At 56.2% G+C, this 267,948-nt stretch overlaps 14 protein-coding genes and 2 long non-coding RNA genes across 23 annotated transcripts; 8 read left to right on the forward strand and 8 right to left on the reverse strand.

The window, feature by feature from the left end:
• Nucleotides 1-2,977: 2,977 nt before the first annotated feature.
• Nucleotides 2,978-9,039, reverse strand: CILP2 (cartilage intermediate layer protein 2). Its single transcript, XM_062014787.1, has 9 exons — nucleotides 8,979-9,039; nucleotides 7,646-7,744; nucleotides 7,123-7,395; nucleotides 6,675-6,857; nucleotides 6,295-6,453; nucleotides 5,931-6,185; nucleotides 5,701-5,809; nucleotides 5,453-5,610; nucleotides 2,978-5,364 (listed from the first exon to the last, which is right to left on the reverse strand). Exons 1-9 carry the CDS (start codon nucleotides 9,037-9,039, stop codon nucleotides 2,978-2,980), a joined length of 3,684 nt encoding a protein of 1,227 aa, XP_061870771.1.
• Nucleotides 9,040-10,118: 1,079 nt separating this feature from the next.
• YJEFN3 (YjeF N-terminal domain containing 3) lies at nucleotides 10,119-17,827 on the reverse strand. Its single transcript, XM_062014788.1, has 7 exons — nucleotides 17,781-17,827; nucleotides 15,245-15,304; nucleotides 14,791-14,899; nucleotides 12,050-12,160; nucleotides 11,850-11,963; nucleotides 11,166-11,316; nucleotides 10,119-10,333 (listed from the first exon to the last, which is right to left on the reverse strand). Exons 1-7 carry the CDS (start codon nucleotides 17,825-17,827, stop codon nucleotides 10,119-10,121), a joined length of 807 nt encoding a protein of 268 aa, XP_061870772.1.
• Nucleotides 17,828-18,442: 615 nt separating this feature from the next.
• On the reverse strand, nucleotides 18,443-21,409 carry NDUFA13 (NADH:ubiquinone oxidoreductase subunit A13). Its single transcript, XM_062015282.1, has 5 exons — nucleotides 21,272-21,409; nucleotides 21,079-21,157; nucleotides 20,464-20,535; nucleotides 19,533-19,602; nucleotides 18,443-18,705 (listed from the first exon to the last, which is right to left on the reverse strand). Exons 1-5 carry the CDS (start codon nucleotides 21,363-21,365, stop codon nucleotides 18,586-18,588), a joined length of 435 nt encoding a protein of 144 aa, XP_061871266.1. The 5' UTR covers nucleotides 21,366-21,409; the 3' UTR covers nucleotides 18,443-18,585.
• A 6,836-nt stretch (nucleotides 21,410-28,245) lies between these two features.
• Nucleotides 28,246-99,327, reverse strand: GATAD2A (GATA zinc finger domain containing 2A). 6 transcript variants are annotated; one of them, XM_062015284.1, is made up of 12 exons: nucleotides 99,242-99,319; nucleotides 96,505-96,570; nucleotides 66,085-66,159; nucleotides 55,523-55,794; nucleotides 45,127-45,256; nucleotides 44,614-44,745; nucleotides 40,492-40,623; nucleotides 39,200-39,367; nucleotides 37,187-37,466; nucleotides 35,498-35,787; nucleotides 33,983-34,169; nucleotides 28,246-31,906 (listed from the first exon to the last, which is right to left on the reverse strand). In XM_062015284.1, the coding sequence occupies exons 4-12, from the start codon at nucleotides 55,783-55,785 to the stop codon at nucleotides 31,776-31,778; spliced, it is 1,713 nt and encodes a 570-aa protein (XP_061871268.1). In that variant the 5' UTR covers nucleotides 55,786-55,794; nucleotides 66,085-66,159; nucleotides 96,505-96,570; nucleotides 99,242-99,319; the 3' UTR covers nucleotides 28,246-31,775. The 6 variants fall into 6 exon arrangements, with proteins under 6 accessions (XP_061871268.1, XP_061871269.1, XP_061871272.1 ...); XM_062015285.1 differs by lacking the exon at nucleotides 96,505-96,570 and having other exon boundaries at nucleotides 99,242-99,327; XM_062015288.1 differs by lacking the exons at nucleotides 96,505-96,570; nucleotides 99,242-99,319 and adding an exon at nucleotides 99,133-99,151.
• On the forward strand, nucleotides 86,345-97,540 carry LOC133627859 (uncharacterized). Its single transcript, XR_009820424.1, has 2 exons — nucleotides 86,345-86,444; nucleotides 96,101-97,540. It is a non-coding gene; the product is annotated as an uncharacterized LOC133627859 (long non-coding RNA).
• Nucleotides 99,328-99,702: 375 nt separating the features above from the next.
• Nucleotides 99,703-103,011, forward strand: LOC133627846 (uncharacterized). 2 transcript variants are annotated; one of them, XR_009820420.1, is made up of 4 exons: nucleotides 99,703-99,799; nucleotides 101,666-101,845; nucleotides 102,435-102,556; nucleotides 102,691-103,011. It is a non-coding gene; the product is annotated as an uncharacterized LOC133627846 (long non-coding RNA). The 2 variants fall into 2 exon arrangements; XR_009820419.1 differs by lacking the exon at nucleotides 99,703-99,799 and adding an exon at nucleotides 100,274-100,727.
• On the reverse strand, nucleotides 102,642-122,350 carry MAU2 (MAU2 sister chromatid cohesion factor). Its single transcript, XM_062015177.1, has 19 exons — nucleotides 122,091-122,350; nucleotides 121,970-121,987; nucleotides 121,687-121,752; nucleotides 120,485-120,580; nucleotides 118,835-118,929; nucleotides 117,863-117,890; nucleotides 117,048-117,203; nucleotides 116,408-116,554; nucleotides 115,859-115,949; nucleotides 115,183-115,286; nucleotides 114,278-114,355; nucleotides 113,672-113,737; nucleotides 113,298-113,381; nucleotides 112,542-112,591; nucleotides 112,233-112,310; nucleotides 111,389-111,500; nucleotides 110,218-110,308; nucleotides 108,171-108,298; nucleotides 102,642-107,022 (listed from the first exon to the last, which is right to left on the reverse strand). Exons 1-19 carry the CDS (start codon nucleotides 122,178-122,180, stop codon nucleotides 106,948-106,950), a joined length of 1,653 nt encoding a protein of 550 aa, XP_061871161.1. The 5' UTR covers nucleotides 122,181-122,350; the 3' UTR covers nucleotides 102,642-106,947.
• A 593-nt stretch (nucleotides 122,351-122,943) lies between these two features.
• Nucleotides 122,944-144,194, forward strand: SUGP1 (SURP and G-patch domain containing 1). The gene is made up of 14 exons (XM_062015067.1): nucleotides 122,944-122,991; nucleotides 123,277-123,448; nucleotides 123,971-124,074; nucleotides 124,498-124,725; nucleotides 127,052-127,175; nucleotides 128,085-128,188; nucleotides 129,788-129,911; nucleotides 132,801-133,294; nucleotides 137,977-138,083; nucleotides 138,680-138,857; nucleotides 139,106-139,212; nucleotides 140,058-140,203; nucleotides 141,709-141,838; nucleotides 143,112-144,194. Exons 1-14 carry the CDS (start codon nucleotides 122,967-122,969, stop codon nucleotides 143,136-143,138), a joined length of 2,070 nt encoding a protein of 689 aa, XP_061871051.1. The 5' UTR covers nucleotides 122,944-122,966; the 3' UTR covers nucleotides 143,139-144,194.
• Nucleotides 144,195-146,651: 2,457 nt separating this feature from the next.
• On the forward strand, nucleotides 146,652-151,223 carry TM6SF2 (transmembrane 6 superfamily member 2). Its single transcript, XM_062014981.1, has 10 exons — nucleotides 146,652-146,743; nucleotides 148,886-148,992; nucleotides 149,102-149,199; nucleotides 149,413-149,516; nucleotides 149,629-149,711; nucleotides 149,912-150,036; nucleotides 150,140-150,241; nucleotides 150,368-150,460; nucleotides 150,540-150,659; nucleotides 151,017-151,223. The coding sequence occupies exons 1-10, from the start codon at nucleotides 146,652-146,654 to the stop codon at nucleotides 151,221-151,223; spliced, it is 1,131 nt and encodes a 376-aa protein (XP_061870965.1).
• A 1,988-nt stretch (nucleotides 151,224-153,211) lies between these two features.
• On the forward strand, nucleotides 153,212-158,667 carry HAPLN4 (hyaluronan and proteoglycan link protein 4). Its single transcript, XM_062014982.1, has 4 exons — nucleotides 153,212-153,329; nucleotides 153,730-154,092; nucleotides 156,409-156,711; nucleotides 158,330-158,667. Exons 1-4 carry the CDS (start codon nucleotides 153,212-153,214, stop codon nucleotides 158,665-158,667), a joined length of 1,122 nt encoding a protein of 373 aa, XP_061870966.1.
• A 2,277-nt stretch (nucleotides 158,668-160,944) lies between these two features.
• NCAN (neurocan) lies at nucleotides 160,945-170,710 on the reverse strand. The gene is made up of 16 exons (XM_062015050.1): nucleotides 170,638-170,710; nucleotides 169,160-169,561; nucleotides 168,289-168,463; nucleotides 168,071-168,198; nucleotides 167,258-167,557; nucleotides 166,753-167,009; nucleotides 166,128-166,710; nucleotides 165,304-166,034; nucleotides 164,799-165,252; nucleotides 164,114-164,230; nucleotides 163,753-163,866; nucleotides 163,467-163,625; nucleotides 163,270-163,352; nucleotides 163,037-163,181; nucleotides 161,490-161,672; nucleotides 160,945-161,093 (listed from the first exon to the last, which is right to left on the reverse strand). Exons 1-16 carry the CDS (start codon nucleotides 170,708-170,710, stop codon nucleotides 160,945-160,947), a joined length of 4,053 nt encoding a protein of 1,350 aa, XP_061871034.1.
• Nucleotides 170,711-186,439: 15,729 nt separating this feature from the next.
• NR2C2AP (nuclear receptor 2C2 associated protein) lies at nucleotides 186,440-187,851 on the forward strand. The gene is made up of 5 exons (XM_010209742.2): nucleotides 186,440-186,520; nucleotides 186,620-186,710; nucleotides 186,803-186,908; nucleotides 187,178-187,245; nucleotides 187,493-187,851. The coding sequence occupies exons 1-5, from the start codon at nucleotides 186,480-186,482 to the stop codon at nucleotides 187,607-187,609; spliced, it is 423 nt and encodes a 140-aa protein (XP_010208044.1). The 5' UTR covers nucleotides 186,440-186,479; the 3' UTR covers nucleotides 187,610-187,851.
• Nucleotides 187,852-188,241: 390 nt separating this feature from the next.
• RFXANK (regulatory factor X associated ankyrin containing protein) lies at nucleotides 188,242-194,958 on the reverse strand. Its single transcript, XM_062015014.1, has 10 exons — nucleotides 194,882-194,958; nucleotides 194,418-194,605; nucleotides 193,149-193,226; nucleotides 192,456-192,536; nucleotides 192,076-192,141; nucleotides 191,844-191,944; nucleotides 190,829-190,954; nucleotides 189,888-189,954; nucleotides 189,648-189,728; nucleotides 188,242-188,592 (listed from the first exon to the last, which is right to left on the reverse strand). The coding sequence occupies exons 2-10, from the start codon at nucleotides 194,596-194,598 to the stop codon at nucleotides 188,534-188,536; spliced, it is 840 nt and encodes a 279-aa protein (XP_061870998.1). The 5' UTR covers nucleotides 194,599-194,605; nucleotides 194,882-194,958; the 3' UTR covers nucleotides 188,242-188,533.
• An 838-nt stretch (nucleotides 194,959-195,796) lies between these two features.
• On the forward strand, nucleotides 195,797-205,919 carry BORCS8 (BLOC-1 related complex subunit 8). Its single transcript, XM_062015048.1, has 5 exons — nucleotides 195,797-195,849; nucleotides 198,421-198,533; nucleotides 203,173-203,237; nucleotides 203,702-203,809; nucleotides 205,390-205,919. The coding sequence occupies exons 1-5, from the start codon at nucleotides 195,813-195,815 to the stop codon at nucleotides 205,430-205,432; spliced, it is 366 nt and encodes a 121-aa protein (XP_061871032.1). The 5' UTR covers nucleotides 195,797-195,812; the 3' UTR covers nucleotides 205,433-205,919.
• A 1,325-nt stretch (nucleotides 205,920-207,244) lies between these two features.
• TMEM221 (transmembrane protein 221) lies at nucleotides 207,245-216,859 on the reverse strand. Its single transcript, XM_062015280.1, has 3 exons — nucleotides 216,564-216,859; nucleotides 209,338-209,423; nucleotides 207,245-207,762 (listed from the first exon to the last, which is right to left on the reverse strand). The coding sequence occupies exons 1-3, from the start codon at nucleotides 216,857-216,859 to the stop codon at nucleotides 207,245-207,247; spliced, it is 900 nt and encodes a 299-aa protein (XP_061871264.1).
• A 4,868-nt stretch (nucleotides 216,860-221,727) lies between these two features.
• On the forward strand, nucleotides 221,728-234,327 carry MEF2B (myocyte enhancer factor 2B). 2 transcript variants are annotated; one of them, XM_062015068.1, is made up of 9 exons: nucleotides 221,728-221,811; nucleotides 229,495-229,566; nucleotides 229,726-229,929; nucleotides 230,011-230,139; nucleotides 230,250-230,412; nucleotides 232,372-232,517; nucleotides 233,013-233,124; nucleotides 233,235-233,328; nucleotides 233,786-234,327. In XM_062015068.1, the coding sequence occupies exons 2-9, from the start codon at nucleotides 229,513-229,515 to the stop codon at nucleotides 234,099-234,101; spliced, it is 1,218 nt and encodes a 405-aa protein (XP_061871052.1). In that variant the 5' UTR covers nucleotides 221,728-221,811; nucleotides 229,495-229,512; the 3' UTR covers nucleotides 234,102-234,327. The 2 variants fall into 2 exon arrangements, with proteins under 2 accessions (XP_061871052.1, XP_061871053.1); XM_062015069.1 differs by having other exon boundaries at nucleotides 233,238-233,328.
• Nucleotides 234,328-267,948: the final 33,621 nt, after the last annotated feature.

Consider the following 267,948-nt stretch of genomic DNA (forward strand, 5'->3'; position numbering starts at 1 on the left):
CCTGGGTATCATCAGAGCTGGATGGACCCACCAGCATTGGGTGTGAGGTAGGAATAGAACAGCAGTGCACCCACATCTCACCCACCCCAAAACAAGCAGCTGGGACCTATCACAGCCCATCATCTGCCCAAAGCCTTGGGGGACCCTCACTCCAGCCTCAGCCTCCCACTGGAGCTGCTGCCTGTCCCAAGGGGCTGAGAAGGCAAAAATAAAAGAGGCTGTTTTGACCCCAAAGTTGGTGTGTTGCAGAAAACCCCCTCTGTGTTCTCCACCCCACAAGCTATGGGTCTGCTGTGGGATCCCTGTGGGGCTCCCCCCACCTCGGGTCTCCCCCTCTGGAGCCACGTGCTGGTGGTTTCTGTTCATGATGATGAGGATTCAAGACAAAAGTGGCAGCTGGAGGCTTTGGCCACGGGGCTGTGCAATCACAGAGGCTCTGCATTGCCTGTAAGCTGGGAGGGGCTGGGGGGGGATATTTTGGTACCTGCTGATGCTCTGTGGCACATGGGTGGGGTGTGGGTCTGGCCAGCCCTGGGGGGCGTTTGAGGATGGAGTTGGGACCAAGGAGACCATTGTCTCTGGGGCTGGAGGATGTGGGACCCTCAGGATGGGGACTGTGGCTTCAGCTCCTCAGCTGAGAGTCCCACACCCTGAGGATTTTGGCTGCAGCCCCCAGCCCAGCCCCTGACCCCAGGCAGGTTTCCAGCCCTCGGGAATGTGGGGCTGGGCTGGACACCCAGCATGGACCTCCCACAACCCTGGCACATCCCCACCTGTGTGCCCCTGGCTCATTCTCCATGTCCCTGGGATCAAGGGGAGTCTCTGACCACCCACCTACTTCTCCCCTGCACCCACCCTTCCCCAGAGCACCCCATGGCACGATGCTGGAGGTCCTGGGCTGGGGTTTGGTGAGAGGGAGGGAGGTGCAGTGGTGAGCACGAGGAGCTGCAGACATGAATGTCCCACTGGCTGCTTTTTTGTCTTCTTTTCACCCCATTTTTTCCCCTCCCTGCCACCATAAATAGCAGCAGAGCCACAGGAGCTGCCTCCATCTGCCCTGCCTGAGCAGCTGCCTCCGACCAAGCCAAGCAGATGGTGGAAAACAGTCCTGCCCACTGGCACTGCCCCCAGCACCCAGCATCTGCCAACCTCCCTCCGTGCCCTGGTGAGACAGCTCTCAGCACCCAAAGCCAAGCAGCAGGCAGATTTTGGGGGATAGGGGCCCTGCAATGTGCCTCCTCCCACCCTGTGCCATGGCATTGCCCACCAGACATGCCAGTGTCCAGATCTGGTGGGTCCCCATCCAGGCAGGATGGTGCAAAGGGCTGGGATTTGGCTGCTGGTTTGGCAAATGCCTCCCCCCTTGCTCCCCTCCCCGGGTGCCCTGTTTCCTCTTTGATCTCCCAAGTGGCTGCATCTAGTAGAAGGGTGAAAAAATGTGGTAGTGGGGCCAAACTCTGGTGTAAAAGGGAAACGTTGTCCTGGGCAGGGGAGGGGGGGGTTGGCCCTGTAAACACAGCTTGTTCCATTACAGCATCCTCCAGGAGCCACGAGTGGGATGGGAGGGGGCACAGGGAGGAGGGGGAAACATGCCTCTGAAACCCACCCAGAGGGGACCAGACAGACTTCAGCCAGACCTGCAGCTCCGGTTGGGCTCACCCAGTGTGTGCCCAGGCCAGGGGGGTGAGGGATGGGAGGGGATGTGTGTGTTTGGGGCTGGATAAGGAGGGCCTCCCCCCTCCCCTCTTTCCTCCTCCACCCCCTCCACAGCTGCCACGTCCCACGGCCTCGAGGAGCTGGCGTGGTTCCCCTCACGCCGCAGCCAGACGCCTGAACCCAGCCCAAGGCAAACAGGAGCCGCCGGCACCACGATGCTACCGTGTGGGGCTGGAGGGGATGGGGCTGGAGATCTGGGACACACACACACACAGATGGATCTGAGCACCCCACAAACTCACCCCTTACACCCCCCCAAAAGCTCAGCAGCCACGTGGGTGGACACACAACTGTATATTTTGTAATAAATAATGTACAAACCCGCACGTGCCCTCGGTGTGTGCCGGCACCGCCGTGCCAGCGCCTCTCGCCCGCTCCCCTGGCACACCCCAGCAGTTGGAGAGGGGGGGGTTGCTGCTCTGGGGAGGGGGTTGAAGAAATGCCTTTTTGGGGGGTTTTTTTTGTTCTTTTTTTGCCTGGGATAAAGGGAGTTGGCACAAAATACCCCCCGAGCGCAAAATAGCCAGAGAGCTGGCACCACAGCTGGGCTCCTGGCACCACACTGTGCCAGGGCAGAGAGCACAGGGAGGGCTTTTTATCCTCATCATTAGTGGGGTTTTTCCCTCAAAAGAAACCCCATGTCTCCCTGTGGGGTGCAGGGCAGGGATGCAGTGGGTGCTCCCAGCTCCTGGCCCTCTCATCCAGTGCCAGCCCTCACTTGGGCACACTAGACGCCCCCCACTGCTGGGCACAGGGCAAAGCACCAGGCTGGGGACCCCTTCCCTTTCAATCCCATCCCAACCCCTTCCCCCGTTGGCTTCTTCCCCCTCTTTTATTCTGGTTTTATTTAAATAACCCTGGTGAGGCCACGGCCCCGCTGCCAGCACCACCAGCACTACCAGCACCACCAGCACCACCAGCACCACCAGCACCACTGGCACCACCAGCACCACCAGCACCACCAGCACCACCGGCACCACCAGCACCACCAGCACCACTGGCACCACCAGCACCACCAGCACCGCGGCCCCCAGGGCTGAGCACCAACAGCTGCCCCACGTGGAGCTGGGGGTGAGGGCAGGGGCTGCACCAGCAAGGGGACACCCCCTCCTCACATCCCCAGTGACCTCCCTGCCCCACTGTCTCCTGGGGGAGGGTCCCACTCCCACGTGTTCCCCCACCTCGGCCGTTATAAATGAGCGCGAGTAAAAGCGAAGGGAGGGCAGAGCCGAGCCGGGGAGGGGGCACAGGGAGGGGGAGGTCACAGCTGCCCCCGGCTCTGAGCCACCCTTCGCCGGCTGCCGGGGGTCCGACGAGTGGCTGCGGGTGCCAGGGCACCGGAGGCAAAGTCCATCACGTCGGGGGGAGCCCGGCGCATCTCGCTGCTGCCCATCTCCCGCCGGATCTCTGCCAAAGCCTCTGCCGGGGCCGTCAGCAGGCGCTGGAAGAAGCTCTGGCGGCCCGCCGGCCGCTCCTGGCAGCTGAAGGTGACGGCCGTGCCCGTGGCCGCTTTCATCTCCCTGGAGAAGCCGTCGGAGGTGCCGTCAAAGCAGCGGCCGATGGCGATCTCCTTGGCCAAGCGCGGGTTCTGGTCCGTCACCGTGTAGATGCCGTAGTTGTGACCCAAAGGGTCGACCGGTGCCAGCATGGTGAAGGCGGCCGTGTGGTTGTTGTCCGCCACGGGCGGGTGACGGCTCAGGTAGTCCCGGAGGAGGCTGTTGACGGCGGTGCGGCGGCAGCTGCCTTGGGGGATGATGGACACCAAGGTGCGATCTACCAGGCTCTGGTCAAAGAGCATCCCGCTGCATTTGAACTCCACACAGGCTCCCGAGGTGTTGTCCAGCAGCATGTCCCTCACGCTCCGGGTGTCACGTAACCCATAGAGCTGCCCCTGGGTACGGGGGTGGCTACCCCCGACGTTCCGAGACCTCACCATGTACTCCTGAGGCCCTTCGATCTGCACCTTGATGAAACAAGCCCGAAACTCCTGAGGGTTGGGCCACCACGAGAGGTAGTCGCCTGTCCAGGAGGTCAGGTCGCTCTCCTTGAAGGGCACCACGTTGTACTCGTACTTGTCCACCTCCACGCGGTAGAAGCGGAGGTGGTTGGCGCTGGCCGGTGCCTCCTCGCACTCCTCCAGGCTGCGGTAGGGGTAGATGGGACCGTTGGTCTCGTCAACGTTGTTGGGGTCAGGCTTGGCCACGTTGATTTGGAAAGCTGTCTTCTTCAGGTTGGGGTCATCATGGTCCGATCGGCGGTAACCCAGCTTACCCAAGTAAGGTTGGGACACCCCGACGGCGTTGGGGTTGAGTTTGGGGCTGGAGGCCACGGCTTCCAGCTCCTCCCCACCCAGCGTGGCCGTGACGTAAGCCGAGTAGGCGTCGGGCCGTTGGCCGTCGCAGAAGGCGGGCAGGCAGGCGCCGTTGGGACCCGTCACCACGCTGTCGAAGCGACCCCATGCCCGGGGGTTGGTGGGATAACCAGGTTGTGGCTCCAGGTTGATGAGGCTGATGACAACCCCTTCCAGCTGCTCGTAGGGGTTGAACTTCTCGTTGCTGTAAGCCCTGACCTTGACGAAGCAGCGACGGTCCTCGGGCACGTCCAGGTTGAAGAGACGGCGCTCCCGGATCTCCAGGTTTCCCACCAGGAAGGTTCTCTCCTCTCTTTTCCTTCGACTCCCCCAAGCCGGGCGGAGGATCCCTTCCTCCTCCCACAAACCAGTCTCAGGGTTCAAGGACCACAGCTTCATCTTGCTCAGGTGCTCGGGCATCCAGACCTGCCCTGCATCCATCCTCACCTGCACCGGCCCCGTCTGCAGCGCCGCGCCGCTCTCCCCTTCGCGGAACTCCACGGCAAACATGCCGTAGGTGCGCAGGGGGACGATCTCCCCCTCGGCGTCGGCGAAGCTGAGGTCGCTGGAGGCGGCGCTGGCCGTGGCCACGTCCCTTGGGTCCAGGAAGGTGACGCTGGCTTTGACCTTCCCCTCAAAGACCTCCCCAGAGGGACGGAGGAAAGCGCCGGCGGGAAGGACGAGCTCCCCGACGGGCTCCCGGCCGCTCGCCTCGCCCAGCGGGATGGCGTTGCTCCGGCTGCCATCCAACTCCACCGGCTCTTTCTTCCTCAGCATCTTGACCTCTTGGTACACGGCACCGCCGCGGCGGTTGAAGGGCAAGACCTTGACGGCATCCACGAACCTCTGCTGCCGGTCCACGAAGCGAACCACCAAGCGCTGCGTGTCCGGCGGCACCTCGATGGTGAAGGAGCCTTTGTAACCGGTGAAACCCACCTTCCTCCTGCCCAGGAAGATCTGCCCGAAGCGCAGGGGCTCGCCGGTGTCGGCCGCCGTCACCCTGCCCTGCACCAGCACGCGGGGGTGGGCGCAGGGCCCGCAGCCGCACTCCGCCACCACCTTGATGGGCAGCAGGGAGCCGGCGCAGGGGATCTCCCTGGTCTCCATCCTGCGCACGCCGCAGCAGTGCCCAGCGTCCTCCCCGCAGCCCGGCGGGTCAGTGTTGCTGCTGGCACATGGGGCAGGAGGGCAGCGGCCCACGTTGTAGTAGCGGGAGCCGGCGGCGTCCTGCGGGCACTCGCTGGGCAGCTCCACCAGGCTGGGCTCAGGCTCCGGCTTGCAGCTCTGCTGGCCCTGGGCTGGAGGGGGGGGACAGGGGGTTAGGGTGATCCTCCCCACCCCGTGCTGGGGTGATGCTGAAGCTAATGAGGCCCATCCCGTTCTCACCCAGCACGGTGAGCTGTGCTGGCACTGATTTGATGGCCCCAGCCTCGGTGCTGGCTTTGCAGTGGTAGGTGCCAGCCTGCTCCGGTGCCAGTCCCCGCAGCACCAGCCGGCTGCCGTACCGATGCACCTTCCTCTGCAGCAGCGTCCCGTTATGGTACCTGCGGGGATGGGCTCAGTGGGGACGTGGCCAAGGCTGCTTTCCCCCAGTGTCCCCAGTGCCAGCTTTCCACCAGCAGGATCCCGCTCACCAGTAATATTTCTTGGGCACGGGGGTGCCCGAGGCTTTGCAGCAGAAGGTCGCCTCCTGCCCAGCCAGCCTCACCTTGGCCTTGGGCTGCAGCACCATGTAGGGCTTCTCTGCAGGGGACAGAAGGGGCAGAGGATGCAACCAGCTGTGGCCACCCCACCGCTGAGCATCCTTCAGGGATGCCCTCAGGGGGTGCCCAGCCCAGCCCCTGCCCCACACCGCGGTGCTCACCCATCCTCTGCAGCACCACGTGTGCCACAGCCTGGCCGGAGCCGTTGGAGACGACGGGCGCCAGTCCCGGCGCGAAGCCATCGCGGTGGGCGCTGACGTTGGTGCCCTGGCACAGCCCCTCCACGGAGAAGCGCCCGTGGGCATCGCTGCGGGTCAGCAGCACTGGTGGGCGTCCCTCCAGGTAGATGTGGGCGTCTGGCAGTGCCATGCCAGTGCTGGAGATGACGGTGCCGTGCAGCATGTGCCCGGGGCAGGCTGTGGGGTGGCACGACGCTCAGTGCCCGCGGCCACGGCCGGCAGCGGGGCCACACGGATGGGGGGCAGCGGGGAAGGGGGTCCCTGCTGTGTCCCTGAGGGCAGGTACCTGGGCAGGGTGAGGGGGGACATTTCTGCACCTCGGTGGGACGGCCGGTGCACGACATCTTCTTGGCTTTCTTGCAGTTCCGGCGCCGGATGCGTGTGCCAGCGCTGCCACAGCTGCCAGAGCAGGGGCTCCAGCTGCCCCACTCCATCCACACCGGCTCTGCCAGGGACGTGCCAAGGGGCATCAGGCACCATGCTCCCACCAGCCCAGAGTGGGAGTCCCAGAGCATGGGGGGCTCTCATGTCTCACCCCTGTGCCAAGCTTGGGGACAGCCACCATATGCCAAAGGCCCTGTGGCATCGGCAGTGGGGGCCAGGAGAGGAGTCGGGGGTGGCCAGCACCAGGCTGGGGGGCAAGTGGGTGCTTGTGGGGGTCTGTACCTGGACAGGGCCCAGCGCTGCAGGGCCGGCGCTCCACGGCTTTGCCTTTGCACTTGAGCTCCTTGAGCACGGCCGCGAGCCGGGCGCTGACGCAGCGGCGGGTGCGGGTCTGGGTGCCGCTGGTGCCGCAGGTGCTGCGGGAGCAGGGGCTCCAGGACGACCAGTGAGACCAGTAGATGTGCTCTGAGAGGGATGCAGAGGTATTAACTGGGGGAATCACCACCCACACTCAGCTCTGAGCATGGGGGGAATGTTGCCCCCTGGGATGGTGCCCGAGGAGCGATGGCTGGAGGAGGGGGCTGTGGTGCAGCCGCAGCTCTGGCAGCAGTGGGTGAGGAGTGACAAGTAGAGGCTGAGTGTGGTGATGGGAACGGATGGACACTCCCCTAACAACACTCCAGCGAGGTCTGGAGGTGGCTGGTGGGATGTGCCAAGGATGGAAACTCACCCAGCGGGCAGAGGAAGCGGATGTGGTAGTTGGAGCAGGTCTTGCCTCGTGGCTGCTCCTTGTTGACACAACGAAAGCCCTTCTTGGGGCTGGCATGGACCACCTCACCCACATCCTCAGGCAGCTCCCACTCGGTGGTCCGGGCCTGGATGGCCACTGGCCGCTCACAGACGCGCCCACGGTAGTAAAAGCGAATGGCCTCCAGGCTCTCGTAGTCCCCCGTCCCCCCTGGGTGGTCGATGTTGAACCAAGATGTCCACTCGGCTCCTTTGCCTGGGATGGAGTCAACCCTGAGTGGGTAGATGGGGAGCAGCCCCTGTCCCCCAGCACCCTGGGGCTGGGACCAGTGTGGGGACATCAGGGGCCACATAGACAAAGGATGGGTGGATGAAAGCGTGTGGGGACAGAGAAACCAGGGGGCATGGGATGGGCACCATGTCCCTGCTGTGAGGGTGTCGTGGGGTGTCCCAGCTGCTGGTCCCTGGTGACGTGGTGTGTGGTGGGGGTTTGGGGATGGTCATACCTGCAGTGTCCAGGTCAAGGTCTGCCAGGCTGGGAGCTGCTTTCCAGGGTTTCCCCGCTGAGCTGCTCTTGCCAGGCTCCGAGTTGTTCTCTGGGGGCTCTGGGGGGATGCACAGGGTGAGAGCCCTCAGCACTGGGGCATCCTTTCCCCAGGGCACCCAGCCAGCCAGTCCTTTGCCAAGCTTTGGGCACCAAAGTGCAGCCTGTGCCAGGATATGCCATGTCTCAGTGGATTCCCCCAGGGCAGGGTTCACCAGCTCTGTGGGATCAGGCTGGTGGTGTCTGGGGTGACTGAGGATGGGCTGCAGCTTCCTGGCCAGTCAGGGATAGACCGAGGGGCAGCCAAGGCTGGTGCTGCATGGTGAGTCTGGCTACACCATTGCCCATGGGCTGGCCATGGAGCTGCCCACAAGCTCCCAGGTGCCATGGGGTGAGCTCAGCCCCAGGGGTGATGTGGAAGGTTTGTGCCCACACACACAGCCATTGCACTGAGGCCATGGCACAACCCCAGCGTCACACCGAGCCCCAGCAGCCAAACTGGAGGCATCAGGAAGCTGGGCTGTAAAACCAAAGCCAGCAATGGAGTCACTTTCCCAGGGGGACTTGCTGTGCACCCTGGGTGAGAGTGGTCCCCCCAGGTGTCACATCCCATGGGAGGGACCCCCAAGTAATCAGGATTTCCATGGGTAGCCCCTTACATGGGAGATCCCAGGCAGGTTCTGCCATGAGCGAGTTGGGGAGCACATCCTTGGAAGGAAACCTGGTCCCTGTCACCCATGGGTGCTGGGCAGGATGTGGCCCAACAGCCACAACACCCCTGTGCAGCCTGGACCACTGTGAGTAACCCACGGGCACCATTCCTGCACCAGCAGCAATCCCATCCCCTCCCCAGGTAGCAGAGACCTGGGGGACAGTGGGACTTGTTGCATCCCCTGTTCTGCAGGTGGATGGATTTTTGTGCCCAGACCAGGGATGTTCTCAGCTCAGTCCCTTGGCACCTTGTGGAGAATCCCATGGGGCTGGGGGAGCCTCAGAGCTGGGGGATAAACCCCCCACGGAGCAGCTGTGGTGGCCGAGACCTGCAGGCGACAGGAGCAGTCGGGGCTGGTGGGCACACGGCACCGGGCACACCCCCATCTCACTGGGGACATGGCAAAGCTGCCCTGAGCCTCACCAACGTGTCCTCCCTCTGGCTGCAACCACAAACCCTGGCACAGCTCTGACCCCTGGCACCCATCTGGCAAACATCCCCATCCCCATCCTGCCCTAAGGGATGGCAGGAATGCCCCCGTCCGCTGGCACAGCCGGGATGCCCCTTGCCCACTCAGCCTTACCTGCTGCCCCGGCACTGTGCAGGGTGGCGAGAGCCAGGAGGGCCAGCGCCAGCTCCCCCATGGTCGCCCGGGCGGCGGCGGCGGCTCGGCCGGTGAGTGCGAGCGCGGCAGCAGCAGCGTGGGTCTATATATGAGGCTCTTTCCCACTCGCGCCGGCAGCCGGCGGAGCTCGGCTCAGCTCTTGGCACCCGCGGCGGCGGCGGCGGCTCCGCGGGCGCTGGATCGGTGTCAAGAGGGAAGAGGGAAGGAGCCCTCCCCGTGAGCCGGCCACGAGCCGCTGCTCCAGCCCAGGGAAACCTGAGGGGTTGTTTTTGTAAAGCTGCTAAAATTGGATCCGCTTGGGAATGAATGAGGGAGGGAGAGGGGAAACGACAACAACAACAAATGGAAAGGAGTGAGTCCAGCCTCCGAGATGCTGTGGTTGGGATCAGGGGTGCCAGAGCTCCCCTGGCACTTTGCTTGCTTCAGGGCACCCGTGTCATGACCTGTGTGGGTTTGCCAGAGCCACCCGTGTCCTGCTACCGAGGGGGAGCTGAGGCCGTGCAGAACTCGGTGCACCTGTGCCCCCCCCGCCACTGCCTGCTGGGGCTGTGGGATGTGAAGTGCTTGTGGTGGTGCTGGAGTGGGATGGTGATGAGGTGGGGTCAACCTCAGGGTCACCCCTCAAACCACAGTAGCCCACGGTTGGGGTTCTTCAGTGGAAATCCCAACACACTCCCTGGTCCCAGCTCCCCAGGGCAGGGGAAGCAGCTCCCTGTGCTGTTGTGGGGCCAAGGACATTCCCTCTACCAGAGTGAGGGGACAGTCCCAGCAGTGACTTGTGAGCTGTTAATTAACATGGTGATGCTGCTGTTCCCACCACCCTTCCCCCATGTCTGGGGCTTTCAGGCTATGAGGGGGATGTGGCAGCACTGGACACCCTGCAGACACCCACAGACCCCTTGGGACAGGCGATAGAGGGGGTCACACCGGCTCTGTCCCCAAAAGCAGGTTGGTGACAGGTCCCAGGGGATGTGGCACTGGGGATCAAGCCGTGCAGGGCTCCAAATTTCCTGGCACAGACAGGGTGAGGGGCTGAGCCCCGGCACAAGCCCACGTCCTCAAACAGACACAGACCCCAGGGCTGAGCCACCAAAGGCTTTATTGCCGGGGGGCTCGCAGGGCCACCACACACTCGGTGCCGGGGTACTCGGGTGGGTTGAGCTCGAACTTCTTCTGCACGTCGTAGGGGAGGAACCGTCCGGCCACGAAGTGCTGACGGCCCAGGAAGCGCCGGGCGCACTGTTTGGGCGCCGACAGCGAGACCAGGACGTCGGGGCTGATCCCACCGCTGCTCCCGGCTTCCACGTCCCACCCTGCCACGGCAAAAACACACACACACGGGGAGGAGGTGACTCCACGGGACACGGAGGATGCTGTGGGGTGACGGAGATGGGGAGAGCAGCGGGGAGGATGGGTTGCGTGTCCCCTGCCCCGTGCAGCTCCGGCTGCATCCTGGCACCGTGTGGGGTTTGTCTTGGTGAGGATTCACCGGCTCCTGTTTGCTCCTGCGGGGGGGGGGGGTGGGGGGATGTGATGGCAATTCCAGGCCTGGCCACCAGACACCCGGGTGTTTTCAAATTACATCATGTCTCAGTTCAGGGAGTTTGTTATTTACCGTGGATGCCCCGAACGCATCCGTCAGCCCTGGATCCCGCCGGGGATGCTGCCAGGCTGGACGGAGGAGGGGGGAGGCGGGGAGAGCGGGGGCTCCCCGGGGCTGTCCCTGCCCTGGGAGGGTTTGGGGGGGGCTCCCTGGGGCTGTCCCTGTCCTGAGGGGCTGGGGGGGGGGGGCTCCCCGGGGCTGTCCCTATCCTGGGAGGGTATGGAGGGGGCTTCCCTGGGCTGTCCTTGGCTGAGGGGCGGGGAGGAGTGGGCTCCCCGGGGCTATACCTGTCCTGGGAGGGTACGGGGGGGGCTCCTCGGGGCTATACCTGTCCTGGGAGGGTACGGGGGGGGCTTCCCGGGGCTGTCCCTATCCTGGGAGGGTGAGGGGAGTGCTCCCCGTCCGCCCAAGAGCCGAGCCCGAGCTGATGCGGCGGTGGGCAGGGTGACAAGCCTGGTGTGTGGGGATCACCGAGCTGGGGAGGAGGAAGGGGGGATCACATCCTTCCCGGGGAAGGGGACTGACTGAAGGCGGTGCCGGACCTGAGGGCACATCCAGGCTGACGATGGGGATGCGGACGTGCTTGAGGGTGGCCAGGATGGCAGCGCAGGGCTCTCTCCCCTCGGCCGCCTCCGCCTCGGCTCCCAGCACCGCATCCACCACGGCGTTGTAGGCGTCATTGATGAGCTGAACCTGGGGGAGGATTGGGGCGCGATACGGTGGGCAGAGGATGGAGGGGAGACCCCCGCACTCCCTCCCCTCCACCATGGCACACAGAGGTATCCCATCCTCCTGCAGCAATAAACTCACCCTGCCAAAGCAAACCCGCCTCCCCCGCTCCGAGCCGTGGTGGGGAGAGGAGGGGGGCGGGATGCAAGGAGGGGGGCGAGGGGCAGAGCTCGGCACACGCCGACACTCGCGGCCCCGGCTCGGGCAGCGTTTTCGGGTCACATTCCTCGCTCCGAGCCCGGCGCTTCCAACAACAACAGAGCCGGTGGCTGCCGGGGCTGCGGCAGCCGCCGCTGGATTTCATGGCATCCCCGGGCAGAGCCGGGGGCGGCCGGGGCGGGGGGGGACGGGGGAGGGTTGGGGAGGAGGAGGAGGAGGGGGGGGGGGAAGGAATGAGAAAGAAGAGAAGCAGCAGCTTCAGGCGGTGAGAGGGGCGGCGGCTGCGGGGGAAGGGGGGTGAGGAGGGGGCCAGGGGAGGGGGGAGCCGGGGGTCTCACCTCGGTGGGGAGGTAGGAGAGGAAGGGGATGTCCATCTTCTCACACTGCGTGGTGAAATCGCGGTACAGGGGGTCTGGGGAGCGTTTGGGGTAGAAGATGGTGGGCTCATAGTCCTGTGTGGTGCAAAGGGAGGATGTGGTGATGGAGCCCTGGTACTGGCTGGGGAGGAGGAGGAGGAGGAGGGGAGGAAGATACCTACAAAGATCCGCAGGTGCCTGGCACACACCAGCCCGATGGCCCCATTCTGTGCAGGGCCACACACCACCAGCACCGTGGGCTGCTTCCGTGGCAGGGAGGGCAGAGGGAAGGCCTGTGAGAGGAGATGGGATCATGGCACTGCTGCCCAGCCCCAGCCCCCCACCCCGGGGCTGCCCCAGGGATGGGGTTGTGGTGGGGGGACCAGGGCCCGAGGGGAAAATGGATTCATGGTGGGGATGTGCTGCTGGGTGGGCAGAGCATGGTGGGATGGGGACAATGCCCAAGGTGAGATGAGGATGGCACCCATGGACAGGGTATGTGATGGGATGGGAACTATGGCTACAGTGGGGTTGGGATGGCACCCAGAGCAGGATTTGGATGGCAAACAGGACAAGACAGGGCCTGTTGTGGGATGAGGCTGGTACCCGTGGTGTGATGGGGATGGTGCCCATAGTGTGATGAGGATGGTGCCCATGGTGTGATGAGGCTGGTGCCCATGGTGTGATGAGGATGGTGCCCATGGTGTGATGAGGATGGTGCCCACAGTGTGATGAGGCTGGTGCCCATGGTGTGATGAGGATGGTGCCCATAGTGTGATGAGGCTGGTGCCCATGGTGTGATGAGGCTGGTGCCCATAGTGTGATGAGGCTGGTGCCCATGGTGTGATGAGGCTGGTGCCCATAGTGTGATGAGGATGGTACCCACAGTGTGATGAGGATGGTGCCCATGATGTGATGAGGATGATGCCCACGGTGTGATGAGGATGGTGCCCACAGTGTGATGAGGATGGTGCCCACAGTGTGATGAGGCTGGTGCCCATGGTGTGATGAGGATGGTGCCCACGGTGTGATGAGGATGGTGCCCATGATGTGATGAGGATGATGCCCACGGTGTGATGAGGATGGTGCCCACGGTGTGATGAGGATGGTGCCCACAGTGTGATGAGGATGGTGCTCACAGTGTGATGAGGATGGTGCCCATGGTGTGATGAGGATGGTACCCACAGTGTGATGAGGATGGTGCCCATGGTGTGATGAGGCTGGTGCCCATGGTGTGATGAGGATGGTGCCCACAGTGTGATGAGGATGGTGCCCACAGTGTGATGAGGCTGGTGCCCATGGTGTGATGAGGATGGTGCCCATGGTGTGATGAGGCTGGTGCCCATGGTGTGATGAGGCTGGTGCCCATAGTGTGATGAGGCTGGTGCCCATGGTGTGATGAGGCTGGTGCCCATAGTGTGATGAGGATGGTACCCACAGTGTGATGAGGATGGTGCCCATGATGTGATGAGGATGATGCCCACGGTGTGATGAGGATGGTGCCCACAGTGTGATGAGGATGGTGCCCACAGTGTGATGAGGCTGGTGCCCATGGTGTGATGAGGATGGTGCCCACGGTGTGATGAGGATGGTGCCCATGATGTGATGAGGATGATGCCCACGGTGTGATGAGGATGGTGCCCACGGTGTGATGAGGATGGTGCCCACAGTGTGATGAGGATGGTGCTCACAGTGTGATGAGGATGGTGCCCATGGTGTGATGAGGATGGTACCCACAGTGTGATGAGGATGGTGCCCACAGCGTGATGAGGATGGTGCCCACAGTGTGATGAGGATGGTGCCCATAGTGTGATGAGGATGGTGTCCATGGCGGGCTGGGGCTGCCTGCCAGCCTGCAGGGAGGTGGCCCCACGCTCCACATACCAGCAGCCTGCAAAGGGAGGTTCTGTTTATCCCTTGACGGATTTTTTCCTGCTCCCGGGGCCCAAGCCCTGGTCCCATCCAACGGGCAGAGCCCTGCACGGCTCACAGCCGCTGGACAGACCCGCGCTGGCCCGGCCCCGGCCCCGGCCCTGCCCCAGCGCTGGCCACGGTGCCAGAGGCCCTGGGACTCCCGGGAGGGGATGACACTGAGGAGACCCTGGCTGGGAGGGGGGATGCCCGAGCTGGGGATACTCTCCCTGGCTCAGCTGCCTGAGGAAGAGGAGGATGCTCAGCCCCAGGAGGAGGATGCTCAGTCCTGCTCTCCCCATCTGAGGCTGGAGCCTGTGACACAAGGGGTCCCTGGAGGGATGGGCAGTCCCACACCGTGGGACCAGCACCAGCCCCGAGGCAGCCTCAGGATCCTGAGAGGCTCCAACATCCAAATATTTCCCCTCCTCAGGCAGCTCCTCTGCCCTTTGAGAAGGGGCCAGACACCTCTGATGGAAAAGCTGAGGCAGGCGGGCGCGGAGCTCGTGGCACCGAGGCACAAAGCTGCCCTTGATGCTGCATCTCCACTCACCCAGCTGCCTCCTGCTCCTCCTCCCAAGCACTCTGGACTCCCAGCGAGAGGAGAGTGTTGCCAGGGCATGAGGAGCCCTGAGGACCACCCCCCAGCACCTTTCTCCCTTTACACACAGGAGGGCACTGCTGGCACTGCTGGAAGGGCTGAGCATCCCCCTCCCCTGGAACCCACGGCCCTGGGTGACCCCACTTCACCCCAGGAGAAAAAATGAAGGGTGGCTGTGGAATGCAAAACCACAACCCACCCATGGGAAGAGGCTGCAGCCCCAGCACAGCCAGAGCATCACTGCCCACGGGGCTCTGCCACCAGCCCTGGCTGTGCCTTCTCCTTGTCCACTCACTGAGTAGGAGGGAAGCCCGTGGCCTGGGGTGCAAAAGGCTACACAGAAGGTCAGCATGAGGGTGGGAGAGAGTCAGCAGTGAAGCCCCTGACCCCAGTGGGGTGTCCCTGTCTCACCTTGGTGACAGCCATGGCACAGGCGTGTCCCCAGATCTCGATCAGCTGCTGCCTCCCGAACCGATAATCCTCCAGCAGCTCCTTCTCAATGGCCTCAGCCTCTGCTTTGCTGTGGGGGGAACAAGGGGACAGCAGAGAGGATGAGGCCATCCCCCCACCCTGATCACAGAACCCCTCCCCAGGGCACTGCTCCATCCCCAGGGGATGTGAGGAGGCAGGCGGGGAGCCAGGCTGGGGGCTCGCAGGGCTCCCACAGCTCAGGGCTGGGGATGTGCAACGGGCACCAGCATTTAGGGGCTGTGCTTGGTGTGAAAGCACAGCCCTGGCAGCAGCCCCGGGCTCGTGGGGCTCAGGCTGTTACATAAAGGCGAACAATGCTGCGGTTGTTCCTGCGCTGCCGAGCCCGGGAGTTGGCAGGGCCGGGGAGGCTCGGGATCGGACGGTAATTGCTCACATCTGTTGGCTCACCTGCGCGGCGGCTGGGAACAGCGTGTACTGCAGCCAAGGCAACGTGCTGCGGGAAGGGAAGGGGGAAACTGGCCCCCGGGATGAGAACCCACAGCCCCCTGGGGAAAGGTGGGCTGTTCTGGCCATGGTTGTGCTCGTGGTTTGGGGAGGGGTCTCACCAGCCCCCTGCCATGTGTGGGAATGGGGTGGTGCTACCGGCCCTGGGAGTTAATGGGGTCAGGGTCCTGTTGGGTTCTTGGCTGTGGGGTGGCCCCATGCTGTCCAAGCTGAGCCCATGGACCAGACACGGTGTCCAGCGTCCCAGCACATCCCAGAGCCCCTGTGTCCCAGCAGAGCCCATACAGGGCTGTCCCCTGCGTGTCCTGGCAGACCCCAAAGAGACCCCCAACCCCAGCCATCCTAACTGACCTCCTCATCTCTTGTCTGTCCTCACGAGCCCCACGGACCTTACAGCCCTGGTCACTCTGGCAGGTCCCCCAGATCCTACAGACCCCATTTCCATCTGTGCTGGTAGATCTCATTGACCCCACATCCCCTGTCTTGGCTGGCTGACCCCACGGACCACCCTCCCTACCCCCTGCATGTCCTGACAGCCCCCAGGAAAACCTCAGCCCACCCATCCCATCCCATCCCATCCCATCCCATCCCATCCCATCCCATCCCATCCCATCCCATCCCATCCCGTCTCCTCTCGTCCCATCCTGTCTCATCCACCCCATCCCTCCTATCCCATCCCGTCCCCTCCCGTTTTATCCACTCCCACCTCATCCCCTCCCATTCCATCCCCTCCCATCCCTGTCCCCAATCCTCTGGTGCCCTCTAGTGAGCCCCAGCCCAGCCCCAGCCCCACAGCAAGGGTCTGGGGGGCAAACGCGGGGGAACAAGGGGCCGAATGCAGCCCCCGGTGCCCCTGGGTGCCGGTGCTGGCGTTGCCGAGCACCGCAGCGCAGCTGTGTTGTCGGTCACCCAACAAAAGGCTCGTTTTGGCTTTGACAAAGCTCCCCACGTCTGCTCCAGGGGAGAACATTGTCCCTAATCGCTGCTGGCAGGGAAACCTGGGCCCCGGCCCGGGCTGGCACCCGCAGGGCTGGCATCGTCCCCGGGGAAGGGGGGGGACACACGTCACGGGGCTCCCTGGGCCCTGGCTCGCTGCCCACCCAGCAGCATCCCCCCAAAACGCTCCGTGCTCCGCGTTCACTCCCAGCCCTGCCCCCTCAGCTTTGCTCCATGGGCTGGGGATGCTGTGGGGGGGGGAAGTGTGGCTCCTGTCCCCTGCGCAGTGCTGTCACTCCTCAGAGCCCAGGGGAGACCCAGCGAGGCCCCCAGTGCCCCCCAGTTCGACCCCGTTACTCCCCAGAGGGGATGGTGGATGATGGGGCTGCTGCTGTGCTGATGGGGCAGAGACCTTATGGGGAGCAGGAGGGAGAGGAGCTGATGGATGAGGGGCTTGACAGTGTCCCTCCTGTATCTCCCCCACCTCGAGTAGGGCATCCCGGGCTCAGCACCCCACTTCTGCATCCCAGCTCCCTGTCCCAGTCCCACCTCTCCCCTCCACATCCCAGCTCCCTGTCCCGGTCCCATCTCTCCCCTCCACATCCCAGCTCCCTGTCCCAGTCCCACCTCTCCCCTCCACATCCCAGCTCCCTGTCCCGGTCCCATCTCTCCTCTCCACATCCCAGCTCCCTGTCCCGGTCCCACCTCTCCCCTCCACATCCCAGCTCCCTGTCCCGGTCCCACCTCTCCCCTCCACATCCCAGCTCCAGGTCCCGGTTCCACCTCTCCCCTCCACATCCCAGCTCCCTGTCCCAGTCACCCCTCTCCCCTCCACATCCCAGCTCCATGCTTCAGCCCAGCTCAGCTGCGGGACCCCCCGTCCCCAGCCCTCACCGGGGGGACACCGGAGGCACCAGCCCTGCCCGGGACCCGGTGTTATCCCCCCCTCAGCGTGTCCCCCTGCTCTGCTTCCCGCGCTGGGGACGCGGCTGCCGGAGCCATCCCTGCCGCAGCCATGGAGACCCGGGATGCAGTTGCTCTGGCAACCGAGACTATTTGGGTACCAGCCCCCCCCCCCAGCCCCCGCCCCCGCGGCTCGGGGGTGCGAGAAGCCGGGGTGGGATCGCCCCGAGGGACCGACCGTCCCGGGGGACACGCGTGGGCACCGGAGGCACCGTTTCACTGCTCAGAGGAGCCCGGGAGATCAGAGGGGGCAGGAACCGATCCCTGAGAGATCCGGGGCAGTGACAGGGGCTCCAGCCCCATCACCGGGACCCCCCAGCACCCTCCCGGGGTCTCCAGCACCTCCCGCGGGACACGGCACAGGGGACCAGCACAGGGTGAGCCGAGGGGAGACGGCAGCTGCCGGGAGGTCCCGGTGCTGAGCCCCGGTGGCTGCGCACGGTGAGGGGCGCGGGAGCGGCGGGACCCCAATAACCCCCTCCCCGGGGCTCCCGAGGCGCGGGCTGAGGCGGGGGAGGGAGCGAGGGGGGCTCCCCGGTAGCGGGGCGGGGGGCTCCCGCACTCACCTGAGGTAGCGGGGCGGCTCCCGGGCGGGCGCGGGCGCGGAGCTCATCGCGGACGGCGGGACGGGCACGGACGGAGCGCTGCGGGAGCGGCGGCAGCGGCGCGGCCCCCCCGGAGCTTCGCGGAGCCACCCGGGGGAGGCGGCTCCGGCTGCCCCCGCCCCGCCCGGCCCGGCCCCCCACTCCCCCGGCCCGGGGCTACCGTCGGGGCTGGGCACACCGGCCCCACCTCCCGGGCAAAGGGGCGGGAGGGGAACCCGCAGCAATCGCGTTTGTGACCCCCCGCCCCCATCACTCCATCTCCTCACAGCCCGCACCAAGCCCGGGGAGTGTTTTCCTCCTCCTGAGCAACGGGAACGTGTCAAAGACCCCACATGGGTGTTTTTCGCCCCTCCTCACCCCGCTGGAAGCCGCGTCTGTGGCACCACTGAGCCGCCCCCTCCCACCGCGACACTGACACAAGACCCCAGGGCAGGGGCCCGGGTCGGATGGGAGGAAAGGTACCAAACCCTTTAAAGGCGATTTCGGTAACCACAGCCCGGCCCAACTCAGCCACACAGGCACTGGCCACCTCCCACTGCCCACCCCCACTCCCACCCCCGCCCCCAGCAGCCAAATCTCCCGAGGGAGACGAAGAGGAACCAAAGAAGAGGCACAACACCGTGTCCTTCACCACGGATCCACCTGGTTTTAATAGCAGACACAGGAACGGGTGACACAAGGCAATCACCAACCCCCACCCCAAACGTTGGGCACAGCCCTGGGGCCACCAGTAGCCACCAGTAGCCTGGGCAGCACCAGGGTGGGCTCAGACATAGAACTGCAGCCCAAACTGCTCGTTCTCCAGCTCAGCAGTGGGTCGCAGGTAGTAGAGTTCCTCCAGAGTTGGGGGGACCCAGCGGTCGGTGTGGAACAGGGACTCACCCACCTGAGGGGGAGGAAGCAACAGGGGACATGAGGGGACATGGGGGGACACAGAGTCAGAATCACAGAATCACAGTCTCAAGGGTTGGAGGGGACCTGGAAAGCTCATCCAGTGCAACCCCCCTGCCAGAGCAGCAGCACCTAGAGCAGGGCACACAGGAACTCATCCAGCTGGGTTTGGGATGTCCCCAGAGGAGACTCCACAGCCCATCTGGGCAGCCCCTGCCAGTGCTCCCTCACCTCAACAGGGAACAAGTTTGTCCTTGTGTTTCTTTGGAGCCTCTTCTGTTCTGCTTATACCTGTTGCCCCTTGTCTTACCACTGGACAAAGCCCAGAACAAGGAGAGATGGAATCCCTCCTCTATGGCCCCCAAACGTGGGGATTCACCCCATCTCCTGACCTCCCTCACCTGGTCACTCTCAGTGAAGGTGTAGAGGATGGAGCCAAAGCCAGCAGGGTAAACCATGGCTGAGGTGTAGAAGCCCAACCAGGGAAGAAATTCTTCCTTGTGTTCCTTTGGAACCTCTTCTGTTCCAGCTTGTCCCTGTTGCCCCTTGTCCTGTCACTGGCCACCACAGAGCACAGCCTGGCTCCAGCCTCCTCACACCCACCCTTGTTCCATTTCTAACCATGAATGAGGTCACCCCTCAGTCTCCCCCCAGCTCTCAGTCCCAATGGGGAGGCAGAGGGAGTTGTACCCCTCAGTGCAGCCCCTGCTTCCCTGGGGGCTTCTCCAAGCTCAAGGCGATTGGAGCTTCCCCAGAGATGTAACACAGATCCCAACCCACCAGGACAGCAAGGGCACAGCCCCCAGGCCCTGGGTCACAAACCTTCCAGCCAGGAACATCCTTCATGATCTTGGCCTCCTCGTCCAGGTTCTGCCGCAGCAGCCGAAGGGTCCTACAGGAGATGGGGAGGGGGGACACTGAGCTCCAAAGGAAAGGATGTGATGCCCAGGGGGATGTGATGCCCAGTGAGATGTGATGCCCCACGGGATGTGATGCCCCATGGGATGTGATGCCCAGTGAGATGTGATGCCCCATAGGATGTGATGCCCCATAGGACGTGATGCCCCATGGGATGTGATGCCCAGGAGGATGTGATGCCCAGGAGGATGTGATGCCCAGGGGGATGTGATGCCCAGGGGGATGTGATGCCCCATGGGATGTGATGCCCAGGGGGATGTGATGCCCTGTGAGATGTGATGCCCAGTGAGATGTGATGCCACATAGGATGTGATGCCACATAGGATGTGATGCCCCATGGGATGTGATGCCCAGGGGGATGTGATGCCCAGGGGGATGTGATGCCACATAGGATGTGATGCCACATAGGATGTGATGCCCAGGGGGATGTGATGCCCCATGGGGTGTGATGCCCAGGGGAGTGTGATGCCCAGGGGAATGTGATGCCCAGTGAGATGTGATGCCCCATGGGATGTGATGCCCCATGGGATGTGATGCCCCATAGGATGTGATGCCCCATGGGATGTGATGCCCAGTGAGATGTGATGCCCCATAGGATGTGATGCCCCATGGGATGTGATGCCCAGGGGGATGTGATGCCCAGGGGGATGTGATGCCCCATGAGATGTGATGCCCAGTGAGATGTGATGCCCAGGGGGATGTGATGCCCCATAGGATGTGATGCCCCATAGGATGTGATGCCCAGTGAGATGTGATGCCCAGGGGGATGTGATGCCCAGGGGGATGTGATGCCCCATGGGATGTGATGCCCTGTGCCCTCCCCCCAGCCTCATACCTTCGGTCTGACTCCGCCTGCAGCAGCGGCATCAGAGCGATCCGGGACTCCAGCTCCTCGATGAGCAGCCGCCTGCATTGGGACAGGGGGGGACAGAGCTCAGATGGGCACCAGGGGTGGGATGTCAGGGCTCAGGTGGGCACCAGGAGAGGTCAGATGGGCACTGGGGATGATCAGAGCTCAGACAGGAATGGGGGGGTGGGAGGTTCAGAGCTCAGATGGGCACCAGGGGCGGGATACCAGGGCTCAGGTGGGCACCAGGAGAGGTCAGATGGGCACTGGGGATGATCAGAGCTCAGACAGGAACTGGGGGGTGGGAGGTTCAGAGCTCAGATGGGCACCGGGGGCGGGATACCAGGGCTCAGGTGGGCACTAGTGGGATACCAGGGCTCAGGTGGGCACTGGTGGGATACCAGGGCTCAGGTGGGCACCGGGAGAGGGTCCAGAGCTGGCTACAAGGGCTGGGGACACCCGAGAAGGGGATGTAGGAAACGCAAGGGCCGGGCAGTGACGCGGAGGGGGGATGGGGCCGGGCCCGGGGGCTGCGATGGGCCCGGGGCAAGCGGCGGGGGGGAGCCCCGGGGGGACGGACGCGGTGGGGGGACAGGGGGGCACCTGCGCTCCCGGTTCCACTTGATGAGGGTGTAGTAGCCCACCAAGAGGCTGCCGATGCCCAGCGCGAACAGGCTGTACCCTGCGGGGGAGGAACGGCGGGAGGGGGCGGCTGAGCGGCGGCACCGGGCCGGGCCCCCCCCGCCGAGCCGCCCCCCGCCCGGGCCCCGCCGAACCCCCCTCGCCCGGCGCCCACCTGAGAAGCCTCGGCGCGGGAGGTGCCGTTTGTAGTCGATGGGGCCGTAGCCGCCCGGAGGGGCCATGTCCTGCTTCACCTTCGGCGCCGCCATCACGGCGGCCGCCAGCGACGAACTTCCGCTGCGCCCGGAGGAAGCGCCGGGGCCGCGCCGAGCCCGCCGGGAACGGGTGATGGGCACGGGCTGGGCACGGGGTGATGGGCACGGGGTGATGGGCACGGGCTGGGCACGGGGTGATGGGCACGGGGTGATGGGCACGGGCTGGGCACGGGGTGATGGGCACGGGCTGGGAACGCGGTGATGGGCACGGGCTGGGCTGCGGGGCACGGGCTGATGGGCACGGGCTGATGGGCACGGGCTGGGCACGGGCTGATGGGCACGGGCTGGGCAGGGGGCTGGGCACGGAGCGGGGCTGCTGGGCACGGGCTGGACACGGGCTGATGGGCACGGGCTGGGCAGGGGGCTGGGCACGGAGCGGGGCTGCTGGGCACGGGCTGGGCACGGGCTGATGGGCACGGGCTGGGCAGGGGGCTGGGCACGGAGCGGGGCTGCTGGGCACGGGCTGGGCACGGGCTGATGGGCACGGGCTGGGCAGGGGGCTGGGCACGGAGCGGGGCACGGGCTGATGGGCATGGGCTGATGGGCTGCGGGGCACGGGGCTGCTGGGCAGGGGGCTGGGAACGGAGCGGGGCTGCTGGGCACGGGCTGCTGGGCAGGGGGCTGATGGGCAGGGGCTGATGGGCACGGGGCTGTGCCCGGAGCAGGGCTGTGCTGGGGCTGGGGGGGATGTACCGGGGCTGGGGGGATGTGCCAGGGCTAGGGGGGATGTGCCGGGGCTGCTGGGCACGGGGCTGTGCCCGGAGCGGGGCTGGGAGGCTGTGCCGGGAACAGGGCTATGCCGGGGACGGGGGTGCTGTGCCGGGGCTAGAGAGGATGTACTGGGGCTGGGGGGGATGTACCGGGGTTGGGGGGATGTGCCGGGGTTGGGGGGATGTGCCGGGGCTGGGGGGGATGTGCCGGGGTCAGGGGGGCTGTGCCGGGGCTAGAGAGGATGTACTAGGGCTGGGGGGATGTGCTGGGGTTGGGGGGGATGGACCGGGGACGAGGGGATGGACCGGGGCTGGGGGGGATGGACCGGGGCTGGGGGGGATGGACCGGGGCTGGGGGGGATGTACGGGGGACAAGGGGATGTACCGGGGTTGGGGGAGCTGTGCCGGGGCTGGGGGGGCTGCGGGGGAGATGCTGAGCACATGTGCTGTGCCCCATGCACGGATGCAGCCCCCCAGGATGCTCAGCCCCCTCCATGCACCACCCGGGCTCACTGCACCCCTCAGGGACCTGCTGCAGGGGGCTGGGGGGTGAAGGGTGGTCTGCAGCTACTGGCAGGCTTTGGGATCCCTCCAGGGCTGGGCACTCCCCCAGCTCCCTGGGCAGCCTGGCACAGGGCTGACACCCCTCTCAGGGAAACAGTTCTGCCTCAGCTCCAACCTCACCCTCCCCTGGGGCAGCTTGAGGCTGTTTCCTCCTGTCATTCATTCCTGGGGAGCAGAGCCTGACCCCCAGCTCCCTGCAGCCTCCTGTCAGGGAGGTCTTCCCTCAGCCTCCTCCATGCACCCATCAGCATGTGAGCAGCAAGAAACGTGTAAGTGTGCACCAAAAAGTGCTCATGCTAGAGCTGAACTCACTGGTGAACAGATCCTGGCACTGTGCCCTCTACCAGCCCCTCACACCCCAAGGCTCAGCCCTGTTGTGCCCCCCCAAGGCCTCCCCACCACCATCAGTCACCCTCCAGTCCTGGGCAGGACCCCACAGCACCCCACACCCCCCTGAGCTGGTTTTTCCCTGCACCCCCTGGCTGTGTTAAGCCCTCAGATGCTTCAGATCCAGGTCATTCTTGTCTTAGGCTCTAATCAGGGGCCATAATCCCTTGGCTGCTGCAGGGACTTAATGACTCTGCAGATGGTGCAGCCGAGGTGCTCACTGGGGATGCTGAGGGAGGGGGGAAAGGGCACCTTGGGGAGGGGGATGCTTGGCCCAAGCCCCATGGGCAGCAGCTCCCTACTCCATCTGCTTCCAGTTTGCTCCCAGACACCTGTGGGAGCTGTGGGATGGGGGGAGGATCGCTGCCTCCTGCCCCAGTTCTCCCCTCCTGCTCCTTGTCCCTTCCTGAGTGACCCCATGGGTTTATTAATGACCCCCCTGGGGTCTTCCTCCCTGTCTGCTGCAGCTCATTCAGCCTCTGTAGGAGAAACCCAACTGCTCAGCTTCCCCAGTCCCAAATCAATTCAATGCAACTGGATTCCAGCAGTTTCCCAGCCCATCAAAACCAAACCCATCCTCTCATTCCCTTACTGGCAGCTTTGCTTATGCTTTGGGACCCAGCCAGACCTCACCTCCCTCACTGCCACCCTCCCCCTTCTCCCCAGGGGAATTCCTGCTCCCCAGCCATGTTCCCACACCAGGAGCCATTTCTCCACATCCCTGTGATCCCTTCATCACCTCCACAGGCCCTGTGTGCTTCAGGGTCAGGCACAGAGCTCCTACTGCCCCGGGAAACTGGAGCTTTTCTCCTTTGAGGATGCTCCAAAGAGGCTGCACCTTCAGGGGCTGCTCCCTGCCATGCCCAGGCTGGTGGAAACCTCCTGCTCCCTTTGTTTTCCCTGGCTCTGAGGAGAAGGAAAGTCAGTAGTAGCTCATGATTAACCCCACTGAGCTAAGGAGGCAGAAAGATGAAGGTGTGGAAGGGCTGGGGAGGCAGCACAGGTTGGGGTTTCCTTGGAGGAGCCTGTAATGTAAGTGTGGAATCACTGAGGGCACAGCTTGGGCTGGGCTGACACTCCAACCCCACCACACACAGCAGGGAAAGGCTGGAGAAAACCCCCTGAGCCATGTCTGGGGGACAGGGGTTTATCAGGGGAGGGAATGAAAAGGTGCCAGATGAGGGGAAGGGGAAGGATTCAGCCTGGTTTCCCAGCAGCCATGGTTGGGTTCCTGGGCTCAGAGTGTTTAACACTTAGAGTTTTCTACTGGCACAAACTCATACAGGTGGTGTGAGTTTGGCAGGACAGCTCTGTGCCTTCCCTGATCCAGCCTGGATATGCACAGGGAGGAAGAAAAGCAGGAGAGATCTGTCAGCTCCTTTGCCATGAGACCCCTCCTGTCTCTGAGCAGCCCAAAGCCCCAGCTCCCTCCCTCCTCAGAGGCCAAATCTCTGCATGGATCCAACGAGGTCTGGGGGCTTTGCAGGACCCTCAGGTTGAGGGCTCCTGGGCTGGAGTGGAGTTCCATCCTCAGGGAAACTCCATCCACAGATAAACTGTGGCCAGAGCCCAGCCTGGCCACCAGCTTCATGCAAAAGAGCCACCAGCTCCTGCTCTTAAGCCTGACCTAAAGTGAGGCTTTACCACTGCAAAACCAGCAGTGGCTTGCTTCTTCAGAAGTCATCAACCTCTCAGCTCAGCTTCTCTGACAGATTTCTCCTTAGGAGTGGAATTCCTCACTCAGAACACTCCTCATTAAGGCAATTATTGAGGTTTTTGTTAAGCAATAGCTCACCATTCCCATGGGATTTGCCCCAGGGAGAGGGCTTGGCTGCTTCCACTCCCTGCCCTGAACCCAAGCAGCCCCTCCTTCCACTCTGGGATGCCCCAAACCACTGCTACTGCCCCATTTCCACAGAGGCTGGAGAAGGGAGCCAGGGATTGATGTGAAAAAGGGGAGTTTAAATGCTTTACTTGTATTTAAAAGGGTTTTCCCTGCTAACTCTCAAACCCACTGTGGCTGTGGTGATGGAAGGGGCTCCCTTCAGCTTTTGCATGTACAGTTTCTCTTGAACAGCCAACAAGAGCCACACTTTCCCTCTGTATGGCTGTAGGGCTCAAAGCCTGAGCTTTGCTTTTCTCCTGGGCTGAGGACAGCACATGAGGGTGAGGGACATGAGGGAGCAGCTCCCTCCTTCTCACAGGGAGGGGGCTGATGCAATCCCTCTGTGCTGTTACACACCTGCCCCATCCTGCTGCTGCTCCTGGGGCTGGGCCAAGCCAGCCCAAGATCAAAATCAACCTTGAAGCCTCTCAGCTCCCACAGAGATCCCCAGGGTGCTGGAGCTGGGGGTTTGGAGTGGGTTAAGCCCTGGGGGGAGCCCTGAGAAGGGGAGGGAAAGTTGAGCTGTAGCTGGTGGGAAATGGTCCAAAACCAGGCTGTGGACACAGCATGGGAAGGGTTATCAGTGATTCAAACCCTCCTGGCTCTGGAGGTGATACCCAAAGGGTCTCCTCAAGGCTCAGCTTTGCCTTTACCCTTCCCAGGGGCTGCATTTCCAAACACAACTCCTAAAAGGGGAGTTTTTCAGGGTGAATGCCAGCAATGCTCACCCACAACTAGCACAGCTCAATCACCTCTGGGCCTTTGAGATGTTAACCTGCAGGACAGGCCCTCCTGCAACATTACCTGCCTCACCATTCCCTCCCCAGAGCCAACCAGGTTTGGATGTTGCCACCTTCTACCCCTTTAATCCACAGCAGCTCCATGGGTTTGGTACCAAAATAGCCCAGTGCTGATAGCTCCTGCTCCAGCAGTTTTGCATCAGAAAGAGTTCCTTGGGAGGAGCCTTCAGCAGCACAGCAATTAAACAGCTCTGAGGGAAATGAAATGGCTGGAATTGAATTGGTTCCTGAACTTGGGATATTCAGACATTGAGATTTTCCCAGTTTTAGGTCAGAAGCAACTTGAAAAGGACCCAAAACACCCCCCCAACTGATGAGGGTGAAACATTTCAACCATCTGTGGCTGAAAGATGCAGGGAAGGGGCTGCAGCAGCCCTCACACCCTCAGCAGGGTCCTCATGGTGCTCTTACCCTCTGGCAGTTCCAAAACTGGGTTTTAGGACACCAATAGTTCACCCAGATCAAAGCACTTGTGTCCCCTCAGTGCTGTCAGATGTTTCCAGCAGGAAGGCTCAGCAGAGCCAGGCCAGGCAGTAACACAGCCCTCAGAGGAGCCTGGCAGGATGGTGCTGGGATGCTCAGTGAGGATCAGAGAGTTCCAGCAGTGTCACAGACAGCCAAACACTCCAGGCTCCATCCAGCATGTGCCTGAATCCTGAGCTACCATTGTGGTCTGGCCTTTAATAGAGGCACATGCTGCACATGGAAAGCTGAGCTGAATAAACAACCCCCACACCAGTTTCCATCCCCTTCTCTTCAAACTGGGCTTCATCCTAGAGCAGGAACCACAGCCCTTCTTCCCTCTCTCCTCCCAAAGCAGTGGCTCACCTTGCTGCAGGTCCCTGGGAGATGAAGGACAAGGTGTAAGGCTTCAGGCAACGCTGGCACCAAGAGACCCAGGTGTGACAGGACTCCCTGCACCAAGCTCCAACAGCTTCCTCTTCATCCAGAACCAGGCTCAAAAAATACCTTGGCAAAGTTCTTGGTTTGAGTTTGCAAACTACATTCCCCTTTCTCCTCTTGGAGCAGCTTCTGGAGAGATGCTGGAGCATCTAAAGAACAAATGAACGTGTTGTTCAGGAGGAACATGAGGTTCAATCTCTTGGTTTGGAATCAAGAAGCAACCACAGCAGCAGCTTTTCAGCTCCCAGCTTGAGCTGCCTGTTTCACCTTCACTTCTGCTTGGGAGGTTGAGCTTTTTTAGGACAGGCCCTGTCTGACAAGTCAGGACCCAAGGGTGAGGGAGCAGCAAAGCCAGGAGGAGGGGAAGGGCGAAGAGCCTCTGTGCACCAAGGACATGCTCTATCTGCATCCAAAGATGATGTGAATCTGCTTGTGGCTTCTCCTTTCAATCCATGAAATCCCAGAGAGTTCTCTCCTCCTTTTCCCATTCTCACACCATCCTGAGGAAAGGAGCTGCCCAGGAGCATCCTCACCACCCCACACCAGCTGCAAACCCACTGGGGTTGGCCAAGACCTTGACAATCATCTCACCCACCCCCTCAACCTTCTTTCTACTCAAAAGAAGAGGCAGACCCAAGGCTTTGTCCATTGTTTATTGTCATTCAAATACTAAACTCCTCCTCACACCACCATATAGAACTTCTTGACTTCAGCTTCTTCCCTCCTCAGCTTTCGGTGAGAAATGAAGGTGTTGTTTTCACCATTTACTATCAAAGATTGAGAGTCACAATAAAGATGAGTGACAAACCCATCCCCTGTGCTGGCAGAACGTTGCTCTGTTGCTCTCCTTTGTTAGAGGATTAGAAATGTTCTTTTCCCCACCCCCCCTCCCTTGTTTTCCCCAACAAAAGCCCAATGTGAGTTATTTCTCTCAATGCAACACACAGAGCAGCTCTGCCTGGAGCAGACACACAACTACTGCAGTTCCTCGAGGTCTTTGTGCATTAATTATTGGTATTATTATTCAAAAAGCCTCCTGTGCCTCCTCCTTCCCAAAGGAGAAAGTGAGGAATGAGCCAAAGAGGGTTTTGGATGAGACCTGCCCAGGCTGCTCTGCACCCTGCTGCAGCCCAAGAGCCCTTGGTTTCCATTCTGAACTGGACTTTGGTCAATCATCTGGGTTTTTTTTACTTAGTAAGCAAAAAAACCCATGTGACAACTAAGTCTGGGACCTGAGAGGTAAATGCATGGTTCCCTAAAGTGATGAGCACCTAGAGAAGTGATATAGAGACACAAAGACAGACCTCGGAGCATCTTGAATGACAGATGATAATCTGATAATCCCAGAGCCTTCCCCATCATTACTGCTGGAATGCTGAGGATGGAAATCCTTAGAAGCAAATAATCAGCAAAGTCACCCTTGCTATGGACTGGAAATGGTGTAAAAACCCAAAGAGGTTTCAAACCTGGGGTTGAAATAACCCCGAGGGGCTGCGACTCACCAAACCCCAAGCAGGGCTGGGAAATCCAACTGGGAACCAGCAACCCAAGTGGGAATCAATGAATGGGGTTCCAAAAAAAACCACAAACCACCACAGCACACAGCTCCCAAATTGCAACATGGGTTTCCAATGAAAATCTGGGGTTTATTTCACAAGTTCTGCTAAAATCTAAGTACAATAAGTCATTTTCCATTCTTACTTGTATTATAAAATCTTGTAGTCGCAAGGTCTCAAAGTAAAGGTTATATGGCTTGCAAGAACCAAAGCTGCTCTTAAACCCTCTCCCCAGGAGAGGGGGGGGAAGCAGCATCCAGAGCAATGTCAAACCAGCTCATGCAGCAGTTTGCAGCGAAGCAGTGGTGGAGGGTCAGGGGAATGGGGCTCTGGGCTTCTCCACCGCCACCATTCCCAGTCAGCGCTCAGACGGGTGGGCAGCACCTTCACTCTCTTGTTTGGAGGGAGCTGAAGGAAAAGGGTGTTTTCTTCTTATCCAGGAGCTGGGAATCCCAAATGGGCAGCAGGAGCAATCCACCAGAGATTTGTTCTTCACAGTGTGTCTAAACCCCTCCCCGGCTCCGTCCCGATCCCCAGACGAGGTAACGCTTGGTGGGGGGGTCACACCACCATGGGAATATTCCATCTGACTGAGCTTTTCTGCTTGGCCTGTAGGGGTTTTTTTCCAGTTCATTTTGGGTTGGGTTTGTGTTTGTTTTATCCTGCCAAGAAGGGGAGCAGAAGGATGGGGGGAGGAGAGCTGGAGAGACTGTAGCCAGTGTTTGAAGGGCTATGGAAAGCCAGCGTGGTACCTCAACTAACCCCAGTCAACACAGAGGCTGAGTGTGCAGTTTTGAGGGCAAAGCAACTCTTCTGGTGTTGGAACAACATCTACACCACTTAATTCTTCCTGGTGCATTCAGCTAAAACCTTGGAGCAACACATAGGCAATAAATACACCCTTCCAAGTCACCTGCAGCACTCTGAGCCAGCCAAAACGATGTCAAAACCAGTTTGAAACAGCCTATAAATCCTTGTAGTACTCCCTGTTCTCCTCCAAAGCCTTCAAAACAATCCTACCTCCAGATGTACAGGAAGTCTTGGTGGGGTTATTACCCTACATTAAACAGAACCAGGCTGGGGTGTTGCATTGAGTGCTGGTAGGACAGGAGGTGCAGACTCCTTGTGCACTTCCCAATCTTAAAACAAGTCTTCTCAATGATTTTAAGGCTTATTTTAAGTCTCCCCTAATCCATTGTGCTGAAATTTACATTTCCAAGTGAACTGGTGGCATCCAAAAAGGTTTTGACATGGCTTTTAAACCAAGGTAAGTTTAATACTCCTGTGTCCGTCTTTCCATTCCCCTTTCCTCCCCCTCCCCAGCATCAGCTGAAGCCAAAGTCACCCCAATGCTGGAAAGGGACTAAGAAGCTGTCCAGGCTTCCCCAGAAGGCATCTGACTTTCAGCTTTGAGAAGTTTTTGCTTGTTCTGGTGGAACAAACACCCTCTTCCCAGGTGATTGAACAGTGTTAGACATCTGCATGGATGATCACACAGGTTGTCTGTTAGAAGAGTGAAAACAAAACCCCAACCCCCCCACCTAAATAAACTCCCACATTGGTAAAGAACTGAGGCTTTTTGCCATCATGTTTCAAAGTGCAAAAATAAGATGCACTCAAATTTCCCTCTCCCAGCATCTCCCAATCCCAAATACCTTGGAATGAAAAGGATGAAGCTTCAACCCCTCAACCAGCTTCCTCTCCCCCCCTGGCTGAAGCTCTCTCATAGACACTTGTCAAACAAAACCAAAGCCAAAAGCCAAAAAATGGGGAACTCCAGGGCTTTATACAGCAACAAAAAATAAGAAACCACCTAGGGTTTTTTTTTTTCTATGCCTACCCAACAGTTTTCCAAGTATCTAAATACTGATACTCACACAACAGAAAGAGGGGCTGAAAACCAAATGGGTTTCCTTTCTCACTAAGCAATAGTTTGAGCTGAAGGGGGAACAAAACCTTCTCCAGTTCTTGGTTGAAATTGGATCTAACAGCAACTGCTAAGAAAATAGATTCAGCCCAGGCTGAGTAGTAACCCCCTCCCCCCTTTTTCTTTTTATATATAGATATATAGATATATATATATAATCTTGCAAATAACTCTCATCAGCACTCCTTCCAGCACTGATATGCAACATAAGTAGTAAGTAAGGCATGTATTTCTGCCACTTGAACTCAACTTTAATTTGGGAGAAGCACAGGGAATGGGGAGGGAAGGGAATGAGAAGAACAGAACAAAAACCCAACCCCCCCCCCCTCCCCCCATCTGATGGATTTGGGTTTAAACCTGGGGAATTCCTCCCCACCCGAGAAAGAAAAGAGATCAAAACCACATAGAAACCTGTCCTTAAAGCAGAGTCACCTAAAGCTCTACCCAAATGAAAGGCTGCAGAGCCGTGCAGAGGAGCATGTGTGGAAGAACAGAGCTGTGGTGGGGTGAGGGCTGGCACTTCTGCCCTCACTGTGCCCACCTCGTGCTGGCACACTCACCAGGCCACTTCTCAGTGGGTGTGTGGGCAGAGGAAGGAGCCTGTGGCCCGATGGCCTCCTGCTCCTCTGCTCCCTCCACTTGCCCTTTCTGATTGTGTTGCAGCTTCTGCAATTCTTACCTTTTAACTTGGGTTTTCTTTCCCCCCCCCCCCATTTCTATTTTGGAGTAGAATTGCTCCAAAGAACACCAAGAAAAAACCAAAAACAACCCCAAACAACCAAAATAACAACCCTCCAAGAAAGAAAATCAGCCAAACCAGTTTCACTGTGAAGTCTCTGGGAACATCTGAGAGGCCCAACTGCTCTCGCTGAGTTACAAAGACTGAGCAAAAGTGTCTAGTCAGTAAATTAGATTTTTAGGCTACCAACAGTTCCAAGTCTATTCAAAACAGAATCCAACAAAAGGGAGAGAACTCCTGCACTGGTTCCCACCTAGCAAGATGAGTTTTGGTGGCAGCCAGTCCCTTAGGAAAACAACCAACCAACCAACCTCATCCTCAGCTCTGAGATTTGAGTTTGGATTTCTTTCTCATTAGCTCATCCTCAGGAGATGTGGAAAGGTTCTGATCTGGAGACTGCCTTCCTGGCTGGAGGAGGGGCAGGGAAGAAAAGCAAACACAGACTGGGCTCACTAAATGCATCTGCAAGATGGGGGGAGGAGGAGGGTTGTGGGGGTGAAACTCCTCTGTCCTTGAAGTGAGATCCGTGCTGGATGCTGCGTTCCCAGGGAGTTACTCACAAAGAAACCAGAGGCAGAGAGAGTCGTCGAGTCCTTTTGTGCTGGTGCCAACAAAAACACCCCAAACTAAATACATAAAGCCTCAAAAAGAAAAAAAAGAAACCAGAGGGAATTCTTCCCCTTCCCTGTCAGCCTTCATCATCAGTCAATCATATGAATCTGAGAACCAAATGAGCTTCGAGTCTTTCCCCACCCACGTGGTGTCATTTATCTCATAGCAGGGACAGCAGCACTCAATGGGATGAGGAGTGGTCTTCTTGCATCCTATAAAGCCTGGGGCATATCCAGCTGGGATTAAAGCAGATTCCACTGTAATGTGGTATAAAAAGGATGGCAGAAACAGGAAAGTCTTCCTCTGGGGCATCCCTCTGCATTATTTCCACGTGGCAGACTGTGGGATGGACCGTGGGGGGATCATATCCAGGAGATATTCACGCTGGCGGTCTACTGCTGAAGAGGACTTGTGCACAGCTAAACTAGGGTTAACAAAAGGCAAAGCCCCACCTGAGGGGAGAGAGAAAAAAAGGGGAGAAGGAGTGTTATTGATAGTATGATAGAAACAAGAGAGAAAAGAGCAGCTAAAGCACACACTAGTGATGTTTCACCCACGGGGAAACGCATCGTCTACACAATGGCATGATGGGCCAGGCAGGGCAGGCACCCTCAGAAGGGGAAAGCTTTCACTATCAGCCCAAACAGGAGCAAGGATTTGTATCAGGGATGGAGATCTGAGCAGGCTAGAGCTCACTGCAAGGCAATGACATCACAAGTTATAAACTAAACTGTGAGGAATAACCAAAATCCAAAGGGATCTGTTGAATCCTGGGCAAGAAAAGAGACCCCAAAAGGGTTAATTCCTCCAGTGCTTCCCCTCCTGGGGATCCTAGTTGTCATTTCAGGAAACAAAGCACTCTCTCTAGTCAGGTTTTATACACACATAAGAAAAGAAATGAGGATTTCACACAAAGCAACAAGCTCACTTCATTTCACAGCCTGAGGAGGGTGGGAGTGTGTGCTGTGGCCTTTCCTAGAGCAAAATCAACCTATTTGCTGTGGCTTCCAGTGAAGGGAAAAGACCAGGAAGAGCAAAATGACTGAATCAAACTCCCAGAAAGGAATGACAAAGTCCTGCAGTGTGACACTGGCTGTGTACATGGGCTCAAAGGTGAGCACTCTGACTTTACACCTATTTGTAAATGTGGAAGTGATTTTTATTGTGCTCCTGTGCTGGGCTCTGGGGAGGCTGCAGCTCCAGGGCTGGGATCAGTGCTGGGCCCCTCACTGCCACAGGGACACTGAGGGGCTGCAGCTCCAGGGCTGTGTCAGTGCTGGGCACCTCACTCACTGCCACAGGGACACTGAGGGGCTGCAGCTCCAGGGCTGTGTCAGTGCTGGCCCCTCACTCACTGCCACAGGGACACTGAGGGGCTGCAGCTCCAGGGCTGTGCTCAGTGCTGGGCATCTCACTCACTGCCACAGGGACACTGAGGGGCTGCAGCTCCAGGGCTGTGTCAGTGCTGGGCCCCTCACTCACTGCCACAGGGACACTGAGGGGCTGCAGCTCCAGGGCTGTGTCAGTGCTGGGCCCCTCACTCACTGCCACAGGGACACTGAGGGGCTGCAGCTCCAGGGCTGTGTCAGTGCTGGGCCCTTCACTCACTGCCACAGGGACACTGAGGGGCTGCAGCTCCAGGGATGTGCTCAGTGCTGGGCCCCTCACTCACTGCCACAGGGACACTGAGGGGCTGCAGCTCCAGGGCTGGGATCAGTGCTGGGCCCCTCACTCACTGCCACAGGGACACTGAGGGGCTGCAGCTCCAGGGCTGGGATCAGTGCTGGGCCCCTCACTCACTGCCACAGGGACACTGAGGGGCTGCAGCTCCAGGGCTGTGTCAGTGCTGGGCACCTCACTCACTGCCACAGGGACACTGAGGGGCTGCAGCGTGGCCAGAGCTGGGCACAGAGCTGGGGAAGGGGCTGGAGCACAAGGGGCTGGGGAGGGGCTGAGGGAATGGGGGTGTTGAGCCTGGAGAAGAGGAGCCTGAGGGGAGACAGCAGCACTCTCTGACACTCCCTGACAGGAGGCTGCAGGGAGCTGGGGGTTGGGCTCTCTAGTAATGTATGACAGGACAGGAGGAAACAGCCTCCAGTTGCCCCAGGGGAGGTTGAGGTTGGAGCTGAGGCAGAACTGTTTCCCTGAGAGGGGTGTCAGCCCTGTGCCAGGCTGCCCAGGGAGCTGGGGCAGTGCCCAGCCCTGGAGGGATCCCAAAGCCATGGAGCTGAGGACCTGGGGTTAGTGGTGGGCTGGGCAGGGTGAGGGGAGGGATGAGACTTGATGATCTCAAAGGTCTTTTGCAAGCAAAGCTACTCCATGATTCCATTTGACAGCATCACCCAATTGCTCCTTTCAAAGAGCATCAACCACACCAAATGCCAACTACACCACCCAGAGCAACACCCCAGTGCTTTCATGCAGGAAGTGTCAAAGAGAAAGCATCCTTACCCCAAGAGCTACAGTTGGACAGAGTGCAGCTAGTAACTACCAAGCAAGAGAAACCTGAGAGAGGAGAAATAATCTACCTGTATTGATGGAAGTCTTCTTCCAGGAGGCAGCGCTGCCCTTGCTGACAGGTCTCTCAGCATGCTTACCTGGCCTGCTCCCAAGTGCTGCTGCAGATGATGCATTCTGCAACTTGGGTGACTGGCTAAATGCATGCAACACACCTCGTGGGGCTCCAGAGGGACCTCGAGACATCTGGCTGGAAGCCTGGCACAGAGGAAGAGTAAATGAATGGTAAGGCAGGCACAGCAGCTTTCTGCTTCTTCAGTACAATAAGTCTTGATGCATCTTTACTCTCCCCCCTTCTCCTTTCTTGGCTTCTTCTGCCAAGCCTGGAGTGCATTATTATGCTTTTCAGCCCTAAAACCTCCAAGCCATGTCTGCAATGAAGTGAGAATCAGCTTTTCTGAAAGCACCTGTGAAGGTTGAGGAATCCTAATCAACTGCAAAGCAGCAAGAGATGTGCAGCATCAGCATCTCCATGTACAGGCAGCACCCTGCTTCCCTGGCCTCACCAACCAGGGCTGGGATTGCTTCCATTCAAAGCAGCACATAAACCCATTTACACCTCCCCCCAACTGAAAGGGGGTTTGACAAGGTGTGTGAGACTCAGCCTGTCATGGATGGTTGAAACCATCACCCCCTTAAGAGTTAACAAGCAATGTTATGTGTTCCTATCTCACACTTGGGTCAATTGATTCTTGTGCCTTTGGTGCTGGAGCCCCAAAACTTCAGGAAGGGACTTGGCAGGGGATGAGCTGACAACTTTGGATGGTCACAGAATCCCAGAATGGTGTGGGTTGGAAGGGACTTTCTAGAGATCATCCAGACTAGAGGGGGAGAACAACTTCCCTCCACCTGCTGCCCACACTCTTCTTCATGGTCCCCCAGGATGCCACTGGCCTCCTGTTCAATTTGCTGTCCATTACACAGGCTTTGCAGAAACCCACCCATGTTCCTCAGAACATCATTCAAGCATCAGGTCCCCACATGACCAAAAAGTACTCCTTCAACCAGCCCAGTTTCAAGCTTACACTCCAACACACACAACTGGGAGTGAGTTCACAGCCCAGACTCACTCCTGAGTATTGACCACTTGTCCTTGGAGCCAGGGGACCCTTCCCACTGCTGTATGGGGGCCAGGACCTGTGCTCTGGGGTCCAGGATTTGCTGAGGGCCAAGACCTGGCTACTGGGGGCCAGGATTTGCTGAGGGCCAAGATCTGGCTTCTGGGAGGCCAAGATCTGCTGGGGGCCAAGACCTGGCTTCTAGGGGCCAGGATTTGCTGAGGGCCAAGATCTGGCTTCTGAGGGCCAAGGTCTGGCTTCTGAGGGCCAAGGTCTGGCTTCTGAGGGCCAAGGTCTGGCTTCTAGGGGCCAAGGTCTGGCTTCTAGGGGCCAAGGTCTGGCTTCTGGGGGCCAAGGTCTGGCTTCTGGGGGCCAAGGTCTGGCTTCTGGGGGCCAAGGTCTGGCTTCTGGGGGCCAAGGTCTGGCTTCTGGGGGCCAAGGTCTGGCTTCTGGGGGCCAGAGCCATACCTGCTTGAGTGAGTGGTGCTGCACAAGAGGGTCTGCCTTGGTCTGCCCAGGAGATGCAGTCTGCTGTAGTATCCTCTGCTCGATCTCCTGCTCCTGCTGCAGTGCTTTCACGAAGGCAGCCTTCAGTCTGTTAGTGTGCTCAGCTTTCAAGGCCTTTTTCTGATTGGATGTCATGCAGGTTTCACACATGATGGTTCCATTCTTCTCCTCCCTCCAGCGACAGGTGAAGTCAGTCTTACACTGAGCACACATGTAGGGCTCACGAGATGAGACTGCAACCGACCCTTTACCTGGAGAACAAAACCAGCTCAGCTCAGCTCTGCCTGTGGCTTCCATGAAGGAACAACCCTCAAGAAATCTTCCAGCATAAAACCACCAAACCCAGAGGAAACCCTTCCCCCTTAGCTCTCCTCAGGCTGAAGCTTTCTGTGTTACTAAAGGTTTAAACTCCTCTGTGCCTGTAGGTGTCCAGCAGCTGCTTCAGTAGATGCTGGTTGGATAATTGAGTGGTGATGGACAAAAGTTCACAAGTGGAAGGGAACAGCTCTGAGAAACTGGGTGCATCTGGGAGAAATCTTTGCAATCAGTGTCTAAGCCCTTGAGAAATCCTAACAGGTATTATTTTAGATGACTTTTCACAGCATCACAGCATGGTGGGAGTTGGAAGTGACCTTTAGAGATCACCCAGCCCAACCCCCCTGCTAAAGCAGCTCCCACCTAGATCAGGTCACAAAGGAACGTGTCCTGGTGGGTTTGGAAACCTCCTGAGAAGGAGCCTCCACACCCAGCCTGCGCAGCCTGGGCCAGGGCTCCCTCACTGAAACACTGAAAGAGCTTTTCCTTATGTTTCAATGGAACTGATCCCCCCTCAGTCTCCTCTTCTCCAGACTGAACAGCCCCAGGTCCCACAGCCTTTCCTCATATGAAAGATGTTCCAGTCCCCTGATCATCTTGGTGTCCCTGCACTGGCCTCTCTCCAGCAGCTCCCTGTCCCTCTGGAGCTGGGGAGCCCAGAACTGGCCACAGGACTCCAGATGAGGCCTCAGCAGGGCAGAGCAGAGGGGGAGAAGAACCTCCCTTGATGCCCCCAGGCTGCCATTGGCTTCTTGGCCACGAGGGCACATTGCTGGCTCATATTTAGTTTATTATCAATCAGCACTCCCAGGTCTCTCTCTGCAGAGCTGCTCTTCAGCAGTTCAACCCCCAGTCTGTCCTGGTACTGGGGTTGTTCCTCCCCAGCTGCAGGACTCTGCACTTGTCCTTGTTGAACCTCAGGAGGTTCCTCTGTGCCCAACTCTCAGCCTGTCCAGCTCTCACTGAATGGCAGCACAGCCTCTGGTGAATCAGCCAGTGCTCCCAGATTGGTGCCAGCAGGGAACTTGCTGAGGGTCCCTCTGTCCCCTCATCCAGGTTGTTGATGATGTTGAACACAACTGGCCCCAGAACCCATCCCTATGGAACTCCACTGCCCACAGGTCTCCACACCCCTTCTCCTGTCACTGGAGACAACAGAAACCAGTGCTGCCCCAACCTGACACCCACCATTTTTAAGGAAACAGGTTGCAAATGATTCAAGGAAGTAACTCCTAGACTTGCCAAGACCCTGCCAATTCAACCCCACCATGCCCAACCCACATCGCTATGGAGATAAAGCCCAGATCCTCTGGCGAACACCTCACCCTCTCTCACCTTGAGTTTCCAACAAATTCTGCACCACTTCTTCCAATCCCACTAAATAAATGAATTCATTGTTGGCTGCACTGGGGAGGAAGTTCATCTCTGGGGCTGGTGGTTTGGGAGGAGGGATCTCCAGCAGCGTCTTCTCCAGCTGCTTGCGCAGGGCGAGCTTGGCGGCCGCTTGCCGGCTGGCTGGCGACTCCCCCGAGCTGCCCAGGGAGGCGGCGCTGGTCGTCGTGGCATTGGCCTGAGCTGATGTCACCGTGGTACCTTTGATGGAAGTGGGTGAAGCCTAGGAGAGGACACAGGGATAAACACTCAGGTTAGTGTAGAAAGTTGTAGAGAGTTTAGTCATGTTTAGTCTGGAGAAGAGGAGGCAGCTCGTTAGTATTGACTGATGTCTGGTGGGTGTCAGGATGGGGCAGCACTTGTTTCTGTTGTATCCAGTGATAGGACAAGGGGTGATGGGATGGAGCTGGAACACAAAAAGTCCAACTTAAACATAAGGGAAAACTGTTGGAGTGTTTCAGTGAAGGAGCCCTGGCCCAGGCTGCCCAGGGAGGGTGTGGAGGCTCCTTCCTTGGAGCTCTTCAAGACCCAAGCTGGACACGTTCCTGTGTGACCTGATCTAGCTGGGAGCTGCTTCTGTAGGGGGTTGGGCTGGATGAGCTCTAAAGGTCCCTCCCAACCCCCACCACACTGTGACTCTATGCTGTTGCTTCTCTCTGCTGAGAGGGAGGGGAGTGGTGCCAGCCCGACACTGCGTGGGGCTGGGTGAGTGTGATGGAGGATGGCTGCTTGGATAAGTCCCAACCTCCTGCTTCCAACTCTTATTGAGAATAGACATACATTTGCTGCCAAACTGCACCTCCTCTTAGGAGTATTTCCTCCTAACACTCTATTTCTAAAGAACTTCACTTTACTGATTGTTTTTATAAGGCAGTTTTAGGAACTTTAGAGAAAGAACCCAAAAGGAAACCTTTTCCTTATGATTTTGTCAAAGCAACTGCCTTTAAATCACTTCTCTTATCTACAGCAGTTGATGGCAGCAGCACTGTTAGATGTTACACTGCTGCTTCAGTATCTCTTGGTGTTTCAAACAGGAGCACTAGCCCCTTTTGAGCTCCTGTTCACCAGAACACTCCCTTTTGCTTCTTAAGGAAGAGAGGAAGAAAATGGAACAGTTTCATGCTGGAATATCAAATGTGACACAAGGCACAGCACTCAGCTCACTGAAATCCCTATTTCTGTCCAATACTCTCTGATGTCTTCCTTTATTCCTGTGTACAGGAGGTGAATGTGAACAGACAAAGGGATGGCACAGGAAGAACGAGGAGGAGCAAGAAGCAACCACATCAGTGAGAGGCCAGTAACTCATACCAAGTAGATATGGGAACCCAATGAGTGTTAATTACAACCATTTACTTCTGTTCCTCTGGCCACAAGTGCTGTGCTGAGTGCTGGGCCCCTCACTGACTGCCACAGGGACACTGAGGGGCTGCAGCATGGCCAGAGCCGGGCACAGAGCTGGGGAAGGGGCTGGAGCACAAGGGAGCTGGGGAGGGGCTGAGGGAATGGGGGTGTTGAAGTTGGAGAAGAGGAGGCTGAAGGGAGACAGCAGCACTCTCTGACACTCCCTGAGAGGAGGCTGCAGGGAGCTGGGGGTTGGGCTCTTCTCCTAAGTAATTAATGACAAGACAAGAGGGGGGTTGGACTAGATGATCTCTAAAGGTCCCTTCCAACCCCAACCACTCTATGATTCTAAGAGGAAACAGCCTCAAGCTGTCCCAGGGGAGGTTGAGGTTGGAGCTGAGGCAGAGCTGTTTCCCTGAGAGGGTTGTCAGCCCCTGTGCCAGGCTGCCCAGGGAGCTGGGGGAGTGCCCAGCCCTGGAGGGATCCCAAAGCCCTGGAGCTGAGGTGCTGAGGGTCAGTGCTGGGCTGGGACTGCAGCAGCTTCAGGGGCTTTGCCAACCAAAACCATTCCACGACCGTTCCCTTTGGCAGAAAAGCTGTGAGGGAGCTCACCTGTGGGATGTTGACCAGCAGACTGGTGTTGGGGACGTTGGCCACTCGGATCAGGCCCTGCTGGATGATTCTCTGCCCCTGGATCTGGACACTTGGCACCGATGCCCGTGGTGCCAGCAGCAGCGGAGGCGGCCCCGTGCTCGAGTGCTGCCGGATGTTGTGGATTTGCTGGGAAGAGACAGAAATGGGCTGATGTGATGGTGCCATGGATGGGGAAGAGCAGAGAGCAGGAAAGCAGCAGTGAGAATCCAATGGGATGCCATGAGACAGTGGAAATGAGGTAAAGCAAAGGGGATGCAAAGCAAGCGTGATAATTAACATCCGTGGCCAAACGAGGTGGTTTTTCCCCTCTCCCTGTGTCAGCAGCACGTAGCATGAAGAGAGGTGCCCTATGCCAAGCTAAATCAGCTCTGCCCAGAGAGATCTTCAGTTTCTACATCAAATTTCTTCCAATATGTATAGCTGTTAAGGCAGTTTCATTCTGAAGGCATTAGGGAAGCTGCTTCTCAGAAGGAGGTTTTCTCCATCAGCAGAACAGAAAGGAAATGAAACACCAAAGCTCAACCTTCCTCCTTAATGCTGGCTGTGCACCAGATAAAAACCAGGCCTTGCACTGCAAAAACAAATCCTCATTTAACAAGGAAGTGTTGTTTTTCCTGGTATCCTACCAGAAGTCATCATTTCAGAAGTCCAGACCAAACTGAACCGTTGCTTTCCTCACTCCTTTAGTCACATCACTATCTTCTCTTATGGGTGATGAGAGTCCTGCAAAGCAGCACTCTCAGACTTCCAGTTGACTATCTCATCTGATCTCTGCAGCTCTTATTCAATTGCAAAGACAGACACAAGGAGGAGAAAAACCCTCCCTGAGCTTTAGCATATGAAAAGGTGAAATTGATACATCAGAAAGAATAAGGAGGGGGGAAAGAATGGAAGAATGAGGGATTGTGTTTCATTTCCCCCCTTAAAAGTGGATGAAGCTGGAAGCCTGTAAATTAACTTTGATAATAAAGGCAACCAAAATGCTCTGGGGCAGGTAAGGGAAGCAGCTATGCAGGTAAAGCAGCAGCCTGCATCACCACAGGGTTGTCTCATTCTTCAATGGCAATGTTATGGGACAGCATGATGTGCACAACTGGCATGATGCAGGATCCTTCAGCAGCAATGCAGCTAGCCATACTAAAGAATTCCAGCAAGAACTTCACAGGTTCCTTCCAGACAAGCAGAAAGATGACCAAGAGAGTAGTTAAGGTGAGAGAACAGAGGGGATCTCCCACAGGGTAAGCACTTACCTGGGCTCCTCTGACAAGAGGCGGCATCACTATCTGCGTGTTCTGCTGAGATCCTAATTTGGATGAAGTCTGCTGCCCTCCACGCACCAAGGGAGGAGGAATGACAGTGCCTGGGATACGAGTGGAAGAGGTCTGCAAAACAGAAACCCAGTTGAGTCACACTGGTTTGTTGTGGGGTGTTTCTGTGCCCCCTCTCCTCTGCTGCTCAGCGTCTGCAGCCCTACGCGGCAACACGCACGTGAGGACACGATGGCAGTCTGGCTACACACTCAGGGCATTTGTTCTCTCTCATCCTGCACAGAATTCAAAAGGTAAAGAGCAATCCTGAACAATATTTGCAGCTGCCCTCTCACTGATGAGATTCAAGAGCTCAAGAGCTGCTGGGCTGAGCTGCACCGAGCGAGCACAAGCGCAGCACAACTGAATCCTCTCTGGCTGCATCTGTCACAGTGGAGAAACTGTAGGAGAAGAGATGGCTTGAGCTGGGATTTGGTGTGTTTAGTGTCCAAAAAGAAAGCCCTCCAAGTATATTGTGAGGGGAGGAAGAGAATGGGGAAATACAAACTGCTGTCTTCAAGAAGTGGGAGGTGCAAAACCTGGGGAGGTGAGAGGCTGGGGGCACATGTGTGTGTGTGGGAAGGGAACAAGAGGGACAGGAAAAGCTTTAGGAAAAAGGAAAGGAGTCAGGCTAAAGAAAACTGGGAAAAAAACCACCCCTGCCTGTGCTTTTTGGGCTGCAGACTGCATTAAAGCCTCCAAGTTTCTCATGGCTCTATAAAAGGTCATTCCCACGGACTGCTGAGCCTGAGGAGCACTCACTGCTCCAGGGTCACAAACCTCTCCCTCCTGTACACCTCTTGCCACTTCCCTCACTCCAGCCCTGAGCTGCCCATCAGCAGGGAATGAAGCCTTTTAAATACACCCAAGTTCCCCCTTTCATGAGTTACCACATGTGTATTTAGGCAGGTGGGAAGTTTTACCCACTTCAGTTTTGCTTTTCCAAGGCCAAATGGCCACTCTCACGAGCAGGAATTAGTAGGGTTTTTACAGTCAAGCAAAAGCAAAGGGAGGAGAGGTTAATTTGCCCAAACAATGCAAATTAGACAGAAGAACTTCAGTTCTGGATTCTTTGCTGCCAGCTCTCTGCTCTGTCCAACTGGAGTTTCACTGTCTGATGGCTGAAGGTTTAATTCGTGGTCCAGTTCCTCTGAAAGTGCTGTCTCAGTGAAGGCAACTTGCCTCAAGGGAAAGATTTGTTCAACTGACAGATTGCTTTAGGTTTTGTGAATGTTTCCTAAACAAATGCCAAATGTACCCCTTCCCTGGAGTAGAGGGGAGTTTGGAATGAAGAGGAGAAGCTGTTTCCCAAGCCAAAGCACTTTGTGCTGAAGCACTTTGGAAGCTTCTTTCAAATTAACCCACGGTAAAGGACCAGAAATGTTTTAAACCAAGACACTGGACTCAAGAGGAAGATTAGGTTGGCAGATGTCAACTGACTCTGCTTCTCTCTTATCTTTAATTCCCTGAGGCTTTCCAACATTTCCTTTCATTTCATCTGAAACCAAGACCTTTCCTACCATCATGTGCCATTCAGCCACCAAGCCAAGAGAGAAAATCATATGCTTTGCTCTCACAGTTAATCACACTGAGGGCACAATTAAGGGTATGACAACAAGCTGCCATGATATTTCTTTGACATAACTCCATGGTATCCTCTTTGGCCACAGGTTCTTAGCACTGGTTTGGATGGATTTATCAGCAGAGTGGATCAGGAAGATCAATCACTGAAGCTTATGAGAGTTATCTTTGAGTGACATCCTACTTTTATCTCCCATCTCAAACGTTCTTCAGAAGCTTATAGTGGGGTTTTGGGAGTTAAAAACCTTTCCACCTGGCTCCAAAGCCATTAATGTGATGGGACCATCCTTCCTGCACTGTGCTCTTTCTCCTCTGCTCCGTGCCCTAGGCCTGGCAGCCTGGCCCACCCCACTGACCTGGAGGGACGGCTTGGCAGCAGGAACGCTCTGCGGTCCCCGCACCAAGGGCGGAGGGGTGGCCACAGCACTCCCAGAGGAACCAGCAGGCTGGAAGAGGAAAAACCAGAAAGAAAGCAGACCAGAGTAAGGGTGTAAAGCAGAATTACAGGAGCTAAGGGAATAAAAGCATTTACCTCCTTGTGCCTCGGGAAGAGAATCTTCGAGCACTGAGGTTCCCTTCCCACCCTCCCCCCATCCCTTCCTCCAAGCATCTCAACATGTGTATTTAAACAAAGAGATTATTAGGTGAGTACAGATAAGATTACATCAGGAAATAAAAGAGTTGATACACCAAAAGCAGAGCAATGTGGGAATGGATTTTAGCAGTCTCAGCTCAGACCCCACATGGGCCTCGTCCCCCGTTACTATGAGTTGCAACTAACGAGGTTCAAGGGTGATGCAGAGTGAAAACCAGCTCAGGGAAAAAAGCCTTCAGATGTTAAGAAGTTTAGGATATGCCATTTCACTCCAGTTAGTTCAAACATCCAGAGCTTCTTGCTCAGCCTTCAGCAGTGAGTTGAGTGATGCAGGCACTTGCATTACAGAATCACAGTCTCAAGGGTTGGAAGGGAGCTGCAAAGCTCATCCAGTGCAACCCCCTGCCAGAGCAGCAGCACCTAGAGCAGGGCACACAGGGACTCATCCAGCTGGGTTGGGATGTCCCCATAGAAGGAGACTCCACAGCCCATCTGGGCAGCCCCTGCCAGTGCTCCCTCACCTCAACAGGGAACAAGTTTTCCTTTCTGTTTCTTTGGAACCTCTTCTGTTCCAGCTTGTCCCTGTTGCCCCTTGTCCTGTCATTGGTCACCCTGAGCACAGCCTGGCTCCAGCCTCCTCACACCCACCCTTGATGCATTTGTAAACATTCATGAAGTCACCCCTCAGTCTCCTCCAAGCTGCAGAGCCCCAGCTCCCTCAGCCTTTCATCACAAGGCAGATGCTCCACTCCAGCATCTCTGTGGCCCTGCACTGAACTCTCTCCAGCAACTCCCTGTCCTTCTGCAACCGAGAGGCCCAGAACTAGACACAATATCCCAGATGTGGTCTCATGAGGGCTGAATAGTTTTCATCCCATCTACAGAAGGACTCAGAAGTCCAGCAGAAAGATTCCAACCACACTAGCAAAGCCAGGAAAGCTGTACTAACACCCATCTGCACCATGATGTGTGCTTAAACCTGCACATCACCCCCATCCCAAATCCCACCCAGTCAGCATCACGTGCTGCAAGACAAAATCATTTGGTTGCCATTGTTACAGATACTTGAAATGTAGCCTCATAGCAGCACAGGGGAGTGTTGGTGTGCCCCCTCACCTCCCAGCCTCCTCTGCTCTCCTCCTGCCACCCTCCAGCACTGCCAGGATGGCACACACTGGGAGCACACTGGGTGACAGGGTATTTTCTTAGTGGGTTTGTTTCTGATGCAAACAGCTCTTCTCTCAGCACTCTGGGTATTGTGTGTGCTGGTGTGACACGAGGAGGGGGAGAAAAGAGGAGGAAGGGAAGAGAGTTCAGGGTGGGAGGGTTGAACCATCCCTTCCAGGGGCTGCCTGGGATCTTCTGGATGATGAAGGTATGTAGCTAAGCACAGATTGATTTCACCTGGTTAAGACTTGGAATCTAGAGCTGGGCTTCTGCCATGCAGCACAGAACACAGCCCTCAGTCACCAGCTCCCAAAGCCTGGGCTTCAAACACAGGCACATCTGTTAACGTGCAAGGATCTCCTCCAAGTGTGTTTCAGCAACCTCTAAGTGGCACTGAGGAGTGTTTAATAATTGGAAGGATCTTACATTTCTAAACCCATCTGAGTTTTAACAACAGAGGTCTTAGTTTTATCCTCTTGACCATATCCAGAAACCAATCTTGTCATTTGGTCTTGCCAAGACAAGGAAATGGAATTGCACAATGAGAAACAGCACGAACCACGAGAAACTTCACAAGTGTGTGATGAAAACAAGGGAGAGCTGCTTTCTTTGAAAGCTATCTTCCATTCCACAGGTCAGGGCAACCTCCACAGTTGTTTATATTCTCCCTCCTCATCCATTTCAAGGGCTGGGATGATAAATGTCTATAGGATAACAAATACCTTCTGAGTAGTGGTCTCCTTCTGGATTTGACTCTGCCGTAACTTCTTCAATAAGACCAGCTTTGCTTCCTCTAACCGTAGCTCTTCTTTTAGCTGTTTAATCATTCTCTCACGCTCCTCTGGGCTGCTTTTCTGCAGGGCCAGGTGAGGCAATAGAGGATGGGAAGAGAGAGACAAGGGAGAAGGGGAAAAAAAACCCACAGATATCACACAAGTTCTGAGCAGAACTCACAGCATCATAATTGTCACTTATGTCTTAATATCAGTGCTGTCACCTATGGACACAAGCTGAGTGTGGAGGAAGAAGGCAAAGGTCAAAAAACCTGGAAGTTTGGGAGAGGTTTTTACTAGCAAAACAAGTAAACAAAGTGAAATGAAGAGGCAGATGAGAAATCTGTGCAATGATACGTTGAGTAAGGGATATGGGGTGCACTAAAAAGCCACTTCTGGAAAAGGTACACTTCTGAAGCATCTAAAAATCAACCTGAAGAGTGCCAAGGCAAGGAGACTCACCATGAGTGCCTCTGTGTTGGTCTCTTTTAATGCTATCTTTGTTAAACCATTCATTCTAGGGCTAGAAGGCTCATTGTCAGATAACACTATAACGTCCGGCGAGGGGACTCGCTTTTCTCTCTTTATTTCGCTGCAAATCAAAAAGAAAGAGAACAAGTTAACAAAACTCCAGCAAACAAAAGTCATCTCCTTTGCAACCTTCTGCTGGATTAACCCCAGAAGCTTGCCATGAGACAAGATGCAGCCACAACACGTGGCAATGGGGAATAGTCCTGTCAGTCAGAAGCTTTTCCAGCAGCCACTTCATCCCCTTGGAAGGAGTTATTGAATCTGAAGGAAACTCAACACAAACAAGTCACATCTATTCAGTTTAAGTACTTGATGGTGGTGTTTTCTTTCTGCACCAACACTACTAAACTCTTTTCTGCTATTAACACAGCCTCAACACACGTGGACATGTTCAAGCAGCTTCACTAAACTAAAACACGTCCAGACTTGTGTGGATTTGAACTCTTCATTTGGCTTTAATGTGTCTTGAGTGACAGCTGCACCTCAGACCTGAATTCCTGAACATAAATCATCTCTCAGCTCCGTGGCTGATGGTTATTACATGACAACAGAAAAGCTCTGTGAACCAGAAAGGATGGAGATGATGTGATGTGACAACAGATGCCTCTGCTGCACATGCTGCTAAGTGTCAGATCACACCTTTGGTACCAGGATTTGGGATTTCAGGTACCAGGACTGAGGATTTCAAACCATGAAGGGTATTTCAGAGCATGGTTTGCAGCATGGGATTGCTGAGAGGTTTAACAGGAGCTTCACAAGGAGCAGACAGCAGAGTCCAGGAAACAATGACAGCACTTGAGAAAGGGATGAAGGCAAGGGAGGAAGGCAAGGGAGGAAGGCAAGGGAGGAAGGCAAGGGAGGAAGGCAAGGGAGGAAGGCAAGGGAGGAAGGCAAGGGAGGAAGGCAAGGGAGGAAGGCAAGGGAGGAAGGCAAGGGAGGAAGGCAAGGGAGGAAGGCAAGGGAGGAAGGCAAGGGAGGAAGGCAAGGGAGGAAGGCAAGGGAGGAAGGCAAGAAGTTGAGGAGGATGTAACACAAGTAACTGTTTTGGTTTTCCTGCCTCCCAAAGGCAGGAGGAGGAAAAGTAAATTCACAGTGAGAACCTTATGGATTAAAGTTACTCATGGGAGAAAATGCATAAAGAACTTGAAGATGAAGCAACTAGTGAAGTGTGGTTTGTGTTACTTGGGAATAAGAGATGTGGCACATGAGCTTCATGCTTCTAGATATCAAGCAGTTACTTCTTACACCAAATCTAGACTGGACTGATGTGCCACATTTCTTAGGAATGCACTAACAGAAATTAATCCTCATCATCTGAGTGATGCAAGGGATTTTCACCCAGAGTAACAGCACTGCAAAGCCAGTCACCCCAATAAGCTCTGCAAAACACCTTCAGCAAACGCTCAGGGCAGGTCAAAGGTTGGATACTTCAAAACTTGCCTCAAGTACTGCAAAAAAATTGCTTTAAAACACAATTTCCACGTTTGTGGGGAAAAAAAGCTGTGAAGAAAGAGTGGAGTGTCCTCTAGAGGGCACAGCAAACCAGCCAACTGCATGCACTGAAACTCTCAGGCTGCTTCCAAATGAACAGTGGCACAGGTGAAGTGTTTCCAGCTTTTCCCTGTATCCAAATGCACCAAACTGGCTCAGGTCGCTCCTGGCAGGGAGGTAACTGGGTCAGGCCCTGCTTTGAGTGGGTTGGGTTGAGCTTTGGTTGGCTTGATGAGCTTTTGCAGGCAGCTGAGAAGAGCCGGTGTGCAGGATGGCACCGGCACGCTGAGCTCATCCCTGCTGAGCCCTTTTGGGGTGACAGCAGCAGCGTGAAGGACTGAGACTCAATGGAGTGAGGCACCAGCCATTCCTCTTCAACCTTGAAGGTTAAACCCCTCATGAAAAGGAGAGTTAACTACCCAAAAAGCTCAAAACCTCCTCAAGCTGAGGGTTTGAGCTGCCAACGTGAAACACACGGGGTTCTTCCCACCAGCGAACCGTCCCACACGGCTGCAGGGAAGGAATCACACCGTGGAGAGGCCGAGGAGAGGAGAAAGGGCTTTATGTGGCTCCTGACAACCACGACTTGGCCACTGGCCACACTTCACCGACGAGTCCAGCCCCGCTCTGCGGGGGTCACACAACCAGGGGAGCCGCTAACGGGGCAGCCCTGGAGCTCTGGCAAGCGCCTGAGCCCGCGTTGGGCCGGTGGCTCTGGGGTTCTCCCTCCCTCACGGAAGGGAAGGGAACGGGGGCCACGGCGGCCTCACGTGACGTGCCCGGGCACGTGACCCTGCCACGGCAAAAACCATGGCAACGGCCGGTCCCAACCGGTGCGGCGCGGCCTTCATTTTGTGAGGTGAGGTCAGGCCCAGGTGGCGGCGCAGAAAATGGAGCTGGGAAGGTCCCAGACACCCTCTCTGGGTTGTGTTCCACGTCCCCTGTCCCTGCACACTGCCCCCCTCCGACACAGGCACCTGAGCCAAAGGGGCTGCTTGGAGGTTTTCAATGGAATAAGTGGGAAACAAGAAGGAAAAGACAACTAAACGAGGCAAAAATAAGCCCTATGAGAAGCATAGGAGGGTTCCTAGGTTTAGTTTCAAGCTGGAGGAGGAAAAAAAGGCTGGAAAGTGATGGCTGCCAGCCCCAGGGCTCTGCCAGGATACCACGAGGGGATAAATATCTCAATCCTGAACTGGTGAGGAGACACCAGCAGCAACATGCCACCATCAGCCATCTGAATACTGCAGCTTGGGAAAAGCACAGCAAAATGAGGGAAAGGGAGGGCACCTCAGAGCCCACTGGGCAGGCCTCGGGGTCATTGGGCTGGGCAGGATGGAGGGAGAGCAGCCATTCACTGTCCATGTGCAGCCAAGCAGCAGCAGCTGCTCCCAATGCACCCGGAGCCAGGATGGATGTCAATGTGCTCAGTGCCACACACACCTTGCTCCAAAGGCCCTTCCTGAGACAGACCAACAGCACCTCTGCTAATCATGTTGGAAAAGACCTCAGTGAACATTGAGTCCAACCATAAATCCCACACTGCCAAGCCCATCACTAAACCTCAGCTACACACAGCCTGGATGAGGGATCCCCTCAGCTGAGGGGCTCTCCACAGCGTTCTCCTCACCTTTGGAAGAGAGCAACATCAACACAGAGCATCTCTGCAAGCTACCACTGCTTTGCACAAGTGACAAATACAAGCTGCCTCAGCCAGTCTGTAGGACCACGATTTGGAAGTCTGGAACTAGGAATGGATGCCTTAGCACCTAAAAGCTCTGCAACAAACCCCATCCTCAGCTTGGGCTGTGAAGCAGGAGACAAAGCCAGGACCAGCTGAGAGCTTCCCTGGACCCATGTAATGTCTCTGTTCTGCAAGATACATGATGATATTCCTCACAGCACATTGATCTAACAAAAGCTGCATTACAACACACTACAGCAGAGTTCTAAAACCATGCATTTCCACAAAGGCATTAAATGGTCCTGTCTATTTAGGACCTACACCAGTTTTGAGTCTGTTGCTACATGACCTCACAGACAAAGCCTCTCCCCCTCAAGCTAGGAGATACATTTTTTAATGCAGCACATATCGATCACAGCAACCAAAGTCGAGTCATACTCAGTGTTAGAGGGTTTCCACCCTCAGCAGCACGACCAACTGTGTAGTGAATGAGGTGGCACAGGATTGAACTCCAGAAATGCAGACCAGAACTCTGAAAAAACCCAAATCTTGCTTCAAAGAGGACTTTGCTTGACTCTTTTGTGTGTGAAGCAAAACAATTTGAAGCAGATGTCTCAAAATAAGAAAGACAATGGAAATATCACCACTCTGAGAAAAATATTGCCACCAGCAGTTAATAATTTGGGGTAACTGCCCTGATACTATGACCTTTATCCTCTGAATGCATCAGGCATATCCTTTAGCTAAATAAAGACATAGCTCCATTATTCTCCCTTCAGCTTTCCTAAGTGTTGCTGTCTCAGGCATTTGGACTCCACACTAGAAGATGAAAGCAGGGTTGCTCCCTGGTTACACACACCCATTTAAACATTCACAGCAATAAAACACAACTTAGCAGAGACCTTGCAGCAAGTTTGTGTGAGGAATCGAATGCAGACCTCCAATGTCACTGAATACCCCAAGAAAGAGGCCATGCTTCCTCCAGTATCCTCTCCTAAAACCTCAAAGCACAAGGACAGAAGCATCAGGCTGTACAAGAGTTTCCCACAGTGCCTTGGAGCATTCTGTAGCAATTCAGAGCACAACAACTCCAGAAAAACCCAAACCAAACAAAAAAGCCACTTTCCCATGGAGACTCTTATGTATTAGTTGTTGATTTGAAGGAAAACTCCAAACCCACCTGGGTGAGTTCCTGTGTGCCCTACTCTAGGTGGTGCTGCTCTGGCAGGGGGTTGGGCTGGATGAGCTTTCCAGGTCCTTTCCAACCCTTAAGATTCTGTGATTGTGTGAAAGAAGAGGGTCAAGGTGGCTGAAACCAGCCTTAGGGGGCTGCTTCCACTTAGCTGAGCCAAGGGGAGGATTAATTCCAATTTAGCCTTGGAGATGAGGCATCTGAGGTTTATGGTGGACTCAACTGTTGTAATAAATTCACCTCCTTGAGAAGTTTCAATGAAGGAAGACAAAGTTCTAAACTTCACACTAGTAAGAGGGAGAGATGCCCAGGCTCTGGGGAGGGAGCTTAATTTCAAAGGATTCACTCTGCACCTTACAGAGCTTCAGGACATTAAATGAAGAGCTCCTGTACCTCAAGCAACAGTCTTTGCCTTTGTTCCTACTGATCCAGAAGCACTACACCAAAAAAAGCAGCTTCCTTTCAGAGCCCAGACCTTACCCATGCTCCAAAATACCCTTTCCATCACTCTTCCAAAAGGCAAAAGTAAAAATCAATGCCACGCTCACTTGATAAAGTGACAGAACTACTGACCTGGAACACAAAATCCCCCACTACTGAGCAAGACATCAGCCTGTGGTATCCCCACACCCTCTGCCCAGCTGCAGGTAACTGAGAGAAGCAGCACAACTCTTGTTCAAACCAAACCTTAATCTGCATTAGCAAATATGCAACGGTTTTGCCTCAGTCTATTCAACAACCTCCTGTACACTCTCATCCAAAAATATTTGGCAAGCAAGGAAGGAAGACAAACAAGGAAAGGAAGAGCAATGCAGTGGGGGACTTTTCTCCCCCCCTCCCCTTGGAGATGTTTTATCTACTTGAATGAAAGAAGTTGCAGTGGATCTAGTGACTGTGAAACTGAAGCAAAACAAACTTCACCCTTTCCTCTGGATGTAAAGGAAGGAAGCTTTGATTGAACCGTGCCTGCGTTTGAAATGGAACAAGAAACTTGGGCATCGAGTGTTGTGGCAATATCCTTCAGCACAACACACACCATGAGGTGAAATGAGAGCAAGGGAAGCTGACAAGGGGATTTGAAGCTGGGGGATGTGCTGGATTTCCAGGCTGGTGAATGGGAAGAGAGGAGCTTCTGCTCATCACTGACCCCGTTCCCAGTAAATGCCGGTAAGTGGGGAGTGTGGCCAGTCAGCACAGGCTGTGCCTCAGGACAGGTTAGCATTTCAGAGTCAAATCCATTCATTTAGGAAGTTTTCGATGGGATTTGGCCAGATGAAAAGAAAAACACCCCAAACCAAGCTAAAAATCCTTCAAAGGGCCAAAGTTTTGCATCCAAAGCCTGACAGGAAAGCTGAGGGCACGGCCCTCAGGCCAACTCTCATACAACTTCCAACCAACTTCTATCAAGACCTTATTTGTCATTCTCCCCTGTAACTGATGGAGCCCATCACTGTTCTGAGGTTCCAGAGCAGCTCAACCTTTGTCAAACACACAACTCAGAACCAGCAAGCCCTAAAAATAAAGGAACTCTGGGGTTTAGATGAATTGCCTGAGAGCACCCACTGCAAAACTCTTGGCTCACGTCCCTCCTGGCAGTTTTCTTTTAAGCAAACAAGCAGTGGCTTAAGTCAGGCCAGCTCACATCTGATTTCAGGTAGCTAAAACCCTTAAAGCTGTGAGTGCATTGGATACCTGCATGTACCACACCTCAGGAGACAACAGATGGGTGCAAGTAATTGTGTGGAAAAGAAACCAACTGCATCAAACGCAGGTTTCTTGTCTTAGTGGTGTTTTGAATGGGAGGAAACATCCAGGTTCTGCAGGTTGATGGGAGAAGATGACACAATACACCCAGTGGCTTGAAACCCAAGGGGGGTTTTGGTTGTTTTGTTTTTAAAAGAAGACCCCCCCAGCTGATGTAAAATCCTGTAGGAATCATTTCATCAGCCAGCCTTACACTGATTTTGATCAGGCCATAATTAATACAGATATGACAGTTAACAGGCTGACTTTCCACTCTTGATAAGAGCAAACACAGGAGTTAAGTGCAAGCTGTTCAATTGTCTCAAGTTTTCCAGGTTGCTTTACAGAGGACATGCTCATCCCCAAGCCTGCTATGAGGACAAGGCAAGAACTGGAGGCAGAGAGATCAAAACCAGCTCTTGTATTTGTCTGTTATTAACAGCACAACCCTCACAGCGCTGCCATCACACTCCTGTGCTCTGACAAAACCATTTCCCTCGCTCTTTTCCCTTGTATGACTGAAAAGCCTGACTCTTTAGAACTCTGAAAACACATTTTGAGGTTATCTGTTTGGAGAGTTGACTGTAATTTTGAGGATTTAAGATAGCACAGTGCAGCAACCAAGCACAACACAGCTGCTCACAGGGTCAAGCAGCACCCTGGAAACATCCCACGCCTCTAAGAGCAAGGTTTTCCTACAACTGGCACAACAGTATGCTGCTCCTGAAGGATCCTCATGCTTTTTGCTCTAAAAGAGAGGATCACTTGCTCTTGTAGACCCATTGGAGGACAGTAGGTCCCAGTCAGACAGCTAAATGACTGTGCCCAGAGAGATCACTTGTGGTCTGTGTCAAACCCAACTGTGGGAATACCAGGAATCATGAGCTCAACCAGTACTGTGTGTGCAAACCAGCTCATTCTGTATGGCTCAGGAAATAGCATGAGGGCAAAAAAGCCATCCTAAAGCTTGATAGCACAGATGTAGGGAGCTGCATCTGGAGTGCAATAAATACATGATCCAGGAGAGAAAGCCCCAGCCTCAGCTGGAAGCAACTGATGCTCAAGGCAAGGCAGTGGCAGTAGGAAACTCTTGTGTGTAAGAAGGAAAGAAATGAGGAGATGAAGAACAGAGGAAAGGGGCAGCAGAGCTTGTAAAGCAGGGTAAGGCATCAGGATTCCCTCAGGTTTGAGACATGTTCTGTCTCTCCAGCTCTGATGCTGATGTAAGTCGGTGTGTTCCCAAAGCAAAGCGATTTCCATGGCCCTATTTCACCATCCCACTGCCAACAAGACATGTCCTTATTGAGAGGGGAGGACTCTCCTTCCTCCTGTTCCTCCTCCACAGTAGGTCTTGGATAATTACACCCCAGTGTAGCTACTCCCCATGCTGCAAGAACACCAGGCAGAGGAGCAAGATTTTGGTTTGGCCTTGTGTGACCTCTCATCAAAGACTTCTACCACTACAGGCTTTCTTCTGTTTCTCCTGGCATCAGCCAACGTGCTCAAACCAGACACTGAGTTTAAATTTAACCTCCAAGGTTTAAGACAAGCAAAAAAAATATATGCATTAAAAGAAAGAGTTTTTAAATGCAGTTGCTGGGTTTTTGTATTTCAAACCTTGAAAATGAACTGATTTTAGAAAGATAATCCATTCAATCAGCTTTATGCCAACTCAACTGTGATTATTGCTGGGCTGCCTTTTCCAAGGAAAATATTATGTTTGCAGTTCTAAAAGCATTAAGGAAGTTGAAAAGCCAAAACACCATACATCACTGAGCATGAATTTTACCCAAGAAGTTTGCAGTGGTTCAAGTCATTTGAAGCAGCAGCAATTTTTATGTCTCTGCAGAAAAGCAGCTCAAACTGCTTTAAAAGACAAGGGCCTTGGGAAAGTGGCAAGTTCAATTCCTCTGAAGATCAAAGGCATGGAAAGGTAAGTCTCACACTTACAGGCAAGAAACAATCCCAAATCCTGATGAAATTAAGATCCATCTTCCCTACAAATGCCAATTGTATTCTTAGATCAGACTTATCCTGAGACAAGCTTCCTGTGTCCCACAGGCATCTCCAGACTCAGCTCGCACTTGCTTGGAGATATTCACATCCTGAGGCTGGTCAGAGTGGAGTGAGGGCAGGAGGAGAGAGCCCCAGAGCTTGGGAAGCTGCTGCTTTCTTTCCAGAGGTTTGCAGAATCATTCAGGCTCATTCTTTGTCATTTGAGATGACTCACGGGGTTTAATTCTTCACCATTAAGAATTTTATGCAAGTATGGGTTATGAAAGGTGTTCCAACTCACAAACACAGGCTGAGGAGCTTGTGCTTATCCCAAAGCCTCATGAAATCCTTAATTATATTTATTAACTTCAGTGGGATGGGGATCAGAGTGCCTCCTTATGCAAGTGTCTTGCATGGGGAAGCCTCTTCTCCCTCCTTGCTGAAACCAAATACAACAATATCCTATTACCAGCTGAAACAAGAATAAGACAGAGGAAGGATGTTCTCCCAGCTCATGTAAAGAGGTGTTGCTGCCCAGATGCTGGCTGGGGAGTGAATTGTACAGCCCCTTATTCATCATCCTTCTTGGAGCATCTTGCAACAGACACCTGGCACATGTTTCAGACCTAGGGTGAACTCACAAAGAGCACACACATGTGGGGGCAAGTACTGCAACAAAAGGGTTAGAATACCTGATGCTAATGTAGTCAGCTTTTGGGATGAGCAAGCTTTTTAGTTGTTCTTCAAAATAACAAACCCCAACCAGAGCAGGCATACCTGTGTTAGTTAAGAGGCAACAACTACACCAAAAGACACCAGAGACTTAACACAGCACAAGTGCTTGACGTGGAAGTCAAGCATCACCCCAAATTAACTGCTTCTGTGCAAGACATGAGCAACTCCTAAATACCAAATAGAGCAATGGTAATTGTCCCTTTGGCAGAAGGTTTATGGGGAAAGCTGAAAACTATCACCTTCCCTCAGTCATGCTGCTGGGAGAGGTCTTGTTTGCATGAAGTAATCAGGCTCCTGCAGGCTTATTTCTCTTCAAAAATCATCACAAGTTTGTTGAAGTTCACAGAGGAATTGCCACTAAACATCAAAGTTTTCCCAGCAGCACCCACAAACACCCCTCCTCTCCCAGTTGATTCCTGCCCAGCTGATAAGGATCTCATGTTTTTGGTTTCACACCTCATATCTGCACTGCTGCAATACCTGACATCTGAGCAAACACGGACTCACTCCTCTGAGAACTGCCGAAGCCATTTTGCACAGGCTCAAGTCCGTGTTCTCATCCTGTTCTCTCCCAGGTCTCAGTGCTCACATCGATGCTCCAGCATTGCCTGGTGTCAGGATCAGGAGTAAAGGTGGTTTCTGGACTTTCTGCTCACCACACCACACAGATAAAACCCCAAACAAGCCCTTGAAGGGCCAACATTAGGGCCACAAGAACTCTTTGACGGAATTGTTATGCTGGTACTGCCCAAATCAAGACCAGAAATAGGGCAGATCTGGAATCTGGGTTTAAAGTGATGCTGGCAAACCTCAGAACCACACACCATCCATGTGTGTGTCTCATACACAAGTTGAAGGAAAAGCTTTATGTGCTTACAAGAATGAATCTCTGTGAAGTGATAAGGAACTTGGAATTTGTGCTTTCAGATGTCAAAGTCCAGACATCTTACTGAGGCTGGACTCCCAAAAAACCATTAGGAACTTGTCCTACAGAGAATAGCAACAGACAGGTGCTGTCTTTTCAATAAGACTTCTGGTATCAAAACCCACAAGTGACCTCAAAAAGAAAGTCAGCCTCATCCCTACACCCTGCTCTGCCAGAAGCATCGAGCTGCAATCCAAACTTCTCTGCTACAATCAGAGTCTGTTACTTCTCCCATACCCCCAAACCACTCTTCCTCACATCAGTAGCTCAAAGTGCATCCATCTCTCTAGCTCACATGCTTTGCTATCCATTTCTTTGCTCAGCTGCTCTTGCAGTGGCAGCTGTAATGAGAAAACAGTGAGGAAGTGACACAGAAGCCGCTGCTGAGTCTCATGTGAAGAGCCAGAGCTGCACCACACACCTACAGTGTCAATTCCCTTTACCTTTAAGATGCAGAGAACTTCTACCTAAGAACTTCTTCCTAAGAACTTCATCCAGTGCCATCTGGCCACACTTTACTGTGCCTGTATCCCAAATGCTCCACACTCAGCTCCAGACTCACCTTTTGGAGGTACTCATGTCCACAGGCTCATCTCCCGTCTGAACCTCCACTTTGATGGTTGCTTTCACCTCTCCACTTTTTAACAATCCTTGCACTTTTCCAGCTCCAGGATCTGCTTTTATTTTCATGTCACCTTCAGTGTTTAGATCTGTTCCTAACAGTCCTTTCTCCATCTTTAGTTTTTTACTGTCCACATCGTTATGTGTCACTTCACGTTCTAAGGCTCGTTTTTGACTCCGTGTCCTGCATGCTTCCTCTGTCATTGTGAGGCTCTGGGGGATGGAAGAGAGGAGACACAAATGAGTTAAGTGCACTGGGAAGTACAAAAACCAACACCCCACACCACACTAAAGTTGGACAAAACACCTTAATTTCAAAACAGGGCAAAGTACAGCGGTTGCTGCAAAAGGAGTCCAGAAAGAGCAATAAGTTTTGCCAGTGTGCTGACTTTATCTTCGAGACACATCTCCAGTCTGGAGCTATTAAGCACCCAGCATCACTGTACTTACACTTATGTGCAGCAAAACAAACAAACCAACCAAAAAAAAAGCAAAACAAGAACACACCCACTCCCCCCACCAACTTCACTGAGCAGCAAACTGGAATCACCAAGGAGAAAAAGCTCTGCATTGGAGCAAAGAGGAGAATATCCAAACCCCCCACGATGAAAAAAGCTTTTGGCTCTCTACCCAAGAGGCAGGAAGAATGTATGGATTTGCCTGCCATGCAAATGCAGGCAATTACAAAACTCTCGATTAGGATCTCCCTGGGAGTGCTGCCATGTCTTGCTGAGGACCTCAGCCTGGCTGCAAGTTTCGGGAACCAGACACTAACGGGGCAAAAGGACCATCACAGCCCGGCGTGAGGAGAGGCTGCCACAGCTCCTGGCACCCAGGCACCCAGGCACTGCCATGGAAGCCTCCACTTGAGACTTTCTCGCCTCCTGGAGAAGGAGCCAGGCTCTACCAGGCAGCAGAGGCAGAGGAGAGGAGGGGGGGAGGAAAAGGGGAGGAGGAGGAGGAGGAGGGGGGGAAAAGCCAGGCTTAACCCTTGGCCTGCTGGAGGAGTGGGAAGTTTTGCTCCCGGGTGGGTTCTGCCGGCTCAGCCCGGTACCTGCGGACACCCATCCCATCCCTGGGACGCGGAGCTGAGTCAGGCTTTGATCCCATGACATCACTGGGCTCCACATGACCCTTCCCAGGATGCAGCCTGCGAGACAAAGCACTTTCCAGAAACCAGTCTGAGCCGGCAGCAGGCAACCCGCAGCGGGGCTCACCCTGCGGCACCCCAGCATCATCCTCCTCCTCCTGCCAGCCTTCCTCCTCCTCCTCAGGCCCCCACAGCAGGGCTCACCCCACCACCATCCTCCTCCTCAGGCTCCCACTGCTCCCCTCTGCCTGCCTGGGGGTGCCAGGCACCACGGGGGTGCCATGGGCTGGGGGAAGAGAAACACACTGCCCTCCCCCCTCCTTTACTTCATCATATTTAACACCTTCCTCCCATCCAAGTCTTTCCCCACTCCCCCCTCTCCTTTTCAACTGGATTTCAAAAGTCAGGCCAAACACACAATAGTTTGAATCAAGTCTTTAAAATGTCTTTTTTAGCAGCGAGATTAGCATAATTACACAAAGTAATTAACACCCCCCCCCTCGTTAATCAACAATGTCACTTAAGGGTGGTGTGAAATTGCCATTTGGGGACTAAAAGCCCCGTGTGAGTGACCACAAGTCTCTCTGCATGGTGTTGGATGAAATATGTATCTTGTAATGGGGTGTGGGGGGGATGTTTGAGTCAGAGTCAACACATAAAGTGAAGCTGAATCTTGGAATGATGGAAGAAAGGTGTGTTATACAGGAAGGCAAAGTTAAGTTTGTGGAAGCAGCACAACAGCCCCAACAGGCAGCAGCCCCTTCCAAACCCCCTTCTGTCTCAGCCCTCTGAAAGCACAGCTTTGAGCTGCCAACAGTTGAAGCATCTCTGGCTGACAGCAGGACAACCACATCTCCCCCCTAAGATGAGCCATCAGGCAGCCTGAAAGGCAAAGCTTCCTCCACTGGGCTGGGTGCAAAGTCATCCCAACCCAGGGCTCAAACAAAGGATGGGGCTTACACATAGCAAGAGGTGCTATTAATCACAGGGGCTCTCTTGAAGCAAGACTGCCTAGTCAGTAGGAAACATCCTCTAAAGCCTGAGCTGGGCTTATTTTCAGTGTCTTAATATTCTCCAGCCTGGCAGGGATGAGAAACAGCAAGTCCAGCAGCCTGTGCTGATCTGAGAGCTCCAACAGCACTGCAGCTCCAAACTTTTAACAACATTTACTCCACATTGTGTCTCTGCTCCTGTGGTTTCTCCTGGGTTTGGTTGGGATGGGGAAAGGTGGTACCTGGAGCTGTGCTGGGCTGTTCTGTGCCTTGCAGAGCTGACAGGAGGCCTCTGCACACACTGCCAGCAACCAAAGTGATCTGAATGTTGTATGGGCACTGAGTTTTCATTCTAAAAACTGCTGCAGTCAGGATCCTAACACTGAAACAGGTTAGGCATCCTGGGTGCTTCACTGAGCACCTCCAGCTAGCCCAGCTCATCTCAGGGCGATGCACAGAGGCACTAAGCACCGAGCCCAGAGCATGTCCAGGGGCAAACCCTTCATACACAAACCCCTTACAGCAAGGTCAGGCTGAGCAGATGAACAACCTCGATGAAGATGCACAATGTACCTTCTCAACAAAACCCTCTCCTGTTGCAAACTCTGGAGAACATCCCACCCTGCACCTTTCCAAAGCAGCCACAGCCATTTCTCCTCCTCACATCATCGGTCTCCCCTTAACAGACTCCACTTGGAAACAGCCTCAGCTCCCCTGTGCACTCCCTTACTCCCAACAGTCCAAATCCATTCTCCTTCGAGGAACAGTGCTGCTGTTTGCTGCTCATTCCCTACAAATCAGAATGCAGTCCCAGCTTCTGTTACAAATTCACAGCATTTGGTTGCAATGACGTAGGCTGAAACCCAGCAACTGGGGACAAGGATTGCTAGAGAGAAGAAGAGTATTTGTAGCACGACCAAGGGAGTGTGGTGTGAAGTTCTGTGTTACTGGGAAGACCTTGGGATGAGATTGCAGGGAGATTTTTACAGCTGAAGATTGCAATTTGCAGGCTCACAGTAATGAGAGATCTAGTTGCACACTTCCCTACCACAGCAGTGATGAGATCATGTTTACTGATGATGAGCCTAAAACCAAGCTCCCTAAAAGAGTTTCAATCCTTCCAGAAATAGTGCTGGAAATCTCTTTGCTACCATAGGGTACAGATGCAGAGACACCTAAAGGAAAACTAGTGTGGCACTGAGAGAAGTGGAGGAGAGGGATTGCTTCAGAATGGCTTTTCTGCCTCTCTTTTTCAGGAGGATACATGAAAAGGGGTGACACCAGAGCCTTCCATGGGAATCACCTGGGTTGCTGGGCCCCATCTCCTGCAAGTCAGAAGGCATCAGGAAAGATACAGTTATCTGCTTCACACAGCACACTACAAAAAAGCCTTCCCAAAATAGCCTAAACTCAAGGTGTGTAGGGAAAGGTTAAAGCCAGATGAGTGCCCTGGAAGAAAGAAGGAGGATGAAGTCACCTGCAGAGCTCTGCACCATCAGGGATGGCATCCCTGGAGGAGATGTGAGCAGCTCTTTGCATGACAGCAGGAGGCAAGAGAAACCTAAACCCACCTGGGATGAAAACTCTCTCCCAGTGGCAAATCTGGCTGTTTGCTCAGTCCCCAGCACCTGAGGATCATATTCCAGTCACCACAGGAGACTTTAAACAGCACCTCACCACTTCACCAACTGAGAATCAAGCTGTTAGGTGGTTCCAAACATCCAGGCTGTGTCAAGGATAACACATCACTTCAGAAACTGTTCCTGAAATCCCCACTGCTGGCAGCAAGAGGAACTGACCAACACTATAAAGAGCTTCAGATCAACTTGACTATACCTTTTACTTCAAAGAAGGAAGAGAAAATAAGCACCATGCAGTAAATTTTCAGTTTTATGGAAGGCTCTGCTTTTTATTACAAGGAATGGCATAGCTTGGGGTGGAGTGCCTGGGACCTCAGCAGCAAATACTCAGTTGTAAGTGCTATCAGTGTAACAGATTAACTACTGTCAATTCTAAAGGCACTTCAGTATAGCATCTAAACTGCAGTAAACTCCTCAGACTGCAGGCCATTACAATGGTCAAAGACTCCTCAGTACAGCTCCACTGCCCTCTGAGCACACTGACAACAAGGAAAACCCCCAAACCTCTCCAATTCACACCCTAGTTACACCAGCCCAGGAAGTGTGGTGTAAGCTTGTGATGCCATCTGAATGCTTTCTGTTGGAAAAAGGGTCAAAAGAGCTCTCTCCAAATCCTTCCCTTCCTCCAAAGAGTGAAGCAGCAAGACCAAGAAGACAAACCTGGTTTAACTCAGTATCTTTTCCAGCAGGGAGGTGCAGGAACAGGGTGACATCCAGCCCAGCCCCATGCCAAGGGCTGGGGAAGCTGCAGCACTCACTTGAGTTTGTCCCTGCAGGGAGATGTTGCAGACAAAACTCCTCACAAAGTTCCAGTTTAAGACTTGGGGAACAAATTCCTTGATGCTGATTTTTCCAGATGCACAGTCCAGCCCAGAATACACCCAAATAGCTGCAGAAGTTATGGCCAGCTCACCTGGCTGCCTCCTGACCAAGGCATGAACGAGCAACCAGGCCTGCAGCTGAAACAGGTCTGATGCACAAGCACAGGGAATACACCAAGACATGGTACATAAAGACAAAACCACAGTTAAAAAATACACCCCCCCCCCCCCTCAAAAAAAAGCAAGCACACTTTGTTTGTAATGTACACTTCCACTTTTCCCCACATGACATTGTGTTATCTGCATCACCTCCTCTCTCCTCATGATTTATAACTTCCGTGTACAAACTCCAACTAATTCCTTCACACAGAAGTAGCTCAGCTTCACTTCTCACTGCTTAGCACAATGTGGTGGTTTGAAGGTAAAAGGATTGGAGCTGGAATTACACCCCAGTGCTGTGCTAGTCACTGTGCAGCAGAGAGGGGCTGGGTACAGCATCACTTGCACATGGGTTTGAATCCCACCGCAGCTGCACGCTGACACATCCAGTGATGTGATAAATGGCTCTTTTTGGTAGCCAAAAGCAAAGATCAACAACTCTCTTCCCCAAAATGACCTGGAAAGTTTTACAGCAAGAGAGGGGGGGGAAAAAAGAGACAAGGTTACATAGAAGGAAAGGGGAAGTTCAGGCACATTCAGTGCCCCTCAGTGGGTGTTTTCTAAAGGTAGCTGATGGAAAACTTGTTGTCTGTCACCTGGATGAGCTCCTGTGTGACCTGCTCTAGCTGGTCCTGCTCTGCCAGGAGGGTTGCACTGGATGAGCTTTTGAGGTCCCTTCCAACCCTTAAGATTCTGTAACAGTCCCTGACATCCAGCATGAACCTGAGGTGCCCACCAGCCAGGCCCTTCCTTCCCAAGCAGTCACCTTGGATCATCCACACGTGCCCTCCTAGGAATTCACTTCTCAGAACAGGCTGTCAAAAGCTGCAATGAGAAGCTCCTCTTTCCACTGACCTTATTTTTGTTATGCCATAAAGTGGGGTGGGATTTTTTTTCACCTCCCTCCCCTTATATACTCATTGATCACGAAGCCAGAAGTGAGATGTCCTGGAAAAAAAGTCATTAAAATGCTTATATATGTGTGTGTGTGCACGTGGATGGACATGTGCAGGAGCAGAAATGTGCACACAGAGGGCAGTTTGTGACCTTACTGTTGGAGGTGTTTAGAGAAAACAAACCCAAACTTTAGACTAAAGGACTACACTTTAGTTCTTCTTAAAAAGACTTTTCAAACTGATGCAACAGCAGCAGTTCAAGAGCACCTTGGGTAACGTGTCACAAAGAAATAATCACCCTGCACTGGAATTCAACTGGGCAACCAAAAATCCATCCCTTCCCTGAGGAAGGCAAATTAAAACACACACAAGCCTGAGAGTTTTCCAGGGGTGGCTTTGATGATTTTGCTGCCTCAGCCATCTCTTCCATAGCTAAAAAAGTAGAGCTGCAAGTGCTGAAGGCCTCTGTGTGCCTCGCAGCCCCCTGGGTGGCTGAGCACTGTGGCCCACCAAGGGTTAAGCCCTGCCATTTTGGTGCCATTCACTGATATGTCCATTAAGGGTGTTACATAACAAAATGGCAGCCCTTAACCCTTCCCTTGCCGGGCTCCCAACGCTGCTGAGCTGCATGTGCTTGTGCCAGACAGCCACCTCCTGCCTGCCTGCACACTCCTGCCTCCCTTCTTTGATTATCAGCATCAGTGTTTCCCCTTTCTTTGAGCATTGGAGGGGAAAAAGAAAGGAGCTTGCTTCAGGGTGTTAAGTAGTGGCAATTAAAAAGGAGAGGGTGCCCACAGAAGTTTTGCTCTGTGCCACAGTTGTCGGGCATCTGGAGGCAGCAGAGGAAAGGTCTGTGCTGTGGAGTAATGCAAGAGCAGGAAAACATCACTTCAGGGATATCAGTGCAATGAACTACTGAAGGAAAACTGCTCAAGTGGATGGTAGCAGAAACTTCTGCTGTCCCAAAACCAGCCAGGGCATCCCCACGGCTGCTCGTGGCTTCAGAGGGCCTCAGCAGCTCCTTCTGTCTCCTCAGCAGCTCCTTTTGCCCCTTCACCGGCTTCTCCTGTTCCTTCAGCTGCCCCTTCTGCCCCTCACCAGCTCCTCCTGCCCCCTAACCAGCCCCTCCAGTTCCTTCAGCTGCCCCTTCTGCCCCCTCACCAGCCCTTCTGCCCCCTCACCAGCCCCTCCTGCCCCTCACCAGCCCCTTTTGCCCCCTCACCAGCTCCTCCTGTTCCTTCAGCTGCCCCTTCTGCCCCTCACCAGCCCCTGCTGCCCCTTCACCAGCTCCTCCTGCCCCTCACCAGCCCCTTTTGCCCCCTCACCAGCTCCTCCTGTTCCTTCAGCTGCCCCTTCTGCCCCTCACCATCCCCTTTTGCCCCTCACCAGCCCCTTTTGCCCCTCACCAGCCCCTTTTACCCCCTCACCAGCCCCTTTTGCCCCCTCACCAGCCCCTTTTGCCCCCTCACCAGCCCCTCCTGCCCCTCACCAGCCCCTCCTGCCCCTCACCAGCCCCTCCTGCCCCTCACCAGCCCCTCCTGCCCCCTCCCACCTCCCAGAAGCCGCTTTTACTCCCATGCGAGCGACCAGGCCGCAGGACACCCGTCGCGCCGTCCCCACAACTGCTCGCACAGTCATTAGAGTGCAGTAGGAAGCAATTCAGCCCTGGCTTGACTAAATATTTACTAAAATGAACAGATAAACATTTGTAGAAAGGCACTGAAGTGGAGCTCAGAGCACCACAAACGTGAAGTTCTGTATCTGGCCCAAAACGGGGCTTTGGGAGCTGAAGTCTCGCTGCACTAGGAGCCACTTTTCTGCTTTCTGTGGTGTTTGTGTCAAAAAAAAACACCTCCAAAAATCCCAACTCCAGCTGCATTTGGCTCCATTTATTAGTCTGGAGGCTGAGCACTATCTGAGGGCTCTGTGTGACAAAGAGAAGCGCTCACAGTTCCTCACAGAAAGCTCAGTGTGCCACAGAGATGATGTTCAAGCAGGGAGCTGTGTGAATGGGAGAGAGCTGTTGCCTGTACAAATGGCTCTGGGTAATTTGCTATATTTTGGTAAGAACTTCAGAGGAGCCTTCACTATCAAGATCATCTTAGAAAAGATTGCAATGAAGCAACTAAAACACCCAGCATAAAAATATCACCCCCCCTACTCCCTCCCCAAAGACCTTTTGGCAGTGTTGCTGTTCTTTAACTCAAGGGAATCCAGCCTAAACCCACCTCCCTCCCCTCCTCATTTCTGACACAGATTCCCTGGCTGGTTCTGCAGAGCTCTGCCAGTTCCTCACATGCTCTGTGATGGCTGATTCAGAGCTGTAGTTCTCAGGGATGAACTGCACTTGGTTCAGTCAGGAGTCAGTTCATTGTCACCCCCCGAGCTGGATGAGGAGGGGGAGGAATTCAACCACCCCTCACTTGAAGAATGAAATCAAAGGCATTTTGTTAAAAGACACCCAGCTATTCTCTAGCACCACTCCAGGTGAGAAAGGCTCTGCCTGTCTTCAAGGGATGGATTCTTTAGGCACATCCATCCTCACAGACATTAACTAATCATTAAAGAACTGTTTACCCAGTGTTTATTTTGATTCCAAAAGGAAACCTTCCACTTAAAGGGCCTCCAACTTGATTTAAACTTCTATTTGATGGGAATGGATTGAAATATTAAGCAAGGAGGCAGTGTGGGTTGCAATCAGATCCTCTCCCCCTTCTCCCACCCCTCCTCCTCATATAATGTATGCTTATTAGAGGAGGGATCTAGGTTGGTTCATTTCTTTTAATGCAAGAGTGGCAAAATTAGCATCTTTAAATACTCAGTCACAACAACAATCAGCTTTTCCAGCACCACATGCTGTGCATATCATAATACAGGCAATTCCTTGGGGTTTTCCAACTTAAAAGAGAAGGGAGGCTCTCTGTGCACACAGGTCACCCAAAACAGGCTTCAGCATCACCCCTCTCCAAGAAGTGCTTTGCTCTGGAGTCACATCCAACATGGAAACACACATGGAAACCATTTACCACAGCCTCAGCACAATCAGAGGGCACTGGTGAAAGTGGGCACAAAGGACAAGGTATCAACAGAAAGAAACAACTGAGGGATTTTCTTTGCCAACCAATATTCTGCTTCTTTCAAAGAGCACTTTAAAACTGCACCAATTCCAAGGGCTTTGGGTTTAAAGAGGTGTTTTTAGAGGGCATTGCTTACACAGAGATTTGTTTGACCTGAATTCTCTCCCCCACACACAAAGTTTTAGGGATTATTTTTGTCTAGAAACCACCTGGGCAGGAAAGTGACCATGTCTGAGCTTTGGATGAGCAGAGAAATCCTGGAGACTCCTCAGCATGGGATGGCTCAAACATCAGTTTCGATGATGCTTCAGAACAACTTGTTACCCAAATACCATGAAGTGGTGCAATAAGACAGTATTTATGCACACTGCTCTACATCTGCACAGAGCTGTTCTGCAGGTGTTTTATGGAGAGAACTCACTGAAAGAGAGTGAATGAAGGAATTTCCACAACTATGGTCAACAACTCCAAGTGAGACACTCTCTGCTAATCTCACTGTCACTCCTGCTCCCTCACCTCTGACTGATGTCACTGAGAAAGGTGTGTTTATCCTTTCCTGGAGCCTTTTGGTCTCATAAAAGATCATGGAATGGTTTTAGTTGGAAAAGACCTTTAAGCTCATCAAGTCATGAACCTCTCACTGCTCACTAACCCACAGCTCTCAGCACCTCAGCTCCAGGGCTTTGGGATCCCTCCAGGGCTGGGCACTCCCCCAGCTCCCTGGGCAGCCTGGCACAGGGGCTGACACCCCTCTCAGGGAAACAGTTCTGCCTCAGCTCCAGCCTCAACCTCCCCTGGGGCAACTTGAGGCTGTTGCTGCTCATCCTGTTACTTGGGAGCAGAGCCTGACCCCCAGCTCCCTGCAGCCTCCTGTCAGGGAATGTCAGAGAATGCTCCTGTCTCCCCTCAGCCTCCTGTTCTCCAGCCTCAACACCCCCATTCCCTCAGCCCCTCCTCATAAGATTTGTTCTCTGGACTGGCACTGCTTTGCAAGATGTGGGAACTTAGCAATAAATAGCCAACACCTCAATCAGTGGTGCTCATGGCTTGTACCATGTCAGTTATGAAGCCGACTCTGGTATAGCATAGTAAACAAATGAGTCAATCTATGAGCAGAGACATCAACACCTACACCAGGAAAACTGAGAATGGGGGAAATGGGAAGCTCAGAAATGCTTTACCATTGATCCCCAGAGCCCATGGTTTGGAGAGAAATATAAAATGCTAAATCTTTAAACTGCTCTTTATCCACAGCATCATTTAACAACACAGCAGGCCAGGTGAGCACCAGCACACACAGGGCAGCTGATGCAGCTTGACTCCAGCTCCACCCCTCAGCAGTGCCACAGAGACAACAGAGCTGCACAGATTTCATTCCCATTCACAGTTTTTCTTCTGGGGGTTGCACAAACCATCAAGATATACAGAAAGTCTCAAGGGAGGAATTGCTGTTTGCTTTGCTTTTGCTCCTCCTCTTGTTCAAGACTGACAATATTGTGCAGCTGCTGGGACTGCCCAGTTAAGAGGAAGTGAAACTTCTTTGTCCCTTAGTAAACTGGGGGGGATGTACCTACTTCTGAGTGTGGATTAACTCCTAAGTGAAAAACTACACCTAGTTAAGGCACAGGAACCAAATTCTGACCTGAGGTTCATCTCAGAACTCCTCTACAGCTCTTCCTTCTCCTGGACAAGGCAGGAGGTAAAGGTACAAAGGACCAGCAGACAATTCCTCCCACTCTACCTCCCCATTTTCAGGACTGAGCTGGGGGCAGAGGAGGTGTCTGTGTAATATTAGAGTCTCATCCTCCATCTTATTCCACACTCTTACCTGTCAGTGAAGTTCATGGGTTCCAGGTGGGATCCTGACTGGGCCCAGGGGTTGAAAGTGACTGCAGCGGAGCTCCTGAGGGAAGAGACAAGCTGTTAGCATGAGACAGGGCCAGTGACACAGCCACCACCTTCACCCCAAACACGCTCCCCCAGGAGACACACATCCCTCAACACTGCTGACAGCTGAGAATGCTGCATCCTCTTATTTAAAGGGAAGGAACTGCCAGTCAGGTTTGTGTTTGAATGCTTCTGGATCAAGACCAAAAGCACAGGCAAAGAGATTTGATTGTGTTTTATTTAGTCTTTGCTTCTTAAGAGGAAAGCAACTGGGTTCTTGCCATCTCTGCTTCGACCCAAACACCTCTTGGCATCAGCATTCCAATTTCTGACAGTGCTCCTTGAGGAGGAGGTGACCTGCAAGCTTTGTGCTAATGGCCAGTACCACAGGAGCTTGCTCCAGACAAGCCTGAAGCAGTTGCTGTGCCACCCTCCCTGTTTGCCCTCTCAGACAAAAGCAGCTGGGTCCATGTGTGCATGCAGGAGAACATCACTTGAAGACACATCTTCAGACAGAAACTCATTGCTTTAATTTGCCCAACAAGCCAGCAGGAACCTGGACAAGCATTTTAATAGCTAGTATGATGCAGCCAACAAGGCAATGTTTGTCCAAGGTTACCTATGAGAAGGTAACATCACCTGAACCTTAAGTGGCAGGAACATTGAGAGAGGCAAATAAAGTCATTTCCAGACACAACAGCACATCACACACAGGCTCATGCACTGGCCAGTTCAGCAATTTAGTGACAATTTGGTGTTTGGAGTTAAAGGCCAGCAGAGGAGATGTGAATGCCCAGCTGCATGCACTGTCTAAACACAGCTGGAGGTTTGGTGGGGTCCCACTGCCACCCACACCCCGTGACACAGATGAAGTCAGTTGTTCCCACGTTCCTGGTCCTGCTCAAGAGCACATCACTGCTTCTTGTGGAAGCTTCCACAAAACAGCCCTGGCCCAGGCTGCCCAGGGAGGGTGTGGAGGCTCCTTCCTTTGAGCTCTTCAAGACCCAACCTGGACACGTTCCTGTGTGACCTGATCTAGGTGGGAGCTGCTTCTGCAGGGGGTTGGACTGGATGAGCTCTAAAGGTCCCTTCCAACCCCCACCATGCTGTGATTCTAATTCACATGTGAAGCAGAGAAATAAGGGGGAAATGACTTCTTAGAGAGTTTTTGTCCTGTAGGACAGCACCTAAACATATCTCTGAGAGGACATGCTCAGGTGTGTCTGCCTCTCACTCCAGGAAGCATTCTGCTAGCTGAAGCTTGCTTATGCCTTACAAAAATCCTTCTATAAGCCTGTACATGCAGTCTATGATATCCAAACCTTCCTTCTCTATGAAAACACTGAGGGAAGAAACCCACAGCCAGTGTACACTGGGCAGTTAGGATAAAACCAACTGGATTGGCAGTTCCTCGCCCTAGCAGCATAGACAGAGGCAAACACCCCCTCACCACAGCCTGGCTTGGGCATGGCACAAAGCAAATCATCAGTCCACAGCCACAGCTTTAGCAGTGGGTCTCACACACAGGGCTGTGCTTGCTGACACACTGCTGGTGCAGGGCAGTGTTGGGACGTAGGTGGAGCACAGTAATTGATGCACACTGCCTGCCAAGACGACTCCTTGGAAGCTCGGCCTCTTATTTCTGCTAAGCCACCAAGAACTGAGTCATTTCCCTCCTCAAAAAGTTGCAGAGCTATTTTCTTTTGTCCAGAAGGCAGGACAACAGCTCACCAACTTTTAGCCCTGCTCTCTGCAAGAGAGTTGTAAACCCAACCAACCCAAGGATCAAACTCGTCTCCCCTTGATCACACCCCAACAAGCTCAGAGGTCATCTTGTCCCAAAAGCCAGGAGCCTGTGCCCAGGACATCTTCCCTGCTTTACTATTTTAAGCACCCCAAAGGGTTCCAACAGGTTAAATTGCTACAAAAGTGCAGATATAGAAACATAATGAATGGATATGCAACTGTATTCTGGTCTCTGATTAGCTATCTAGAGGGCAGGTCTTGCTAATTATAGCTCATCCTATTAGTCCAATGCTCTTCTAATTAGAAGCCCATTGAAAAACCAATCGTAAGAGCTACTTCAGGGCCTTCAACAGTGCTATAAAAGCCTGATAGATATAGAGGAGCTCCATGCTGCTTCTCATGCATCTGGCCTGGATGTGAACAAACACTTCTTCACCACCAAAGACCCCAAGAACCATCACACAGGGGACACACCATGAGCCCGGTCGTGACAGAGCTACGGCACAGCACGGGGAGTTAGGAGAGGGCAGGAGACCACAGGTTGTGATGCTGCTGGGGGAGGGGGGAAGGAAATCTGTTAAAAAAAAAGAGAGAAGAAATTACTGTGCCTGGGAGTGAAAATTGAAGGGGACTGGGAAAGGTGGCAGTGGGAAGGGAGGATGTTCCAGGCACAGGCAGTGCGCCGGCGCAGCTCTGCCAGGAGCACGGCACACGAGGCACCTCCAGCACAGCAGGAGCCTGTGTTTTGCAGCTGAAAGAAGTTTTCCCCCTGACAAAAGAAGAATAAAGTTACAGGAGCAGGCTCACAGCAGCCACCTGACCACAGAGTGCTCCCTGTGTTCTGGGGGGGACTCAGCAAAGATCCTTCCTCTCGATGTTCTCGGGACGTGGGAAGCCCAAAGCTACTGAATCGTATTTCTGAGGCTCTGGCCAGGCTCCATTTTTAATGAACTGTAGCATTAAACTCCCATAGTGCTCCTGTCATGGGACTAAAATAGTTTTCATCTTGTGAGGACACCAGAAGAGCAGTTTAACCGCTTCAGTGCCGTGGGGCCACCCACGGAACCGGGGCCACCTCTTGCTCTGAGCCACATTCAGTTCCCACTGAAACCCAGCAGAGCACCAGTAATGAGCTGCCTGGGGAGCTGGGGTGTGCCACAGCCCTGCTCCTGCTCCTACATTCCATCCCTCCCCAGCTCAGCCTTCTCCTGCATCTCTGAGATGGGAAGTTTGCTTTTGCAGAGCACGGCACTAAGGGAAAAACGGTTCCAAGGCTTCTAAAAGGATTGTGAAGGATTTGGGTTTAAAAGCAGGGGCCTCGTAGGAAGGAGGCAATTCAACAGTTAATGCTCAGAAGAGAAACTCTGCCCAAGCAGCAGCTCCAGGTTTCCACAGCACTTCCATCAGAAACAGCCAGGGCAGGAGCAGAGCAGGTACAACGTGTCTGGGAGCAACAGGGCTGGAGATGCCACACACAACCTGCTTTGGAGGTCCCACACCATCCAGGAGAAGCAAAGCTTTACCACTCAGCACACTGGAAATTCTTCCAAAGGTTGGATGTTTCATTTAAGGAGAATCATGGGGCTCATTCTGATCCTTGCAACTTGCAGTGAAATGCTTGAGCAATCCCACAGGCTGAACAGTGTCTCCCTTCACATCTACTGACTTGTACTTTGTCACTCATGACATTTCCCAACCCCCCAACTCCACAAAATGCTTCTGAAAGTTGTAGATTAGAACCTCAGGAACCACCTTTTTTTAGTAGCACTGCTGAATCCCATCCACAGCATCTACAAAACCCACCATCCAGTAACATCCAAAGGAGACTGAACCCACAAAAGAGCTCTCAAAGCATTCCTTTTTCAGGATAAGACAGGTCATGGATTCTCTAAGATCAAGGCATGGAAACTATGAGCCAGGTCCCTCAGTTCAGCTTTACCTCTGTACATAACTCCTCAAACAACTGAGATAAGGGAATGGTACTTTTTGGAAGGCTGAGTGAACTTGGTCAGCACAAAACAGCAAAAAGGAGTCCTATGTCAGTTTAAATATTGACAGATAAGGGACTAACTTCTGTCCCATGTGTTCCAGCTTCACTCCCATTAACATCTTTGAATACAAGGATAAAGTCTTTGGAGACTTTTGTGGTCTGGGAGAACTCAAAGTATCAAATTGGGGGTTTAAGCACCAAAATCTCAGTTGGAAGCGATTTTTCTACCTTCTGAAAACACAGATTCCTCCTTGTACACATCTCAGAGTTGTAGGAAGAGCTGTCAGCCAGAGCCAAGAGCCAAGGTGCACCATTCACTACGGTGTAAGCAACCAGCATGGAGTGCACAGGCACTGTGCTGATCCACCCTGTACCTGGCCTATGTTCATCCAAAACCTCAAGCATTGCCTTTTAACTTCTGTGTGCCTAAAGATTTGGCTGAAAGCTGGCTAAAGCACCCTGCATAGCCACTCCTGGGTCTCAGCCTCTCCACAGTGAAGTGCCACCTTGTAACAAGGGGGGGAAAAAAAGCTCCTTTCAGATGCTCATTAATGCCACCTCTGTCCTTTGATTGTGTCCAAGTCAGATGGCAAATAAAACCTGTTACAAATTAAGAGTCTCTCCCACTCACTCCTCAATTCCTGAGCCACAGATAAAACACCCAGCTCTCCTCCCAGGCCATCGATAGCATTTCTAATTACACCCTTCAGATCAATGGCTGTGTGCTGGGGCAGGGAAGAGCAGCCCTGCAGTAACCCTTTAGCTTAAGCCGCTCTGCAGACAGGGATGATGCTGAGCCAGCCGGTGAGGAGTCAGGGGGAGAAGAATCACAGCCTGGTAACAGCTGTTGTTGGAGCATTGTCAGCCCAGCACAGGCTGGGGAAGCCTGATGTTGCAGCATTTGGTCTGAGGTGAGCACCAAGAGCTGCCAAATGCTACAGAGGCCTTCAAGGAGAAACCCTGCCTTTACCTCTGGATCTGGGAGGGTGTGAGCTGCCAGTTACAGAGCTCCATCCAGATCTTGATGCTCATTTAGCAGAGCTTAAAGGTTCAGCTTTACTCTGCTCTCAGATCCTGCCACTTGTGCACACAATTGTGTGCAAGAATGTGGCCTCAGGGCCAGGGAGGCCAATGGCATCCTGGGGTGGGTTAGGAGTGGAGAGAGGTTCTGCTCCCCCACCCTTGTGAGACCACATCTGGGATATTGTGTCCAGCTCTGGGCCCCTCAGTTGCAGAAGGACAGGGAGCTGCTGGAGAGAGTTCAGTGCAGGGCCACAGAGATGCTGGAGTGGAGCATCTGCCTTGTGATGAAAGGCTGAGGGAGCTGGGGCTCTGCAGCTTGGAGGAGACTGAGGGGTGACCTCATTGATGGTTACAAATGCATCAAGGGTGGGTGTGAGGAGGCTGGAGCCAGGCTGTGCTCAGGGATGGCCAATGACAGGACAAGGGCCAACAGGGACAAGCTGGAAGAAGAGGTTCCAAAGGAACACAAGGAGGAATTTGTTCCCTGTTGAGGTGAGGGAGCACTGGCAGGGGCTGCCCAGATGGGCTGTGGAGGCTCCTTCTCTGGGGACATTCCAACCCAGCTGGATGAGTCCCTGTGTGCCCTGCTCTGGGTGGTGCTGCTCTGGCAGGGGGGTTGCACTGGATGAGCTTCCCAGGTCCCTTCCAGCCTCTGAGGTTCTGTGAAAACAGGAATCTCTACTGGAGTAAAGTTTCCTCCAGAGAATCCAGGCTGAACCTTTTGAAAGCCACTGGAACAACCTGACCTCTCACAAGCAAATCATCCTGTCTTGAGACCAAGGTGCCCACTCATTTTGACTTCTCTCATTCCTTAGGCTGGAACATCTCAGTGGTTGATGACATGACCAAGCTCCTTCCTCCCTCCCCAGACAAGCCCCACGACCCACCTGTGATGAGCCAGAATTCAGTCAGGTGTGGTTATCTGGATGATGCAAAGACAACAAGGTGCCAATACCACAGCTCAGAGAGAAAAATCAACACTAACTGCAATTTCTCTTTCTTCCAGGAAGCCTTGTTAATCCAGTCCATGCCAATCTGCCTTTCTGTAACCAGAGCCTGGAGTACCCAGTGACTGCTGTCCTGGTTCCCAGCACTGAGGCATCCACAGCAAACGTGACAAGGTGTTCAAGGATGCCCTGTGGAAAAGGTGATGCTGCTTTAACCCTGCCCAAGTCAGCACAAAATGGAGTGTGGTTGTTTCTCTACAGGTTCAGAAGATCAGGCTCCAAATACCCAGATCACTGTTGGGTTGGTTACTCATGAATAGGAACCCCCATGATTGTCTGGAGTTGTACCACTACAGGCACTGGCAGACCAAAAGCACACAGCTTGCTTTTCACTCATAACACAATGTGTGTCTTCAAACAGGGGCAGAATCCCCAGCAAAGCTCTGAAGAAACAGCTATTCCCCAAAAAGTCCACAGGAACCAGCTCTAAGATGCTTCAGTTTCATGACAGTAGCAACAAGGTGCTATAAAGTGGAGCTATGAAAGCTGATACTTGTAGCTGAAGTTAAACCTTAGAGCAACCCCTGGGGTAGCCCAGGTTTGGTTTGCTTGGGTTTTGAGCACTGTACTCCCATCGTGTTCTCACTCAAAGGATGAGGAATCAGGCAGGTCTGGGAATGAAAGAGAGAGAAAACACTTCTTCTGTCATTCATTTTACAAGTAAACTGTGAAGTGGGGGTCAGGGAAAGGGTGAAGCCACTGGACTGGAGCCAGGTTCTATCAGTTTTAAGCACCTGTTTCATATTTATCCAAGCTCATTGTTTGTAATTACTCTGTGGGTAGATCTGACTCATGAAATCCAAGTCTTTGCAAGAGGCTGACTTGCAGGACCATCAAAACCCACCCTGCACATGAGAGAACAGCCAAGCAGCAGCCACCAACACAGCAGTGCCTGTTCTGAGAAGAGGAACTGCACTATCTACTGCTAAGCAAAAGGAGAGAACACCAAGAAGAGCTAAAAATACACCCCAGGGGTTTTGGTTTGGGGGTTCTTTTATACACAGCACAGTTTGAACTCTCTTTTTGAGTTACTCTGTATTTATGGCAAGTGATGTTGTTCCTCACCCAGCACCAAGATCTACTAGATTCATGGGGAAGGGCTCTCATCACTGAAATACTCATCATCCAGCTCAACTCAGATGGCCAACACCAGCTCTGCATTGTTTCTTCAAGCTGAGGGAGCCTGGCCAGCCATCCTCCATCCACACCAAGCAGCTCCACTCCACTGGGTTTAACCAAAGTGCAATCTCATCACCTAATGGTACCAGTGCCTTTACCAGGGGCTGGAGTTGCTGATGTAGGAGGTATTTTTGTTAGAGGAAGGGGGTGTCTCTTTCCTATGCAAAGCAGCAGTGTTGTGAAATGCATTTGCAGAACTGATTGGCAGGGCAATAAACAGGGGAAGAGGGATGTGTGTGAATTTACCACCTTGTACCAAGCACCCAGCAACCTCAAGGAAGAAAAGCAGAGCCCTGGATGTCTCAGGAGAGATGGAGACTGCAGTGAGTGGTGCCCTTCAGTTTGTCACTTTCTTTCAAATCAGGGGGCAAATGGATATTTCTAGCTCTGGGGGGAAACCTGTTGTGCTTTCATCATATAAGATGGTTTGCTCTGGAGTGCTGTGTTAAGGGGCTTTCATCTGCTTCACCAGGGCAACAAAGCTTTGCCATGCTCTGAAGACAGTTTGTGCTCACCAGCTGCCAGTGGCTTTAACTGCACAGGGGAGGGCTGGGTGGGGAGAAATCTCATGGAATTCAACCAGGGCCAGTGGAGAGTGTTGCATCTGGGAAGGAATCACCTCATGTAGCAGCACAGGCTGGGGAATGAACTGTTAGAGAGGAGTGGAGGGGAAAGGGAGCTGGGGGTGCTGGTGGGCAGCAGGATGAGCCTGAGCCAGCAACGGGTCCTTGTGGGCAAGATGGACAATGGCAGCCTGGGGTGGGTTAGAAGGGCTGTGGGCAGTAGGTCAGAGAGGTTCTGCTGCCCCTCTGCTCTGCCCTTGTGAGACCACATCTGGGATATTGTGTCCAGTTCTGGGCCCCTCAGTTGCAGAAGGACAGGGAGCTGCTGGAGAGAGTTCACTGCAGGGATACAGAGATGCTGGAGTGGAGCATCTGCCTTGTGATGAAAGGCTGAGGGAGCTGGGGCTCTGCAGCTTGGAGGAGAGACTGAGGGGTGACCTCATTGATGGTTACAAATGCATCAAGGGTGGCTGTGAGGAGGCTGGAGCCAGGCTGTGCTCAGGGATGGCCAATGACAGGACAAGGGGCAATGGAGACAAGTTGGAACAGAAGAGGTTCCAAAGCAACACAAGGACAAACTTGTTCCCTGTTGAGGTGAGGGAGCCCTGGCAGGGGCTGCCCAGATGGGCTGTGGAGGCTCCTTCTCTGGGGACATCCCAAACCCAGCTGGATGAGTCCCTGTGTGCCCTGCTCTAGGTGCTGCTGCTCTGGCAGGGGGGTTGCACTGGATGAGCTTTCCAGCTCCCTTCCAACCCTTTACACTCTGTGATTGTGTGAACTGGGCAACCTGGCATCAGCTAAAACATGGTGATTGATTCCTCCTCAACAATCCAGCCTGTGCCCACCCAGCTTCAGCATCAGCCACTGAAAACACAGCAATAACCATTTCCCCCTTGGAAGCTCAAGATACCATCCTCCAACAGTGACAGGTTCTTCATCTCAGTTGTAGGAGTAAGTTAATAACCCATAAGCTAATAATTTTGTAGCAGCAATTTTAGTTTCCCCAACCATATGATTTCCAAACCTATCTGAGGGTGTGTGTGGAGAATGACACCGTTCAGAGAGCCAAATAAGGGAATGAAATGGCACTTTGGCAAGGGCCCAGGGGCCACACCTATTTACAGGGGAAGCCAAGCACAGCCACCATCATTAATTAATCCAGAAACCTCCAGCACACAGAACTGGATCTGGATGCACACTGCATCCCCCCAGCTGAGATCAAAAGGGAGCACTGCACACCCAACACCACAAGCCTTGTTTGCACACAGACACATCTGGATGAAAACCAAGGCAGGGCTGTGGGGCTGGTGTTCAGCCCTTGGTCCTGCACTTCAAAGGGAAAGGGAAACAAGAAGTTGTCAGCATCACCAGTGGGATGGAAGGGGGGGTTTGGCATCCTGAGCAATCCTGAGCACTGGTAACAAAGCCATCAGGGTCTTTTGAGTCAGAACAAGCAGAAAGCAAAGAGACATCAAAGATGGACAAGCTGAAACTGAAGGCTTTGGCTTCATTCAGCCAAGCTGCCACAAAAGCAGGAGGGCATTTTGGGGAGAAACCAAGCAGAGCTGCCAGGATTACACCAAACAGCCTTTTGCAAAGCAGACCTTCTTATCAAGCTTGTGTATCTAAACTTCCTAAGGGATCAATAACATGTGCAATATTGAAATGAGTCTTAATTACTTCTATAGACCTCATCAGCATAATTCTCAGGCACCTCACTGAAATCAAGTCACCCATCAGGTCTTGACCCAACGGCATTCACGTGCCTTTGTTCCCCAAGCCACTTCTATCCCTTCAAAGCCCTGGCTGCTTGTCAAACCATCATCTTCAGGTTCAAAACCAGGTTTTGGTTCAACAAAAGGAATTAATACATCCTTTTGCTAAAGGACAGAGGAATCTTAAACACCTTCAACAGCAACTAATGGAATGAAGGTTGTGGGTAGCGAGGTTGGAGGTGAACCTGTGATCACAGGCACAGTCTGCAAGTCAAATACACCAAGTCAAAAAGCTTAACTTGCTTCAAGCTGTAGGTATTTCAGAGCTTTTCCCACCACAGCACTCCTTACCCATGTGCCAGATGCTGTGCTTTCCACCTCCCATCCATCTCACTGCTTATTTGGCTTCTTTCTTGACTACTCACCATTTTTCCCCACAAACTAAATGTTGCAAGATCTAATGGAGAGAATAAGCAAGAAGATTCTCCTGGTGATCTCCCTGTTTGATGCTGCCATCACAGCTCACAGAGCCATGACACACATACCAGCAATCTCTGATGAACTGCAAGGCATTAATTTAATGCTAACCTTAACTGTAAGGGCTATCTGCTGTCCTGGAGCATAATTGTAATGAACACAGGAATTATGTACAGTCAACCTGGCTTAGTCTCAAGCTGAGCTTCTGAAGGCCCCACAAGAATTACTTCTCAAGTTTTATGGAGGATGTTATCTCCTCACTGAGATCTTTCAGAAGAAGATACACCATCAGCCCATTTTAATACAACCACAGCATGGAGGGGGTTGGAAGGGACCTTGAGAGCTCATCCAGCCCAACCCTCTGCCAAAGCAGGTCCCACCTAGATCAGGTCATACAGGAAAGTGTCCAGGTTGAGTCTTGAAGACCTCCAAGAGAAGGAGCCTCCACACCATCACCCCTTGTCCTGTCACTGGATACAACAGAAACAAGTGCTGCCCCAACCTCCTGACACCCACCCTTTAGATATCTGTCAATGTTAATGAGCTGCCCCCTCAGTCTCCTCTTCTCCAGACTGAACAGCCCCAGGTCCCACAGCCTTTCCTCACAAGGAAGATGCTCCAGTCCCCTCAGCATCTTGGTGTCCCTGCACTGGACTCAGTTTTCTTGCAGCATCACCTGTTTGAAGGAATGGGAACAGAAAAGCTGTTGCCAGTGTCAGTTGCCCCCAATAGCAAGAGCAAATTTAAACTTAAAAGAGGCCTAAGACATCAAACTCCTGTCACTCTGCCAAGCAAAGCATCAAAGGCACATCTTGTTCCTGTGTGACCTGATCTAGGTGGGAGCTGCTTCTGCAGGGGGTTGGACTGGATGAGCTCTAAAGGTCCCTTCCAACCCCACCATGCTGTGTTTTCTTCCCTGTGCATACATGGACCAGAAGGGAAGAACTGCCCACAGAGCATCCTCAGCTGTTTGGCAGCACAAACCACAGCTGGAGCAAAGCTTCACTGGGCACCCTCCAGAGACACCAGACAGAAGCAGGCAGCTTGACTCTGAGGCTTCCACTGAGGTTCTTCCACTGCTGAATCAACCAGGTGCTGACTTGCAAAGACTACACCTCCTGAGCCTTAAAAACAAGCAAGCTAGAAGAAACCAGAACTGAAAGCCTGTACTAACACAGCATCCTACAGAGAACACTGGCACTGTACCACAGCCACGATTCCAGTGTTGTACAACAAAAACCAGATGAGTTTAGATGGACCTTGTGCCTGACTCTCAGTAGGTGACTCTGTGCACAGCCACACGTGCACTGGAGGCACCTAATTCTGTTGGAGACAGGATTTTCTGAGATCCTATTAAATATGAATGCCTTCAGTTTACTGCCACTAATGCCTGCAAGCATTTCAAAGCTCGTGACCACACAGGTCCTTTCAGCAAAGCAGCATCCTGGGCACAGCTACCAGGCTGCAGCAAGGGAATTGGTCCCACTTACAGCAACAGGTAAATCAGCAGCAGTCTGAAATCTCTGATCATTCTGTTTTCTGATCATTTTAGCACCTGGAAAGTCTCCAGATTTGTAGCAGAAACCAGACTGGGATATTGTGTCCAGTTCTGGGCCCCTCAGTTGCACAAGGACAGGGAGCTGCTGGAGAGAGTTCAGTGCAGGGCCACAGAGATGCTGGAGTGGAGCATCTGCCTTGTGATGAAAGGCTGAGGGAGCTGGGGCTCTGCAGCTTGGGGAGAGACTGAGGGGTGACCTCATTGATGGTTACAAATGCATCAAGGGTGGCTGTGAGGAGGCTGGAGCCAGGCTGTGCTCAGGGATGGGCAATGACAAGGGGCAACAGGGACAAGCTGGAAGAAGAGGTTCAAACGAAACACAAGGAGGAATTTGTTCCCTGTTGAGGTGAGGGAGCACTGGCAGGGGCTGCCCAGATGGGCTGTGGAGGCTCCTTCTCTGGGGACATCCCAAACCCAGCTGGATGAGTCCCTGTGTGCCCTGCTCTAGGTGCTGCTGCTCTGGCAGGGGGGCTGCACTGGATGATCTCTAAAGGTCCCTTCCAACCCCCACCATTCTATGACACTATGACCATCTTCACTAATGCCTCCCTTATGAAACAGTCCCAGCAGTGACTTTGCTGCTGCCATGAGGCCTCTTCCATCCCACACAGACACAGGGCTTTGCTCAGCCCAGCACTCTCTGGGCATTTACAAATGTGCTTGAAGACAACTTGCTGCTACCTGCTGCCTCAGCCACAGGGCAACTGCCTCCTGTGCAGGAGATGCAGCTTCAGCAGTCTCTCCAGCTAGACAGAGTGAGGAACCAAGAAGCAAGTTACCCAGCATCACTCCAATGGAAGGGTTATCCTCAATTATAAGAAAAGCTTTTTGAATGCCAGCTCCTGCAGTCTAACAGGTGGTAAAGCTGGGTGTTTGTACTCCAAAGTGAAGGAGACAGCCCATGTCAACAGCAGGTTCACAGCTACCTGAAAACTCAGTCAGGCTTCATTTCCCTCCCCTTTATTCCTTCAGCTCCAGCAATCTAGCTCTTTAATGCAAAGGCCTATCATAAAGACTTACTTATCTTGGGTATTTAAGAGAGAAGAGGGGGTGAAAAAACCTGCTTTGAGATCAGCTCACTCCTACCTGCATACTACCAGCACACTCATCTGCTCTCCCATCAGATAGGATTGACAAACCCCATCACTTTGAGGTGCCATCTCACACTCAGAAGCTGCTGTTACCCACTTTGGTCAGAACTTTGAGTAACAACACTTACTGTTAAAAAAGAAGAGTCAGAATGATGGTTACAAGAGTGAGCAGAACCCTCTTCCAGCTGTTTCCATACTCTCTGCTGGAACAATCCACCTTATTGCCACAGTGATGAGTTATTTCCACTTGATGAGGTGCAGAAATAAGAACAGCATCCAGCCTCACTTGCTACTGCTTCAGAAACTTCATGTCCCCAACATTCTAAACACTCCCTTATATTCAGATACTGGAAGTGGGGGGAATGGGGAAGGAATGGTGTTGACTTCATGGCTTCCCTCCTGCCTTGTGGGAGTGCTCTTGGGTTTTGATTCCCATCCTTTTAGCTTCCAGTCAGACTGTTGGATTGAGAGCACCAAACAGCACATCTTGTTATGGGAGTGCAGTGGAGAGCCAAAGCCCTTGGGCTCCTGGGTCCAGAGAGATTTGGGTCTAACTTTGTGTAGCTGGATTCATGTTTATACAGGAACAAGCCCAAGTCAGAAGGTGACACATAAAACACCAAAACCAGAAGATGAAGCGTTCACACACCGATCCCTTTCGTGCCACAGCAGAGTTCACTACAGGGCACCACAAATTAGCAGGTAAACTGCATTCAAGTTGTTAGTCACCTTGTAATTGTTAAAGGAATTGAAGGCTAACTCTTCCTCCAAATGTGGCAGGAGCAAAACCTTACCAGCAGAGCTTGAACTCAATGCCAGATCATCTGGAACACCAAACTTGCCAAGAGGCAGGTCATGGCCACACTGTCTCACCCAGAGGGTCACCCAAAACCAGTCATGAGAATCCCTTTGCAAAATGCTGGTTGGGTTTTGTTCCTTGTTCTTTAGGGAGAGGAAAAAGGGAGGGAGGGGAGAAAGGAGAATGCAGAGAGGCTGAAGTGCTTAATGCCCTTCTAGTTTTCACCTGTTTGAGGGTTTTCTTACTCTAATTTAATAAGAATTAACACAAACAAAAGAGACTGAGACAAACTCAAAGAGATGTGCTTGTTAAATAGCTCTTTGACACCTGAAGGACACTTGGGGCTCCTGGAATGCTTTAAGACTTCAGTCCTTTTCATGATAACAGACTATTTGATATACTCTGCTTCATGTGAGCAGCACCTGAGCAAGCCACAGGAGATTCCTACATGGGACAGGAGCCCTGGCAGGTCTGGGTCAGCAGATGGGTTTGTTTTGGGCACAAACCAGAAGAAGCCAGCTGATGGCCAAGGGCTCTGCAGGAAGGACAGTGGTGGGAGGAGAGACAGCTTCCCAAAAATGAGCCTTCTAAAACATCCACACACATCTGATCACAAGCTTCAGCAGGTCTCACGTCATGGGGACAGAGCCTTCAGGTGTAAGGGCCAGGCAGAAAGAGATTCTGCAGAGCTCAAAAACTCACCTGCACATCCCCTCCACAAGTCCTGAATGAATCAACAGGAGAGCCAGGGGCAAACTCCCTGCTTCTCCTGGCCTGGAGGTCTGCCAGCTCCCTGTTAGACACGTGACACTCCTGCCCCATATCAGCCTGGCCTTCAGTGTCTCTGACTGGCTGTTAAATTTTACTCTCCTAGACCTTTCAAATGTTTGCATTTCCTTAATACAACAAACTGAAGCTGCAGAACACAAGGGACACCTGACAACTCCTGTTCCCCCTCTCTGCTCACCTTAAGTCCTACCAGCAGTTCTCATCTGAGACACCAGATGATGTGGGGTTAAACTCTTTGAGATAGAAGCTAAAGGATCTTGCTGTAAGCCACACTTTGCATGCTGCCTTTGTAACACATGCCCATACCCATTTTGCAGATGGGATAGCTGAGGCATGGAGAGGTTCAAGTGACTTACCCAAGGCAAGATAAAACTTCTCCTCCAGGAAGGACAAGGAAGCAAAGGTAAAGATGAGAATAAGTTACCACAGCAGACAGGACATCAGCAGGTCCTGGGCAGTGTGATTTTCAAGCTGCAGTAACAGGACAAGCACCTGGAATTGCCCATCCCACCTCTGAACTGGATCCAACAGCCCCCAACCCACATCATCCTGCGCTCGAGCTGCGGTGCTGAGCTGGGTCAGACCCTACTGATAACAGCCCTGAGCAGAGTGAAGGCCACTACTACAGCTGCACAGAGTGAAGGTTTTCCTCTTTCTGCCTTATTTCAGCACCTTGAGGCAGCAACATGTTCAAATGCTTGTTAAGAGCTGATCCATCTGCTGCTCAAGGTACCTTCTGCCCATTCCTGCCTTCAATTTGCCTTCTCTGCTGTTTAACTTCTTGGTGTGTCAGGTCCTGAGACTCTCCAGTGCTGCTGTACAAGTGCAGGTGTACTAGTGCAAGCCAAACTTTCTTACTGAACCTTGACTTTGTCCCTTTGTCCAAATCTGACTATTATTTCCCTCCAAATGCCCTCTTCACTCCAGGAGAGAGCTGTGCTCATGATGCTCAGTCACCGTGCTGCTTTCCAGCCTCACTCGCTCCAGCAAGAGAGGAACATAGCGGATGACAGGTTAAAAAGCCCCAGCACAATCAAGAGGTGCTCTGTAATTAAGAGGTAGGAAAGCTGTGCTGGAGAATTCCTCCCTGCCCCGTGGTGATGCTGAACAGGTCACACGAAACACACAGGGAAATGCTCACAGGTGAACAGCAGCACTAGTGTCCCAAGTCTTAACACACCAAGAAGTTAAACAGGAAAGAAGGCAATTAAAGGCAGTAAGAGGTGAGCAGCTGAGGAAGGGGGAAGGAAAAGAAGTGATGAGCAGCAAAAAGCCAACATAGGAAACTGTGTATTAATAAACATGAAGCTCTGTTCTATCCCTGTCCTTAATGTTGCTTTGGGCAATTGGCTCTCCTCTTCCCCAGCTGAAGTCACACATGATTCAGTCAGGGTTTGCTGCTGTACATTCAGACCAAGCAGACAGAAAACTGCAGAAGGAAAAGGAAGAACCTCAGAGATTCCAGGCAGTGCCTAAGAAATAAAGCAGGAGGCACCAGCTGCATGAGGGTCAGTGTATTCCACACATCTCCTTCCCCAGCTGAAGGGATGCCACAGAAATGCAGAGAGCTGGGAGGAAGGGGAAGAAGGCTAGAAAAGCCTAAAAGAAAAGGATCCCAAGCAAGTCTTTACACCCATCAATCATAAGATGAATGCATAAATAAGCAGAGTGTCTATATATAAAAGTGCCAAACTGTAGCTCGTAAGTTTTAAGGGCACAAGTCTAAAACAAGCAGCACAGGGAGAGCAGGGACAGCCTGACACAGCCTGAGAACAGACTCTGAGAGAAGAACACAACTGAAAGGCTGTCCTGGAGTTTACCAGTCCCTCAGCACCATGTGATTCTTCTCCACATTTGTTTTGTCTAATGCCAGGAGTAAGAGGCAAGGAGTTCTCACGTAGCATTTCGCACCCCACACAAACAGAAGATGCCAACTGCATTACACTCCCCAAACTGGTCTCTGTGTGTGTGTGTCTGTGTGTGTCTCTGTGTGTGCTACCTCAAACATGAGCAGCATTACACAAAAGCACACGTTACTTGCCCAAGTCTCCCACATTTTCAGATGCCACAGTCTCCACTAACACTTGGAGTAGGGAAAAAATAGAGTAACATCTCCCAACACACCACAGAGTTCTACATCACTGAGGTTATTGAAAGAGACAAACTGGGAGTCAAGAAGTGCCTGGAACAGGGCTGTAGTGCTGGTCACTAAGAGCAATGAAAGCCCTCTGCACCACAGTTTGTTCCCCCTTTTATTTTGCAACAAGAGCTCAGGGTGTGTGTTTTTATTCACAAGGGGAATACACACACTGTGTGTTTTCTTTCCAACTTTCTCATTGTGATTGATTTGGGAAGTACCTATAAGCAGGATAAAAGCCTGGACCTGCAGAGGGATGTATCACACACAGGAACCTGGTGTGCAGCACACAGCTTCCTCCCTTCCAAGACACATTAAACACAGAGCTTTGTGAAACAGGAGTGGAAGGAGCATGCAACTGCTCCCCTCAAAGCATTAAAGCCTGAGGAAGAGCTCACAATTCAAAAGTGCATAGGCAGTGTAAAGAAAAAGAAGTTCTGATGCCCAAAGACTTGAAGTTGTCAATGCACAAGTTACACTTGAGACCTCCCATCAGCCAGTAACATCTACACACTGCACATGGAAGCCTGAGGTTCAAAACATGCTCAGGGAAAACATTCTCCAGGGTAGCAAAACAGCATTTTCCCACGCAGGGGTGGCACATCAAGTGAGTGCTCCATGGGAGCACAAAACCTGAGCTCTGGCAGCCACTACAGCACCTTCCCCAGCTCTCATCCCAGACTTACGGTTGGTTGGCAGCTGGCCAGGGACTCCACACCACCATCACCATCTGCAGAGGCACCACCAACACCACGAGGCAATCCCACATGTGGCCTCATCACACCTGAGTGAATTTCAGATTCCATTTCCAAAATGCTTCCAGCACTGATCCAACTGATGTCAGAAGTTGACTTTCCTCCACTGAGCATCAGTCCTTGTCCCCTGCCTCCCGTGGCAGGGCAGCAGTGACTCAGTGACTCTCTAGGAGTGCTTACAGCCCATCTGAAGGGCAAGGCTAACCAGGAGCAACACCCAATAGAAGTGTAAGACCATGAGACAGTAAAACCCAGAAGTTCCTTTCACAGTTATCATTCCTTGGACAGCAAAGGGATCGCTCCTGTCCAAGCCTGAGGCTGTGCAGAGTGGTCCCCATGAGCCATGTGTTGTACCCACATCCAGGTGCTGCTGTCCAGCCACTACCATGATCCAAATCCTTCACCACGTCTTGCACAAGCCCCACAAACATCCCACGAGCTGCCAGTGCTGCCTGACTCTGAACCAATGATTTCAAACAGCTCCCAGCCTGTAATTACTGCAGGAAAGTCGTAAGGCAGCTATATTAAGTTCCAGCATTAGCATACTGCCACTGCATCATATGCCAACAGTGTTGCATCATGAGTGCTGACGTAACCTCATGCCTATGTAACGCTGCTAGGGATGGTGGTGGCTGCTCCTCTGTGTTTCTACCTCTGAGGACAGAGAAATAGGTTTGGCTGCTGCCATCCCACCTTGCTGCTGGATACTGAGCAGCCACAGACACAACTCACTCACTCCCAGTGAGGGAGTTTTTACTTCAAGCACTGAACTTGGTCCTTTTCATAGCCAAGGTTCAAGCCCAGTGTGCAAACTGGGAAATGATTTGCCCTTTTTCCAAGTTAGAAGAGCAGCAGCCTGTTGCTCACTCGCAGACAACACACAGAGGAGTGAGCTGGTACAGCCCCACTGTCACATGCTGAGCTGCACAGCCCTCCCCACTTCCACCACCAGGCAGCTGGGGAAGGGAAAAAACCCAAACTAAGCAGTTGCCAGACCCTAACCCCAGAGCATTTTCTGATCCCATCTCATCTATTTCACTGCTGCCTCCAGGATATCACACCTTTGTCTCTGTCCAGTGCCTGACAATCCAGGCACACCAAAGGCCAGGCCAGAGCAAGTACCAGAGTGATGGATCCACTCATCACGATTTCAGGTGGCTGTGAGGCAGCTCTTGGGGGTGATGGACAACCAGCTTGCCCCTACATTCCCTGCTTACAGTGCTCAGGGGTGCTGTCAGCCTCCCCACAGCCCAAACACCAGCAGGTGTCAATGCAGCATCACCACCACATCCCTGCAGGTACCACCCCAAGCTGTGCTGGGACTGACTGCCAGTTTGTCACCAGCACCAGGCCCGTGGCACACAACAGGGCAACAACACCCACAAGGCCACCACACACTTCACTGATGCAAAAAGCTTTCCACATGCTACATATGCCTCTTACTTTCTTCTACCTCTGGACCCCTACCACCTCATCCTCTCAGTGTATCTTATGCTCCTGCTTCTTCCTACCCACGTCTCCTTCCACTCGAGATGCTGGTCAAGAGTTTGCCTGGAAGGAAGCAGGGTTGGGTTTTCTCCTGCTGATATATGGCAGCTTCCAGCTCACTGGCATGTGTCTTATTCCCAAAGGCCTTTCTTCCTTTCACTTCCCGTGTAACTGTGTCTACCAGCAGCTCTGTTACCTCTGCTTCCAGCTGCACTCACAGGCTGGCAACTGAGAGAGAAACATGAAAGTCAAACACCTGCAAGAGAAGCTGGAAAGGAGGCTCAGAGCCGTGCTGGTGAAGGAGGGACAGTCACTGCTGTACCCATGGCTTAGCAACCTCTGTCCTAGGGAAGGGGCTTTATGGCACAAAGTACAAAACCATAAGAGTGTGGGGCTGCCAGAAAAAGACAAGTGAAAGTAAAACCCAAGGCACAGAGAGAGCATAAGGGGTTTTTTTTAGAAGAGATGCTCTAGAGAAGTAGGTCTGTGCATCCCGACTCGCTGCCTTCCCCCACTTTGTCACTCAGAGGCACTAAGAGAGGCCAGAGAGCGTTGGGCATCGCATCCTGCTGCTGCCCTGAGCAGCTGCCGAGCCGGGAGCCTGTGTGTGCCCGGGCAGCGCCGGGCTGGGCTCCGCGGGCAGCGCCGGGCTCTCCCGGCTCCCCTCCCCGGGCTCCCCCGGCCTTGGCCGAATCCCGGCGGCCCCTCCCGCAGGCGCCGGGAACGTGCAGTAATGGAGAAGCCGGGGCAGCGGGGCAGGGCGCCCGGGGAGCCCTTCGCCCGCAGCCCCGTTACCCACACGACCCCCGGGGGTGGCGGCGGGGTGGTCCCGCCCCGTCCGTCGCGTTCCACCCCGTCCCCGCCGCTGCCGGGCAGGGGGTCGTGAGGGCGGGCGGGGGGAGGGGGGCGCAGCCCGGTGCACCTTGAGCCGCAGGAAGGGCGGGCGGGGACTCTTATTGTGACACGGGCCGCAGCCTGGCCGCCAGCCGGGCCAGTGCCACGGCGGGGGCTGCCCCGGGCGGGGGCTGCCCCGGGCGGCCGCTCGCCCCCCGCCGCGGCCCCCGCGGGGCCGGTCCCGCCGCCTCCTCTGGCCGGCGCCGGTGAGCGCGGGGGGCTGCGGGGACCGGGGCGCTGCCGGCCCCGCGCCCTCGCCCCGAGCCGGCCCCGGACGACGACGGAGGAGGAGGAAGAGGAGGAAGAGGAAGCAGGCACGGCGGAAAGCCCGCAACAACTTTCCGAAACAAACGCCTCGCAGGCTGCCGTCCCGGCGCCCAACAAAAGCCGGCGGCGACCCGGGCCGCTTGGCCTCGGGCTCCGGGGACGCGCCGCGCCGCCCAACTTTTGCTTTAGCGCCGGGGATGCGCCCCGAGAGCCCCGCTGCCCCCCCTCCTACCCACCGCGGGCAGGGGCACCAGCTCCTTCCCCGGCAGGCGCTCATCTACATCCAAGCCCAGCCCACGGCCGGAGAGCAGGACTTTGCACTTTTCGGGGCTCAGCGAGGGCAGCCCGCTGGCCCCGCACGGCCAGGCTCCCCCGGAGCTCCCCCGGGAGCACACCCGCATCCCCGGCCGCTGCCTCGCACAACGAACACAACTCTGCCGCCGCCTCTCCCTCCCCAAGACAATAAACCCCAAGAGAACTTTTAATGCGGGAACTCACACGCCGCGGCACGTTCCCCGCCGCTCCCCGCGCATCCGGGCGCCGCCGCTCCCCGCTCCGCTTCCCTCGCGCCTCGCCGCCCTCTCCTCCGCGCCGCCCGGGATCCCCGGCTAAATCCTCTCCGCCGCGGCTCCCCTTGCCAAATAATGCGCTTCTCACACATGGAGTCGCGGCGTCACTCGGCGGAGCATGCGCGCGGCAGCCCCCGACACACAGGGCGGGCGGTCCGTGCTGCGGGGACGGCGGCGGGAGCACAGGCAGCAACGGCCGCGCCGCACCGCACCGCGCGGGGGCCCGGCGCCGCTTCCGGGCGATGGCGGAGCAGGTCTGTGAGCCGGGGCACCATTGGCCGGAGGGGGTCGCGGCACATGGCAGGCGGGCGGGGATTGGCTGCGGCGCGGGTGGGGGGCGCCGCGGGTGGGGGGCGCGGGTCCTGCCGCGGCGCCCGCGGCCACGTGGAGCGGCGGCGGCCCCTCCGCGGCCTCTCTGCCCTGCCCCGGCCCCGGCCGGCATTGTTCCCGGCGCTCCGCCGCCTCCCGGCTCGGGCAGAGGGGAGCTGCCGGCGGTGTCCCGCGGGTTCGGTCCCGACGGCAGGACCTCCGCTGACACGGATTCTCGGGGCCGCTTTTTCCTCCCTGAGCGCCTGCGGGCGCTGGTGAAGGAAAGGGAGAGCGGTGCGTCGCTCCCGCGGCTGCTCGGGCCCGGGGGTTCCAGCCTGCTGAAGGAAACTGGGCAGTGAGCGGTGCCGCGGGAGCGAGCCGGGGCGGGCTCCGTGCTGCGGGGCACAGCTGCCGGGCCCGGGGGGCCTCGCTCCCGAGGCTGGCGGGGCGGCACGCACTCGGCTCCTTCCCCAAACCCGCCTTTGAGGGCGGCAAAGTCGGGTTGAGACGATCGGCGCTCGGCAGGCTCGAGACAAAAAACACCCCAACCAAACCACTTTTAACAGCCAACACCAGAAATAGCTATTTTGTTACACTCCGGAGCCTCGGGGTCACTCCCGCTCGTCGCTGCCGACAGCTCGCAGTGGGTCAGCGAGGAGCACGAAGCTGCCTGCGAGTATCTTCGAAGCCCTGCGAGAGCCAGGTCCCGGCCGCGGTGTGCGGGACACAGCCCAACCAGCCCAGCCCCTGCTCCCGGCGCTGCGGGTCCTGCTGCAGGACAGTGGGTCGGCAAAGCAGCCCTGAGGCAGTCCAGCTCCCCCCCTCCTGCCTAACTTCTCTTAGCAAGCTTTACAAGGGCTGTCTGAAGCCGTGTTCTTAAGTCCAGCAGGTACATTATTCCAGATTAAATTAAGAGCAGAGGCATTCTGAACTTCTTACCAGCCCTCTGAAGGCACTTGCAGATCTCTGCTGTGGTTTGCCAGCTAACTACTGTTCTCCTGCCCTCCCTGTCTCACTTTCCTATTCCTTTGGTCTGTGAGCTATTCTCCCCATGCAGGTCTGCCTAAGGTGCTGGGAGGTGTATAAATAACCTTTCCAAGCCACCCAAAGATCCAAATTCTAGGTTTTCCCTATCAGCCTAATGCCAAGGAGCCACGAGACCTCCAGTTGTCCCCATTTCTGGAGACAGGTTACGTTTGGGATGTGGTCTGTTGGCTCCTAACCCACTAGCCCAGCTACACCTTCCTCACTCACTTCACCAGCCCCAGGTTAATCATTTTCCCCAGGGCAATACAGCACACTTCAGGGTCCTCCTTCCTCCCTGAAAGGATGAAGCTTCTGCCTCTGCACTCACATTTCTGGCACATTGAAGTTAAGTAATGGGAGGGATGTGCCCAGGAGTTCAGGAAGAACCCCCTAAATAACCATATTCTGCCAGCCCTGTCAGGTAAATGCCCCCCACCAGCATAACAATTGGTGAAAGAGACTTAGAAGCAGGAGAATTAGGGCTAATGAGGCTTTTTTTTCATGTTTTGATGACTTAATTCTGAGGCTGAAAGTGAATTTCGAGGTCCTGGGGAAAGATGGGGACGCTCTTGTGCCTCAGGGTGGGTGACAGCCCCTCATTTCCCCCCCATATTCAAGCACAAAGGATTTCTGACATTGACAGCTCCCTGACCTGCCCAAAATCCTGCCTGGAAATGCCAGCATGGGCTGAACAGAATGCTTTTGAATGTTTTTCTTTCATGAACTTACTTAAAATATGAACCCCCAGGTGGTTATTTAGTCAATAAGTTAGATTTGTGCCTGGTTTAAGAGCAGCCACTGATTATTTTTGGGTGTTTTAGTAAGGGCTGGCTTGTCTCTGAGGCCAAAGTTCAAATTTTAGCCAGGAGATGTTGCTGGGGGATGGCTGAGCTGTTGCATCCAGAGGGACTGTTAATAACTCAGTCACCTGGAAGGTGTGTCAATGTTGTAATTGCTTAAGAGGGACACAAGCCGATGTCATTTCAATGACAATCAAGTGTGTGGAGCTGGGTGGTTCCCTGGGCAAGAGAAACACCACCACCAGAGATGTGGATGTTCCTAGAACTAGCTATGCACCATGAAGTAACTTCTCACAACACCTTTAGGTGACACTAGTCCTCAGCTGCTCTCAGGGGGGAAAGTTCTATGGAACTGTAACAACTCCAGGGGGTAAAATAGAGGTAATGAAATGATGTGTGAGGCTTGGGGAGGGATTCTGGAGGTATGGTCACTTTGTGTTGAGGACAAAACAAAACTGACACTACTTGGGTTCACACAAGGCAAAGGAGTAATTAATAAAGGGTAATTAACAAAGGGAATCTTGTCCCCTACATAAACAGCCTGGCCAGGTAGAGGGTGTTTGCCAGGAAGAGTCTTGCTAAAAACCATGATGAAAACAGTCCCCTCTCCTATTTAAAACAGCACCTAAAGTCTCCACAGCCAAGTGTCAGTGCACTTTCAGTCTGCACATGCTGCTTTTTGGGGCTCTGTGCCTTCCAGCTAAGCACTGTGCATCGCTGCAGCATCACCTTTACTCAAAGAGGCAACAGGTCACTATTAACACGATTGGACTTTAATCTGAGTACTGTGTTTAAATGAAACCCCAATGGTTCCACACTGGAAAAGCTGCTTCTGGGAGCAAACAGCTGCACTTTTGCCAAGCTTGTCCTCCCTTTCTCACCTTGATTAAAGCCACTCAGTTATGGAATGGGAGAAGGGGAGGTGGGACTGGGCTGTCTGAGCTGGAGGCTTGGGTTTGTCACTGAGGTGACACTGCTGGGGCACTAACCATGCTCCCTGGTGCGTGAGTGGCTCTAGAGGGACACACAGGGTCCCTATTGCCCTCCCCCCTCTGTGGCACACACTTTGTATCAGTCTTTTCAGTGTTCAGAAAGATGGATTATGAAGATCTGACTGAAAAACTGCCTGGGATACTTCCTGGCATGTGATTTTCATTTAAGAATATGGACTAAACCCTAAAAACCACATAAATACTCCTTCTGATAACCCAGCCTGATGTCATGTAGCCTAAATTCTGCTCCAAAGCTGAACATCTCATCACAGAAGCAAAACATTCCCAGAGCCACCAAATCCAGCTATTTAAGTTGTTCTTCCAAATGCAAAGTCCATGGATAATAGGGACCAAACACTCCATCCTTCCTGGGTGTTCTAACACTACATCATCTCCACTCTTCACAAGATACCACCCAATGCAGCACACAGTAGCACATTAACTTTGTTGCCTCAGAATTGTAGCACAACTTGGTCCTGAGGCAGGAGAAAAGAAAAACCCCCAACAAATTCATCCAACAGTGTCCCTGAAGGGAGGAGAAACGAGATGAAGCCGTTTCCCATTGCAGAATGTAGGTCAAAGAAGAACTAGAAGTAAAGCTCAAGCCAGATCTGGTAGACTTGGTCATCTCCCTGCAACCACCAGCAGCTGTATGGCACAGGAACACACTGACATGGGCAGAATGAACAGGCTCAACAAGTCCTTACGTGCAGCAGCTGATATGTGTGTTAGGGAAGGCAGAGAATGTGATGCCAAAGTGGTCTGATGGGCTAAAAGACCAAGGGAGCACAGATACTTCTGAAAGCACCTGCATCTTGGATTCACTCAATTCCCACTGAGTACACACTGAGCTGAGCTGGCATCAGACACAGGGCCAAGACAAGACTGTGATCCTTCATTTTCAAACAGCAAACCTTGTAAAGGATGGGTTGGGGGGGTATTTTAATGTCTCTTGCACTGCTGGCTAGCACATTGCAAATAACAGGCTCCATCCTTCAACAGATAAAGGGAAGAAAGGATAAAACTGTGAGCATGCTGCAGCAGTGCTCAAAGCCTTTGGAATCACAGAATCTTAAGGGTTGGAAGGGACCTTGAAACATCCAACCCCCAGTTTTAAGATGCTTTATGCTAAGAATGAAAGGAGTTCCATCAGTTTGAGAGCAGGAGATGATCCTTTACTTATCTGCTGCTGAAACTATTTTCATGCAAGTGCAAGTTGCAGCTCCTACCAGCTGCTGGAAACAGGCTTTCTGGTAAGTGGATCAAGAATAGGATGAGGGAGAGGATGGTAAACTGGTGCTTTCTGACACTTGAGGGTCACTGTAGAACGTGGAACCCCATTCTGCTCACTTTTGCCAACCCACTGGGGGTAACACCAAAACAGAGAGAGGTTTTTGTGCACTGAAGCAGGATGTGAGACTGGAAACTGTGAAAACACCATGATCTAAGCAATGAGCTGGGTGACCCTCAGTAGAAATGAAAACGAATCTCTCTGGGACTGAAAGGCAATGAAAGAGCAGTAAGGTACTGAGGAGCTGGGGGAAGCAGTGGGTGCATGCAAATACTGCTTGGCCCTTGGTGTCTTCAGTGGGATATTCTCTGTCCCCAACTTCAATAAGCCCTTTTCTGGCTGGAACAGGATGTATTGGGAGCTTTGCTCCAACTCAACAAGCGCTTCACGGACTATTGATTTTGCTCAGAAGTGGGAGAGGGCAAAGTTCACCCAGCAACTGCTGTGACTGAAAGATGTGCCAAAGACCATCTCAAGCCTCCTGAAAACTGGGTCCCACCACAGACCCCTTCAGATCCCTTCAGTCTCCTCATCTGCAACTTTGGACATAATTGCTGGCAAACAATGAGTCAGAGCCACAGAGCCATTACTTGAGGGAATGGCTGGAAACAAGCAGCTCTGGCTTGTTTGCTGATCATTGTCACGTGGCTCATCAGTACTTGACCCTGATTAAAAGGAGAATTAACCAGTTGCAGAAAACCCTAGAGTTCCCATCAAATTAGATTTTCTGGAAGCATTCACTGCTAGGAGCAGCCCTGGGAGAAGCAGGAGCTCAACTGGGTGGGCACACACCTAGATAAGTGAGCTCAAGGCTCCTTTCAGGGTTGTAGCAATCAGTGAACATTCCAAAGAATCTTTATCATCAAGACCTGCCAGCCTGTTTGCAACCAACACATCTGCTGATCACTTACCACTCTCTTTTTCTTTAAAGCCCACAAGTGCACTCAGATGATGTTATGATTATCTGCTAATATCCTGTACTCTTCCCCCCAGCACACATTGTGTTTTGGCTCCTCTGGCTGGTGATCTCTTTGGAGGGGGGGAGGGGGGCATTTGGAGAGCCATCAGCCTGCTGAACTCTGTCATTTTAAGAATCAATTCCTTCCCCAGTGCAATTATGAGCATTTCCAGTTCTATCCATTCCTTGTGGACTCCTGATTAAAAAGATATTGGAATTGTTAACTCACACAAGTGCTCCTGTCCCTGTGCTCTGAAACCCTAAGCAGTGAAGGCAAGAGAAAGGAGACAAAGAATCCCTGTTATTAAGTAGTTCTCATAGAATTCAAACATGTACAAGGTTTCCTCCAGTGTGGAGAGTGGTTTGGTACTTCCTGCCCTCCAAATTAGAGGTAAAGGGGGAAATAGTGACTATGACCTCAGTCATAGCATCATCAAATCACAGAATGGTTGGGAGGGACCTTTAGAGCTCATCCAGCCCAACCCCTCTGCAGAAGCAGCTCCCACCTAGATCAGGTCACACAGGAATGGGTCCAAGTGGGTTTGGGAACCTCCTGAGAAGGAGCCTCCACACCCTCCCTGGGCAGCCTGGGCCAGGGCTCCCTCACTCAAACACTGAAAGTTTTTCCTCATGATTAAATGGAACTTTCTGTGCTCCAGCTCCATCCCATCACCCCTTGTCCTGGCACTGGGTACAACAGAAACAAGTGCTGCCCCAACCTCCTGCACCCACCAGTGAGATATTGGTCAATATCCATGAGCTCCCCCCTCAGTCTCCTCTTCTCCAGACTGAACAGCCCCAGGTCCCACAGCCTTTCCTCACAAGGAAGATGCTCCAGTCCCCTCTTGGTGGCCCTGCACTGGCCTCTCCCCAGCAGTTCCCTGTCCCTCTGGAGCTGGGGTGTCCAGAGCCAGACACAGGACTCCAGATGAGGCCTCAGCAGGGCAGAGCAGAGTGGGAGCAGAACCTCCCTTGCCCTGCTGCCCACACTCTCTTTGATGCCCCCAGTTACATTCCTCCCTTTTCTAGAAAACCAGCTTTTATCCCTGACTGGTCAGGCTGGTAGATTGTGGTCTGAAAGGGTCCCTTTCTCAAGGTCACCTAGCAGACCTGAAAGGTGTGAGGTACCGTGGGTGCCACGATGAGAACTTCACACTGGGCACGTGTGAGATGTCCCTGCACAGGGCTGTGGTGCTGCTGTCAGGATCCTGTACCAAAGATGTTGACTGTAAAAGCTACACTGTGCTGCTTGGCCATGCTGTGAACTTTCAGGCTGTCAAACTTAAAACTGAAAGGATCCAAAAGCATTTTTCAAGTGGGATTTGTGTTCACCTGCCAACGTGGATTGGAAATGGCAGGAGGGGGTTGTTCCTGACTCCAGGTTGTTGTTGTTCATAACACATCATTATTAATCACATTGGAACAAACCCCCTGGTCAGTGTTTACCAGCTGGCAAACTGGACACAGCAAAGCCCAAGTCAGGAAGGGTTTGTTTTTACAGTTCAAAGCCTGCAGAGTGTGTAGGGAATGTCTTCCACAAGGTAACTGGGTTTGTAGCTAAAGCCTGAAAAACACCACCTAAATTCCACCCATTTGAGCAATTCCCAGCAGCTTGTCCTCTCAAGCCAGCATCAGGCTAGATTCCTCACAGAGGCTAATGCTCACACAATCAGGTGTCTGTATGGATGCCATGACAGCCCCAGCCCTCTGTGGTTTACCAGAGGAGTTCTGGCTACAGACCCTTAAGGATGGGAGAATGGAGAAACACAAGAGTGGATGGATCATATTCTGTATTAACTACAAGCTCTGCCTATGCAAGAGCTTCTGTTCCCAGTGATGCAAGTGGGTGCAAGATCCTCCACAACAGTCAGGTTACCTCCACTTTAGATCCCTTTGACTGCAGATATTTGCAGACAGGCAAGTGATTCATGGGCTCCCTGTTGCTAAAAGCCACCCTGTGCAGGAGCCCTGAGGCTGGGGGGGTAGAAAATCATCTTTGAACCAAATTTGCTTCAGCTTTGAGTTTGGGTTTGGTTTTATTTTCATGAAAGCAAAGCCCTTTTTACCCCAAAGAGGGGGATTAGCAGTTGGCTACAAACAGAAGCATTGAGTGAGGTGGGCAGCACATGAGGTTAAGTTTCAGACTGCAGTTAACCTTAGCACACTGACAGGCTCCAGGACCAAAATCACAGGAGCCTTGGAGAGGACCAGGCAGAGAAGTGCAATCAAATGTAGGAAGCTTGCAACAGTGAACAAATGAACTTAGTACCACCCTGGTTCAAAAGTGACTGCAGTAAAAGGTAGATAAAGAGCAAAAAGTAGGAACTTTGAGCAAAACACACATGCAGAATATTGTCCTTTCAATGGACTCAAGCATTTTCCTTACAGCTGTGAAAGGGAGTGCCCACTGGCCCCTGGTTCCTCAAGGCATCCACCCAGGGGTCAGCATTGCACTGAAACTTGCTTTGCATCCAAAGACAACCGTGCCACTTCCCTCCAAAACCCTCACCTCCATCCTACCTCCATTTGTTAAGGTTTGTATCAGCTCAAAGCCAAGCACAGGTTACCTGTACCTCACAAACAACTCTCTTTTCAACTTTCACTGTAGAAGCTGAGTGCTCTGCATCCCCTGTTACCTGCAATTCTCAAGGACCTGACTGTGTGTTTGGAAGATGCCAGCATGAAGCCTTGCCATGAAGTTCTGTGACAAACAGGGGCACAGTGATGGAAAGCCAAAGGATTTATGGATCTAAAGTCAACTGGACAGATTGTTATTGGAATGTGCTGCCTTTGGAAAACCTCTGTATTTCCAGAAGGATTGTGAGAGTCTTGTCCCATGTTTACTATCAGCATTTAATTCTGCCCTGGGGAAGCCTCAACTGGAGTCCTGTGGCCAGTTCTGGGCTCCCCAGCTCCAGAGAGACAGGGAACTGCTGGAGAGAGGCCAGTGCAGGGACACCAAGATGCTGAGGATGGACTGGATGAGCTCTAAAGGTCCCTTCCAACCCCACCATCCTGTGGTTCTGTGATTTATTAACACTGTTCCTCCTGGCAATATTTATTATCTTTTCTCCTAATCCCCTGCAAATTCCAAGTGGGTTCTCTCAAGTCCCCTCTCTTCCAACAGCACTATACTAGGTCAGTTCCATAACCTGCTTTCCTGCTGAAAATATAAATTAGATTCATTTCTAAATTTAGGATTGATGGGATCAGTCATTACTGGTCTTAATTCTTCAGGCAGAGTTCAAGGGAAAGGTGTTCACAAAACAACTTCAGCTTCTCGCTTAAGAGTTCACAGAAGTCCTGAATCTCAATGTGCTCGTTTGTGTCAGCTGCTGAGACCAACCTTCACAGAAGTAACAGAAAGCTTGTACTGGAAGACCAAGATTAGAGCTTTTCTTCTTCCAAAATAAGCTTATATCTTAATAGTACTTTATCAACAGTGTATGGAGCTTCCCCATGTCACAGAATCATAGCATCTTAAGGGCTGGAAGGGACCTCATCCAGTGCAACCCCCTGCCAGAGCAGCAGCACCTAGAGCAGGGCACACAGGGACTCATCCAGCTGGGTTGGGATGTCTCCAGAGAAGGAGCCTCCACAGCCCATCTGGGCAGCCCCTGCCAGGGCTCCCTCACCTCAACAGGGAACAAATTCTTCCTTGTGTTGCTTTGGAAACTCTTCTGTTCCAGCTTGTCCCCATTGCCCCTTGTCCTATCAAGAACAAGAGTTAGCTGAGGAAGAAGAGAAGGCCATGCAGTTGTGCCAACAGGCAGAGCTTGGTAAGCTGCTCTCCAACCTGAAATCTCTCCTGGACAATGACTCCAAATACTCATACAGAGAAAAGGCAGAGGGAGGGAGATCCCTCGCAGCCATCACACACTGCCATGGGTGACACAGCTCCCAGAGCACTGCCAAGAGATAGCTCTCAGGGGGGGAAAAAATCTCATCTACACTACCAAAAGCTGAAGCACCCTTTGTTTTCCCTTTGAGAAGCCTGTCACACACTCCTCCAGCCTTGCTCTGGGTCTGTGGGGTGTAACCAAGAGGGAGGATGGAGCGTGTCACCGAGCTGCATCCCACCATTTCACTGCTCTGATGAACAACCAGATACATGTTTAATAACTGCACAAAGGGACAGCCCAGTTCTTATCATCAGGCTCTCTGGGGATTTGACATCCTTGGCATTGTATCCTAAGAGGAAGGAAATTTCTCACTTCCCTAGCTATTTCAGTTATATAAATCAATTGTTGAAGGGTAGTGGAACTGGGCTGTGCAGAGGAACCAAAGCAGCTGGATTTGGGCTCAGATGCTCTTTGGAGAGACTTCTTTATATACTAAATATATAATGCTTTGTAATTTGTTAGTAATGGTAGTGAAATAAAGGTGAAAACTAGCAGCTAGGGAAAAAACCCACCTCCTTGGTTTTATCCTGCCAGTCACAATGGAGAGTGTGAGGCTGTTTGATCAGGGTCCTGTGGACCTAAAGCTCAGATGTTGTCACCATCACTGACCACCCTCCTCTCATTTTCTCCAGCCTCCTCTGAACATCCTCATCTTACCAGCTGGGCAAGTGAGTTCAGAGGCATAAACTTCAAGAACTTAACAGGAAACGATGAGTAAGTGTGATGGATTGGAAGATGGGGTTTTCTGGCAAAGAAAAAGCTGCTCTGGGCCATGAGAAGGATGATAAAAAGATGGAAAAAAACCCCCTAAAAATACCTCTGGTGGCCCTGTGAGCACAAGGCCACTGATCTCCTGTGCCAGGCAACCAAAAAGCAGATGCTGTGGGTGCTGCTCTGGTGTTTCACACATGTTCCTGAGGAGGTTGTTTTTTCTAAGCAGTGGCCCATGGATACAGCTCCATTCCCCAGCTGCAAACGTGGATGTTGAGGCATGCAAGTGGCCCCAAAGTTTGGAAAACTGGGATGTGTAACTCACTGGTCCAGTGCATTCTGGCCTCAGCAGGCAAAAAGCTCCAAGTCCTCGTTCCACAGCATCACAGTCCTACCAGGAGAGATTTGAAGGTCATGACTGCTGCTCCTTCAGGGGTGCTGCTAAAATCGTGGCTGTCACCCACTGAATCAGTTGCCACTATGACATTCCCTCCTCACCTTTGGGAAACTGTGACAGCACACAAGCCAACTTGTCTAGAGACTCTGGGGACTCCCTACATTCAGGCTGAAGATACTGAGGTGGAAAGCAGTTCACCTTGCTTTGGCCTAAAGAGCTCTTAACTGAGACAAGAGACATTCAATTCTACCTACATCTAGCAACAGCATTTATTCTTTGCTGCAGGAAGGTTAACCTGCAGTGGTTCTGCCTCTTCTGCACAACCCTCGAAGCACTCAACTCTGTCCTGATGGAAACTGGCTAATTAACTTGGGATGAAGGCTAATTCACATCCTTGGGAGTAGCTTTCAAAAGCAAAGCTGGGTGTGTTTGTATGCTTTTTTGTTTGTTTTTAAACAAAATGTTATTTGTAGTCCCCAACTTGTTGCTTCCAGATGAGTTTCTTCTTGCAAGACCCCTCTGACATCCCCCAAGGCAATGGGAAATGAAGATGTTTGAAGATGTGAAATAGCCTGCAGCATTGCAGCCCACTGGACAGCAGGCTTTAGGGACCACTGGTACAGAGATGTGATTTCAGCTAAACTGGTGCCAACAGCATCATGTGTTTTACTCTCTGGAAGATTTAGGCACTGTTTGAAGAGAATACACAGGTTCATGTAAGACATTGCATTCAACTCTGGAGAAAGGCTGATAAAAAGAAGTCATCTATAGCATTGAGACCAGAAGAAAAGCTCCATTGGCAGCTTAGGGGAAGACTGCTCACTAAAAAGACATGTTTTTCTCTCTTAAAACTTTCTGCTTGGTATGGTCAGAACTACTGAAGTACTTCAGCCCGTTCTCTGTGCACTCAGCAGCGCTTTGGGTTCAGCAAGTTCTAATAAACCTGGGCACCACTGATTTCTGAGGGGTTGAGGAGGTCCTTCTCAAGTCAAAGTTACAAAAAACCCAACCCCAAAAGCTTTTTCTCCCTCCTAAAATACTGTGAAGAGTCCAAATTTGGAGGGTTGGTTACTTTCAAACACCTAAACCTGACAAGATTCCTTTACCTACAGCAACTGCCACAGCTTGTACACACAGCCCCTTATACTCTCTCTAGCTTCTCACCACACTTACCACGAAAAGAAGGGGGGAAATAAGTGGAAGATAGATAGAAATAATAATAATCATCAATTAACTTCTTAAGAAGCCCTCTAGATAGGTTGTGTGAAGCATGGCAGAGAGCTGGGGGTGAGGAGAAGGTGGTAGACCACAGACAGGATATCACTTTATTTTGAATAGAGCTTGTCTTGCATACAAACTAAATCCCCCCCCCAAAGCAGTACAGACATAAAACGGTGCCAGAAGAAGAAAGCCATGAGGCAAACACAAGAGTGGCGTTTTCAAACTGGTGAAAACAACCCCTGGTTCTCAATCCTTGCCCACAAAACCTCCACAAGCCTAGACACAGGGGTATAAGGGCTCTTCTTTAGCACCGGCCCCCACAAAAACCACCTCCATCTTATGTCCTGTCGTGAATTCAACCCATCTGGCACTTTCCAGCAAGCAACCAGCTTTGGGTTTGGTTTCTTTTTGTTCCTGCTTAGCAGGTCCCCTCGGTTTAGTGGCCTCACCCTGCCTGCATTCACCCTTTTCTTCCCAGGGACACCTCCTCCTCGGCAGACCCTCGCTTTTTGCTGCCCCGTGACAGAACTTTGTCCATTGACGTAGTGCCACTTTCTCTCGCAGTGGACGTCTTGTTCCCCCTGAGGCACTCACCACTGAGGCTTCTCTCAGGACTCCTGGTACCTTCACTACCAAAAAGCCCTCCCTCTTCCTTGTGCCAGCACCTTTCCCCTCCGCAACCGCCGGGCTCTCCCCCCTCCGTGCCCCCTTTCCCCCGCCGGCCCCGGAGCTGGCTACACCCAGCCCGGGCCCGCTGGCCCCAAGTTCTTTCCCGGATGCCCCATCTTTAGCATCGGTAGTTCCCTCCCCTCCCCCACTTCCCCTCCCCCGCCTTCCCAAGTCTCTGGGACTAATAATCTGGCTTTGCTGACATGCTCTGGTAGCTGTGCCTATCGGGCAACTCCCAGGATGCACTCTTCGCTCCTCCCTGGCACCCCCTCAGCTTTGCCCACCCTCCGCTGTTACTTCCCCAGCCTTTTTTTCCTCTCTTTTTCTCCCCTTTCCCTCCCCCTTCCCCACTCCCCCCCTCCCTCACACCCCCACCCCCCCCGTTTTGTCAGCGCCCCTCCCAGGGCCGCTCTTCCTCAGGCCAATTCCCCAGCGTCCCTCCGGGCCTTCCCCTCCCCCGCCGTGCCCGGGCCCAGCCGCCCCGGCCCCGCCGCCCGCGGGGTTCCCACCGCCGTACCCCCGTGGGGGCTGCCGTCCCTCACACCTTCGCTCCCCCCTCCCTCCCACCCCTCAACCGCGCACCGACCCCCCGCTCGCCCTCCTCGGCTCCCCCCCACCCCGACCTCCTTCCTCGCCCCTTCCCCTCCAGCCCCGCTGCCCCCTCACCCTCGCCCCCTCAGGGTGTGCGTGTGTGGGGGGGGGTGTGTGTGTCCCCTCTCCCTCCCCCCGGTCCCCAGGAGCTGCGGGGGGGGGGGGGGGTGGGGATGTCACTCACTCTCCTCAGCCCCCTCGGAGCCGCCTCCTCCTCCTCAGCGGGGCCCGGGCCGGACTGGGGCCGTGGGGGGAGGGGAGGCGGCTCCCTCAGGTGGCCACTGACAGGAGGAGGGAGGGAGGGAGGGAGGGAGGAGGAGGGGGCTGCGCGCGCAGGGAGACCCGCCTCACGCCGGGCTCCCCCCCCCCGCCCCTCGCGCTGCCGCCGGCGCGGGACTCCCGGGGCGGCGCGCGCGCCACCAACCGCCGCGGCCTCGGGGCGCCGCTTCCCGCCCGCACACGGTTGCCAGGCAGATTTACGCTAACGTGCGGCCCCGCTCGCTCCGCCGCGCCTCCCGCCCGCCTGCGCGGGGCGCTCTGGGTGGGATCCGGGGCTCTTTTTTGGGGTGTTTCGTGGGGTTTTAGGGGGGTGCTTTCGGGGTGGGTTTTGGGGTTGGGTTTTTTTTCCCCTTTTCGAAACCAAAGACGGACGGCTGCGCCCACCAATGAGAAGCCGGGATTGCCCAGCCCGCCAGCCAATCGCCGCCGGAGCCCGCCTTCGGCCCGCCCCCCGTACTAAGCGGTGAGGAAAAGAGGCGGAGCGGAACGATGATTGACGGGGCGCTCGGCCAATGAGCGCCGCGTGGGCGGGGGCACGGTGGCCAATGAGGAGGCGTGTCCAGCGGCGGGCCGGGCTGTGAGGCGCGGGGCTGGGCTGCCCCCCCCATCCCCTCAGCGCCTCACCGCGCCCCGCGGCCGGCACCGCGCACCCCGCACCCGGGCTCCGCGCACCCCGCGGCCGGCTCCGCGCTGAGGCCGGCTGAGGTGATGCGCTGCCCGCGGGGAGGGGCCGGGGCCGCCGGCCGCGCTCAGAGAGGCCCCGCCGCCGGGCCCTTATCCGCCCGCGCAGGCCGGCCTGGGGCCGCAGATAGGGGCCGGCGGCGGGGTCGCTCGCTCCGTGAGGCGGGCGGCGGGGAAGGGAAGGCGAAGCGAGGCGGGCCGCGGCCTCCGCCGGGAGCAGGGCCGGGGCCTCCGCCGGGAGCAGGGCCGCGGCGTCGCGGAGCGGTGCCGGTGGGGCGGGCGCGGAGGGGGGGGCAGGGCCCGCGGCGGCCGTGACTCATCCCCGGCTTCCTCCGCCGATCTGGGTCAGGGGTGCGCGGCCGGTTTCATGCCACCGACCGCACCTCCGAGGGGGCCCCGATAGGATCCTTCCCGGCGGAGGTGGCGAAGGGACGTTAACCCTTGTGCTGCCGGCTGCTCGGGCTCTAGGCGGTGCGGGAATACCGGCACCCACCTGGCCAAGCCGATGCTTGGGAACGGGAACAAAGACATTCACGTGTTAACTTTTCCCCACGAGACTCCCCCAACGACAAAAATACAGCTTCTGAACTGCCAGCTTGCAACCTACCTTCACATAAGCTTCAGGACTTCTTATTCAGCGTTTTTAGACACCTGCAAGTGAGCTGCCTGTTAGAAAAATACCTTGGGGTGAAGCAAGTTTGTAAGCAAGGGTAGGTAAAGTGACAGGAGCTGCATGTTCCTTAACACACCAGCACCAATCTTCCAGCAATTCTTTTCCCCAGACAGCTGATTGCAGGACTGGATGTTACTTGTTTTGAGAGTAAAAGGGTGTTAATGCTTACTCTTTTCATTCCTAAGCAGCAGTCCTGTTGAACCAGGGTAGGGAAGCAAAAGTGGAAGCACAAGAGCAGCAAAACTACAGCCAGAAGCTGGGTCTCATCCCAGCCTCTCCATCCTGCCTGCTCCTGCAGTGGATTCAGCCTTTGGTCAGGACACTTCCAACACACTCAGCTGCTTGGGGCTGTTTTCCACTCTAGATTACAGATTCACCCTTTGTGTTAACAACTTTGTGCTCAATATCCTTTTTAAGGCTGAATGCATGTTTTCTTGTAAGGTGCCTTCCACCCTTTGTGCAGGAGTAACTCAGGGTTAACAGCACAGCTCACAACCAGTCCTTGCTCTGGTTAACAAACTCTGGCCCTTCACAACTCACTGGTTAAGTGACTTTAATCCACACAGGATGGGTGCAGCCCCCCATCAGTGTTTTAAAACAGGTTTAGATGCATTTTCTTACCCACAAGCTAGGTAAAGTGATGTTCAGAAACCTCTTCAGTCACTTCTTGATCTTGTCCTGGTTGGTCAGAGTTTTACCAAGGTGATCTTTGTCATCTACTAAAGCAGCACCCAGTAGCCTCAGCAAACAGCTCAAGCTTTCTTATCTTTCAAACTAAGCATTTACATGGAGTAAGCTCTTAACAGAAGAAAACTTCCAGCCAGTCACTGTGCAGCAAGCTGGAACCTTCATGTTGCTTTGTTGGCTGACAACAAGCCTCTGCACAGTAAAATACAGAGAGGATCTACCCTGGATGTGTCTCAGGATCTATTAGGTAAGTACTAAACTTTTGTACCTCTTGCTGATGTATTTTAGATGTGTTTCACGTGGAGCTTTGCCACGAGGTGCATCATCCACAAGGAGCTGCTTTGGAGGAGAGGCCAGAGCCGGCCCAGACACTGGCTGGATGAGGCAGGATGGAGGGAAGGTGATGACAGCTCCCTTTATGTCAGAGGCAGCTTTTTTTCCTGAAGGAAGGACTTGCACATAACCAGGGTAAGGAGGCTGGGTGGCAGCAGAGCTGCCTCTTCTAATCCACAGAAAGGAAACTGCCATTATGGGTTGAAATGTCCACACTGGGAGTAACTGGTTGGAACTGAGCCTGCTTTACTTGGCCTCTGGGATGAAACTCCAGGGCTGAGCTGAGCAGGCCCCATGATATTTTGGGAAGACTCTGCAGGAAGTTGTACAGTTTTTTTAGTTTCTTCAGAGTTTTACTTGCAGAGAAGTTGATTCTTCAGTTTTCTTCCTGTTTGACTGAAGCTCAAAATGTCAAAGATACTTGACAGAAAATTAGGGGATAAAAGAGGAAAAAAAGCCCAAACCCAATCCCCATTGAACCAGATGCTACTTGTGCAGATCCAGTGTACTCAGCATCCTTTTGCATGACTGCAGTGAAAAACACTTCTGCCTTAGACCAAACCAGAACAATTCCAGGTGTTGGATCAAGCCACAAGCATCTTGTCTTGTCCCAGAGCCCAACCAGGGTTGGAGCCTCTGCAGGGCAGGGTCACAGCCACCCTCCAGGCTCAGGTGAGCAGTCAGGTGGACATTTTCAAGCAGGAAATTCTGGTTCTCATTCCAGGCAGGAGCCCTCAGGCCCAGTGCAGTCATCCCCACGGGGCCCCAGCCCCCCTCTGCAGTGCTCCTTTGGTGCACAAGCCACGAATCTCTGCCCCACAGCCAGAAACAAGACCCGACACCGGGGTAAGTCATCTTCCCCATCACACCGTGTCCTTTGGAGGCAGGAGTGCCTGCAGATCCAACTGAAGCAATTAGTATTCTACAAAACTGCTAGAAGAAGTAAAATTAAACTTTATTTAAAAATTCTTCTAATATAGAAAACGAGAGGAAACAAAAGGCAAAGTGAAATGCCCCCCAGTTCCATCTCATTGCATGAGTTACTGTATTTACAGCTTGAGGAGCACTGCAGAAGGTAACACGTCCTGCTGGGGAGGGAGGGAAGCACTACAGACACAGAACCATACATCCTACAAACCTGACAGAACATTGAAAGGTTCACTGCAGGGAAACAATTAAATACACTTTGCTAAAGACAGACAGTAGAAGAGCACAGAGGGGGTTTATTTCATCCTGATTTCTCCAAGTACAGCCTGAATTAGCGACACGATTTCCACTCACCCCTCAGCATCGGGGTGAGAGCTGCTGGAAACGTGCTGGGGAAAGGGGGCAATGTCTGAAGGCAAATGGGACATTCATTCTTCCTTTCTGAAGAATTTGAGGGGGAAAAAAACCCCAACTGAGTAAAATTAAAGCAGTGACATAACAGTGGGGGGGTACATGGTGCTGGACTCTGGGTGTCCCAGGCAGCACAGCACCTCGAGGCCCTGATGCTTTAGCAATGGCTGGTTTGGCTTTTGGTGGGACAGGGATGGGGGGTGACAAGAGGATAAAGTTTAGGATTTAAGAAAATGAATGTTTTTAATCCCCCAGCCACCAGATTTGATGGAGATTTCCTGTGTGCATGGGCCTTTTCTGCTGTTCTTACTGTAGGAAATGAAACAACACCACAGGTAAACGCTTCCAGGCTGCATTCTCTATACACATATAAGTTTGTACACTATCTACAAAACAGTGATTAGATGCTTCTGTGTAAGTTCTGGCTACTCATTTAAAAATACTAGAGGAAAAAAAAAACTGTACAGTTCTCTAAATTACATCTTTAGAAGAATAAGTTTTCTCTTTTTTTTAGAAGTTCATAAAAGACTTCGTGGTGGTTTCTGTGGACAATTAAAGGGTTGGACAAGAAAGACTTAGAAATCTGTTGTTCAAATGAAGTTAAACAGACCAAGCACTTAACAGAACATTGTTTGTAAACTGTAAACTTCTAGTTTTCTGTTCAACTTTACATGAGCATTGGAAAATGAGGAAGAACTTCAAGGTTGAGGTCCTTGTTTTAATCTCTGCTACATACAAAAGATACTGAAAAGCAAAAACTATTAAATAATTTAATATACAAGTGTAGTTAAAAAGCACTGTACATTGTAACAAATGTACATTGGATTTTTAGAGATAGAAAATCACCCAGTTATTTGCAAATTTACATGATTTTGTTTTGTTTTTTTAAACTCTGTGCTGGGAAGAGGGACTCTGGGAAGGGAGTGGAGCACTGGGCTCCAGCAGGCTGCAGGATGAGAGCAGAGCACGGGCCAAAGTGGCCTGTCCCAGCCAGGGAAATCCCACGTTGCTCCTCCTGAGTTCAGCTCCCACGTTTAGCACGTGGTTCAGGAGTGAGCAGAATGCCTTTCCCTCAAGTGCTTCCTTCCCTCCTCGACAGACAAGAGGAGATTCTCACTACAAAGCTGCCTGGCTTGCACACAAGTACCAAGAGAAGCCAGAGAACTGCCACTGCTGACTGCTGTCCTGCAACATGACCTTCAGCTCTGCAGGGCTCCCAAGACAAGGCCAGGAGATGCAGCTGCCCCAGCAGGCACTGCTGGACACCTCACTTCCTGCCAGAATGCTTTTTCTTCAACTCAGCCCAAACCACAGCTCTCTAGAGTTGGGATTTTTTTACTCTTGCCTTATAGAAGCAGCACTTGTTTGGCCACCATTTAAAGCAGTTTATGACAGTTGTGACTGGGGGATGTCAGCAGTTAAAGAACAGCCTCAGATTGGATGACAACAAAGAGAATACCTGGATCACGAGAATGGGTCTCTAGCAGACTTTGAAGTGCATCTTCTACAGTTACTGCTCATTCCTCAGCTGCCAAGAACAGTGTCAAGGAGATGGCCATTGCATTCAGGGGCTCAAAACCAGGGACTAAGTTCTTGCAACTGAGTGACTTATGGAGGGAAGAGCCAAAGAGAGACACTGCTGCTCATGCACACCCAAAAAAAAAGGGGAGAGGCTTAACCCAGCCCATGGGGTGTCCATATTCCCAAGGTAAGACTGACCTGACCATTCCTGATCAAAACCCACGATGGCTGCTGAGCTGACGGAGCTGTGCTGTCTCAGACCTCCCACCTCCTGTGGCCACAGACCAGGGCTGCCAGGGAGGGGCTGGCATGGGGCAGGCAGCTTCCATGGGAATGCCATGGAGGGAGGGCTGTCAGTTCCACAGCTCAAAGCCTTGGAGGTGACAGGAGACCACGAGGGATGGGTGGCACAGAACAGGATCTCACTGAGTGAGCAGGTGCAGAACAGGCACCATCCCTGTGGGTTCTCCCTGTATTTGCTACCTCCAGATACCCTGTACCCTAACTCACAAACCTCTTTCATATTTGATGAGTTCTAAGGGACACTTTTAACAGCTCAGACTCTTTTCCTTGTAAACCCAGCAATAAGACTCTCTCCCTATACCAATTTTGAGGCCATGTTTTCCCTGGTGGGAGATTTAACAAGGCCTAAAATACACATGGCTTCTGCAAGAGGGAATGTCTGAGAACAGGAGCTAAGTTGGCATTGCACATCCAGGACAGGCAAGATAAAATCCTGTTCTGGTTGTTGGACAAGCATGTCTCCCCTTGATATCATTTAAGGGTAGAATCTGAGGAGTTTGAACTACTCAAAGCCAATGTCTTTGAGCTGCTGTTGAAAAAGCATCATCACTGGGGGTTGGATGAGGTGATCTTCCAACCCAAACCGTTCCATGATTCAAGCCAGATTTCACAGCATTCCTGCCACAGTAAAAGTTCTGAAGCTGTGAGAGGATCAAGTATTTCCTCTAAAATTCTCTCCTCTTCCCTCAGGAAACAGTCTCAGGAAGACCTACACAAGTAATTTTTCTGACAGATTCCTTTCCCTCCCCCTTTTAAGTTGGGAGATAAATATGCAGAGCTAACAAGAGAGAAAAAACAACACTTTTATTCAACCCCATGGACCTCACAGGCTTTTACAGGGTGCTAGGGCAGACTGGCACAGATCATCCCTATAAAGCTGCTGATGCTTCATGGAATTAACAACTCTCACACCGTTTTCTGCACAACAAACTTGGGCCTCATCTCTCCTGAGTTGAGACAGCCACAGAGGCAAATGCAGGCAGAACTGATAGCTGAAGAACTCAAAAGCCCCTCAGAACAGGGAAGTTAATGTAGAAAAGTTTGGAAAGCAAAGGTTTTGCCAAGGGCAAGGCTAGAACTTAGTAACACAAGCCTCTGGCTTATCTTGGCTTTGGGTTTTAACCACCTGGTTTAACTCTGACTTGTAAAAATCATTAAGGCACAGATGCTGCCTTCCTCAGTGAGGCTGCAGTCAAGATGCAAAATGCTCTTTCCCAGTTGCTTGGCCAACACAAGGACAAGAACTTTCCCTCTTCTGTACACAACAAAGTAACAAGAGATGGAGAGAGCTGTGGTTCTGCCTTACCCTGTGTGGGGCCAGACATCAATGCAGGGAGACAGAAGGAAGGACTCTCCCAGGGACAGAGTGGTGGCACATTGTCACACAGCCACGAACATGAGAGGTGGAACCTGCTCTGCTCACCCAGCAGCCACCCTGAGGATGTGACCACTCAGAACTCCCCCATCTCAGCCTACAAACAGCACTGCCAACGACTCACAGACAACGAGAAGGGAAGAATATTGCCCTCAGGAACTCCCATCTACAGCTTTTAGGGCAGCCTACAATCAATTGTGATTGAATCCCATTCATCCCAGGAGTGGAAGGGAGCAGGGAACAACTGGCAGGCATCACACCCCAGGGAAGGGGAAGCATTTAGAATACAACCAGTATTCCAGACTCCTGATTCCTCTCCATTCCCTGGCTTCAGGGTTTCTTTATAAAAGCAGGTAGCTAACAATGTAAGGAACAAATGTCCTTTGGACTAATAAACCTTAATTTCTCAGTGAGAGGAAAGCAGATTAAAACCAGCAGCTATATACACACTAGCTGTATATTCACACACATCATGTAAAAGCAGCTTAAAATGCCCTTCTCACTTCACAAGTCTATGAAATGTACGTTGTCTTTATGCAATCTGTTTCCTACAAGGCCCTCACTAGAAGAGGAATTTGCTGCCTTTTCTTCAAAGAAAAGATTTTTGCATGAATCTTTCTCCTTTTTTTGGCTTTTTTTCCCCCTCCCCCTCCCCTCTTTCTTTTTCAAACACATTGTCCTGATAGTTATGGGTTTGTTTTCACAGGAGGCTGGCCAGGCTGGTGGTGGGTCCATTCTGTGCCTGGAACTGTACAGGAGGTGGTCCATCTGTCCACTGAAAGATAACAAACAGCATCAAAACCCTACAGCTGCTGCCTGGGGAGGGGAGGAAGAGTAGCAAAGGAACTCATCCAGACATTCACTACCTCCAGATAATTAAAGATTGCATCATCAGAAGTTGTGTATCAGGTTTGACTTTTACATGCCTGGAGCTCCAGTCCCTTGATCCCTTCAACAGTACTTCTCTTGCAGCCACTCCACATGCCCATCATTCCAAACCTAGCTGACTCCTGTACTGACTCCTGTGCTGACTCCAAGGTCACTGGAAGCAAGCAAAAATGTTTCCTGCCCTTACAGGCCAAAGTCTGACCATCCAAACGTGGGAAACCAGGACTTGCACAAGCGAGGGACCCAACTTCAGACGTGTCTGAGCCTGTTGTGTACTGCAGCAAGACCTTCCAGAGCAAGCAAAGCCTCTGGCTGGCACTCATGACAAGTATCTTTCCTCTCATGTTAGTCAAAAATCTTGTCAAATGGGCACATTTCTTGTTTCTCAATGCCTTTCCCCCCCAATTTAATCCATGCAATGGCAAGGACAAACAGGGCAGTGGGGAGCTCCAGCCCCTGCCTAGGGGATCTCCCTTGCACAAGTCTCAGGGTCTCTTTTCAAGCAAAGCCAGCAAATAAGTGTCTTCCTATTTTGCCCTTTTTCTTCCCAAAAGGAAATGTTGGGTTAAAAAAAAAGGCATGTCCAGCTCCTCACATCTCCCATGTGGACATCACTATGGAACAGTAAATTAACTCTTGCTGTTGCTAAGCTGCAGTGTAGGAAAAACCTTCTATAGTTTGAAAGCTGTTGAAAATGGTTTGATAGGAAAGATCATCCCTGTCTGAAGGCCCAAGGAAGTTGCACCTTAAGGCATTGGCTGTGCAGACATCAACTGGTGCATCAACTGGGGGTTCTGGTTTATAGGGAGGTTGGAAAAACAACTGAGGAAGGTTAAAAGTAGCAGTAAAAGCTTTATCAGCACACAAAGCAAAGCAAGGCAGGTGGGATCATTAACCACTGCACCTCACACCATGGGATGTTTCTCTCTACAGCAACAATTGTCACCAAAATGAAGTGGCTACCTGCTCCAAATGCCAGTTCAAAAATGTGTAGCCTCCAAAATGCTTCTAAAGTGCCAGAGGAAGCTTCCTTACCGTGATCAGGTTGTGTTCTGGAAGACTGCAGGCTTCGATGTGGTCCTGGAGGAGCTGCTGGGAGAAGTTCTGATGCATCTGCGCTGCCTCGTGGGCGTCCATGGCGTTGCCACAGGCTTTGTTCAGGTCTGAAAGGCAAAAAGCATCGTGTGCTCACCAAGAAACACTGTCTGGACCTGTTTTAACTGACCATCTCTCTCAGCTAAGAGGCATCTTCCCTCTATTTGATGAATGCAATGCACTCAAGTTGCAGTCGTAGCGCTGCTGAAGGAAACTCCTTGAGGAGAAGCGAGGTGAGGAACCTGAAGCCCCTTTTCCAAGAGCACTGGCAGCAAACATTGCAAACTCTGCTGTTATTTCCGTTTCCAACGATTAAAATAACATCAGGGTAGCTCTACAAGGAGGAAGCAAGTTCCGATTTTGGGTTTCCAGCCCCCTCTAGCGGGAGCAGGCGAGGCTCGCAGCTTTCTCGCTGCGGCTCCACGGTTCAGCAGCACACGCAGAGGTCAAGCAACGTATTTCTTTGTGTGCCTCCTTGCTCTTAGGGGAGTGCAGATGCTGCTTTGCATACACTGAAAGGTGGTGCAGGCGTCTTGTTTCCTGGGAGGGTTACTCACAGCTTCGTATCATAGAATCACAGCATGGAGGGGGTTGGAAGGGACCTTTAGAGCTCATCCAGCCCAAGCCCCTGCAGAAGCAGCTCCCACCTAGATCAGGTCACACAGCAACGTGTCCAGGTTGGGTCTTGAAGAGCTCCAGAGAAGGAGCCTCCACACCCTCCCTGGGCAGCCTGGGCCAGGGCTCCCTCACATCAACAGTCAAATAGTTTCTCCTGGGTCAATATTGATGAGCTCCCCTCTCAGTCTCCTCTTCTCCAGACTGAACAGCCCCAGGTCCCACAGCCTTTCCTCACAAGGAAGATGCTCCAGTCCCCTCAGCATCTTGGTGGCCCTGCACTGGCCTCTCCCCAGCAGCTCCCTGTCCCTCTGGAGCTGGGGAGCCCAGAACTGGCCACAGGTTTCACACTGGCCACAAGCATCACACAACTTGAGCTATAAATTACAAGCAGCACAGTCTGGCAGTGCCTGGAACCTCCTCTCCATGGCCACATGGTTGTGTTTTGTTATCCCTCATCAAGCACCTTCCCCTCAAGAACAAGTAATTAGTTCTAGAGAGGAAACTGTTAGGAAAAACACCAAAGCAGAAGGGAAACTGCCTCTTGGTGCTCCCCAGTTCGTGGATTCGACCGGAGGCAGCTGCAGCTGAACACAGGGGTGACGTTTCATCTGCTGCAGGTTCCCTGTGGTGCTATCAGCATGTTTTGTACATGAACCACCACTTGGAAATTAATAAGGAAAGTTATTTCAATTGCCTGGAAGTGCTTTTGTAGCAAAGGCAAGAGCAAAGCAGAAAATAAGCTCAGGGCAGAGCACTATGGTTACAGCAAACGTGACAGTTCAGCAGAGAATGGAGCTGCAGGGTGAGCTCTGGGAAAAGAAGGTGGAGGTGCTGCTTTATTTCCTAGTGAGAGCAAATCAATGGCAGCATTAATGTTGATGGCCTGCCAAGAAGCTAGTCAATATTTGAACAAAGCATCCTGGGGCCCCTGTAAGTCAGATTAAACAATATTTATGTATGAAGGGATATAATAGCCTCATATTTATTAAAGCCCATACACAGCAGAGCCTGAGTGAAACTTAATCAAACCTTTCCTACAACTGCAGTGAAAGCAAAGCAGATGCCACAGGGGCATGAGGCAGAGCCTTTCCCCCCCAAGGAGGAAGAAACTCAGTCCCATAGCCCACTGCAGCCCCACAGCCTCTTCTCTCCTTAGGAATCTTACAGCCCTCTCTAACACCCAGCTGGAATATCCCCCACCAGCTCCAGAGCTGCAGATCAACCCCTGGAGGAAGCACCCTGCCTTTCCAGGGCTATTCTGTAAAGCCAGGCAGTCAGACATCAGCACCCAGCCCCACATGCAATCCCCAGGGAGCTGCAATGGGCTCTTTGCCACTTTCTTTAAGTACAAAGCCTTTTCCTGACTTACCTCTCAACAGAGCCGAGGACCAGAGCTGCACAGACATATCTGGTATCTTGCTTGCAAGCTGCATGGCTGGTACTACCATATTATTACTTTCCTGGTGAAAAGCAGATATCAAAATAAAATGGCTGCTTATTTCCACCCCCTCCTTTGCAAACACACACAGATATCTTCACTTTGTGATGAAAAAACTTCTCTGCTTCAATTGTTGTAGCTCACAAGTGGGAGTGCTTCATGGGACACTATCCTAAAGTTGAGGAGTTTTGCTCTAGGATGGGAATTGGTGGGTCTGTGTTAGGCAAGGTAACAGAAACATTCCATGTAACCAGGCACAGGGGGAGAATTCATAGAATCACAGCATGGTGGGGGTTGGAAGGGACCTCAGAGCTCATCCAGCCCAACCCCCCTGCCAAAGCAGCTCCCACCTAGATCAGGTCACACAGGAACGTGTCCAGGTTGGGTCTTGAAGCCCTCCAAGGAAGGAGCCTCCACACCCTCTCTGGGCAGCCTGGGCCAGGGCTCCCTCACTCAAACACTGAAATAGCTTTTCCTTATGCTTCAATGGAACTTCTTGTGCTCCAGCTCCATCCCATCACCCCTTGTCCTGGCACTGGGTACAACAGAAACAAGTGCTGCCCCAACCTCCTGCACCCACCAGTGAGATATTGGTCAATATTAATGAGCTCTCCCCTCAGTCTCCTCTTCTCCAGACTGAACAGCCCCAGGTCCCACAGCCTTTCCTCAGAAGGAAGATGCTCCAGTCCCCTCAGCATCTTGGTGTCCCTGCACTGGCCTCTCCCCAGCAGTTCCCTGTCCCTCTGGAGCTGGGGAGCCCAGAACTGGCCACAGGACTCCAGATGAGGCCTCAGCAGGGCAGAGCAGAGGGGTGGAAGTAGAAGAGGGGAATGATGTTATTTGTCCTTTTTATTCAGCTCCCCTTTTTTTTTGCCAGTGATTTCAGGCATTATAGCATCACACCCTTCTAGATGAGCCCTCAAACAGCACAACTTTGTTCAAGTGTTACCAAACATGCAAACTACAGCTGCAGAATTGTCCAAGTCAACACTCTGCTGACTTTTAGTGAGACACCAATAAACAAACCATACAATTCAGGTGAATTTTACACAAACCCAAGTCAAGAATTGACAGTGGAGCACCAGAGGCAGTGAGGGCTTACCCTGTGATTCCCTAACACGTAGAATATGTGACCCAGGAGAACGAGGGAACACGCTGTTAATCGATTCAAATCTTCTGCGTTGGACATTTTCAGTGTCTCTCGCAAAAATCGTCTGGCAAAAGAGAACCCAGAGCTAAACCAAAGCATTTCCAAGCCTCTGCTTCCCCTCCAGTATGTAAGAAACATCATTAAGAACTGAATTCATGCAACTGGCAAATATTAGCACTTGGGAATAAGTTGTGTGCTGCAGGTGACCTTAAACAAAGGCCTTAATTCCCAAACCTGCCCTTCCTTTAGTGACTGCACCAGAAACCCTCCCTGGAGAAGCTTTTGTTCCAGGTGTGCTGTTGTTAACACTCAGAATTGAAGAGATCTAAACCAAACAGCTTTCAGGTATACCTTCCCCCCTCAAGTGAAACAGGTGGTTGACTAAACCCCCAAGGAGAAGTGCTACAGCAGGTTTGAAAGCAAAGCCTCAGGGTTTTCATTTTCATCTTAAAAAGCTTGATTTAGTGTTGCTTTTCAACCCCTTCCCAAGTGCACCCACTGATCACAGAGGGTGGAAGGGCTGGAAGGGACCTGGAAAGCTCATCCAGTGCAACCCCCCTGCCAGAGCAGCACCACCTAGAGCAGGGCACACAGGGACTCATCCAGCTGGGTTTGGGATGTCCCCAGAGAAGGAGCCTCCACAGCCCATCTGGGCAGCCCCTGCCAGTGCTCCCTCACCTCAGCAGGGAAGAAATCCCTCCTCGTGTTTCTTTGGAACCTCTTCTGTTCCAGCTTACACCCATTGCCCCTTGTCCTATCACTGAGAAGAGCCTGGCTCCATCCTCCTCATACTCACTTGGCCTCGTTGTATCTTCCTTGGAAGAAGGAAAAGAGACCTCGGATGTAGAAAGCTGCTGCTCGGAGACAGTGGGAGCTACAGAGAAAGCAAAGCATTGAGATCCAGGCACTGCACAGTGACCCCATGTGTTACAGAGCTTTCTGGGGATCTGCCTAAGAATCACACTGCCAAACAAAGAATTAGACACTGAGTGTCATAACTTTTGCCTTGAAAGGAAGTTGTTTTGGTTCCCTTTGAAAGAAGCCTGTTACAGATCCAGTGTCACCACCACTGAAAGCAATGGAGAGAAGTTTCCTGGTTACTCACCTCACAGGAAAATTGTGGTCTGGGTTTATCCTTTCCAACAAGCTGTAAAGCTACAAAGTGGGAGAGGAAAAGAAACACAATCAGCATTTCTCACAAAGAGAGGCTCAGAGCACTGACAGCAAGTGTTGCTGGAGAGGATGCACATCAAACCTAAACACCACCAACATGCTGGAGGTCACTTGCACTGGTTAAGTCACAGCACAGCTGTTCAGTCTCCTCTTCTCCAGACTGAACAGCCCCAGGTGCCTCAGCCTTTCCTCAGAAGGAAGATGCTCCAGTCCCCTCAGCATCTTGGTGGCCCTGCACTGGTCTCTCTCCAGCAGTTCCCTGTCCCTCTGGAGCTGGGGAGCCCAGAAATGGACACAGGACTCCAGGTGAGGCCTCCCCAGGGCAGAGCAGAGGGGCAGCAGAACCTCCCTTGACCTGCTGCCCACACTCTTCTTAATGCATCCCAGAATGCCATTGGCTTCTTGGCCAGTGAACGAGTCAAGATGAGAGTTCACCACACACTTGATGTTGGGCAGCCTGCCCTCAGTGCTGTACAGAACAATCCAGAACACTCTGGCTCTGCTGGTTTGTGGCCAGGCCAGCTGATGCCACTGGTTAAAGGACTCTGCCCTGCTGAAGGAGCTGCCTGGCTGCAAGACAATGCATCCCTTTGCAAAAATGCACAACAAAAGCATAGTCCAAGCACAGTAACTGTTTTCTCTCCAACAAAGTTGCAGCTTTTAGGCTGAGAGACAGAAAGCAGCTTACCTCTTGATGTCTGTTGCCTTCCCTGATGTACACACTGGCTAAGTTTGTCACAATAAATGCCCACAGTTCTTGATGTGTAGTGAGCTAAAACACACAAGATGCCAACAGCACAGTCAAATACTTCAGCATCTAACCCAGCATTTGCTCACCCCATGTAAACCACAGATGTGGTGTCTGTTTTTTTGCTATGAGCAAATCCTCCTGACCTGAACTATGATCAGCAGGAAAACAAAAATGAACTAGTTTAAGCAATAGAGATGATCTCCAGATCTCCTTTCCAGCCTCAGCTGTTCAGTGACCCACATACCAACTCCAACAAGCCCATTCCCCACAGTGAACATCCATAGGAAGTAAGTTTGGGAAGAAGATCTTACCCTGAGTGCTGTGGTGAATTGTGCTTCTGCATTATCCATGCAGTTCACAGAAATGCAGTAAAGCCCCTGGAGAAGACACAGTATTTCTCAGGGAATAAAAGGTGAGAACACAGAGAGACACCCACAAACCCACAGAAAGCTCAGGCTATCAGCAGGAAAAACTGTAATGAGGTGAGTTTCTCATGGCTCTGGGAAATAACAAGCAATTTCTACACAAAGTCCTTCAAAACAGTGTGTGCCTGTAAAAAACAGCCCCTTATCTAAGAAAAGCCTCTTAATTTCTTATCAGACTCAAACAGCAATGGTAAAAAAACCCTTCCCCTCCTCACCCAGCTCCCACAACATCCCACTTCAGACACACACAGCACCGACCCTGCGTGTTCGCCTGGGCACCAGCCACCACACCCCACTGACTCTAGTGAGGGATTTGAGCCTTTGACAGGCTCCAGTAGCACAAGGTGCAAATCCCCTCAGCAGGGCTGGCAACAAGTAAGGCAGACCCTCATTTCCCAACAGGAGATCTTGCTGTCTGCCTCCCCAGGTGCTCAGCAGGGACTGGGGAGTGCCACAGGGTCAGACATTTAACTGCTCATCAGAGACACTTACTAACAGAGTGTGCAGCTGGGCAGCATGATTAGAAAACAGCCTGGGAGACTGCTGGCAGAGCTGACAGACTTGTGAAATCTGTTAGAAAAAAGGGAATATTTTAAGGTACTTCTCCTCTCTGTTCCATTCCAAGCTCTAAATCCATCTCCTTGCATCATGCATGTCATTCAGTACAGTTCAGTGATTGGTTCCAGAAGCCCGAGTCATGCTCTCAGGTAAAGGCAGAGGCTGTGCTTGCCTCCAGCCAAGGCACACACTGCTCCAACACACCCACCTCCCACGCAGACACACTCCCAAACTGGTTTGGATTGATTTGTTTTGCAGCAGCTCCACCATATGGTGGCACCACCTGCAAATCCAGTCACAGATCTCTTTCTGAGACACTCAGAACTAGGAGTTGGCAAGCACCAGGGGAACTGGAACCAAAATCTTCCACAGGGTAACATGCTTGTGATGAGTTTTATGAGTCAGAATCAAGGATTACTCTTTTAGGAGGCTAAATTTCCCCCCACCTCCCCAAGTACATTCATGACAGCAGAGGTTGAGATGATACAGCAGCATGTCCTATAAAGAAGGGATGGATGAACAGCATTTAGAAGTGACTAGGAGGATGATTCTTTCCTGCATTAAATAACACTGTCCCCTCTCTTCCTTCCCCTCAGCTATGGAAGAGGAGGAAAGGACAGGAAACCTTAACAACTGAGAAATACTTGGACAAGTCAGGAACTCTGAGAGGAAAAGTCAAGAGCCCCTTTGTCCTGAATCTGAGGGAAAGGGAAGAGTCAGACTGGAACACACCATCAGGAGGTTGTCAGCTGATGTCACCCAAAACTCAAACTCTCCTGTTTTAAAAGCACTCCCTGCACCAATCCACAGCCAGAGAAAGGATGAAAGCCCATTTTTACCTCCTGCAACGCTGTGGCTTTGTGTCCCGTGACAAGCCGGCACATGATGATGTGTTCCAACAAAATAACTTGGAATGATGACAAGATGGGGCTGCAATCCAACACTGAGGAGGGAAAAGCAATTCAGTAAGTCAAGTTAAGAGACTATTAAACCCCCTGGCCACTCAGCCTGCCCTGCACTGAGCCACCTTCCTCAACTGCAGCTGGTTCAGCAAGGATTCAACACAAAACAATTGCTCTGTGGAAATCTGGAGCAATGGTTTTGGAGGGACCAGCTGGAGTCAAGAGTGCCCAGCTCCTCTTCCTTAAACCCAACAAAACATCCCCACTAAACCCACAATGCCTGAACTGTCAGGAGGAGGAGTCTGAACACAAGTTAAGGACCAGCTCCTGGGGAACACTTGCTCATTTTAGAGGACCAGAAGCCTGGAAAACCATCAGCAATTATTTCCAGACCCGTTCACTGAGTCACACCAAAACCCCACCAAAGTGGATTTCTGTATTCAAACCATCCAGCTTTAAAACAGAGCAAAGTTCTTAGATGCAGCACAGACTGACTGGCAGGCCACAGCAGTGAGCTAAGTAAGGCTGCTGTGGTTTTGGGGTTTTATCATGTGAATTACCAACAAGTAATGGAATCCTGCAGCATCAGCTAAATAATAATCCTTGCCCTTACTTTTTAGCTTCTCTAGCTGCATGAGTGCTTTGTCTGTGTACTTCTGAGCCTTCTCCAGGTATCCTGCTTGCATGGAATGCATCACTGTCACCTGTCAGAAAACACAGGAAAGATTAGCAAAACAACTTATCTTTACCAAGAGGAAAGGTCTTGGAGTTCACACAACTCCTCAGCCACCAGCTTTTCACACTCAGTTTTGACATCACCCAGCAGCATAATCACAGTCAAGAAGCAGAGCAACCAGTCTCAGGAATCTGAAGTCAAGATTGCTGCTCTGTTGGTATAATGAAGCCTGCTTCATACAAGTTAATTTGATTCTATTTGGCTTGGATATTAATAAAGTTACACTTCTGTTTCCAGGTTTCTTGCACAGTCTCTTCAAACACTGACATCACTGAAAGCAACAGTCTCACAGATGCTGTGGCAGAACTCAACTGCCAGTGTAACATATCAGCAGCATATGGTCTGCAGAACTGATCACTGCTGCAATTTTTAACCAGTTCCTCATCAATTAGCATTCTACAGGAAGTAAAAAGAAGAGCTTCTCACCAAGTAGACCAGCACACACATGTGTTCCTTGGGCAGCCAGTGAAAGAGATCAGCGGGGTTGCTGGGCAGAATCTCGTCGTCGTGCAGTGTGGATATGGTCTGGATGCACTGCTGAAGCTGTTTCAGGCATGGCTTCACACTTTTCACCTGTGGAAGAAGATGCTCATCAGACACTTCTGCTACAGCCCAGATGCTTGTACATGTATTTAGGTGGGGAAACTTGCCAGGCAATAAATAACCCCCACGTTCAGGAAATGAGTTGGTGGCTAAATCACATCCCTAGCACGACATGATGAGGAGTACTTCAAGCCTGTTCCAGGATTAACAACAACCAGCCCTTCATGTTTGTGTGTACAGAGACACTCAAAATGATGGTTAAAATTACACACAAAGCCTGTCACCTCCACCAACACTACATGGGAGTGGCTGTAAGTGTGAACCTTTCCCCTGGTAAGAAGGAACAAACGGCATTTCTTCACTCCTCATTCCACTGTCACCAAACCCATCAAAGTCAAGTTTAACAAAAAAACAGGTGCAGAAGAAACCAAATCCTCACAAATCACCTCAGTGTCACTTCTGAGGCAGCACTTTCTCCTCAGTTGTCATGTGGGAGCTGCAAAGCAGCACAAGCCACACGTACCTGCCCGGCATCCAGGTAGTGCGTGACCTGCAGGACGAGGAAGAACACGCGCAGAGACTCCTTCTGGATGGGGTTCCCTTGCCAGTTTTCAACTATCTGCCCACACAGGGTGAGGAGGGGATGCACCTCCTGCAGCTTTCGTTCCATTAGAAGGAGCTACAAGTGAAAAGAAACAAGATTTCTTCTTTTAAACACAAGAGCAGAGCCCCAGCTACACTGATCTACTTGCAACAACAACAGACTCACAGGCACCTTGTGCAAGAGCATCAGCCTTTTCACAGGACCAGAGCTTTCACCCCTCCATACAAGGGCTGCAGGGACAATTTGCAGTTATCCCTTTCCCTTCCAGAAAATGCTTTGTCATCATGAATGGAGGGGGAAGAAAAAAGGCAAACCTCTTCACAAGGATTCCCCAAGAGTGCTGAAGGTTTAAGGCTTCTGCAGGGACTGGATGAGCTCTAAAGGTCCCTTCCAACCCCCACCTGTGATCCCAGGTATATTTTAGTACTGTACTTGCTCATATGAACTAATCAGAACAGATAAAGCAGAGATAAACACACAAGCTACCCCAAACCAAAAAGCTTATGGTCAGGAAGGGAGCTGCTGGAGTCACCGTCCCTGGAGGGGTTTCAGAGCTGGGTGGGTGTTGCACTGAGGGCAATGGGCTGGTGGGTGATGGGGCTGGGACAGAGGCTGCACCCCATGAGCTGAAAGGGCTCTGCCAGCTTATTCAGTGATTTTAAGTTACACTGGACTGCTCTGTAATTTGCACTGAACAGGGAAATAGTTGATTTCAAAACAATCACCCAACTTACCATGCCCTTGCTTAGCAGGAACAGCGCTCTGCAAGGAAACAGAAAGAGATCATGCTCAAACACAGAAGTTCCTCAACCACACCTGTACAGCAAACCCAAAGAACAAAGCAAAGTCTGGTATAGTCCCTAAGAGAAGAGACAAAAGAGCATGAAGGAACCTGGCACAGAAAGGGAACAGTTCAATCACAGCCTCAGGAATGGAAATGTCAGTTCCCAGGTTTGTACCCAAGCTTTGGTCAGTTCCAGCGACAGTTTCTGAAGCCAAACCCCAGGTCACTGGGACAAACTTCTGCTGCTCATGACAATAAACTTATCTCATTGTGAAAAATAACTCTCCAGAGTCTTAATGGCATTAGTGGCTTCAATAGGAAAAGGAAAAGAGCTGGAGCAACTCTGGAACACTCAGAAACTCTGATCAGGGCACTGGAGCATCTTCCTTGTGAGGAAAGGCTGTGGGACCTGGGGCTGTTCAGTCTGGAGAAGAGGAGACTGAGGGGGGAGCTCATTAATATCGACCAATATCTCACTGGTGGGTGTCAGGAGGTTGGGGCAGCACTTGTTTCTGTTGTACCCAGTGACAAGGCAAGGGGTGATGGAAAGGAACTGGAACACAAATAGTTCCATTGAAGCATAAGGAGAAACTATTTGACTGCTGAGGTGAGGGAGCCCTGGCCCAGGCTGCCCAGGGAGGGTGTGGAGGCTCCTTCTCAGGAGGTTCCCAAACCCATTTAGACATGTTCCTGTGTGACCTGATCTAGCTGGAAGCTGCTTTAGCTGGGGGTTGCACTGGATGATCTCTAAAGATCCCTCCCAGCCCCCACCATGCTGTGATTGTGTGATTCTATGAAACACAGGTTTGCTTTTAGAACCCACACAGCAATCTCTCAATAAACCAGAACAGCTCTAAACAAAAAGCAGAGGGAAATAATGTTCTGAGTGAAAAGGGGGAAAAAAAGAGTGCAGAGAACTCACCTGGTGTACTCTGACCCCACCACCCGAGCGTATTCTGCTCCAACTCCCAGAAGGTCACATGCAGATACCAAATCTTTTTCAAGTGTATGTAGTTGCTGAAATGAAAGAAGAGCCCTGAGAGAGTGGCATTTGCCTTGGGAACCTAAGCAGGGATTTTCAATAAGACTCCTGTGCTTTCCACATGAGCAGCACTGACCTGGCAGCTCCCTGGACACACCATCTGATTTTAGGCACATTTTCCAGCAACATCTGGTATTCTCCAGAAAAACTGAAGCTTGTAATGTTTCAAAGGAAGTGTCTCAGCACAGTTTGACATCACACAAAGCTGTTTGTAACTCACAAAGATCACATGCAGACCAGCTCCCAACAGCTCCAAGGTAACAGTGGACTGTTACATCGGAATAACTGGACACCAGAGGGTGTTTTCCAGCAAGAGAAGCAGAGAAAGGCTGGAAGCTATGGTTCAGGTAACAGGGGGAGGACAATGCTCCTGCCAGAACTCCTCTCACTCCCTCCTGCACACACCAACTTTTGTACCTTCTCTAAACTCAGGTAGAAAGCCACAGCTGTAGAAGAGCAAAGCACCAAGGACATGAGAGGCTCAAGCCAGAATGGAAATGCCACACAGAAGAGAAAGCAGCAAAGAATGTCAAGCTTTGAGGAAGGATCCTTTCACAGGGAGGCACTGAGAAAAACGTTTAAGCTTCTTCTGAGTACTCAGGCATTAACTCATTGCAAAGTAAACATTTGTCCTTTAATCACTGGGAAGGAAAGGCTCCCCACAGCTCCCTGCTCACAAACTGCACACAGGAGCTTAGCAAGTCCTTCTAAAGGAAGCTGGTCTGCTTGTTTAAGCTCATCAGGAAGGGGAAAAAGACAAGTACAGGTGACCATTAAGACAGTCTTCAAAGATCAATTTGCTTCCTAACTAACCTTCCTCTGTCACAAGGTACCTGTAAAGGGCAATTCATTCCCTCAACTCACACCCCTCAGGCTCTTCATGAGCAGAGAAAAGGCATCACTTGGAAAGACAAGGGGAGCTGTTCCACAAGAATCTGCTCTTCCCACTGCTCAGTTAACTTCCTGGACAAGCTCCCACACAACACACCAAATCACTGAGGAAAACCAGCACTTTTAGAGTAACTGAGGTAAAGACTGTAAGAAACATTAAACAACACCAGCTCCAACATGGGCCAGTTCATTCCTAAAAGCAAAGACAGTCTGCTCTGTGCAGCTGAAGCCAAACACAGAGCACAATCAAGAACAGCAAGAGTAACATTGCTTGGAGGCTTCTCCACCAGCTGCTTTTCCCACCCCAGTTCTGTGTTAATTAGCTTAAGGGTGGTCAACTCCAATTCCAGCAGACTTTCAGAGAACATCTGCCCCTCCTGCAAGCCACAAGCTCATTTCATTTTGCTGTTAGAGCCCATGATCCTTGCTGTTTTCTTTCCCAGCTGCCTTCAGCAGCTAAGGAGTGGGCCTTGACATGTAGTCTACCATTGTATACTCCACAGCCACAACTTTGTCTCTCCATTAGTAGCAGGGAGGGGAAAAGCAGCCAGGCTCTAAGAAGAGCACAGATATTAACTAGCCATTTGTTTCCAGTCATGGCAGTGCAGTAACATGGTTATCAACAGATAAATTACTTACTGCAAGTTGAAAAAGCAACCGACAGTGCCAGTAGGGAGTCTGCTGGGAGATCTGGATGGCTTTACGTAACAGAGGCTTTGCTGTATCCACCGAGTTCTGAAACACAAACAGGCACCCTCACCAACAGGAGAAACCCCCCCCCCAGGCTCCTGGGGCTTCTCTCACTGACAGCAACAACTTTTCAAGTAGTTATGTCCTGTGTTGGTCCCCCAGTTAAAGTCTCACAGGCCAGGAACGTGAAAAGCAACAAGTGTTTTAACACAACTGAGCTGCTTTGGCCACCACACACTTCTCCCCTGCAAGTGAGAGAAAGGCAAGCATTTGTTTTAGAGAAACTTAAGGCTTTTCTGGAGGAAAAGAATAAAAGTAGCCCATGAGCACAACAAAAGCCTGAGAAAAAACACCTGCTTCCCTTCCTCCCCCACCAAAGGAGCCTGTCTTTGAGTAAGTGACAGCTTAAGAAATAGTTTGGCCAAGTAAACTTCATTTCCTGGGGACCTGCATTGCAGTTCACACAATCACAGAGTGCTAAGGGTTGGAAGGGACCTGGAAAGCTCATCCAGTGCAGCCCCCCTGCCAGAGCAGCAGCACCTAGAGCAGGGCACACAGGGACTCATCCAGCTGGGTTGGGATGTCCCCAGAGAAGGAGCCTCCACAGCCCATCTGGGCAGCCCCTGCCAGTGCTCCCTCACCTCAACAGGGAACAAATTCCTCCTGGTGTTCCTCTGGAACCTCTTCTGTTCCAGCTTGTCCCTGTTGCCCCTTGTCCTGTCATTGGCCATCCCTGGGCACAGCCTGGCTCCAGCCTCCTCACATCCACCCTTGATGCATTTGTAACCATCAATGAGGTCACCCCCTCAGTCTCTTCCCCAAGCTGCAGAGCCCCAGCTCCCTCAGCCTTTCCTCACAAGGGAGATGCTCCACTCCATCATCTCTGTGGCCCTGCACTGAACTCTCTCCAGCAGCTCCCTGTCCTTCTGCACACAACTGGACACAATATCCCAGATGTGGTCTCCCAACAAGACAGAAAGCCTTTCAGTCCTACACTTTACTGCTCCATGTTTACACTGCAACTGACCTCTAAACACTTCATAAATCCTGTTACTAAGAGCAATACCCCAAGACCAAAGACACTCCAATTAAATGCAGCCCTGCAGCCCCAGGACAACTGACAACTTCTGAAGCAGTCTCAGTGCACTCACCTCCTGACAATACAGCTCGGACAGAAGGCTGGCTGCCTCAAACTTTACATCCTCAAACTGGGGGATCTAGCAGCATCAGAGTCAAGTAAATATCAAACACCATCTGGAAAACAGCCACATCCCGACGTTCCAACCCCCTTAACAGAACATATGCATTAGGAAAGCAGCCCTCAACCACGGAGCATGATGAAAACTAGCAGGTAAAGCCCCATCCCCAGGGCCAGGCCCTGCCTGTGGAGGTGTTTGCCTGCAGAGGTGGGGTGGCCCGGCAGGAAAAGGATACTTGCTGGGATATCAACCACTGCAAGAGAAGACAGCGGGTTAGTCGGCAACCACCACAGGCCTGCCCTGCGGCTAGGGCCCCCCAGCCCAACCCAGCCACCCCCCTCCGCCCCGCGGCTCACCGCCTTCTCCAGGTGCCCGCGGGCCTGGTCGCCGTTGCGGGTGTGGTGGTAGAGGACGGAGCCGAGCTGGAGGTGCGTTCGGGCCTCCATGCGCGCCGGGGGCTTGCGGGGCAGCACGGCCTGCAGGCAGTGCACGCACAGCCGCACCTTGGGCGGGCTGGACGTGCGGAAGTGCTCGGCCAGGCCCAGCAGCGCCAGGTACCACGACTCACCCCCGGCCGCGCCGCCGCCCGACCCCGACCCCGGCGCGGGCCCAGCGCCGCCTCCGCCGCCTCCTCCTCCTCCACCACCACCTCCACCGCCGCCGCCGCCGCCTCCTCCGGCGGCCCCCGCGCCGCCGCCTCCGCCGCCGCCCGCCTCCCCGGAGCCCGCCGCGCCGCCCGCCGCCGGCTGCGGCTGCTGCTGAGGCGGCGGCTGCTGCTGAGGGGCCGCGCCGGCCGCCGAGCCCGACGCGCCCGCCGCCACCGCCGCCATCTCAGGGCCGCCGCGACAACACGGGCGGGAGCGGAGGGAGGGGCGGGGGCGGCGCGCGGCGCGCGGGGGGTGACGGGACTTGGAGTCCTCCCGCCCCGCCGCCGCCGCTCCCCGCACGCACCGCGCGGGCCGCCGGGAGTTGTAGTCCCGTCGTCGCGCTGCCGCCGGGCTGGTGCGGGGAGGGTGGGGAAGGGCTGTAGCGGCGGTGTTTTCCCTCCCCGCAAACAGCCGCTTTGACCCCCTCACGCCCCCGCCGGCCGCCCTCGCTGCGGGAGGAGAGGAAAGGGAGGCGCGGGACCCCGCCGCGGCCAAGACTACATCTCCCAGAAGCCTTTGCGGCAGAGCGGGCTGGCAGCGGCCGGTCCCGTCAGCCGCGGGGCATCGTGGGACGGCGGCTCCAAAATGGACAACCACAGGGATGCGCCAGGTACGGCCGGGCCCGCCGGGCCCGCGGCCCCTTCCCCGCCGCCCCCGGGCCGCCGCCGCCGCTCCCCGCGCCGCCCTCGCCGCTCCCTGGGCAGGCGGCTGCAGTTGCTCGCCGTGGCGTGGGCAGGGAGCCACCCGCCGAGACGGCCGCGGCGGGAGCCGGGGTGTGGGTGAGGCGCTGGGGGGGTTGTTCCCGGCGTCAGGCCGTGTCATCCCTCCCCATTCCTCACCGAGGAGACCCCGAGCGCCGCCAGCCTTGGTTTTCATCCCCCCCGTTTCCCTGCAGGGAAGGCGAGCCGCTGGTTTGGGGTCGCGCAGTCGAAGTCGGCCAAGACGAACGTGAATATCCTTCACCAAGAGGAGCTGATAGCGCAGAAGAAGAGGGAAATCGAGGCCCGGCTAGAGCAGCAAGCGAGACAGAATTCCTTGAGCATACAGCAGCTCCCCCTGCTTGGAGAGTACGTGAGAATTGCGGTGCTTTCAGACGGGAGCTTTGCTGTCGGGAAAGGGACGTGTTTGTCACGTGAAACTGGAGAGAGAAGCTTTCCAAAGCTCTGAGACAGCTGGAGTAGATACTTGAGTAAAGGTTAGAGTAGGATGCTTGTGCTTTAATTGATTTAGCCTGATTTTTAAGGTCCTAGTGAGAACTGATGGGTGTTAAGAGCAATCAGGGTTTTTAACAGGGTGTTACTGTGCTTGCTTTCTGCTGCCTTGCTTGTAATTGTGACTCCTAAGAGTTAACACAGTTCCCCTATTGATTGTTTGCCTGGGGGTGTTTGGAAGCAGAGTATTCCAACAAAGCAATGAAGTACCAGACAAGCCAGAAAATGTGGCTAAATGTCATGAGCAGCAAGCTGAATAGTTCTTATGCTTTGGAAAAAAACTTAAGTCTTGTTTTCTCTTCTAAACAAACACCTGTGAGGGGAGGAGGGCTGGGGAGGATGATGAGTACCATCACCTACTTTTCTCTTTCTATTCAGAGATGAAGGTACTGACAATGAAGCCTGTGTTTCCAACAAGTTTGTTAATGATGGCAGTTTCCTCCAGCAGTTTCTCAAGCTGCAGAAGGAAAAGTCAAGTGCTGGTAGGTCAACTTCTGAGCAACAGGAGACCTTCCTTCTCCTGGGGATACCAGCTTTGTGTGAGCTGCTTCTGTGTGTGTTCACTTTAACTGCTGTGAGCTGTTGTGAATAAGTTCTAAAGCCATGATGTCCACTTTAAGTTGGGGTTAAAGTGTTTCCCTGAGCTGCACCGAGGAGGTTTGCCCTCTTTCCCTCTCTAGGTGCTATAAAGCCAGGCATCTCTCTTCTAGCTTGACTCTCCCTTTGTGAAAAGTCATCCCACTTGGATTTCATTGTGCAGCTTGTACCAGTCAGCATCTTTAACTCACTCTGAGAGTAACATCCCTGTGCTGCTCCATCCCAGCCTGAGTTATTTGTAACAAGAAGGATACAGAGGAATTACTGTCTTTTTTTTTTCCCCCCTCTCTTCTTCATTCTTTCCTAAGAACCTCCCCCAAGTTCTACCAACAACTCAGCAAACAGTGCTGCAGCCCACGTTGGGAAGAAGCCTCTGGTGTTTGGGAAGCGGCCTGGGCAGGTGCTGAGCAGCATGCTGCACCAAGCCAAGCACTACGGCCACGCCAAGCAGAGCCCCCTGCTCAACCGCCTCAGTGTCTTTCAGTCACCAGATGAAGATGAGGAGGAAGATTATGAGCAGTGGTTGGAGATTAAAGGTAAATGAGACCTTGTACTGCGTGGTTTGGTTTGGGGTGCAGGTCTCTGATCTTAGTGATGGGAGTTGAGTGTGGGAACAGTCGATGGTTTTTCTCCAGTGGGTAGTTTGGGGTGGTTTTTTTCCTGTGAATTCAGAGAGTCACAGAATCTCAAGGGTTGGAAGGGACCTGGAAAGCTCATCCAGTGCAGCCCCCCTGCCAGAGCAGCACCACCTAGAGCAGGGCACACAGGGACTCATCCAGCTGGGTTTGGGATGTCTGCAGAGAAGGAGACTCCACAGCCCATCTGGGCAGCCCCTGCCAGTGCTCCCTCAGCTCAACAGGGAACAACTTTCTCCTTGTGTTTCTTTGGAACCTCTTCTGTTCCAGCTTGTCCCTGTTGCCCCTTGTCCTGTCACTGGCCATCCCTGAGCACAGCCTGGCTCCAGCCTCCTCACACCCACCCTTGATGGATTTGTAACCATGAACGAGGTCACCCCTCAGTCTCTTCTCCAAGCTGCAGAGCCCCAGCTCCCTCAGCCTTTCATCACAAGGGAGATGCTCCACTCCAGCATCTCTGTGGCCCTGTGCTCTGCAAACTTCTGCATTGTGAAATATAAATGACACCAATCCATGCTGGTGGACTCCTCCAAAGCCAGCTTCAGCAGGAAAGCTGAGAACTGAATGCTGTTAGATATTACTGATGCAGCCAGGGCTTAGGGTGGGAGATGTGTCACCATAGTCAAGAGTGGATCTGATTTCTACCTACAAGGATTTATTTTCTCTTCAGCTATTCAAGGCAGGAGCTTGTGTGAAGATAATGTGTAGAGAAGAAATACATCCTGCTCTTAATGGAGCTTGATTGTTTGCTAATTACAAGGAAAAAGTTGTTCCCTGTTGAGCTGAGGGAGCCCTGGCAGGGGCTGGCCAGATGGGCTGTGGAGGCTCCTTCTCTGGAGACATTCAAACCCATCTGGATGAGTTCCTGTGTGCCCTGCTCTAGGTGGTGCTACTCTGGCAGGGGAGTTGCACTGGATGAGCTTTCCAGGTCCCTTCCAACCCTTAGGATTCTCTGAAATGTATTGTGCCTAGTGCTGAGCTCTCTAGATGTAATACATATATAATGATTAGATGTAATGCTTGTGTTTACAATGGAATGTTATGGTTTTTAAAGGATAGAAAATGAAAAGCCCTCAGTTTGGGAGTGGCTGTGAAGGAGGGGAAGAATTGTCTGTGTTAACAAAGAAGATGATGTGTTAGGCAGAGAATGATGCTTGGGTGGAATCAAAGCCCCTGTCTCCTTCCAAAGTTTCATTAGGAAATGTCACCTTTAGATCCTGGGGTTAGAAAAGCAATGAGGAACCTTGCAGCACTCAGATAACCAAGTTTGATCTGGATAACCAAAGCCAGAAGGCAGATTTGCTTAATAATGTGGATTTCATGGCTGTGTATTAATCAAGTATAAAATGAGATTGGGGTTGCTAAATAAGTCACAGTGAGCTTTGTGTCAGAATTCATTGCATTCTGTGTTTACAGACCCATGTCTGGCTGTTTCTGGTGGGATTTATAAAAGCAGAAGCTTAGCAAGGCTCAATTTAAGTGTGAAATGCACCACAGGAATGTGAGAAACAGCCACTGGCTGCAGAGAGGAAAGACCCTGAAGGATTGAGGGTCCAAACCTGGTCTGGATCAGTGCAGACAGCTCTGCTCCTCTGTGCCCTTTGTTCAATGCCTTACCCAAAACACTGTTGTCTAGACAAGGACCCTTGTTTAGTTCCCACTGACTCTATCCTGCATCAGCTCTGCAAGTGCTGTCAGAGTTGTTGGGTTCCTTCCTTGGCACAGAAGCCAAAATACAGTTTCTTGGAGACTGAGCTCTCCTTTATCTCTGGTGGGATTCCCTCCAAGTGAGACATGGGCATATGCCAGTAGGAAGAGCTATATGTTCCAGCTACACAATCTGTCTCTGCTAGCTGGGTACACTCCTGGGGACTGGAATCTGTGATCTTCAGTGGTTGTTAAACCAAATTCCTCTTCCTCCTTGTCGTGTTTTATATAGAGCAAGAACTGTCAGAAGCAAATTCCCTTGCAAGTGAAGTTACACCCTGAAGTGTAGTGACCCAAATCTTAGATAGGCAAAAAAACCCATGAACATGGGGAGTGCAGAAGCTGCCAAATAACCTGAGGATTGTGATTTGTACAGCTGTGTAAGACTGGATCCCCCATTTCATCCTTTCTCTTCCCGTTCCCATTCTACTTTTGTCTGTCGTTGTGATTCTTAGAAGTAATGTACCTGTTGCCTGTTTGGTGTGTGAGTTGAACCCCAGTACTGACAGCCTGCTTAAAGTTTTACCCCCAGAGGATGCAGAGACCAGACAAGTGGTGGAAAAGCTGGCTAGGTTCGTGGCTGAAGGGGGACCAGAGTTAGAGAAGGTCGCTATGGAAGACTACAAGGATAACCCAGCTTTTTCGTAAGTGTGCTGCTGACTTCTTGTCTGTCCTTGTGGGGGAGGCAAAAAGAACCCCCCAACCCTACAGCTTTGTGTTATGTGAGGTCTTTTGTTGAGTTATTTGGGTGGATTTGAGATTTGTTATGAGTAACTTTTATAGCTGAGGAAAACAAGGGAAAAAGGCACCAAGATGCTGAGGGGACTGGAGCATCTTCCTCGTGAGGAAAGGCTGTGGGACCTGGGGCTGTTCAGTCTGGAGAAGAGGAGACTGAGGGGGGATCTTATTGACAAATATCTAACTGGTGGGTGTCAGGAGGTTGGGGCAGCACTTTGTTGTGTCTAGTGACAGGACAAGGGGTGATGGGATGAAGCTGCAACACAAACAGTTCCACTTAAACGTAAGGAAAAACTGTTTCAGTGTTTGAGTGAGGGAGCCCTGGCCCAGGCTGCCCAGGGAGGGTGTGGAGGCTCCTTCCTTGGAGGTCTTCAAGACCCAAGCTGGACACGTTCCTGTGTGACCTGATCTAGGTGGGAGCTGCTTCTGCAGGGGGTTGGACTGGATGAGCTCTAAAGGTCCCTTCCAACCCCCACCATGCTGGGATTCTTTGAAGAAGTGATACTGTGATGGTGCTGAGGAGGTAGATCAGTAGAGTCCAGAGTAGAGCCCAGGTGGGCTGTGGGCAGAGGATCCCCTCCTCTGTCAGAAGAGCCTGTTACTTATTCCCCTTCAAGTGACACACCAAACAAAGAGATGAGAGCTATTTGTATTTGCAGATGCTGAGGACTTTGTAACCCACATTTTAAGTGAATTCTGAGGAATTTCTTGTGTGGATTGCTTTGGTTTTGAGCTGTTTATATCCCAGAGTGTCAACACTTGGATGGTTGTTACTGATGCATGTTTTGCCCTTTTCTCCTCCATCTCCACCCTAGGTTTTTGCATGATAAGAACAGCAGAGAATTCCTTTACTACAGAAAGAAAGTGGCAGAGATAAGAAAAGAGAATCAAAGTCCTCAGGCATCCTCTTCTCAGAAAGGTAATTAAGTCTGGGGGCTGGAGAATCTTCATTGCACAAGTTAAATTCGACTTCTTCAGCTTGTAACTGCTTGTTTGGGCTGTTCTGGAAACAGTTGCAGTGGATATTTGGCTGTCATTCTGCTGCCTGTAAATCAAGTTTCAGAATGGAAAGGGATGATGATCAAACATCACCATGATGGCATCAAACTCCTGTGCCAAAAGCAGTGGTTGCCCAGGCCCTCAGAATGCTGCATCATGCTCTGTTAAAAAGGATTTTCCCTGTATTTCCCCAAAACACATACCAAAATGAACTAAACTGACTCCCTGTTGTGTGTGTTCCAGAAAGTGTTGTTCTAAGTGCAAACCATTTGTTTGCTTGTTGAACATAATCCCCATTTCTGCTGCTGTTTCCTTATCTGAAGCTTTTCTTTCCTGCTTGGGACCATTTACAAGTAGAAGAGACTCTGTTTTCAGGTGGGAAAGCAGCAGAAGTGTATGATCTGCCACCAGACAAGTGGTGTGAGCAGTGGAATATGGTTCATTATGTTGAGATAGAAATGATTTAGTGGTTCAGATGTGATCTGTGGGCCAGGAATTTATTGCATCCAGTCCAACCTTTGTTTCAGACCTGCCATGTGGCCCTGGTGAATCACCCAGCCTCTGTGTGTCAGCTTCCTTGTCTGTGGAAAAGGAGTCTTAATGCAATTTAGCTCTTATGCTGATGTGTTAACAGCTCAAACAAATTGACTGTAGGCTGAAAGAGCTTGTTACCAGTATCAACTCAACTTGATACAGCAGTTTGGAAGCTAAGGAGCATTATCCATACTTTACAGGTGTGGAATATTGAAGCAAAGAAAGGTTATGACTTGTCCATGGCTTATAATCACGTCTTCTTGTCCTGTGCCAGCACACTGGAGTACTGGCACTGGTACTGTGCAGGTAGCAAATGTCATATAAGGCTGTCATGGCTAAATAATACATTTGCCTGGCTCCTTATAAACATCAAGTATACTTGAAATAGTAATGATCAGACCCTTCTCTCTGCCTTTGGACAAAAGGCTGCAGAAGCCACCTCTTTGAGGTGAGGATTGGGACTGTTCCCTGGAGCATTCCCTCTGTCCTACAGCCCTCCCCTAAGAGGGCCAGCAGATGTGTAGTGACAGCAGGCACAGGTGACATGGTGTGGCATGAGTTTGCTGCTTTTCCTCTTGCTCCTGAAGCCTTCAGTGGCAAAGTCTAGAGGTAATTGTGAGTGCTGAGGTGTGACCCTATGGAAAAGTGCCTGACACAGGGAAGAAACAGGTTTCCTTTCCAGTAGGCAGAAACAAATGTCCATCTCTGAAGACAAAAGTTGGTCTGTCTGTTAATCTGCTCTCATCTAGCTCCTGGCACAGAGGAAGCTGGTGTGTGAATGAGCACTCCTCTGGTTACAAAGCTCTGGTACAACCTTATGCAATATCATGTGGGGTTTATTTTGTGATATAAACTGTTGATGTGTAACATTTCTAAGACTTAAACTCGACCTTTTGCCCTTATTCTGCTCTTGGGGTTCTTAGAACAGATAGGCTTTGACTGTTGCTTGTGTGAGTTGGGCCCAGTACTGACAGCCTGCTTAAAGTTTCACCCCCAGACGACGAAGAGACAAAGAACTCAGCTGAGAAACTGGCCAGGTTCATAGCAGACGGGGGTCCTGAGGTGGAAGCTATTGCCATGCAGAACAACAGAGAGAACCAGGCTTTCAGGTAAGGGAAACCTGCTGCTGGGGGTAGGGTTGGAGGGGTTTGTATGGGGGCTTGGCTTGTGTTTAAGGGCAAGTAATAGAAAACTGGAGCATCTTCCTTGTGAGGAAAGGCTGTGGGACCTGGGGCTGTTCAGTCTGGAGAAGAGGAGACTGAGGGGGGAGCTCATGAATACTGACCAATTTCTGAATGGTGGGTGTCAGGAGGTTGGGGCAACACTTTCTATTGTATCCAGTGACAGGACAAGGGGTGATGGAGTGAAGCTGAAACACAAACAGCTCCATTTAAACATAAGGAAGAACTATTTGACTGTTGAGCTGAAGGAGCCCTGGCCCAGGCTGCCCAGGGAGGGTGTGGAGGCTCCTTCCTTGGAGCTCTTCAAGACCCACCTGGACACGTTCCTGTGTGACCTGATCTAGGTGGGAGCTGCCTCTGCAGAGGCTTGACTGGATGAGCTCTAAAGGTCCCTCCCAACCCCACCATCCTATGGTTTTATGAAACTTGTGATTACTCTGAAGTTGCAAGGACACTGCATTGCTAGCACTGCTTTGCAGCTTCACAGCTTAAATCAAGACATTGAGAGAAAGAAAGAGAGAGAGAAACAGAGAGAGGAATTGATTTGCTTTCCCCAAAATGAATTGATGACTCCCACCCTTCCTCACCTGCCTTCTGTTGCAATGTTACCACTCTAATTCTAACCTTTATACTTTTCCCTGTGGCTGTGTGTTGGTGTGGGCCCCCATCCACCACTCATACCTTTGGTGTACCATTAATTTCCTGGGTTGCTCTTTGCACAGCACCTTCACTAACGTACAGGTAGCACTCCTTCACCCTTAGCTCCCCCTTTGGAATATCTTTTTCAGCCTTTCACATGTGAATCTGTCTCTTTCTCACTGACAGATGTTTAATGCCTCCCTTTGGTCTCATCCACCTTTCATTTTCCTGCACTTACAAACGATTTGGTGTGTTCCCTGGGAGTGAAGCAGGGCTTGAGAAGCCTGATTTTGTTGCTGATGTTTTGGCATTTTATCAACTGCCTTCTCACCCTCTGGGGCCCTCCCCTTGTGGGGTGAATTGCATTAGACAGATCTGAGCCTGTTTCATTATTTACTTGACCACCTGAGCACAGTTGAGTTAAACACCACCTCCTCTGTTAGGGTTTCATCAGGGGCCTCATCCTGCCCTCTACTACATCCTGAAGCAATCCTTAGTGCTTGTTACTCAGATGGAGGGATGCAAAGCTGGAGTGATGGGCTGAGGTTGATTGCATGAGGTTCAAAAAGGCCAAGTGCTGAGTACTGAGTCCCCAAGCAGCACTCCAGGCTGGGGCAGAGGGGCTTGAGAGTTGTCTTGTGGAAAAGGACAGGGGGGTGCTAATATACAGCTGGCTGAACATGAGCCAGCAGCGTGCCCAGGTGGCCAAGGAGGCCAGTGGCATCCTGGCTTGTATCAAAAACAGTGTGAGCAGCAGGAACAGGGCAGGGATTGTCCCCCTGTGCTGTGAACACACCTCAAGTGCTGTGTTCAGTGTTGGGCCCCTCACTACAAGAAGGGCTCTGAGGGGCTGGAGCTGGGCAACAAAGCTGATGAAGGGTCTGAAGAACAGGTCTGATGAGAAGCTGTTGAGGGAGCTGGGGATGTTTAGCCCAGAGAAGAGGAGGCTGAGAGGAGACATGATTGCTCTTTACAACTACCTGAAGGGGAGCTGTAATCAGGTGGGGGTCAATCTCTCCACTAACAAATACTAGGAAGTGAGTTGAGTTGTGCCAGGGGATGTTTAGATTGGAGCTGAGGAAGAACTTTTTCACTCAGAGGACTGTCAAGCATTGGTTGCCCAGGGAGGTGATGGAGTCCCCATCCCTGGAGCTGTCCAAAAGACACATAGCTGAGGTGCTGAGGGATGTGCTTCAGTGATGGGCTTGGCAGGGTGAGCTGAGTGGTTGGACTTGATCTTAAAAGTCTTTGATTCTGTGATTCTAAGACCACATTTGATGCATTTTAAAATACACTTGAGAGCTGTTTGTGTTGTGCAGAGATGGATGGGAAAAGCCTATCACCTCTCTTGTGGGAACAGGCACTATGCTGAGGAGAGGTTACATCAAGTGTTAAACTGCTCCTGTAAACAGGGAAGACTGTAGGGGAGTTAGAAGTAGATGGGTTTTGTGTGTGAAGTGTTTCAACTGGAGTGAGCCCAAAAAGGGAACATATTTGTAACAAACATGACTGGCTTGACTTTTTGGGTTTGCATAGCTGCTTGGTTGAGGATTGTTCATATTCTTCCCACAGAGACTGTGCAGTTTTATTTTACCCAAAAGGTCAGAGATGCCTATTTCTGGAAGGGGTAGCAAATAAAGCAATGAGGGAACAGAAGGAGGAGCTGTGGTGTGATTAAGCAGACTGGTAATGTCGATGCTTCTGGCTTTAATAGGGAGGTCAGGAGCAGCTTCTTTAGGCAGCACTTCAACATTCCCATTGGTAAGACCCAAATGTTTGTTTTCTTCTGTGTTGTGGAGCCCTTGCAGTTTTATTTCCAAAGGTTTTTCTGCAAGGCAGGTGAATTCTGGGGGAGGACCCCGCGTTTACACAAATGGAAGATGATCCTTTTTAGTTCTGTGTGTTTCTTTGGCACCAGAAAATCGCTGTGGTTTGCTCACGAGTGGGAAATGCGCTCCCTGCTGCCAAAGGCTTGCAGCCTACCCTGTGAGAGCACACGGAGCTCTGCAGTAACTCCACATCTACACAGGATGGTGCTGGAGAGCAAGGAAGCGCCTGGGAAAGCTGCCTGTGCAAGAGCAATGCAGGAAAGAGCAGCCCTGAGCAAACTGTGCTGGATCCAACCCCTGCACAGGACTGTTCCATCTCAACTTTGTTTTTTTGGCCGTTTCTTTCCAGGTTTTTGTATGAGCCAAACAGCAAAGGCTACAAGTATTACAGGCAGAAGCTGGAGGAGTTCCGTAAGGCCAAAGCCAGTGCTGGCTCAGCCCCCTCACCTGCAGAGCCCAGTCTGAAAAGGAAGAGCAGCCTGGAGGCATCACCATCACCTCTGTGCTTACCATCTTTGCCTTTGCCCTTGCCCTCACCTTTGCCCTTGCCTTTGCCTGTTCCTTCACCCTTGCCCTTGCCCATTCCCTCGCCTTTGCCCTTGCCGGTTCCCTCACCTCTACCCTTGCCCTTGCCCCTGCCCTCCCCCTTGACCTCCCCTTCACCATCATCCTCTACAACTCCACCTGAGCAGACAGCTGCAAGCACTGCTGCAACACCTCCAGCTCCTGCCCCAGGCACTACTAAAAAGAAGCGGAAGAGCAGGTGGGGGCCAGAGGAGGACAAGGTGGAATTGCCTCTCCCACAGCTCATCCAACAGCTGGATTCTCCCTCTCCTCTCTCAGGTTAGTGGCTCTGTGTATCTTGTTGAATAACTGTTTTTAACCTGAGGAGCCTGTTCTGCCTTAGCCCAGCTGGCTTTGTAAACCAAAAACCCAGTGAGTCTATCTCTTGTTGTAATCCTCTTGGTTGCCAGCCCCCTATCTTTCAGGTAGGTCTAGCAGCCAACTCTCCCCTGTGTGGAAACCCAGATAAACCACTTTATCTCCCAGACACCAGGGATTGGATCTTATCATTCTCCAGCTATCTCTCAAACCCTGCTGTGCTAGAGCTCATTACAGCCTCAGCCTCTACACTGTTTAGGGCTATTTCACTTCAGGAACAGAGGCTTGTCAGAAAACAAATCTCAAAGGTTGAGCTGTGGTTTATTCCCTGTGGTAGGATAAAATCCCTGGGCAGCACTTTCACCTCACTCTAACTGATCAGAAGGCTAAGTGGAGAATAGCTGTTCCCCAAGTGCTGCTGGACACAAGCATAACTTCCACTTCTAATTTCTACCCATTCTACTTCATTTGATTACAGGTGAGGTTCCCAGAGTTCCCAGTGTTGAGGCTCACCCAGGGATGCAGCTCTTTAGGGAGATAATTCTTCCAGTTAAGGCCCTTTTAGGGAGCTCTTGAGTCCTGAGCCCCCTGTGCATCTGGAGATGGGTAATTAGGCAGGCAGGGATGCACACAAAAATTGAGTCACTCCAGGACAACAGGAGAAGAGAGACATTTAAGATGGCACCTTTGAATCCTTTGCCCACTTAGTGTGTTGCAGGGAAAGGATGTGAAAAGGAGAAAGAGAAGATGGAAGAAAGGCAGTGGGTGGTGGCAGACTGAGAGAATTAGCAGGATCAGGCTAAAGTCACAGGAGAAGTAATAAGGACCTGCCTCAATAAGGACCCTTTTAAAAAAGCAATAGCAGAGCAGATGAAGTAGGGCAGGTAATAGAAAACAAGCTGTAATTTTCAGAGCTGCAAGGAGTGACCACAGGTAATTCTCAAAGCATGGTCATCCTGTACAATTCATTGCTCCAGCAAGCCCGTGGGGCTTCTGCTTTGACAAGGGCATTGTGGGGGTAATTGCATGGCCATGAATAGCTTTGATTGTCAGATTTGGGTGAGATGAGCTAGCTGGGGTGTCTGCTGCTTCTGCTAAGGTCAGGAAGGAAGGTCTCCATGTCCTAATCCAGCACTTCAAATGTAGATGAAGAGAAGGTCCTGTGTAATTCTTCTGATCACAGCCCTGTACAGAAGCTTTGGCTGTACCTTTGTGTGTACAGGACAAGATAACAGCCTGGGTGGCTTATTCATTTGACCTTGAATTGCTGCTTTTAGTAAGGCAGAAATCAGATGCAAAAGTGTTTCCTGATTTTGCAGCTCTAGAGTCATTTGCTCTTTACCTTGCAGACAGTAATGGAGCTTCAGTGATGAAGCTTGGGCAGGTGCTACCAAAACAAGCATCTGATTCCATCTTCATACCTCCTGCTGCAGTGGAGGGGCTGCAAGAGTATCCACGTGCTCATTCCAGCATGCTTCCTGCTGAAATCTCCCCTGGCTCCTTTGGCCTCCCTTTAATTAGACAAGGCCATGCTCATGTTCATGCTCACTTTTTGCAGGGCTTTGTGTCAAGTGGAAGAAAAGGACAAGGAGTTTGCCAGGCATAACAAATCAAGCCTTAACGCACCGTTAACGCTCTGCAGGGGGAAGGGTTTGGGCTTGTGGGGTTTTTAATCACTTCAGATGGGTTAATCCCTTTTGAGAATGAACATCCTCGACCTGACAGGTGAGGAGAATTCCAAATTGCACCCCCCAGGTCCTGCAGGAGGTCAGAGTTGCACAATATGCTGTGGTACCTAAATAGCTACATCCTTGTCCTTCCTCTTTAGCAAGTGGTTTGGAATTAGCAGAGGGCTGTTCTTGATTCTTTGCCTGTCTATACTCTTAGTAATAAATCAGTACCATGGAAAGGAGAAAGTGTAGCCCTTTTGGGCAGAAACAAGGCTCCTCTTAAATGCACTGATACTGAAACAATTAACTGGGGAGGTTCTGCAGGGACTAATACATCTGAAAAGCTGAGCAGAGCAGGTATCGTGCTCAGAGAACTCTGTGGGCTAATGGGAGGTTGCAGGCTGTCACTAGAGTCTTCTGAAACCTAATATTGGATTAGTTTGGGTCTATTTTAATTGAGTAAGATGTTCAGGCTCTGAAGCAAAGAATCAGGCCCTTCTGTATTGGGATTTCTCCTGCTGTCCTTAAAGGACACTCACTTCTCTTCTAACAAGCTCCTCTTCAGGCATGTGGGATAAACCTTCAGGTAGGCTTCTGCCAATGCTGCAGATAGACTGCACCATTAACCCTGTAGGCAAAGCTGATGTCATTGGAGGGGAAAAAAAAACCCTTCTTTTTCCCAGGCCTGACTGAGAAGCAGCTCCTTCTCTTTCACATGGGGTTTGCCTGGTGCTGCACCCCTGTCAGCTCAGCAATCTTATCTGCTCTTATGCAAATTCCGTGACTGATCTTATTTATGAACAGACTTTTCTGTCTTCAGATGGGGATTTGGGGTGGAGCTTTGGCTTTTTCTGTCAACTCTGCCTGTATTGTGAGACTTCAGGCCAAGCCTACAAAAATATCTCCCAGAGCTGATTTCCCTGCAGTGACTTTCAGCATCTCTCAGCATAAAGTCTGCAAGGTAGCAGAGCACTCTGGCAAACCAGATGTAGTTTGAGCACAAGAAGGAGCAGTGGCATATGCTTCCTGGGAAGCAAAAGAAGATGCTATGGTCTCACCTTTCTCCTGTAAGGTGGTTATATATGCTGGCAAGCCACCAGCTCGTGGGGCCTCCAGAGCCATGCCTGGCTCTTAGCCTGGGTGTTTATGCAATTCAGAACGAAGCCAAAGAGCTGCTGACCTCTGTGAAGGGCAGAGCCTCTTCCTCAGTGCATTTGCAGAAAGCTTTTCCCATGCCCTGAGACAGGAGGTGAATCTTTGGCTGGGGCTGATGCTCAAGTGCCCTGGTCTCACATAACATTTGGAGCCAGGTTCTTTACGTGGAATAGACGTGGTGTGTTCGTTAAAGCTGTTTCCAAACCTCGGCGCCCTCCAAGACACAAAGCAGCTTGTTTGAGAATAGCTTTATTTCTCTGTTTGTTCTTATTTCTTGGGAGCTGACAGTGCATATCCCAGCACTCCAAACCCAGCCTGACACAGCTTCTTGCTTCCTTGCTCTTGGAAAACCTCTTGCAGTGTTTTACATAACTCTTCCTGCAGAGTTGACTCCCAGCACCGGTGCGAATGTGCAGAGGCTGGAGCTGAGTGAGGGAGGGTGGATGTGCTGTTTTATCTTCTCCTTGGGAGGTTGGAGTTAAAGAAGCCACTTGCCAGTGCTCAGCCAAAAGCACTAGGGAAAGGAGAAGAGATAAGAGTGCTCAGATCAATTGCCCTGAGTTGGAATGAGAGGAAGGGAGAAGATGACCCCTGGGGCTTAATTAGCATGCTGTGTAGACATTTGGTGTCATGAACAATGAGCCTATTATTATTGAGCTTCATAATTAATAGATGATGAATAATTAATGAAGCATCATTTAACTGCAGTCTGGACTTCCATTCAAAAGGGGGCTTTTGCAGTCATTAGGAAGAAATCCTTTCCCTTGTATTGAGCTTTCAAGTGCAGTTGGGTGGCGTCTTTTAATCCCTTCAATATTTTAACTGCTGGGATCTTAGCTCTGAGATTCTTTAGAGGGGAGCTGCCAGCCCTGTTAGATATGTTATGAACCAAGTTTGCAAGGCAGTTTCTCCACTGGAAGTCTCTTCTTTGCAGCCCCAGCAGTGTTTCTGTTACTTTTTACACGTGGGCTTTTTCCCCCCCTCCCTCTTTCCTTTCACTTGCCCTTTGAACCTCTGAGTGCCATATGGTCATTTTAAATCAGAAGATGCCCTGCCCAGCTACTGTTAATATCTCATTTCAAGGCTTATCTGATAAAACAGCAAAAAAATACTTCCAAAGGAGGAACATCCAAAAGGGGATGCTGCAGGAAAAGGAAAACACATAAACAGGGCTGTCAAGCAGAGGCTTGAAATGCCCCTGCTTCAAAACAACCCTGGCAGTGCTGCTCTTGAGCCTGTAGATTAGAAACTAAAGTCTCCTTGGGGAATGGCCACTTCCAAAAGCAGCCTCTAATGCTCATGTCTTTATTCTAATGTGGCCATTTGCTTTTCATTCTGAATGAAGTTGCTGTTTACATAGTAATCAGCAGACACTTACGTGCACAGATTGGACAATATGCTGATGGGCTCGGATCTGCTCGTGACTCAACGCTGAGTAATTAAGTATCCCTCTTTGCAATGGCTGGGGTTGATGAGGAAGCCTTGTGGGGAGAGTTAATCTTCAGGAGGAATGATTTTTAAAGCAGATTGCCATGCAGTGTGACCTCTGAGACACAGTTTGCCAGTCTGCTGACACGCTGTGGGCAGAGCTTTGGACCAGAGTGAGGGGATGCTCTGAGCTGCTTGGCCAAGGATGTGTGACCCCGTGGCTTCCCTGCTTCTATGATTCCTGAATCCTCCCAGGCAGCTCTTCATTTAAGTGTCTTGATGCTGAACCCTGAAATGAGGGCAAAACTTCATGTGGGGATCTTGAGATGTGCTTTCACTGGTCTTTACTGCTCAGAGTTTTGAAAGCCTTTTAACATGTGCTTATTACAGTTCAGGACCTGAAGGGTCTTGGTTATGAAAAAGGGAAACCTGTTGGTTTGGTTGGTGTGACAGAGCTCTCTGAAGCCCAGAAGAAACAGCTGAAGGAGCAGCAGGAGGTAATGCCCTGAAATGATTTCCACATTCACACTGCTTTGCAGCATGGCTGGGTTAGGTGGGAAACTGGAGCTGGAGGCAGCAAAGAAACTTTCCCAGTGGCCCACAAATAAATCTCTAGGATTTGTGCTGAATGCCTGAGAATCATGTGATGCTGCAGTCAGCAGAAACAGGAGAGGACTTTAGGGAATATGAATGAAGTCAGCCAATTGCTGTCCTACCAAACTAAAGCCCCAAATCTGTAAGGTCTGGTGTGGCAGGTCTGCAGCTGGCCCTGTATTGCTTCAGCAGTGAGCAGAAGGGGAGGGGATGCTTGCAAGCTTTGAGTGAGTGGGAGCAGAGTTGGCTTTGTCAGAAGCAGAAGGGTGATGTTTAAACTGTGTGGGGATGGTCAGAAGACACCAGTCCTCAACATGAAAACCAAGTTGCCTCTGCCAGAGACACATGGTGCTGCTGTTTGATCTGGGAAGCGAGTGGATGGGATCGAGCCCCAGCACTGCCTGCTGGGAGTTGTAGTTGGCATAACCTGCATTCAGAGCTCCACGTGGCCCTAGCAGGCTGCAACAGCCATCAGCCCCTGTGCATATCCTTCCCCTAGATGCAGCAGATGTATGATATGATCATGAAGCACAAGAGAGCCATGCAGGAGATGCAGATGATGTGGGACAAGGCGATTCAGCAGCACCAGCACGGCTACGACAGTGATGAAGAGGTGGACAGCGAGCTGGGGACCTGGGAGCACCAGCTGCGACGCATGGAGATGGACAAGACACGAGGTGTGTGGGGAGCTGCTGTGTCCCACTGCTTTGTGATGGTGCAGAGGCTTCCAGAGGGAAATATCTGAGCCCATCACCTTGGCATGGGAGTTGCAGGGTCACTTTCCACTGGCCTGTGCTGTGACTTTGCTGCCTGTTGAGTGGAGATGATGACACTGTTGCTGTGAGGCTTTGTGCTTTACAGACCCTCTGAAACAGTCAAAGAATGCTGCATGATTGCTGTTTTCTCTCCTCTGTGTCTTGGGCAGAGTGGGCTGAGCAGCTGACCCAGATGGGCAGAGGAAAACATTTCATTGGAGACTTTCTTCCACCTGATGAGCTGGAGAAATTCATGGAGACATTCAAGGCTTTGAAGGTGAAATAGCAGAGACTTCCCAGGGTGCTGGCAGTGCTTCAGACTAGTCCTGTAGCAGTGAGGGAAAGATCTTGAGCATGCTGAGCCCCTTTTTCACAGCACTTAGCAACCTTGCAGCCCTGAGGTACTGCTGCCCTTATGCTGGGAGCTCTGCTACTTCTGGAGGAAACAAGGAGTTAGGTTCTTTTTGCTCTTTGCAGAGAAATGCCTGTAGCAAATTAGTGAAGAGACCATTGGGACAGTGTTTGGGGGTTAGCTGAAATGACAGATGAGCCTCTGGGGCTACTCACCATTTGTCTGCTCTTCCTGTTTCAGATAAAGGGCTGCTGATGCCAAGCAAGGAAGACTTAGTGTTTTATCCAGATGATTGCAGTAAAATGAAAATATGAAAGTCTACACAAAGCTTGTGCAAAGCTTTTCAGTACTGGCCAGTTCCTCCTAAACTGTAGAACTTCTTGATGCTGGCACATCCCTCATCATGTTTTCATGTAACCAGCATGGGGTCAGACATTCCCTGGAGACCTGGCTTAAATAAGAGCTGTATCTGAAGCTTGATCCAGCGAGCAATGTGGAGTGCAGGAACTAAGTCTTTCTCAACTTAATCTTACAGTAGCAGTCAGTGCTTCTTGCAGATTATGTTCTAGGGCTGTGCCATGCTTTATCATGCACTTATTTCCCTCTCTGTGGTGGTGCAGAACTGGAAACCCCAAGAAATCATCCTAGTTGCTAATTGCTTGTCAGAACCATCCCAACTTTGAGTAGCTGAAGCTGATTTTCTTCCTCTTCTGACCCACAAAGGTTAGGTACAGGTGAAAAATGACTAACTACCTTTTGTGTCTCTGCAGGAAGGACGTGAGCCAGATTATTCTGAATACAAAGAGTTCAAACTGACAGTGGAGAACATAGGTTATCAAATGCTAATGAAGATGGGCTGGAAGGAGGGCGAGGGACTTGGCTCAGATGGACAGGGGATTAAAAACCCAGTCAGCAAGTAAGCAGAGTTCTTCTACTATTGATTTAGTCCTTTCCTCCTGGACTGAGAATTGATGCTCCTACCTTTAGCCTACTGGAAGCAGCTGCAGTGAGTGTGGAGTGTAATTCATCACTCAAACAGAATGATGGAATCCTCACAGCAAAGGAGAAAAAGGCTTCCTGATTTCTTTGGGGTTCCCTCCCCCCAGGGCCTGGGTTTGGCACTTTCTCTCAGGCAGGTGGTGTGATCTGAGCCAATTTGTATGGTGAGGGGTTTCCTTCTCCCCAGTTTCATCTATAAAGGGAAGATACTGTTTGCCTGCACTGCACCTTTCCCAGGACATGTGAGGATTAAGTCATGTCAAAGCCATGTGTTTATTCAAGTGTTAAAGAGATGCCTTTTGCATCTGAGGTGTTGCTAGTCCCTGGTGTACTGGGGATGAAGGGCAGTTACCAATATTGGCTACTGCTGGACTTGTATTTGAAAGATGCTTTGATTCAGAGCTTTGTCTCTGATCATGCAGCTGTCCTGACATCACTGTCTTGCACAGAGGTTTTCTGAACACACTTTGTATGTGATAAAGCTTTATGAGAGTTCTGTCCAAGAAGAGAGGAGCATCTCTGTTTAGGTGGATCATGTGTTGGTAGCACATGCTGAGCTTCCAAACCAAGTACTGGGGATAGGAAATGCTCAAAGTTGTGTTTCAGTGTTAGATCCTTTTTGAAACATCAATTGTTTGTGTACTCCATAATAGAAACTCTCTCTACAAAGCACTTCTGCTCCTCTTTTGCAAGGAGATCTCTTTGGCAACTTGCTTCTTGGTTCAAAGGAGGTCTGTGATGAAAGGCTGCAGTCATCAAAACAGCAAGGCTTACAGGCAGCAGAGAGAAGGCAGCTTCTGTCCATCATGGGGTTGAACAAGGGTTGGGATTTGCTTGGCCTCTACCATCTCTGATGTTCTTAGAATGGAGCTGGGGCAGTGCCCAGCCCTGGAGGGATCCCAAAGCCGTGGTGCTGAGGGCTGTGGGTTAGTGGTGGGCTGAGCAGGGTGAGGGCAGGGCTGGGCTGCAGGAGCTTCAAGGGCTTTGCCAACCAAAAGGATTCCCTGACTCTGTAAGAAGGTGCTACTGCACAGGGGAAGGAATTGCTTCTGCTTTTGGACTGTTTGGGGCTGAAAGAATGGGAGGCAGTCCTGCATAGCTCCAGTCAGGGAGGGCCAAACCCAGGCATCTGGTTGTTGAAGGTGAGCCCTGGCAGTCTGAGCACCCTTCAGTGGGGAGGCACCCAGCACAGACACACATTTCTGTCCCAGCTGTGAGAGATTAAGCAACTACATGTAGACACTGCTGCTTCCATGTGAGTGTCATTGATGTGGAAGGGCAACATGGAAACCTGACACACACAATCTCAGCGCTGAGGGCACCTGGCACTCCTGGTGCTGCTTCTGGTGGGTTTCTGGGGAGGAGGAAGGTAATCTGTCACCTCTGCTTACCTTTGAGGCTTTGTTCTTTCTTTCCAAACAGGGGAACTACTGCTGTGGATGGAGCTGGTTTTGGAATTGACAGACCAGCTGAGTTAACCAAGGAGGATGATGAGTACGAGGCGTTCCGCAAGCGGATGATGCTCGCGTACCGCTTCCGACCCAACCCGCTGGTGAGGGCACACAGAGACAAACCCAGGGAGGCTTCTGTGCAGATCACACAAGCACAGAGTGTTAAGGGTTGGAAGGGACCTCAAAAGATCATCCAGTTCAACCCCCCTGCCAGAGCAGCACCACCTACAACAGGGCACACAGGGACTCACCCAGTTGGGTTGGAATGTCCCCAGAGAAGGAGCCTCCACAGCCCATCTGGGCAGCCCCTGCCAGGGCTCCCTCACCTCAACAGGAAAGTTTTCCCTTGTGTTTCTTTGGAACCTCTTCTGTTCCAGCTTATACCCATTGCCCCTTGTCCTGTCATTGGCCATCCCTGAGCACAGCCTGGCTCCAGCCTCCTCACACCCACCCTTGATGCATTTGTAACCATGAATGAGGTCACCCCTCAGTCTCTTCTCCAAGCTGCAGAGCCCCAGCTCCCTCAGCCTTTCATCACAAGGGAGATGCTCCACTCCAGCATCTCTGTGGCCCTGTGCTGAACTCTCTCCAGCAGCTCCCTGTCCTTGTGCAACTGAGGGACCCAGAACTGGATACATGATTCCAGATGTGGTCTCACAAGGACAGAGCAGAGGGGCAGCAGAACCTCTCTGACCTCCTGCCCACAGCCCTTCTAACCCACCCCAGGCTGCCATTGTCCATCTTGCCCACGAGGGCCCGTTGCTGGCTCCTGCTCATCCTGCTGCCCACCAGCACCCCCAGCTCCCTTTCCCCTCCACTCCTCTCTAACAGTTCATTCCCCAGCCTGTGCTGCTCCATGGGGTGATTCCTTCCCAGATGCAACACTCTCCACTCTCCTTCCTGGCCATGGGGTCCCATTGCTGGCTCATGCTCATCCTGCTCTCCAGTCTCAAGGGTGGGAGTGTTGGGATTGCTTAGCCAAGTGAGCCAATGCTGTGAACATTTCTCTTTGATTCTCCCCTCATGCTGAATCAAATTATCTCTACCAAAACATCCACAGATGCACACTTTTCATTGATATCTTTTTGTTGCTGGGTTTAGTTTTACCTGGTGCACACCAAGTGTGACCACTGTGCACAGAGGAAGTGGCTGGGTTGCCCATGAATCCACACTTCATTCTGACCAAGCAGGAGAGACTTGTGACTTTGCAGCTGCATCTTCCATTCAGCACACCTGAAAAGCTAGACTTGTCCTTTTTGATGGGCAAACCTATGGTTTCCCAGTCAGAAATGTCATGTTTCAGTGGCTTTTTCAGGTAATTAACCTCAGGGAAGAGGCAGGTTTGATTAATTTTCTCTTTGTTATTCCCCACAGAACAACCCACGGCGACCTTACTACTGAGAGTGGCTTTTTTTGGGACAGTGTCTTTTGTTCAAAACAATTACCATTTTTTTTCCTCCCTGTGAAATGTTCTGAAACTGCATTACCATTCTCTTCTTTGCTGACCTTGTAAAACTTCACCTGAAGTCACAAAACACCCATCTTCCATCCAGAAGGAAGGCGACCTGCAAGCCCACTCGAGTGTCGTGACAACCGTGTCGTAACAGGGCCTGGCTGGTGTTGGGAGAGGGGAGATCAGGGGAGAGGGGAGATGTTCAACCTGTGCCCTTCACACAGTGCCAGGGCAGCACCAAAGATACCAATAGGAACAGTTCAGGGACTCTGTGTGTGTTTAGCTCAGTGCCATCTCAACGGGGAACGTGTCTTTTGCCTAACAGCAGCTCCTCTCCTGTTCAGATACGTGCAGCTCCTGCTGCTCTGGGGGGTTGGTTTGGATGGCTTGATTGCAAATACAAGGGACAGCCCCAGCTCCTGGGGGTTTTGCTCAGTCAGGTGCTTGTTCCCTGAAGAATTGGCTTCAAGAGTATAGTCTGACCTTGCAAACCCAGTGCCTCATTGTTTGCCCTCTTGAGTGTGGCTTCGAGGGATGAGGAGGCACAGGGCAAGTTCAGTGAGCTCTGGAGGCAACAGCCTCTTGGTTTCTTGAACACTAAACCCCCCCCTCAACTTCCCAGCACAAAGAGAGACTTGCTAACACCTCCTGAGGATGGGAGAGCCAAAGAGCCAAGCCTTGGAGCACAGTTTGGCAAAGGCCACATGGATTTTGTTGTCAGAAGAAACCCCTCTACAAACACAAACCCTCTTCATTCACTGTAAATAAAGTAAAACTCATTTGTTCCTTAGTCCTAACCACTGAGGTTTTTGGAAAGGAGGATCTTGCTGTGGCTTTGCAGCACTGCTCTCCATCTCTTTCCTTCCTTCCTGGCATCTTAAATCCAAGTGAGGTTGGTTGGTATTGGTTTCCTTTTGCCTTTCTTTTCCCTCCATACCGATACTTGGCGTGTGATTCCCTTTTGGTAACTTTTCTTAACAAGGTAGAGTCGAGGATTTGCCTTTCAATAAAACCATTTGAGATGGAGAATTTGGATGGGGTTTTGTTCAGAGACAACCCAGACTCTCTGAGCACTTTGCAGGGGCAACAGAGCTGGGCTGGTGTGGGATGGCTGATGGGCACGGGGAGGGAAGGGGGAGATTGGGAAATAAAGAGATGTTGGCAGGGCTTCAGCTGCTGCCCCAGTGATGAAGGTCACTGTGACAACTGGGGGAGGGGGGTCAGGACACCCATCCCTTTGGTTTCATTCCTGCTTGGCACAAGCCAGAGCTGCTAAGCTGGTTTTTGCTGAAGTCCCAGGGACTGGAACGTGGTAGGGCTGAGGCTGGGCTGGCTGCTTCCTTCCTGGGGGGTTCATTCCAAAGGTGTGTAGTGCAACATCGTTTTGGCATGGCCAGTGCCTGGTCACCCTTAAAGGCAGGAGTGGGAGGGCTTTCTGGTTCTGCTGGTTGGGTTTTGACAGCTAATGTGATACCACAGTGATCCCCCCATGTTTCACTGGTGTCCTGTTGGCAAAAGCTGGTTTATTCCTTTATTTACACACAGTGGCCTTAGAACCACACAATGTTTGGTTGGCAAAACCCTTGAAGCTGATGCAGTGCCAGCCCAGCACTGACCCACAGCCCTCAGCACCTCAGCTGCAGGGCTTTGGGATCCCTCCAGGGCTGGGCACTCCCCCAGCTCCCTGGGCAGCCTGGCACAGGGGCTCACACCCCTCTCAGGGAAACAGTTCTGCCTCAGCTCCAGCCTCAACCTCCCCTGGGGCAACTTGAGGCTGTTTCCTCTTGTCCTGTCACTTGTTACTAGAGAGAAGTGACCAACCCCCACCTCACTCCTGTCAGGCAGTTGCAGAGTGAGCAAGGCCTTTGTCTTCCTGAGCCCTTTCTGCCCTCAGCAGGTGCTTTGCTCTCCTCTATTGTTGCACATCACTCCCTGTTCCCCTTGCCCTGCCAGAGCCCGCTTAGCTCAGTCACCCTCCTCACCATCATTAGCTACAAACCTCATTAGTCCTCAGAAACCAAATCAAACAGGTGGCTGCTGCCACATGCCCAGAAGGTCACCCAAGCTGGACTTGTTTTAGATCAAGAGGTGAATTCCTGCTGCCCATGCAGCGTGAGCAGCCAGGGGCTGCAAACCACAGACCCTGGGGTCTGGTGGCTGAAAGAGCTGAGAGCCTGAAGCCAGGCTTGGTGGTGGGGAAGAGCTGAAGGTTATTCCATGAAGTCACCCCAAATGCCTCAGTTTTCACCCCATTCCTTTATTTTACAGGTTGTTCTGTTGCTTTTTGTCCTTCTCCCTGTACAAATGGAGCTGGTGGGTGGTTTCTCAGCCACAAAGCCTCATCTCATTCCTGAGCCATGGAGAATGAACCCCCTCCTGCCTTGCTGCTAACGAGCTTTCCCTCATCAAGTGACTTTACTCCCAGCTTCTGTGCTGACAAGGCACAGAAGAACCACCAACAAGCCCAGGGCAAAGTGCAGGGTGGCTAATTCAGGCCCCGGACTCTGAAGCAAGAGAGCAAACGAGTGACGCAGCAGCAGGTTTGTGAAGGCTTTGTGAGGAAGGGGAAAGGTTGAGCAGCTGCACTGGGGCTCTGCAAAGTGCTGTGGAAGTTTGTAAGTGTGTGCCCAGCTCTGGACCCCTCAGGCAGGTCTCTTCCAAGGCTGGTGGGAAGGTAAATGCTCGTGGTTTTGAGCAGAAAGCGTGAGAGAGAGAGGTCAGGGGAGTGCTGGGCTCCCAGCTGGATGCAGGGACCTTGAAACTCCTGCTCTCTGCTCACTTCAATTCATTATTAAAGGCAGGGATGAAGTGTTGCCTTTCATGTGCTTCACTCCTTCTCTTTTCCTCTCACAGATCTGAAGAGGTGTGTCCTCTTGGCTCTTTTCAGTACTTAAGGTTACCAGAATGAATTGGGTGAACAAAACAAAAACCCCACAAACCAACCAACCCAAAACACTCCCTGAGCTTCAAAGCCTCTCCTGGAGTGGTTTTATTCCTCCCCCACAGCCCTCAGCAGCCGTTCTCAGGGTGGCCCTTGAGCACAGAGACCAACACAGGCCCTTGGGCCGAGACGTTTGTGTTGTGTCAGTCACAGCATGGAGGGGGTGGGAAGGGACCTTTAGAGCTCATCCAGTGCAACCCCTTGCTGAAGCAGCTCCCACCTAGAGCAGGTCACACAGGAATGTGTCCAGGGTGGGTTTAAAACCTCCAGAGAAGGAGCCTCCACCCCCTCCCTGTGCAGCCTGGGCCAGGGCTCCCTCACCTCACAGTTCAATTGTGTTCCAATGCAACTTTCTGTGCTCCAGCTCCATCCCATCACCCCTTGTCCTGTTTTCTCACTGCCTGCTTCCCCCAGGACCCCCTGCCCTTCCTCCCAGGCAGCTCTGGGGCTTTAAGGGTGCTGCCTTTTCGCTGGCAGCGGGGCCAAAGTCCAGGGGCTGCCGGGCTGGGCCGTGCTGGGGATGCAGCTCCCGGCCGTGCCGGGCGCCCTCGCCCCCTCCCTGCTCGCCGTCCCCTTGGCCTTCAGCCTCAACGCTGTGACCCTCCTGGCAGAGTGAGTGTGAGCCCAGCACTGAGCTCTTGGGGCTGGGAGCTGGGAGTTGGGTGCTGTGCACTGGGATTAGGGGGGGGGGGTGCAGCTAATGTGGCTCAGGAGCCATCCCCACCCTGGGATGGGCCACTGAGTCCCATCCGGACCCAGAGAGAGGGGAGAGGTGTCCAGGGCTGAGTGCTGGGTCAGTCCTGGAACTGGGGCAGGGGGCTGGACTGAGGTGCCCACAGAAAGGCTGCTGCAGGCTGGGATTTGGCTGATGTGGTTCCTGGCTGCCTTTATGGCTTTGAAATCCCATTCCTGGGGAGCACACACAGAGCAGAGCTGCTCAGAGCCACCCCACAGCACAGAGCCTAACGGGGCTCACTGACAGCCCCCATCCCCTGGCATTAGGGTGCTCAGCACCTTCCTGATTTCTGAGCATCCTCTCCATCCTCCTGGCCTCAGTGGCTGTCCCTCTGGCCATGGCCATGCCTCCCCAGGCTCTGGGGACCCCTCTGAACCCCCCTCCCCTTACTAGAGAGACCCCACTTAGTGTGGCCAACGCTCTCTGTGCCAGCCTTTCTTTTTCCAGCTGATTTCTGCCTTTGCTTTACCAGCACAAAGGGTCTTTAAGCCCAGCAGTCACAGAGCTGGGGCTTTCCTGGCCTCTGAGAAACTTTGCTTAAACTTCAATCTCCCACTTTACATTCCCACTTGTTTTTTGTCTTCTCCTTCCCTCCCATCTCACATGGCACTGCCAGATCTCCAAGATCCATCACTGAAACCCGCAGTGGCAGTGGGTGAAAACCACTCAGAGCTGTGGGGAGCACTGACCCCTCCAGCTGCCCCTCAAAGCTGAAGCCCACTGCCATTATTCTCCTGCTCAGGTGTTGTGGGGGAGGGATGAGGAGGGGGTCCAGCCCCTTGGTTCTTCTTTCAGTGATGATTCTTCATGAGCAATAGTGGCCTCAAAGCTCCTCAGCCTGGCAGGGTGAGCTGGGTGCCCTGGGCACAGCACCCCAAGGTGTTGGTACATGTGCAGGGTGACCCCAGAGCAGCTTGTGCTGGTGTGTCTCAAGCCCCATCATGTCTCACAGTGGCCAGAGGAGCCAGTGTTGTGCTGTTCCACCACAGAATCTGTGTCTGAACGTTGAATTAATCATTCTGTGAGAGTAATTAGTTGTGTAGTAATTAATTATACACTGGTAATAATGCACTTAGGTGCTGACACTTCAATTGTTTGATTGGTTCAAGGCTTTTTTTCAAGAGCATCTGTGTGGGTTTGGGTGCTTGGGGCACAGGGTGAGGACAAGCTCAACCTCATTCTGTGCTGCTGGGACACCCATCCTGCCCTGGGCTGTGGGGTGCTGTGCTCCATGGCCACTGTCCCTATCCCTGGATGAGCAATTCCACCTGCACCAAGCAAACAGGAGCCAGGTGTAGTCTCAGCCTCCTGTAAATGAGAGCTGAGCTGTTCTCAGCCAGGTGACCTGGGGCAGGGGGCTGGCTCAGGACACACACACTGGTCCTTGGCTGTAACACCAGCATCTCTGCAGCCAGCCAGCCATCACTTTGCCTTTTCTTTTCCTTTGGTCACAGTGTTAAAGGCTTGAGTGAAAAATACACCATCATGTTTTGCAGCTGGAGTGTGGGCTAGATCAGAGCTGTGGCTCTTCCAGCTGATGCAAGTGCTTCTTGGAGGAGAGGGAGCCAGCTGGAGACAGATTTCCCTACAGCTTCTTCACTCTCTTAGGACACATTGTCAGTGTCTGTCTCCTCATTAACTGCTTTGGAATTGGTTTCCCCTGTCTCTTATGAGAGCAGCCCATCGCCACAGCCTGGAGAAGGAGGATTATGTTGGGGTTTCTCCTCTGCCCTGGTGCCATGTAGGGCAGCCCCTTTCCCACCCATCCCTGTACATCCCAGGGCTTTTCCTCCCTGGGTTATTTCAGATCCTGGAGGAGCTGTTTTGCTGTGGCAGAGGATGGGCAGCACCCTGTGCTGTGTGGATCTGCTGGGTAGCAGGGTCTGATCCTGCTGCTCCTCCTGCTTCACCCCTCAAAATCAATGGGGGAAAAGGGGTGTTTCTCCTGGACCAGGGGAAATGGGGCTTCACTTCCCTGGCTGTGCCTGGCTGCCTGACCCCATCCTGCTGTCCTGCAGCAGCCCACTGGTGCTGATCCTGACGGGGTTGCTGCTGCTCGCTGCCCTCTTCTTCATTGTCTTCTTTGTCAGTGGAGGGAACCTCTTCCAGGACCCTTTTTTCTGTGGTGAGTCCTTCCCCCTGAGGTGTGGGGATGAATCCAGTGCTGGGGCAGGGAGCAAGGATCTGAGAGGAGAGCTGTGGGGCTTGCTCAGAGCTGGCTCCTTGTCCTGCAGTGTTTGTGGTGTTCTCCTTCACCTCCATTGTCGACTTGATCATCTCTCTGGAGGAGGATGGCTACATTTCTGGCTTCATGGAGATCTATGTCACAGAGGTAACACCTCACCCCTTGCTCACAGGTTCTCCCACACCCCAGCTGTGCAGGGAGCATCCCCATACACCCAGGATGCTGCTCCCAAAGCTCCTCCTAGTGCAGAGCGACCATGAATGGAGCAGCCCCAGCTCCTGTGGGCTCCCATGGGGAGGGGGGATGTGTGAAGGCAGCTGCCCCCCACCCCATCTGCTGCTCTGTCTCCTGGGTGGGCAGGGTGAGCCCTACCTGCGCACGGCTCACGGCATCGTCATCTGTTACTGGGACGGCGTCATCCACTACGGGCTCTACCTCGCCATGATCACGGCCATCAGCCACCGGTGAGAGGGGAGGAGAGCTGGGAGGGGCACGTGGGGCTGGGAGGGCCCTGAGTTGTGTGAGGAGGGAAAGCTCTGAGCCTGGCAGAGGTGTCTGATCCCCCTGTGTCTGCAGAAAGAGCTACAGGAACCTGGGTCTCTTCTGGCTGGGCTCTGTGACGATGAGCATCGTCGTCTTCCTGCTTGGGAACTTGATAGGTAGGTGGGTGTGGAAGGGGGTTTGGCTGAATGGTCACTTGCTGATCCCTCCAGGCTGCCTTCATCCCCTCATCTCTCTGGTGGGTGAGTACTTGGTCCCAAAGGCAGAGGAGAAAGGTGCTGAGATGGGGGCAAGTGGCAGGTATCAATGTTGGGTGCTGAGCACTCTGCCATGCTTATCCCATCCTCTCCTTCCCCAGGGAAACACAGCTCTGACCTCAGCCCTGCCTTCCTGCTCAACTTGCCCTACATCCTCATCCTCATCTGGGCTGGGACAAGGCTCTTCCAGCAGCCCAAGGCCCTGCCATATCTCAGTCCGGAGAAGGTGAGCCAGGGCAGGGGCTGCAGCGGGATCTGGCAGCCTTATCCCCTCCTGGGGCCACACCACAAGGTGTGAGGCCAAACCCAGAGTGTTTTCCCTCTCCCAGGTTGCAGAGGAACAACACAAGCACCTGTACCAGCGGCCCCAGGACGTGGGGCTGATCCTGCTGCTGCTCCTCACCGCCGCCTTCACCTTCTTCAGGGGGATGGTGAGTGCTGGGTCCCTGCACCGGGGTTGTTGAAAGGCTGGGGGAGCCCTGGAGGGTTGGGAGGGGGGATCCTGGGGTGGGTGCATCTGCCCTGCACCCACCTCCCCTCTCCTGCTGCATCCTCAGGTGGTTTTGGACTGTCCTGCTGACTCGTGCTTCGAGTACATCTACCAGCACGAGCCGTACCTGCGCGACCCCGTCGCCTACCCCAAGGTGCAGGTGAGTGGAGTCGAGGCAGGGCTGTCCCCTCCTCCTGTGCCACCAGAGCCCTGCTCACCCTCTCCATATCTCCCCCCAGATGCTGATCTACATGTTCTACGTCCTCCCCTTCTTCTGCCTCTGCATCTATGGGCTGGTGCTGCCTGGCTGCTCCTGGCTGCCCGACTGGAGCCTGGTGTTTGCTGGGGCTGTGGCACAGGTGAGAGCTGCTCCTTTATCCCCCTCCCTGGACACAGTGGGACCCCCCAGGCTGGGGTTTAGTCCCAGCAAGGAGAAAGCAAATAGGGATGAGACTAGGACTGAGCTGGAAGTGGGGGGAGGGAAGCAGATCCACACCCTGCTGCATGTGGAGCAGCTCCCACTGCCACTGCCTCGTAATTACTTTGGCCTCGGTGGATCTTAATGGAGCCAGGGATGAGTTTGACAGAAATAGGCTGGAGAGAGCCCTCAGGGCTGTAGATAGGATGCACTGGGCCTGCTCCTGCCAAACACCTTCTGGTGCTGGGTGGGCTGCAGCAGGTCAGCCTCCCCATGCCAGACCACCCTGTGTCTCCAGGCTCAGTTCTCCCACGTGGGCTCCTCGCTGCACCCCCGCACACCCTTCCCTTACCAGACCCCTGAAGATGTCTGGTGGAGTTTCCTCCTCACCAATGTCCTGTATGCCCTGGGCCCCCAGCTCCTGGCATTCCGCTGCCTGCGCTGCCCTGCCTTCTTCCTGCCTGCCAGTCCTGCCAGCCTCCACCTGGGCAAGAAGCACCAGTGACCTGTTCCCCCGTGCTCCAGGGGGGCTGCTGCTCAGCTCCTCTCTCCCCACTGCAGGAGCAGTCTCTGGTGGCACCTGGCTGGCAGAGGTGTCCCCAGGGATGCTCTGGCCCCTCACCAGGTCCCCTGATGCTGTGGGATGTGTTGAGGGGTGCTCTGTAGGGCATCGCTGCAGCCACAGTCCTGTCTTTGCCCAAACCTGGGGGATCTCACTGGCTGGGGGGCTGTAGGAGCCCAGCTCCCCTTCTGGCAGGTCCCCAGGGGTGATGGGGACTTCATGGCACCCTGCTGCTCCCATCCATGCCTGAGAATGCAGGAACTGTGCCAGGAAAACACTGTTTACAAAATAAAGGAGGGATGTAATGGCTCCTGAGCCCATGTGTGTGCTCTGGCTGGGGCTGTCCCACCCTGGCCCCCCCTACATCACTTGCCGGGGTCCCCCTGCTTCCCCCTGCTCTGCCTGGGGCTGGGAGGGGCCGCCTGACTTTGCCCCCCTGCCCTTTGGGGTGCAGAGGCTGGGGGTGTCCCTGCTGCTCACTCTGCAGGGCACAAAGGCTGGGAGGGGGGAGCCAGGGAGAGGGATGCCCAGGGGCAAGCAGGGGTGTGTGAGTGTGGAGGGGGGATGCACACGGGTGGCGGCGCTGGCAGTGCCCCGGGCTTGTCCTTGCCGTGGCCACGGCGGGAATTACCCGGTAAAACTCTCCTACCCCGGGCAGGGGGCAGCGGGGGGCCGGGACCGGGCGGGCCGGTGACCTTGGCGAGCCGTCGGCTCTGCGCAGCGCCGGGAGCCGGGGCAGGGCCGGGCCGAGCTCCCGGTGCCGCCCCCTGCGCGGAGCCGCACCGGCAGCACCGGCGGCACCGGAGCGCTCCTGCGGCCGGGCCCCTCCCGCGGGCCGGCACCGGCGCCCGCGGACACACGGTGAGTGCGGCGATGCGGCCCCGGCGCCGTTCGCTGCGGTGCGGCCGCGAGCAGCCGGGACGGGACCCCCCGCTACCGGTACCCGCGCCAGGGGCCGCGCCGGTTCCCCCCGCTCCGCCCTGCGCCGCCCGCTCCCGGCCACCGGCGTCCCGCAGCCCCGGGGCTGCCGCCGCAGTGTCCCGCACTGCAACACCGCACCGGCCCCGGGGGAAAGCCGGGGCCGCCCCGCTCCCCCCGCACCCCACCGGGCACCGGGACCCTCCGGGGAGGGCTGTTCCGCTCCCCCTGCCCCTGCCCGGGCGCTGGGACCCTCGGGGAAGGAGCCCTGGTCTCTTTTTGCCCCGAGCGGGACTCTCGGGGGATTGCCCCGCTCCTCCTGCCCCGCAGCCGAGCCCTGGCTCCCCTTCCCCGGGGGGCTCATTGCCGTGGCGGGGGGCACACTCCGCCTGCCCGGGCTGGCATCTGGGGCGTCTCCGCGTGGGACGCGGGGCTCGGGGGGGTTCGCGGTCCCCCGGGGTCAGGGAGGCTCTGGAGCGGCTTTTCCCTCGCTGTCCACGGGGATGGGGGGTTCGTGGAGCGGGGCGGGGGGCTGGGGAAGTTGGGGGGCTGGCAGCCACAGCCCAGTCCCACTCCATCAGTTCAGTTTCCAGATGTGCCAGCCTTGACATAAATAACTCAGGAGATCCAGCCCGGAGCGGCTGCCATGAAATATTCATCGCGGCTGTAACTGAGCGGGTGAAGCCGAGTTCAGCACCAGCGCCGGATGGGGGGCGCGGGGGGTCCCTGCGCCTGCTCCGTGCGGGGAGGCAACGAGTGACCCAGAGCTGCCCCTGAGCCCCCCGCTCTGCTTGGGGCGGGCAAGGTGGGACACAGGGTGCGGGGGTTCCCCACGAGGTGGTGGGAGGAAAGTGGGTGATTCCATCTCCTTCCACCGGCTGCACAAGCCCAGCGGGGTGCAGGATGGGGGGCACATCACTGCAGAGGGTGGGTTTGCTCTCAGCACCCTCCCCGTGCTCTTCTCCCTGGGGTTGGGGGGCAGGGGGTGCTGAGAGACTCTGCTCTCCTCCTAGATGCATCCCCAAGGCCCCTGGGCCGCTGGCCCCATGGCTCTGCTGCTCCTCACCACCATCCTCACCTCTGAGGCTCTGCTCAGCACCCGGGGCAGGAAGAAGGTGGTGCATGTCATGGGTGAGTGGGGATGGGGGTCAGGAGGGGTGAGCTGGGCTGAGCCTGCTGGGATGGGACAGGGTGAGCTGTCCTGCAGCCAGGGGGCTCTTGTGTTTAATATCCAATCAGAATCCTTTGAGTTGGAAGAGTCCTTGTGTCCAACCACCAATCCCAAAGCCACCGTGTCCCTAAAAGCACGTCCCATACCCGTGACAACGTGATCACTGAGCCACAACCAGCTTCTGCCACATCCCTTGTGTCCCCTCTGCCCCGGCCAGGAGCTGCCCAGCCCACTCTGGGCTTTGCAAAGCCACCAAAAGAGAGAAATCCTCCCCAAAGCTTGTCCCTTTGCCTGCCCCATGACCCCAGCCTGCATCATCCCTGCCCCTGAGCCATCCCCTGAGCTCCGTGTCCCTTGCAGAGGGTGACAGCGGGGCCGTGGTGGTGCAAACAGCCCCCGGCAAGGTGGTGACTCACCGCGGTGGCACCATCATCCTGCCCTGCCGCTACCACTACGACGTGTCTGCCCACGACCCCGCCGAGATCCGCCTCAAGTGGACCAAGGTGACGGAGCCCATGGCCTTTGTGGACGTGTTCGTGGCGCTGGGGAAGGCGCGGCGGGCGTTCGGCAGCTACCGCGGCCGCACGGCGCTGCAGGAGGACGGCGCCGGCGACGCCTCCCTCATCATCCGCAACGTCACCCTGCAAGACTACGGCCGCTACGAGTGCGAGGTCACCAACGAGCTGGAGGATGACACCGGCATGGTCAAGCTGGACCTCGAAGGTAACGACACAGCTAGTGCTGGGAGAGGAGGGATGGGGATGGGGATGGGGATGGATGGGGATGAGGATGAGGATGAGGATGGGGATGGGGATGGTTGGGGATGGGGATGGGGATGAGGATGGTTGGGGATGGGGATGGGGATGGTTGGGGATGGGGATGGGGATGGTTGGGGATGGGGATGGAGATGGAGATGGTTGGGGATGGGGATGAGGATGGGGATGGGGATGGTTGGGGATGGGGTTGGGGATGGTTGGGGATGAGGATGGGGATGGGGATGGGGATGGGGATGGGGATGGATGGGGATGGATGGGGATGGGGATGGGGATGGGGATGGGGATGGGGATGAGGATGGGGATGGTCGGGGATGGGGATGGGGATGGTTGGGGATGGGGATGGAGATGGAGATGGTTGGGGATGGGGATGAGGATGGATGGGGATGGGGATGAGGATGGGGATGGGGATGGGGATGAGGACGGATGGTGATGGGGATGAGGATGGGGATGAGGATGGGGATGGGGATGAGGATGGGGATGGGGAAGAGGATGAGGACGGGGATGGGGACGGGGATGAGGATGAGGATGAGGATGGGGATGAGGATAGGGATGGGAATGGGGATGGAGATGAGGATGGGGATGAGGATGAGGATGGGGATGGGGATGGTCGGGGATGGGGATGGGGATGGGGATGGGGATGGTTGGCGATGGGGTTGGGGATGGGGATGGGGATGGATGGGGATGAGGATGGGGATGGGGATGGAGATGGTTGGGGATGGGGATGGGGATGGGGATGGTTGGGGATGGGGATGGGGATGGTTGGGGATGGGGATGGAGATGGAGATGGTTGGGGATGGGGATGAGGATGAGGATGGATGGGGATGGGGATGAGGATGAGGATGGGGATGGGGATGGGGATGGGGATGGGGATGGGGATGAGGACAGATGGTGATGGGGATGGGGATGAGGATGGGGATGGGGATGGTGATGGGGATGGGGATGGTGATGGGGATGGGGATGGGGATGGTGATGGGGATGAGGATGAGGAAGGACCCCAAGGGTTCCCTGTGTCCAATGTGGGGTGGTCAGGTCACAGAATCTCTGGATGGTGGGATGGGAAGGGCCCTGCAGAGCTCATCCAGCCCAAGCCCCTGCTAAAGCAGGTTCCCATCGCTCAAGGGGCACAGGAACGTGTCCAGGTGGGGTTGGAAACCTCCTGAGAAGGAGCGTCCACACCCTCCCTGGGCAGCCTGGGCCAGGGCTCCCTCACCTCAGCACCAAAGGACTTTCTCCTCCTGTGCCAGGGGCACTGCCTGTGTGCCAGCCTGTGCCTGTTACCCCTTGTCCTGCCACTGGCCACCACACAGCACACACTGGCCCCATCCTCCTGACATCCACCCCTTAGGGATTGATCAGCACTGGGAAGGGCCCCCTGAGCTCAGGCTTCTGTTCTCCACGCTGAACAGCCCCAGGGCTGCAGCCTTTCCTCCTCACACACGTGTTCCATCCCTCAGCATCTTGGTGGCCCTGCACTGGCCTCTCTCCAGCATTTCCCTGTCCCTCTGGAGCTGGGGAGCCCAGAACTGGACACAGGACTCCAGCTGAGGCCTCACCAGGGCAGAACAGAGGGAGAGCAGAACCTCCCTTGAGCTCCTGCCCACACTCTTCCTGATGCCCCCAGGATGCCACTGGCCCTCTTGCCCTCAAGGGCTACATCCCTGAGCTGGGCCTCGCTCCTGCTTTACGGCTGGTTGTTTCTCCTGGCGTGTGCCGTAGTTTATTGTCTCTGTTATTGGCTTTTATTGTTGCTCCAGGTTTACAGGCTGGCAGCTAATAAAGGGCAGAGATAGATAGCAGCAGGGCCTCATAAAGCACTGGGGAGGGACTGGGATGTGGCAGCAGTGTCGATGCTGTGGGTGACTCAGAGCTGCTGCAGCTGGGGACACCAGGAAAGGAGGAAAACCCTTTTTTGGGGGGTCAAGAGGCACAGCACTTCAGCTCCAGCTGCTCTGGGCTTGCCCCAGGGACACCAGGGCTGGAGTGGACCCCATGCAAGCATTACCCTTGCCCCCAGGTCCCAGAGCAGCAGCTCCTGAAGCCTGAGAGTGCTGCAGTCACAGAGTGAGGCAGGCTTTGGGGTTACTGGGCAAAGCCTGGAGCGCTCAAAACTCTGATGGCAGCTCATCTTCGCTGGAGTTTGCAGCCCACAGCAGCCCCAATCCCCTCAGCACCCCATTTATTGGGTGCAGTTGTAGAATGAGATTGGGGAGATGACTCCTCACCCCCCCACACACACTCCCCAGCCCTCTGTCACCCCTCCCAGGCGTCATCTTCCCTTACCACCCACGCCTGGGCCGCTACACCCTCAACTTCCACGAGGCACAGCAGGCGTGCCTGGAGCAGGATGGCATCCTGGCCTCTCATGACCAGCTGCACCAGGCTTGGCTGGAGGGCATGGACTGGTGCAACGCTGGCTGGCTGGAGGATGGCTCGGTGCAGTACCCCATCTCCCGGCCACGGGAGGAGTGTGGCCGCAAGGACACGCCGGTGGGCGTCCGCAACTACGGCTACAGGCACAAGGAGAGCGAGCACTACGATGCCTTCTGCTTCACCTCCAACCTCAACGGTAACAGCACGGGGGAAACTGAGGCACGGGGAGCTCAGCTGCCTGGTTTGGCTGTTGGGGAGAGGGGTTGGGGGGTGATTCTTGTGGGTGGAAGGATGTGACTCTCCTCACTGTTCTTATGGTGGGGGAGTTGCCAGCCCTGGAGATGTTCAGAAGAGGGATGGAGATGGATGTGGGTTTAGTTTAGTGATGGGCTTGGCAGGGTGAGGTGAGGGGTTGGACTGCACTGGCCCAGGCTGCCCAGGGAGGGTGTGGAGGCTCCTTCTCAGGAGGTTTCCAACCCCACCCTGGACATGTTCCTGTGTGACCTGATCTAGGTGGGAGCTGCTTCTGCAGGGGGGTTGCACTGGATGAGCTCTAAAGGTCCCTTCCAACCCCCACCATCCTGTGATCCTATGATCTTAAAGATCTTTTCCAACCATCATGATTCCCCAGGCTCACTAAGCACATCAAGGATGAGTTTCAGTGCTGAGGATCCCTGGGAGGACCAAGATGCAGCCCCATCACCTCCTGGGCTGGGGCACGTGCTTTTAGCAGAGCTCATCTTCCCTGGGTGGGAGCAGGGGATGGAGGTAATTGCAGCAGCAAACAGGAGCAGTGATGGATGAGGCTGGGGCCACGCAAGACAGATGGGAGCCTGGAGGGCTCCTGGGCTGTGTAAATTCCTGCTGGTTGGCAGGGCAGCACGGGGGGGCTCTGCTGATGTTTATTTAATGGTGGCAGGCAGGATAAATAGCAGCTGTAATCGCCACGAGGAGCCATCACCAACCACCGCCCTGCACAGCCCATGAATCTGCCCACAGCGGCTCTCCAGAGCCCACCCAGCCCCTGCCCTCCTCCAGTCCCCCCAGAAACGCCATGAGGGGGGGTCCACAGTGCTCAGCCCCATCCCACCTTGCTGGGTACCATCCTGCCATGGATAGAGGATGCTGTGGGCACATCCCACAGTCTCAAGGGTTGGGGGAGACCTCAAAAGCTCATCCAGTGGAACCCTCCTGGCAGAGCAGGATCAGGGTAGGATCAGAGCTGGACCAGGGTAGGATCAGTGCTGGACCAGAGTAGGATCAGGGCAGGACCAGGGCAGGACCAGGGCAGGACCAGGGTAGGATCAGAGCAGGATCAGAGCAGGACCAGTGCAGGATCAGAGCAGGACCAGAGTAGGACCAGAGCAGGACCAGAGTAGGACCAGAGCAGGACCAGAGCATGACCAGAGCAGGACCAGAGCAGGACCAGAGCAGGATCAGAGTGTACCAGGTGAGTTCTCTGGACTCTTTTTTCCCCCTCTTCACACAGAAAATACTTTCTTTTCCTCTGCTTTTTGTTTAGAGCTGTTCTGGGTTTATTCAGAGGTTGTTATGTGGGTTTAAAAGCAAATCTGTGTGTCACAGAGTCCACAGAACGGTGGGGGTTGGAAAGGACCTTTAGAGCTCATCCAGCCCAACCCCCTGTTACAGCAGGTGCTAGATCAGGTCACACAGGGACTCACCCAGCTGGGTTTGGGATGTCTCCAGAGAAGGAGCCTCCACAGCCCATCAGGGCAGCCCCTGCCAGTGCTCCCTCACCTCATCAGGGAAGAAATCCTTAACCCCCCCCCAGCTGCTCCTGTTTTTAATCCCAGGCAAAGTCTACTTCTTGAAGACCTACCGCAAGCTGAGCTTCGCCGAGGCAGTTCAAGCCTGCAAGAACAACGGGGCTGCCGTGGCCAAGGTGGGACAGCTGTACGCTGCGTGGAAGCTGCAGCTGCTGGACCGCTGCGAGGCCGGCTGGCTGGAGGACGGCAGCATCCGTTATCCCATCGTCAACCCGCGGGCGCGCTGCGGAGGCCGGGAGCCCGGCGTGAGGAACCTGGGCTTCCCCGACAAGAAGTACAAGCTGTTCGGGGTTTATTGCTTTAAAAAAGCTGGAGAGGCTGCCCCGGAGAAGGCACTGGGTGGGGGGCACCCTAATCGGGTGTGAGGCTCCTCCTCGATGGGAGCATCCTCCCCCCCCCACCCCCAAGACTTGGCTGGGGATTCCCGTCTCCCAGTGGGCTGGGTTCCCCGGCATCGCTGCCTCCTGGGCCTTGGTGGTGTGGGGAGCTGCGGGCAGCCCCTGCCGTGGGCTGGGAGAGGTGCCCGGGGCGGCTGCTCTGCTGCAGGCTGCGGGCAAAGCCGGGTGACGCTCGGGGGAAACTGAGGCAGCGGGAGGGGAGTGACTTGAGGAGCCTTTGCTCGGGGCCAGGGCCGGCTCCCCAGCTCGCTGCACTTCTTTGCTTATCCGTCAGCCTATTGCATGTGCTAAAGGCCCACCCAGAGCAGAGCAGGCTTCAGCCCCCACCATCCTCATCCTCATGCCAGGTCTCCAGTGCCATCCCTGGGGCCATGCAGCGCTGAACCCCCTGGGACACGCCGCGAGGGACCAGCGGGTCTCTGCGAGGGGGCTGCCCAGCCACGGGACACCCCCTCCATCCCTAACCCCCCTCCCCACCTTGGGCAGGCTTAGGGCAAGGGCTGGGGGCGCCAGGCTTGGCTTCATGCAACGCAGGTGGCCGGGGGAGGTGGGGGGCACCCATGGCCCCTCCAGCAGCCGCATGCACCCACTCGCCAGCGGCTGCAGCTGGGGCCGGGCGAGCCGAGCGGCACACGCCGTGAGCTGGGGCTGGGGCAGCTCCTTAGTGCTTTGGCTTTGTGTGGGTGCAGCCGCTGCCGGGAGCGGGGAGGTGCTGGGTGGGCACCGCCCCCTGTGCCCACCCGGCCGAGCACCAGCTCCTGGCGTTTTGCTGCCCTGGACGTAGATGAAATAAAAGCTTCGGCCGCTTTTGAGAGCTGAGCCCGGGCTCTCGTGTCTCCTTTGCCGGTGTCACTCTCGAGGGGCAGCTCCTGTGGGGCCACTCCCCCCTACAGCCCTTCTCTTGGCCCCCAATTCCACGCCCCGACGGCGCCTGCTGTGCCCTCCCTCGCAGCCGGAGCATCCCGAGGGCATCCCTCTGGGATTCATCAGGATCAGATGCAAGGCAGCAGGATCAACCTCGGGGCATCGCTGTGCTGGCAGCAACCAGGAGCCACCACGGGGATGGCAGAGCCCAAGTGGGGACCCCGGGTTCCCCCATGCCAGAGAGGGCTGGGGGCTTCCTCACTGACCGGCACAGCTGAGCACCCTCCATCACCTTCCTCGCCTGCCAGAGCTGATGAAAAGAAATGGGATGTGACAGCAGCGGCCCCAGGAGCTCGGGGAAGGGGGAGCGGGGCCAGGGGTTGCCAGGGGCCAGCGGAGCCCCAGGCGGTGGGTGATGGGATGGCAGCCGGGGGGATGGAGGCTGCAGCCCCTGAGTCTTCTCCGGGACTGGCACAGCGAAAGTTTGCTTAAAGTGGCAGCGAAAGGAGGCAGCTGGAGGCAGCCCCCGGCCCAGGTGAGGCGAGGGCTGTGGGGGGGAGCAGCCCCAGGGTCTCTGCAGCCCCCTCCCCACCCCCCGAAAGCAAAACTCAGAGTCGGGGCCACCCAACTGTTAAAAAAATTTATTAAAATGTCCAGCAGTACAGAAAGGCAGAGTCAGAAATGGCACGGGGAGAGGGGGATGGGGACGGGAGGGGGGCAGGGAGTGGGCTCGGGACACGGCAGTCACGTCGCAAACAGCAGAGAGCAGAAAGCGCCGTACACACACACACACACACACACGCACACACACACACACACACACACACACACACCAACTCCAACGGGGACCCGACGAACAGGGCAGGGGAAATAAAAACCAAGCCCCAAAAGCAGAGGGCAGAGAGGGACACGGAGCCCAACAGCAGCACCTCTGTGCCCACACCCCCTCCCGCCTCCCCCGCGCCCCTGCGCAGGAGTAGGGGGCTGCTAAAAAATCAGAGGCACCCTGGGCTGGCAGGACCAAGGTGGGAGATTTGGGGAGGGGGGGGAGTTGGTAGATCATCCCCCCCCACCCCGTCTTGGAGCCCAGGCGGGGAACAGCCCCCGTGCAGGGATTGGGGGGGAGGGGGGTCCCCGTGTGGGGCTGGGGGCTCGACCCCGGGTCAAGGGGGCTGAGCGTGGGGCATGCAGGGAGGGCTGGGGACGGGCACGCAGCCGCCCCCCCCGGGTCCTATTCCCTACGGGGCCGGGTATCCTGGGAGCTAAAGCCAAAGGGGGTTATAAAAGAGAGGGGAGGTGGGAGGGGCGGGGGGGAAGGGGAGGGGGAAACGTCACCACATCTCGTCGGGGACCCTTGTGCTTCCTCTTCCCCCCCCAGCTCTAGAAGTAGTGGCCCTCCTCCATCCAGTCCAGCCGGAGGTGCTTGCGGTGTTTTCGGCGCTCCTTGCGGGGTTTGTGGTGCTGGTGCTGGTGGTGCTGGTGGCTGTGCCGGTGGTGGTGGTGCCGCCGCGCTCGGTGCGACCGCCTGGCTAACGGGGGGGCAAGGGAAGGGACCCGGGGAGGGCTCAGGAACCACAACCCCGGGAGAGAGACGATGCTCTGACCCTCCCCCCCGCCACATACACACACACACACACACACTCCCTCTCCTCACCCCGGGACCCCCCGTCTCTCATCCCTCTCCTCACCCCGGGACCCCCCGTCTCTCATCCCTCTCCCCACCCCGGGACCCCGCATCTCTCATCCCTCTCCCCACCCCGGGACCCCCCGTCTCTCATCCCTCTCCCCACCCCGGGACCCCCCGTCTCTCATCCCTCTCCCCACGCCGGGACCCCCCGTCTCTCATCCCTCTCCCCACCCCGGGACCCCCCGTCTCTCATCCCTCTCCCCACCCCGGGACCCCCCGTCTCTCATCCCCCACTAACGTTTTGTGCAGAGGATTTTGGGCCGGTCCCACTTGCCGGTGCTGTGGCACTTGATGGTGGGCACGTGGCGCTGGGTGAAGCCCTCCTGGCACTGGTACCGGACACTGGAGTGGATGCTGTACTTCTCCTTCTTCTTCCCCACGAGGAAGGCGTTTGGCACCTCCGGGGGGGACCCGCACAGCACTGGGGGAGGATGGACCCCCGTCACCTCCCCCATCACCAAGAAGGGACAAAGGGACACTCTGGTGATGCCAGCGGAGGGGCAGGGAGTGGTTTGGGGAGGGGCAGGGGGTGGTTTGGGGAGGGGCAGGGGGTGGTTTGGGGAGGGGCAGGGGGTGGTTTGGGGAGGGGCATCTCCAGCGGGTCAGCGGGGAGGTGTTCCCCGATTGACATCGTTAATTAGCGGCCTCATCGGCTGCTGCAGCTGCTGGCTGCGGGTTAATGGGACTTTCAAGATAAGGAATGAGAACTTAATCGTTTTAATGGTGGCAAATTAAACAAATGAGAGGCACAGGGGGAAGGATTGACTGTGGAGGGGAAAGGAAAGGAGGGGAAAAAAACCCCCAGGAGATTAAGGGGAAGTGCTGGAGTGTTTCTGGATGGAGGGATGAGGGATGGTTTCCTGAGGATGAGGAGGTGTCTGGGGGCTGTGGGAGGGGGATGCTGGGGATGGAAACATGGGGCTGTGGAGTGGGGATGGACACACTTGGGGTTGTGGGATGAGGATGGGGATGCTGAGGGCTGTGGGATGAGGATGGGGCTACTAAGGGCTGTGGGATGGGGATGCTGAGGGCTGTGGGATGGGGATGGGGCTACTAAGGGCTGTGGGATGAGGATGCTGAGGGCTGTGGGATGGGGATGCTGAGCACTGTGGGATGGGGATGCTGAGGGCTGTGGGATGGGGATGCTGAGGGCTGTGGGATGGGGATGGATCTACTAAGGGCTGTGGGATGAGGATGCTGAGGGCTGTGGGATGGGGATGCTGAGGGCTGTGGGATGAGGATGGGGCTACTAAGGGCTGTGGGATGAGGATGCTGAGGGCTGTGGGATGGGGATGCTGAGGGCTGTGGGATGAGGATGGGGCTACTAAGGGCTGTGGGATGAGGATGCTGAGGGCTGTGGGATGGGCAATAGAAACTGTGGGAGCTGTTGGATGGGAATGCCAGGGACTGGAGGACAGGGATGCTGGAGGCTGCAGGATGAGGATGGACACACTGGGGGCTGTAGGATGGCGATGCTGGAGGCTTCAGGATGGGGATGCAGGAGGCTGCAGGGTAAGGATGGAGACACTGAGGGCTGTGGGATGGGGACAGAAACACTGGGGGCTGTGGGATGGCAATTCTGGAGGCTGCAGGGCAGGAATGAACACACAAGGGGCTGTGGGATGGGGATGGAGACACTGAGGACTGTGGGATGGCAATGCTGGAGGCTGCAGGGTAGGGATGTTGGAGGCTGTAGGATGGGGATGGAGACACTGGAGGCTGTGGGATGGGGATGGAGACACTGGGGGCTATGGGACACGGGCAGCAGGGCAGGGCAGGCAGTACCTGTGCCTTTCTTGCAGATGTAGGGCAGGTTGTAGTTGCAGGGCACGTCATTCCACTTGCCAATCTCGTGGGACACCAGCACCACACAGTCCTCGCCGCCCGCAAAGAAGTTGTCGGGTTGGTTCTCCCGCCAGTTCTCGTATTGCTGGTGGGACAGGAGAGAGAGAGGGTGAGACCCCCCCGTGCCCTGCACCCCAACCCCTTCACCTTGTGCACCTCCAAGGGTCTCTCACCAAGCCAGTGTTATCTGTCCACTGGAAGTCCTGCTCCACAATCCTGTCATTGAGCCCAATCCAGGTGTTCTCATGCCCGAAGCCTGCGGATAGAGCCCCCCACAGCTCACACAGGGAAGGCGCTGAGCACCCAAGGGTGCTGAGCCTCGGGGTGCTGCTGGACAGGGTGTTTCCCCACCCCCCTCCACAGCCCACACCGTTGATGAAGCCATGCTCCTCCCGTGAGTGGATGCTGGTGAGGTGGCCGGCGCGGCGGCGACAGTCCCGCTCTGCATCCTCCCAGGAGCGCCGGCGCGAGAAGTACCGGTAGCAGTGACCCTGGAACTTGTGCCAGTTGTGGTCACAGCCCTCCGTGTCTGTGGGGAGAACAGACACACCCCAGGGGAGGATGAAGGGAGCAGCTCCCCAGCATGAGGCAGGACTCCTATGTCCCCTTTCCAAAGGGTGATGGTCCCATGGGGATGCTCTGGGGGAGCTCCTCACCTTTCTCACAGCGGCTGCCGCCGTAGCTGGGCAGGCAAAGGCAGACGAAGGCGTTGACCTCGTCAATGCAGGTGCCACCGTTCTGGCAGGGGCTGGACAGGCAGTCATCAATGTCTGTGGGGACACAGAGGGAGCTGTGGGTGTGCAGAGACCCCCCCTCAACTCAGCCAACCCCCATCCCCTCCCTCCAGCACCGCTGAGAGTGGGGGCATCAAGCAGGGTGTAGAGCCGTAGCCTCTTTCCCCTCCTGGCGTGGGCTGCTGCTCCATGCCATGCTGTGCCATCCCATGCTGTGCCATGCCAGGGAGGCACACACAAGCTGAGGGCTGGATGCCACCCTGGCACAGCTCTGGTCACTCACCAATCTCGCAGTTCTCGCCGGTGAATCCTGGGGGGCAGCTGCAGCCGCAGACGGTGCCGTTGGCACGGCAGGTCCCGCCGTGCAGACAGGGGTTGTTCTGGCACGGGTCAGCTGGAGCTGTGGGGTGGGAGTGGGTGCCTTGACACACACACACACTGCAGAACCCATCCTCTTCCCCACCAGGACCCTTCTCTGCCTGTCTGTGGCTCTACAGGAGGTGCCCAGTGCCCGCTGTGGCCGGGCTGCCTGTGCCACACGTTGCCCACCAGCAGCTGCCTCTCCAGCAACTGCAAACATTAAACACTTAAGCAGACAGTCCCCCAGCTCACATTCATGGCTCAGCTCCCTCTGAAACATGCAGGACCCACTCCCAGCTGCCAGAAACCCTTCCCATGAATAAACTGCTTGGGCTAAAAGGGAAGACCCCCCCTCAATCCACTGCCTTGACCCCATGGGTAGGCATCATGCTGTGCCAACCTGGGGAGCTTGAAGTCCTCCTGCCATTCAGCCTGTTTCTCCCTGTGCCCATCAGCTGCACATACCTTCAGCACCCTGGCTGCAGCATCCCAAGCCCACAGCACCCTGACCCCACAGCACCCTGACCCCAGAGTACCTGACCCCACAGCACTCCAACCCTGAAGCACCCCGACCCTGCAGCACCCTGACCTCACAGCACCCCACTCACTGTGCTGGCTGGTGTTGCTGGTGCTGTCCCAGGCCAACAGCTCCCTCTCCTCCAGCCCTGGCTCCTCGCCACTCCCACTGTCAGCATCCAGCAGCGGGGACACCCCCAGTCCCCCCAGCTCCACTGCTGTGAAGGGCTCTAAAAGCAGCCCCGTGCTTGGGGACTCGGGGGTCTCTGGCACCCATGGGTGGGGGGCAGTGGGTGAGGGCCAGGGGCTGTGAGTGGCTGAGCCAGGGGTTGTGGGGGGCTCTTCCCTCTTCACCTCCCCAGAGGCATCCTCCTCGCTGGGGGCCAGTGGTGCATCCTGGAAGTGAGGTGTCCCTGGGGGGCCAGGGCTGGCAGGGGGCTGCTCTGGGGCTGGGGGGGTCAGGAGGAGATGCTCCACTCCCCCTAGCTCTGCTGTGGAGTGGCTGGTGGGCTGTGGGGCTGTGGGGACAAAGCCTGTGGACCCCTCCTCAGCTGCTGCCTCCAGTGCTTCTGCCTCCAGCAGCTGCTCGGTGCTGGCCTGGGGGGTCACCTTGCTGGCCTGGGGGGTCACTTCACCAGCCATGGCAGAGGGGGAAGGTGAAGGGGCATCCTGTGATGGTGGGGACACAGCTCCTTCGCTGCTCAGCTCAGCCAAGCCCTTCTCAGCATCCCCATCCCCAGCCAAGGGCTCATAGCTGTGCCCAGCCAGTGGCTTGGCTGGCCTGGGGGGGCCTGTGGGGCTCAGCCCACCCTGTGGCTGGGGAGCAGCCACCTCAGTGGGGCCAGGGCTGGTGGGGTGGCCCACAGAGGGAGCAGGGGGGTGGAGGAAGGTCACTGCTTTCCTCTGCCTCTCTAGTGAGCCATTGCCTGGAGCCCCACCACCATCACTGCCGTGCCCATGGGGCTGTGGGGCTGACTCAGGGCCCTCAGCCACCAGTGGGGCAGGGGGCAGCGGGGGCCGTGGTGGGACAGAGCCACCATCCTCCTGCCAGAGGGTGTCCCCAGAGAAGTCCTCAGTGGCATCCCCAGGTGGCACCCGGGGCGAGTCCCCACGAGCACTGGGGACATGGGGCTGAGCCCCAACCGTGGTGATGTCCTGGGGGCTGAGAGCATCGTGGGGAAGCACAGAGACAGGCAGGGATGGGGAGGGTGAAGGGGGTGTCTGTGGGGACCCCCTGGGATCCTGGGGGTCTACACGGGGGCTCCACCGTGGTGAATCCCTCTGGGAAGGCGCAGGGGACATCGGAGAGGTGGCTGGTGTCATCAGCTCTGTAAGAGATGGCACACCTGTGGGGTCCCCAAGCTGATGCAGCCCCCACTGAGACCCCCCCTTACCTCCAGCCACCTTCAGGCATCACTTACCAGGGCCAATCTCCTCCTGCACCACGTTGGAGGGCAAATAAGTGCTGTCTTGGTGAAGGCTCTCGGTGCTGGCATGGGAGCTGCTCCATGTCTCCACTGCATTGGCTGCAGCCCCCTTCACCTCCAGGGCCAGGACAGGGGCTTGGGTGACCGTCCTCACTGGGTCCACAGCCACTGTTTGGTCCTCAGCCACCGTGGGGTCCCTGGAGCCCATGTCAGGGTCCCGGCTCTGCCGCTGCAGCTGGAAGTAGCGCCCGTTGAGCCCGGGGTAGCTGCTCCGCCTCGGGGCACGGGAGCTGGCTGGGGGGGTGCTGGGGGTCCTCACTGCCATGCCAGGGACAGTTCCCAGCCCAGGAGGTGCTGCTGGTGAGCTGGTGACGTGCCCCTGGGCTGAGCTGTGGGACTGTAGTGGGAGGGCAGCTGAGGGCTCCTCAGGGTCAGGGTCTTCTTGCGCCGCCGGTGCTGGGCTGGTGCTCGCTGGATCTTGCCAGGAGCTCGCTGGCATCTGGTCCACCACATTGAGAGCTTCATCCTCCTGAGGCCATGCAGGTGAGGAGGCTGTGGTGGGTGGCAGGGACGTCCCCTGGGGCAGCCCCAGCTCTGGAGCAGCCTGTGACGGTGCAGCCTGAGGGAGGTCACCGCGCTGCACCGTGGGGTTGCCACTCGCCAGCTGCAACTGCTCATCCTCATCCATCCCAGCAGGTCCTGGCTGTGGCAGGAGGCTGGAGCCCTCACGTGGGGTGTCCCGAGTGTCCCCTGATGTCCCCAGCTCCTGGCTGTGCTCCACCAGCACATTGTCACTGCCTGGTGGGTCGGGCACAGGCAGCGCTGGCTCCTCCGGCTCCCTCTGCTCTGCGGCTGCTGCGGGGGCAGGATGTGCAGCTGGGGCATCAGCCAGGATGCCACAGCCCAGCAGGAGCTCAGCACCACGCACCACATCCCCCAGCCTTGCCCCATGCCAGGCTGATGCATGGAGCTGGGCTCCCTCCCAGAGCAGCTCCCTCATTTATCTCATTCATTCCCCCAATTAAATGTTCATCCTCAGCAATCTTCCCACCGAGCCCTGAGGGGTCCAGGGGGCTGCTGGGGGGGATGAGGGGCCTGGGGAGGGGACAAGCAGTGCTGCTTGCCTTTACCTTTATAGCAGTAGGCATCGAATCTGGAGGTAGGCTGGGGGAAGCCAGTGCGGTTGGGGAACTGGTAGAGGGTCCTGACTCCAGAGGTGTCTCCACCACATTTCCTACGTGGGAGCCTGATGGGGTAGCGGACGCTGCCATCAGCCAACCAGCCCGGGTCACACCGGTCCAGACCCTCATGCCATGCCAGGTAAAGCTGCCCAGTGGTGGCTAAAGAAGCCCCTCGGCTCTGGCAGTGGCTCTGAGCTTCCTGCCACGTGAAGTGCCCGGGTGCTGTGGTGTAAAACACTGTCCCTGCAAAGAGAGGAGTCTGTTGAGGGTGTGAGGATGGAAAGTCGTGATGGTCCTGATGGCTCAGGGCTGAGGATTGAGTTTTGGGGCATGTGCACAACAGACATCACGCTGCTCAGCACCAGGGCTGAGAGAAGCAGTGAGTGCTGGCATGGCACTGCCACCCTGCAACCTGAGGCAGGCAAGAGATGCACAGAGATGCCCGTGCTCCTGGCCACAGCCGTGTCAGAGAACCAGAGAATGGTGGGGTGGGAAGGGCTCTGCAGAGCTCATCCAGCCCAACCCTTGCTCAAGCAGGTTCCTCTCACTCAGGGGCACAGGAATGCCCAGCTGGGGTTGGAAACCTCCTGAGAAGGAGCCTCCACACCCTCCCTGAGCAGCCTGGGCCAGGGCTCCCTCACCTCAGCACCAAAGCACTTTGTCCTTGTGTTCCAGTGGAACATTTTGTGTTCCATCTCCCTGCAGCAATGCCCCTGGGCACCCACCCCCATCCCAGTGCCACCCCCCACCACTTGCCTCGCAGCTCCTGGGCATAGCAGTACACATCATACACCTCTCCAGGCTCCCTCAGTCCGTAGCTGCGGACACCAGGGAGGCTGTTGCGGTCTCCATAGCAACCAGGTCTGGAGAGGGTGATGGGGTACCTGCAGGAGAGAGTGGCACAGCGGGCACTCAGCACCATGGCCACGCAAAGAGAGGCTGTTCCAGGGTTGCTGCCCGTGCCACACGCTCACCTGACGGTCTGGTCAGCCAGCCAGCCCGCGTCACAGTTGTCGTAGCCGTCCTCGAAGGCGGCCTGGAGGTGCTGCGGGGACGCGATGGCGGCTGCGTTGGCCAGGCAGGCGCGGCGCGCCCCGGCGAAGCTCAGAGCGTAGCGCTGGCCAGCGGGGCGGTAGTGGAACACAACACCTGCAAGGGGAACCATGGCAGAGCTGGCATGGGGGGAGTGGCTCATACAGCTTGGAGAGGGGGCAGAGGATCAGGGGAGCACAGCATGGTGGGGTTGGGAGGGAGCTGCAGAGCTCATCCAGTGCAACCACCCTACAGAAGCAGCTCCCACCTAGAGTCACACAGGAATGTGTCCAGGTTGGGTCTTGAAGAGCTCCAAGGAAGGAGCCTCCACACCCTCCCTGGGCAGCCTGGGCCAGGGCTCCCTCACTGAAACACTGACATAGTTCTTCCTCATGTTTCAATGGAACTCTTTGTGCTCCAGCTCCATCCCATCACCCCTTGTCCTGGCTCTGGGTACAACACAAGTGCTGCCCCAACCTCCTGACACCCACCAGTGAGATATTGGTCAATATTCATGAGCTCCCCCCTCAGTCTCTTCTCCAGACTGAACAGCCCCAGGTCCCACAGCCTTTCCTCACAAGGAAGATGCTCCAGTCCCCTCTTGGTGTCCCTGCACTGGCCTCTCCCCAGCACTTCCCTGTCCCTCTGGAGCTGGGGAGCCCAGCACTGGCCCCAGGACTCCAGCTGAAGCCTCCCCAGTGACCTTCCACAGCTCACCCAGCAGCGGCTGCGCAGCTTCCATAGGGCACACAACCCTCACGCCACGGTGCCCATGATGCCCATGGCGATGCCACCCCATATTTCCCAGCTCACCTGTCACCTCCAGAGGCAGCAGGTCCTGCTCATCATCGATGCCAGCCACCACCTGGCAGCGGTACAGCCCGGCGTCGCTGGCACGGGCACGGCGCAGCAGCAGCGTGGCATTGCGCCGGTGCTGGGGGTAACCGGGCAGAGCCACCCTGCCCTCGTAGGCTTTCACCACCTTCACCACGTTGTCCTTGGCCACCAGGATGGGCACATCCTCCCTCTGGCCGCTGGCAGAGCGCACTTTGCTCCATTTGATGCGGGGAGGGTCGGGGGGCTCGTTGGGTCCCAGCGAGGCCGAGGGATGGAGGAGGAAGAGGCAGGGCAAGGCCACCGGCTCCCCCAGCCCCACGCGCACGGCCTCGTGCTGCACCCTGCTGATGTGGATCACCTTCCCATCCTCCTGGGAGCCTGCAGGGAGAGGTGGCCAGATGCCATGGGGATGGGCAGTAGGAGCTCCCACACGGCTCTTGTTCGTGGGTGCATTGCATTTGAGGGCTGTGCCTGGGCACCTCGAGCCCCCTGAAGGGGGACAATGTGCAGCCTCCCTGTCTTGTGGCTGGAGACTGACTGTCCCAGTTAATTCTCTCCCTCCAAGGCTGAACTCCCAACTCAGCTGAGTCCTTGACCTCCACCCCAGGATGCTGTCAGGCTGTAGCCACTGCTCTGTACCTGTGGTTCCCACACTGCTCCCCATACCAGCACTCCCCATCCCTCCCCACAGAGCTGGACCCCTCACCAATGACTGAGTGCCACCCAAGCACTGTGGCACCAGCTCCAAAGCCATCCCACACTGGCAAACAGCATGGTGACCATCCTGACCTCCTCCTCTTCCTCCCCCCACACTAATCCTGACCCAGCCTATGCACAAATCCCATGAGTAGCTGAAACCCCCATGGCACAGCTCTCCCTGCCTGCAGCGTGGGGGGGATGCTCCCTGCAGAGCCTGGCCAGCTGGGGACCAGGGATGGCCACTAATCCCCTCCTGGTACCTCCCCCCACCCCCAGCTCCCTCCTCTCCATCACACCCCAAACCCTTTGCTTGCTGGGAAGGGTACCAGGATGGGGAGACCCCTAAACCCACCCATGCAGCAAGGTGCTGAGACATCCCCCACCAAGCCAGAGACACAGCAAATCCCCAGGAGGCTCAGCTCTGGGTGGGGAGGGGGCTGACACAGCAAATCCCCAGGAGGCTCATCTCTGGGTGGGGAAGGGGCTGGGGGTGCTGCCAGAGGGATTAAGGGTTTAAGATCTCACCCACAGGGATCCCAGTGCAGGGGGATCCACAGTTGCCCAGAGGGAGGGGAGTTCAACCTCACTAATCCCCCTCAGCCCAGGGAAGGGAGATGTGGGGAGCTGCTGGGCTGCAGCCTGAGCTCTCCCCTGGTTATTATTCACCTCACTGTTCCAGCTGATAGTTCATTATTTGCTGCTGTTTACCTTTCTCAGCTAATTAATCCCAACTAAGGAGCATTGGTGGCACTTACCCAGGACAGTGATGGGGAGGAGGGAGAGCCCAAGCAGGAACCAGCAGCCAGCATCCCCCATCACATTGACCATCCTTGACCTGCAACAAGAGCAGGGGGGTGAGAGGCCACTGCACAGCCACTCCTGGCTTGTTGGGCCATAAATCACCATGACACCAGCTGCCAGGAGGAGGGAGCAGGATCAGCCCCACTCAGCAAGATGCCATTAGCCCAGAGAGAGAGTTTGATTCCACTCCTGGCACAAAGCCCGTGTGGGGTTGGGATGGAGGTGCCCACAGAGCCCTCAGCTGCCCCACTGAGGTGTCCCTCTGTCCCACCCATGGGGACACCCCCAAACTCACCCCCTGGGACCCCTGAGCTCACCCTCTGCCCTTACCATGTCCCATTGCAGGTGGGACACATATGGCCATGGTAGGGGCAGAGGGTGAGCCCAGGGGTCTCACAGCCCCCAGCCCAGCTGTGGCACAGCCCTTGCTCAGCTCCCATCATTGACACACGATGGCCCCAGAGCACAAAGCTGTCACTGTTGCTCCCCCAAACTCTCCCACCTGTCTGGCTGGCTGCAGCCATGAGCAATATTGTGTGAATCATTCAGTCTCCAGGCTCTGAAGGAAGTGGAACAGATTCCCTGCCCAGCACAGTACAGCCATCTCCTGGCTCCTACCACAGCCACAGCCCCACATGGGCTTTGTGTGGGGTTTTAACCAGGCTCCAGCACCCCCTACCACCAGCCCAGCCAAGCAGAGCAATGGGGGTGAACCAGCACCCCCAAACCCCAAACAGGGCCATGCTGGAGCTCAGCACCACATGGCCATGAGCTTGAACCAGACCTGGGGTCCCCATTGTGCTGGCACATCCAACAGGTCCCCAGGGTGACCCCCCAGCCCTGACACTCATCCCTGGCCAGGACACAGAGCCTGGGAGCCCCCAGCTTTGGGGGGGACATCAGGAGCCTCCCATCCCTTTCTCAAGTGCCCGGAGCTGAGGTTTCAGCTCAGCCTACAGGTTCCCTCATCCCTGATGCTCCATTTTCCAGCCCTTTTCTGTCCCTTCTGCTTTTATGGGACAAAAATAGAAAGTAAAGAGCAAAATGATGAGGAAAAAAAAAGAGACCTCCCATGTCCAGCACTGGAAAAGGGCCTTTTGGGGGGTGCAAAACTGGGTTTTATCTTATCTCTTCTAAAGGAGAAAGTGTTTGCAGCTCTCTCCCTCCCACAGCAGCTCCTTCTGCTGAAGGGTGAGGGGACTGACCCATGGTCACTGGCTGCAGTCACTGTGCCTTTGCCCTGCCACATTCCCTGAGAGCTGAAACCCCCCCCCAGAGCAGCCCTGGGGCTGCTCCACAGCACCAGCAGCACCAGGGCAGCTCCTCCTTCCCCACTCACAGATGCTCCAGGAGGGAAATTCCCTGAGCTCGTGGCCTCAGCAGCACCAAACTTTCCCCTTCCCATTACAGAGGAAAAGAGAAATTGCCTGACACAGGCTTGGGAGGTTTCAGCTCCTTCCCAGTGACCTTCTGGGGTGTCAGGAGCTCTCCCAGCACAAACCATCAGTGCTGGGGTATGGGATGGGGCAGCTCCTGACTCGTCTATGAGCCACCACCCCAGGACTCTCTGGGCAGAGTTGGGGTGGTAGCTGCAGGATGGAGGCAGTGGGGGTGGGATGGAGACATCCAAGGCACTCAGCTCTGGGGGAGAAGGGTGCCCTGGGTTGTGCTCACATGTGTTCCAGGGCTTTGGATCACCCACAGTCCCTGGTTTAGGATCTTTTAACACATTTTCTTTTTCATGTCCCTCCTGCAGCTTCCAGGAGACAAAGGGCAAACAAGACAGTTTCCCTGTCACCAAATCTCCCTCTCCAACACCTACAGCATCCCCAAGACCTTCTCCTTCTCCATCCTCCTCCTCCCCAGCCTGTACCCTCCCTATTCTGAGAGGGCCAGTCCCCATTCCCACACACAAGCTGGGGTCATGAGGCCCAAACTGCAGTGACCTGCTTCTGTGCCCTGTCCAGGGCCACATCAGGGTGGTGGGATGGAGCAGGAGCCAAAGAGACCCTGAAGGGAATTCTGCATTATATATAAGTGTTAAATATAAAGATACATATATATAGAGAGAGTATAAACCCTCCTCTGAGCTCTCAGCTGTTTACCCAGAGCTGCTGTTGTAGAGAGGAGTCCTTGGTGCCCAGACACTGGGCAGCACCACTGGGTAAACAGCCTGGGCTTTATTTAAATGTTAAGCAGCAAAGTTGCTCTTTGGATTTGGAACCATCCCCCTGGAGAGGCTGCAGAGCTGGGCACACACCCTGCCAGGGCCAGACCTTTGGGACAACAGTCTCTGATCTCACTGAGGGTACCCCAGGCTGGCAGCACATGGGGAGTGAGAGGCTGGGAGAGCTCTGGGGAGGCCACAGGGCTGCACAGCTCTGACTGTGGCCATCCATTTCCCTGGCATCAGCATTTCTGCAGGTTCTGGTTTGGCAGCAGGGAAGGTGCCGTGGTGGAAAGGGCTGATCCCAGTAGCAGCACCTGCTGTCTCCTTGGGAAACCTGGATCAGAGGTAAGGGGGGATCCCAGGCTCCCCTCACCCCCCTAGGACAGGATACAGCCTGCTGCTTCCTTGGGACTGGCACCCAGCTGACACTCCTGCCCTTGAAGCACGTGGGGATCATGTCCCCAGGGGCACCACAGCTCTGCTTTGAGCTGTGGAGACAAAGGAAGGTCCCCACCACACTCTATTCCCTGCAGCCCCTCACCAGCCCCCCAAACCCAGCCCTGTGCTGAGCCAGCAAGAAGTTTATGCCAAGGTGAGGGCAAGCAGCAAGGTGGGTTCCATCCCTACAGGTGCTGGAGCCACCACATGTGCTGAGCCTCACACACAGACCCCCACGTTGTGCAGGGGGCTGCAGCCACCAAAGCCAGGCAGCATCCTCCCAGTCCCAGATGATGCCTCCTGAGTTAGTGACACAGGCTCCCTCCCACCTCTTCTTGCTCCACTAACCCACAATCCAGCTCCAGCAGCGTGGGTGAGGCAGCCCAGGCTTGGCATGGCCAAGTCCTGACCCCTCAGCACCACCAGCATCAGCCCTGGCCACATCCTGGCTCCTCACCACTGCTGCCTCTGGTGTGGCTCAGCACCACCAGCCTCTGTGCCAAGGCAGGGGGAAGGAGCAGCAGCCCCATCCTGCTGAGCCAGGATCTATCTGGGCTCCCCATGGAAGGGGTCACAGGCTCAGCCTTGCCAGGCATCCCCAGCAGTGACAGCAAGGTGAGGGGGGTGACACAGGGAGCCAGCATCAGCCATGGCACCCGGGGGATGAATCTCACTGGATGAGGGGGGGAGGTCTCTTTTCTCAGTCGGGGTGATGCCATGGGCTCAGGTACAGCGATGTACCCGGTGCCACAAGCCTGGGCACCCCCCACCAAGGCACAAAGAGCGTGTCCCAGTGCCCTGGGCAGCCCAGTCCCAGCCCGGGGAACGGCAGAAGAGAGCGACTTAAAATAACGCCGGTGCAAAGCTACCTCCCCCCAACACCCCCCCCCCCACCCCGGGCCAACATTTTCACAGCTGTCACTAGCTGTCACCTCATGAATAATTCATCGCCCTCATGAATATGCAAAGCTGGGGCTGGTGATTAGCTCCAGCTGAAACCGAGCTTAATTCCTCCCAGGCCACTGGGCGCCGGGACGCCTCGGCCGGGTTTGGGGTCTCCTCTTACCCCAGCCTGGGGTGGGACGTGGGTGGCTGAGGACCTGGAGGTCCCCACGGAGCAGAGGGGACATTTGGGACACCGTGGGGAGTGGGCACGGGCGTGGGATGTGTGGGAGGGGAAGAGGAATCACTGCCCACCCACCCAGGTAGCCTGGACGTAGCAGGACATGGGTGCCCCCCACCCTCGAGATGCCCAAGCCCTGGGAGTACCCTCAGCTACATCCCCCCCCCATCCACGACACGGACCCTGTGACCTCTGCTGTCCCCATGGGTCACTCCGGTCCCCAGTGCCACCTGCACACAGATGGCATTTCAGTGCCCGCCCACCCAGCACATCCCCTCCCACCCCACCATGGGCACCCCACGGGACTAACCCTGCTCCCCACCACCCCAACCCCACCGAAGCCACCAGCACATCCCCTATCTCATCACCCACCTCCCTCCCAGCTCCACGAAGCCTCCGTCAGCCCAGGGCGGTGGGAGCATCCCCCGAGAACCCCCCCGGGGGCTGCGTGGCAGCGGCGGGAGCCCAGCGACGGGGCCGGCTCCGCGTCCCCTCCTCTCTGCCCACAACAAAGGAATTCTGCAAACCTCGCTGCCGTCACATCTCACAGGCAACGTGATTCCTCCCGCTCCCCCCCAGCCGGCGAGAATAAATTAGCACCTCGGGAAACTGTGATCCCGTCCAATATGGGCCCTTTGCTGGGTGTGATTTTTATTAGGCAGACAGTCTGCAGCCTTTATTTTAGATTTTGCTCTTCTTTTTACTCCCCCTTTCCCCTCCCTCTCCCTTCTCCTTTCCTTGCTCCCTCTTTTCTGCCTCTCCCCGGGATGCTGAAAGCACGGCGGGAGCTCCAAAGCCGGTGCAGCATCGCGGCAAAGCCCCGGCATCCCTGCGGCTGCTTCGGCCACACAGCGCTCAGCGACTCCCAAAGCCACAGCGGTGCCTGGCACCGACGGCAGGCGAGGACAACACCGGCCCGGTGGGCCTGGCACAGAGCCCTGCCTCCGGGCACCCACCCGGAGCTGGCACAGGAGCAAAGAGCCCCCCGAGCAGCTCCAAACCCCCCGGCGGTGGCCGCTGCATCCCCACGCTGGGGCGCGCAGGCTGGGACTCATTCTGCCCGTGGTGCTGAGTCGCCAGCCCTGCCTGCTCCCTGGGGCAGCCGGGGGATGCGAAACTTGGCGGCTCCCTCGCTGCCCGGGAGGCACCGGCGGCACCGACGGGGAACCGCGCGGCCAGGGCAGGGGAAGCGGCGCCGGGGCGCGTCGGGCTCCGGCACCGCCGCGGGACCATTCCCCGGTGGGCACCATCCGCCAGCACCCGCTGCTCTCCTGCCATCCCCTGCCCATGGCCGCGCTGCCTCTGCCCGTCCCACCGCTCCCAGTGCCTGGCAGCCCCAGTGCCAGTGTCTCCAGCCCCGAGTCACGGTGTCTCCCTATTCTGGTGTCCTTCGCTTCTAGTGTCCCCTTATTCTGGTGTCCCCAGTGTCCCCATCACATCAGTGGCTCCAATCTCATTGTCCACCTGCCCCAGTGTCCCCAGCCTCACTCCTGATCCCTCCCCAGCTCCTGCACCAGCGTCACCATCACCGACAGCCCGTCCTCTCGGTGTCCCCAACCCTGGCACATCCTCCCCCAGCCCCAGAGCCAGCATCCCTCACCCTGCCAGCCCAGCCCCCCTCAACTCCCCCCTCCATCCCCCATCCCAGTGTCCCTCCATCCCCGATCCCAGTGTCCCTCCATCCCTGATCCCAGTGTCCCTCCATCCCCGATCCCAGTGTCCCTCCATCCCCCATCCCAGTGTCCCTCCATCCCTGATCCCAGTGTCCCTCCATCCCCCATCCCAGTGTCCCTCCATCCCCGATCCCAGTGTCCCTCCATCCCCCATCCCAGTGTTCCCACCTCACAGCTCCGTTGTCCCCACCGTGTCCCCAAAAGCCGGATCCATTCCGGTACTGCCGCCCCCGGCCCCAGCCCCCAACCCCAACCCCAGCCCCGTGCGCTCCCCCCGGGCACCGACCACCGCAGCGGGGGCGCGGCACGGGCGGTGCCGGTGCCGGTGCCGGTGCTGATGCTGATGCCGGTGCTGATGCCGGTGCTGATGCCGGTGCCGCACGTACCTGGGGCCGTGCTCACGGAGCTCCGGGTGTCATCGCCGCCGCTGGAGCCGAGCACCCCGCCGGCACCGGGGGCTTAAAAGCGGGGTGCAGAAAGGGGGAAGGAGGAGGTGGGTGGGGGGGGATAACGGGCCGGGTCCCCCGGAGGGGGCCGAGCCGAGCCTGGCCGGGCCAATCGCGGCTGGCGGCAGGCGCGGCCCCCCCGCCGGTGCCGCCGGTGCCGCCCGCCCGCACCTGCCCGCAGCGGCGGCGAACCCGCGCCCGCTCCGCGCCCCGCCGCGCTGCCCGGCGCAGGGCGAGGGGCGGCCGCGCATGCGCCGCCCCCCCTCCCCAAACCGGGGCCGCCCCCCCCCAACCCCCGCCCCACCGTGGAGCGGGGCCGCCCCCCCGCTGCAGACACCGCAGCTCCCCGCAGCTGGGGTCGGAGGGGGCTTTTTGGGGGGTCCTGAGCAGACTTTTCGGAGCCCCCCAGGTGAGGGGGGGCTGGGGTTACCTCCTTCCACATGCACCCACCCCCCCGCCCTCATCCCTGCGCTGGGAGCCTGTTGTATCCAAGCAAGGTTTTAGAGGGGTCCCATAAAAAAGGGGGGGGGGGGTCACCTTCCAGCCCTTCTGCAGCTCCCCCCAGGTCACTGCAGGGTCGCTTCTGCCCCAGCCACTGTGTCCACCTCTATCCCTGCCCTGGGACCCGGGGGGATTTTAGGGTATCTCTAAGCAGATGAGCATCTTCCAGCCCCTCTGCACCCCAAAATCTGCCCCCTCTAGCCATGTAGGCTGCATCCAGCAGCATCTTCAAGACTCTCTGCACCCCAAAATCTTTTCTAGGGGATCCAGGCTGAACCAGCAGCATCTCCCATCCCCTCTGCACCCCTGAGCTGTACAAGGCTGTGGAGGGGCTGGAAGATGCTGAGGCTGAAAGCTTGAAAAAGCCCAAACAACCCAACAAAAAGAGACACCCCAGGGAGCTGTGCAACCAGAAACGAACCCTCAAAATAGGAAGGGGAGGGGGGGGAACCCACCACTGAGCTGTTGCAGAGGGTTTGGGGGGTGTCACCTTCCCACCGGGGAATGGAGAATATCACCCTGTCTCCAAAGACTTGGCAAGAAGCAGCAAAGAAATGATTTCCCCCCTTCCTTTAGCCCAGAGGATGGGTCCATGTGGAAACCCGAGAGCAAAGTTCTCATTTCCGACTCCATTGTGCCCGACTTTTGGTGGCGTTTCCTGCCTTTTGTGAGCCCCCCTCCCCGGCACAACCCCGGCATTGCAGCCACACAGAGCTCCTCTGTTCCCCTTCTTTATGTGGCTGCAGCTGGCAGCCCTGTCCCCACGTAGGTGCCTGAGCACGGGGGGGATTGCCACAGGGGTTAATGCCCATCCCCACCCCCCCCCTCCTGTGGCGTTTGCCAAGGCAGATTGGGGAGAGGGTCCCCAGGGATTTGCTGGCACCTTTATGTCTTGGTTATTTGCTGCTCTAAGTGGATTGAGGCAGCTGGTGCTGCCATCCTACATGTGTCCCTGCTGTCAGAATGTCCCCCATGGGTGCTGGTTGGGGTTTGCTGGGAGGAGGGTGCAGGGTGGATGAGTGTGGCTCAGGGTGGGAGCACACAGCAGGGTGAGGGTGGCTCAGGGTGGGAGCACACAGCAGGGTGAGGGTGGCTCAGGGTGGGAGCACCCAGCAGGGTGAATGTGGCTCAGGGTGGGAGCACACAGCAGGGTGAGGGTGGCTCAGGGTGGGAGCACACAGCAGGGTGAGGGTGGCTCAGAAACATTCACCTCACTCACCCAAGGTCCTGGGCACCTTTTGGGGTGAAGATGCTCCTCCTGCCCCCCACCAGAACTGGGCTCTGCACCCACAGCATCCTCCCTGCTTGCTGCCCACAGGATGCCCACTGTCCCAACCCTTCCCTCCTGAGCCTCATGGGGAAAGCTGTCAGTGCTGGCAGGGTCTGATCTGCATCACACCTCAGGGATTAGATGGGTTCATTTTGGGGCCCATCTCTTTCCCACTGGGGTCCCCCCTCCAGCACCCACCCACCCCCCACGGGCCACCTTTTGCATAGGGCACAGTGATAAAGCTGCACCCAACCTTCACCCTGACCCACCACAGATCCATGGAGCAAAGGGGCTCTGGGGAGAGTAGAGCTGGAGCTGCTCAGTGACTGGGCACTCAGAGCTGAGAGAGGCAGGTGAGGGGGGAGCAGAGAGACCTTGGGCACTCACCTTTGTACCTCCCAAGGGGGAAACTCCATCCCTGAGTGGGCACAGGCAGTGTGGCTGATGTGCTGCTGGCTGTTTGTCTTGTGGAGGAAGGTGCTGGCAGTGAGTTATCAGAGCTCTCCTCTCGAGTGGAGAGAAATGTCATAACAGACACCAGCCAGCACAGTTTATGGATGGGGATTTAATAGACACCTCTCCCCTCACCCACCTCCCCATGCTGCCAGCTGCTCTGTGCCCAGGCACCACAGCCTGGGATGAGGAGGTAGTGGGCACCAGCTCCTCTGCCAGCACCAGTTTGGAGCTCCACTGGACAGTCCCTCTGGCTGGGAGGTGGCTTCATGGGATTCCCCTGTCCCCCAGCTCCAATCTGCAACCCCAACATCCCATTGTGGCTGTATCTCCATCTGGGTGGGAGGAACAGCTCTGCCTGGCACAGAGGGTTGTCTATATCCCCATCCTTGCCTGGCTCACTGTCCCTTCCACTCCCCAGCCCCACACCCAGCCCATCCTTGGTGGCATCACCCTGGAAGCACCAACAGCTCTGCCCCTACTTGCTCCCACAAGGCAGCACCTGCCATCACCAGGTCCCTGCTGTGCCCCATGTCCCCAGCCCCACCAGGGACAGGCTGGGTGGCCCTGGGGCAGTGAGGGGTGACTCCATCCTTCAGTTCCTCTCCCTCAGCCCCAGCCCTGACAGCTTGAGCAGGGACCTGAGTGTCTCTTTGAGCCCGAACCGCCGGGTTTCTGGTGAAATCCTGCAGCAGTGTTGCCGTGACGACCCTCCTGCAGTTTCCATCCAGAGATGTTTTCCTTTGTTGTGACAGGGACACAGGGAGGCAGCTGACAAGGATTGGGGTGCGTGGCAGCCATGCTGAGGGGTTCCCACTGCCACATGCTGGGATTCATCACTGCCCTGGGGACACCCCAGGTGGGGGGGAGGCTCCAGCTCTGATGTGGGGTTGGTGTGTCCCCATGGCTCCAGCACAGCCTGGGCTTGGTCTCAGCCACACAGAGGATGGTGAGAGGGGCAGGAGCCACGTGGCATGTGTTTGATAGGTCTCAGCCAGGTGTCACTGCCATCAAGAGACACAACAGAGAGGTGACACAACAGAGAGGTGACACAACAGAGAGGTGACACGGCTGATCCATGCTCTGAGGACGGGTGTGGGGACATCACAGAGTCCCCAAGGGGATGGAGTAGGTGGCCTTGTGAGAGCAGCTGCTGAAACACACTTGTCACCCCAGTGACAAAGCCACTTTGGAGAGTGGTGAAGCCAGAAGCCTCCTGAGCTCCCGTGCTGCCCAATTTGGCAGCCAGAGCCCCAGCAGCGTGACCAGGGTGCTGAGCAGCATCAGCGCTGCCATCCACGGGTGCTGAGCACCAAGACACAGGGTGCCAGGGACTCTTTGTGCACGATGAGGACCCCCACAGCTCCCCACAGCTGGAGGGTGGCCACATGCCCTGGTCCCACGTGGCCAAGGGTGCTGCTGGGGGTCCCCATCCCGCGCCCCACGGAGCCGTTTGTTATTCCGCTCAGGTCCGCCGGCGGTTAATGAAGCTGGTTCCAGGAGAGCTGCCACATTCATGGGGAGAGAAGCTTATTAATGAGGCCTCTGCCACGGCAGCTGGGGCCAGTGCTCAGGGCACTGGCACAGGGACAGGCAGGGAAGGGCAGGGATGGACTCTGTGGCAGGAGAGCTGGTGCCTGGTTGAGGTGTTGGTCCGAAGCTGAGGTTGGCACAAAGCCCAACACCCCAACCCAGGGGCTGCTCTGGAGGGGATGAGCTGAGCCCCAGCACCATGGATCCTCTTCCATGCTTCACAGAGTCCTCATTTGTTGCTTCTCACCCCAGCTCCAGCTTGTTGCTGCTTTTGGCCAGGGCCAAACTTGCCCCGTGGCACAAGCTGGGCATGGTAGAGAGGGCATGAAGGGATCCGGGCTGGGGGCTGCAGAGCCCTCCCTGGGGGTGCAGAGCCCCTGCCCTAGCAAAGCCCAACTTCCCTCCAAACCCGGCGGCAGGATGCATTGATTTGATTTGCGGTTTCCATGGCAACTGCCTCCTTCCCTTCCCCCTCCCAGCAGCCCGACCCGCTCCTTCCCCCTCCCGCAGCACCCAGCCCTGCCAGCACTCACCCTCCACGGGGCACACAGGCTGGGACTCAGCACGGTCCCCTCCTCCTGGGACTCCCCTAGATGGCAATGCCACCAGCTCAGTCCCCGCAGGCAGCACGGCCCAATTCTGCACCCCTGTGCCCATCACAGTGCCGGTGGGTGAATTGGAGGGTGCAGCCAGCAAGGCTGGCACGGGGCTGGGAGCAGACGTGGGGGACACCAACCCTCATCAGCCTCTCTCTAATTAGCAGCAGGGCCAAGAGTTCACTAGCCAAAGTGATGATTCCCCCCCAGCACACGGATGCTGAGCAGCATCTCCCTTGAGCACAGCCAAGCTCATTAACGACACATCCCCTCCCCACACCTGCCCACGCCCCCTGTGCCACAAACCCCGCGGGGTGCCACCGGCAGCACCACATGAGCCTGGTGCCCTCAATCCTTTGGGGCAGAGATGCCACTTTGCAGTCTCAAAGCAGGGCTAGAAGATGTCAATTATAATGACACCCTTTTATCCCACTGCCATCACCACCCTGCACGAAGATGCCACCACACTGCTGTGTAGCATCAATTACCGACTGGGCCAAATCCTGCCCTTCCCACCCCTCCCTTCCCCAACCCCTCCAGGGGGAATAAAGGCAGAGGCACATCTTAGAGAACAGGGAGGACCCTGTGCCGGGCAGAGAGCCCGTTAAATAGCTCCGGTGCCTCATTCACCGGCCATCTCCAGTGGAAGTGGAAATCAATCGCCTCAAGTAATTAACGGCCAAGGGCACAACATTCACTTCTTGTTCCGAAGCGGTTCCCGGCTCTGGCCGAGGTTGCTCAGTAAAACTCACACGCCGACACCCTCCCAACAAAAAAGGCACCGGCAGCCGCTTCCCGCAGCGCCGGCACATCCCGGGGAGCCCGGTGGGAATGGGAAGAAAGGGGCAGGGAGGGGTGTCTGGAGCAATGCCGAGGCTTGTTTTGGCATCAGCCTTTTTATTAGCTCTTGGATAAAATGCAAAGCCCCCCCCCCCAAACACTTCCCCGGACAGCAGCTGAAAACCCGACGCCAAGATGCTGCCGGTACAGCCCGGCGTGAAACAGCTGCGTTCAGCACCCGCCTCGTTCCTCGACAGCGAGGAGGATGCTGAGGCTGAAGATTGCTGGGGTCAGAGCGCTGAAATTCAGTTCCCGGGCTGGAGGAGCCGGGTGGTCACTGAGGGGAGAGGGGACGGTGCCAGGCGCAGGGTGGTGACACAGGAGGTGGTGGCACAAGCGGCTGAGCCATCCCCGACGCCCCACGAGCCGGGGGGCAATTAAGGCTCCTGCAGTTTTTGACCCAATTTCTCAGGCAAAACTCATCGTGGGGAGAAGGGGAGGAAGGAGGAGGAAGGTAAAGCCCATCACGTGTGTGCTGGAGTGTGTCACTGCGTGTGCTCATTGACATGCATGTGCAGGGGCGTGGGACACTCTGGCCGGGGGCTGAGCCCCCCAAGCTGAGCTGCCAGGGGGAGGTGGCAGCTTTGCAACACTCACTTGGGTTATTTTTGCTCATGGCTGAGCTGAGGCAGCCTCAGCACGGTGGCCATGACTCACACAGGCAGCCCAGCACCCCCTGAGCTCTGGGAGGGCTGAGGAGCATCGCTGGGTGCTGCCTCATGTCACCTCCACCCACAGTGGGAGCCAAATGGGGATGTGGGACCACCGTGGGGTCAAGACTTGGCAGCTTCACCCAGCACCGGGGCATGTCCTTAAAGACCAGAGGCTGTGGGTAAATACAGCAGCACCATCTGTCTGTAAAGGATCATTTGAAGCAGCTGATGTGTTATATGTGTGTTGGGGGAGTGATTTCTCCCTGCATGGCTGCTCTGAGCTCCCTGCAGTATCCAGGCTGAGGGTGCTCAAGGGAGAGCCAGGGGTGCCCATGGGAAAGCCAGGGGTACCCATGGGAGAGCCAGCCCTGCAGCACTGGCCCAGAGGCAGCAGGAAAGGGTTGGTGACTTGCATCAAGGAATGCTGGAACATGCAGGGATGATGGAATGTACTTGGATGCTCGAGGATGTAGGGGTGCTGGACCATGCAGGGATGCTGGACCATGCAGGGATGTGGGGGTGTGTGCAGGGATGCAGGGGTGTGTGCAGGGATTCAGGGGTGTGTGCAGGGATGCTCCAGTGCAAGGATGCTCCAGCTTGTGGATGTGCTTCAGTATGCAGGGGATGCTGGAACATGAAGGGATGCTCTAACACAGGGATGCTCTAGTGCATACTGGAGCATGTAGGAATACTGAAAGGTGCAGGGATGCTGGGATGTGCAGGGATGATGAAGGGCTAATGAGATGTGCAGGGATGTGAAGGGTTAATGGGGTGTGCAGGGATGCTGGAGCACACTGGGAGGTTGGGATGAGCAGGGATACAGGATGTGCAGGGATGTTGGGATGTGCAGGCATCCTGGATCACACAGGGATACTGGGATGTGCAGGGATGTAAAGGGGTTAATGGGATGTGCAGGGATGCTGGAGCACACTGGGAGGTTGGGATGAGCAGGGATACAGGATGTGCAGAGATCCTGGATCACACAGGGATGTTGGGATGTGCAGACATCCTGGATCACACAGGGATACTGGGATGTGCAGGGATGTGAAGGGGTTAATGGGATGTGCAGGGATGATGAAGGGTTAATGGGATGTGCAGGGATGTGAAGGGTTAATGGGATGTGCAGGGATGCTGGAGCACACTGGGAGGTTGGGATGAGCAGGGATACAGGATGTGCAGGGATGTTGGGATGTGCAGGCATCCTGGATCACACAGGGATACTGGGATGTGCAGGGATGTGAAGGGGTTAATGGGATGAGCAGAGATCCCGCACCACGCCGTGATGCTGGGACGTGCTGGGATGTGCAGGGATGATGAAGGGCTAATGAGATGTGCAGGGATGTGAAGGGTTAATGGGGTGTGCAGGGATGCTGGAGCACACTGGGAGGTTGGGATGAGCAGGGATACAGGATGTGCAGGGATGTTGGGATGTGCAGACATCCTGGATCACACAGGGATACTGGGATGTGCAGGGATGTGAAGGGGTTAATGGGATGAGCAGAGATCCCGCACCACGCCGTGATGCTGGGACGTGCTGGGATGTGCAGGGCCGCTGGGATGAGCTGGGATGAGCAGGGCTGCTGGGCCGTGCAGGGGTCCTGCACTCCCCGGCTCCCCCTCCCCTCCATCTCCCTCCTTGCCGCTCTCAGCCGCGCTCCTCCAGTGCCACCTACAGAGCTGTCCCGGGACAGCACCCAGTGCCCCCAGCCCAGGACCCGCCACCAGGACCCCCTGGAGCTGGGACAGGGCATGGCGAGGGCTCACGGTGGGTGTACATCCCCCCTTCCCCCCCATTCCCCAGGGCCATGCAGGGGGGTGCGGGAGGGGGGCGATGCCTTTGATGGGGGGTGAAACACGGGGGTGCGGGGCGGGGGGTGCTGCATGGGGGGGGGGGGGGGGGTCCTGGAGTGCTGCATGACCCCCCCTTTCACCGGGAGGGCTGCAGGGGGGCCGGGGCTGTGTGTCCCTGCCATGGGGGGGGTGCGGAGCTCGGAGGGGACGTTCCCGGAGCTGCGGCTCCGCCTCTTCCTGCAGCGGCCGCGGGTGAGTGCGCGGGGCCGGACGCGACGGGGATGGGCGCGGGGGAGGGGAAACGGGACATGGGGGTGCTCAGTGCTGGGTGCGAGTCTCCAGTGTTGGTCGGGGGGTCCCTAATGGTGTCCGGGGGGATCCTCGTGGGTCCCCGGTGCTGTCCGAGGATCTGCAATGCTGCTCGGGGGTCCCCAGTGCAGCTCGAGGGTCCCCAGTGCAGCTCGGGGTGTCCCCAAAGCAGCTCGGGGTGTCCCCAATGCAGCTCGGGGGTCCCCAATGCAGCTCGAGGTCCCCAAAGCAGCTCGGGGTGTCCCCAATGCAGCTCGAGGTCCCCAAAGCAGCTCGGGGTGTCCCCAATGCAGCTCGGGGGTCCCCAATGCAGCTCGAGGTCCCCAAAGCAGCTCGAGGTGTCCCCAAAGCAGCTCGGGGTGTCCCCAATGCAGCTCGGGGTGTCTCTAGTGCTCTTCGAGGGCTCCCCAGTACTGTCCGGGAGTCCCCAGTGTTGTTCGGGGGTGAGGGGGTCCCCAGTGCAGCTCGGGGTGTCCCCAGTACTGTTTGAGGGTCCCCAGTGCTGTCCTTGGAGGGGTCCCCAATGCTGTTTATGTGTCCCCAGTGCTGTTTGAGGGTCCCCAATGCTGTCCATGGGGGGCTTCCCAGTGCTATCTGGAGGGGAGGGGGTCCCCAATGCTGTTTAGGTGTCCCCAGTGCTGTTTGAGGGTCCCCAGTGCTGTCTGGAGGGGAGGGGGTCCCCAATGGTGCTCAGGTGTCCCCCATGCTGTTTGAGGGTCCCCAGTGCTGTACATGGGGGGGATCCCCAGTGCTACCCTTGGGGGGGGTCCCCAGTGCTGTCCTTGGGGGGTCCCCAATGCTGTTTATGTGTCCCCAGTGCTGTTTGAGGGTCCCCAATGCTGTCCTTGGGGGGCTTCCCAGTGCTGTCTGGGGGGGAGGGGGGTCCCCAATGCTGCTCAGGTGTCCCCAGTGCTGTTTGAGGGTCCCCAGTGCTGTCCTTGGGGGGTCCCCAATGCTGTTTAGGTGTCCCCAGTGCTGCTTGAGGGTCCCCAGTGCTGTACATGGGGGGGATCCCCAGTGCTACCCTTGGGGGGGGTCCCCAGTGCTGTCCTTGGGGGGTCCCCAATGCTGTTTATGTGTCCCCAGTGCTGTTTGAGGGTCCCCAGTGCTGTCCTTGGGGGGCTTCCCAGTGCTGTCTGGGGGGGAGGGGGGTCCCCAATGCTGCTCAGGTGTCCCCAGTGCTGTTTGAGGGTCCCCAGTGCTGTCCTTGGGGGGTCCCCAATGCTGTTTAGGTGTCCCCAGTGCTGTTTGAGGGTCCCCAGTGCTGTCCTTGGGGGGTCCCCAATGCTGCTCAGGTGTCCCCAGTGCTGTCCTTGCGGGGGTCCCCAGAGTTGTCTGGGGGGGAGGGGGGTCCCCAATGCTGCTCAGGTGTCCCCAGTGCTGTTTGAGGGTCCCCAGTGCTGTCCTTGGAGGGGTCCCCAATGCTGCTCAGGTGTCCCCAATGCTGTTTGAGGGTCCCCAGTGCTGTCCTTGGGGGGTCCCCAATGCTGTTTAGGTGTCCCCAGTGCTGTTTGAGGGTCCCCAGTGCTGTCCTTGGGGGGCTTCCCAGTGCTGTCTGGGGGGGAGGGGGTCCCCAATGCTGCTCAGGTGTCCCCAGTGCTGTTTGAGGGTCCCCAATGCTGTCCCCCAATTCTGCTCAGGTGTCCCTAATCCTGTCCAGATGTCCCCAGTGTTTCTCACGATGTCCCCAATGCTTCTCAGATGTCCCCAGCCCTGTGCACGTGTCCCCAATGCTGCTGAGTGTCCCCAATGCTGCTGAGTGTCCCCAATGCTGCTCAGGTGTCCCCAATGCTGCTGGGTGTCCCCAATGCTGCTGAGTGTCCCCAATGCTGCTGGGTGTCCCCAGTGCTGCTGGGTGACCCCAATGCTGCTGGGTGTCCCCAATGCTGCTGGGTGTCCCCAATGCTGCTCAGGTGTCCCCAGTGCTGCTGAGTGTCCCCAATGCTGCTGGGTGACCCCAGTTTTGCCCCTGGGCTCACCCCCTCTCTCTGCAGGCAGCGATGCCCCTGGAGCCCCTGATCTGTGCTGACACAGGCACCCGGTGAGTCCCAGCTCCCCCCAAGGGTCCCCCCCAGATGCCCTGCAGGGACCTCATGTCCCAGCCATGTCACCCCCTGTCCCCTGCCCCGTGTCCCTGCAGGGTGAGCTCCGTGCTTAACCGGGACGTGAAGCAGTTTGGCAAGAAGCACATGTTCGATGGGAGCGAGGAGACTTGCTGGAACTCGGCTGAGGTCCAGGGGAGGGGACAGGGAGGGGGTGGGACAGGAGCTGGCTGCAGGGGAGTGCCCCAGTGACACAGCCCCACTGTCATTCCTGCCCTCAGGGGACGTGCCAGTGGGTCACTCTGCATTTCCCTCGAGCTGTCAAGGTCTCACAGCTCCACATCCAGTTCCAGGGGGGATTTTCCAGCCAGCTGTGCACGCTGGAAGGTGAGGAGCTGCTCTGGGGGGGGTCCCTCTGCCTCTATTTACCTGCACACCCCCCCCCCCCAGCTCTTTGTTGTGGGGACCAGGGGTATCTTTTAGCCATTCCAAACATGCTTGAGGCCATGGGCTGCAGCAGAAGGGGGTGAACAATGAGAACTTGGGGCTTCTCTGGGATGCTTTGGGTGCAAATGGGAACCTGGTCCCTGCACTGAGGCCATGGCAGCTATTGGAGGCTCCAGGAGCACCTGAGCTGCCTCCACTCACCTTCCCAGGCTCCAGAGCAGGTGAAGAACCAGTGAAGCTGCCTGTCCTGTACCCTGAGGACACCAATGCCATGCAGATATCCTTTGCCCAGCTTGGTGGGGGATGGTTTAGAGCTACCTGGGGCTGTGGAGGGGGAGCAGGGGGTGATGGCACTGCTGGGCTTTAACCAACAGCTCTGTGGGTGCTTGTTGGCACTTTGCTGCTGCTGTGGGTACCCAGCAGAGCTGGAGCAGCTCCAGCCATCCCTGGGCATGACCCACTGGGGTGTCTCCCATGGGAACTGCTGTCCCTTGGCCTGGTTTTCTCCTTTATGGGCCCTGCACAGATTCCAAGTGGAGGAGACAGTGCTGGATAAGCTGAAGATCACCTTTGAGAAGAGCACAGACTTCTTTGGGAGGATTGTGGTGTATCACCTGGGGGTGCTGGGGGAGAGGCTCTAAGGGCAGTCTGGGGGGCTGCTCCCCCATTGCCTCCCCAAGGGTGTGTGTGGGGGGTGGAAACCAGGGCAACAAACCCCATCAGTGGGGCCCTGCAGCCCCCAATTGCACCCCCAGGTGCTGAGAGGGGGCTCCATGGGATGGCAGTGATGGAGGGCACCAGTGCAGGCACCCAAGTGCTGGACTTCTGAGCTTTTGGTGGTACACAGCCTGTGGAACCACCCAAATAAATGGTGTCCCCTCTCCTCCTGGCTGTTTCCCCTGTGACTGAGCCCTCCAGGGTTTGCCATGACCATGCTGGAGTGTGGCTTGAGCAAGGAGAGGAGTGTCCCCTCTATGTGCTGTGGGCTCTGGCTCTCTTTTGCCTTTGCCAGCCACTTCTTGGAGCCCTGTGAGGGCCCTGCTGGGCTGTCAGAGTGATGTTTCCTCCAGGGTTTTACTCCTGCCTCTGGATATTTCCCTGGCTGGTTGTGGTGCTGTGTGCAGAGAGGGCTTGGCAAGTTCATGGTAGGAAGATCTGCTCTGCAGAGGGACCAGCAGGGCATTGGGGGTGGTTCAGGCCTTGAGGAGGTTGATTGACCCAGTTTCTCACTGGTGCTGGGATTGGGGTCTGGCAATGGACAGGGCTCCACACAGCTGCTCTAGCATTTACTTCCATCAATGCAATACCTGAGTGCACACAGACATGGAGCAGCCCAGCCTGAGAGGGCAGAAATGCAGCTGAGGAATGCATGTCCCCAGGTGTGAGGCACTGTGGCTGTGCCCCCACTCCAGGAGAGGCAGAGATCCAGCAAGGGCAGGGGGGTCCTGGCACCCTTCACATGCCCCTTGCCCAGGGCATCAGCCCACTGCCCATTTTGGGCTGGCTGGGTGAGGCTGTGGTGGTCCCAGAAGAGAGCAGTGCCTCAGTGCTGCAGCAGTGCAGCATCACTCCAGCTCCTTCCTCTGAAACAGCTTGAGGATGTGATTTTCAATAACCTGTTGGACTAATGGAGGAGAGAGAAGTGAAACCCAGGGGAAGCAAGCCTGGGAGAAGCCAGTACCACCATGGGCAGGGCAGGGCCACCATTTTGCTCCAGGAAACCCCTTTCTCCAGGGGCTTGTCCCCATCTCCCCTGGCCCAGGTCTATCCCCAGCCCAGGTCTGTCCCCAGCCCAGGTCCATCTCTCCTGCCCAGTTCCACCTGAAGCCCCTGCTCTATCTCCCCTGCCCAGCTCCATCTCCAGCCCCTGCTCTATCTCCCCAGCCCCTGCTCCATCTCCCCTGCCCAGCTCAGTCTCCCCTACCCAGCTCCATCTCCAGCCCCTGCTCCATCTCCCCTGCCTGGCTCGATCTCCATCCCCAGCTCTATCTCCCCTGCCCAGCTCAGTCTCCCCTGCCCAGCTCCACCTGAAGCCCCTGCTCCATCTCCCCTGCCCCTGCTCCATCTCCCCAGCCCAGCTCCATCTGAAGCCCCTGCTCCATCTCCCCTGCCCAGCTCCAGCTCCATCTCCAGCCCCAGCTCCACCTGAAGCCCCTGCTCCATCTCCCCTGCCCAACTCCATCTCCATCTGAAGCCCCTGCTCCATCTCCAGCCCCAGCTCCATCTCCCCTGCCCAGCTCCATCTCCCCAGCCCAGCTCCATCTGAAGCCCCTGCTCCATCTCCCCAGCCCAGCCCCATCTGAAGCCCCTGCTCCATCTCCCCTGCCCAGCTCCAGCTCCATCTCCAGCCCCAGCTCCATCTCCCCTGCCCAACTCCATCTCCACCTGAAGCCCCTGCTCTATCTCCCCTGCCCAGCTCCCTCTCCAGCCCCTGCTCTATCTCCCCAGGGCCTGCTCCATCTCCCCTGCCCAGCTCCACTGAAGCCCCTGCTCCATCTCCCCTGCCCAGCTCCATCCCCTGCCCAGCTCTGTTTTGCAGGGGGAGCAAGTGCAACAGAACCCAGCTCGATTTCTCTAGCCCAGTTTCTCTGTGTGGCAGAGTGGTGAGCTGTGGTGGAAGGTGGCAAAAAAAAGCAAGCTGGGAATTGCCTGGAGCCTTTCTGGGGAGAGAACACTTACCTTTCTTGTGTCCCAAAGCAACAGCCAGATCCATGGGGGTGTAACCAGAATCTGCCTCTGTTGTCAGGTCGGCTCCACGAGCTGCAAGCAGGGCACGGGGTGAGGAGACCCCCAGGAAGCCTTCATCCCCCTCTGACTGGTGTGGGGGAGGAAGGGGCTGCTCAGTTTGTCCCCCCAGGCTCTCTCCCTGAGGCAGTTAGCAAGCAGCAGGGATGGGAGGCTGCAGATGTTCCCCATTACCTAGAAGGGCTTCCACACACTTGACGTGGTTCCCACGCACGGCGTAGAGCAGGGGGGTGCCTCCGTTCTGTGGGGAGAGGGAAGGGGCTGTGGCACTGCCAGCCTGGCTCAGGGCTTCTCCCCAACCCACCATCATCCCCTTTCCACCCCCTCCCACTTCCAGGGTGGGAATTGTCTGGCAGAGGAGCTCTAGGCAGGTGTTGCTGTTTGTATCCCAGCATGGTGGGGTGGGAAGGGTCCTGCAGAGCTGCTCCAGCCCCAGCCCCTGCTCAAGCAGCTTCCCCTGGCTCAGGGGCACAGGAACGTGTCCAGCTGGGGTTGGAAACCTCCTGAGAAGGAGCCTCCACACCCTCCCTGGGCAGCCTGGGCCAGGGCTCCCTCACCTCAGCACCAAAGGACTTGCTCCTCCTGTGCCAGGGGCACTGCCTGTGTGCCAGCCTGTGCCTGTTACCCCTTGTCCTGGCACTGGCCACCACACACCAAACACTGGCCCCATCCTCCTGACACCCACCCTGCAGGGATTGATCAGCACTGCTGAGGTGCCCCTGAGCTCAGGCTTCTCTTCTCCAGTTGAACAGCCCCAGGGCTGCAGCCTTTCCTCCTCACACACATATTCCATCCCTCAGCACCTCGGTGGCCCTGCACTGGCCTCTCTCCAGCACTTCCCTGTCCCTCTGCAGCTGGGGAACCCAACTTTTGAATATTCAAGACACCCTGAAGCTCTGAGCCCTGTTTCCTTGCAGCTGGGAACATCCCCAGTGTGAGCAACTGAGGAAACCCACTCACAATCATCACCCAGGTTCCCTTCTCAGAGCTGCCTGAGCCTGGGAAGCACCTCAGAGAGCAACAGCACTACTAAACTCAGCCCACAGCAACATGACCTCGGTGCTGCTTTGTTTCCCAAGCAGCTGTGCAGAGCCCTCCCCTGCTCTGGCACTCACCCAGTCATAGCTGTTGATGTCCACGTTCCTCTCCAGCAGCAGGGTGACGATGTCGGTGTAGCCGCCCATACTGGCCAGGGCCAGGGCACTCTCCCTCTCCTTGGCCAGCACATGGGGGTCTGCACCCTGGGAAGGAGCTGAGCTGAGACCTGAGGTGCTCAGCACAACCTGGAGGCACCCAGGGATTGTAAAGCCAGGTCCTGATGCTTCACAGGGATGGCTCAGGTGATCCCAGTGACCTCTCCTTGCCACCACCAGCCATGGCAGGTGGGGACTTAAAAGCCCTTCTCTGGTGTGAGTAAATTGAGCCTGATGGTTCCTGTTACTCAGCCCCTTCTCCCCCATCCCCACACAGCATCCACCATCTCTTCTGATACTCATTGACCTCAAAAACCTCCCTGTTCCCCAAGCCCTGCCAGCCATGGCTCTCTCCTGGACCTCACTCTAGCCTTTACCAGCCTTATCACCTCATTTCTCTGGGCTTCTGGCTGTCTCTCTGGGGATGCATTGCAGTTTTGCTGCTAAGAGAGTAAAAGAGCCAGAGTTTGGCCAGTGGAATGTGGGACTGAGCTTTGGGGAGCAGCTTGATCCAGAGCACAGGAGGATCTGGTTCCTGCTCCCCCCTCCAGCCCTCAGCTGCAAACCCAGCACTGAAGGACGATGCAGCAACGAGCTCATTAACTGCAATGATACCTCAGTGAGCACATTTGCCAGCAGATTACAGGGCCCAAGTGATAAGCTTGGGTCTCAAATTACCAATAAGCAGATATTTAATGACAAGCAGTTATTGCCAGCTGGGAGAGAAGGCTCTGCATGCTCCTGGCTCAGCTCACAGCCCAGCAGGGAGCAGCACCCGACAGCATCTGAACCATCAGCTCTGCAAACGTGGCCCCTTCAGTGCCAGGGGAAAGATGGGCTGAGGTGATAGCAGGGATGGTGCTGGGCAATTTGGTAGCTGCTGGGGATGGAGAGGGGAATGTGCCATGAAGGAGGGGCTGCCTGGCAGAAGCCTCACCCACTGCAGCAGGTGACGGACCGTTTCGATCTCGCCGAAGGCTGCAGCCCAGATCAGTGGGGTGAAACCTCTCTCATCTGGTTTGTTGACCAAGTTCTCTCCTGCACAAACATGGATGAGACAAGAAGGGTAAAGCCTTGTCTGTCCTCCCACTGAGGAGTTGATCAAAGGGCATGCTGTGGCCTGGCAGGGTTCTGTGTGACCAGAGGTGAGAAGCCCAAGGGACACGTACCTTTCCTCAGGTGCTCTTTCAGCTGGCTGAGCTCTCCTTGGGCAGCAAGCTGGTGGATGGACAGTGCTGGGGGACAGAAAGGATTCATCTATCAGCACAAAGACTTTGCTCAGTTCAACACCCAGCATCTGCAGGTGAGTCCCTGCAAGCCTGGGGTGGCTGTGACCAAGACAAGCCTCCAGCTGAGCCCATGGGTGACCAACAGCCCTGTGCTGCAGAGCTGGGACAGCCATGCTGAGCTCTGGGAGCAATGGCAGCACAGGGAGAGCCTGAGACAGCAGCTCTGGGGACACTGAGCATGGCAGCAGGAGATGGAGAAAGGTTCTGCCCCCTCTATACCTCCCATGCACATCCCAGGGGCTCTGCCAGGCCATACTCACTGTCCAGTGTGGCAGGGAGGGCTGAGACCTCGTTGCCTCTCTGCCTGTTGGTCAGAGTGTTTGAGTGCTTCAGGGGGAAACCTGTTCCAGAGAGAGCAGAGAGTCAGGACACATCTCCCCCATGCACAAGGAAGAACTACCCTGACTTGAGGCCAAGAGCTGCATGAAAGCTCAGGTCTCCTGAGCCTTATCTGAAGCTGTTCCCTCCTGTCCCAGGACAAAACAAGTCCTGCAAATAAAGGAAGGATTCCCTTGCAAGTAAAGAGCCTGGAGACTGAGGTTTGCCCAGTGCCCAGCAACCAACAGCTGAGCAGGGAAGATAAAACAGCCTGAGCAGCTGCCTAAGGAGAGGCAGGGCCCATCTGAGGCACCATGGGAGGCAGAGATCTGCCCTTAATGGCATCATTGCAAATGATATACTGCAGAGGACAGCCTGGGGGATGCACTTGAGCTCCCCCTCTTGTCTCCAAACCTTGACCCCTCGATGTGTTTTCAACAAGAGGTCTCTAGTTTAATGAGGAAAGGGTTTGGCAGCTCCAGTTGCACTGCATGGAGCTGCAGCAGCCACCTCTGAGTGCTGGCACAGGGTCTGGATTTGGACTTGCCATGTTATGGGAGGGACTAGCAGCAGACCACCAGCCTTTGTGGGATGAGAGACCCAAGTGGCCTCTCTTTCACCTCAGCAACACTCACTGTCAAGGGCTGAGAGCTCTGTGCTCCTCTGCCTGTCCATGGAAGCAGCTGAGGGCTTTGGGACAGCACCTGCTCCACCTACAAAACAAGAGCAAAACAAAGAGTGGCCACTGTGGACCTGAGTTCTGCTTCTTGGGGCATCAGCCTGAGCTCCACACACAACACAGAGACTCCCACAGGCAGCCCAGCCCCAGGGCACTTTGGTTTAGAGGGGGACAGACACTGCAGGACCCTGGGTGTGCCCTGGATCCCACCACCCCAGCACTCACCATGTCCTGGATTCCACCACCCCATCACCCCCAGCATTCACCATGCCCTGGATCCCACCACCCCATCACCCCCAGCACTCACCATGCCCTGGATCCCACCACCCCATCACTCACCATGCCCTGGATCCCACCACCCCCAGCACTCACCATGCCCTGGATCCCACCACCCCCAGCACTCACCATGCCCTGGATCCCATCGCCCCATCACCCCCAGCACTCACCATGCCCTGGATCCCACCACCCCATCACCCCCAGCACTCACCATGCCCTGGATCCCACCGTCCCATCGCCCCCAGCACTCACCATGCCCTGGATCCCACCATCCCATCACCCCCAGCACTCACCATGCCCTGGATCCCACCACCCCATCACCCCCAGCACTCACCATGCCCTGGATCCCACCACCCCCAGCACTCACCATGCCCTGGATCCCACCACCCCATCACCCCCAGCACTCACCATGCCCTGGATCCCACCACCCCATCACTCACCATGCCCTGGATCCCACCACCCCCAGCACTCACCATGCCCTGGATCCCACCACCCCCAGCACTCACCATGCCCTGGATCCCACCACCCCCAGCACTCACCATGCCCTGGATCCCATCACCCCATCACCCCCAGCACTCACCATGCCCTGGATCCCATCACCCCATCACCCCCAGCACTCACCATGCCCTGGATCCCACCACCCCATCACCCCCAGCACTCACCATGCCCTGGATCCCATCACCCCATCACCCCCAGCACTCACCATGCCCTGGATCCCATCACCCCATCACCCCCAGCACTCACCATGCCCTGGATCCCACCACCCCATCACCCCCAGCACTCACCATGCCCTGGATCCCATCACCCCATCACCCCCAGCACTCACCATGCCCTGGATCCCATCACCCCATCACCCCCAGCACTCACCATGCCCTGGATCCCACCACCCCATCACCCCCAGCACTCACCATGCCCTGGATCCCACCACCCCATCACCCCCAGCACTTACCATGCCCACAGTCCCAGGCTGGCTGCAGATGCCCTGGCTGGGCACCGCTGGCATCCATGTCCCTGGTCCCAGGCAGCTCCTCTGTGCCTGCTGCTGCCTTTTGACCCTTTTTGGGGAGCTCCAGGGTATCCCCTTTATTCGAGGGGGTCCCCACCAGCCTGGCTGCTCCTTCACCTTCCATGGGGCAGCTGCCACACAACAGCACACGAGGAAGAGCCAGAAAGTGGGGGGTTAAGGGGGAGGGGGGAGATGCCAGCTCCTTGAGCTTCAAACCACCAACCCCCTCCCGTGCCCTCGATGCAGTTTGAGATCCAGCTCGCCCCGTCTATCCCCATCACCAGGGACCATCCTGAACCTTCCATCCTCACCCAGCTCCAAGGGACACCCCCCAAACTCCTCACCCCCCACCTCCAGCCCCCTCCGTGCCCGGGATGCCCGACGGCACCCAGCTCAGCTCAACCCACCGCCATCCTCCGGCGTGTCCCTCCGTCCGTGGGGCTGGGGAAGGGGCTGCAGGGGCTGCCCGAGGGCAGAACGGGGATGGGGGGTGGGGATGGGGCAGAGCAGCGCCCGCCCCGTCCATTGACGGCACGGAGGAGGGCTGGCTGCCGTTAAAGCGACAGTCCCTTCCATGCCAGGAGCAGAAGCACCCAGCTCCGAGGCTGTGTCTAGGAGGGTTTGGGATGGTTTTTGGCAGCGGGGAGTGCAGGGGGGTATTGCTCCAGCTGAGGAGCATCCCCTGCAGAGCTGCTGCTCCCCATCTCATGCATTTGTGTTGCATTTCCCAGATGGCAACATGCCGTGTGCTGGGGCTCAGGGAATTGTTTTGCATGCAGCTGCTTTCCATAGGGGGGATCTTTGAGCTCATGGCTGCTTGTAGAGCTCTCAGCTTCTTCTCAGGCATCTCCTCAGGGTTCTCTGCACCCCCCCAAGATGCCCCAGGTGGATTCCACTTGACACAAGCCACGTGGCTCGTTTCTTTTTAAGGGTTAATTAGCTTTGGGTGGTTGTGACAGCAAAGCTCAAGGTTCCTCCACTCTCTCACCCACCACAAACCTCCCAAAACAGCCTCGAAATTGGGCCAAAACAAACCCCACAACAAACCCACCCAAAAAGACCAGGCAGGGCTGTCTTTATCTTAACACATAGACCAGTAATGCCCCAGCTGGGGCACCTCCAGCCGGCCCTGGGGGTGCTGGAGGCCCGTGGGGGGGGTGGGATGTGGGGGGTGGGATGTGGGGGGTCGCACAGGACCGATGCGGCTGCGGAACGCTGGTGCCGGGGCGGTGCTGCCCGCCGGAGCCGCTGCGCCGAGGTTTGCGGCCGGGCCGGTGTTGGAGGGCACCGCGGGAAGCGGAAGCGGCGGCGGGGCGGGCCGGGGCGGGCCGGGGCGGGATGGAGGAGCCCGAGATGCAGCTGAAGGTGAAGAAAGGTGGGAGCGGGCTCGGGAGAGAGCGGCGGGGCCGGGGCGAGCGGGGCGCGGCGGGTCTGAGTCGCGACGGGGCGCGGGCACAACGGGGCTGGGTATGGCGGGACCCCCGAGGGGCGGGAAGGGCCCTGCAGAGCTCATCCAGCCCCAGCCCCTGCTCCAGCAGCTGCCCCCGGCTCAGGGGGCACAGGGACGTGTCCAGGGGGGTTGGAAACGTCCTGAGAAGGAGCCTCCACACCCTCCCTGGGCAGCCTGGGCCAGGGCTCCCTCAGCTCAGCACCAAAGGACTTTCTCCTGTGCCAGTGGAACCAGAGAATCACAATGGGGGAGGATTGGAAGGAACCTTTAGAGCTCCTCCAGCCCTAAAGCTGGTTCCTCATGGTCAGGGGGCACAGGAATGTGTCCAGATGGGTTTGGGAACCTCCTAAAGAACCTCCCTGGGCAGCCTGGGCCAGGGCTCCCTCACCTCAGCACCAAAGGACTTGCTCCTCCTGTGCCAGGGGCACTGCCTGTGTGCCAGCCTGTGCCTGTTACCCCTTGTCCTGCCACTGGCCACCACACACCAAACACTGGCCCCAGCCTCCTGACACCCACCCTGCAGGGATTGATCAGCATTGCTGAGATCCCCCTGAGCTCAGCCTTCTCTTCTCCAGACTGAACAGCCCCAGGTCCCACAGCCTTTCCTCACAAGGAAGATGCTCCAGTCCCCTCAGCATCTTGGTGTCCCTGCACTGGCCTCTCTCCAGCAGTTCCCTGTCCCTCTGCAGCTGGGGAGCCCAGAACTGGCCACAGGACTCCAGCTGAGGCCTCAGCAGGGCAGAGCAGAGGGGGAGCAGAACCTCCCTTGACCTGCTGCCCACACTCTCTTGCTGCCCCCAGGCTGCCATTGGCTCTTGCCCACGAGGCCACGTTGCTGCTCATGGGCAGTTCATTCTCACCCAGCACTCCCAGGTTTCTCTCCTGGAGCTGCTTCCCAGCAGGTCACCCCCAGCCTGTGCTGGTGCTGGGCTTGTTCCTCCCCAGCTGCAGGACTCTGCCCTTGCCCTTGGTGCCCCTCAGCAGGTTCCTCTCTGCCCAACTCTCAGCCTGCCCAGCTCTCACTGACTGGCAGCACAATGAGCCTGAGATGAGATGAATCCATGTGACTGATACAGAGCAGGAGCCTCCAGCCCAGGAGATCCCAGTTCTCCCCAGTAGCCACAACACAGCAGCACTGGGAGCTGCCACCACTCACCTCCTGCCCCTCCAAATGGGTGAGAAAGGGCCCAGTGATGGGCATAACCCACATGGTCCTTAGAGCAGAACAAACAGAGCTTGTAGGGGACTGTGGAGGTGGTGACATCCCAGGCTGCTCTGTCTGTGCTGGAGCCCAACTCAGCCCCAGCTGCAGGTGCCCTTGTGAGGAGAGTGGAAGTGGCTGTGTAGTGGGATTTTGCCCTCATAGAATTAGAGAGTCCTTTCAGTTGGAAAAGCCCTTGAAGCTACTGCAGTCCCAGCCCTCCCCTCACCCTGCCCAGCCCAGCACTGACCCACAGCCCTCAGCACCTCAGCTCCAGGGCTTTGGGATTCCTCCAGGGCTGGGCACTCCCCCAGCTCCCTGGGCAGCCTGGCACAGGGGCTGACACCCCTCTCAGGGAAACAGTTCTGCCTCAGCTCCAGCCTCAACCTCCCCTGGGGCAACTCCAGCCCATTTCCTCTTGTCCCATCCCTGTCTTCTGCAGGTACAGCACAGCAAGACCTTCCCAGCTCTGTGTGGAAGTTTGCACAAGCATCTTGGAATCAGAGACTCACTTGGGTTGGGAAAGACCTTGAAGGTCATTAAATCCCAGCCCAGCACTGACCCACAGCCCTCAGCACCTCAGCTCCATGGCTTTGGGGTCCCTCCAGGGCTGGGCACTCCCCCAGCTCCCTGGGCAGCCTGGCACAGGGGCTCACACCCCTCTCAGGGAAACAGTTCTGCCTCAGCTCCAGCCTCAACCTCCCCTGGGGCACCTTGAGGCCGTTTCCCCTTGTCCTGTCTATCAGAGCAGAGCCCGACCCCCAGCTCCCTGCAGCCTCCTGTCAGGGAGTGTCAGAGAGTGCTGCTGTCTCCCCTCAGCCTCCTTCAGACTAAACACCCCCTGGTCCCTCAGCTGCTCCCCATCAGATTGTGCCCCAGCCCTTTCCCCAGCTCTGGGCATGCTCCAGCCCCTCAGGGTCTTTCTCAGCATCATGGAATCCTTTGGGTTGGCAAAGCCCCTGAAGCTGCTGCAGTCCCAGCCCTGCCCTCACCCTGCCCAGCCCAGCACTGACCCACAGCCTCAGCACCTCAGCTCCAGGGCTTTGGGATCCCTCCAGGGCTGGGCACTCCCCCAGCTCCCTGGACAGCCTGGCACAGGGGCTCACACCCCTCTCAGGGAAGCAGCCTCAGCTCCACCTTTATGAACAGACCCACGTCAGACACCAGCTGCAGTTCTGCTCCATCCCTGTGTTGGGGACAGAACCAGCTCTCTGAGACACCTTTTCTAACCCCACTATTTGCTCTCTACTTTCCATAACTCCCCTCCCACCTCTCTCTCTCTTCTCTTGGGGCAGTGACAGACAAGTTCACAGAGAGCATGTACGTGTTGGCCAACGAGCCCTCGGTGGCTCTGTTCCGGCTGCAGGAGCACGTGCGCCGCTCCCTCCCCGAGCTGGCTCAGCACAAGGTGAGTCATGGAGCACTTTGAGCCTCCAAAACTATCACCCACCAGGGCACAACATGCTTCTCTGGCCCTCTCACACCTCCCTGGGTGGTGGGGATAAGGGTAGAAGGGAGGGAATGAACCCAAGAGGTGCTGTAGGACCTGCCTGTGGGGCTGAGGGGATGTTGCAGGGAAAGAAACCCACCTTGAGGGTTCAGCCATGGTCCTGTGTGGGTTCCTGTGTGGACACAAAGGGGGAATGAGGAGCCTGTTTTGCAGAGGGAGATGTTAAATCTTATTACCTCTGTGCACACTGCCAGGTTTTTATCTCCTCCATCAAATGAGGAGGGGAAGGGGGAGAGTGAGGGAACAAGTGTGAAGAGCCCACATGAGGCAAAGCAGGATAATGAATTGCATCTCCCAGCTGTGCTCCCACTCCCCTCCCATGCCAGCCTTGTCCTTCTCCCTCTTCTGCCAGTCATGATTCATTAGGAGTGATGGCTCATGAATAGATTACTGCTTCATGTCTATGCTAATGCACTGTCAGGCCCCATTTTTCACCTGTGCTTTCCAGCCCTGCTTTCCAAATTAACCTGGGCTGTGACACTGGATTATTCAATTATTTATTAAGGTTTTCTGTCCATGTGCTGGTGGGTACAGAGAGGAGTGTTGGGGATGTACAGCAGGGGCTGAGACAGCTTTGTAAGGTTATTCCTGAGCTGTCTCTTGCTGTCATCTCATCAAGATTAGTCCCAGTTCCAGGGGATGTGTCCTGAACAAAAGGAAATGGAGCAATTGGGTGACAACTGGAGCAGTTTCCATGGTGGAGGGGTGATGGGGTGAGGGAGGGGCAGCTCTGAGGGCTGCTGGGCAGTGGGGTTGTGCCACACAGGGTCTCTCAAAACCTTTACTCTCTCATTGGCTTGGAATCATTTTGGCTGGCAAAGCCCTTGAAGCTCCTACAGCCCAGCCCTCCCCTCACCCTGCCCAGCCCAGCAGTGACCCACAGCCCTCAGCACCTCAGCTCCAGAGCTTTGGGATCCCTCCAGGGCTGGGCACTCCCCCAGCTCTCTGGGCAGCCTGGCACAGGGGCTCACACCCCTCTCAGGGAAACAGTTCTGCCTCAGCTCCAGTCTCAGCCTCCCCTGGGGCAACTCCAGCCCATTTCCTCTTGTCCTGTCATTCATTATTTAGTAGCAGAGACCAACCCCCAGCTCCCTGCAGCCTCCTGTCAGGGAGTGTCAGAGAGTGCTCCTGGCTCCCCTCAGCCTCCTCTTCTCCAGGCTCAACACCCCTGTGAGGGCCCTGCCTGCTCCTCCCTGCTGCTAACCAGTCCCTGGTGGGAACTGGGAGGATTAAACATACCTCAGGCCAGTTCTGTGCTGCCAGGCTGCTGGTGGCTCATGGACAGGTTCTCTCTCCTTGCTTCCACTCTGCTGTTACCTCAGTTTCAGGTGTTGCTGTTTGAACAGGCTTGTCAAGCCTTTGAACCCAGGCAGCCAAACCCCAGGAGGGAGGGATGTGCTCAGGACCCTGACAGGGATGTTCAGTCAGATGGGGATGGGTATTTTGGGTTCCTCTGCCAGATCCCATTGGCTTTGTGGGTAGGGACTGGAGCAGGAGGGTGTCAGCAGGGCTGTGCAGTGAGGGAACACTGTCAGGTTGTAGCTAAGTCAGAGCAAGGGGAAGTGGGGTGGTTTTAACTCTTCAGGACAGAGAAGAAGACAAAGAATTAGCCTGTGTGGATCCAGTCTCAGGTAATTCAGCCTGAAGATAGAGGTGATATATAAAGGAAACAGACTTTGTTGGTGGTTCCCATCTCCAGTGACTCCATCTCTGGCTGATGGAGTTCTCCTCAGCCTCCAGAATTCCCAGGGGGATGAGACCTCTGGCAAAATGGAGAGGGAGAAAAGCTGCTGTAAGGAGAAGGTCACCTCAGTGCCCTGACAGCAACCAACCTATGTGAGTTGATAAATCATCCTGATGCCTTCCTCACTGGCCCAAAGGGACAAGGTGCAGCCTGATGCCAGGCCCTTGCTACTGCCTCCTCACTCTGCAGCTCAGGGGCCTCTCTGGCTTCTGCCTGGTCCTTGAACAACTCCCATCTCCTCCTTCATTCACTTCTGAGCAGCAGGAACACCTCCCTAGTGCTGCTGTGTGGTAATAGCTGGCTTTAGGTCTTAAGCTGCACCCAGAGGCATGTGCTGGGAGTCTGGAGAAGGTTCAGCAGTGAGGAGCTGCAGGGAAAGGCTCTTGTTGCTAGGTAAGGACAGGAAAATGCTGGGAAGGCTGGGAAGAGCCATCCCTGGCTCCCATGCAGGGAAACCTTGACTTGAGCAAGGCTTTTCTCCCCTGACATCATCAGGAAGCTGAGGCAGTGTGGGATAAGTGGATGGTGAGGTGGATGGAGAACTGAATGACAGAGCCCAGAGGGTGGGATCAATGGCACAGAGTCCAGTGTGAGGCCTGTGGCCAGTGGGGTTCCACAGGGATGGGTTCTGGGGCCAGTCTGGTTCAACATCTTCATCAACCACCTGGGTGAGGGCACAGAGGGACCCTCAATGAGCTCCCTGCTGGCACTAAACTGGTAGAACTGGCTGATTCACCAGAGCCTGAGCTGCCAGTGAGTGAGCTGTGGGCAGGCTGAGAGTTGGGCACAGAGGAACCTGCTGAGGGGCACCAAGGGCAAGGGCAGAGTCCTGCAGCTGGGGAGGAACAAGCCCAGCACCAGCCCAGGCTGGGGGTGACCTGCTGGGGAGCAGCTCCAGGAGAGAGACCTGGCAGTGCTGGGTGAGAATGAACTGCCCATGAGCAGCAACGTGGCCTCGTGGGCAAGAGCCCAATGGCAGCCTGGGGGCAGCAAGAGAGTGTGGGCAGCAGGTCAAGGGAGGTTCTGCTGCCCCTCTGCTCTGCCCTGGGGAGGCCTCACCTGGAGTCCTGTGGCCAGTTCTGGGCTCCCCAGCTGCAGAGGGACAGGGAACTGCTGGAGAGAGGCCAGTGCAGGGACACCAAGATGCTGAGGGGACTGGAGCATCTTCCTTGTGAGGAAAGGCTGTGGGACCTGGGGCTGTTCAGTCTGGAGGAGACTGAGGGGGGAGCTCATTAATATTGACCAATATCTAACTGGTGGGTGTCAGGAGGCTGAGGCAGCACTTGTTTCTGTTGTACCCAGTGGCAGGACAAGGGATGATGGGATGAAGCTGCAACACAAACAGTTCCATTGAAACATAAGGAAGAACTATGTCAGTGTTTGAGTGAGGGAGCCCTGGCCCAGGCTGCCCAGGGAGAGTGTGGAGGCTCCTTCCTTGGAGCTCTTCAAAACCCACCTGGACACGTTCCTGTGTGACCTGATCTAGGTGGGAGCTGCTTCTGCAGGGGGGTTGGGCTGGATGAGCTCTAAAGGTCCCTTCCCACACCCACCATGCTGTGACTCTGTGGTGCTCAGAAGCAGCAGGACCATGGGCTGTGACACATCCAACTGAGCCAGTGCCATGGCAGAGTCTAAATGACTGTTAAAGTTTGTCTGGCACCTCTAGAGAGAGCAAGGAGAGGAGCTGCAGGAGGGTTTCTGTGTCTTTTGCAGCTGCTCCCACACACAAAGTGTGTTCCCAGCTACAGCCACAGCCACATGAAGCAGCATGAGGCTGTCTCTGTGGGGCTGTGAGTCCTGGCTCCAGGGGCCCTCTCCTGCAGAGCACAGCCTGCAGCAGGGCAGGCAGGGGCTTGTTCCTCTTTGGAGTTCAAAGCTATTTGGCCAAACATACTTCTGCTGATGCTTTGAGCAGCAGAAGGGCCTTTGGATCCTCTCCAAGCTCCTGCCTGACCTCCCTCACTCACAGAAAGAAGCCCTTGGATTTCTTCTGGCTTGTAACTAGACCCAGCAGCATAGTCTGAGGAAATAGCTCCCAGGAGGACACAAACCCAAGCTCAAACTGCTTTTGAAACAGTTCCCTATTGAGCTGCCTCTGAATTGAGCTGAGCTTTCATCAGGGTCTGTGTGTGTGTTGGGTTTTCCCTTCCCTTGGAGCTGCAGAGTACTGAGATGTCCCACACCAGGACTGGCTTGATGGAGGGATGCTCTTTCCAGCTCCCCAAAGGCAAAGCAGGTGCTGGGTGATGTCAGAGCTTCAGAGCAGAGGAGAACACAGGGCTGCTTCCAGCTGTGGAAGTGTTTCAGAACAGCAGATCCAATGAAATAAGAAGTTTCAGTGCTGTGAAGGAGATTGTTGCCTGGTTTTACATGAAGGACTAAGGACTGGACTGTGTTAGTTCAGATCCTGGCTGTTTGCTGGGCCAGGCAGCCTGAGAGAGCTTTACATAAACCAGAACTCCCTGCCAGGAGGCTGCAGGGAGCTGGGGGTCAGGCTCTGCTCCCCAGTAACAAGTGACAGGACAAGAAATGGGCTCAAGCTGCCCCAGGGGTGGTTGAGCTTGGAGCTGAGGCAGAACTGTTTCCCTGAGAGGGGTGTCAGCCCTGTGCCAGGCTGCCCAGGGAGCTGGGGGAGTGCCCAGCCCTGGAGGGATCCCAAAGCCCTGGAGCTGAGGTGCTGAGGGCTGTGGGTCAGTGCTGGGCTGGGCAGGGTGAGGGCAGGGCTGGGACTGCAGCAGCTTCAGGGGCTTTGCCAACCAAAACAATCCCATGACTCTGATTCTTCTCTTTCAGTCTGACATGCAGAGCTGGGAGGAGCAGAGCCAAGGAGCCATCTACACTGTGGAGTATGCCTGCAGGTACCAGAGCTCCCCCTGGGCTGAAGGGCTGCACCCACAGGCAGAGCTGGTGTGCTAAAAGCAGCACAGGAGCCTCCTGTGCTCCCCTGAGCCTCCCTGGTGTGAACTGAGGCAGTGGGTTGGAGGTGAGAAGGGACCAGGCAGAGCTTTCCCAACTGTTAATCCACTCACCAGCTGGAAAGGGTGTGAAGATGGGGCAGTGCCCAGCCCTGGAGGGATCCCAAAGCTGTGGGGCTGAGGTGCTGAGGGCTGTGGGTCAGTGCTGGGCTGGGCAGGGTGAGGGCAGGGCTGGGACTGCAGCAGCTTCAGGGGCTTTGCCAACCCAACCAATTGTCTGATTCTAAGATGCATCAGGTTGAGATTCTTACAACAGCTCTCTGTGAGGGGATGTGAACTCTAAACCCACAATACCTCTGGAAAACCTCATCAGCCTCCTCTCAACCCTCTTCTTTTCCTCCTTTCAGTGCCATAAAGAACATGACTGACAGCAGTGTGTACTTCAAGAGCATTGACAGCCTTCTCAGACAGGCCATAGCCATGAAGGATCAGCTGAACACTGCCCAGGGCCACAGGTACTGGGGGAGGTGACCCTGGGCTCATCCCAGGGAGGTTCTGGTGACATGACACACAGCTCTGGGCAAACATCTCAGCAGGTTGTCAAACAGCCCAAGCAGTTGTCTCAGAAAGGTGACTCTGGGCTGTGACTGGAGCCTCCCAATGATCTTCTGCCTTTGTTTCCTGGGGAGCAAATGATGTGGTTTGACAGAAGGGGAACTGGGAAAGAATTTCTTTCCTTATTGCAAGAGGTTTGGTTGTGTAAGACAGGAAATCAAAAGGTGTTTGGGGTGAGCTGCTGCTCCTCAGGTGGAGCAGGTGAGGGGCTGCATCTGGAGCTGTTCATCTGCTGCTGTTCCCTGTTATCTGTGTGGTTCTTTTTGGGGGCAAAGCCCTCCAGAGCTAAGCAGCAGCACAACAGTGACCTCCTCTAGTTGGTCCTGCTCTGGCAGAGGGGTTGCACTGGGTGATCTCTTGAGGTCTCTTCCAACCCTTAAGGTTCTGTGCTTCTGTAGGTTTGCAGTTGAACAACAGCTGCTGAAACACCTTGCAGCAGGTTGGCTGAGTCCAGTGTGCTTTGTCTCATGAGAAAGGGTGTTGGGTATTGGAGTCTGGCTGGGGAGCAGTGAGAGAATTCCCAAGTGCCCATCCTTGCTAAAACCAGCACAGTGAACACTGAGCCTCTGTCTTTGCAGAAAGCCTCTGCCTCAGGTTCTGTGTTTGCCCAGTTGCCCACGTGGAAGGGTCACACTGTGCAGCCCACAGCAGCTTTGGTGAGGCTTGGAAGGGACCTTTAAAGGTCATCTAAGTCCAACCCCACTGACACAGCAGGTCACACAGGAACACATCCAGGTGAGTTTGGGAACCCCCACAGCCTCCCTGGGCAGCCTGGGCCAGGGCTCCCTCACTCAAACACTGAAGAAGCTTTTCCTTAAGTTGAAGTGGAACTGTTTGTGTTCCAGCTTTTGTCTCTCACTCCTTGTCCTGTCACTGGACACTAAAGGAAAGGTGTTGCTGCATCCCCTTGCTATCCACCTTTTAAATACCTGTAAGTGTTAATGAGGTGCCCCTGAGCTCAGCCAGGCTCAGCAGCCCCAGGGCTGCAGCCTTTCCTCCTCACACACATGTTCCATCCCCTCAGCATCTTGGTGGCCCTGCACTGGCCTCTCTCCAGCAGTTCCCTGTCTCTCTGCAACTGAGGAGCTCAGAACTGGCCACAGGACTCCAGCTGAGGCCTCAGCAGGGCAGAGCAGAGGGGGAGCACAACCTCCCTGGCCCTGTTGCCCACACTCTCCTTGCTGCCCCCAGGCTGCCATTGGCTCTTGCCCATGAGGCCATGTTGCTGCTCAGGGTCAGTTTATTCTCACCCAGCACTCCTGATTCATGGTGGTTGGCTGCAAAGATCATCTCCCTTCCCATGGGGGCTGCTGTGAGCTGCCCCCTGCCCTGCAGCACCCTGAAAGCTGTTGCTTGTCTAAGCTGCTCTGCTCCAAGCATTGAGGTTTTCCTTGAGGGAAGCCCCTTTGGTTCTTCCCATCCTTCCAGCTGCTGCTCTCCTGCCTGTCTCCTCAATGCCACTGTCTCTTTCTTTTCCCAGCACTGTTGCTCCACAAGCCAAGAATCCTTCAGCCAGTTCCTGACTGCAGACCAGACTGACCCATCCTCTGCCACCTTCCCCAGCCCAGCTCTCCATTCTCCAGCCATGGGGAGGAGTGAAAAACCACCTGCTCCATCTGTGAAGCTGCACCCAAGCCTCTGCCCACCTCTCCCATCCCAGTGAAGGTGCTGAGCAGGGAAATCCTGCCACTGAGGTCAGGTCTACCTTTGGGGAGTGCTTTGGGGAACCCTTCCCACAGCACTTTGCAGGATGGGGGTGGATCTGCATTTGTCCTTTCCACTTCTCCTCCATGGCACACTGCTGCAGGGTTGGTTTTCCTCTCTACCTCTTGGCCACAGAAATAGCTCAGAAAAGAAAACTGGGTCTTGCTTTCAATGTTTCTGTGTGCAAATGTGATGTAGGCACACTCCAGCTTTGTGCAGGAGGCATTGTGCAAGGAGAGGTTTTCATCTGTGTGCCAAGGAGTTGGGTTTAGTGAGAACAATAATAAAGAGAAGGAGAAAACCACAACAAGAAAGTTCTAAAAGCTCCCCTTGTTGTTTGCTTCAGGCTGGGGGAGGGGGGTCATGGAACCTCCTGTGTGTTTCAAAGGCCATGGAGCAAAACCAAGACATAGAGAGTTGGAGTCATTCAAATGAAGGAAGAAACTGTCCTGTTCTGCAGAAACCCCAACCAAAAAGGACTTTCTTCAGCCCCTGTTAGCAGTGGGACAGGGAGCTGAACACAGAGCTCTGGAGGGCACTTTGAAAAGCAGCTTCAGGGTTCATCTCTCCTGGAAGCAACAGTTGTGTTCTGCTGGAGGATTTACTGAGGATGCAGAGACCAAAGAGATGGGGTTGTGCTGGGGAAAGCAGGTGTGTGCTGGGATAACACAGGGGAGAGGGTCAGTGGCTTCCCTTCACTCCCCAAAGTGCTTTGCTGGTTGTTGGATGATAAGGAATTGGGAGAGGAACTGAGCTTGTGGCTGCTCTGGGCCTGGGCAGAGCTGGCAGAGTAAAGGAGCAAGGTGTGTGGAGCAAGGTGTGTGGAGCAAGGTGTGTTCCTGGCTGTGTTCCACAGAAACACCCCACTGCCTTCAGTCCTTGTGCCACTGCACACCCTGTCCCAGCCCTCTGCCTCCACCATCAGCACTGGGGGCACTCAGGTGATGCTCAGAGAGGTCCCACCACCCCTGAGCAAAGCCAAGGCTTGAGCTGCTCCAGCACAAACCCTTCCCTGCTGAGGGCTGCTGAAAGCCCTGCTCAGGCTGCAGTGCTCTGCCCAGGGCAGGGGGGTGCTGGTGCCCTCACAGCAGGCTCTGCCACCCCTCACCCACCCTCTGCACCTTGGTGCCATCTCTCTTGCTCCTCCATCACCTCCTGGGTTTCTTACACCTGCCAGGTTGGTTGGTGCAGTGCTGGCTCCAGGGGATGGAGGAGGAAAGGAGGGGCAGGAGGCAGAGCAACGAGCTGGGGTGTGCTGGAGTTAGATCTGTTGACAGAGCAGCTTCACTCACTGCTTCTCCCCCATGTGTTCCCCTTCCTTTGCTGCAGCTGTGGGGGTCACCACTGCCAGCCTGGCCTTTGGTTGCAGGGTGACACATGCCAGGAGGGGCTGTGAGTTTGGGGCAAGTGGCCAAGTGGCTTTTGGCTGCTAGCAGAGGCGGCACCTCCTCAGTGAAAGAAGCAAAGAGCATCAGGCAGCAGCTGCACAGAGCCCTGGGTAGGAGGGAGGGAAAAGCAGCTCTGCTGACATAGAACCTAGACTGAGCTTTAAACAGAGATGCAAATCTTGGCCCTGCTGCCTGCAGCTCCCTGGGGATGAGATGAGATGAGATGAGTGGTGCCACTTGCCCTCACACCAGAGTGGAGTCCTTGGCCGTGGCTCCGGGTTTACGGGACAGCACGTTCCTCATCTCCCTGGTGACACCTTGCCAGGGCTCAGCCTGTGCCTGCAGCAGCCCTGGCTCTGCCCACAGTGTCCTGTGTCTCCTGGGCACATTGTAACTCTCCTTCTCAGAGCACAGCCCTGGGCTACCTGAGGAGGTGAGCTTGCTGCTGGCTGGAGAACCCAGCTGGGATTTCTGCTCCAGGAAAGGAGGGAAAGAGAATTCCCTGTGGATCTCAGGCCTGGGGCGAGGAGCAGCTTCATTCTTGTTGTTCAGGTCACTGGTGGAGGATTGGCCTTGCTGGGCTGAGTCATTCTCATACAGGGTGTGAGAGGCCCTGGAGCAGGAGCGCTGTGAGGCCCGGCCAGCACGGAGCAGGGCGTGTGTCACCGTCAGCACCAGCACCACGATGCCAGAGAAGAGGATGCAGGCACTGGCAATGGCAGCCTCCAGCTCAAACAGCAGCAGCATGTAAATGGCCAGAGCTGGAAGGAGAGCACAGAACAGAATCATAGAGTCACAGCATGCTGGGGGTTGGAGGGACCTGCAGAGCTCATCCAGTGCAACCCCCAGCTGAAGCAGCTCCCACCTAGATCAGGTCACACAGGGATGTGTCCAGGTGGGGTTGGAAACCTCCTGAGAAGGAGCCTCCACACCCTCCCTGGGCAGCCTGGGCCAGGGCTCCCTCACCTCAGCACCAAAGGACTTGCTCCTCCTGTGCCAGGGGCACTGCCTGTGTGCCAGCCTGTGCCTGTTACCCCTTGTCCTGCCACTGGCCACCATTTGTCCTTGTGTTTCAATGGAACTGTTTGTGCTCCAGCTCCACCCCATCACCCCTTGTCCTGGCACTGGGTACAACACAAACAAGTGCTGCCCCAACCTCCTGACACCCACCAGTGAGATATTGGTCATGAGCTCCCCCCTCAGTCTCCTCTTCTCCAGACTGAACAGCCCCAGGTCCCACAGCCTTTCCTCACAAGGAAGATGCTCCAGTCCCCTCAGCATCTTGGTGTCCCTGCACTGGCCTCTCTCCAGCAGTTCCCTGTCCCTCTGGAGCTGGGGAGCCCAGAACTGGCCACAGGACTCCAGATGAGGCCTCCCCAGGGCAGAGCAGAGGGGGAGCAGAACCTCCCTGGCCCTGCTGCCCACACTCTTGCTGCCCCCAGGCTGCCATTGGCTCTTGCCCATGAGGCCACGTTGCTGCTCATGGGCAGTTGATTCTCACCCAGCACTCCCAGGTCTCTCTCCTGCAGCTGCTCCCCAGCAGGTCACCCCCAGCCTGTGCTGGTGCTGGGCTTGTTCCTCCCCAGCTGCAGGACTCTGCACCTAAAGGGTGGGTGGTGAGAGTTTGGGGCTAGCTTTTGTTGTGGGGTGCCCAATGCCAGGACAAGGGGTAACAGGCACAGGCTGGCACACAAAAAGTTCCCCTTAAACACAAGGAGAAGCCTCTTTGGTGCTGAGGTGAGGGAGCCCTGGCCCAGGCTGCCCAGGGAGGTTCTTTAGGAGGTTCTCAAACCCATCTGGACACATTCCTGTGCCTCCTGACCATGAGGAACCAGCTTTAGGGCTGGATGATCTTCCAGTCCTCCTCACTGTGTGATTCTCTGGTTCCACTGGCACAGGAGGAGCAAGTCCTTTGGTGCTGAGCTGAGGGAGCCCTGGCCCAGGCTGCCCAGGGAGGGTGTGGAGGCTCCTTCTCAGGAGGTTCCCAACCCCCCCTGGAAACATTCCTGTGCCCCCTGAGCCAGGGGAAGCTGCTTAAGCAGAGGTTTTGGCTGGATGAGCTCTGCAGAGCCCTTCCCACCCCCACCATCCTCTGTTCTTGAGAAAGCAGAAGGACTAAAATGATGCATTAGAGCTGCACAGCTCAGTCCAGAGGAGCCCTCCTGAGAGCTGGGCACCCAAAACAGAAAGCACTGCTCTCTGGGAATGAGGTGGCATTTGCAAATCAAAGCCACTGCTCAAGTAGAAACTCAGCAGCTCACATGCACTCAGCAAGCAGTGCAGGAAGGTTGGGCTGAGGCTGAGAGGGACTGTGCTGCTGGGAAACACACACTTGCCTGTGAGGTAGAGCGAGAGCCCGCAGCAGAAGAAGCCGACGGCGGCGTGACGAACCGTCCTGCTGTCCAGCAGGAACCAGTCTGCCCTGCAAAAAACACACCTCTGGCTGGTCCCCCTGGCCCTGCTGCTCTGAGCCCTGCCTGAGAAACTGAAATGGTGGGTTTTGCCTTGAGAAGAGAGGTTCAGAGGTGGGTTGTGAGCGTCAGGGCTGATGCTGAACATGGGTTCCCCCACCAGGCTGCTGCTGGGCTGCACAGCTCTGGGCCGTGTGCTGCCTGCTCTGGGACAGGGGATGTTGAGCTGTGCTTCAGACAGCAGCTGGGGAGAAGCTCAGGGGAGAGAGAGAGAAATGGCTGGAGGCTTTTTGCAGGTGATTTGCCTCCTTCAAGCAAGCAAGGAGCAAGACTGAGGCTTGTGGAGCTCATCTCCCCCTCCAAGCAAGAGCAAGTGAAGTGCTGGTGCACTGAATGAAAGGCCAAGTTCTCTCTTCACCTCTGGGACTGGATTTCAGTGCTGAGCTCACATTGCAAGCCTTTTGTCTGGAAGAGGCTTGGTACTTGAATTGTGTTTAAACCACATGAAAAGACCAACTCCTTTCCAGTGGGGCCTTTGTTTCCCAGCCAGGACTGACCTTTCCCCCTGCACACCCTCTGCTCAGCTGCCTGACAGCTCTGCTCAGGCATCTTTGGAGCCAAATGGACCTGGCAAAGCTCAGTCCTCACTGAGCTGGGAGGCTGCTGTCACCAGAGGAAGCCTCTGCTAATTGGGACAGTGGAATGTGGTCGTCACAGACACAGCACAAGTGTGTCCAGGGTGGAGCTTTGGCAGACTGGGTGCCAGGCCACTTGGAGGGCTTGGCAATGGGAGTGCTGGGAGAGACACTGCCAGGGTTGCCATGCTGGCAAGTCACAAACAGCCCCTCAAAACAACCAGTGGTGCACAGGGCATGGCTGCTCCTGCTGGCCACCTCCAGAAATCCCCAGGAGCTGTCTGCAAACACACACTGGCTTCCAAAGAGCTGACAACCTGGCAGGACCAGCCCTCCCGTGGCTCCTCTGCAACACCAGCTCCTTGCACCCCACGGGGTGAATTCAGCAGCCAAGGATGCTGTGCCCTGACCTCCCCCCAACCACTGCCTGGCTCCTTCCCCTGCTCCCGGGCTTCTTGTAGCCCCTGGGCTGTTGCCACCCAGGCAGGGAGCCGTTAACAGAGCCTGGACTCGCTCCCGGGGAAGAGCAGCCGCTTTGTTTCATTAATTACCTGAGTCGGAGGCGGGGATTAGTGGGGAGGAGAAAGACTTTGTTTGGAGCTGGCTGGGGCTATTGAGCGCGGAGCTGAGAAGCGAGGAGGTAATTCAGTGTGACAGGCACAACGTGGGAAAGGTCCCTGAGACGTGAGCGGGTCCCCTAATGAAACAGGGACCCGATGGAGCCCGGGGCAGCGCGGCCACGGGGACACCACGGCTCTCGGTGTCCCACGTCGCTGGGGACAGGGGTTGAGTTCCCTGAGTCCCGGGAAACTGCCCCGGGAGCAGTTCCCTGAGTCCCGGGAAACTGCCCCTTTTCCTCCCAGCCGCGAGGGTTGGCAGCTGGGGAAACTGAGGCACGGCCAGACTGAGCGTTCTGCTTGAGATCCCAGGCAGAGAGATGCCGGGACGGGGACTCCCAACCCTCCCAGTGCCTCGGATCGGCTGCAGCGGAGCCACGAGCAGCCTCTCGCTTCGCTGGGGCTCTGGAGCAGAGCACACAGGGATGCTTGAAACGCCAAATGCTTGGGATGAGCTTCCCTGCCCTGTGCTGGGGGGAGTCTGGGCAGGGAAAGGGGGGTCTGGGCAGGGAAAAGGGGGTCTGGGCAGGGAAAGGGGGGTCTGGGCAGGGAAAGGGGGGTCTGGGCAGGGAAAAGGGGGGTCTGTGCAGGGAAAAAGGGGTCTGTGCAGGGAAAGGGGGGTCTGTGCAGGGAAAAAGGGGGTCTGGGCAGGGAAAAGGGGGGTCTGGGCAGGGAAAAGGGGGGTCTGGGCAGGGAAAGGGGGGTCTGTGCAAGGAAGGGGGGGGTCTGTGCAGGGAAAAAGGGGTCTGTGCAGGGAAAGGGGGGTCTGGGCAGAAAAAGGGGGGTCTGGGCAGGGAAAAAGGGGGGTCTGGGCAGGGAAAGGGGGGGTCTGTGCAGGGGAAGGGGAGTCTGTGCAGGGAAAAGGGGGTCTGTGCAGGGAAAAAGGGGGTCTGGGCAGAAAAAGGGGGCTCTGCAGGGAAAAAGGGGGTCTGTGCAGGGAAAGGGTGGTCTATGCAGGGAAAGGGGGGTCTGTGCAGGGAAAAGGGGGGTCTGTGCAGGGAAAGGAGGGTCTGTGCAGGGAAAGGGGGGTCTGGGCAGAAAAAGGGGGGTCTGGGCAGGGAAAGGGGGGTCTGGGCAGGGAAAAAGGGGGGTCTGGGCAGGGAAAGGGGGGTCTGGGCAGGGAAAGGGGGGTCTGGGCAGAAAAAGGGGGGTCTGGGCAGGGAAAAAGGGGGGTCTGGGCAGGGAAAGGGGGGGTCTGTGCAGGGGAAGGGGGGTCTGTGCAGGGAAAAGGGGGTCTGGGCAGGGAAAAAGGGGGTCTGGGCAGAAAAAGGGGGCTCTGCAGGGAAAAAGGGGGTCTGTGCAGGGAAAGGGTGGTCTATGCAGGGAAAGGGGGGTCTGTGCAGGGAAAAGGGGGGATCTGTGCAGGGAAAAAGGGGGTCTGTGCAGGGAAAGGGTGGTCTATGCAGGGAAAGGGTGGTCTATGCAGGGAAAGGGGGGTCTGTGCAGGGAAAAGGGGGGTCTGTGCAGGGAAAAGGGGGGATCTGTGCAGGGAAAAAGGGGATCTGTGCAGGGAAAGGAGGGGGGGTCTGTGCAGGGAAAAGGGGGATCTACAGGGAAAAGGGGGGTCTGGGCAGGGAAAAAGGGGGTCTGGGCAGGGAAAAAGGGGGGTCTGGGCAGGGAAAGGGGGGGTCTGTGCAGGGGAAGGGGGGGTCTGTGCAGGGGAAGGGGGTCTGTGCAGGGAAAAGGGGGTCTGTGCAGGGAAAAAGGGGGTCTGGGCAGAAAAAGGGGGCTCTGCAGGGAAAAAGGGGGTCTGTGCAGGGAAAGGGTGGTCTATGCAGGGAAAGGGGGGTCTGTGCAGGGAAAAGGGGGGATCTGTGCAGGGAAAGGAGGGTCTGGGCAGGGAAAGGGGGGTCTGGGCAGGGAAAGGGGGGTCTGTGCAGGGAAAAGGGGGTCTGTGCAGGGAAAGAGGGGGTCTGTGCAGGGAAAAAGGGGGGTCTGGGCGAGAAGGGGGGGTCTGGGCAGAGAAAGGGGGGTCTGTGCAGGGAAAAGGGGGGTCTGGGCAGGGAAAAGGGGGTCTGGGCAGGGAAAAAGGGCTCTGTGCAGGGAAAGGAGGGGGGTCTGGGCAGGGAAAAAGGGGGGTCTGGGCGAGAAGGGGGGGTCTGGGCAGAGAAAGGGGGGTCTGGGCAGAGAAAGGGGGGTCTGTGCAGGGAAAAGGGGGGTCTGGGCAGGGAAAAGGGGGGTCTGTGCAGGGAAAGGAGGGGGCTCTGTGCAGGGAAAGGAGGGGGCTCTGTGCAGGGAAAGAGGGCTCTGTGCAAGAAAGGGGGGGGTCTGTGCAGGGAAAAAGGGGTCTGTGCAGGGAAAGGGAGGTCTGTGCAGGGGAAGGGGGGTCTGGGCAGAAAAAGGGGGGGTCTGTACAGGGAAAAAGGGGATTTGTGCAGGGGAAAAGGGATCTGTGCAGGGAAAGGGGGCTCTGTGCTGGGAAAGGAGGGGGGTCTGTGCAGGGAAAAAGGGGATCTGGGCAGAAAAAGGGGGTCTGGGCAGGGAAAGGGGGTCTGGGCAGGGAAAGGGGGTCTGGGCAGGGAAAAAGGGGGATCTGTGCAGGGAAAGGAGGGGGGGTCTGTGCAGGGAAAGGAGGGGGGTCTGTGCAGGGAAAGGAGGCTCTGTGCAGGGAAAAAGGGGGCTCTGTAGGGAAAGGGGGGCTCTGCAGGGAAAGGGGGGCTCTGCAGGGAAAAGGGGGCTCTGCAGGGAAAGGGGGGTCTGGGCAGGGAAAAGGGGGGTCTGTGCAGAGAAGGGGGGGTCTGTGCAGGGAAAAAGGGGGTCTGTGCAGGGAAAGGGGGGTCTGTGCAGGGAAAGGGGGGTCTGTGCAGGGAAAAAGGGGGTCTGGGCAGGGAAAAGGGGGGTCTGGGCAGGGAAAAGGGGGGTCTGGGCAGGGAAAGGGGGGTCTGTGCAAGGAAGGGGGGGGTCTGTGCAGGGAAAAAGGGGTCTGTGCAGGGAAAGGGGGGTCTGGGCAGAAAAAGGGGGGTCTGGGCAGGGAAAAAGGGGGGTCTGGGCAGGGAAAGGGGGGGTCTGTGCAGGGGAAGGGGGGTCTGTGCAGGGAAAAGGGGGTCTGGGCAGGGAAAAGGGGGGTCTGGGCAGGGAAAAGGGGGGTCTGTGCAGGGAAAGGGTGGTCTATGCAGGGAAAGGGGGGTCTGTGCAGGGAAAAGGGGGGATCTGTGCAGGGAAAAGGGGGATCTACAGGGAAAAGGGGGGTCTGGGCAGGGAAAAAGGGGGTCTGGGCAGGGAAAAAGGGGGGGTCTATGCAGGGAAAGGGGGGTCTGTGCAGGGAAAGGAGGGGTCTGTGCAGGGAAAGAGGGGTCTGTGCAGGGAAAGGAGGGGTCTGTGCAGGGAAAGAGGGGGTCTGTGCAGGGAAAAAGGGGGGTCTGGGTGAGAAGGGGGGGTCTGGGCAGAGAAAGGGGGGTCTGTGCAGGGAAAAGGGGGGTCTGGGCAGGGAAAAGGGGGGTCTGTGCAGGGAAAGGGTGGTCTATGCAGGGAAAGGGGGGTCTGTGCAGGGAAAAGGGGGGATCTGTGCAGGGAAAAGGGGGATCTACAGGGAAAAGGGGGGTCTGGGCAGGGAAAAAGGGGGTCTGGGCAGGGAAAAAGGGGGGGTCTATGCAGGGAAAGGGGGGTCTGTGCAGGGAAAGAGGGGGTCTGTGCAGGGAAAGGAGGGGTCTGTGCAGGGAAAGAGGGGTCTGTGCAGGGAAAGGAGGGGTCTGTGCAGGGAAAGAGGGGTCTGTGCAGGGAAAGGAGGGGTCTGTGCAGGGAAAAAGGGGGGTCTGGGCGAGAAGGGGGGGTCTGGGCAGAGAAAGGGGGGTCTGTGCAGGGAAAAGGGGGGTCTGGGCAGGGAAAAGGGGGGTCTGGGCAGGGAAAAAGGGCTCTGTGCAGGGAAAGGAGGGGGCTCTGTGCAGGGAAAGGGGGCTCTGTGCAAGAAAGGGGGCGTCTGTGCAGGGAAAAAGGGGTCTGTGCAGGGAAAGGGGGGTCTGTGCAGGGGAAGGGGGGTCTGGGCAGAAAAGGGGGGGTCTGTACAGGGAAAAAGGGGATTTGTGCAGGGGAAAAGGGATCTGTGCAGGGAAAGGGGGCTCTGTGCTGGGAAAGGAGGGGGGTCTGTGCAGGGAAAAAGGGGGTCTGGGCAGAAAAAGGGGGCTCTGCAGGGAAAAAGGGGGTCTGTGCAGGGAAAGGGGGGGTCTGGGCAGGGAAAGGGGGTCTGGGCAGGGAAAGGGGGTCTGGGCAGGGAAAAAGGGGGATCTGTGCAGGGAAAGGAGGGGGGGTCTGTGCAGGGAAAGGAGGGGGGTCTGTGCAGGGAAAGGAGGCTCTGTGCAGGGAAAAAGGGGGCTCTGTAGGGAAAGGGGGGCTCTGCAGGGAAAGGGGGGCTCTGCAGGGAAAAGGGGGGTCTGTGCAGGGAAAAGGAGGGTCTGTGCAGGGAAAGGGGGGCTCTGGGCAGGGAAAGGAGGGTCTGGGCAGGGAAAAGGGGGCTCTGTGCAGGGAAAAGGGGGGTCTGCAGCCCTCGGTGGTGGTTGCTCCATCCTGCCAGCCCTTGAGGGAGCTGCTGCCATCGGGCACGGGCTGTCCCACGCCCTCCATCCCTCAGCCCGTGCCCCCGATCAGCGCTGCTCCCGTTTCCACACTCGGGCTTTTCAAAGCTGGACCTCTCCCCTTCCAAACTGAGCATTTTACAGCTCAAATGAACGCACCAGTTCCCAGCCAAATTTAGAGCCGGTGGGAAGGAGTTTCCCAGCAGAAACTCAGCTCCTTGAAAGCAAAACATCGTGTTTTGCCGAAGTCTTTTACTGCCCCTTCACTAACGAGCACACCAAAGCAGCAGCTTGGCTCAGAAGATGCTGCCCTTGCTGTTGTGCCTCCAGCCTTCCCGATCTGTGATGAGCCCGAGGCATTGATGAGTTTGTATCTAATTAGGGACAATTGGCCCTAAACTGTTGAAACGTTGTCGTTGCCTTTAAATGAGTTTTGACTTGTTGATGGCAGAGTGGGTTGAACCAGCTCAGCCCAGCTCAGGTCTCCACCAAGGAAGGAGAAGGGAATTGCTTTAAAAAGGGGTTTTCAAGTGTAAATGTGCTGGTAATGATTAAGTCAACACATGTCTGTGGTTAATGAGCCCAGGCCTGCTGCCGTTTTGGTGCTATGGGAGTGGCCTGTGCTATCACCCTGGCGGTGACCTTAAGAGCCTGGGGTGAAGCCCTGGTATTCTGGGCTTTGGGGCCAGGCTCAGCACCTCTGCTCTGGCCCCAGAGCTGAACTGGGCTGAACACATGCTCCTGTGAGCCCAGAGAGAGACCCTGAGGCACACACTGGGATGTTACTGGGGGATTACACACTGTGTGTCAGTGCAGCTGAGTGGATGGGCTGCTGTAAAGTTCCCTGGTTGCTGCAGTCCCTGCACACAGCTACACCCCAAATTTCGGGGCACATTTACAGCCCCACAGGTCATCAGCCAGAGGTCACTCTGCTTCCCAGGCAGGCATTGCAGAGGGGAATGATGTGCTACCCAAGTGCTCAGGAGGTGCCAGCAGCATCATTTGCTGCCTGCAGCCCCTTTTTTGCAAGGGCAGTGACTGGAGGGGGGCAGCAAAGGCCAGCTCTTGGGGTGCAGGAGAAGTCTGCAGGGCTGTACATGAGCCCATGCTGCTGGGCTACCCTGTGCCCCAAACCTTCCCTTCAACTCCCATTTATTCCTGCGTGTCCCCAGCACCTTCCCACCTCTCCCAACCTTCTTCCTCTCCAACACCCTCCTGCCCAAAACCCCTCTGAGCCTCCCCAGCACCCCACAGCATCCCTGGGGCTCCAGGCAACCCCGCTGCCCCCCTTAACCTCCCTCCACCCTCTGCACCCCGCTGCCTCCCGCCTCCCTCTGCACCCCCAAACCCCGCTGCACCCCCCCACCCCCCGGCGACCCCTCGGCTCTCACCGGTCGGGCCCGGGCTGCCCCCGGCACAGCTCGGTGCTGAAGTAGCCGTGGAGGAGGCAGAGCAAGAGGCAGCTCACGTTGAGCACGAGGCAGAGCGCGGCCAGCACGGCCGATACCGGCAGCAACACGGCGGCCGCCGACTCCGGTAAAGCCCCTCGAGCCGGACCGACAACCGGCCCCGGCCGCCCCGACGGGATCTGGAAGATGAGGCTGGAGGCCAGCAGGGCCACGGCGGCGGACAGCGTGCCGAAGAGCAGCAGCACCGTCAGGGCTCGCTGCGGGTAAGAAGCCGGCATGGCACAGCCGCCACCGGCACCGGGAGCCGGGGAAGCTCCGCGCAGCCAAAGCTCCGTGTGCTCGGGATGGGGAACCGGGAACGGGCACCGGAGCTGCGGCCCCAGCGGCTCTGCGTGTCCCGGGGCGGGCCGGTCCTGCCTCTCGGCACGGCCCCTCACCGCAGGGGCTGCAGCTCCCCCGGGCCGGGACCCCCCCGCAGCTCCGCCCCGCGTCCTCCCCCCGACGGGGCCCCGGGAGCCGCTTCGGGGCGGGGGTAGCCTGGAAGGGGAGGGGATGGAGGAAACGGGACTGGAGGACTCCGAGAAGCCCGGTGTGGGCTGGGGATGGACGGACAGAGGGATGGGAGGACCCCGAGAAGCCTGGTGTGGGCTGGGGATGGATGGACAGAGGGATGGGAGGACCCCGAGAAGCCCGGTGTGGGCTGGGGATGGACGGACAGAGGGATGGGAGGACCCCGAGAAGCCTGATGTGGGCTGGGGATGGACGGACAGAGGGATGGGAGGACCCTGAGAAGCCCGGTGTGGGCTGGGGATGGACGGACAGAGGGATGGGAGGACCCCGAGAAGCCCGGTGTGGGCTGGGGATGGACGGACAGAGGGATGGGAGGACCCCGAGAAGCCCGGTGTGGGCTGGGGATGGACGGACAGATGGATGGGAGGACCCCGAGAAGCCTGATGTGGGCTGGGGATGGACGGACAGAGGGATGGGAGGACCCCGAGAAGCCCGGTGTGGGCTGGGGATGGACGGACAGAGGGATGGGAGGACTCTGAGAAGCCTGGTGTGGGCTGGGGATGGACGGACAGAGGGATGGGAGGACCCCGAGAAGCCCGGTGTGGGCTGGGGATGGACGGACAGAGGGATGGGAGGATGGCGGGATGAGCTGCCAGGGGGGTGCTTCCCACTGCTCCCCAAGTTCCCAGGAGCAGTCCCAGCTTTCCCCGTGGGGAAATCCTGGCATCAACCCCGCCGACGTGTAACCCCGGGCTCGGGGTGGAGCGAGTGAGGATGAGGGTGGTGAGGAGTGAATAGCACGGTGGCCTAATCCTGCTTCACCCCGGGGAGAGCAGCCTTCAGCCTCCACCTGCAGTGGGAGCATCCTCGCTGAGCCAGGAGGGAGCACCCAGAATAACCCCAGTCCCACAAGGCTGAGAGAAGACCCCCGAGGGGCTGCCGTGCCCTCAGCCAGCAGCCCTCGGGGCCAGCACCGCTTTGGTGTGTCTTATAAACACCCTGGGAAGCAGAAGCACCTTCTCCTCTGGGATCCATCCCACCGGTGGATCCCCCTTGGGAATCAGGGAGGATCCAAGGAAGATGAATTCAGGAGAATTCCTTCTACAGGCCATCTGTTACCTTGGGAAAAGCCTTTGGAAGCAGCGGGGAAACTGAGGCACAGTTTTCCCCCCCCCCTGGAGCAGACCGTGGGGATGGGACCTTTCCTGACTCATCCCGGGCATCCCTCCAGCTCCGGGCCACGGGCACCGGCTGCGACGCTGCCTCCTCCAGCGCCGGTGTCATCGGGGGCTGGGGCCGTGCCCAGGGCTGGCTCTGGGGTGCCCTTTCCGTCTGGCAGAGGCTGTGCCCGGCCCGGCCCGGCCCCGCGTGGGTGGTTCCCGCTGGCAGCGGCCGGAGCCGAGCGGGACACGGGCTATTTTGAAAGCTGGTGTGTTGGCCTTGGCAGACAGCACGGCTTCGGCTGCCGGCTCCTTTCCAGCCCCGCTCACATTTTTGGCTGGGGAGGGGGGAGGGATGTCAGTCCCTGAGCCCCTGTGGCTGGCATTTCGCCCAAAGTCCCTAAAACAGCTCCCGGGGACGGTGTCTCTGTCTCCCGTGGCTGTGACAGTGCTGGGGCTCACGATGGGCAGCATCCCTCGGGGCGCAGAGCACCGCGGGGCTCAGCACGGGGCACCCGGCAGCTCGGGCTCCCCAAAAAGCCAGGGATTTGGGGGCAGGAAGGGCCTCAAGAGGGAGCTCAAAGCTTTGCAGTTGCCGACCTGGAGCTTGCAGGGAACAGCCAGCCTGGGGACCCCTGACCCGGAGGTGCAGGCAGCCCCTGTGCCCAAAGAAGGGGTTTGGTGGCTACAAGAGGCTCCTAGCCAGGCCAAGGCCTTGGAGGGATGGGGCAGGGAGGTCCCAAACCCCGGCAGGGACATGTGTGTCCCCCTGTGTGTCCCCAAACCCCTGGCAGGGTGTTTGGACATGTCACAGACCCCAGACTCTGTGGCTGCTGAGCCCAATCTGCCAAAGGCTGCTCTGGCAGTGCTCTCACACTTCTGCTCTCCCTCTCACCTCTTCTTCAGGATCAATTAAGATAACAAGCAGGGCTAATTAACAGTCTGCTAATCACACTCTCAAGTCCTCTATAAACCCTAAGCTTTAAAAGCAGCTCTGGAGAAGATGCTGTGTCCTTTCTGCCAGCTCAGCCTGCACCAAAAGCTACATCTAGAGATTCACCATCTCTCCAGCCCCTGTTCCTGACCCCCCTGGGACTGGACCCCTGGCATGGCCAGGGTGGATGGCCACATCTCCTTTGTGGGACTGGCATGGGAGCTGATTTCCAGTGAGCCCTTTGATAACCCTCTTCCCACTTGCTGCTCAGGCAGCACTGCTCATGTAAAGGGAGCTTGGGAATTGCATCAGCTCCCCCTCAGTGCTGTAAACACGGGTGCTCCCTGTGGGAACCCCACGCTGAGCAGCTCCCAGACAACCCTTCCACCTCCTCACTGCAGCTGGAGGGAGCAGGACCCCCTGCACAGCCACTGGCCCCACAGCACCCACCCAGGGAGTGCCCAGCAGATTGTGGGCTTGGGGGAGCTGGGACAGTCAAACCACTGTGGCTTTACCCCCGCAGAGGTCACACAAGGACAGGAGACAAGCGGGGGTGTGAATTTGGCAGTGCCTTCTCCAGGGCTGACTTTGGGGCCAGGTTTGGACTTGAACACGTATCCAGGATCCATCTACATTCCCTGAGCTCAGATTCTGCCTCCCCCTGGGGAAAAGCACTTTCTCAGCCCCACTGCCCCTAAAGCCTCCAGCCAAAACTCCCAGCTCTGCTGTGCTGTTCCCCTCTGTGGAGAAGATGCTGTGTCCTTTCTGCCAGCTCAGCCTGCACCAAAAGCTACATCTAGAGATTCTGTCCATGGGTCTGGCACCGTGTGATGAAGCAGCATCTGCCACCCTTTGCTCTGCAAAGTCCTCTTCAGGTTGTCTTTGAACCACAGGATCCACAACCACCTGCATCCTCTGGTCCTCACTCGAGATTCCCCAGTGCAGAGAAGGTTTCTGAACCCTTCCCTGAGCTGAGAGGGGGGATGGTGCCAGGAAATCCCAGTGTGGACTGTCCTGGGTGTAAACCGGGTGAGAGGGACACAGGAGGGTTGGGGTTTCATAGAATTATAGAGTCATTACGGTCGGAAAACACCTTTAAGATCATCGAATCCAAGCACTCACTGCCAAGCCCATCACTAAACTAATCCATGTCCCTCAGCACCTCACACAAGCCTCTTTGCAATATCTCCCGGGGTGGGGATGCCTCCACCCCCCAGCAGCCTGGGACAGTGTTTAACAACCCTCTCGGTGAAGAAGTTCTTCCCAACCTCCAGCCTAAACCCCTCCCGGTGCAACTTCAGCCCATTTCCTCATGTCGTGTCATTTATTACTGGAGACACCGACCCTCCACCTCACTACAACTCCCTTTTAGGTAGCTTCAAAGAGTGCTCTCAGCCTCCTCTTCTGCAGCCTGAACATCCCCAGCACCCTCAGCCGCTCCCCAGCACCCTCGTGCTCCAACCCAAGCAAGTTTGCAGCAAGCAGGGGTTGCTGTTACTGCAGCAAGTGAGCTGCAGCTCCGGGGGGGTTATGTCACCGCAGCCCCCACGCAGGGTCCCAGGGTGTGGGGTGCTCAGGGTGGCCCCACTCGCGGCGTGGGGACGGGCGAGGGGCAGCGGCACGGGGCAGAGCTCGCTCAGTCAGTCACTTGGGTTATAGAAGCTGCAAAGCGAGGCAGGAGGAGCCCGTCGGCCGGTTCCTTTCGGAGCTGCAAAGCGGCGCCGGGGTTTCGAGCCGCTGTGGGTCCGCTCAGCCCTCGGGGGTGTTGGGGAGCGACACCCCCTCAACTCTGCGGTTGAAGGGGCTTGTCCGGAAACCAACGTGGGGGTCCCGGGGATCTAGGGTGGGCCAGACCCAGAGCCTGGCCCTAAACATGCGCCCAGGACCCTCCATCTCAAGCTGAGTCTGAACCTCCCTGGTGAGGACAGAGCATTCCCCGGGACCCCCAAACTCCACCCCCATCCCAGCCCCCAAATTCCCCCAGCCTTGCCCACTTCCCTTCCAAATCCTCCATCCCAGCCCCCCAAGTCTCTCCGGTTCACCGCCTGCCTCAGCCCCCCGAGTCCCCCCAACCCCAATCCCGCAGCCCCCCGAGTCCCCCCAACCCCAATCCCGCAGCCCCCCGAGTCCCCCCAACCCCAATCCCGCAGCCCCCCGAGTCCCCCCAACCCCAATCCCACAGCCCCCCGATTCCCCCAAACCCCAATCCCGCAGCCCCCCGAGTCCCCCCAACCCCAATCCCGCAGCCCCCCAGCTCGTCCCTTCCCCCCGCCGCAGCCCCCCAATTCCCGGCAGGGGCGGGGTTATGCAAATCAGCCTCACGACAACCACCAATGGCAAGTGAGCTCGGCAAGGTTATGCAAATGTTGGCGGCGGTGTGGGCGGTGCTATGCAAATGTATGGGCGGGAGTATGCAAATGTATGGGCGGGGCTATGCAAATGCGCCCGGCGTGGCGCGGGACGGCGGCGGCAGCGCCCCGGGACCGGGACCGGCAGCGGCACCGGCACCGGCAGCGGCACCGGACAGCGGCGGGGCCCCACCGGGGCCGAGCCGCCTCCGCTTCAGCGCCAGGCACCCGCATCCCAGCCGCCGCGGAGCTGCTGAGGAGGAAGCGCCGCTGTGCAGGTGTGTGGGGATGGGGAGTCCCGGGGAGCAGCGGGGCCGATGCTGCCGGTACCGGGGAGAAATGGGGGATGGGGGGGGGAGTGGCGGCGACGCTGCCTTAACCACATCTCGTGTGCCCCGATGGGATTCCCCTCCGTGGTGGGTGGCTCCACGCATGTCGCCGACCGCCCCGTCGGGGCGCACGGGCCGGGGGAGCGGCGCCGTCCCCGGGAGGTGCCGGTGCGGGCGCTCCGGCGCCCCGCGGGCTGGCCAGGGCGCGGCAGAGCCCCGTCCCCCCGCCCCGCCGTCTAGGGATGGCGGCTATAAAAAGCCTGTGGTTTGTGCCGTGCTCGGGGTGGTTATTTTTACTCGCGTCTGTGCAGGGAGGAACGCCCGGGTTTAACCCAAAAGCGCAGCCTGGATGGCAGCCGCCCTGCCCCGGCCCCTCGGCCGCCTCCTCCCCCAGCCCCGACCGAGCCCGCTGTGCAAAGGGGAAACTGAGGCTGGATGGGTGCCATGGTGCCAGGGCCAGGGCCTGATGTCGGTGTAGCTTTGCTGGGGTGTCACACCACACACAGCCCGGAGCACGTGTGGAATTGTCAGCCAGATCCTTCCCACTCCTCAGTGGGGGGATGTGACCTGACCACGGCTCTGGGCAGCACGTGGCATCTCTGACACATCCCAAGGCACGTGGGCCTCCCTCCATCACCTATCTCCTTGAGGAGAGTGAGGTGAATCCTCTGCCAGAGCCTCCTGCAGCCGATTGCCAGCGAGTCCCAGTCCCCAGGGCTTTACTCTTTTAATGAGAGAAAGTTTCCCAGAGCTGCCAGCTCTGGGTTTGCAGGTAGCAAATGAACGTGGCAGCTGCTGGGTGAGCTGAAAGGCAAGAGACCTGTGCCAGAGGGGCAGTGGGTTGTGTCCTCTCAGGCCATGGATGTCTCTTGGGGCATTGGGTACCAGTTGGGAAGGGAAACGTGGGCGACCTGGCCAGGGGAGCCAAATCCTGGCCCATTTCCATGTCACTGGCTGCCAGCTGGACAGTCACACGTGGCTGATGGAGGAGGGGAGACCTGTGTAGCTCAAAGAGGGGGGGAATTGTGATGCAGATGCAGGCCTCAGGTTTGCTTTAGGATGTCAAACATCCTTGCTTGCCTCCAAGCCTGGGGTACTGCTGATAGCCCAGTGCTGAGCACCAGCCAGGGGAAGGAAAGTGAGTTTGGAAAACTTTGTGTGGTCCAAAGGGCCAGGGGGTCCTGCTGACACCCAGCAGCACAGGGGCTGGACAGTCAGGCATGCCAAGCTGCCATGGGGAGGACCAGAAGGATCTGAGGGGAAATAGTGTAAAACACCTGGATTTTCCCTCTTCTTGACAAGAATGATGGTGAGTTTGTCAGAAGGATACCAAGTTAGCAAGACCTGCAGACTTAATGCCACAGGGATGGGCTGAGGCTGCCCCAGGCAAACCCTCCAGCAGCAAAGGAGCATCATTTCCCATACTGGTGCCCAGCTGCAGCGTGGAGCAGCCCAGCCCCATGGGAACAGTGTGGTTACTCCCTTGGCTGCTGCCAGAGGTGTTACCAACACCTGGGCCCTGGAGGGGGTCTGTATTTCCATCCATCTTCCCAAATGCAAGAGCTGCAGTGTTTTTGGGGGGGCATTTCAATCCTTCCTCCTTCCACACAGTCATTTTTGAACTGAAAAGCCTCCACCCCTGGCCTTGCTCTGCCTGAGGGCACTGGGCTGTGGCAGGACTTTCACTCTGTGTCATCCTGAACAGGACAGAGCCAGGGCCTGATGGCAGCTGGGACCACCTTAGCCCAGCCAAAGCCTGGATCTGGCTCTGGAGGAGTGCAGGGCAATGCCATGGCCAGGCCTTGTGCTGCAATGGGGGTAGATGAATGATTTCCAGTTGCCTCCAGGGACTTTGCTGGGTGCTGGGATGATGCTTGTGAGGTTGATAGAGAAGCCAAATGCCTTGTCCCCAGTGCCCTGACATAGTCTTGATGCTTCAACGGTCCCCAAGCCTCCACAGCACCTTGTCCCCACTGGATTCTCCTTTCCCCTGCTTCCCAGCAGGCTCCTCCTGCCTTCCCCCCTGCCCACACTGCTGTCCCAGCTCTGGTTTATACTGGTTAGTTGTTTAAACAACCTATAAAAAGCAGAAAGGCCCATCAGGCCCCAGCAGAAACCCCAGTCAACTTTGACTTTTCCCTTTGCCAGACTCAGGATGCTGCTGGAACCACGAGGTCTGGGTGCTGCCATCCCCTGGGGCCACATCCCCAGCTGGGACCAGCCCTGCCCAGGGATGGATGCAGCCTGTGGTGATCTCAGCACCATGATGGATGGTCCCTAAACCCCCTTTTCAAGCCCATTGCCCTCCTGGTCCCAGCACCATGTGGCTTGTCCTCCCTTGGGATTTCACTGCTCTTGGCTCAGATTTTCCCCTCCTGGCCAAGCTCCTCATAAAGGATGTGATGGAAACTCTTTCTCCCACTTTAATCATTGTTTTTCTCCAACAAAACACTTTTTGGGAGCTGCTGGATGCTGTCAGCAAATGCTTGCTGCCTGCCCTCTTTCCCCTACCTGTTTCTACCCAGCCACCCTCAGCTTTCACAACCAAATCCCCATAACTGGGTGGAAATGGCCCTTTTCCATGATTTCTACATTCCCAGGGTGCTTGGAGACCTTGAGCTGGGATTATTTGGGGAGCACCTAGATCCCAAACTGGGATTATTTGGGGAGCAGCTGGATCCCAGCAGAGAAGCTGGTCCAGGCACTCCCCAAATAACCTCTCCCCCAGTTTGGTTTTAGGATAAACTCGATGGGTTTAACATTCCCGAGCTGATTCAGGGATGGAGAAGGATGTAAAGGTGTCAAAAGCAGAGCTGGGAGACCCCCAGTACCACACTGAGCATCCTGCAGTGTGCTGAGGCTGCAACACAGGGGAAAACACGATGCTCTCAAGGGGTTCGTTTTGTCTCAGGGCACTAATTAGGAGTCGGGATGGGACGTTTACACGCTCCAGCGTGATGCAAATGACCCCTAAAGGTGTTCAGGATCCGGGGAGTTAATGATAAGGCTCGTTGCAGCCCGGGGGGTCGGGGTGACACCTCGCTGTGGCTGCTGGCAAAGGGATGGTGGGGATGAGAGGTTGTGGCTGGGCTTGGAAGCGAGGAGAGTGCGTGCGAGCGAGCAGAGAGCCTGGGCTAAAGATAAGCGTGAGTGGGAGGGATGGACACCGGCGGGATGCCAGGAGGCACCGGAGCCCGTGCCCAGCGGGATGCCAGGCGGCACGGCAGCCTGTGCCCGGTGCTATGCCAGACGGCACGGGTACCTGTGCCCAGTGGGATGCCAGGCGGCACCGGACCCTTTGCCCAGCGGGATGCCAGGCGGCATGGGAGCCTCTGCCCTGTGCTATGCCAGGAGGCACCGGAGCCTGTGCCCAGCGGGATGCCAGGCGGCACGGGTGCCTGTGCCCGGTGAGATGCCAGGCGGCACGGCAGCCTGTGCCCGGTGGGATGCCAGGCAGCACGGGTGCCTGTGCCCGGTGGGATGCCAGGCGGCACGGGTGCCTGTGACCGTGCCCGGTGGGATGCCAGGCAGCACGGGTGCCTGTGCCCGGTGGGATGCCAGGTGGCACGGGAGCCTCTGCCCGGTGGGATGCCAGGTGGCATGGGTACCTGTGCAAAGTGCTATGCCAGGCAGCACGGGTGCCTGTGCCCGGTGCTATGCCAGGTGGCATGGGTACCTGTGCAAAGTGCTATGCCAGGCAGCACGGGTGCCTGTGCCCGGTGAGATGCCAGGCGACACAGGAGCCTCTGCCCAGTGGGATGCCAGGAGGCACCAGAGCCTCTGCCCGGGACAGCAGCTGCTCTCTGACAGGTTGTGGGGGCTCGGGAGCTTTGCTCGCAGCGGCTGTTGTCGGCCTCTTTGGTAACGGTGATGCTGAAGGATGCATCATCGCTGCAACGGGCCAACGTCGCGAGTCCCCACCGCAGCCACGCTTGTACAAGATGGGACTTTTCGGAGAGATTGTGGGGTTTCCCTGGGGTTAGAAGCTCAACCCCACTCCCTTCTGCTCGGGGAGCCCCAGTCATGAGCCCTCTCTGGACACTGCGAGCCAGGGCTAGAGAGGATTCACACACCCCGTCGTGCCCGTCCCCGCCGGCTGCAGCAACCGCCTGCAGCCAGAACGCTGCTCATCGCCTCATCCCCCGCTGCAGCACTTAAACCCGGAGTGAAAGTCCTCCCTCCCCTCCCAGCCCTTAATACCTGTCCGAAGGGACCCGAGCGCCGGAGCTGTGCCGCGCTGCAGGAGCCGAGGCAACGGGAGCCTCGGAGGCTGCGAGCGGTACCGCTCCCGGACACCAGCCCTGCCCTGGCCGGTCAAACCTCGGCCGTGGCCCCATCGGGGGGCTGCCCGTGTCCCCGAGGGTCCCACGCGGCCGCGGTGGCCGAGGCGATGTCGCGGGGGGAGCGCAGAGCAATGAGCTGCGCGGGGAGGCGGCTGATGAAACCGCCCCGTGTGTTACACGAGGCCTCAGCGCATCCCCGGCCCGGGACCAGCGGCCACGAGTCTGGCACCGAGTCTGGCTGTGGAAGGTTCTCAGCTCCCCTGGCCCCACGGTGCTGCTGCTGCTTCCTCTTGCCTTCCACCCTCACCTGCTATTCTGGGCTGGGGACCTTGCAGCATCACCTCGTGGGGGCTGGAAACCTCTGAGACCCTCACAGCATCATCCCAAGGGTGCTGGTACCCCTCCAGGATCCCCATAGCCTCACCCCATGGGTGCTGGTACCCCTCCAGGACCCCCATAGCCTCACCCCATGGGTGCTGGTACCCCTCCAGGACCCTCATAGCCTCACCCCATGGGTGCTGGTACCCCTCCAGGACCCCCATAGCCTCACCCCATGAGTGCTGGTACCCCTCCAGGACCCTCATAGCCTCACCCCATGGGTGCTGGTACCCCTCCAGGACCCCCATAGCCTCACCCCATGGGTGCTGGTACCCCTCCAGGATCCCCATAGCCTCACTCCATGGGTGCTGGTACCCCTCCAGGATCCCCATAGCCTCACCCCATGGGTGCTGGTACCCCTCCAGGATCCCCATAGCCTCACTCCATGGGTGCTGGTACCCCTCCAGGATCCCCATAGCCTCACCCTGTGGGGGCTGGGACCTCCTGAGACCCCCCACAGCATTGTCCCATGAGTGTTGTGACTCTCCCAGGACCCTGCAGCATCACCCCATTGGTGCTGGGATGCCTTGGGACCTCCATAGTGTTGCCCCATGAGTGCTGGTACCCCTCCAGGACCCCCATAGCCTCACCCCATGAGTGCTGGCACCCCTCCAGGACCCCTATAGCCTCACCCTATGAGTGCTGGGACTCTCTCAGGACCCTGAAGCATCACCTCATTAGTGCTGAGACTCCCTGGGGCCTCCATACCATGGGTGCTGGGATCCCCAGAACACCCTGTTTGGGCAGACACAACTCTCCCAGGGTTCAGAGCCATGCTGTACCCTTCCAAGATCCCCATAGCCTCACTCTATGGGTGCTGAGAACCCCTCAGAACCCTGTAGCATGACCCCATGGGTACTGGGAACCCCTGGGACCCCCACAGCAGCACCCCATGGGTGCTAGGACCCTCCTAGAACCCTGCAGCCTTACTCCATGGATGTTGGGACCCCCTGGGACCCCCATAGTGTTGTCCCATGGGTTCTGGGATCCCCAGAGCACCCTGTGCCTGGGCAGACACGGCTCCCCCAGGGTTCAGAGCCATGCTGGTACCCAGAGGAGGCTGCTCTGTCCCTGAGCAGCATGGAGGCAGCCTGTGGCCAGGCATCAGGGCAGGCTGGGGCCAGGGAGGGGCTTTCAGGATCAGCCCCAGTTCCTCTGTGCTTCCAGTACAGTAGAACCCAGGGCACTGGTGAGCCGACACATCTGAGGAGCTGGTGGTGCCAGCCCCAACCAAGAAGGCCTTTGATAGTGTTTTCTGTCCCCACTGCAGAGAGGGAACGTGTCCTTCCATCCCCAGCACCCTGGAGCCTTTAAACATCCCCCTGGGTTGAAGCAGAGCAGGGATGTAGATGAGCATCCTCTAACCCAGACAGACCAAACCCAGCCGTGAGCAGGAGCCCCCTCGGGGCTGAGCTTCTTTTTCTGCACCTAAAGACATGCCATGAGGGTGGGCAAAGTGTGAACTGACCCCTCCTCTCAGCCCTGGCCGTGTCCCGGCGAGCCCGAGGCTGTAGCGAAGGTGTCGGTGCCGGGAGGGCAGGAGCAGCCCCGGCGCCGCGCCGGCAGCAGCGATGGTTGGGAAACCCTCCCCCTTCCCTTTCAACAGGGAAACGTTGACCTTTTTCTGGAGGTGGGGAGAGGAACCAGGGTGGTCTCGGCACACCCCCACCCCCCCCGTTACCTCGGTGCTGTGCGTGGGCTCCGGGGACACGGGGTGGCAGCGGGGCCGTGGGAACGGCACAGCAATTTCCTTCCATAAATTAAAATTAGGTTTGATCTGCTAAATATAGCAGCTGAGCAAGATGGTAAATGGCAGCGTGCTCGAGGGGGGGAAGTGGGGGCATCGGGGAGCAAAGGGCTGTCTGTGCCCCAACTTGCACGCTGGGGGTTCATCCCTGGAAGGAGGAGGGTGCTGCTGGCTGGCATCAGGGTGCTTGGAGCCCTGGGGACTCCCAGCACAGAGCTCTCAGCCCTGCTCCTTCCCAGCTCAGCTTTTGCCCCATGGAAATGGTTTGGAGATAAGAGGGGATTGAGCTGAGCACCCAAACTGGGTGGAGAGGCTGAGTGTGAGGGTCCTACTGGGAGCATCTTGATGTCACTCGTGGCTCTGAGATGGGTTGGGGTGGCACTGGGGCATCCCAGAGGGGTTTGGGGGTGAGTGGTCTTGGGGGATAAGAAGAGGAGGAAGAATTGGGTCCCTACAGCAGCAGGGAGGTGTCATGGGGGGTGTCATAGCTCTATGCTGAGCTACAGTGGGTGCTGGCACCTTGCAACAGGGGTGGGATGGGGAAGGAGGGGGTGTCTCTGACCCTTCACCCTTCCCACCACTGCCTCACGTGGCATGAAGAGGTGGGTGGTTTCGCTTTGCTGTCTCCTCATACAGCCACTTCCTGACCCGCGAATGGCAGAGGGTCAGATTTAGTCTGTTCACGTTAGAAAAAAAAAGAAAGAGGAAAAAAACCCCGAACCTTGGCCCTAAAAGCAGCCCCTTTTGTCTCCTAAACCCTCCCCACAGCCCTACAGGCCGCCCTTAGAACCGCCTCCCCATCCACAGACCTGCCCGGGAGCAGCATCAGCACACGGGGCAGGGACAGAGCAGCCCCCGAGGCTCTGGGTGGGTGCTTGGGGATGGAAAAAGCTGATGATGCTCCCAGTGAGGGACCCGACACTGTGGCACCTCCCGGGCACCGAGGCCTCAGGGGCTGGGGTGGGTTTGGGGGGCTGCAGTGGGGCTGGTGCAACCGGCTGGGCACACCGCAGGGGATTCTTTTTTTGTCCCTCCTCCCTTAGTAGAATTTTCCCATCTTTGGGGAAAAACCCCAGTAATGGCGAAACTTCCTCCAAAAAGGTGAATTTCTTCAGCAAAACTTCAGTGTGGCCGGCGGAGGCGGGTGCGGGGCCGGGGCGGATCCGCTTTGGGCCGGCCCCAGGGCTGCTGGGACTCAAAGGAGCTTCTTCGTTCTTCTTCCAGCTTGAGAAAGAGGTGAAAATGGGCCGGAAAAAAATACAGATCAGCCGAATCGTGGATCAAAGGAACCGGCAGGTAGGAGCTGCTTGGGGTGAGGGGGGAGGATGTAAGCTATGAGGCCATAAAGGGAGGCAAAGTCCCCTCTTGCTCCCGGGGTGGTTGGGGTCTCGGGAGGAGGGGGCTGTGCTTGGGGGGTCCTGTGTGCAGCGTGGCATCCCCTTCCCTGCTCTGCAGGTGACTTTCACCAAGAGGAAATTCGGGCTGATGAAGAAGGCATATGAGCTGAGTGTCCTGTGTGACTGTGAGATCGCCCTCATCATCTTCAACAGCACCAACCGCCTCTTCCAGTACGCCAGCACCGACATGGACAAGGTGCTGCTCAAGTACACGGAGTACAGCGAGCCCCACGAGAGCCGCACCAACTCGGACATCCTCGAGGTAACAGCCAGGGGAAGACGGCCGGGGGGAGGGGGCTGGAGGGGCGGGCACAAGGGTTACTCACTGCCCAGCTCCCTGCAGACGCTGAAACGCAAAGGGCTGGGGCTGGAGAGCCACGAGCTGGAGCTGGATGAGGGACCTGACTCTGGGGAGAAGGCAAGAAGGCTGAGTGAGGGCATGGACCTGTCTGTGGCACGGCCCAGGTTTTATGTGAGTGGCTGCTGCTCTGTGCTGCTCTGCTGCTCCCTGGGGGTCCCTGAGGAGGGTCACTGAGGGCTCCCATCCCCTCCCCCCTGCCTCACCTCAGCTTCACCCCGCAGAGCCCAGCGCCGCCGTCTGAAGCAGCCTATGGCAGCTCCCCACCGGGCACTGACACATCCCTGGGCGGTGCCAGCAGCTCCCCACAGGGCCAGGGCCGCCCACCCGCCTTCAAGCCAACAGCAGCGAGGCTGCCGGGACGCTCCCCGGGACCGCTGCCCACAGGTAGGCTCAGAGCCACTGCCCGGGGCTGATGTGGGGAGCTGGCTGCAGGGGAGAGGGTGTCTGCCCCTGCCATGGGCACCCCATCACTGCCATGGGCACCTCATCCCTGCCATGGGCACCTCATCCCTGCCATGGGCACCCCATCCCCACTATGGGCACCCCATCACTGCCATGGGCACCTCATCCCTGCCATGGGCACCCCATCCCCACTGTGTGCACCCCATCCCCACTATGGACAACCCATCCCTGCCATGGGCACCCCATCACTGCCATGGGTACCTCATCCCCACTATGGGCACCCCATCACTGCCATGGGCATCCCATCCTTGCCATGGGCATCCCTTCACCACTATGGGCATCCCATCCCCACTATGGGTACCCCATCCTCATCATGGACACCCCATCACTGCCATGGGCACTTCATCCTCGCCATAGGCACCTCATCCCCACTATGGGCACCCCATCCCTGCCATGGGCATCCCATCCCCACTATGTGCACTTCATCCTTGCCATGGGCACCTCATCCTTGCCATGGATACTCCGTTCCCACTATGGGCATCCCATCCCCACCATGGGCACCTCATCACTGCCATGGGCACCCCATTCCCACCACAGGAACCTCATCCCTGCCATAGACACCCATCCATGCCATGGGCACCCATCCCTGCCATAGGCACCCCATCTCTACCGTGGGCACCCATCCCTGCCATGGGCACCCATCCCTGCCATGGGCACCCATCCCTGCCATGGACACCCCATCTCTACTGTGGGCACCCATCCCTGCCATGGGCACCCCATCTCTACCGTGGGCACCCATCCCTGCCATGGGCACCCATCTCTACCGTGGGCACCCATCCCTGCCATGGACACCCCATCTCTACTGTGGGCACCCATCCCTGCCATGGACACCCATCCCTGCCATGGGCACCCATCCCTGCCATGGACACCCCATCTCTACTGTGGGCACCCCATCTCTACTGTGGGCACCCATCTCTGCCATGGGCACCCCATCTCTACCGTGGGCACCCATCCCTGCCATGGGCACCCCATCTCTACCGTGGGCACCCATCCCTGCCATGGGCACCCATCTCTACCGTGGGCACCCATCCCTGCCATGGGCACCCATCTCTGCCACGGACACCCCATCCTCGCTGGCCCTGGGGGGATTTTCCGGGCCGGTCACCGCATGCAAAGCTCCTCTCACAGCATCTCCTGGGGACTTACCGGGAACGGGGCCAGGGGTGGGTGCGTGGGCAGTAGCACCGCTGCAGCTGAGGAAATGCCATCCCCTGCCTCCATCCAGCTGCTTCCTGCACCCAGCTGGCACCTGGCACCCAGCTGGCCCCACCACCCCAGGCACAGCTCGGAGCGGGGCTGAGGGGCTCATCCTGCCCCGTGGGACGGCACCAGCCCGGGGTGGGGACGGGGACACGGGCGCCTCTAGGGCCACACGGTAGAAAAGCAGCAGGAAAAAACCACGCTGGAGCTTAACCAGTCGAAACCTCCCCGGGGGACACGGGGGGAGGGGAGGTGGCACGGGGGCGGTGGGTGATGCTCCCGGTGCAGGATGCGATCGCGCAGCATCCCCGTGTCCCTGGATGGCGACGACCCACGGGAGGTCCCGGCTGCTCCACGTGGGGGCCGGGGGTGCTCCCCACGGCAGGGTCCGCTCAGGGTCGTTCCAGGCTACTGGTCCCCGGGCCGGATCCGGCCCCGGCCCCCGGCGTTTCCTCTGGCAGCGTGCGGCAGCCGCAGCGCAGGTGGCTCCGACGGCTTCGCTCAGGATGTGGCTTTGCCGGAGCACGGACACGCAGCCACCCGCGGCAACGACGGCACCGGGGCCACCAGCCGCAACCGTGGGGATCCCCCCCCTCCACAACCCCAAGAGCACCTGAGTGCTGGGATGCTGCATCCCTCAGGGCCACCCCCTGCATCCTCCCCGTCTGTCTGTCCATGCAGGCGTTGGCTACCCGCTGTTCCCCGGCGGTAGCCTCAGCAGAGCCCTGGCCACCAAGACGCCGCCGCCGCTGTTCCTGGGGGCGGAGGCTCGGCGAGGCGAAGCTCACGGCAGTTTGGCGAGTGGCCGGAGCAGCGGCAGCGCGGCTGTGAGTGCCACGATGGGGGGGGACACCCTCTGCCTGGGTTGGCAGCTTGTCCTTCACCCTCCCCTCCCTCAAATCTGCAGCCCTCTGCCTCTGGGTCCCTGGGGTGCCCCTGATGCCCGAGCAGGGGGTTGGGATGCCCTGGTCATGGGGGTCAATGCCAAGGGGATGCTCAGTGGCCTTGGGCACCTTCTCCCCAGCAATGACACTGTGGGAGGGGGCAGCAGGGCAAGTGGTGAGGGGTCCCCTCCCCAGCTTGCTGCAGCCTGGTATTTCCCAGCAAGTCACGGTGCCTGGTGTCCCTGGGGCCACACAGATGTCCCCCAAATTCAGTGAGGAGCTCCTCTGATACGCTCACACCTCTTCTTCCTCATCCCAGCACCAGGGCTTTGCTGGAGGGCCTGGAAAGGGGCTGGAGGGGTGGTGGTGGGCTTTTGAAGCCTCCTCAGGGGTTCAGCAGCATGAAGCCTGATGGGGAGCACCCCACTTTCCCTGCAGCGGCCTCTGTACCCCACTCTGCAGACCCTGAGCCCTGTGATCACCCCGGGCAGCTCTGGCATCCCAAGCCACAGCCTCACCAGCTTCTCCTTCCTCACCCCAGCCCAAGCAGGTAAATCCTGGCCCCTCACTCCCAGGACACCACAGACCCACCCCTAACTGTGGACTGTCTCCCACCCCCACCCCTCACCAGCTCCTGCTCACTCTTGGCCTCCTGCTCAGCAGAGTTTGGGGCTGGTGAGGCCCCGTTGCCCCCTGGCTTCCTGCAGCCCAGCCCCCCGGCGTGGCAGCACCCACGGGACATGGCAACGCTGGGGTAAGGATGGAGGAGGGCTGTGGGGTGGGTGACAAGGGAGGAGTATGGGGTGGAAATGAGCCCGTTGGTGGGGAGCTGCAGCACCCATGGGTGCCACCTCTCAGCCACAGGTGCTGCTGGCATCCAAGGGGCAGCCCCCACTCGCTATACTGGGCTCTGTTCAGCTTCACCCCAAAACAGGGGTGCACAGGGTTACCCCAGGGCCACCCCTCAGCTGCCACTGTCGGCAGAGCCTGTTTCCAAACGCATCTGTCCCCACCTTTCCCCATCTCATCACACACCAGATTCCCTGTAGCCGGGTGGGCAGCTGCCCTGTGCCCAGCTGGGTCAGGGCTGGTAGGTCAGGCGAGTTTGAGGGGTCTCAGCCCTTCTAGGGAGGACTGGAGGTGGTGATCTTGGCCTCACAGCTCGGCAGGGGGCGCAAGGAGACTCATTTACTTCTCCCCTCCTATTCCAGGGTCAGCAGCCGGATCATGTCCTCGGAAGAGCCGGCCCCAGCCGCCGGCAGCTCCCCGCAGCACCCAGCCATCAGCATCAAGTCGGAGCGGGTCTCCCCAGGGCTGGGCTGCCCCTCGGGCACCCCCCAGCCCACTTTGGCCACCTTGGCTTCCCTGAACGAAGCCTCCCGAGGCCCCGGAGACCTCCAGCCACGGGATGACTATGGCAAGGGGTACCCCTACCCTCTGGGACCCCCCCGGCCGCTGGCAGAGGAGCAGCAGCGGGGCCCCATCCCCCCGCGACGGGCACAGGCCATGGACGCTTGGCAGAGATAGCGAGGCCGGTGGGGTACAGGGAGGAGGGGGGACACACCAGCCTGGGGGAGCAGCTCCCCACTTCACCTCAATTCTTGGACCCCTAGGAAGCCCCCCATGCCCTTTGCAATGCCGGGGGGGGGGGTCAGCGGTGCCTTAGGGCTTCCCGTGGGGTTCCAGTCCCCACCCTCGGGGCTGCAGCTCCCGACAACACCCTCCCACCCCCTCGCCGCCTCTTCCCTCCCTCCGCTCCCCGTAGCTCTGCCCCTCACCCCCCTGCGAGCTCAGGACCCCTCGGGCGAGGAGCGTGGCCCCGAGCCGCTGTCGGGTGCGGGACACTGCGCATCCGCATCCCTCCGTCTGGTCCCGCGCCCGCGGGGACGTGCCACAGGGTGGCAGCAGGACTGAGAGCAGCGGCGGCGGGGACAGCCCTGCACCACCCAGGCCTAATCCTGCACCCCCCGGCCTCATCCTGCACCCAGCCCCGAGGGAAGCTGCCGGGGTCCCGCAGGGAGGGAGGCAGCTGGGGGTGTTGGGTGCTGCTCCCCTGGCCCAGGAGCTCTTTTCTATTTATTATCTTCTCACCAATAAAGAGCTGGGGGTGTTGGGGTGTGTGCTGTGAGCTTCTTGGCGTCAAGTAGCATGACACGGGGTGGTTGGCGAGGCTGCTGGTCATTAATGTCCCCAAGGGAAGAAGTGGCCGGTGCCTTGACCCCCTTGGGCTCAGCGTTGCTGTCCCCTGTGTCCCCCAGGCTCAAAGCTGCCTCTCCAGGGACTCTGACCAGCAAGGTGGGTGACAGCCGGGTCCCCCACAGCCCTGGCCAAGTCCCTGGAGCCCAGCCATGCTGCTCCCACCCCTCGGCTCCCCGGGGAAGCCCAAAACGCTGCTGATAAGGTCTCAGCACCACAGCCGGGCACTGGATGCGGGCAGGAGGAGGGAAAACTCCTTCTATGTCCTTAAGATCAGCATTGGTGGGGGCAAGGGGGGGGTTAAGTGGAGGGGTGGGACCGGCCCAGCTGAGCCACGTCTCTTATAGCTCAGGGCTGGGCTGGGGGGGGATTTCTGCAGCTCCTGGGGTGGGGGAGCATCTCCCGGGGCTTATGGTGTGCTGGCCACAGCCATGGTCACGGTCACAGCCACGCTGCTGAGAGGTGAGTGAGGAGGAGGGGGCCAGGGTTTGGCAGTGCCCATTGTCTTCTGGTTTTAGGGTGGGGTGTGGATTTCCCCTCAAGCACTGCCTAGGTGTGAGATCAGGTGGAGATTGGCGAGCTTCCTCCACACCGGGCTCACCAGCACTTGAACTTGGACCCTTCCCACAGTGAGGGATTACTGGTGGCCAAACCCCAAGATTAAAACACGGCCGGGAGATTAATCCTGGGCAGAGTTTGTCCCGTTTAATAAAACCCAGCAAGCGCCATAAATAGCAGCAGGGATTAGGGGCTGTCCGGGGCCCCGGCAGCCCGGGGCTGGGACCGGCCACGGCTCAGGTGCCCCCCGGCTCGCAGGTCCCCTCCCGGGCCACTCTTGGGGTGGGAAGGGGCTTCTGCATGGAAAGAGGAGGCGAGACACGGAGTGAAAGTGTGGGGGCTGGGGTAAGAGACACTGATTGAATACCAATGACTGCATGATTTATGGTTTGCATTATTGCATGGCTCATTTGAATATATGCTAATAAGGCTTTTCTCCTGGTTTTGTTTGTAAGATTTAGATTTGCTATGGCAACCCGCTGGCATGGAAGGAGCTCCAGGAAATGTCAGGGCGAGGTGAGCCCCGGGGAGGGGCTGGGGCTGCGGGGCACTCGCTGCATCCCACCGCGGGGACACAGGAGGAGCCAGCGGGACGCGGAGGGCAGCGGCGGGAGACTCGGGAGCCCACCGGAGCCGCGCATCCTCTCGGCTACCTGCAGGTCCAGTAACACCCCGTTGCGACAGGTCCTAAACTGGGGTGGTGGGTGCCCTGGGGAGCCCCCAGTTCTGCTTTGGTCTTGCAGGGAGGCCCCTCTAACCTTCTGCTCCCCGCCTCCTGCTCTGCCCAAGTGTCTCACAGCATGGCAGAGATGGTGGAATGCCTCACTGCACTGCACCCAAAGGTGACACCCGGAGACCCCCCCCAGCTTTGTTGGAGGGGACAGTACTCGGGATGATGCTGGGAAGAGACAGAGCATCTATGTTTGCTGTTTCCCCCACCCATCTGTCTTGCAGGATCCTACTCCTCGGTGGAGGAGGGTCCGGGCCATCTCCCCACCTCTTTGGCTCTCTGTCCCTTTGGCTCTGTGTCCCCTTCCCAGCTGGCTAGGGAGATGCCCCAGTAAAACCCAGTTACCTGCAGGCCCAGCATGGTGAGGAGCTGCACTGCTCCGGGAGGGCTCTGTGCTCCGATGCTCGGGGCTGCAGAGAGAGTGGGGCTTTGTCTCCCAGTCTGTGCCAGTGCCTCTTCCTCTGCTGGGGAGGATGGTGCTATCTGGGCTCTGCACCATCATTTAGGAGACTGTGGACCTTTTCTCTTGCTGGGAAAAAGGCAGGGAGGTTGGTTTTGAGAGGGGGGGGACAGTCCTTTCCCCAGAGCTGTTGGGGACCAGCCCCGTATCGTTCAGACCCCTGCCTGGGAGAGTGTGAGTTGATGATCTGTATCCCTCGGGGCCGTGATGCTACCGACGGGATATTTCGGGTGGGGACGGGGTTCCCTCTGCCCCAGACCCAGGCGGCTCCGCACCCGCCGGGCCCATCGCGGGCTGCGGGAGCCGGGAGAGATGCGGCCCCTCGGAGTCCCACGGCCACGCGTGACCGCGGAGCAGCCCCGAGACAGCGGATAGGGCCGGGACGGCTCCGGGCTGCCACGGTCGTCCCGGGGCTCAGCTGGGGTCGGGCGCTGAGTGTCCCAGAGACACTGGGTGTTGGTCTCCGCTCCTGGGTTACCCGGAGCCGTTTCACGCCTTAGAACGGGACGAGAACGAGCCCTGGGCTGGGGACGAGCGACGGCAGCTCTGACCCCGAGGGGACGGGGTTGCGCGGCCCCTCCTCGCCTTCCCACAGAGGCAAACTGGGGCCGAACTGGGCACCGTGGGCCGTCCCCCCCCCGGTGTATTCTCCCTCAAACACCCACTTTGTTGTTTTGCAAAAGCCCTGAAATATTCATGGCGCTGCGCCGAGCGCCTCTTAATGAATTTTTGATCAAAACGTTATCAGGGAGCCAAAATATGCCGCACCCCTCCCCCCCGCACCCCCCTCCCAAAATCCCCGACGTCCCTGGAGGAGAGGGGAGGCTGGGACTGCCGGTATTGGGGAATTAGAGGAGCCGGGCCTGGCCCCGAGGGCCTTTTGGTGCCTGGCAGCCCGGGGGCCGCCCCGTAACCGGGACCAGGAATCGCCCCCCGCTGTCGGGGATGGTTTTTTTCCAGGAGTGGTGGTAGGATTTGGGGTGTCCGATGTGCAGGCCCGGCCTCCTGCTGCTCCCCTAACCCCCCACTCCCGGGTCGATGGGGACTGGTTGGACTTCTGTGAAGCCCTGGTTGGACGGGACGGGCGGTGGGCGGCTGGGGCAGCGCGTCCCGACATTCCCCAGCCCCGCCGGGGGAAATATTCGTTGACAGGGAAATGCATAAGCGGAGCTCATTAGGGCAGAGCAGGGATGCAGCGGCCTCCCCGGCAGCACTGGGCCGGGGGCTGCCGAGAGCCGGGACGGGCGGGGAGCGGAGCACCGGGGCAGCACCCGGTACCGATCCGATCCCCGCTCTGAGGCTGAGATCGCGCACCCTGATCGCTCCCCTGGCTGGAGCCGATCTCGGCCCACTCCACCCCGACTCGACGGCTCGGTGTCAGCGGGAGTTCCCCCGTCTTTCCCACCCCTTCCCGGTGCTGGATTTGGGGCTCAAACCCCGGCGAGCTCTGCGCGAATCCCCGGTAACCCCGGTGTGCGGGGATGGGGACGCTCCGTTCCCCACCACTTCGGGGCTCGGAGGTGTTAACACGCGGGGCGAGGGGTGACGCTTTCGGTTTGATTTTTAAAACAAGCCTATTTCTGCTTCATTTCCACGGAAGAACCGTGCACCGACTAGGGAGCGGAGTGACCCCGCTCGCCCTCCACCGCAGCTTCTGCCCCAGCCCCGGCAGCGGGGGGGAGGAAGGCAGGAGGAAACCCCTCTCCCATCGCCCCCTCTACGCTCCCTCCGCACCCCACGGGGTACCCCGAGCCCTGACCATCCCCGGGGCCGGGCGGAGGCTGGGCTGGGGATGGAGGTGGAGGTGGGATCCGTCTCTGCTTGCCGCTGCCCGTGCGGGGCCGCATCCACCGCCTCGCCTAGATGACTATTAATTATTATTTTTTAACTAATAAAATCCCCATCATTTTTAGGTTCTGCTGCCAGAGCCGCCCCTGCTCCTCCCCCTCCCCAGCCTGGTAAATTCCTCCCCCCTCTCAGCGCAGGGCTAACCTATCCTGCTCCCGACGTGAGGACGTCATTCCTTACGTAGTAAAATATGGAGAAAGCGGGGGGCGGAGGGGGGGGGAGAAGGAAAAAGCTCATTTTTCCCTCCTCTCTCCCATCTCCATTTCCAAAAGGGACAAAATGGATGTTTGGGCGGAATCCACCCCTCGCACACCCCTCCCCGCCCCCCGCCTCCTTCCTTCCCCAGGGCCCGGTGCTGGCGGGCCGGGGCTGCCCAGGGGGCTCCCGCCGTTAAAGCCCCGGGCAGACGTTATCTGTTTAACCCCACGTAAAGGCAACGTGATGGCGGGGGGCCCCGCTCCCCACAGCCCTGCCGCTCCTGGCAGCCCGCTCCTGGAGCCGCAGCCCGGCTCTGCCGCTCTCCGCATCGCCTGAATGGCTCCGGGCTCCGGTACCGCGTCCCCCCAGCCCCCGCCCCGGAGGCTGCCGGTGTCCCGGCGGCTCTCGGCTCCCGCTGTCGCTAAGTCATTAATGGATGCAGATGTGCGGAGGGAGGTAAATAATCCCCCCCTCTCCTTTTATTTCTTCTTTTTTTCGGTGCTGTTTTCCCCTCTCCCTGCTCCGCACTGAACTCCCCGGGCCGGGGCACCGGGCGGCTGCGGGTGCTGCCCGCAGGAGGGGCCGGGCTGTGCGGGCACCGGCGGCCCCCACTCCCGCTTCTCCTAACTTGGAGGAAGTCTGTGAGGGGGAACCCGCGACTCCTCCACTCGGGCCTTTATTTTTGGGGTTGGGGGTGTTGGTTTTTGCCTTCCTCCCCCCCCTCTCCCCGCCGGCTTAGGGGGTTGCGGGTCCCGACAACCCGGTGTGAGTGTCGGGGTGGGGGCGAGGTGAGGGGGGGACGGACGAGGCGTGGAAAGCTGCCCTCCCTCTGGCTCCCGCAGCGCCGGGAACAATGGCTACGGGCTCCGTGGGGACAATGCCCGGCGGAGCCGAGCTACTTGGGTTGCAGGACACGTCCACCACCGCCTCGGCCACCCCAGCCCCCCCCCCCCCCCGCCCCACTCCCCCCGGGGCACGGACCCCGTGTTCCCTCGGGACAGGCACCCCCCGCTCCCCCGCGGCCGTGGGAAAACGCGTGGCCGGGGATGGGGCCGGGGGGGCACCAAACTTAGGGAAAAGTGCCCCTTCACCACTACGGAGGGATCTGTCCTCTCCCGGCTTTGGGCCCCCCTCCCCCGCCGGGGCCGCCGGTTCCCCTTTGCTCATCCCTCCTCAAACTCCACCGGGTGCTGCCGACCGGGGCTCAACAGGTCGGTACCGGCCAATCCCCAGGTGCGCGCTCCTCTGCTTCACTCCCCACTTCTCCTCCCCTCCCAACCTTCCATCACTCCCTCAACACTCCCCCCTTCTTCTTCCCCCTCACACACCCCCCCCCTTTCCCCCCCTACACCCCTCCTTTCCCCCCTACACCCCCTCTCCCTCATTATTCGCGTTATCCCAAGGCAGCCTCCGTGCCCAAACGCCGGCATGTGCGAGGCAAACAGAGCGCGATTGTTCGGAGCCTGGGAACGCGCGGAGGGGGCGCGGGGGGGCCCCGGCCCGCCGCTCTCCCCCCCCCCTCGGCCCCCGCTCAGACTCGATTGTGATGGAAATAGGCCTTTTCCCCGCATGCTGTTGAACTTGATGTTGACTCCTTTTCTTTTGGGGGGTTTTCCACATCTCTTCGGCCACTTGTTTTGTGGGAAAATTTTACTCCCGAGCTCCGGTGTGAAATTAATTAATCAGGGCCTCTAGATGGCAATGGGACACAAAAGGGGACAGCCCGGGGAAACTCCGGCAAACTCACAAAAGCCACCCCCGGGGTTTATAGCCTCGGGCCGGTCGGACCGACTGTCCTATCCTGCCCGTTGCCCGAGGTAAGGGGCTGCCGGAGCGAAGTTGCGCTGTGTGCGACTCATTTTGGGGGGAGGTTTGGGATGGAAAATAAGGCGGGGTGTGAGGGGGGAGAAGCAGGGAAGCGGGGATTTGAGGGATGCTGTGGTGGGGTGTTTTGTAGGCATCCCCTCCCGTCGCTCCCATCTCTGCGATGCTTTATCCCAGCCTCAAAAAAATAAAGAGGGGGGAAGAAATATGAATAGATTCCCCACGCAAAAGGCCGGGGCTCAATTCGGCATTTCTAGAGAAAGGGAGAAAAAAATCTTGGTTTATTATTATTATCCCCCCCTCTAAAAAATAGTAACCGGGGTTGTTGCTGTGCTGAAGCTCCTGGCTCTGCCCAGGCAGGCACGGCGGGGAGTTCCACGCCGTTGTTTCCCGCGTGGGGAAATCTCTGCCGTACGCCGAGGGGAAACCGTTTGTCCTTAGTTTGGACTGAGGTGGTGGTGGTTTGATTTCCAGTCACCTTCTTGGCGGGTGTGTGTGCTCCGACGGGGTTGGCAGCGATGGGGAAGGGGGAACAAATATAAGATCAGGTTTTCTTTTGAAGCACTTTGCAGGGCAGGGTTGGGTTGTTTTTAAAGAGATCAAGCTCTGCAAAGCGGTCGGGGCTTTGGGGGAATATTTCTACACGGGAACAGGCCAAAAATAGGAGCGTCAAATTCCCTCCTGCTCTTTGTTGCCACAACACCTTTGGGTGACAACGACTGCAGAAAGAAAATCCTTCCAAATCTGTTACATCTCTAGTTTTCGCTCGCATCGATATTTCCAGCCAAGCAGGAATTTGGGTGGATTTGACCACGGGTTTGGGAACCCCTTTTTGATAGGGGTCGCCTCCCCCCTCTGCGGTGCTGGTTGAATTGAGCTGTGGAGCGATGTGCAGGGGAACGAATCGTTGTATTTTAAATGCAAATAATTCCCAGCGACAACGTTGGAATCAAACGGCAAGGAGGGAAAAAAGAAAAAGGAAAAAAATAGGGCGGGAAAAGGAAAAGCAAAAGGGTGGTGGTGGGGGGAAATATCGGTAGGAGGAAAAGGGGGAAAAAATGAAACCCAAAACCAACCCGGCTGAAAAAATGCGCTTTGGAGGGAAGCCGGGCCGGGCGGGAGAGCGGCTCCGCTGCCCGGTGCGGTGCTCCGGTGCCCGCGGCAAGGGGAAGCTGGGCCGCCCCCCGTCCGGTAAAGACAGACGTAGAGCCAGGCATCCAGATATTGGGTGTGGGGCTTCCCCTCCGCGGGGCTCTCCTGCATTTCCCCCGCAACAGAGGCCGTGTCCCGGCTTGGCCCCTTTGGGCAGGGTCGGGGCTGCGGGTGGTTGTACCCAGTGCACGGGTGGAAAGCATCGGCTTTGGGGCATTCCACGCCCTACCTGCCGGTGGGTTCGGCCCCGGCTGACCGGGCAGGGGCTCCAGCGCCGCCCACCCCCCCGCCCCTGCTGCCAGCCTCGCCGGGAAAGTTGCTCCAAGTTGGAGCGATGGCGGCTGCGGCTCCTGACGTCTCTTCTCTCTCTTTCCCTCCCCAGGTGGGCTCGGCCGAGCGGCGTGACGGGGACTGGCACATCGGCACAGGCGGAGGTAACCACGGCTTCTCCCCCTCATCTTTTCCAAAGGCAGCCCTGAGACGAGGCCGGTTCTACCGGAGGGATACGGGGCAGGTGTGGGACTCGCAGTTAGTGGCGTTACCGGTAACGGTGGGAAGTTACCGGGCTGGCAGGGAGAGGCACACCGCGGCATCCCTTGGTGTGGTGAGAGTGAGGGGCCAGCGGCCGCCCGGGATGCCCAGGCTCCGGTTCCCACCGGAGAACATCCCGTGCCCTCCGAGCCAAGCCCAGCCGCGCTGCCTCCCGCCGAGGCGGCCACAGTTTGTGCGGCGAGCGCCGCGCTCGCACCGGAGCCCAACATGGCTGCTGTAGTGAAGGTATTTGATTCACACGAGGGTGTAGGCGAGGGGAGGAAGGGGGGACGAGAGGCGCGGGGGTCGAAGCCAGGGCCCGCAGCCGCCGGGGCGAGGGGTACAGGCAGGCGACGACTCGGTAAGTGCCGGGGAGAAGCGGAGCCGGGCGGGCCCCGTGGAGCCCCCGCCGCGGATACGCGTGGGGCGGCCGTCTTTCCCGTCTCGGCGCTGCCAAGCTTTCCCCGCGGCCCCTCGGGGCCAAGGAGCCGTGGAGGGCAGGGACAGGCAACTGGAGGAGTCGAACCGGGCCGCTGTGGCCCGGCCGGGCCCTGGCGGCGGCTGCCGAGCCCGTGGGCAGCAGAGCGGCGAGGCCGGCGCGGATGCTGCGCCCTGGCACCGCCGGTGCCCCGAGCGGCCCTTCCTCCAACCGGGGCCGGGCCGGACGGATGCTCCCGGGGCGGCGGAGATGCTTCGCCGGTCGCATTCGTTCCCTCGGCTGAGCTTTGGGGCCGCGGTCGTTGCTGGGCTTTTGCCCTTTGGGGAAGGACCGCCGCCAGGCCCGCCTGGCCGAGGAAAGGTCGGGTAGCGGAACCCATCGGGGCGGCGGAGCAGGGCCGGGGCCGGCGGTGCCCCGGCCGGTGTGGACGGGAACGGGGCCGAGCTCGCCGGGGCCGCCGCCGGTCGGGGCGAGGCAGGGGAAGCATTTCGGAGGCCGATTGCGGAGGTAATGTCATCGGCTCGGCCCCCGCGCGGTGCGAACCCACGGGAGGGAGCGCGGGACGCGGTTACCGGCGGTGTGCGGGGGGACGACGCGTTAATGCGGCGACCAGCTGCCTCGCTGGCACCATCTTCCCCGCTCGGAACGGCTGGCCGTGCCGCCGTGCAGGGAAACGACGGGAAACCGCAGGGACGATAACGATAATCATTGATAGCCATCGTAATAATTAATTAGAGGCGGCTTGAAACAAAACGGGAGGCCGGAGGAGACACGACCCCGCCGAACCCCGGGGCGAGACGGCGCCGACGGTTCAGCACCACGGAGAGCGGCGGGGCCGGTGCCCGGGGCCGGAGGGAGCATCTCCCGCCCGCGCCCCGCCATGCTGCGGTCGCCTCCCGCCGACACGGCTCCTCCCGAGGGGTCTCTCCCACCGCGGGGGTCCTCGGTGCGGGGTACAAAACCCTGCTGCTCCCAGAGAGCTCTCGGGGCTCGCGGGTTGGCACTTGCCGCAAAAGCCGCGGTGTATCGTTCCCAGCTCCTTCAAGCAGCGATATCCACATAGATGATGGGTTTAAATATATAGATGTATATATATATATATATATATAAAAGCGGGCAGGGACGGATCCGTGCCCCTTTTCCGAAACCCGCAGCGCTATGAGCGGGAGCCGGGCCCCGCCGCCCGTCCCCATCCACTGCCCCCGGTCCGCGCTGGAAGCGGAGCCCGTCCAGGGTTGCCCGGAGACAGGGCACCCGCACGGTGCTACGCCCGAGGCTCAAACTGTGCCCAGGGCCGCTCCTGTGCCCGAGGCCGATGCCAGTACTAAGCCCGAGCCGTCTGTGGGGTTCGTTTTCCGCCGTTTCATGGGTGCGAGGTGTGAAGAGTCGGCGCCGGGAGGGCTGTGGAGCCCGCCGGGCCGTGGGCACGGGGGAGGCTGCGGAGAGCCAGGGTGTCCTGCGTGGGTGTGCGTGTACACAGACGCGTGTGCGGGGCCGCGTGTGCATCAGGACGAGTGTTACCGTCAGTGTGCACCCAACTGGGTGTGTGCGTGCATCGGCGTGAGCGTTCCTGGGCGTGCACCGGCCGGGGTGTGCACCACCGTTCTGGCACCTCTGGCTTCGCCGCTGGACCCGCCGGTGCGCTCCCGGTGTGAGGCGGTTACGGGCACGGGCGAAAGGCCGCTGCCCCCGGTCCCTGACCAGGGTTGCCCCGCCACTGTCAGGAGAGGGGAGCGGGTCCTCTGCACCGGGCGGGACCGGCCCCGGGTGGCCGCACGGGGGGGACGTGGAGCCGGACCTTGGCACCGCGTCCCGGGCTCTGTCCCGCCGCCCCTCCGATCCGCGGCCCCACTTTGTCCCTGGCCCAGAGAATCTCTCCCCGAATGAGGGGAAGAACTGAGGCCGGGGCCCTGTTACCGTCCGGGTGGAGGGGGAAGGTTCGAGCCCGGTTTTACTCCCGAGCAGCCGCACATTTTCCTCTCGGCAAGCGGGGCCTGTGAGCGCAGGCTCGACGGGAGGGTCTAGCCACCTCCACGGCCGCTTCCCCGCCCCGATCACGTCGGGTTTAACCCCAACCTTTGCCAGGGGGAGGCGGCCCCGCCACAGCCCTGCCCTAGTGGGGTTATCCCCAAGGCACCGTCGCCTCTCCGACGGGGCGGGCCGGCTGCTGCGGGAGGCTGGGTCCGAGGGGGACCGGGGGCGAACAGACGGGCCGGCCCCCGGGGACAGCGGCGGCCGTGGCGAATAGCGCTGCCCCTGGAGGCGGGGGGGTGACCCCTGCCCCGGCCCCACGCCCGGGCTGTCCCAGCCCCGCCGCTCGGGCTTTTGTCCCCACCGGCCGCCCCGTCCCTCCTCCCGCCCTCCCCCGCCCTCCAATCATCCCTCCGCCGCCGGCTCTGCCTCAACTTTAGAGGCAGGTCCCGGACGCGCCGGAGTGCGGGAGCAGGACCCGCACTGGCACCGGGCAAAGGCATCCAGCCCTCATCCCGGGCCGAGCCTCCTCCCCGCCGTGCCAGCCTGGGATGGATGCGGCGACCAGGAGCCGACGGCGACCGCGGGCAGCACCGGCCCCAGCGAGACGAGCAGGTACCATCTCTCAGAGATCCTTCACCGAGTCCCTTTCCCGGGGCCCTCTGTCCTCTCCCCGTCCGCCGGGAGGGCCGGGAGCAGCCGCTCCGCCGTTTCCCTCCGAGCCGTAGCCCTCCGGCTTTGGCAGCAACCCGGGAGCATCTCCCGCTGCCACTCGGCCGGTGTCGGGGGCGCGGGGCCGGGCCCGATGCCCGGAGCCTCCCGGCCGGAGCGCGGGCTCTCTGCGGACAAGGGTGAGCGAGGACGAGGCCACCCCAAGGGGGTTCAGATTGTTTTCCCCCGGGAGATTCAGGACCCGGACCCCTAGGGAATGCGGGTCCATCCCGGGATTGTAGGACCCGGCTGCAGGGAGCGGGTTCGGGAGGAAGAGGAGGAAAAAGAGCAGAGCAGAGGCACGGTGGAAACCCACCGGGGGTAGGTGGTGCCGGGGTGGGGGGAACCTTTCTGCTCGGCCCATCCCTTCCCCAGCCACTCTCATGACTCAGCAGTTCCATGCCAGTAATTTAGAGTAATTATAAAGTGGGAGTGGGCACTCGGGTGGGTCTGAGGGAGAATTTGGGGCTGGGAAGGAGGCAGGTCCCTGGGCCACAGGTAGTGGGGATGGATTCTGGGGGAGTATCCTGCCCTGACGTGGTCTCCGGGCCATGGGGGGCTGTGGGGGGGCTAATCCCACCTTGGGGTGTGGGTTCTCTTTGAGGTGCAGACCAAAGTCGGGCTGCTGGGGTGGGCATCAGGGAGCGCAGCGGTCGCATCTTCCATCCCGAGGTGCCAGGGCAGATTCCCACTCTCCCACTGAAACCATTGGGGTCTCTTGGCGACGAGGGGACACGAATCACAGCCACCACCAGAGCAAACCCTCACCCCCTTCCCCCCTCCCCGGCCCCACGGAGCGGCCGAGGCCCGTTTTTATCCAGACTTGGGTTGGTTTTTCTCTTTGGTTATCTAGCTGTATGAGTGTATGTGATATCATAAAGCTAGAGAACCGAATGTAAAAACCCACTCACTATTCTCCGGGAGAAGAGCCCTGCCCTCCCGGCAGGAGAGGGGCTCGCTGGCCGCCGGCCTCCCCGAGGCACTGACCATGGTGCCTTTGCAAAAGCGGGCGAGCATCTGGAAGCCAAACGCGGCCGTGGAATGGAAATTTCAGTGCGGTGGGGTGGAGTATTTTTTTTGTCCTTAATCATTTTTATTGAGGCCCAGAGCAAGCACCTATGCCTGCCTGATTGGTTCCAAGCTGAGGTTTCTCAAGCTGCCTAACAAACCCAGCACCTTGATTTTATTCCTCTCTCTGTGGGTTTTTTATCCCCACTGTAGTTTTAATTTCCACGTCGACAATTAAAGCTCGTTCGCGCCGGGTGTGCCAGAGAGAAATGAAACGGGGCCAGCTCCCAAATCACCCCCAGAGAAATCCTGTTTATAACGAAGTGGAAGGAAAGTTGCTTAAATATATTACTGCATGCAAATTGTCATTTAGCACAAAGCCGTTGCTGAGGGTGGTTTTATCTACTGGGGAAGAGAAATAAATCACCGGTGCTCGCCCGTTATTCTGCGTCTGCAGAGGTTGCAGCTTTGTTCTTTGGAGAGGAGGATTTAGGAGCATTGCTTGGAGGGTACTGATGCTCCTCTGATCTCAGCTTCTACCTCCTGGTCCCTCCTGGATCCTCCTTGTGCTCCTGCTTTTGTGCCCGTGGGTTGGGGTGTTGCATGCTGCCAGCTTCGTCCTTCCCTCCTGCTTCCCCATCTTGTCTTGGTCCCCGCGGTGCTGGGGTGAGGGATGTGGGGCTGAGTGCTGGATGCACTCTGAGGGCTGATGCTGGAAGAGGGGAGAGGCTGTGAGTGGTGACACCAAAGGCTGAGTGGTCCCTTTTCCCTCGGGGAAGGAGGAGTGGTGTATTCTGGTTTGTGTTTCGGGGTGCAGCTTGGAGCAGGCAGCAAGGGGAGGCTGTAGAGTCCAGCCCTGAGCTCCCGGGCATTGGGCAGCGGTGAGCTGGGAGGCTCCGCAGGTGGACTCGGGCACTCATGGGCTGAAACCACGGCAGGATCAGGCCCTGCCTGTGCCTGACCATCCCCAGCTCTCCCACGGGAGGCAGACACGGCACAAGGGGTGCAGCAGCCCGAATAAGGCAGTGGCATAGGGGGATCTCTGCTCTTTGCCACCCTGCTGCTGCTTGGGTCTGGTGCATCATTTCACTGGCTGGGTTGATGCTGAGAAACGAGAAGAGTATCAGCTCCAAATATTAAGCACTCAGTGCCTCTATCCCCCACCCTCCTCAGCCTCTCCCTGCCTGGCACATGCTGCTTCTCTGTGGGGTTGTGTCTCTTCTTTTGCCTGATGTTGCTGGAGTGTGGAGCAGAGGAGGAATTTGGGGTGCAGGAGGCAGGAGGGCACCTCCTTCCCTCTCAACAGATCTTGCTTTGTTCAGGCAGGAGATTCCTTGTCCTGGATCCCTGTGATCACTGATCCTACACCCCCAGCCTGTACAGACATCCCAGGCTCACCCAGTTGGGTGTTTTTCTGGGCAGGGAGGACATGAACCCTATATATAGTGTGGGATAAAGTGGAGACAGCCCCTGTAGACTCTAAATATGGTGTGTGATAAAGAGGAGGTGGTCTCTCTACACCCCATGCCCTGCCTGGGGATGGGAAGGGGAGTGTGGATGCTTTAGCTGTGGCGGTGCTGAGCTGGGTGAGAGCTTTTGCTGCAGCACAACACAGGGCTGCAGCAGCTTCCAGAAGCACCAGCTTGTTTCTTTGGTGGAAACACAGGTCCTCAGGGGAAAATTTGCCCTGTCTGATGGCCAATGCCACCCCACATTCTGCTTGGTGGGCTGGATGGTTGGGTCACTATGCCAGGAGGAAGGAAAAGCTTCCTCAGCTCCTCACTGATTTGCCTTGAGCTCCTCCAAGAGATGGCAGATTTCTGGCTGGCTTTTATGCCAGCCTCTCTTACATTAACCATCTCAAGCCCTTCAAGATCCAGCCCAGCTGTGGATCCTGGAGCTTTGTGTGCAGGTTTGGGCAGGGTTTGGGCAGAAGCTGCCTGCACAGACCTGCTCACGCCTCCGTAGCGGCAGCAGAGGAAGGAGCTGACTGGTGGGAAACACGTTCCAGCGGCTGCAGGGCCGTGTGGGGACAGCTGGGAGGATGCACAGCAGTGGCAGGAGGGATGTAGAGTGTAAAGCACGGGGAGCTGATGCTGTGCCTCACCCCTACCCTCTCCTCTCACTCTCTTAAGCTGTAGCACACCCCAAAACCACAGCACCACACACCCCCAACAAGCTGGACGGGAGCTGAGAAAGGAGAAGCGGTGCAAGCTGTGCTGCACTCAGGAAAGCATCTCCTCCCTCCTGACTACTTGTAAACCATTTAGCAAGAATTTCTTAAAATAGGTTCCACTTTAAGGACTTATCTGCTGAATACCATTAATTTTCTGGGGGTTCGTTAAAAGCAAACTTGGTATCATAGCAACTGAATCTATTCCAGGGAAGCAGCCAATGGCGCCGCACGGCGTGAGCGACCCAAGGCGAGAGAAAAGGAGCCTTTCAGGTTTATTCTCAGGCTTGTGCAAGTGCCTTGTGCAAAGTGAAGTTTTAATTGTCAGTGTTTTATTCCTCCCAGAACCGTTTCTCCCAGCAAATCTGCAGGGAGAGGAGAAATCACCAGCGCAGGCAAATCAGTGTCGCCTTGGAGGGATGTGTGTGTGTGTGTGTGTGTGTGGATGTGGTGGGTGCTCAGGTCCCTACTGATGCTGCCAATTGGTCTTGGTGCTCAGAACAGCCAGGTTCATCCCTCAGGGATCTGTGCCACCAGCCTTGGTGCCAACCAGCTCTGATGCCACCCTTGGGAGCATCGTCTCTGGCTGGGCGGGATGGATCTGAGAGCGCCCAGCAGGATGGGGGGCTGCTGGTCAAGGATGTTAATCCCTGTCTCATTTTGTTGGCCTGGCTAAAGGAATAGTCATTATTTTCCTTTAATCCCATCTCTCTCCTGTTTTCCATTAGGCCCTAAGCTGCAATCTTGTTCCCAGGGGATGTTACACTGAGGATAATCCCAGTTGCTGCCGGGGCACTCGCTCGGGCTACTTTGGGGCAGGGAGGTTGGTTGGCAGCTCCTGGGCTGCTGCTGGTGTGTAAGGGTTGAGCCCAGCTTGGGATCTCCAGTCCTGCTCCTTGGCACTGGGAGAGGAGTTGGGTTGAGCATCTTGGTGCTGGTACAGTATAGTTGAGCAAAATGGGGTGCTCCTCAAAACTGTGACCCAGTGGAGAACTCATCTCCCAGCGATGGGGACAGAGAGCTTGTGGCTGCCTTGGCTTTGGGATGCTGATGGTGCTGCTGCCTCATACTGTGTCAGCTTTGAGTGGCCAGGATCTGGCCCTGGGTTTGGTGGTGGGACAGAAAGAGCCCTTTATGCTGTAGATGGTGTAAGGGATGGAGGGAGAAGGTGGCTGCTGGGGTTTGGGGTGCTGGGAGGAGCTGGGAGGCAGCTTCACCTCCACCCCACGGCTGCAGAGCTCAGTCAGGAAGCACAAGATGGCAGCTGCCAGCACCTCAGCTGCCAGAGCCCTAAAAACAACACTGCCCATGATTACTGCCACTGTGCAGTGTGATGTTCAGCTGCTTTAACTGGGGATGGGTGGCAGGAGCTGTGCTTGCAGCCATCCTGATGCTGGCATCACATGTGTGTGCCCTTCACCCCAAACCTCCCCATCCCTGAGTGAGGGGGTCCTCATTCTGCTCCCCAAGCCCTGGTGCTGCTTCCTCCTCCCACCCCATGCTTGATAGCAGGGGAAGGGGGGGAAATAAAGGTAATTGATGATAAAAAGGATCACCTAAATAGAAAGTAGAAGAGCCCCAGCCAAAACCATATCCCTGAGCAGGAGGAAATGAAGAACACTGATGTGTTTAACTTCAGGCCATTTAAAAATCACCATTGAAGAGGCCACAGTAAATAACAATTCCTTCCCATCAGGTCTGTGGCAGGGTGGTGGTGAAGCTCCTGTTTATTTACTCAGAGCTGGTGGAGCAGCTCTTTAGCTGCTAATTTTTATAGATGTCAGGCTGAAGGCTCTGACCTGGATAAATCAGGTGCTGGAAGTGGAGGGAGTGATGCAAGAGCATTCAGCCCTCCTTCAGTGCTGGATTGGTGCAGAGCTCCCTGGCAGAGGTGTGTGTGGGACCCTCACCCACCAGACCCAGCTTGTGGAGGGGTGTGAGATGAGACCTCTCCACACAGGGCTGGGTGTGCAGGATGTCAGGGGCTGTTCCCAGCCCACTGGCTCCACACCATGGGCTGGAGCTTTGCTTTCTCTCTCTCTCTCTCTCTGTTTTTATGGAGAAATTATTATTTACAGTTTAATATCTTCATGTTTCTATGGAAACTCCATGGCTGTGCTGGGTGGAGAAGTCAAAACCAGCCAGGGAAATGGCACTGCTGGAAAGCGAGTGGGGCGGGCACTCGGCTGTGCCAGGGTGCAGTGACCAGGGGATGGGGTGGGCACAGTGTGGAGGGACCACCTGGGTGCTGGTGATGCTCTGAGTGTTGGGGTGTTGAGGATGTGACCTTGGTGACTGCGCTGTGTCAGTGCCACCAAAGCCAAACCCTTTGCCTCGTGCTCCTCGGTGAGGGGTTTTGGTGAGCAGGAACCCTCCTGGCACGGGGAAAACCTCATGGGCATTGCCAGTGCTTTGGTGGGTGAAGGTTGGCTGAGTCCCCTCCCCTCACTATGGGCATCACCCACCCAGGGAAAACACTCCAGCCCTGAATGTAGGTCAGGCACGTATGTGCATCATCACATACATCTGTCGACTTCAAAGAGCCGGGGCTCATCCTCACCCCTAACAGACCCTCCAACACATTTACACCCCTACCCAGCAAACACAGGGCTTGTTGTATACCAAGGGGGAACCCCCCCTCAACCCCTCCCTATGCCTGGCACTCATGTGGAAAGAGCACAGTGGTGGCAGAGACCTTCTCTCCCTAATAGCGGGTGACAGGGACTTGCTAGTGGCGATGTCCCCACGCCCGGGATGGAAGGTGTGTGATGGCCCTGCCTTTGTCACAAAGTATCTATCAGAGCAGCAAGGAAAGGTCAGCAGGAAAAAGCACGTGGGGAAGCATGAGCAGACCCTGAGGATGCTGGCCTGAGCTTGTCCCACTGGCTGTTCTCCTCTGCTGCAAGGAGATGAGCTTAAAAAAAACCCCACCCACCCACCTCAACCCAACCCCAAAAGCTCAGCTGCTTAAAAAAATCATGACTGTGGCTTTGGCTGCCTTTGCCTTCTGGTTTTGGAGCCTTTGGGGATGGTGTTTTCATGCCTTCCTCAGCCACCAGAAATGTAGCTATTTATTTTTCATGAAAAGCAGCATCCCAGTGCTATTCTGGGGCTGGGCCTTGACAAACAAGGGAGGATGGTGGGGCTGGAGCTGGCTGGGAGGGGAGGGGGTTGTGCCTGTGCCACTGCTGCTGGCTTCAAGGATCAACCCCCTCCCTGACTCCATGGTGAGTGGGACCCCCCCCCTCAGTCCCTGTAGCTCCCTGGGAGGCTGAGCCCAGACTTTCTCTGCCCCAATTCCCTGGGAAACCAGGCAAGGGCTGATCCTTGTGTGGCTCTTTATTGCTTTCTGTAGATTTCTACAGACATTGGAGAGGATTTTTGAGCAACCCAGAGGCTGGAGGTGAGGGGAAATCAAGGTGTGATGTGCCCAAGTTGCTCCATCCCTGGGGAATCCCATCACTTTCTGTGTCAAGTAGGGATTTAATGCAAAGAATTTGCTCCCAGAGCATCAAATGGTGGTTGGGAAACTGGGGCACGGTGGGCAGTGCCCAGGAGCTCAGTGTGGTGGGCAGGGTGTGTGAGGTGCCCGTTTGGGCATGGACAGACACCAGCCCTGTGGCTCTTTTGCTTGCTGAGCCTCTGGCTTTGCAAATCCAGGATGGGAGCTGGCTCATGTGGCTCATTTCTTCTGCCCAAATCCAAGCACCCAGAGAAAAGGAGAGAGAGACAGAAGCTCCAAGCTGAGGGGCATTAACACCCACTCTGCTGCTTGGGGCTTGGAATGCACCCCCTCCTTAACTCCCTGCTTCTCCCTTTCCATTGCACACACTTGAAGGGTGAAATCTTTCCCTGGCTGCAATGCATAAAGCTGAGCTGGGCACACGCGTGTGCTCCCACGCTGAGCCAGGCTTGCACACGCGTGTGCAGGAGCAGCCCAGCCGCGGTCGGGGCCGGCTGCTCCTGGAGACGGGGGTGCGAGTGGCATTTCAATGCGATCCGGGCGGGAACAATGAGGTGTGTTTTTAAGGGACTGTGAAAGGGGTTTTTTTTTTGCTGAAGGCCTGAAAAGGCGGCAGGGGGGGAGGGAGGGAGCCGGGCAGCCCCTCTATTAGCTCAGTGCAGCAGCGAGAACAGCTGTGAAAAGAGCCCAAGCCTTTTTCCCACGCCCAGAGGAGCGGAGCGAGGGAAGGAGCCCTCCCAGCGAGGTCAGATCCCATCACTAATATATACACAGGCTGTGCCCTCATTCACGTCACCCCGGCGCAGGTTTGTTTAAGGCACACACACACTGACACTAATTTCTCCTTGCCCTCGCTCCCCCAGCCGGCCCCATTATGAGCCCTCGCTGCATTAAACCCCTCCCCGTGCTCCGGAGACGGCTGGCGGCACCGAGGGGGTTTGAGATTGGGGGGGGTTATCTCTCTCCTCCTATTCCTCCCCCTAACCGTTTCTCCCCTCCCCAACACCTGACCGGCAAGGTCAAGATGAGCTGGCCGCGCCTGGGCGGCGGTGATGGGCGCTGGGCAGCAGCTGCTGCGCCGGGGCCGGCTCGCAGGAATGTGCCGCCGCTCTCGGGACCCGCAGATGGGACCTGGCGGGGGTTTGACACCCGGGACTCAGCTGGTGGAGGCGGCTGGAGGAGGGGGAGGGTGACCCCCCCACCCTCCTCCTCCTCCTCCTCCTCACCACGTCCCCGCCTGGCTCTGTGCATTCACGGGACCGTGGCTGATTGATGCCGGCGGAGGTTTGGCCTCGCGGCTGCGACTGGGATGGATGAAGTTGTGGGGCTTTGCTGGGTTGGTTCAAACCCTCCTCAAAGCTGCAGTATCCAGAGTGTGGCGGGCAGAGATCCCGGCGCTTTCGGTGCTGCTTGGTGTGGTCTCACCGCTCCGAGCACGGTGTGTCCCGGTGCAAACCCTCAGCGATGCCGGGGCCGGGCCACTCTGCCCCTGTCCCTTGCACCCAGTACCGAGGGAGCTCTGAGCAGGGGGTGTGCAGGATGCACACAGGACTTGCAGACAGTGAGGGGATTGTTCCCCTGCTGCTCTTTTCCTGCCAGGATCCCCCTTCTCCCCGCGGTGCTGGCAGCCCGGCCAGGCATCTGCTGAGAGACAGGCAGCAAATAAATCAGGGCTTGTTTATTCTCGTGCCTGGGCTTGGTGTGTGAGTTCATTTTAAAACGTTCTGCCTTAAATTACAGCCTAATAAATCAATACCCACTTAGTGATGCAAGCGAGAGGGAGCAGTTTGTGCCAAGAATTCAAGTTGCCTCTGCAGCTCTGGGGCTTCATGGGGGGCTTGAGGGGGTGAGTCCCAGCAGGACACTGTCCTGGGACACGTGTGAGTGTCTGGGCATGGCCAGGGTGTGGATGTAGGTGGTTTGCATGGCTGGGATACATATGTCATGGCTGTACATGGTCAGAACAGAAGTGTGAGTAGCCAGGGATAAGTGTGTGCTGTCAGCCTCCCGGTGCAGGGGCTTGGGGCAGCCTCAGTGCTAATCCCAGCCTCCCCAGCTCCTCTGCTGTGGGATGTCTCTGGATTTCCTCACAAGAAAAGGGTGACAATAGTCACTCAGCTCTGTCTCGCCTCCCCCTCCCTGCTCGGGATGCTTATGTCCCCACTAACAGCTTTCCCCGAGCATCCTCCTCCCCTTCGTCCCTCTGCTCACACCTTTCACTTGTCTAATCCCCTTGTATTTGTCTGGGCTGCCTTCCAGGGCCACCCACCTCTTTATAGGGCCACTGCTATGTAAACGCTGCCTTTGCTCTGCTAAACGGGCTCTGCTCCTCAGCACAGTCGGGGTTAGCGGGACCAGACCTTTCATGTGCCGCCTGCCTTCCTCAGGGCTGCCCTTCACACCATCCTCATCCTCCTTCCTTCCCAGGCACCAGCCTTTCTCAGTGCCCAGCACCACAGCCCTGGCTGCCATCGCTTCTTGCTCCCACCAAAGCAGGATGCCCAGAGACTCTCAGCCCTCCCCCAGCTTATGTCGAGGCCAGTTTTATCCCTCCTCCCCCTTCCTCATCTCCTTTGCCAAGCCCTGACACTTGATGGCAGCCCATTCAAAATGCATGGGCTCCCCTTTCCAAGCACCCGGGTCCTTTTGAACTAAAAGGATTTTCTCAGAGGCTAAGTTCAAATGTATGGCCCGTTATTTATTTATCACCCCAGCTATGTATTATTCATTTATTTAAAAATGTATGGCAGCTGGGAGCCCCGTGTTTAATCACCCCATGGCTGGTGAGGGCCAGGTGGAGCCAGCCCCTCACCCTTGGTGCTGTGGCTGCCGTCGCCCTCACGCCTGATTTACCACCAGCCCAAGCCAAAACCCAGCCCAGGCAGAGCACAACAGCCTTGCCAGGTGGGTGTTGGTGTTTCAAGGGGGAATGCCAAAGGGCCTGCTGTGCCCTGATGCTGTGGGTGGCCACATGGGGTTGTCAGCCCTCACCTCCCTGGTATGGCTTTTTGGGGATGGGGATGTGCTCTGCTTGCCACCTGGTTGGCTCCTGACTGGCAGATTGCTGCCTGTCTCCAACACAAGGACAAAGTGGCTGATGTTGTGCTGCTGTGCAGAGAGACTGGAAAGGGGTTGGCATTGGGCTGTGGAGATGCAAAGCAAGAAAAAAAAGGGCAGAAAATGGAGGAAATGGGGTGTGTTTTGCTTTCCTCAGCATCACAGGGAGAAGGGGACACATCCAGCCCTCCTGGCACCTCCTGGTCCCTGCAGAGTGAAGGACTGAGTCCCCTCACAAGAGGAGCATAAAGGGTTAAGGATGTTTTCCTTCCCCCCTCCAAACTCCCCATGTCCCCCCCTCCTTCACCACCACCACCCTCTTCCTGGGACACTCACTAATTGAGACAGCTTCAGCCTCTGCCTCCCTCTCTCTCCCCCTGGGGCTGAGCTGCCTCTTCCCAGGGGGAGCACATTGTCTGCTCCAGCCAGGGTTGATGTAATCCCTAAGCCTGAACAATACTTCCCCACCCCGCTCCTGCTGAAAGGGTATTAGTTGCCCAATGAGATAATTACTCCACAGGCCACCCTAATCATCCTGCCAGCCCAGCCACTCTCCCTCACCCAGCCCACAGCCACCCAGCTCAGCCCCACAGCACCTGGGATGTGGGTTTGGCTTCCCCTGGGCTGCTGCTGCCAGAGTTTCCCCTATGTAGGCACTCAGACCCCAAACAGCAGCAGCAGAACAGACTGAGGGTGCCAGCTGCAGCCCCATGAGTGTTGTCACCTCACAATGTGATGGGGTGCAGGGTGGGAGCTTTGGGGTGCTGAGCCTGGGCTGGCAATACCCCTGCTGCTGTGCTGATGAAGGACAAGTGGGATGAACCTGCTCCTGGTGTGATGGGCTTTGAGGGGTTGGAACCTGCTCCTGGTGTGATGGGCTTTGGGGGTTGGAACCTGCTCCTGGTATGATGGGCTTTGGGGGTTGGAACCTGCTCCTGGTGTGATGGGCTTTGGGGGTTGGAACCTGCTCCTGGTGTGATGGGCTTTGGGGGTTGGAACCTGCTCCTGGTGTGATGGGCTTTGGGGGGTTGGAACCTGCTCCTGGCGTGATGAGCTTTGGGGTTTGGTCTCCTGAGGAAGATCTGTGCTGGCAAACATGCCCTGAGCAGCTGGCAGTGGAGCACAGACCCATCAGCACATCCAGAAACTGGGCTGGAATGTGGAGAAACAGCAGCCTAGAAATAGATCTATACCAACATTTGCACAGACCTCAGTTCAACCCCACCCCCAATTTCAGCCACTCCAACCTCACCCCAAGCTACAGGGTCAATGTGAAATCATCCCTGGGTTTGGTACCTGGAGGGATGTGATGTGCTCCCCTAGAGCTGTGTGATGTGTGCATGGCCTTAGAGTGTCCCCACAGGCACGTGTGTCCCCACAGGCACACGTGTGTGCCCACACAGGCAATGCCATCTGCTTGGCTGAGCTGAAACAGGGGCTGTTTTCCTCACTCTCAGTGCCAAGGGCTGCCTCTCCCTTCCTGAAGCAGCTCTGATGTAGCCAGTCAGCCACTGAGCTCCCTTAATTGTCTCTTAATTGTTCCTTAATTGTCCCATGTGCTGGAACTGGGGCTGCTGCAGGAGAAGGGGCTGCCCAAACCAAAGCCTGGTTCTTATTAATCCTGCTCTCTGCAGCTCTGGCCATGCTGAAGTCAGGGATTATCCCATCCACACCAGTACAGCCAGAGCTGGGTGGGCAGGGAATTAATCTCCTGGAGGTTTTGCTCATCCCATCCCTAGGAAAAGGGGCTGGGAGGGGGGGTTGGGAGACACATGGAGGAGTCAGAGCCAGGATGGAGACCCTCTGCCCCCCTGGACTTGGCAGGGAGGGAGCTGGTGTTGGGTGGGATACTCAGGGATGGGGTAGATGGGGTAGGGTGGGCAGGGAATGAATCTCCTGTAGGTTTTGCTGATCCCATCCCTAGGAAAAGGGGCTGGGAGGGGGGGTTGGGGGACAGCTGGAGGGGTCAGAACCAGGATGGAGACTCTCTGCCCCCCTGGACTTGGCAGAGGGGGAGCTGGTGTTGGGTGGGATGCTCAGGGATGCCCAGGCATGGGGTAGGGTGGGCAGGGAATGAATCTCATGTAGGTTTTGCTGGTCCCATCCCTAGGAAAAGAGGCTGGGAGGAGGGGTTGGAGGACACCTGGAGGGGTCAGAGCAAGGATGGAGACCCTCTGCCCCCCTGGACTTGGCAGGGAGGGAGCTGGTGTTGGGTGGGATGCTCAGGGATGGGGTAGATGGGGTAGGGTGTGCAGGGAATGAATCTCCTGGAGGTTTTGCTCATCCCATCCCTAGGAAAAGGAGCTGGGGGGGAGGGGGTTAGGGGGCACATGGAGGGATCAGAGCCAGGATGGAGACCCTCTGCCCCCCTGGACTTGGCAGGGAGGGAGCTGGTGTTGGGTGGGATGCCCAGGCATGGGGTAGGGTGGGCAGGGAATGAATCTCCTGTAGGTTTTGCTGATCCCATCCCTAGGAAAAGGGGCTGAGAGGGGGGGTTGGGGGACACCTGGAGGGGTCAGAGTCAGGATGGAGACCCTCTGCCCCCCTGGACTTGGCAGGGAGGGAGCTGGTGTTGGGTGGGATGCTCAGGGATGGGGTAGGGTGGGCAGGGAATGAATCTCCTGTAGGTTTTGCTGATCCCATCCCTAGGAAAAGGGGCTGGGAGGGGGGGTTGGGAGACACCTGGAGGGGTCAGAGCAAGGATGGAGACTCTCTGCCCCCCTGGACTTGGCAGAGGGGGAGCTGGTGTTGGGTGGGATACTCAGGGATGGGGTAGATGGGGTAGGGTGGGCAGGGAATGAATCTCCTGTAGGTTTTGCTGATCCCATCCCTAGGAAAAGGAGCTGGGGGGGAGGGGGTTGGGGGACAGCTGGAGGGGTCAGAGCCAGGATGGGGACCCTCTGCCCCCCTGGACTTGGCAGGGAGGGAGCTGGTGTTGGGTGGGATGCCCAGGCATGGGGTAGAGTGTGCAGGGAATGAATCTCCTGTAGGTTTTGCTGGTCCCATCCCTAGGAAAAGGAGCTGGGGGGGAGGGGGTTGGGGGACACCTGGAGGGGTCAGAGCCAGGATGGAGACCCTCTGCCCCCCTGGACTTGGCAGGGAACGAGTTGGTATTGGGTGGGATGCTCAGGGATGGGGTAGATGGGGTAGGGTGGGCAGGGAATGAATCTCCTGGAGGTTTTGCTGATCCCATCCCTAGGAAAAGGAGCTGGGGGGGAGGGGGTTAGGGGACACCTGGAGGGATCAGAGCCAGGATGGAGACCCTCTGCAGCCCTGGACTTGGCAGGGAGGGAGCTGGTATTGGGTGGGATGCCCAGGCATGGGGTAGATGGGGTAGGGTGGGCAGGGAATGAATCTCCTGTAGGTTTTGCTGATCCCATCCCTAGGAAAAGGAGCTGGGGGTGGGGGTTGGGGGACACCTGGAGGGGTCAGAGCCAGGATGGAGACTCTCTGCCCCCCTGGACTTGGCAGGGAGGGAGCTGGTGTTGGGTGGGATGCTCAGGGATGGGGTAGGGTGGGCAGGGAATGAATCTCCTGTAGGTTTTGCTGATCCCAACCCTAGGAAAAGGGGTTAGGGGACATCTGGAGGGGTCAGAACCAGGATGGAGACCCTCTGCCCCCCTGGACGTGGCAGGGAGGGAGCTGGTATTGGGTGGGATGCTCACCGGGATACTCAGGGACGAGGTTTGAGTGACAGCTCCGACTCGTAGTCACCAAGCTGCACTTCTCCAAGTTCCCAGCGAGGACTTTTCCCCCCTCCCCAACCCCCGCTGTGGGAGGGGGGAGGGATGGAGCGGTGCAAGGCCAATGCTGCGCCAGGGACCCGGCCCCTCTCCAGCCGCCGCTCCTCCCCATCCTTTTCTTACCCGATCTCTCCTGACAGACAAACACCGGCTCTTTCTCCGCCACAAAGTCCTTGTCCAGCCAAGCACACAAAGCGGATCCATTATCCGATGGGGGACAGAAAGGAGGGGCCGGGGTTGGGGGGGGGATGGGGTGATGGGGAGGGGGGGGGGTGCAGCCACCGCACAATACCCGCAAGTGGCTGCGGGGCCGCCCCTATTGTGTCTGGGCAGGAAGGGCCGGGACCCCCGGAGCGGCCCCCTCAATGGCAGCATTGTGTCTGAACCCCCCCTTGCTCCTCTCCCCAGCTCCATTCCCTTGGGGGGGGATGTTTGTGTCCCCAGCTCTCGCTGCCCGTCTGAGGCAGCAGCATCAATGCACCCCGTTTGTGCTCTTTTGGGGGGGGTCCTCTCTTCTCATCACCCCCCCTGAGGGTGTTGGAGAGGCTTTTTTAGGGGAGTAAAGCAAAGGATGGGTGCTTCCCCTTTCCCCCCACCTCAGGGTTGTGTGGGGTGAAGGCAGAGTGCTGCAAGTCCTCACCTCCACGCTGTGGTTTAGGTGATGGAAGGGCTGTTCTGGTGCAGCCCAACACATCCAGTGGCTGCTGGGGGATGGGGGGACACCACCAAAGGGATATCTACAGAGGATTTCCCTCCCTATGACCTCCTGGGAAGGTTTGACCCCTCTTTACCAATGCCATCCCATCTACAGAATGGGCTGTGTGGGTGATGGAGCCCATGGAGGGGGGCAATGACCCCCCTGGGGATGTCCAACAGGGACCTTGTGCAGGTTTCTATGTTCCTACATAGAAACAGAGACCTTGAGGCTCATCACCAGCCTCTGGCAATGCCAGGAGGAGCCTTTGGGATCCCCTTAAAGCATCACCTTGGCCATGTGGCTCTGCCCAGTGTGGCTGCAGCATGGTTACGATGGCTCAGTGCTGAGCAGAGTGAGATCAGCGTGGGTTTGGGGGTGACTGGGGTGGGTTTGGAGGGGATTAGTGTGGTTTTAGGGGTGGCTGATGTGAGGTGGAGTGATTGGTGTGGGTTTGGGAGTGATTAGTATGGCTCTAGGGGTGATTGGAATGGATTGGGAGGTGATAGGGGTGGTTTTAGGGGTGATTGAAATGGATTTGGGGGCATTGATGTGGTTTTAGGGGGGATTGGTGTGGGTTTGGGGGTGATTGATGTGGTTTTAGGGGTGATTGGGGTGGTTTCAGGGGGGATTGGTGTGGTTCTAGGGGTGAATAGTGTGGATTTGGAGGTGATTGGGGTGGTTTTAGGGGTGATTGAAATGGATTTGGGGGCATTAATGTGGTTTTAGGGGGGATTGCTGTGGATTTGGGGGTGACTGGTGTGGTTTCAGGGGTGATTGGAATGGATTGGGAGGTGATTGGTGTGGTTCTAGGGGTGATTGAAATGGATTTGGGGGGATTAATGTGGTTTTAGGGGGGATTGGTGTGGGTTTGGGGGTGAATGGGGTGGATTTGGAGGGGATTAGTGTGGTTTTAGGGGTGACTGGAATGGACTGGGAGGTGATTAGAGTGGTTTCAGGGGGGATTGGTGTGGTTCTAGGGGTGAATAGTGTGAATTTGGGGGTGATTGGGGTGGTTTTAGGGGTGATTGAAATGGATTTGGGGGCATTAATGTGGTTTTAGGGGGGATTGGTGTGGGTTTGGGGGTGATTAGTGTGCATTTGGAGGGGATTAGTGTGGTTTTAGGGGTGACTGGAATGGATTGGGAGGTGATTGGGGTGGTTTCAGGGGTGATTGGTGTGGTTCTGGGGTGAATGGTGTGGATTTGGAGGGGATTGGGGTGGTTTTAGGGGTGATTGAAATGGATTTGGGGGCATTAATGTGGTTTTAGGGGGGATTGCTGTGGATTTGGGGGTGACTGGTGTGGTTTCAGGGGTGATTGGAATGGATTGGGAGGTGATTGGTGTGGTTCTAGGGGTGATTGAAATGGATTTGGGGGGATTAATGTGGTTTTAGGGGGGATTGGTGTGGGTTTGGGGGTGAATGGGGTGGATTTGGAGGGGATTAGTGTGGTTTTAGGGGTGACTGGAATGGACTGGGAGGTGATTAGAGTGGTTTCAGGGGGGATTGGTGTGGTTCTAGGGGTGAATAGTGTGAATTTGGGGGTGATTGGGGTGGTTTTAGGGGTGATTGAAATGGATTTGGGGGCATTAATGTGGTTTTAGGGGGGATTGGTGTGGGTTTGGGGGTGATTAGTGTGCATTTGGAGGGGATTAGTGTGGTTTTAGGGGTGACTGGAATGGATTGGGAGGTGATTGGGGTGGTTTCAGGGGGGATTGGTGTGGTTCTGGGGTGAATGGTGTGGATTTTGAGGGGATTGGGGTGGTTTTAGGGGTGATTGAAATGGATTTGGGGGCATTAATGTGGTTTTAGGGGTGATTGATGTGGGTTTGGGGGTGACTGGTGTGGTTTTAGGGGTGATTGGTGTGGATTTGGAGGGGATTAGTGTGGTTTTAGGGGTGATTGGTGTGGGTTTGGGGGTGATTGATGTGGTTTTGGGGGTGATTGAAATGGATTTGGGGGCATTGATGTGGTTTTAGGGGGGATTGGTGTGGATTTGGGGGTGACTGGTGTGGTTTTAGGGGGGATTGCTGTGGATTTGGGGGTGACTGGTGTGGTTTTAGGGGTGATTAGTGTGCATTTGGAGGGGATTAGTGTGGTTTTAGGGGTGATTGGAATGGATTTGGAGGTGATAGGGATGGTTTTAGGGGTGATTGAAATGGATTTGGGGGGATTCATGTGGTTTTAGGGGGGATTGGTGTGGGTTTGGGGGTGAATGGGGTGGTTTTAGGGGTGATTAGTGTGGATTTGGAGGGGATTGGGGTGGTTTTAGGGGCGATTGAAATGGATTTGGGGGCATTAATGTGGTTTTAGGGGGGATTGCTGTGGATTTGGGGGTGACTGGTGTGGTTTTAGGGGTGATTGGAATGGATTTGGAGGTGATAGGGATGGTTTTGGGGGTGATTGAAATGGATTTGGGGGCATTAATGTGGTTTTAGGGGGGATTGGTGTGGGTTTGGGGGTGAATGGGGTGGTTTTAGGGGTGACTGGAATGGATTGGGAGGTGATTGGGGTGGTTTCAGGGGTGATTGGTGTGGTTCTAGGGGTGAATGGTGTGGATTTGGAGGTGATTGGGGTGGTTTTAGGGGTGATTGAAATGGATTGGGAGGTGATTGGGGTGGTTTTGGGGGTGATTGAAATGGATTTGGGGGCATTAATGTGGTTTTAGGGGGGATTGATGTGGGTTTGGGGGTGATTGATGTGGTTTTAGGGGTGATTAGTGTGGATTTGGAGGGGATTAGTGTGGTTTTAGGGGTGACAGGAATGGATTTGGAGGGGATTGGGGTGGTTTTAGGGGTGATTGAAATGGATTTGGGGGCATTAATGTGGTTTTAGGGGGGATTGGTGTGGGTTTGGGGGTGACTGGTGTGGTTTTAGGGGTGATTAGTGTGGATTTGAAGGGGATTAGTGTGGTTTTAGGGGTGATTGGAATGGATTTGGAGCTGATAGGGATGGTTTTAGGGGTGATTGAAATGGATTTGGGGGGATTCATGTGGTTTTTGGGGGGGATTGGTGTGGGTTTGGGGGTGAATGGTGTGGTTTTAGGGGTGACTGGAATGGATTTGGAGGTGATTGGGGTGGTTTTAGGGGGGATTGGTGTGGTTCTAGGGGTGAATGGTGTGGATTTGGAGGGGATTCGTGATTTTAGGGGTGATTGAAATGGATTTGGGGGCATTAATGTGGTTTTAGGGGTGATTGATGTGGGTTTGGGGGTGGCTAGTGTGGTTTTAGGGGTGATTGAAATGGATTTGGGGGGATTAGTGTGGTTTTAGGGGTGACTGGAATGGACTGGGAGGTGATTGGGGTGGTTTCAGGGGGGATTGGTGTAGTTCTGGGGTGAATGGTGTGGATTTGGGGGTGATTAGGGTGGTTTTAGGGGTGAATGGTGTGGTTTTAGGGGTGATTGAAATGGATTTGGGGGGATTCATGTGGTTTTAGGGGGGATTGGTGTGGGTTTGGGGGTGATTAGTGTGGATTTGGAGGGGATTAGTGTGATTTTAGGGGTGACTGGAATGGATTGGGAGGTGATTGGGGTGGTTTCAGGGGTGAATGGTGTGGATTTGGAGGGGATTGGGGTGGTTTTAGGGGTGATTGAAATGGATTTGGGGGCATTAATGTGGTTTTAGGGGTGATTGGTGTGGGTTTGGGGGTGATTGAAATGGATTTGGAGAGGATTAGTGTGGTTTTAGGGGTGATTGATATGAGTTGGAGTGATTGGTGTGGGTTTTGGGGGTGAATGATGTGGTTTTAGGGGTGAATGGGACAAGTTGGGGTGATTGGTGTGGTTTTAGGGGTGATTGGTGTGGGTTTGGAGATGGTTGGTGTGGGTTTAGGGGTCACTAGTGTGGTTTTAGGGGTGATTGATGTGGGTTTGGGGGTGATTGGTGTGGTTTCAGGGGTGACATGTGGGTTTGGGGGTGACTGCTGTGATTTCAGGGGTGACTGGTGTGGGTTTGGGGGTGATTAGTGTGGTTTCAGGGGTGAATGGTACAAGTCGGGGTGATTGGTGTGGTTTTGGGGGTGAATGATGTGGTTTCAGGGGTGAATGGTACAAGTCGGGGTGATTGGTGTGGTTTTGGGGGTGATTGGTGTGGGTTTGGGGGTGATTGGTGTGGGTTTGGGGGTGATTGGGGTGGTTTCAGGGGTGATTGGTGTGGGTTTGGGGGTGACTGGTGTGAGTTTGGGGGTGGTTGGTGTGGTTTTAGGGGTGATTGGTGTGGTTTCAGGTGTGAATAGTACCAGTTGGGGTGATTGGTGTGTTTTTAGGGGTGACTGGTGTGTTTTTAGGGTTGACTGGTGTGGGTTTGGGGGTGATTGGTGTGTTTTTAGGGGTGACTAGTGTGGTTTTAGGGGTGACTGGTGTGGGTTTGGGGGTGACTGGTGTGGTTTTAGGGGTTATTGGTGTGGTTTTAGGGGTGACTGGTGTGGGTTTAGGGGTTATTGGTGTGGTTTTAGGGGTTATTGGTGTGGTTTTAGGGGTGACTGGTGTGGGTTTAGGGGTTATTGGTGTGGTTTTAGGGGTGACTGGTGTGGGTTTAGGGGTGACTGGTGTGGGTTTAGGGGTGACTGGTGTGGTTTCAGGGTGAATGGTACAAGTTGGGGTGATTGATGTGGTTTTAGGGGTGATTGATGTGGTTTTAGGGGTGACTGGTGTGGTTTCAGGGGTGACTGGTGTGGGTTTGGGGGTGACTGGTGTGGTTTCAGGGGTGAATGGTACAAGCTGGGGTGATTGATGTGGTTTTAGGGGTGATTGGTGTGGTTTTAGGGGTGACTAGTGTGGGTTTGGGGGTGACTGGTGTGTCCTGGCTTGTGACTGCTGTGGGTTTGGAGGTGACAGCATTGCTCATTTCATTCTTTGCAGAGAAATCCCCACCTTGCTTTGCTCACCAGGCTCCAGCTGCACCCACCACCAAGACCAGGGATGGGAGGAAACAGCCAGAGCCAGGGGGAGCAGCCAGGACAGCGTGGGCAGAGCCCCAGTGACACCCCCCACCCTGCAGCACCTGGAAGCCAAAGGATGGAGGAACCCTGTGGACTGGGCTTTGCCACCCATCAGAGCCTCTGAGGCAGGACAAGGCTGCTCCTGGCATGAGTTTGCAGCAGCAAGGCTGTGTGTGGCTGCCTGGGACAAGCTGCTTTGCTCACATCCCTCCATGGCACTGCCCACTTGGGCATGGCACGTTGCCTCCACTCCTCCAGAGCTGCTCCACATCACTTCACCTCTCCCAGACCAGGTAAGTTTGGGCTTTCCTTGCTTTCTCTACATGACCACTTCATTTTCCCCCACAAACCCTCCCCACTGACCTTTCTCCAGGTGGGAATGTGGGGAGAGCAGGGAGCAGCCTCCACCATGGCTCTGCATGTGTTGAGCTGCTCTTCATCAGCAGCTCAGGCTGCAGGGTGGCAGAATCATTGCTTTTCTCCTTGATTCAGTGGGAAAAAAACCCCCTCAGCTTTTGTCCCTGTCTTATTTATTTACCTCTTTGAAACCATTTGGATTCCTCCCTCCAAGCTAGTGGAGGATTGGGCTGCTGGGAACAGCTTTTGGGTGCCAAATCATTGGTTTTTCCTCCCTGATTCCTTTTTAATCTTTCCTTTATGACTCAAACCCATCCTTGTCTATGACTAAACAGCATAGAGGGGAATCTTCCCTCCTCACCTCTCATTTAGCCCCCAGCTGACTGCAGCCTCCCCCATCATCCTCATCTCCTCCTGCTCTGCCTCATCCAACCCTCACCCCCCCAAATCCTGTCTTTTCCTCAAGTAGAGGTTGGATTTAGCCACTCAAGTAACTTCCAGCTCCTTCTGGGAGCCTGTTTGGGGGTAACAGCTTCATCCCAGCCCCCAGCAGCGTTGGGGAGGGGGATGGGGAGATGCTCAGAGCTGCAGCAGCAGCTCATCCTTGGGAGTCAGTCAAGGGAGAAGAAACCCCACATCCCCTGAGGTCCTCACTCCTCCAGGTTTTCTCATGTGATGCTGAAGCTGTCTGAAACATTGGCAAATTAACTTGCCCTCTTGCCAGGCTGAGGCTGGAAGGCAGAAGGGCACTGCCCTGGGGCCTGGCAGCAACCCAGGCTCTCAGGGATCCTTTCTGGTCAGCATTTGGGTTCATCCTCAGATGCACCATGAGGAGATGAGGAATATTAGTCCCCATTTCCCTCCCCAGATGATGCCTGTGCAGGAGGGGCTTTGGGTGTCTGTTCATGGAGGTTGGGTTTTGCTGCAGGGTCTCCTCTGGAGATGGGTTTGGGATGTTCCCATGGCACAGGCTGCTGCTGGTGCTGCTTCTTGTATGTATGTCTCACTGCCCAGCACCACCCCCTCCAGCAAATACCTCTGGGGATGCTGATCCCCACATTGACCATCAACTCCCAGCCAGGCAGAGACTGGCACCACCCCACCTGTAACCCCCAGAGTGCAGGGACAAGCTGGGGACCCCCCAGTGCCCATCAACCCCCAGCCAGGCAGAGACTGGCACCACCCCACCTGTAACCCCCAGAGTGCAGGGACAAGCTGGGGACCCCCCAGTGCCCATCAACCCCCAGCCAGGCAGAGACTGGCACCACCCCACCTGTAACCCCCAGAGTGCAGGGACAGGTTGGGGAGCCCCCAGTGCCCATCAACCCCCAGCCAGGCAGAGACTGGCACCACCCCACCTGTAACCCCAGAGTGCAGGGACAAGCTGGGGACCCCCAGTGCCCATCAACCCCCAGCCAGGCAGAGACTGGCACCATCCCACCTGTAACCCCAGAGTGCAGGGACAGACTGAGAACCCCCAGTGCCCATCAACCCCCAGCCAGGCAGAGACTGGCACCATCCCACCTGTAACCCCAGAGTGCAGGGACAGACTGAGAACCCCCAATGCCCATCAACCCCCAGCCAGGCAGAGACTGGCACCATCCCACCTGTAACCCCAGAGTGCAGGGACAGACTGAGAACCCCCAGTGCCCATCAACCCCCAGCCAGGCAGAGACTGGCACCACCCCACCTGTAACCCCAGAGTGCAGGGACAAGCTGGGGACCCCCAGTGCCCATCAACCCCCAGCCAGGCAGAGACTGGCACCACCCCACCTGTAACCCCAGAGTGCAGGGACAAGCTGGGGAGCCCCAAGTAAGGGAGAGGGACACACTGCTGCAGCCAGATGATGCCTCATCTCTTCGAACACCCCTCCCCAGCTCTTTTCTTTTGCTCCATCCCTTCTCCCTCTTGCTTTTACAAAGCCTCTTCACCCTCCAAGCCACATCCATGATGCTCACTGGGGTTGCTGGTGCCAGCACCCTGCACAACCCCTGTGCCCAATGGGTACAGATGCTCAGCACCATGGGCAAAGCCCTCCTCCTCCTCCTCCTCCTTCTTCTTCTCCTCCTCCTTTCCTCCTCCTCCTCCTTGCTCTAAGATGGCTGTCAGCCCCCAAAATGGTGCTGAGCATGAGACACCATCTGCAGGGCTGGTCCCACGCCCAGCCGTGGCCTTTTTATGCAAAGGGGAATTAATTAGATTTGAATATGGTAATTAAGCCATCAAGCCCCCAGCCTGGTGCTAAGGAGGTCCCTTCTTTTCTTCAGGCTTTCTTCTCACCCCTCTCTCCCACCTCCCCTTAACCCTTCCCCCTCTGCACCCAAAGCTCCTCTCCTGCATCTTAATGAAGCAGCTCAGCCACTCCATCACCTGCCTCCCCCTTCCTTGGGCAGAGTTCTGTCCAGCCCAGGGCTGGCATCCATCTGTCCTGGCCAACAGCCACCTCTGTACCCCACTTATCACCCCTCCCCACCGCCCCTAAACAGCCACATGCTCTCCAAGGGCTGAAGGGCACTACCCAAAAGGAGTAAAGGGGGGATGTGGCAGGTGATGGCTGCAGCAAAGATTTGATCCAAAACTGATTCCCCAAAAGCTGTGTCATGGTTTAAACCTCTCTCATCCTCCCACTCCCAACATTGTCTCTTCATTCCAAAGGCTCTGGGTTGTGGGGCTCTTGGTGTCACCCAGGTGTTGCCCTTGGCTGATGCACAGCGATGGGTGAAGCTGCTTTTTGAGGGGTTTCTCCTCAGGGTGTTTTCTGATGGGAAGGAAAAGGATCAAGAATTGAAGGAGATTTCAACATCTGTGCCCAGAAAAGGGGTTTATTGCTGTGGGGTTTTAAAGGACTGAGGCTTGAAGCTTTTGGCCATTCCCATATTTCTCAGTAGTGTCCACCCATCCATCCATCCATCCATCCATCCATCCATCCATCCACCCATCCATCCACCCATCCATCCATCCATCCATCCATCCATCCACCCATCCATCCATCCATCCATCCATCCATCCATCCATCCACCCATCCATCCACCCATCCACCCATCCACCCATCCATCCATCCACCCATCCATCCATCCACCCATCCACCCATCCACCCATCCATCCATCCATCCATCCATCCATCCATCCATCCATCCACCCATCCATCCACCCATCCATCCATCCATCCATCCACCCATCCATCCATCCATCCATCCATCCATCCATCCATCCACCCATCCATCCACCCATCCATCCATCCATCCATCCATCCACCCATCCATCCATCCATCCATCCACCCATCCATCCATCCACCCATCCATCCATCCATCCATCCA

This window comes from Colius striatus, chromosome 25, assembly GCF_028858725.1.
Source record: "Colius striatus isolate bColStr4 chromosome 25, bColStr4.1.hap1, whole genome shotgun sequence".
Taxonomy (NCBI): Eukaryota; Metazoa; Chordata; class Aves; order Coliiformes; family Coliidae; genus Colius; species Colius striatus.

Bases quoted from the DNA above. Each gene is read 5' to 3' on its own strand.
- CILP2 (XM_062014787.1), bottom strand. From the start codon at position 9,039: ATGGGGGAGCTGGCGCTGGCCCTCCTGGCTCTCGCCACCCTGCACAGT. The intron at 6,186-6,294 runs GTACCTGCCCTC...GCCACCCCACAG, and splicing joins TCCCCCCTCACCCTGCCCAG to CCTGCCCCGGGCACATGCTG. The intron at 5,365-5,452 runs GTGAGAACGGGA...CCCCCCCTCCAG, and splicing joins AGCACAGCTCACCGTGCTGG to CCCAGGGCCAGCAGAGCTGC.
- YJEFN3 (XM_062014788.1), bottom strand. From the start codon at position 17,827: ATGAGCTCCGCGCCCGCGCCCGCCCGGGAGCCGCCCCGCTACCTCAG. The intron at 14,900-15,244 runs GTGAGCAATTAC...TTCCCCCCACAG, and splicing joins GCGCAGGTGAGCCAACAGAT to CAAAGCAGAGGCTGAGGCCA. The intron at 12,161-14,790 runs GTGAGACAGGGA...CTCCTCTCACAG, and splicing joins GTGCCATGGCTGTCACCAAG to GCCTTCCCTCTGCCCTCCCT.
- NDUFA13 (XM_062015282.1), bottom strand. From the start codon at position 21,365: ATGGCGGCGCCGAAGGTGAAGCAGGACATGGCCCCTCCGGGCGGCTAC. The intron at 21,158-21,271 runs GTGGGCGCCGGG...CCTCCCCCGCAG, and splicing joins CCCGCGCCGAGGCTTCTCAG to GGTACAGCCTGTTCGCGCTG. The intron at 19,603-20,463 runs GTATGAGGCTGG...CATCTCCTGTAG, and splicing joins CAGGCGGAGTCAGACCGAAG to GACCCTTCGGCTGCTGCGGC.
- GATAD2A (XM_062015285.1), bottom strand. From the start codon at position 55,785: ATGACAGAGGAAGCATGCAGGACACGGAGTCAAAAACGAGCCTTAGAA. The intron at 40,624-44,613 runs GTATTTGTTATC...TCTGTTTTGCAG, and splicing joins AGGAGACCACTACTCAGAAG to ACCTCTTCCACTCGTATCCC. The intron at 34,170-35,497 runs GTATGGCTCTGG...CCTCTGTGCCAG, and splicing joins AGCACCACTCACTCAAGCAG to GCTTCCAGCCAGATGTCTCG.
- MAU2 (XM_062015177.1), bottom strand. From the start codon at position 122,180: ATGGAGGCCCGAACGCACCTCCAGCTCGGCTCCGTCCTCTACCACCAC. The intron at 116,555-117,047 runs GTACGTGTGGCT...CTTCTTCCACAG, and splicing joins ACTACCTGGATGCCGGGCAG to GTGAAAAGTGTGAAGCCATG. The intron at 113,738-114,277 runs GTAAGTGTCTCT...TGTCTTCTCCAG, and splicing joins CCCAGCTGCACACTCTGTTA to GGGCTTTACTGCATTTCTGT.
- SUGP1 (XM_062015067.1), top strand. From the start codon at position 122,967: ATGGACAACCACAGGGATGCGCCAG. The intron at 122,992-123,276 runs GTACGGCCGGGC...GTTTCCCTGCAG, and splicing joins CAACCACAGGGATGCGCCAG to GGAAGGCGAGCCGCTGGTTT. The intron at 140,204-141,708 runs GTAAGCAGAGTT...CTTTCCAAACAG, and splicing joins ATTAAAAACCCAGTCAGCAA to GGGAACTACTGCTGTGGATG.
- TM6SF2 (XM_062014981.1), top strand. From the start codon at position 146,652: ATGCAGCTCCCGGCCGTGCCGGGCGCCCTCGCCCCCTCCCTGCTCGCC. The intron at 146,744-148,885 runs GTGAGTGTGAGC...GCTGTCCTGCAG, and splicing joins GCTGTGACCCTCCTGGCAGA to CAGCCCACTGGTGCTGATCC. The intron at 149,517-149,628 runs GTGAGAGGGGAG...CTGTGTCTGCAG, and splicing joins ATCACGGCCATCAGCCACCG to AAAGAGCTACAGGAACCTGG.
- HAPLN4 (XM_062014982.1), top strand. From the start codon at position 153,212: ATGCATCCCCAAGGCCCCTGGGCCGCTGGCCCCATGGCTCTGCTGCTC. The intron at 153,330-153,729 runs GTGAGTGGGGAT...TGTCCCTTGCAG, and splicing joins GAAGGTGGTGCATGTCATGG to AGGGTGACAGCGGGGCCGTG. The intron at 156,712-158,329 runs GTAACAGCACGG...TTTTAATCCCAG, and splicing joins CTTCACCTCCAACCTCAACG to GCAAAGTCTACTTCTTGAAG.
- NCAN (XM_062015050.1), bottom strand. From the start codon at position 170,710: ATGGTCAATGTGATGGGGGATGCTGGCTGCTGGTTCCTGCTTGGGCTC. The intron at 164,231-164,798 runs GTGAGTGGGGTG...CCCACCCCACAG, and splicing joins CAGCAACACCAGCCAGCACA to CTCCAGCTGACCCGTGCCAG. The intron at 163,626-163,752 runs GTGAGGAGCTCC...TTCTCCCCACAG, and splicing joins CGGCAGCCGCTGTGAGAAAG to ACACGGAGGGCTGTGACCAC.
- NR2C2AP (XM_010209742.2), top strand. From the start codon at position 186,480: ATGCCCCTGGAGCCCCTGATCTGTGCTGACACAGGCACCCG. The intron at 186,521-186,619 runs GTGAGTCCCAGC...GTGTCCCTGCAG, and splicing joins TGTGCTGACACAGGCACCCG to GGTGAGCTCCGTGCTTAACC. The intron at 187,246-187,492 runs ATATCCTTTGCC...TGGGCCCTGCAC, and splicing joins AGGACACCAATGCCATGCAG to AGATTCCAAGTGGAGGAGAC.
- RFXANK (XM_062015014.1), bottom strand. From the start codon at position 194,598: ATGGAAGGTGAAGGAGCAGCCAGGCTGGTGGGGACCCCCTCGAATAAA. The intron at 189,955-190,828 runs GTGAGTGCCAGA...CTCTCCCCACAG, and splicing joins ACATCAACAGCTATGACTGG to AACGGAGGCACCCCCCTGCT. The intron at 189,729-189,887 runs GTAATGGGGAAC...CCCTGCTTGCAG, and splicing joins GTGTGTGGAAGCCCTTCTAG to CTCGTGGAGCCGACCTGACA.
- BORCS8 (XM_062015048.1), top strand. From the start codon at position 195,813: ATGGAGGAGCCCGAGATGCAGCTGAAGGTGAAGAAAG. The intron at 195,850-198,420 runs GTGGGAGCGGGC...CTCTTGGGGCAG, and splicing joins GCAGCTGAAGGTGAAGAAAG to TGACAGACAAGTTCACAGAG. The intron at 203,238-203,701 runs GTACCAGAGCTC...TCCTCCTTTCAG, and splicing joins ACTGTGGAGTATGCCTGCAG to TGCCATAAAGAACATGACTG.
- TMEM221 (XM_062015280.1), bottom strand. From the start codon at position 216,859: ATGCCGGCTTCTTACCCGCAGCGAGCCCTGACGGTGCTGCTGCTCTTC. The intron at 209,424-216,563 runs GTGAGAGCCGAG...TGTTTTTTGCAG, and splicing joins GGGCAGCCCGGGCCCGACCG to GGCAGACTGGTTCCTGCTGG. The intron at 207,763-209,337 runs GCAAGTGTGTGT...CTCTCCTTCCAG, and splicing joins GCTCTCGCTCTACCTCACAG to CTCTGGCCATTTACATGCTG.
- MEF2B (XM_062015068.1), top strand. From the start codon at position 229,513: ATGGGCCGGAAAAAAATACAGATCAGCCGAATCGTGGATCAAAGGAAC. The intron at 232,518-233,012 runs GTGAGTGCCACG...CTTTCCCTGCAG, and splicing joins GGAGCAGCGGCAGCGCGGCT to CGGCCTCTGTACCCCACTCT. The intron at 233,125-233,234 runs GTAAATCCTGGC...CCTCCTGCTCAG, and splicing joins CCTCACCCCAGCCCAAGCAG to CAGAGTTTGGGGCTGGTGAG.